General features: G+C 43.4%; 1 protein-coding gene across 1 annotated transcript; it reads left to right on the top strand.

The window, feature by feature from the left end:
- Positions 1 to 106,223: 106,223 nt before the first annotated feature.
- On the top strand, positions 106,224 to 253,431 carry UCK2 (uridine-cytidine kinase 2). Its single transcript, XM_044301108.1, has 7 exons — positions 106,224 to 106,371; positions 174,955 to 175,114; positions 180,435 to 180,531; positions 210,679 to 210,821; positions 221,031 to 221,128; positions 223,183 to 223,231; positions 252,503 to 253,431. Exons 1-7 carry the CDS (start codon positions 106,276 to 106,278, stop codon positions 252,643 to 252,645), a joined length of 786 nt encoding a protein of 261 aa, XP_044157043.1. The 5' UTR covers positions 106,224 to 106,275; the 3' UTR covers positions 252,646 to 253,431.
- The last annotated feature ends 34,927 nt before the right edge of the window (positions 253,432 to 288,358 follow it).

The following is a 288,358-nucleotide window of genomic DNA, read 5'->3' as shown; positions in this document are numbered from 1 at the left end:
TTGTAACATTTTTAATAAAAGGTTATTTCATCTCCGTTTCAACAATACAGAGAGATTAAAGTAATCCAACTAAACAAAGAAAACTGAAGAAAAGTCTTTTCAAGATCTTCTGTAAATGTCATTCTACAAAAATGCCTATTCTAACTGAGGAAAAAGATAGGACACCCTTGCCCCTAATAGCGAGTGTTACCTCCTTTGGCTGAAATAACTGCAGTGAGACGGTTCTTGTAGCCATCTACCAGTCTTCGACATCGGTCTGAGGAAATTTTACCCCACTCCTCAATGCAGAACTTTTTCAGCTGTGAGATGTTTGAGGGGTTTCTTGCACGTACAGCCCTTTTCAAGTCACCCCACAGCATCTCAATGGGATTCAAATCTGGACTTTGACTTGGCCATTCTAGGACTCTCCATTTCTTCTTTTTCAGCCAATCTTTGGTTGATTTACTAGTATGTTTTGGGTCATTGTCATGTTGCATGGTCCAGTTCAGCTTCAGCTTTAATTTTCTAACTGATGGTCTCACATGTTCTTCAAGCACCTTCTGATACACAGTAGAATTCATCGTGGATTCTATGATGGTGAGCTGACCAGGTCCTGCTGCAGCAAAGCAGCCCCAAACCATGACACTTCCACCTCCATGCTTCACAGTTGGTATGAGGTTCTTTTCTTGGAATGCTGTGTTTGGTTTACGCCAAACATGTCCTCTGCTGTTGTGTCCAAATAATTCAATTTTGGACTCATCTGTCCAAAGAACATTATTCCAGAAGTCCTGGTCTTTGTCAACTTTATCTCTGGCAAATGTCAGTCTGGCCTCGATGTTTCTCTTGGAAAGCAAAGGTTTCCTCCTTGCACACCTCCCATGCAAGTTAAACTTGTACAGTCTCTTTCTGATTGTAGAGGCATGTACTTCTACATCAACAGTAGCCAGAGCCTGCTGTAGTTCTCGAGATGACACTTTAGGGTTTTTGGAGACCTCTTTTAGCATCTTGCGGTCTGCTCTTGGGGTGAACTTGCTGGGGCGACCAGTCCTGGGCATGTTGGCAGTTGTTTTGAAAGCCCTCCACTTGTAGACTATCTTCCGGACAGTGGAATGGCTGATTTCAAAATCTTTTGAGATCTTTTTAAATCCCTTCCCAGACTCATAGGCTGCTACAATCTTTTTTCTGAAGTCCTCTGACAGCTCTTTTGCTCTCACCATGGTGCTCACTCTCACTTCAACAGTCAGGAGCACACCAAACTAAATGTCTGAGGTTTAAATAGGGCAAGCCTCATTCAACATGCAGAGTAACGATCTACTAATTATGTGCACCTGGTGTGATATACCTGTGTGAGATCTGAGCCAATTTAAGAGGGAATACATGTGAGGGTGTCCTATCTTTTTCCTCAGTTAGAATAGGCATTTTTGTAGAATGACATTTACAGAAGATCTTGAAAAGACTTTTCTTCAGTTTTCTTTGTTTAGTTGGATTACTTTAATCTCTCTGTATTGTTGAAACGGAGATGAAATAACCTTTTATTAAAAATGTTACAAAAAACCACATGCTTTCAAAGGGTGTCCTAATTTTTTCACATGACTGTATAAGAGAAAATCAGAAGGACACAGCTTCACACAGGGATATTTCAACTATTTAATTTCATGTTTCCATGTGTTGTAATAAGATAACAACAGTATGCCCCTTTAACAATGACCTCCACAGTGCCCGCCTCTTTAACCCCTTTAGGACACAGCCTTATTTCACCTTAAGGACCAGGCTATTTTTTTGCAAATCTGACCAGTGTCACTTTAAGTGGTGATAACTTTAAAATGCTTTGACTTATCCAGGCCATTCTTAGATTGTTTTTTCATAATATATTGTACTTCATGACACTGGTAAAATTAAGTAAAAAAAAATAAAAATATTTTTAAAAAATACCAAATTTACCAATTTTTATTTATTTTTCTACTTCAATAATACATAGTAATACCTCCAAAAATAGTTATTACTTTACATTCCCCATATGTCTACTTCATGTTTAGATCATTTTGGGAATGATATTTTATTTTTGGGGGATGTTACAAGCTTTCACACTAGCGTTCAGGGCTCCGCTTGTGAGTTCCGTTTGAAGGCTCTGACAAGCGGCCCCGAATGGATCCGTACTGCCCTAATGCATTCTGAGTGGATGCGGATCCGCTCAGAATGCATCAGTCTGGCACTGTTTGTCCTCCGCTCAGCAGGCGGACACCCGAACACTGCTTGCAGCGTTCGGATGTCCGCCTGGCCACGCGGAGGCAAACGGATCCGTCAAGACTTACAATGTAAGTCAATGGGTACGGATCCGTTTGAAGTTGACACAATATGGCTAAATTTTCAAACGGATCTGTCCCCCATTGACTTTCAATGTAAAGTCAAAATGGATCCGTTTGCATTATCATTAACAAAAAAAAAAAAAAAAAAAAAATGTTTTTGTTTTTTTTTCGTTCATGGTAATGCCATCGGATCTGTTCTGAACGGATCTAAGCGTTTGCATTATAGGTGCGGATCCGTCTGTGCAGATACCAGACGGATCCGCACCTAAACGCAGGTGTGAAAGTAGTCTTAGAAGTTTAGAAGCAAATCTTGAAATTTTTCAGAAATTTTCAAAAGCCCAATTTTTAGGGACCAGTTCAGGTCTGAAGTCACTTAGGCTTACATAATAGAAACCACCCAAAAATGACCCCATTCTAGAAACTACACCCCTCAAGGTATTCAAAACTGATTTCACAAACTTTGTTCCACAAGAATTAATGGAAAATAGAGATACAATTTCAAAATTTCACTTTTTTGACAAATTTTCCATTTTAATATTTTTTTTCCATTTACAAAGCAAGGGTTAACAGCCAATATTTATGGCTCTGATTCTGTAGTTTACAGAAACACCCCATATGTGGTCGTAAACCACTGTACGGGCACACAGCAGGGCGCAGAAGGTAAGGAATGCCATACATTTTTTTGGAGGCAGGTTTTGCTGGACTGTTTTTTGACACCATGTCGCATTTGAAGCCCCCCTGATGCACCTCTAGGGTAGAAACTCCATAAAAGAGACCCCATCTAAGAAACTACACCCCTCAAGGTATTCAAAACTGATTTTACAAACTTTGTTAACCCTTTTGGTGTTCCACAAGAATTAATGGAAAATAGAGATACAATTTCAAAATTTCACTTTTTTGGCAGATTTTCCGTTTTAATATTTTTTTTACTTTTACAAAGCAAGGGTTAACAGCCAAACAAAACTCAACATTTATGGCCCTGATTCTGTAGTTTACAGAAACACCCCATATGTGGTCGTAACCTACTGTACGGGCACACGGCAGCTAGCAGAATGAAAGGAATGCCATACGGTTTTGCAACCCTAGAGTAGAAACTCCAAAAAGTGATTACATTTTAGAAACTACTGGAAACACTTTTTCTGAGGCAAGGTAACAAGAAATATCTGTTTTGGCACAGTTTTTATTTTTTGTTACTCACAACATTCATCTGAGAGGTTAGATCATGTGGTATTTTTATAGACCAGGTTGTCACGGATGCGGCGATACCTAATATGTATACTTTTTTTTATTTATGTAAGTTTTACACAATGATTTCTTTTTTTAAACAAAAAAAATCATGTTTTAGTGTTTCCATACAGATGCTATTTGATCGCTTGTTATTACAAAATTTGTGATGTAATGTGACAAAAAATAGCTTTTTTACACCGTTTTTTTTTTTTGTAAAGTTATTATGGACGCTGCGATACCTAATATGTATACTTTTTTTATTTATGTAAGTTTTATCGCTTGCTATTACACTTTTTGTGATGTAAGGTGGCAAAAAATTGTTTATTTAGCACAATTAAAATTTTTTCTTTTTTACGGTGTTCATCTGAGGGTTTAGGTCATGTGATCTTTTTATAGAGTCGATCGATACGGACGTGGAGATACTTAATATGTATACCTTTTTTTATTAATGTAAGTTTTACACAATAACAGCTTTTTTAAAACCCCAAATATTGATGTTTTAGTGTCTCCATATTGTGAGCCATAGTTTTTTTTTAATTTTTTGGGTGATTGACTCAGGTAGGGGTTTATTTTTTGTGGGATGAAGTGACGGTTAGATTGGTACTATTTTGGTAGGCAAAGCCTTTTTGATCGCTTGCTGTTGTACTTTTTGTGATGTAAGGTGACAAAAAAATGGTTTATTTAGCACAGTTTTTTTTTTTGCAGTGTTCATCTGAGGGGTTAGGTCATGTGATATGTTTATAGAGCTGGTCGATATGGATGCGGTGATACCTAATATGTATACTCCCCCCCCCCCCCTATTTTTTACCAATTTTTTTAACTTTATTAAGGGAAAATTAAGTTTTTGTTTATTTTTACTTGAAACTTTTTATTTTTGGGGGGAGAAACTTTTGTCCCACTTTTGGACTTGAACTTTTGGGGGTCTAAGCCCTTTACAATGCATTCCAATACTCCTGTATTGGAATGCATTGGCTTTATGAGTAATACAGTGAGTACAGTGAGGCTGCAAATTCAGTGCAGGGCACAGCCCCCACCATCCTCCCTAGCCCGGTCTCTGTAGTGGGACCTGAGCGTAGGAGTGGGGAGAATAGTGACAATAAAACGGTGGTCACTCAGAATGTTTGTGGTGATAACAAAGTTGTTAGGGTTGCTAAGGATGTTGCTGGGGGTGTTGTTCTGGGCCCTGATGAGGGTTCGAGGGCGGGGGGTTGGCTGGACGATGGAGAAGCGGTTAGGGCCCCTGGTGTAGCCCCTTCAGAGGGGTCTGGGACAACCCCTGCTGTAGGTAGAATAGGGGGGGGGAGGGGGCCGGCTCGGCTGCCCCTCCTGCGTCCATAGTGCTGTCACTACCAGAGCTTTGAGACGTTCTCACAGCTCTGTGTCTCCACCCCTGTGATGATGTCACTTAGAGTTTGGAGGTGTTCTCACTGTTCTGTTTCTCCGCCCCTGTGATGAGGTCTTTACTCCCAGCTGTCTCTCCTGCGTTTGATTTCCCTGCCTTTAAATCACCCCTCCTCCTATTGCAGGGCGTGGATTATATTTCTCTTTTCAGTTGTAGCTCTGCCTTGAGTATCTTCACTTCTTAAGCTACTAGTTCTCTGGACCTGTGTTCTGCTGCTGCAAGCACTCCGGATATTACTAGCGGCCCTTGGATCCGTCTTCTCTGCGGCTGCAGCTCCATCAGCTAAGTGTGCAAACTTTGTTGTGTACCTGGTGATTTCCTGACTGGATCTGAGGTGGCCACGGTTCCCTCCATATTCTGAGCAGGGCATCGGTGGCCGTGCCCCTTCCACTATTGTAGGGGTTACAGGGCTCATCAGTCTAAGGTACGCGGGCATGCCTCGTTCCACCATTTGGATCCGGGCATGTGCTTTAGCAGCATAGGGAGAGTGTTGAGGGTCTGACAGGGGTCACCCTTTCTCTTCCCTAGTTTGGGTCCGGTCAGTAGCTCTTCTTACTGTGTATGCTCTGGTTACCCTTAAACAGCCGTGACAAGTGCCTGGCAGAAGTTATGCCAGCATGGCTACAGCCGTAGGGGGGAGGGGCTGTCTTTGTTGGCTTCCTCGCTCTCACAGTCCGGTGATGGTGACTTGCAGTGGCGACTGCTGGAGGCCCTCAAAAATGGGAAGAGCTCCATTACCGTAGAGGGGAAAAAGGTGGATCTGTCATTCTGGATAAGCAGACATGGTGGCATGAGGGCTTTCCGAGAGAAGAGAGGGGGTGACACCGCCTGGTCTTTACGCACATCTGACCCTGGAGTCAGACGGAATGTGGTCTGTCTCAAGTGGTGTAAGCGAGGATGCGTGCCCTACAAGAAAGAGAGGGGCGGAGCTCCTGCTTGGGATGGGTTTCAAGGCAACGGACATCTTTGCCTTGGTCCATCCGTATGTCTCCAAGGAGTTCGGCGTCAGTTTTGTCTGGCCAGAGGGGCTAGAGCTCTTCTGGTCCAGATATGAGCTGGCGAAGAACAAGCCGGACTGGCGAGGCGCCAGAGTGAGGTCAAGAGAGTGACCGCGCTGACCCGTAACGATTCGCTCTCTTGTGCTGACATCATGACCTGGCTGGGCAGGTACGGAGAGGTCCAAGGGGTTCCATCTAAAAACCTGGATTAGTTTGGCATTTGGTCGGGTACCTGGACGTTTAACATAAAACTTAAGCGTCTGGGGAGTACGGTTTCCCACATTCCATCAGCTGCCTTTATTGGCCGTGATAGAATCTTTGTTTTCTACAGGGGGCAGCCTAAGCTCTGTCACAAGTGCGGCAGCCCCACACACTTCAGCGGCAGCTGCCAAGTTCAGAAGTGCGCGTTGTGTGAGGGGACAGGTTATCTAGCCGCATCTTGTGAGGAGATTAGGTGCAACCTGTGTGGTGAGCTAGGGCACCCTTTCAGTCGCTGTCCTTTCTCTAAAGTCAATGCGGCCCGAGGTCATGCAGGAGAGGGCCGGGAGGTCCCTTTGGCTGAGGCGGGTGCTGGCAAAGACAGTAGCGGTTTAAGGGGTCGGTGAAGAACAAAGCGGTCCATCCCAGCAGAAGCGGAGGGAGAGGCGCCAGGCGGAGAGGGGGCGGGAGGAATCCTGTCCTGGGGTGACACCTGCTCCTTCCCAAGCGGCTGTCCCTCCAGAGTCGGAGACCCTAGGGGAGAGGGAGCTGAATGAGGCGATCGAGAGACTGGAGCGTGCCGAGGAGACTCTGTCGCTGCAGAGGATAGTGGGACAGAGTCCAAAAACAGACGGAAAAAAAGAAACCTGACCAAAGTAGCCAGGGAAGGCATAACTGCCTCCCCTCTGGAGCTCTCCAACCAGCACTTCACCTTGGATGAGACCTCTGCCTTCTCTTCTTCTGTGGAGGAGGTTGAAGCTGGGGGACCGGGTGGGGATGTAAGGTCCTCAGGAGGGGTGGCAAAACCTGGCTCTGAAACCGAGGAAGCCAGGAGTGGTGCGCAGAGGGAGGCGGTGGTGGAGAATGAGATGGACACCACTGTCTCCCCCAAGAGAGGTCATGCTGCTCTAGAAGACAGCCCCGGGAGGGGGAAGAGGGTTGAGAAGGGAGGTAAGAAGGCCGTCTAATTTAATTACTTAGTATGGCGGCACCCGCTCTGCTGACACTGGCGACCATTAATATCACCAGTATTAGGTCGGATGCGGCTCGTTTTATGGCCTTAAAGCTGACATTTTGTTTTTGCAAGAGACCAGGCTTTCTTCAATACCATCACGAGGTCCCAAGATAGGGGAGGCAGGAGACAGATTATGAAACCGCCAGTGATTTACCTTGGAAAAAAATACACATTATCCTCACCCGGGATCAAGCTGATAATTTCATACACGGGGGGAAGGCGTAGTTCTTTCTGCCTCACACATGATTAGACATCCCCTGGGCAGGCTCCTCCATGTAGGTGTGGCTACTGCCATTTAGCTCTGATGCTGGGCGGCCGCGCTCACGGCTGTTATAGTGCCGGAGGCTCTGTTCAGCTATGTGTACTCCCTCAGAGGCACACAGCGATGTTATTTTATAGACAGGTTTTATTTAAAGGAGGAGGCTGCTTTCTCGCCTTTAAATGTTGTAGAAGTAGAATTCTCCGACCACTGTCTGATTATGTTTTCTTTAAATATTTCAGAGTCCCCCCCCAAATGGAAAGAGGTTACTGGAAGCTGAATTTGGGTGTCCTGGAAGAAGCAGAAGTGAGACAATCCTTTGAGGACTTCCTTCAAAGTCAGGTAGCTTTATTGGATCTCTGTGATACTAAGTCAGAGTGGTGGGAGATATTCAAAGATCGGGCAGCAAAGTTCTTCTGCCAGTTCTCGAGCCTCAGGTCCCTGGACAGGTACCGCCTATATCAGGGTCTGAGGAGGAAACTCGAGCATTTGGTCTCGACTGGAGGTAGCCGCGAGGATATCTCTAAGGTGAAATCTTTGCTCAAGAGGTGCCAGTATGATAGGCACACATCTTTGTTTTTTTAGAGGGACTTCGGGAAGTACCGCTCGCCCGACCCCTACAGAAACTGCAAGATGTCAGTAAGTTGGTGACAGGACTGGTCGATAGTACAGGATCTTTGAACAGGTCCAGAGAGATCCTGGAAATCGTCGGATCCTTCTACTCGTGCCTCTTGGGAAAGAGGGATCTGGATGGGGACAAGATGTCGGCTTTCCTGGCTGAAATCACCCCAGAGTCAGGAGCTCACCTCTCTTTTGACGTTTTGGTGGAAGAGATCAAGAAGGAGGAAGTAATCCTGGCAATGGAAGTGTTGAAGAAGTCGCCAGGCCCGGATGGCGTAACATCCGAGTTTTATAAGACCTTTAAGGACTCTTTAAGTCCCCTCTAGACTGAGGTTTTTAATGAGTGTCTATCCTCGGGCACTCTGCCGAAGTCAATGAGGAGGTCAGCCCTGATCCTTCTGTCAAAGGGCAAAGATTCGAGCTGTATTGAGAACTGGCGTCCGATAGCACTTCTCAATACGGACAGAAAGATTCTGGACAAGATACTGTTCAACAGGTTGGTGAAATTTGCACCCCAACTCCTTTCGGTGGCCCAGCATTGCTCAGTTCCAGGCCGTAGCACTTTTAGTGCTGTGCTTGGTGTCCGAGAGGCAGTGGAACGGAGTAGAGCAGGTCACTGTAAGGGGTACATACTGTCCTTAGATCAGGCAAAGGCATTTGATTGGGTGAACCACGATTAGTTAAAGATCTTGTATGCAGGGGCGGAGTTTCCCACTTGTGAACAGTTGGTCTGGCTGCTCTTTTGAGGTTGGGTCTGGCGTTCGCCAGGGTTGTCCTTTGAGCCCGCTTTTATACGTGTTCGCGCTTTATCCCTTTCTTAAGAGGATCAATCGTGGGCCGTTGGTGGGAGTCCGGATGGATCCAGCAGCACCGGAAGCCACTCTGGGGGCAGTAGCGTACGCTGATGATGTCACAGTGATGTCTCGAAAGAGGAGACGGAATACGTGATGTCTGAGGTGGACGGCTACTCGGAGGCATCTGGGTCCATGATCAATCGGGATAATTGTGAAAGTCTCTGGCTGGGAGGGGGTGATCCAGTTTTCGATATCCCAGACACCCTAACAGGGCCCCAGTCATCAGCCAAAGTCCTAGGCATCCATTACGGCCATGGGGATTATCCCACCCAAAATTGGGACGACAGGCTTAAGATCGCCGTTCAGAAGGTTGACCAGTGGAAGGGTTGGTCTTTGACCCTCAGGGAAAGGGTGAATCAGATCAAGATTTCCCTTCTCCCTTTGCTGATTTATTTGGGCAGTGTGTGTATCTTGCCAGAGCCTCTCTGGACTTGGGTTTATAGTCTGTTCTTCCAGCTTTTATAGGGGAATAGGCTGAACCTGATCAAGAAAGAGGTGACTTACTGTACGAGGAGACTAGGGGGGTTATCTATGGTCAACCCAGTGGTGTTTCTTGTAAACACCTTTGTTAAGGTGAATTTGGCAAACCTGTGGTTGGAGAGGGCTCCTCCGTGGGTAGTATCCTGCAGGGGGTTGTTTCAGCCTTTCTTCCAAGAATAGGAGACAGGAGGGCAAGTGAAGGACTTGTGCAATGAGCAGGACACTAGTACAATGCAGTGGGTCAGGATAGATATGTGTATAAGTTTATAGTTTGTTCGTGACGCCAATTGCAGCTTGCGCAGGTACTGTAGCAGGGCCCTTTAAGATGTTATAGCTCACGTACCAGGTGAGGAATGCCAGAGGGGGATAATGTCTCTGTATAGCAGATATGGTAGTGTCAACGGTGTCTCCTACCTTGGTACCGCTGGACTCCTGGATCCTGGCTCACTTGCAATAAAATGAGTGCTGTTAATAGGAGTAATTGAGGAACTTTGGTAGCAGTAAATGAGATCCAGACTTGAAATATAATCCAACTTGTCTTTACTGAATGGCAGCTTTAAATCCATGCAAGTTACAGCAATAGTCTTGGGTCCCAGCAGGTATAGGCAATGTATGGCAGGGATTAATATCTCTTCTGTTTCTATACTATGTGCCTGGAGAATCTGGCAGGTATCTATCTTCTGCTCTGTCTATCTTCTGCTTGGTATGGGCCTGACTAGCTGAGGAGGAATTTGGCTTCTCCTGGACTCTGGATAAGTACTCACAGGACTGCTCGCAGGGAATGATTCTTCCTGGAGATCTGTAGTTCTGGAGGTGTTGCTGAGATAGATGGCTCAGGCTGGGAAGAGTGATCCTTGGCCTCAGCCAAGGCTGGATCCTAGGTTGGGATCCCTGGTTCTGGGAGCTCCTACTAACACAGCCTGCCCCAAGCAGGGGTGGCTGGTACACGAAGGCCTCTTTCACACTTGCGTTGTCCGGATCCGGCGTGTACGCCACTTGCCGGAATTACACGCCAGATCCGGAAAAACGCAAGTGTACTGAAAGCATTTGAAGACGGATCCGTCTTCAAAATGCTTTCAGTGTTACTATGGCACCCAGGATGCTATTAAAATCCTGGTTGCCGTAGTAGGAGCAGGGAGCGGGGGAGCGGTATACTTACCATCCGTGCGGCTCCCGGGGCGCTCCAGAATGACGTCAGAGCGCCCCATGCGCATGGATGACGTGCCATGCGATCATGTCATCTATGCGCCTGGGGCGCCCTGACGTCACTCTGGAGGCCCCGGGAGCCGCACGGATGGTAAGTATGCTGCTCCCCCGCTCCCCGCTACACTTTACCATGGCTGCCAGGACTTTAGCGTCCCGGCAGCCATGGTAATCGCTCTAAAAAAGCTAAACGTTGGATCCGGCAATGCGCCGAAACGACGTTTAGCTTAAGGCCGGATCCGGATCAATGCCTTTCAATGGGCATTTATTCCGGATCCGGCCTTGCGGCAAGTCTTCAGGATTTTTGGCCGGAGCAAAAAGCGCTGCATGCTGCAGTATTTTCTCCGGCCAAAAAAACGTTCCATTCCGGAACTGAAGACATCCTGATGCATCCTGAATGGATTTCACTCCATTCAGAATGCATTAGGATAATCCTGATCAGGATTCTTCCGGCATAGAGCCTCGACGACGGAACTCTATGCCGGAAGACAATAACGCAGGTGTGAAAGAGCCCTAACTAGAACTTTCTTTCCTCCCCATGAGGCAGGAAGTGGGAACATTCCACACCTCCTCAAAGAAGGGACGAGCTAGATTGGAATGTACTATTCCAGTCTAGATATGCTAAACTGAACTAAACACATTGCTGCCACCTGCTGGTGAACAGGAAAATCACAGCAAATGTATGAAACAGGCATAGAAAATGCACATAATGGATAATGCAGTGTTAGATTACACAAGATGACAATAAATATACACCTGACATGTTGTAGCAGGGAAACAGAGTTTAGTAACATACTCTGGGATGTTACACTTGCGTACGCCTCACGGATCTCTTCCAGGCTTATGTCACCCCGATTCTGAAGGTGATCTGCCAGTGGGGTTTGGAAGTGAGGGAAATCAGGACTCTGTCAAGGAGGTCCTTTGACGAGAGGGTCTTGTTGTCCCACTTTCAAAAGCCTGTGGGTCTCAAGGATTGCCCAAGCCGGGATCTAGACAAGGGGTTACAGTTGCTAAATTCGGCAAGGATCCCCTTGAAGTTTTGGGACTTGGGTTGGCGCTGCTTTCACGGGAAGCTGTATGTGAGGGATAACTTAAAGTACAGGAACTCAGAGGAAAGGGGTTGTCCCCAGGAGGCATGTGGCTCCGTGCTGAAAAGTATGGTGCACTTCCTGCTTCATTGTCCCTTTAATACAGAGGTTTACAAACAGGTGGGAGCTTCCATTGGCTGGCCTATGCTAGCCAGCCTCTCCTATGTGGAGTGGGCCTATGGAGTGTTCAGAGACCTGGGAAGGAGGGACCTGTGCACGGTTTTTCTAGTCAGCATAGTGGTTAGGTTCTACACGTGGAATGCACAGTGTTTAGTCTCTACGCGGCAGAAAGTCCTCCCAGTGGATAAGTCTTATAGAAACATCCTTGGTAGCCTGGTGAAGGTGCGTTCTCTTGAGTATGAGAGACTGGGTACCAGTAGGGCCTCTCTCCTCTGGAGAGGCTTTGCTTTTAGCGTTCCATAAGTCTAGTCATACTGTTCCTGGTGGTGGGCTTATGCTTTCACTTTAGATTTTTGTTTTGTGATATGTTGGAGTCTTAAAAAAATGTTACGTAGTTAAGTTGTGTGTTATGTTAGAGATAGGGAGAGCTGGGGTTAGTTAGGTGAGGTGGGTGAAGGGGGGGGGGGGTGTTTCTATGTGTATTTATGAGTGAGGAGGCCTGCATCTAGCCCTGGACTATGCGGACATGGGAGGACATGGGGCAAGGGGATAAATGCAGTGGTAGGGGCTAGATGCGAGTGGTGGAGGAAGGGCTGGTCTCGGACTATGCGGACATGATATAGACATGAGGCGGGGGTCAGCCCTGGGTGTTGGGTGATGGTTTAGGTGGTTGGGGGCTAGGGTTAGGTTAGGTGGAGTTGAATAGTTTTATTTTGTTTTTGGTGTGTTTTTGTTTTTGTATAAAATGGTGATGGATTCTTTTTATAATATTATGGCTAAGTTGCTTTGCTTGATTTGATTTATGTTATGACAAATAGTCTATAGTCTATTTTCTGTTATTTTCTGTTATGACGACTAGTCAGTTTCTTCTGTATATATTTTATGTATGTATTTTATAAACAGTCAGGTCCATAAATATTGGGACATCGACACAGTTCTAACATTTTTGGCTCTATACACCACCAAATTGGATTTGAAATGAAATAGACAAGATGTGCTTTAACTGCAGACTGTCAGCTTTAATTTGAGGATATTTTCATCCAAATCAGGTGAACGGTGTAGGAATTACAATAGTTTGCATATGTGCTTCCCACTTGTTAAGGAACCAAAAGTAATGGGACAATTGGCTTCTCAGCTGTTCCATGGCCAGGTGTATGTTATTCCCTCATTATCCCAATTACAATGAGCAGATAAAAGGTCCAGAGTTAATTTCAAGTGTGCTATTTGCATTTGGAATCTGTTGCTGTCAACTCTCAAGATGAGATCCAAAGAGCTGTCACTATCATTGAAGCAAGGCATCATTAGGCTGTAAAAACAAAACAAACCCATCAGAGAGATATCAAAAACATTAGGCATGGCCAAAACAACCATTTGGAACATTCTTAAAAAGAAGGAACTCCAAAAGACCATGGAAAACAACTGTGGTGGATGACCGAAGAATTCTTTCCCTGGTGAAGAAAACACTCTTCATAACAGTTGGCCAGTTCAAAAACACTCTCCAGCAGGTAGGTGTATGTGTGTCAAAGTCAACAATCAATAGAAAACTTCACCAGAGTGTCATGGAACCATGAACCAGACGTACAACAAGAGATAAGTGGAAAATAAGAAGGTTTTATTGAAGAGCAAGCCGTAAGCAAAGTCCGAACGGATGGCTAAACCGAAGCCGGGTCTTGCGGAGACAGAGGTCAGGAACCAGAAGGGTAGTCAGACGAAGCCAGGAACAGGAACCAACGGGGTAGTCAGACGAAGCCGGAATCAGGAACCAACGGGGTAGTCAGACGAGGCCAGGATCAGGAACCAGAAGCAGCAGCAGTCTTGGAAGCATGTGAACACAGGAGGACCAAGCAAGGAACTGAAGCCACAGACCTCCTATATATATGAGCTGGGCATCCAGCTCCTCCCAGTGGGAAGGAGGAGCCGCAGGGTGGGAGGCTACAAGAAAACCCAGAAACCAAGATGGCCGCCAGCACATGTCAAACGAAGGGAACAGCAAGGAGGTAAGACCATGACAGTACCTCCCCCTCAAGGGCCCCTCCTCCGCGGAGTAAGGAACGGTTTCTGAGGGAAGCGTGCGTGGAAGGCTCGGAGCAAAGCAGGAGCATGGACATCTGCGGAGGGAACCCAGGAACGCTCCTCTGGACCATAACCACGCCAATGGACCAAAAACTGCACCCGGCCGCGGACCAGGCGTGAGTCCAGGATATTGCTCACCTCATACTCCTCACGATTGCCCACTTGGACCGGACGAGGCCGAGGAATCGAGGAAGTGAAACGATTACACACCAGTGGCTTCAACAGGGAGACATGAAACACGTTGGAGATCCGCATGCCAGGAGGAAGCGCAAGGGCATAGGCTACCGGGTTTACCCTGCGAAGCACTCGGAAGGGACCAACAAAGCGAGGCGCCAGCTTGGGAGTGGGCACTCGAAGGTTGAGGTTGCGGGTGGACAACCATACGCGGTCTCCGACCTGGTAGGAAGGAGCGGGCGCTCGTCTGCGATCAGCCTGGAGTTTCTGGCGCTGCGCAGAGACCTCAAGGGACCTCTGGATCTGTACCCAAGAAGCACGTAGGACGGAAAGGTGATCCTCCACAGCCGGAATATCCTGGGGAGAGAATACCTCTGGTAACACGGCAGGTTGGAACCCATAATTGGCCATGAAGGGAGACGTCCCAGAGGAAGAGTTCACCGCCGTGTTCCTGGCAAACTCAGCCCAAGGCAGGAGGTCAACCCAATTGTCTTGGTGATCGGAGACATAGCAACGAAGGAATTGCTCCAAGGCCTGATTGGATCGTTCTGCGGCCCCATTGGACTGAGGGTGGTAGGCCGAGGAGAAAGAGAGATGAATCCCCAACTGGGAGCAAAAGGCGCGCCAGAACCTGGACACAAACTGACTCCCCCGATCCGACACAATCTCCTTGGGCAAACCGTGCAACCGGAAGACCTCCCTGGCAAAAATCGAGGCCAACTCTTGTGCAGAGGGTAACTTCTTGAGAGGAACACAGTGGCACATTTTGGAAAACCGATCCACAATCATGAGAATGACCGTATGGCCTCGGGATGCAGGGAGGTCCACAATGAAATCCATCCCCAGGTGTGACCATGGACGCTCCCCGGTGGCTATGGGTTGCAAAAGGCCCAACGGAAGGTGCCGAGGGGACTTACTCTGGGCACAAACGGAGCATGCCGCTACATATGCGGCGATGTCGGAACGTAGAGAAGGCCACCAGAACAGACGTGAAACCGCCCAGGACAGCTGATTCTTTCCAGGGTGCCCCGCGGCCTTGGAGTTATGGTAGGTTCGCAACAACCGAGTGCGCAACTCCTCAGGCACAAAACATCTGCCGTTGGGTCTCCCAGAGGGAGCACCAGATTGAGCCGCCAAAATCTGCTCACCCAGAGGAGAAGTCAGGCTGGTGCGAATAGCGGCCAGGATCTGATTCGGGGGTATGACCGTAGTCGGAATCGACTCCTCCCCGGACAGCTCGGAGTACTGCCGTGATAAGGCATCCGCTCTGATGTTCTTGGAGCCGGGTAGGTAGGAGACCACGTAATTAAAACGTGACAAGAACAGAGCCCATCTGGCCTGACGTGGTGTCAATCTCTTGGCCTCAGAGAGGTAGGTCAGATTCTTGTGGTCCGTCAGGATGAGAACCGGAACCACCGAGCCCTCGAGCAAGTGCCTCCATTCTTTAAGGGCCTGCACGATGGCCAATAACTCCCTGTCACCAATCTGATAGTTGCACTCCGCGGAAGACAGTTTCCGGGAGTAAAACCCACAAGGAAGCAGAGGACCCTCTGGTGTTCTACGCTGAGACAGGAGGGCGCCTACTCCCGTCTCAGACGCGTCCACCTCGAGGACAAAAGGCAACCCAGGGTTGGGATGCGACAGAATCGGAGCCGACACAAAGGCGGACTTTAGAGCCTCAAAAGCTCGGATGGCCTCGAGCGGCCAGACCTGAGGATTACTGCCCTTCCTGGTCAGATCCGTGAGAGGCTTGGCTAGCATGGAAAAGTCCCTGATGAACTTCCGATAATAATTGGCGAAGCCCAAAAAGCGCTGCAGGGCACGAAGCCCACTGGGCTGGGGCCACTGTAAGACAGCCGAAACCTTCTCAGGATCCATGGAGAACCCCTCAGCGGAAATGATGTAACCTAAGAAGGTTACCTGGGATCGGTGAAATTCGCATTTCTCAAGCTTACCGAACAGCTTGTTCTCTCGTAAGCGTTGCAACACTCGTCTGACATCCAGAATGTGGGCCTCCATGGATGCAGAATATACCAAGATGTCATCCAAATAGACCACCACACACTGCTGCAACAGGTCACGGAAAACATCGTTGATGAATTCCTGGAAGACTGCGGGCGCATTGCACAACCCAAAGGGCATAACCAAGGATTCATAATGACCGGTCCTGGTGTTAAACGCGGTCTTCCACTCATCGCCCGCCTTGATCCTTACCAGGTTATATGCCGCCCTCAGGTCGAGTTTGGTAAAGACCGTGGCCCCTTTGAGGCGATCGAACAGCTCGGAAATCAAGGGTATCGGGTAAGCGTTCTTGATCGTGATGCGATTGAGACCCCTGTAATCGATACAAGGCCTCAACTCGCCGCCCTTCTTTTTCACAAAGAAAAATCCAGCCCCTGCCGGGGACGAGGATTTGCGAATGTGTCCGCGTGAAAGCGCCTCCCTCACGTACTCCTCCATGGCCTCATTCTCCGCTACCGACAGTGGATAGACTTTGCCACGAGGAGGAACGGCACCGGATTGTAACTCTATGGCACAATCGTATGGGCGGTGCGGAGGTAGGGCAACCGCGCGCACCTTATCGAATACATCCCGGTACTCTTCGTATTCAGGAGGCAACAGAGAGTCCGAGGAAGTACACAGCAACTTGACAGGCCCATGGATGCAACTAGCCCCACACTGCGGTGACCACGAGAGGATCTCGACCGATCTCCAATCGAAAGTCGGATTATGCTTCTGGAGCCAGGGGTACCCCAAGACCACCGAGTAGTGTGGAGACGAAATAACCTGGAGACAGACCGACTCTCTGTGAACGGCACCAATGGCTATCCCCACTGGAAGGGTCTCATGAGTCACGTGTGGCGGCAGAAGGGGTCTGCCGTCTATCGCCTCAAGAGCCAGTGGGGAACCTCGAGGCTGCAGAGGAATGGAATTGGCAGCAACGAACACTCTATCAATGAACAAACCACCAGCACCAGAGTCCACCAACGCCTGGGTCGTCACCGAGCCCCCGACCCAGGAGAGGACAACCGTGATCAGTGGTTTGTCAACACGGGAAACCGGGGACGAGGAGACTCCACCCAAGATCTGCCCCCGACAGGACCTCAGGTGCGAGCGTTCTCCCGGACGGTTCGGACATGCCAACCGAAAATGCCCACCGAGACCACAGTACATGCATCGGCCCTCGCGTCTCCGGAGTACCCTCTCCCCCTCAGACAGGCGAGCAAACCCCCGCTGCATGGGTTCACCCCCAGACAAGTCATCCCCAGGAGGCGTGGGAGGAGAGGGAGGCACGGGTGGGACAGCAAACGTAGGCGCCAATCTGTTAGGAGACCTCCGCAGGCTCTCCTTAAAGGAAGGTCTCTCCCTGAGTCTGGTGTCAATCAAAATCAGGAAAGAAATAAGAGACTCGAGCTCCACTGGTAGGTCCTTAGCTGCAACCTCATCCTTCAAGGCATCCGAGAGACCATGAGAGAAAGCAGCGACCAGAGCCTCATTATTCCAGCCCACCTCTGCTGCCAGGGTACGAAACTCAATGGCGTATTCAGCTACGGATCGTGAACCCTGTCTGATGGACATAAGGAGCTTCGCAGCAGAGGCAGCACGAGCCGGCACATCGAATACCTTCCGAAGAGAAGCAACAAAACCGGAAAACTCGGCAACCACCGGATTGTTGTTCTCCCATAAAGGGCTGGCCCAGGCCAAGGCCTTGTCCGAGAGCAGCGAGATCAAGAAGCCCACCCTTGATCTCTCAGTAGGAAAGGCATGTGGCAGCAACTCAAAGTAAATGCCCACCTGGTTAAGGAAACCTCGGCACTGAGTTGGCTCTCCCCCAAAGCGCTGTGGAAGGGGGGCAGAACCGGTCATACCCTGAAACACCACAGGCGCAGCAACAGGTGTCAGGGTAGACTCTGGTGCAACAACCGGAGCGGCAGTAGGAGCGGGCCCAGGAGCGACAACCGACCCATCGGCAACGGAAGCTAAATGAGCCGTGCGTTCAAGCAGGGTTTGCAACGCCACAGCGAACCGACCCAACAGGTGATCCTGCTGATCAAGTCTAGCAACCAGCGTAGGTAGCGAGGGTGGCCCTGTACCGTCAGAATTCATGGCTTGGTCCTAATGTCATGGAACCATGAACCAGACGTACAACAAGAGATAAGTGGAAAATAAGAAGGTTTTATTGAAGAGCAAGCCGTAAGCAAAGTCCGAACGGATGGCTAAACCGAAGCCGGGTCTTGCGGAGACAGAGGTCAGGAACCAGAAGGGTAGTCAGACGAAGCCAGGAACAGGAACCAACGGGGTAGTCAGACGAAGCCGGAATCAGGAACCAACGGGGTAGTCAGACGAGGCCAGGATCAGGAACCAGAAGCAGCAGCAGTCTTGGAAGCATGTGAACACAGGAGGACCAAGCAAGGAACTGAAGCCACAGACCTCCTATATATATGAGCTGGGCATCCAGCTCCTCCCAGTGGGAAGGAGGAGCCGCAGGGTGGGAGGCTACAAGAAAACCCAGAAACCAAGATGGCCGCCAGCACATGTCAAACGAAGGGAACAGCAAGGAGGTAAGACCATGACACAGAGTGAATACAGAGGGTTCACCATAATATGTAAACCATTGGTGAGCCTCAAAAACAGGAAGGCCAGATTAGAGTGTGCCAAACGACATCTAAAAAAGCCTTCAGTTCTGGAACAACATCCTATGGACAGATGAGACCAAGATCAACTTGTACCAGAGTAAAGGGAAGAGAAGAGTATGGAGAAGGAAAGGAACTGCTCATGATCCTAAGCATACCACCTCATCAGTGAAGCATGGTGGTGATAGTGTCATTGCGTGGGCATGAATGGCTGCCAATGGAGCTGGTTCTCTTGTATTTATTGATGATGTAACTGGTGACAAAAGCAGCAGGATGAATTCTGAAGTGTTTTGGGCAATGTTATCTGCTCATATTCAGCCAAATGCTTCAGAACTCATTGGACGGCGCTTCACAGTGCAGATGGACAATGACCCAAAACATACTGCAACTTTTTATGGGAAAGAAGTGGAATGTTATGCAATGGCCAAGTCAATCACCTGACCTGAATCCGATTGAGCATGCATTTCACTTGCTGAAGGCAAAACCGAAGTGAAAATGCCCCAAGAACAAGCAGGAACTGAAGACAGTGCAGTAGAGGCCTGGCAGAGCATCACCAGGGATGAAACCCAGCGTCTGGTGAGGTCTATGTGTTCCAGACTTCAGGCTGTAATCGACTGCAAAGGATTTGCAACCAAGTATTAAAAAGTGAAAGTTTGATTTATGATTATTATTCTGTCCCATTACTTTTGGTTCCTTAACAAGTGGGAGGCACACATGCAAACTGTTGTAATTCCTACACCGTTCACCTGATTTGGATGTAAATACCCTCAAATGAAAGCTGACAGTCTGCAGTTAAAGCACATCTTGTTGGATTCATTTCAAATCCATTGTGGTGGTGTATAGAGTCCAAAATGTTAGAATTGTGTTGATGTCCCAATATTTATGGACCTGACTGGTATTTTATATTTTATAATTTTTGTTAGGGGTTTGGCATGAATGTGAGTGTGATTGAGGCTGGGTTAGAGGGGTTATTGTTATTATTATTGTTTTATTGCTGTATTGTCTCATTGCATTTTTGTGTTTTGCATAATAAAAAAAAGAGTTCCTAGAGAGCTGAGACCCAGTCGAAAAACTTGCCGGACACCTGATGTAACTGTGTGTCAAATTTGGTGAAGATCGGTCCAGTCGTTTGGTCGCGCATAAAGTACGTCCAGACAGACTCATTTTTAAAATATAAGTGATAAGAGACTAGTAGAAGGACCCGGCTTTGCACAGATATATTTAATCTATTTCTTTTCATTTTTTCGTCTGTCGTAAAAAGATATCAACAGTATCCCCCATAACAGTGACCTCTACAGTACCCACCCCTTTAACAACGACCTCCACTGTGCCCGTCCCTTTAACATTGACCTCCACAGTGCCTGCCCCTTTAACAGTGATCTCCACAGTGCCTGCCTCTTCAACAGTGACCTCCATAGTGGCCACACCTTTAACATTGATCTCCACAGTGGCCGACCCTTTAACATTGACCTCCACAGTGACGTCCCCTTTAACAGTGAACTCCGCACTGCCTGTCCCTTTAACAGAGACCTACACAGTGCCCGCCCCTTTAACATTGACCACCCCTTTGACAATGACCTTCACAGTGCCCTCTTCTTTAACCGTAACTTCCACAGTGCCCACCCCTTTAACATTGACTACCCCTCAACAGTGACCATCACAGTGCCCGCTCCTTTAACAGTGACTTCCACAGTACCCACCCCTTTAACAGTGACCTCCACAGTGCCCGCCCCTTTAATAGTGACCTCTACAGTTTTCGCCACTTTAACAGTGACCTCCACAATGCCCGCTCCTTTAACACTGAAAGCTTCTTTAACAGTGACCTCTACAGTGCCCGCCTCTTTAACAGTGATATCCACATTGCCCGACCCTGTACTAGTGACCTCCACAGTGTTCACCACTTTAACCACTTCAACCCCGCTAGCCAAAACCCCCTTCACGACCAGGCCACTTTTTACACTTCTGCACTACACTACTTTCACCGTTTATCGCTCGGTCATGCAACTTACCACCCAAATGAATTTTACCTCCTTTTCTTCTCACTAATGGAGCTTTCATTTGGTGGTATTTTATTGCTGCTGACATTTTTACTTTTTTTGTTATTAATCAAAATGTAACGATTTTTTTGCAAAAAAATGACATTTTTCACTTTCAGCTGTAAAATTTTGCAAAAAAAACAACATCCATATATAAATTTTTCGCTAAATTTATAGTTCTACATGTCTTTGATAAAAAAAAATGTTTGGGCAGTAGAAAACCCCCACAAATGACGCCATTTCGGAAAGTAGACACCCTAAGGTATTCGCTGATGGGCATAGTGAGTTCATAGAACTTTTTATTTTTTGTCACAAGTTAGCGGAAAATGATGATTATTTTTTATATTTATTTTTTTCTTACAAAGTCTCATATTCCACTAACTTGCGACAAAAAATAAAAAATTCTAGGAACTCGCCATGCCCCTCACAGAATACCTTGGGGTGTCTTCTTTCCAAAATGGGGTCACTTGTGGCGTAGTTATACTGCCTTGGCAATTTAGGGGCCCATATGTGTGAGAAGTACTTTGCAATCAAAATCTGTAAAAAATGACCAGTGAAATCCAAAAGGTGCACTTTGGAATGTGGGTCCCTTTGCCCACCTAGGCTGCAAAAAAGTGTCACACATCTGGTATTGCCGTACTCAGGAGAAGTTGGGGAATGTGTTTTGGGGTGTCATTTTACATATACCCATGCTGGGTGAGAGAAATATCTTGGCAAAAGACAACTTTTCAATTTATTTTATACAAAGTTGGCATTTGACCAAGATATTTTTCTCACCCAGCATGGGTATATGTAAAATGACACCTCAAAACACATTCCCCAACTTCTCCTGAGTACGGCGATACCAGATGTGTGACACTTTTTTGCTGCCAAGGTGGGCAAAGGGGCACATATTCCAAAGTGCACCTTTCGGATTTCGCAGGCCATTTTTTACACATTTTGATTGCAAAGTACTTCCCGCACATATGGGCCCCTAAATTGCCAGGGCAGTATAACTACCCCACAAGTGACCCCATTTTGGAAAGAAGACACCCCAAGGTATTCCGTGAGGGGCACGGCGAGTTCCTAGAATTTTTTATTTTTTGTCACAAGTTAGCGGAAAATGATGATTTTTTTTTCTCTTTTTTCCTTACAAAGTCTCATATTCCACTAACTTGTGACAAAAAATAAAAAATTCTAGGAACTCACCATGCCCCTCACGGAATACCTTGGGGTGTCTTCTTTCCAAAATGGGGTCACTTGTGGCGTAGTTATACTGCCCTGGCAATTTAGGGGCCCATATGTGTGAGAAGTAGTTTGCAATCAAAATCTGTAAAAAATGACCAGTGAAATCCGAAAGGTGCACTTTGGAATGTGTGCCCCTTTGCCCACATAGGCTGCAAAAAAGTGTCACACATCTGGTATCGCCATACTCAGGAGAAGTTGGGGAATGTGTTTTGGGGTGTCATTTTACATATACCCAAGCTGGGTGAGAGGAATATCTTGGCAAAAGACAACTTTTCCAATTTTTTTATACAAAGTTGGCATTTGACCAAGATATTTATCTCACCCAGCATGGGTATATGTAAAATGACACCCCAAAACACATTCCCTAACTTCTCCTGAGTACGGCGATACCAGATGTGTGACACTTTTTTGCAGCCTAGATGCGCAAAGGTGCCCAAATTCCTTTTAGGAGGGCATTTTTAGACATTTGGATCCCAGACTTCTTCTCACGCATTAGGGCCCCTAAAAAGCCAGGGCAGTATAAATACCCCACATGTGACCCCACTTTGGAAAGAAGACACCCCAAGGTATTCAATGAGGGGCCTGGCAAGTTCATAGAATTTTTTTCTTTTTGGCATAAGTTAGCGGAAATTTTTTTTAGTTAGACCCATGTTGAGGAGGAGGCCCAGAAAAGTTTTAATTTCGGAAGCTTGGACTGGCGTATATGCGTCAGTCTGCGCAGCGCTGCCGCCTCCGGACCGCACATCTGCGTTAGGCGGTCCGGAGGCGGTTAAAGGGGCAGACACTTTGAAGGTCACTGTTAAACGGGTGGTCAATGCTAAAGGAGCGGGCATTGTGGAGGTCACTGATGAATGGGCGATCACTGTGGAGGTCACTATTAAAGGGGTGGGCACTATGGAGGTCACTATTAAAGGGGCAGCAACTATAAAGGTCACTGTTAAAGGGGTGGTCACTGTTAAAACGGCGGACACTGTGGAGGTCACTGTTAAAGGGGCAGCCACTGTGGAGATCACTGTTAAAGGGGTGGGCACTGTGGAGGTCACTGTTAAAGGGGCGTTCACTGTTAAAGGGGCGGGCACTGTGGAGGTCACTGTTAAAGGGGCGGGCATTGTAGTGGTCACTATTAACTTCTTAAGGACTCAGCCCTATTTCACCTTAAGGACTTAAATCTGACCAGTGTCATTTTAAGTGCTCATAACTTTCAAACACTTTGACTTATCCAGGCCATTCTGAGATTTTTTTTTTCCGTCACATATATTGTACTTCATGACACTGGCAAAATGAAGTTAAAAAATAAAAAATTTTGGCATTAAAAAATACCTAATTTACCCAAAATTTGGAAAAATTAGCAAATTTCAAAGTTTCAGTTTCTCTACTTCGGTAATACATAGTAATACCCCCCAAAATTGTGATGACTTTACATTCCCCATATGTCTACTTCATGTTTGAATTATTTTGGGAATTATATTTAGTTTTTTTGGGGATGTTACAAGGCTTAGAAGTTTAGAAGCAAATCTTGAAATTTTTCAGAAATTTGCAAAAACCCAATTTTTAGGGACCACTACAGGTCTGAAGTCACTTTGCAAGGCATACATAATAGAAACCGCCCAAAAATGACCACATTCTATAAACTACACCCCTCAAGGTATTCAAAACTGATTTTACAAACTTCGTTAACTCTTTAGGTGTTGCACAAGAGTTATTGGCAAATAGGGATGAAATTTGAGAATTTCATTTTTTTGCCTAATTTTCAATTTTAACCCATTTTATCAACTAACAAAGCAAGGGTTAACAGCCAAACAAGACTGTATCTTTATTGCCCTGACTCTGCCGTTTACAGAAACACCTCATATGTGGCTGTAAACTACTGTACGGCCACACAGCGAGGCATAGAGTGAAAGGTGCGCCGTTTTGTTTTTGGAAGGCAGATTTTGCTGCACTGGTTTATTTACACCATGTCCCATTTGATGCACCCCTAGAGTAGAGACTCCATAAAAGTGACCCCATCTAAGAAACGACACCCCTCAAGGTATTCAAAACTGATTTTACAAACTTTGTTAACCCTTTAGCTGTTGCACAAGATTTAATGGAAAATAGAGATGCAATTTCAAAATTTCACTTTTTGGGCAGATTTTCCATTTTAATATTTTTTTTCCAGTTACAAAGCAAGAGTTAACAGCCAAACAAAACTCATTATTTATGGCCCTATTTCTGTAGTTTACAGAAACACCCCATATGTGGTCGTAACCTACTGTACGGGCACACGGCAGCTAGCAGAATGAAAGGAATGCCATACGGTTTTGCAACCCTAGAGTAGAGTGTGGTCGTAAACCGCTGTACGGGCACACAGCAGGGCACAGAAGGAAAGGAATGCCATACGGTTTTTGGAAGGCAGATTTTGCTGGACTGGTTTTTTGACACCATGTCCCATTTGATGCACCCCTAGAGTAGAAACTCCAAAAAAGTGACCCCATTTTAGAAACTACGGGATAGGGTGGCAGTTTTGTTGGTACTAGTTTAGGGTTCATATGATTTTTGGTTGCTCTATATTACACTTTTTGTGCGGCAAGGTAACAAGAAATAGCTATTTTGGCATTTTTTATTTTTTTTATTTACAACATTCATCTGACAGGTTAGATAATGTGGTAATTTTATAGAGCAGGTTGTCACGGACGCGGTGATACCTAATATGTATACAATTTTTTTTTATTTATGTAAGTTTTATACAATGACTTCATTTTTAAAACCCCAAAAATGTTTTAGTGTCTCCATAGTTTTTTCAGTTTTTGGGCGATTATCTTTCAGTTTTTGGGCGATTATCTTAAGTAGGGTCTCATTTTTTGCGGGATGAGATGACGGTTTGAGTAGCACTATTTTGGGGTGCATATGACTTTTTGATCGCTTGCTATTACACTTTTTGTGACGTAAGATGACAAAAAAGTATTTTTATACACCGTTTTTATTTTTATTTTTTTTACGGTGGTCACCTGAGGGGTTAGGTCATGTGATATTTTTATAGAGCTGGTCGATACGGACGCGGCGATACCTAATATGTATACTTTATTTTTATTTATGTAAGTTTTACACAATGATTTCATCTTTTAAACAAAAAAAATCATGTTTAAGTGTTTCCATAGTCTAAGAGCTATAGTTTTTTCAGTTTTTGGGCAATTATCTTGGGTAGGGTATGATTTTTTCAGGATGAGATGACGGTTTGATTGGTACTGTTTTGGCGTACATGCGACTTTTTTGATCACTTTTATTACCTTTTTTGGGAAGTAAGGTGGGCAAAATTTCAATTTTCTCATAGTTTTTATTTTTTTATTTTTATGGCGTTCACCGTGTGAGGAAAGTAATATGACCGTTTTATAGATCAGGTCATTACGGACGCGGCGATACCTAATATGTGTAGTGTATTTAATTTTTTAAATTTTTATTCAGTGATAAATGTGGGTTTTTTATCTTAACTTTTTCTCCTTTTTTTTACACTTTTTTGACCCAGAGCCACTTGGTTCTTGAAAATCCAGTGGGTCTGATTTCTGTATAATACAGTACAGTACTCTATATAGTGTATTGTACTGTATTTTACTTACACTTTTTTTGAACAGATCTATGCCTTTAGCACAGATCTGTTCAGCACCATGGACAGCAGGACGCCTGAGAAGGCGTCCTGTTGCCATGGGAACCTTCCCCGTCTGCCACAACTTCACAGATGGGGAAGGGTAAGGGCGGGGCTGACTGGGGGCTCTCTCCCTCTCCATCGAGGGGCTGCAAAGGCACAGCAGCCCCCCGATGGGAGAGGGAGGGAGCTCCCTGACCCTGACAGTTAACCTTTTCCATACAGCGGTCCGTACGGACCGCGGTATGGAAAGGTTTAAACGGCTGACAGCTGCACAGATGTCAGCCGTTTATACCAGAATGTCAGCAATGTGCTGACACTCTGGTATAACCACTGTACACCAACGAATTTTCAAGAGAAGGTGGGTGGGGGATCGCGATCCCGCCTGCCGCACCGCCCACTTCCGGCAACGCCCACACAGCCCACAACCCCCCCTGCACCACCCGCCGGCATAAAATTATGCAGGGGTGCGGGGGGGGGGGTGCAAAATCTTTATTTTAGCCACACAAAAGTTTCTGATCCCCGCGGTCCCTGACTGCAGAAAGTGCAGCAAACCGCAGGTCTGAATTGACCTGCGGTTTGCTGCGATCGCCGACACGGAGGGGGGGTCACATGACCCCCCTGGTGACCCCCCCGGCGTTGTGACAGGATGCCGGTTGAATGATTTCAGCCGGCATCCCATTCCGATTAACCCCCATGGCGCCGGAATCTCGATTTAAAGTTAGGACGTACCAGTACGCCCTGAGTCCTTAAGGACTCGGGAAATAGGGCATATCGGTACGCCCTACATCCTTAAGGGGTTAAATGGGCGGGCACTTTGAAGGTTACTGTTAAAGTGGTGGTCAATGCTAAAGGTGCAGGCACTGTGGATGCCATTGTAAAAAAGGCGGGCACTTCACTGTTAAAGGGATGGTTACTATTAAAGAGATGGGCAATGCGGAGGTCACTGTTAAAGGGGCGGGCACTGTGGAGGTCACTGTTAAAGGGGCAGGCACTGTGGAGGTCACTGTTAAAGGGGCGGGCACTGTGGAGGTCACTGTTAAAGGGGCGGGCACTGTGGAAGTAATTGTTCAAGGGGAAGGTACTGTGGAGGTCACTGTTAAAGGGGCGGCCACTATGAAGGTCACTGTTAAAGGGGTCATCAGAGTTAAAGGGGCGGACACTGTGGAGGTCACTATTAAATGGGCGGGCATTGTGGAGGTTATTGTTAAAAGGGCAGGTATTGTAGAAGTCACTGTTATGGGGAATGTTTTGATAACTTTTTACAACACACGGAAACATAAAATAAAATTTATGAAATTTTCCTGTGCAACGCCGGGTCCTTCTGCTAGTTTCTTATATATATAGAAATGATTTTTTGTCTGTCTGTCTGTCTATTTGGATGTTCTTTATGGGTCGACCAAACCACCGGACCGATCTTCACCAAATTTCGCACACAGGTATATAATGTGTCTGGGAAGGTTTCAGACCAGGTCTCAGCTCTCTAGAACTTACCGTTCCTGAGATATTCACCCACAAATGACCTGCATTAGCCAATAGAAGCCTGTAAGTCTTTCACTCATATCCCAACTGTCATACACACGGTCACATGTCCCTTATCAGCCAAAAGAAGCTTGCAGGTCCTACTCCAGGTTGCCATAACAACTGATCACAGGTTTTAGCAGTTCGCAGGTCCTTAAATATTCAGTCATATGATGCATGTCTGCGCAACTACACTGCTACATGCATGGGTGGGCAGGAGCCACTATTAAACGGACGGGCATTGTGGAGTTCATTGTTAAAGGGGCTGGCATGTGGAGTTCACTGTTAAAGTGGCAGGACTGCGGAGATCACTGTTAAAAGGTCAGGTACGGTGAAAGTCACTGTTAAAGAGGCAGGTACTGTGGAGATCACTATGAAGGTGATTGTTAAAGGGGTGGTCACTGTTAAAGAGGTATTGTAGAGGTTACTGTAAAAGGTGCGGACACTATTAAAGGGATGGGCAATGTGGAAGTAACTGTTAAAGGGGTGGTCACTGTTAAAGGGGCAGGCATTGTGGAGGTCACTGTTAATAGTGACCACCACAGTGTCTGCCCCTTTAACAGTGACCTCCACAATGCCCGCCCCTTTAACAGTAACCATGCCTTTAACAGTGACCTCCACAGTGACCGTCCCTGTAACAGTAACCTCCACAGTGCCCGCCACTTTTACAATGACCTTTACAGTGCCTGCCCCTTTTACAATGACCACCTCTTTAACAGTGACCTAAAAGTGGTTGCCCCTTTAACAGTGACCTTCACAGTGACCGCCCCTTTAAGTGACTTCCACAGTGCCAGCCCATTTAACAGAGACCGCCACAGTGCCCGCACCTTTAACAGTGAACTTTACAGTGCCTGCCCCTTTAACAGTGACTCGACAGTACCCACCTCTTTAATAGTGACCTCCACAGTGATCGCCCATTCATCAGTGACCTCCACAATGCCTGCCCCTTTAAAAGTGACCACCACAGTGCCCGCCCCTTTAGCAATGATCTCCACATTGTCCATCCCTTTTATGGTGCCTTCCCCTTCAACAGTGACCACCCCAGTGCCCGCCCCTTTAACAGTGACCTCCACAGTACCTGCCCCTTTAACAGTGACCTCCACAGTGCCCGCCTCTTTAACATTGACCGCTTCTTTAACAGTGACTTCCACAGTGCCTGTCCCTTTAACAGTGATCTCTATAGCGCCCATCCTTTTAATAGTGGCCCCTACCCCCATGCATGTAGCATGCCGTCGTACGTCATATGACTGAATATTTAAGGACCTGCGAACTGCTAAATCAGTTGTTATTCCAACTTGAAGTAGGACATGTGAGCTTCTATTTGCAAATAAGAGACTTGTGACTGTGTAAATGGCAGTTTGGATTTAAGTGAAAGGCTTGCTGACTTCTATTGGCTAATGCAGATCATATTTTGGGAATATCTCAGGAACGGTACGCCCTAGTGAGCTGAGACCTAGTCTAAAACCTTCCCGGACACCTGATGTACCTGTGTGCCAAATTTTGTGAAGATCGGTCCAGTCGTTTGGTCGTGCATAAAGAACGTCCAGACAGACAGACATCTAGACAGAAACTCATTTTTATATATATGAGAATAGCAGAAAGACCTGGCTACGCACAGGTATATTTCATCTATTTTATTTTATGTTTCCGTGTGTCGTAAAAAGATATCCACAGTTTCACCCATAACAGTGACCTCTACAGTACCCGGCCCTTTAACAATGATCTCCACAGTGGCCGCCCCTTTAACAATGACCTTCAGATTGCCCACCCCTTTAACAGTGCCTGCCCCTTTAACAGTGACCTCTACAGTTCACGCCCCTTTAACAGTGACTTTGACAGTGCCTGCCCATTTAACAGAAACCTCCACAGTGCACATCCCTTTAAAAGTGACTTTCACAGTGACCGCCCCTTTAACTGTGACTTTTATAGCGACCGCCCCTTTAACTGTGACTTTCACAGTGACCTCCCCTTTAACTGTGACCGCCCATTTAACTGTGACTTTCACAGTGACCGTCCCTGTAACGATGACTTTCACAGTGACCGCCCCTTTAATGATGACTTTCACAGTGACCGCCCCTTTAACATTGACTTTCACAGTGACCTTACCTTTAACAGTGACTTTCACATTGACTGCCCCTTTAACAGTGACTTTCAGAGTGACTGCACCTTTAAGAGTGACTTTCACAGTGACTGCCCCTTTAACAGTGACTTTCACAGTGACCGCCCCTTTAACAGTGACTTTCACGTTGACCACCCCTTTAACAGTGACTTTCACATTGATCGCCCCTTAAATAGTGACCACCCCTTTAAAAGTGACTTTCTCAGTTACTGCCCCTTTAACAGTGACCGCCCCTTTAACAGGAACTTTCACAGTGACCGCCCCTTTAACAGTGACTTTCACAGTGACCACCCCTTTGACAGTGACTTTCACATTGACCACCCCTTTAACAGTGACTTTAACTGTGACCGCCCCTTTAACAGTGACTTTCTCAGTGACTGCCCCTTTAACAGTGACCTCCCCTTTAACAGTGACTTTCACAGTGGCCACCCCTTGAACAGTGACTTTCACAGGGACCGCCCCTTTAAAAGTGACTTTCACAGTGACCACCCTTTTAACCCCTTAGGGACCGGGCTCATTTTCACCTTCTGTAGTTTACAGAAACACCCCATATGTGGTCGTAAATAGGGTTGAGCGAACCCAAACTGTAAAGTTTGGGTTCGTACCGAACTTTAGGATTTTTGGAACCCGGACTTGAACCCTGAAAATTTCAATAAAAGTTTGGGTTCGGGGTTCGGTGATTTCTCTGCGCTTTTTGAACGGCTGCAGAGCAGCCAATCAACAAGCGTTTAACTCTGTGCCCTTAGAAACCATCACAGCCATGCCTACTAATGGCACGGCTGTGATTGGCCAGTGTAGCATGTGACCCAGCCTCTATATAAGCTAGAGTCACTTTGCTGTGCTTAGTGTAGGGAGAGGATGCTGCTGGTGATTTCAGGGAGAGAATAGGAGAGAATCTTTGCTCAAAACGTGAATCTAACTCAGCTATCTACATACATTGTGTTGTGTAGGTGCAGGGCACAATCTTATCCTGCCCTGAGCCCAGTGACTGAAAAAAAATAACTTTTATAAATCAGTTTTGGTGGGTGGCGGCGGTGGCCATTTTATGCAAGTTCAGTGCACCAGCACTGCATCTGAGCTTTTGGGAAATTGAAATCCAAGCTTTAAAAACAGCACAAATATTTATTTTTGAATCACTTTTTTTGGGCAATTTACAACATCAGGTGCATTTGCAGGCTTAGTCAGTGTGCAATTTAAGCTACAAATACAGCCATCATTTTCTGGGTTTAAAAAAAAAAAAAATCTGGCCTTGCAGCATCAGCACGTGTGAAATGCCAGGGTTATATACTGCTGTCAAATTCAGTTATTAATTAGTTGGACGCCTTTGCTGCAGATGTCATTGTGATATACCGCCTTTACATACTGTCTTTCTATTCAGTTATTTAAAATAAAGCCATTTTGGCCACAATTCTTTGATAGCGTCCTAGTGTGGATCAGGGAGTGTGAAATACACCCTTTAAATACAGGGCTTCTATTCAGGTATTTAAAATACAGCCATTTTGGGCAAACAAATTTAAAAGGAGGCCTAGTCTGGGTTCAGGGCATGTGAGATACACCCTTTAAATACAGGGGGGTGATTCCTTTATTAATAAAACACATTTTTTGTGCAAAATACACAATTTTTCAGGCCTTGCAGCATCTTGACGTTTGAAATGCCAGGGTTATATACTGCTGCCATATTCAGTTATTAAAGAAACACCACAGGGGGACTGTTTCTGCAGTATAGTATTGGGGGTGGCAGGAAAGGGTGTTCAGAAGATGTGAAGATGATGGAAATGTGGGAAACTAATGTCTGTTTGTCAATCTCTGCGGAGACGGGAGATGGCAGAAAAATCATCATGGTGGTCTGGTCTGAATGGAGAAGATAAAGAAAGAGAACGTCTACAACAAAGGTGACATCACTGGATGTAAGAGGTATGGGGCGCTATGTAGGAGAGGAGATGCTCCGGCTCCTCTACCTGCCATTTGCAGAAGGAGGATTCAGAGCTGGGTGAGGACGACGAAAGGGGGGCAGTAGACCACGGGCGGGTGGCAGATGGTGGGGGGGAACCACAAGCCTTGAGCAGGATCTGGGGAGGGAGGAGAGCGGAGGAGCTTCCTGACTGTAGTCTGCTGTTTATTGTATGACAGGCCTCCCTTCTCCGGATGATGTGTAGAGACAGGCCTCAATTATAGAATTTCAGCTGTACAGTGTTTGTTGGGAGTGGCCTATTGCCACTCCCAACAAACACTGTACAGCTGAAATATGTAGGAGGGGCTTTAATAATGGGCGGGGCTAAAATGGGCCACTTGACTGGATTTGCCCCCCAGGACTAAGGCTGCCAGCCCTCCCCTGCTGGTGGAGCTCCTGTTGCAGGGAGAGGACGTGGTCGATCTGTGCCAGATACACGCACAAGTGAAAACCCTTCCTCAAGTGCGAGTAGGCGACAGAACCTGCAGCGGTATTTGGTCGGGCTTAATGAGGCTCTACAAATGGTGAGGCCTGAACAAGTACAGGCGATAGTAGATTGGGTTGCTGACGGTGGATCCAATTCCTTCACATTGTCTCCCACTCAGTCTTATGCTGAAAGACCACAGTTGGCACCTGTAGCCGATGTCCATCAGTCTTTCACCTCACCCCCTTGCAAATCAGCCAAGCAGTCTGAGCCCCAAGTCAAGTCTTTTTGATGACTCTGTTAGCAGGGTTTCCCAGGGCCATCCACCTATCCCTGCCAACCAAGAAAGGTCTCTGGGCTCCTCTTGCTTCCTCTTCTGCTGCAGTCTCGGCCTCTTCATCCACTTCTGGAGTGACAGTGCCACCTGCACACCCCGCAAACAGAGGATCTTCCAGCAACACCACCACCTGGGTCACCAAGCATCTCCACAATGTCCCACGCAAGCGTTCAGCTCTCCATCTCCCAAACGCTGGAGAGGAAGAGGAAGTAACCCCCTACCCACCCGCGATCACTAGCCCTAAATGCCAGCATTTCAAAAATACTGGCCTTTGAAATGCCGTCATTCCGTCTGGTGGAGACAGATCGTTTTAAAGGCCTTATGGCGGTGGCTGTCCCACAGTACGTCGTGCCCAGCCGCCACTACTTTTCCAGGCGAGCCATCCCTTCCCTGCACAACCAAGTGGGGGACAAAATCAGGTGTGCACAGTGCAATGCCATCTGTGGCAAGGTGCACCTCACTACGGACACATGGACCAGTAAGCACAGTCAGGGACGTTATATCTCCGTAACAGCACACTGGGTAAATGCAGTGGCAGCTGGGCCTGAGGCGGATAGCAGTTTTGAACATGTCCTTCCACCACCGAGGATTGCAGGGCACTTCAGTATGCCTCCTGTTGCTTCCTCTTCCTACTCCGCTTCCTCATCCTCTACCGGCATCTCATCTGGTCAGCGTAACACCTTCACCACCAACTTCAGCACAGCCAGGGGTAAAGGACAGCAGGCAGTTTTAAAACGTATCTGTTTGGGTGACAAACCCCACACCGCGCAGGAGCTGTGGACGGGCCTTGAACAACACACCGATGAGTGGTATGTGCCAGTCAGCCTCAAGCCCGGCCTGGTGGTGTGTGATAATGGGCGAAATCTCATAGCAGCTCTGGGACTAGCTGGTTTGACGCACATCCCTTGACTGGCGCATGTGCTCGAATTGCCCCGATATGTCAGAGCCGCTGCATAAAGTGCGGGCCATCTGTGCACGCTTTTGGCGTTCTCACCCTGCTGCTGCTCGCCTGTCAGAGCTGCAGCGTAACTTCAGCCTTCCCGCTCACCGCCTCATATGCGACGTGCCCACAAGGTGGAACTCCACCTTGCACATGCTGGCCAGACTGTGCGAGCAGCAGTCGATAGTGGAGTTTCAGCTGCAGCACGCACGGGTGAGTCGCTCGGCGGAACAGCACTACTTCACCACCAATGACTGGGCCTCCATGTGAGACCTGTGTTCCTTGTTGCGCTGTTTTGAGTACTCCACCAACATAGCCGATAATGCCGTTCTCAGCGTTACTATCCCACTTCTATGCCTCCTTGAAAAAACGCTCCTGGCGATTATGGAAGAGGATGTGGCACAGGAGGAGGAGGAAGAGGAATAATTTCGTAGAGTTTCTGGCTAGTCATTTACAAGTGGCTCCGAGGGTGGGTTCCTGCACCCACAAACGCCAGGTACACAATTGTCCAGCCAGGGCACAGTTCTGGAGGATGACGAGGTGGAGGATGAGATGGAGGAGGAGGAACCATGTTCACATCAGGGTGGCACCCAGACCAGCTCATGGCCATCACTGGTGCGTGGCTGGGGGGGGATACAGAGGACACAGACGATACACCTCCCACAGAGGACAGATTTTCGTTGCCTCTGGGCAGCCTGGCACACATGAGAGATTACATGCTGCAGTATCTCCGCAACGACCGCCGAGTTGCCCACATTCTAACTTGTGCTGATTACTGGGTGGCCACGCTGCTGGATCCCCGTTACAAGGACAATGTACCGTCCTTAATTCCCTCACTGGAGCGTGATCGTACAATGCGCGAGTACAAGCGCACGCTGGTAGACTCGCTGCTGGTGGCATTCAGACCTGACAGCAGGGGTACAGTGGAAGCACAAAGCGAAGGCAGAGGAAGAGGTCACCAACGCAGCTGGGGCACCACCAGCACCTCAGAAGGCAGGGTTAGCATGGCCGAAATGTAGAAAAGCTTTGTCAGCATGCCACAACAACCAGCACCACCAGCTGATATGGAATGTCTTAGCAGGAGGCAGCATTTCACCAACAGATAAGATAAGATGCCTTTATTATCACTGTACAATACAATGTAATACAATGTGCAATACAATGAAATGTTGTTTGGAGCAATCCTAGATGCCGTGGACAGGAACAAGAACTGACATTTAAACTAAAGCATTACACTAGAAATAAAAAAAAAAAACATTGCACTAGAAGGCATTACTATTCACAGCATATATATAGCAAGAGTAAAGTAGGAAGTGCTTATGAGTATATATACACACTGATTCAGACACCACTGCAGACAAGAGATCATCATGGGTTTATGAATGCAGCAGTCACTTTCAGTCTGTGGTAGTTTTCAATCCTAGGAAGGGGCAATAATCTCCGAGCATTTAGGAGACTGATTGTTTTGGGGTAAAAGCTGTTCTTCAGCCTAGTGGTGCGGGCATGTAGGGCTCTAAGACGCCTCCCAGAGGGTAGGGGAGTGAAAAGGCTGTGGCCGGGGTGAGTTGGATCCCTGCAGATAATTTTTGCCCTGTTGCTGCAGCGAGCAGTGAAGATGTCATCCAGTGATGGTAACTGAGTACCAGTGATTCTGCCAGCCATTCTGATGATGCGCTTGAGGGTCTTCTTGTCCTCAGAAGAGCAGCCGGATTACCACACTGTAATGCAGTATGTGATAACAGATTCTATGGTGCACCTGTAAAAATTGACTAGCAGCTGTTTTGCGAGTTGTGCTTTCTTCGGACTCCTCAGAAAATGAAGCCTCTGAAGGCCATTTTGGTAATTTCTGCTGTATTTTTTATCCATGACAGGTCCTGACTAATATGAACTCCCAAGAATCTGAAATTTTGAACTATCTCCACGTTTCCACCATTAATACTAATGGAATGGTGTCCATTTTGTTTCTTCTTCCTAAAATCCAGAATTAGCTCCTTTGTTTTCTTGGTATTGAGTATGAGGTTGTTGTTCTTACTCCATCTCTCTAGGTTCTCAACCTCTTTCCTATAGGCTGTTTAGTCATTGTTGGAGATTAGGCCTATCACGGTCGTGTCATCTGCAAATTTTTTAATGGTATTGGTATTGTGAATAGGTTTACAGTCATTTGTGAAGAGGGAGTAAAGAAGAGGGCTCAACACACAGCCTTGCGGTATCCCAGTGTTTAGTGTTAAGGATGAAGAAAAGTGCTTGCCCATGCGTACGATCTGTGGTCTTTTTGTAAGAAAATCCAGTATCCAGTTGCACAGGTGTGAGCTGAGACCCAAGTTGCTCAGTTTCGTTGCCAACTTGTTGGGAGGGATGGTGTTAAAGGCTGCACATAGCTGTCTCTCTGCTCCAGGTGTGACAGCGCAGTGTGAAGGGTAAGTGAGACAGCATCCTCAGTTGACCTATGTGCTCTGTAAGCAAGCTGGTATTGGTCCATGGAGGTGCAGATCTTGCTCTTCATGTGCCTGAGGACAAGTTGTTCAAAGCACTTCATAGCAATAGGAGTGAGAGCCACCGGGCGATAATCACTTAAGGTCTTCACCCCGGCCTGTTTTGGAATTGGGACAACTGTTGAGGACTTCAGGCAAGTGGGGACAATGGCCTGCTCTAGTGAGCTGTTGAATATACTGGTAAACACAGTTTTCAGCACAGTTTTTTAGGACTTTTCCAGGAACTTCATCAGGGCCAGCTGCTTTGTGGGGATTAATGTGGTTTAAGGCCCATTCTACCTCATGTGCTCTCAGCATCAGGGAACATGATGGAGGCTCTTGCTGGGCTAGTTTGATGATAGGCAGCTCATTGTCTTTGTCAAATCGTGCAAAAAAAAAAGATTTAGGTCATCAGGAGAGAAAGAATTTCCAGTGTTGATAGAACAGGTGTTGCTCTTATAATTCGTAATGGACTTGATACCCTGCCACATGCGTCGGGAATCAGAGCTTGTAAAATTATGTTGTATTTTTGTTTTGTAGCAGCGCTTCGCCTCCTTAATACCCCTCTTCAGATTGGACATGGCTGTTTTGTACTCCTCTGGGTCTCCCTTCCGGAAAGCAATGTCACTTGCCTTCAAAAGGTTTTGGACATTTCTGTTTATCCATAGTTTCCTATTTGGGAAGGTCTGAAAATGATTTTGGTATCAGTGACATTGTCCACGCAAAATTTTATATAGGATAGGATAGAGGAGGCATATATGTTTAAGTCTGTGTGATTTTCCTTTGTAGCTGCCTGTTTAAACAAATCCCAATCTGTGTCCTCAAAACAATCCTGTAGTCCCATTGTGGCTCCTTCAGGCCAAACTCTGTATGCAAAGTAGGCTTAATCCTGGTAATAAGAGGTTTGTATGCTGGAGCTAAAAACAAAGAAATGTGATCCGACTTGCCACGATGGGGGGCATGGTGGAGCAATATGTGTGCACATGCCTACACGTACTGAATGAAGGGTCTGACCCCTTCACCTTCTGGGTCTCCAAATTGGGCACATGACCTGAGCTTGCCCTTTATGCCTTGGAGGTGTTGGCCTGCCCTGCTGCCAGTGTATTAATTGAACGTGTGTTTAGCACGGCAGGGGGCGTCATCACAGACAAGTGCAGCCGTCTGTCCACAGCTAATGTGGACAAGCTCACGTTCATTAAAATGAACCAGGCATGGATCACTCATGTCCATACCTTGTGCAGAATAGACATGAATAGACATGTATACTGGCACTAACCAGCCATTGTTATACTGCAGCGCAATTGCTCATTCTTGTATTTTGGATATTTCACACTCTTTTACAGTGGACCCTAATTTTAAAAAATAAAATGAAAACCAAAAACCTGTGTTGGCTACCTCGTCCTCCTCCACTGCTGCTACACAGCTATTTCCACCGCCTCCTCAAACTCCTACTCCATATGGAATTCCACCTTATAAATCAATTTTTTTTTATTTGTACGTATTTTATTTTATGTCATTTCACTACTTTGCAATTACATTTTCGTGTGAAAGTTACCCATTTTTGGGTGTATAGTACCACTGCTATACCTAGTAGACAGGTTGACAATTTTTATTTTTTTTAACCTGTCTACTAGGTATAGCAGTTGTACTTCACACCTAAAAGTTGGTGAATTTCACCGGAAAATGTAACTGACAATTTATATTTTTTTTATTTACATTTTCAGTTGAAATTTAACAATTTTTGGGTGTGATGTACCACTGCTATACCTAGTAGACAGGTTAAAAAAAATAGTCAGTTACATTTTCCGGTGAAATCTACCAGTTTTGGGTGTGATGCACCGCTGCTATACCTTAGACCAGTAAAAAAAAAAGTAAGTTACATTTTCCGGTGAAATCCACCAATTTTTGGGTGTGATGCACCACTGCGCTATACCTTACACCAGTAAAAATAAAAAAATATTAATTTGTCAGTTACATTTTCTGGTGAAATTCACAGATTTTTTGGTGTAATATACCCCTCTTCTACCTAGTTAACAGCTTAATAAATTTCAATAATTTTTTTTTAACAATTTCGGGTGACAATAAACAATTCTCTTTCTGTCATAGACCCCTGCTCTACCAATTAGACAGGTTAATACATTTCACTAATTTTTCTGTTACATTCTTGGGTTAACATTATACAGTTTTAGACGTTAATAATTTGCATAGGTAACAGGGAATAAAATTTAATAAATTCTTCAGTAATTAATGCGCAACACATCCTTTCATTCAATGCTTAAACTTTAAAAAGCTGTCACACTTTTATGCTTTAATAATTTCTCCCACATTTCAACTCTATAATTTTAAATTTGACAAAAATGAATCCTCCCTTGGATGTGGTCTCTTTTTCTCGCGCTCCCTCTCCGGCGTGGAAGCCTGATTCCCCGCCACCCGTGATCACCATGGTAGGCGCAGAAAAGAACATTGAAAGTTGATAGAGCAGATATGAAATTGGATCATGAACATCACAGGGACATGCGACATGGTAGGGCAGTAAGTTTGCACACTCCTACACGAACTGACTGACAGGGGTCAGCCCCTGCAACTTCTGGGTCTCCAAATTGGGCACATGGCCTGAGCTTGCCCTTTACCCCTTGCAGCTTGCCCTTTACCCCTTGCCCTTTACCCCTTGCCTGCCCTGCAGCCAGTGTATATTCTGAACATGTGTCTAGCACGACTGCAAGGGGTTATCACAGGTTATATTTCCCAATGTTTTGTGGGTGTACTCTAATTTAAAAAATAAATTTAAAACAATAAAACAGTGTATTCTACCTTCTCCTCTACCGCCGCTTCCACCTACACCGCCACATCCACCCCCTCCTCAACCTCCTACTCCATAAGGACCTCGTCCTCCTAGATCAAGATTATTATTTTTCTTTTTACGTATTTTATGGTATGGTATTTAAAGTATTTCCCTATCCACATTTGTTTGCAGAGCACTTGCCATGCTCTTGACCACTTTTTGATGCCATTTGCAGCCCTCTAGCCCTGGTATTTTTACAGCCATTTTAGTGCTCAAAAGTTCGGGTCCCTATTGACTTCAATGGGGTTCGGGGTCAAGTTCGGGCCCTAAACTCGAACTTTTTTCCAAAGTTCGGCGGAACCCGTCGAACCCGAACATCCAGGTGTCCGCTCAACTCTAGTCGTAAACTGCTGTACGGGCACACGGCAGGCCGCAGAAAGAAAGGAATGCCATATGGTTTTTGGAAGGCAGATTTTGATGGACTGTTTTTTTGACACCATGTCCCATTTGAAGCCCCCCTGATTTCTAGAATAGAAAGTGACCCCATTTTAGAAACTACGGGATAGGGTGGCAGTTTTGTTGGTACTAGGTTAGGGTACATATGATTTTTGGTTGCTCTATATTACACTTTTTGTGAGGCAAGGTAACAACAAATAGCTGTTTTGGCACTTTTTTGTTTGTTATTTACAACATTCATCTGACAGGTTAGATCATGTGATATTTTTATAGAGCAGGTTGGCACGGACGCAGCGATACCTAATATGTATACTATTTTTATTTTTATTTATGTAAGTTTTACACAATGATTTCATGTTTTAGTGTTTCCATAGTCTGAGAGCCATAGTTTTTTCAGGGTAGGGTATGATTTATGCGGGATGAGATGACAGTTTGATTGACACTATTTTGGGGTACGTATGACTTTTGGATCGCTTGCTATTACTCTTTTTGTGATGTAATGTGACAAAAAATGTCTTTTTACACCTTTTTTTTTTTTACGGTGTTCACCTGAGGGGTTAGGTCATGTGATATTTTTATAGAGCAGGTTATTACCGAAGCGGCAATACCTAATATGTATACTTTTTTAAATTTATGTAAGTTTTACACAGTAATATCATTTTTGAAACAAAAAATAATAATCGTGTTTTAGTGTCTCCATAGTCTGAGAGCCATTGTTTTTTTATTTTTTGGTCGATTATCTTAGGTAGGGTCTAATTTTTTTCAGGATGAGATGACGGTTAAATTGGTACTATTTTGGTGGGCATACGCCTTTTTGATCGCTTACTGCTGTACTTTTTGTGATGTAAGGTGACAAAATAATTGTTTATTTAGCACAGTTTTTATTTTTTACGGTGTTCATCTGAGGGGTTAGGTCATGTGATATGTTTATAGAGCCGGTCGATACGGATGCGGAGATACCTAATATGTCTTATTTTTTTTTTTTTACTCAATGATTTGAGCAGGCACCCAGTTCCAATCACTGCCCGCCGGTGATCGGAAATACATAGGATGTACAGGTACGCCCTGTGTCCTTAAGTACCAGGACATCAGGTTAACAGTGACTTTCAGTGACCTCCCCTTTAACAAGGACCTTCATATCGCCTGCCCCTTTAATAACATTGACCTCCACTGTGCCCGCCCCTTTAAAAAAGTGACCTCCACAGTGCCCTCCCCTTTAAGCAGTAAAGAAAAATGGATGGGTTGTACGGTATGTCCTAGAGAGCTGAGACCCTGTCTAAAACCTTCCCGGACACCTGATGCACCTGTGTGCCAAATTTGGTGAATATCGGTGCAGTCGTTTGGTCGTGCATAAAGAACGTCCGAACGTCTAGACAGACAGACACTCATTTTTATATATATATATATAAGAGACTAGCAGAAGGACCTGGCTTCGCACGGGTATATTTCATCTATTTCATTTTATGTTTCTGTGTGTCGTAAAAAAATATCGACAGTTTCCCCCATAACAGTGACCTCTACAGTGCCCGCCCCTTTAACTGTGACTTTCACTGTGACTGCCCGTTTAACTGTGACTTTTACTGTGACCGCCCTTTTAATTGTGACTTTCACTGTGACCGCCCCTTTAACTGTGATTTTCACTGTGACCGCCCCTTTAACTGTGACTTTCACAGTGGTCGTCCCTTTTAACAGTGACTTTCACAGTGACCACCCCTTTAACTGTGACTTTTACTGTGACTGCCCCTTTAACTGTGTCTTTCACTGTGACCGCCCCTTTAACTGTGACTTTCACAGTGGCCCTCCTTTTAACAGTGACTTTCACAGAGACTGCCCCTTTAACAGTGACTGTCCCTTTAACAGTGACTTTCACAGTGATCGCCCGTTTAACAGTGACTTTCACAGTGACCGCCCCTTTAACAGTGACCGCCCCCCTTAACTGTGACTTTCATGGTGACCACCCCTTTAACTGTGACTTTCACAGTGACCGCCCCTTTAACTGTGACTTTCACTGTGACCGCCCCTTTAACTGTGACTTTCACTGTAACAGCCCCTTTAACTGTGACTTTCACTGTGACCACCTCTTTAATTGTGACTTTCACAGTGACCGCCCCTTTAAGCAGTAAAGAAATATGGTTGGGTTGTTATGGAAACCTGGAGTAAAACTGTGTTTATGGCAGTTGGGATTTGAAGAGAAAGAATTGCAGGCTTGTATTTGGGAGGGGGGCCTAATTTTTTGGGAATATCTCAGGAACGGTACGTCCTAGAGAGCTGAGACCCAGTCTAAAACCTTCCCGGAAACCTGATGTACCTGTGTACCAAATTTGGTGAAGATTGGTCCAGTCATTTGGTCGCGCATAAAGAACGTCTAGACAGACAGAAAGACAGAAACTCATTTTTATATATATAAGATATACTGTATCCCTTGGTGTATATGTGGTTAATACATCTGTATTTGAGCGTATATAGTGTACCCTCACACTTATACATGGATACATGAATTTCTACAAACAACTGCAATTTTTTATATTCTTTGGGACTTTCTTTGGGCCCAGTATTATATATATTTCAGTAGAGCATCTAATCAATCATTTTGGACTCTTTCCATTTTGACTTTTTTTTAGGCCCACTAGGTTTAATTGACAGATTTACCCCGCTCCCCTTACTTTTACTTTTATATAAATTTTAATGCTTACCTTTTTCTTTTTTGCCTCCCTTTCTGATAAGGTTCTCTGTAAGAAAAAGACTCCTGTAATGAGATAAATATACAAAAGAGAAATAGTTCTCTACTTTAAAATTATACAGTTATCCTATAATCATGGCTTCAATAACAGTATAGACTGACATCTTGTGGACAGACTCAATATTTGCCTTCTTTATTTTATTTATGCATAACTGTACTAACTGAATGCTAAGAAATACAAAGCAGCAGTCTGGTTAGTTCCTTTTATTAAACATTTATTTGAACACCTAATTTAGAAATTTTAAATAGATTTTAAACAGGTTTTTTTCCTTTTATATATAAATGTTTTGCTTAGTACAAAAGCATGATACACATCTTAAAACACTTTTCTTCTCCCATTTACCCCCGGATTGGCCTTAGACCCTACAGGGAAATTTCCCAATGGGCTGATGCCCAGGAGGCTACCCAAGCCCCTTTGATGGCCGCAGGCCAGGTATATAATGATCTGATGCTCAACGGCCGCAGATGCCATCCTGAACTCAACTGTATTACTGTCCTCATGATGGTGATACAGTTGAATACTGTGATGAGGGTGGCAGTATTTTGTGCTGTCCTGTGGTATTTGGTTCTGCTGGGGAGGAATTCTGTGCTGCACTACAGTATTGCAGGCCCTGTCTACTTTGGTTGTTCCCACCTACTTGTTTTGGTCTGTTTTCTGTCGTTTTAAACCCACCTACAACAAGGTGCCACTTTAAGTTTTTTTTCAAGGACCACTTTAAGTTCCCAAACCTGCCCCTGCTCTGAGCATGATGCTGGCCTGCGTGCCAAAAGCTTGTATGGAATGGTCAAACTACTGTTGTATTATACTGTGTCTGACAAAGAGAGCTATTCGCCCTTGAAACACTTTGCAGGGATTTATTTATTTTTGGGATATAAATCTACCTGTTATTTAAAGGGAACCTCTCATGTGGATATTTAATTATAATCTAACTAATTATATACAATCATTAACTACTAAAAAGTGCCTTAGATGTATTCACTTACTGGTCTGACAGATGGTTACCTCATATTATACAAACAAAGATGCCGCATGCCGCATGCTATTGAGCTGAAAACAGAAGAAAGAAGCTTAGAGTACCAAACTAATAATTAGAAAAATACACGTTTTTATTAAATTCATAATAAAAAGCACACATATAATGGATGCCAAAGACAGGGTAAGGGAACAGGGAAGAGAGAACGAGCGCCACCCTGGACGAACACACTGATCACAAAATATAAATGGAATAATCTATCAATGATATTACTGTAGACATGGGAGAACAAAGTTGTGTATGGTACAATGACCAACTCATTAATACAGTATATAGTAAATTGATTTGTGTAAAGGGTGAGTAAAGATCAATGGAGGAAACCCCCCATGGCTGTAGTGCATAAAATTCAGTACAGGAGACATTGGCCATACAAAAATGCACAGACAGTATACCAATGAATAGGCAGTTGTAAGCCAAGTGAGAAGTCTCAGCATTGGCAGCACATAGCCATGGCGGGGAAGCTATGATCTGAAACTCACCAGAAGAGGACCAGGTGTGAACGGAAAACCAGGATGGCGCTACCCCAACGCGCGTTTCGGCGTGCCTTCGTCAGGGGGTAGCGCCATCACTGTGGACCAGGTATTTAAAGTCTCCTTCAACCAATGGATGTAGCACTTACTCATCCCCTGGTGTGTTGGTGGATTGGCGCGCGCGATCCGCACACTGGCACTTCCGGCAGTCCGACACTGATGTGATTTTTAATTTTATATATATATATATATATATATATATATATATATTCACTTTCTATCCTTGCTGCTATCCTATTTTGAAATTATTCGTTTTATCATTTTATATATGGAATTGTATTAATCTATCTGATTTTATCCTACATAAAAAAATCCAAATACTATTGAGAGTGCCCCGCTACCATTTATTTATTACTTATTTTTTGTCAGACTGGGTGTTGTCTGCCAGTGGGAGTACCTCTAAGCGATTCCTCCTCACCCGAGTGCGACATAATTCTGTATTTGTATTTTAGGTCTGTAGTCTATATCTGCCGCCCCCTGCATATCCCCTGTGGGTGGGGATGCCATGCCACTCACCATGCCATCCAGTATCCTTGTTGCCATCGCCCTCTCCATTATGCTGCCTCCATGCAACGGCTTATGGTCCCTGGGTGTTTAAGACACGTTCTCTAGGCAGAGAGTGCCTGTGCTTTAGGTTCCCTGGTGACCAGCAAAGGTGTTTTATAGTCTAGTGTTATTGAAATTAACCTGCATTTATCCTGTGTTTTTTTTCCCTGCCTGTGTTCCTGCTGTACTCCATCCTGCTTATGTGCTCCTACACTGTCAAGTCAAAGTTCAGTTCAGTTTGTGTTTAAGTTAACCAAACCTATCGTCTCTGTCTGTACTCCAGTCAAGTTCTCATGTACAGTACAGACCAAAAGTTTGGACACACCTTCTCATTCAAAGAGTTTTCTTTATTTTCATGACTATGAAAATTGTAGATTCACACTTAAGGCATCAACACTATGAATTAACACATGTGGAATTATATACAATTATAACAAAAAAGTGTGAAACAACTGAAAATATGTCATATTCTAGGTTCTTCAAAGTAGCCACCTTTTGCTATGATTACTGCTTTGCACACTCTTGACATTCTCTTGATGAACTTCAAGAGGTAGTGGAGAAGTCAGGTGTATACACAGCTGATAGTGCTACTGAATAGACTGTTAGAATTTGTATTATGGCAAGAAAAAAACAGCTAAGTAAAGAAAAACGAGTATCCATTATTACTTTAAGAAATGAAGGTCAGTCAGCCCGAAAAATTGGGAAAACTTTGAAAGTGTCCCCAAGTGCAGTCACAAAAACAATCAAGCACTACAAAGAAACTGGCTCACATGCGGACTGCCCCAGGAAAGGAAGACCAAGAGTCACCTCTGCTGCGGAGGATAAGTTCATCCGAGTCACCAGCCTCAGAAATCGCAGGTTAACAGCAGCTCAGATTAGAGACCAGGTCAATGCCACACAGAGTTGTAGCAGCAGACACATCTCTAGAACAACTGTTACGAGGAGACTGTGTGAATCAGGCCTTCATGGTAGAATATCTGCTAGGAAACCACTGCTAAGGACAGGCAACAAGCAGAAGAGACTTGTTTGGGCTAAAGAACACAAGGAATGGACATTAGACCAGTGGAAATCTGTGCTTTGATCCAAATTTGAGATCTTTGGTTCCAACCACTGTGTCTTTGTGAGACGCAGAAAAGGTGAATGGATGGACTCTACATGCCTGGTTCCCACCGTGAAGCATGGAGGAGGAGGTGTGATGGTGTGGGGGTGCTTTGCTAGTAAAACTGTTGGGGATTTATTCAAAATTGAAGGCATACTGAACCAGCATGGCTACCACAGCATCTTGCAGCGGCATGCTATTCCATCCGGTTTGCATTTAGTTGGACCATCATTTATTTTTCAACAGGACAATGACCCCAAACACATCTCCAGGCTGTGTAAGGGCTATTTGAACATGAAGGAGAGTGATAAGGTGCTGTGACCGGATGACCTGGCCTCCACAGTCACCAGACTTGAGCCCAATCGAGATGGTTTGGGGTGAGCTGGACCGCAGAGTGAAGGCAAAAGGGCCAACAAGTGCTAAGCATCTCTGGGAACTCCTTCAAAACTGTTGGAAGACCATTTCAGGTGACTACCTCTTGAAGCTCATCAAGAGAATGCCAAGAGTGTGCAAAGCAGTAATCAAAGCAAAAGGTGGCTACTTTGAAGAACCTAGAATATGACATATTTTCAGTTGTTTCACACTTTTTTGTTATGTATATAATTCCACATGTGTTAATTCATAGTTTTGATGCCTTCAGTGTGAATCTACAATTTTCATAGTCATGAAAATAAAGAAAACTCTTTGAATAAGAAGGTGTGTCCAAACTTTTGGTCTGTACTGTACAGGTCCTTCTAAAAAAAATTGCATATTGTGATAAAGTTCATTATTTTCTGTAATGTACTGATAAACATTAGACTTTCATATATTTTAGATTCATTACACACCAACTGAAGTAGTTCAAGCCTTTTATTGTTTTAATATTGATGATTTTGGCATACAGCTCATGAAAACCCAAAATTCCTATCTAAAAAAATTTGCATATCATGAAAAGGTTCTCTAAACGAGCTATTAACCTAATCATCTGAATCAACTAATTAACTCTAAACACCTGCAAAAGATTCCTGAGGCTTTTAAAAACTCCCAGCCTGGTTCATTACTCAAAACCGCAATCATGGGTAAGACTGCCGACCTGACTGCTGTCCAGAAGGCCATCATTGACACCCTCAAGCAAGAGGGTAAGACACAGAAAGAAATTTCTGAACGAATAGGCTCTTCCCAGAGTGCTGTATCAAGGCACCTCAGTAGGAAGTCTGTGGGAAGGAAAAAGTATGGCAGAAAACGCTGCACAACGAGAAGAGGTGACCGGACCCTGAGGAAGATTGTGGAGAAGGACCGATTCCAGACCTTGGGGACCTGCGGAAGCAGTGGACTGAGTCTGGAATAGAAACATCCAGAGCCACCGTGTACAGGTGTGTGCAGGAAATGGGCTACAGGTGCCGCATTCCCCAGGTCAAGCCACTTTTGAACCAGAAACAGCGGCAGAAGCGCCTGACCTGGGCTACAGAGAAGCAGCACTGGACTGTTGCTCAGTGGTCCAGAGTCTGGAGTACTTTTTTCGGATGAAAGCAAATTTTGCATGTCATTCGGAAATCAAGGTGCCAGAGTCTGGAGGAAGACTGGGGAGAGGGAAATGCCAAAATGCCTGAAGTCCAGTGTCAAGTACCCACAGTCAGTGATGGTCTGGGGTGCCATGTCAGCTGCTGGTGTTGGTCCACTATGTTTTATCAAGGGCAGGGTCAATGCAGCTAGCTATCAGGAGATTTTGGAGCACTTCATGCTTCCATCTGCTGAAAAGCTTTATGGAGATGAAGATTTCATTTTTCAGCACGACCTGGCACCTGCTCACAGTGCCAAAACCACTGGTAAATGGTTTACTGACCATGGTATTACTGTGCTCAATTGGCCTGCAAACTCTCCTGACCTGAACCCCATAGAGAATCTGTGGGATATTGGGAAGAGAAAGTTGAGAGACACAAGACCCAACACTCTGGATGAGCTTAAGGCCGCTATCGAAGCATCCTGGGCCTCCATAACACCTCAGCAGTGCCACAGGCTGATTGCCTCCATGCCACGCCGCATTGAAGCAGTCATTTCTGCAAAAGGATTCCCGACCAAGTATTGAGTGCATAACTGAACATAATTATTTGAAGGTTGAATTTTTTTGTATTAAAAACACTTTTCTTTTATTGGTCGGATGAAATATGATAATTTTTTTAGATAGGAAATTTGGGTTTTCATGAGCTGTATGCCAAAATCATCAATATTAAAACAATAAAAGGCTTGAACTACTTCAGTTGGTGTGTAATGAATCTAAAATATATGAAAGTCTAATGTTTATCAGTACAGAAAATAATGAACTTTACCACAATATGCAATTTTTTTTAGAAGGACCTGTATGTTAACTGTACGCTGCCTAGATCTCTAAAAATAGCATTTAAACCTTAGTGCCTGTTCAGGCTGCACCTGCAGTTGTCCTGCATTTTTATTGTTACACCAAAGTCCCTAAACCAGTCGATCAATGCTCTTAGGGTTAGTCCTACACCAAACTGGTTAGTTGGCACAGTGAGTTCACACTGTAACAGTGTGCAATACTTGGTATAAATAATTAAAGAGGTGCCATGCTTTGTATCAAGGATAATGAGGCCATCTTGAAATGGTAGAGGGAGGGGTTACCATGGGGCTTGAGAATAAAGGAGTCGCCCTTAGTTATGTATGGCCTGGGGTGACTTGTGTACAAAATTAGTCTAGTTCTGATATACTACCAGTACCACAAAGGCAGTAGAAGATTAGAGAGGTTTCAAGTGGCTCAACAACTGGTGTAGGTAGGAGGGTTTTGGGTTCCTGGGGAATTGGGCCGACTTCTCTGTCGGCTACAGGCTCTGTTGTTCCCAGCATTTACTGGTCTTGATGCTCCTCCTCCTCTTCGTCACTCATTTCGCCAGCAATCAATCATCAAAGCGATTGCAAAAAGACAATACTATATGTGCACTCATTCAATGAAGCTGAACATGCTCCTGGCCAAGTTGCTGGTTCTACAGTCGCTCCCTTTTCATGTGGTTGATTCTACACCTTTAAGAGAACTGATGGCTTGTGCCAAGCCAAGGTGGAGAGTTCCAAGCTGTCATTACTTCTCCAAAAAGGTTGTACCAGCCCTGCACACTTATGTTGTGCAGAAGGTGGGCAAGTCCACTGTCGGTGTCTGGTAAAGTTCATGTCAGTGCCAATGTGTGGAGCTATAACTGTGGTTAAGGACAATATATGTCCTTTATGGCCCACTAGGTAAATGTGGCTCCTGCCCAGCCACACCAGCAACTTGGCTAGGTGACAGCAATGCCACCTCCACATTCTCAAGCTGCGATTCCTGTGTCAATGTCCTCCTCTGCCTCATCATCCTCAACCTTATCCTCAGCCTCCACTGAGTGGTCCTTCAGCATACCACCTATGCAGAGCACAGCCGTGTCACTCTGTTCTGCACCTGGTTTGCCTAGGCTAATGGAGTCTCACCAGAGAGAAACTGCTCCATGTCCTTCAAGAGGAAATCAAATACTGGCTATCTCCTTGCCAACTGAAGATTGGAACCATAGTCGCTGATAATGGGAAGAAAATTGTGTCCGCGCTAGATCAAGGAGGGCTGACCCATTTAATCTGGTTGCAAAGAGGTTCCTGAAGTCTTCCACCCACCTGCAAGACATTGAAAATGGTCAGGAAACTGTGCGCGCACTTCAGCCACTCTTACACTGCAAAGACGCCCTCCTTGAGCTGCGAAGGCAGAATATATTCCCCAATTTTGCCTTATATGCGAACGCCTCCCTCAACATGTCGGATCGACTATTTGACCAGAGGAAGGGCGTGAACAATTTCTTGATGATGCAGGCAGACAGGAGTCATCCCCTGTGTAACTTCAACATTAGCCAGTTGCAGCTCATGCATGACACCTGCCTTTTGCTCAAGCTCTTTGTTTTAGTTGTCAGTCTCCTGGACTATGGGATGAATGATGTCACTCCACTCCTTCACTACCTGGAGCAGATGCTGATACACCTGTCTGGTCAGGGGACAGGAGACGTGGCGCTACATCTCATGGCCACTTGAGCCCTATGGGGGCTGAACTAGTGGAGAAGAAGGAGGACATTCACGCACAAACAATGTATACAGAAATGGGTGGTTTATCTGCGCAAGTGACATGAGAGGAGCAGGAGGAGCTAGAGGGTAATGAGGAAGAACAGGGAGGTAACACCGACACATCGTCGCAGTATGCAGTGGAGATGGAGGCAGGGAGTCCCTTGCGCAAATGGCCAGATGCATGCTGACAGCCATATTATCACCATTTGGTAGAGGGATGACTACTGGCTCTCCAGCATGTTAGACCCTTGCTAAATGGGGGCCTTTTTTTCTCCCTTCTGAGAGGGAGGATAAAGTCAACTATTGAGACATCCTATATAGCCAGTTGGCCATTGCCTATGTGCGCCATCGTCCAACCTTACAAAGGTCTGACTCAAGCTCCACTGCAATGACTGTTGGAGTGGGGTGGGGGGGGGGAGTAGCAGCACCAGCTCCATCAGCAGCAACTTAAGTCTGCAGTCTCTAATAAACACTTTTCTTCACCTGCCTACTGAAGAAACCACCCAGCAGCAGCAGGACATGGAGCAGAACCTGAACCAGCAGGTGGTGACATACTCGGACTGCACCCTGCCACCCCTGATCCAAAATCCCTTAGACTACTGGGCAGCCAAATTTGACTAGTGGCTGCAACTGGCCAAGTTTGCCCTGGACAAGCTTTCCAGACCGGCCAGTAGTGTGACATCAGAGTGGGTGCTTAGTGCGACGGGTGGCATAGTTACCCCATTGAGAACTCGCATTTCAACTAATGTTCAGAGACTAACCTTTATAAAGATGGATCAGCCAGGATTTCCACATGCTATTGCCTGATGCCTCAGACTAGATCATTCTGGCAGCCACACCAAAACATTGTGAAAAATGGCCTGTTACTTCTGGCCACATGCTTCAGCCACTATTCTGATGCTGCCATCCACCTGATGCCACAAACCTGCTGCCTTTGCTGCCATCTTCTATTGCCACTATCTTTTGCTATTACTGCCACTGCTGTTGCCCCCCACCTCCCCTCTATGTGACCAGGCCAATATGTTGACTCCACTCTGTGGCTTGCCCACTATATTGACTCCTCATGCGGTTGCCACCCTCACCACTCTGTGACTAGGCCATTATGTTGACTCCTCATGCTGTTTCCACCTTCCTCACTCTGTGAAGAGGCTACTATGTTGACTCCTCAAGTGGTTGCTACTCTCCCCACTGTGTGAAGGGGTCACTATGTTGACTTCTTTCGCCGTTGCCACCCTTCCCACTCTGTAACTGGGCCACTATGCTGACTCCTCATGCGGTTGCCACCCTCCTCCTGTGACAGCCTCTATGTCTTGCTGTTGCCACTCTCCCCACTCTGATACAGGGCCACTATGTTAACTCCTCATGCTATTGCCACCCTCACACTCTGTGACGGGGTCACTATGTTGATTCCTCTCGCTGTTGCCATCCTCCCCACACTGTGATGGGGCCACTTGTGTCCCTGTTTGGCTTTGCTGACATCCCATTTATTTTACCCTTCTTCTGATCTGTTCTTGTGATGAAACAGAAGAAAGGAAAAATAAACAGTGACATAAACACAAACTTACTGCTGACACCGTCTCCACTTTGTCATAGGCCCACTACTTGTATCAGCGTTTAACAGTTTGAACAGTTTCTGTAGCAATCCATGTGGAATTAGCAGAAGGTTTAAAAGGAGAGCGTTCTTTCACTCTATAGTAGAATCCTGGACCACTGCACGGATAAGTCTATTATACCTGACTTGTTGACCCATAACTGACCAAATAAGGGAAGTGTGAACTGATTCTAAGAGTGATGCCTTTCAACTGCCTATCATACTGATTCAGTACCACAGTGGACTAGCTATGCACTTTTCTGCAACGCACAGTGAATTACACTGAGATGCATGCTACCTACAGCCAGGAAATAGCTGATTTATAACGCATTTCCTCACAAATTAATTCGTATTAAATCAAATTTTTGGGAAAAATTTGGTGAAGCGTTCTCATGGAATTTTTTTAAACTTTGCTCATCTCTAGTTAGCACTGCTGCTTTGTAGTGCTGGGTTTCTAGGTTTGAATCCGACCAACATCTGCATGGAGTTTGTATGTTCTCCCTGTGTTTGCATGGGTTTCCTCCGGGTACTCCAGTTTCCTCCTACAAATAATTAAAAAAAAAACAATAATAAAATACTGATAGGAGTTTATTATAAGCCACCTAAAGTACCACAGTCCACAGAAAATCTACTTCTAAACAAAATAGATGAGGCAGCAAATCATAATGAGGTCATCATTATGGGGGACTTCAACTACCCAGATATAGACTAGGAAACTAAAAACTGTACATCTCATAAAGAAAACAGGTTTTTGGCAATAACCAATTGGGTTTACCTTTCCCAACTGGTTCCGGACCCGACTAGAGGAACGGCCACACTAGACTTAGTATTAACCAATAGACCTGACAGAACAACCAATGTGCAGGTTGGGGGACACCTGGGAAATAGTGACCATAAAGTAATAACCTTCCAATTGTCACTCAAAAGAGTGTTTCTTCAGGGAGGAACTTCCAAACTTCAAAAAAAGCAAAATTTTGCCAACTAAGAGAGGCCATAGGCCTAACTAACTGGGACAAAGTCCTCAAAAATAAAAATACATTTTTAAAACCATCCTAATATCTAATTGTGAGAGGTACATGCCTTATGGGAATAAAAGGTTAAGGAAAAAGAAACAAAAAGAAAAACAATGTGGGTAAATATAATTGTAAAGAAAGCAATAAATGATAAAAAGAAAGCATTTAAAGGGAACCTGTCATCGAGATTTTGTGTATAGAGCTGAGGACATAGGTTGCTAGATGGCCGCTAGCAAATCCGCAATACCTAGTCCTCATAGCTCTGTGTGCTTTTATTGTGTAAAAAAAATAAGATTTGATACATATGCAAATAAACTGTCAGATGAAATGCAGACTGTAAAAGTTAATTCCCCATTAAAAGTGCCCTGTCTGACACTGGAAGAAGTACAGCGGCGTTTTAAAAAGATTAGACAAATCTCCAGGACCAGATGGCATACACCCCCGTATACGCCCTGATTTCCAGATCGTTAAGGACACAGGGGCGTACCGGTACGGTATGGTTATGGATCATGTGAATGACCATGTGATGAGCGTAGTGACGTCATCAAAGGTCCTTTTCCTCACAGATGAAGACAAAAGAGATGCCGGCTGCGCGAACAAGTGGATTAAGGTGCGTTAAATTATTTAAAAAAAACTTTTAACCCCTCCAGCCCTATTTTACTTAGCATTCTGTATTCAGAATGATATTATTTTCCCTTATAACCATGTTATAAGGGAAAATAATATAATCTACACAACCTTGAACCCAAATCTGAACTTCTGTGAAGAAGTTCTGGTCTGGGTACCACATTCAGTTTTTTATCACACGTGTGCAAAACACATTGCACCTGCGCAATAAAAACTGAACAACGGAAAGCAATCACAGTCAAAACTGACTGCAATTGCGTACCTACTCACGCGGGTTTGCTGCAATGCACCGGGATGCATCCGGACCTAATCCGGCCACGCTTGAAAGAGGCCTTCAGGTGTTCCACAAGAGTTATTGGCAAATTTCTATTTCTGGTAACCTCACAAAAATGTAATATAGTGTGGTAAGGTGAACAGAAAAGTGTATGGTAAAGTCCTGGAAGGGGTGTATATCCCACCCAGCTTCCTCAACTGGGTGATGTAAATAAAATCCAGAAGGTTAAAATGGTCTCAGCAATGTGTATGTTGCTGAGACAGTTTTGTTAAGTTTATGGGCTGGATTTTATTGGACTGGGAGAAGGTAGGATGGGTAGAGGGACCTCCCCAGTCCACCCCATTTCGGGACAGGTTTTCCCCTAGTCTGAGGGATCCCAGCTGAAGCCAGCTGGGATCATCAAGGGGGGATAAAGCACAGTCCAGGCTGTCAGTCTGGGGAGAGTAATGCCTGGAGAAAGTCTGGGAAGCTGGCTGCCCTGCTGGCTAGAGAAGCCAAATTCTCTGTGTGAACGGTGTTCAATAGGTGAGTTAGGAACTTTACTGTATTAGCCAGAGCCTAGACGGGCAGGTGTTTATTTTAGTTTGGTTTATGTTTTGTGGTGTTGGACCTTCACCTTACCCAGTGAATTATAAGTGGGGTTGCCTGTATTGCCGGAGTGTGATAAATAAAGCAGCATTTGGACTTTAACCCTGTGGTCTGCAAGAGAATCTGTCATCACCGCCCAACCTGAGAGTGTAACCCCTTACAATTGGTGTCTGATTCAGGCAGGCGTACCTGCTAAAAAAGGCAACAGTCGGTTGCTAAGGGCAACGGTGTGACAGTTAATGATTTAAATGTCCTGGGTAAAAGCTGCTGCAGGTTTGCAAAGTTCACCAAATACCATGGAGGAAATGATGAAGATGTTGTTACAGGCCAATCTGGAGGAAAATAAAAGACATGCTGAGGATAAAAAGAGACACGAAGAAGCCTTACGTGTCCAACAACAGGCTAATGCGCAGCAACAACAGGCCATGGCACAGCAGCAGGAATTTGAGCATATTGCTGCAATAAGAGAGACTGCTGAAACTCCTGCCCCACAAGTGGCGGTAAGCCCCCCAGAGATTTTAAATGTGAGGAGGGTTGTGCAGCGGGCCTTGCAAAAACTGACACTTGATGATTATATCGAGGCCTACCTGACTGTATTTGAGAGGGTGGCGGATAAGAGAAAGGCTGCCAATAGCAGAGTGGGCAGAGGTACTTGCGCCCTGTTTGTCCAGCGAACCACAAAAGGCCTACTATGACCTCAGGGAGCAGGATGTCTGGGACTATGTCAAATTAAAAATGGAGATCCTGGCTTGTTTGGGCGTTACACCACCGGTTCGTGCCCGGAGAGTCCACACGTGGAGCTACATCATGGACAAGCCTGCCCGATCTCAGATCTTTGACCTCCTCCATCTTGTACGGAAGGGGCTGGAATCTGAGTCTTCTACATCGGACCAGATCGTGGAGAAAGTAGTGGTGGATTACTACTTCAGAGTCCTCCCGGCGGAGCTACGACGGTGGGTCGGACATGGAGACCCCAAAACTGTGGATCAGCTCGTGAACATGGTGGAAAGGTTCCTGGCGACTGAGGACTACCTCCGTGATGTCCCTACCACACCAACACCTCCCTGGAGTGCCAAACCTGTGTCATCTGTGGGTAAGAGAGTTCCAGCTGTTGGGAGTGTGTGGAAGGGTGCAAGAGGGAATAAGGCTCTAGAGGTTGGGCGTGGGCATAAGGCTGAGTCTCCCTGGCAGTCCGGACCCGGAGAGTTTTTCTCACCTAGAAGACCTGGGGCGACCCAGTGCTGGAGGTGCCGTGAGTGGGGACACATTGCTGCCTATTGCCCTCTGACCTCAGAGCCCATGGAGTGTGCCGAGAGCCAGAGACAGTCGCTGTATGCGGTGCCAGTGTGTGTGGCCTCCCCAGAACTAGAGACTGAGCCGCAGATGTGTACCCTGGTGATAAATGACTGCCCCGTCAGGGCTCTGTTGGACTCCAGTAGTCTGGTCACCTTAGTGCATGCCAGCTTCGTGGCTGGTAATTATGTGCCGGACAAAAGAGTAAGTGTGCTGTGCATCCATGGGGATTCAAAATCCTACCCAGTGGCTTGCGTGAAGCTGGAGACTCCGGCTGGGACTGTATCCTATGAAGTCAGGGTCGTAAAAATACTTATGCATGATATGATATTGGGCCAGGACTACTCCTTGTTGTGGGAGAAGAGAAACATTCCTGCAGAATCTGTGCCGTCTCCTTTAAATAATCATTGCTATGAGGGGCCTATTGAAAACAATGGTGCCGATAAGGTGCAAAATGAAGATGTCATGGTAACTGAAATGTCTGATGAAAATGTGGGGTTATGTGACGTACCTGATAATGACACTTTTTCCATTGCATGTGTTAGCTGGTGAAGATGAAGCTTCCCCAACTGGGGAAAATGTGTTGGACTTAGGGGTGTCTTGGGATAACTTTGGTACAGAGGAATTGAAAGACCCCACTCTCATGAGTGCTCAAGGAAATGTTACCGTGATAGATGGTGTACCACAGGTACCAGAAGCTGACCAAAAATGTCTGCATTTTGACATGAATGGAAACCTGCTACATCGAGTTAATAAATGCAACAATGAAATTGTGGAGCAGCTTTTGGTGCCAAAACCCTATAGACGTATAGGAACTACATCTCGCGCATAACCACATACTTGGGGGTCATTTGGGTGTTAGCAAAACACAGGAGAGGGTACTACAAAGATTTTTTCTGGCCTGGAATATACAAGGAAGTGGAAACATACTGCGAGTCCTGCCCAACTTGCCAGATAAGTGCCCCGACCTCACATTTCTGGAGTCCCTTGGTGCCTCTTTCCCATCATTGAGGTACCTTTTGAAAGAATTGCCATGGACTTGGTGGGTCCCATTGTTAAGTCAGCTAGGGGGCACCAGTATATCTTGGTTGTGGTGGACTATGCCACACGATACCCGGAAGCAGTACCCTGTGAAACATGGCGTCCAAAAATATTGCCCGGGAAATATTTTTCATGTTTTCCCGCACGGGGATCCCTAAAGAAATTCTCACGGACCAGGGTACCCCTTTATGTCGAAGGTCATGAAAGAGTTGTGCAAGTTGTTCAAAATCACCCAGATATGTACCTCGGTGTACCACCCACAGACAGATGGGTTGGTCGAGAGGTTTAACAAGACGCTGAAACAGATGTTAAAAAAAAGTAGTAGAAAAGAATAGTCGGGACTGGGACTGCCTCCTGCCAAACCTTATGTTCTCTGTTAGGGAGGTGCCTCAGGCTTCTACAGGGTTCTCACCATTTGAGTTACTATATGGCCGTCACCCGAGGGGTTTACTCGATGTAGCTAAAGAAACCTGGGAGGCTGAGGGTACTCCCTATAAGAGCGTCATTGAACATGTGGCTGACATGCAAGACAGGATAGCGACAGTGATGCCCATTGTTAAAGAACATCTGCAAAGAGCCTAGGAGGCTCAAAGAAGAATTTATAACAGGTCTGCCAAGGTAAGGGACTTTAATCCCGGGGACAGGGTCCTGATTCTAGTTCCCACTGTAGAAAGTACGTTTCTGGCAAAGTGGCAGGGTCCCTACGAGGTTGTGGAAAAAGTGGGCAAGGTGAACTATAAGGTGCACCAACCAGGAAGGAGAAAACCCTACCAGATTTACCACGTAAATCTGATCAAGCCATAGAAAGATCGGGAATCATTGGTGGCCGCACAGACCATGAGTAAGGAGGTGTCACCACCAATTCCTCCGGTAAAAATTAGTGAGTCATTGTCAGTACCCCAGATACAAGAAGGAGTTTTTACAGAAAAATAGAGGAAGGTTTTCTGACCTACCCGGCCGTACCCACCTGATAGAACATTCCGCGAGAACTGAACCCCACAGTAAGGTGAATCTAAAGCCCTACAGGATACCAGAAGCACCCAGAAAAGCATACCGCTTTTGTGCCTGACCTCTGAGGTCAGGCACATGCTTGAGTTAGGAGTCATTGAGGAATCTACCAGTAAGTGGTCAAGCCCTATTGTTTTAATCCCGAAGCCTAATGGGACTTGGAGATTTTGTAATGATTTCCGGAAGCTAAATGAGTAGAGTTGAGCAAACACCTGGATGTTCGGGTTCGAGAAGTTCGGCCGAACTTTCCGGAAATGTTCGGGTTCGGGATCCGAACTTCGTCCCAAACCCGAACCCCATTAAAGTCAATGGGGACCCAAACTTTTCAGCACTAAAAAAGCTGTAAAACAGCCCAGGAAAGGGCTAGAGGGCAGCAACATGTAGGTAAATCCCCTGCAAACAAATGTGGATAGGGAAATGAATACAAATAAAAATAAAATGAATAAAAATTAACCTATATCAATTGGAGAGAGCTCCCATAGCAGAGAATCTGGCTTCATGTCACCCAACACTGTAACAGTCCATTGTCATATATTTAGGCCCCGGCACCCAGGCAGAGGAGAGAGGTCCCATAACAGAGAATGTGGCTTCATGTCAGCAGAGAATCATGCTTCACGTCACCCAACACTGGAACAGTCTATTGTCAGATATTTAGGCCCAGGCACCTAGGCAGAGGAGAGAAGTACCGTAACAGAGAATCTGGCTTCATGTCAGCAGAGAATCAGTCTTCATGTCATAGCGGAGAATCATGCTTCACGTCACCCAACACTGGAACAGTCCATTGTCAGATATTTAGGCCCAGGCACCCAGGCAGAGGAGAGAGGTCCCGTAACAGAGAATCACGCTTCATGTCAGCAGAGAATCAGTCTGCATGTCATAACAGAGAATCATGCTTCACGTCACCCAACACTGGAACAGTCCATTGTCAGCTATTTAGGCCCAGGCACCCAGGCAGAGGAGAGAGGTCCCGTAACAGAGAATCAGGCTTCATGTCAGCAGAGAATCAGTCTTCATGTCATAGCAGAGAATCATGCTTCACGTCACCCAATACTGGAACAGTCCATTGTCAGATATTTAGTCCCCGGCATCCAGGCAGAGGAGAGAGGTCCCGTAACTGAGAATCTGGCTTCATGTCAGCAGAGAATCAGTCTTCATGTCATAGCAGAGAATCATGCTTCACGTCACCCAACACTGGAACAGTCCATTGTCAGATATTTAGGCCCAGGCACCCAGGCAGAGGAGAGAGGTCCCGTAACAGAGAATCTGGCTTCATGTCAGCAGAGAATCAGTCTTCATGTCATAGCAGAGAATCATGCTTCACGTCACCCAACACTGGAACAGTCCATTGTTAGATATTTAGGCCCCGGCTCCCAGACAGAGGAGAGGTTCATTCAACTTTTGGTTGCCCCTCAATATAATGGAATTGAATGAGGAAGTGCCCTGGAGTACAATAATATATGGTTAAGGGGAGGTAGTTGATGTCTAATCTGCACAAGGGATGGACAGGTCCTGTGGGATCCATGCCTGGTTCATTTTTATGAACGTCAGCTTGTCCACATTGGCTGTAGACAGGCGGCTGCGTTTGTCTGTAATGACGCCCCCTGCCGTGCTGAATACACGTTCAGACAAAACGTTAGCCGCCGGGCAGGCCAGCATCTCCAAGGCACAACAGGCTTGCTCTGGCCACGTGGACAATTTAGAGACCCAGAAGTTGAATGGGGCCAAACCATCAGTCAGTACATGGAGGGGTGTGCACATCTACTGTTCCACCATGTTAGTGAAATGTTGCCTCCTGCTAACACGTTGCGTATCAGGTGGTGGTGCAGTTAGCTGTGGCGTGTTGACAAAACTTTTCTCACCCTGTCCTCAGAGGAGCTGGCGGTGACACAGCTGCCTTGGCGACCTCTTGCTCCTCCTCTGCCTTGGCCTTGGGCTTCCACTTGTTCCCCTGTGACATTTGGGAATACTCTCTTGTACTCGCGCATCTTCCTATCACGCTCCAGTGCAGGAAGTAAGGTGGGCACATTGTCTTTGTACCGTGGATCCAGCAGGGTGGCAACCCAGTAGTCCGCACATGTTAAAATGTGGGCAACTCTGCTGTCGTTGCGCAGGCACTGCAGCATGTAGTCGCTCATGTGTGCCAGGCTGCCCAGAGGTAAGGACAAGCTGTCCTCTGTGGGAGGCGTATCGTCATCGTCCTGCGTTTCCCCCCAGCCACGCACCAGTGATGGGCCCGAGCTGCGTTGGGTGCCACCCCGCTGTGACCATACTTCATCCTCATCCTCCTCCACCTCCTCCTCATCCTCATCGTCCTCCAGTAGTGGGCCCTGGCTGGCCACATTTGTACCTGGCCTCTGCTGTTGCAAAAAAACTCCCTCTGAGTCACTTTGAAGAGACTGGCCTGAAAGTGCTAAAAATGACCCCTCTTCCTCCTCCTCCTGGGCCACCATCATCGCCCTAAGTGGTATTGTAACGCTGATAACGGCGTCATCGCCACTGGCCATGTTGGTGGAGTACTCGAAACAACGCAACAGGGCACACAGGTCTCGCATGGAGGCCCAGTCATTGGTGGTGAAGTGGTGCTGTTCCGCAGTGCGACTCACCCGTGCGTGCTGCAGCTGAAACTCCACTATGGCCTGCTGCTGCTCGCACAGTCTGTCCAGCATGTGCAAGGTGGAGTTCCACCTGGTGGGCACGTCGCATATGAGGTGGTGAGCGGGATGTCCGAAGTTACGCTGTAGCGCAGACAGGCGAGCAGCGGCAGGATGTGAACGCCGGAAGCGCGAACAGACGGCCCACACTTTATGCAGCAGCTCTGACATGTCGGGGTAGTTGTGAATGAACTTCTGCACCACCAAATTCAGCACATGCGCCAGGCAAGGGATGTGCGTCAAACCGGCTAGTCCCAGAGCTGCAACGAGATTTCGCCCATTATCGCACACCACCAGGCCGGGCTTGAGGCTCACCGGCTATACCCCGCCACAACTCATGTGCGGTGTGGGGCCTGTCCCCCAAATATATGAGTTTCAGAATGGCCTGCTGACGTTTACCCCGGGCTGTGCTGAAGTTGGTGGTGAAGGTGTGTGGCTGACTGGATGAGCAGGTGGAAGAAGAGGAGGCAACAATAGGAAAAGAATGTTGCCCTGCGATCCTTGGCGGCGGAAGGACGTGCGCCAAACAGCTCTCCGCCTGGGGCCCAGCTGCCACTACATTTACCCAGTGTGCAGTTAGGGAGATATAGCGTCCCTGGCCGTGCTTACTGGTCCACGTATCTGTGGTTAGGTGGACCTTGCTACAGATGGCGTTGCACAGTGCACACTTGATTTTATCGGATACGTGGTTGTGCAGGGAAGGCACGGCTCTCTTGGAGAAGTAGTGGCGGCTGGGAACAACATACTGTGGGACAGCAAGCGACATGAGCTGTTTGAAGCTGTCTGTGTCCACCAGCCTAAATGACAGCATTTCATAGGCCAGTAGTTTAGAAATGCTGGCATTCAGGGCCAGGGATCAAGGGTGGCTAGGTGGGAATTTACACTTTCTCTCAAATGTTTGTGAGATGGAGAGCTGAACGCTGCCGTGTGACATGGTTGAGACGCTTGGTGACGGAGGTGGTGGTGGTGTTGGTGGTACATCCCCTGTTTGCTGGGCGGCAGGTGCCAACGTTCCTCCAGAGGCGGAGGAAGAGGCCGAGGCGGCAGCAGCAGAAGAGGCCGAGGCGGCAGCAGCAGAAGAGGTAGCAGGGGGAGCCTGAGCGATTTCCTTGTTTTTAAGGTGTTTACTCCACTGCAGTTCATGCTTTGCATGCAGGTGCCTGGTCATGCAGGTTGTGCTAAGGTTCAGAACGTTAATGCCTCGCTTCAGGCTCTGATGGCACAGCGTGCAAACCACTCGGGTCTTGTCGTCAGCACATTGTTTGAAGAAGTGCCATGCCAGGGAACTCCTTGAAGCTGCCTTTGGGGTGCTCGGTCCCAGATGGCGGCGGTCAGTAGCAGGCGGAGTCTCTTGGTGGCGGGTGTTCTGCTTTTGCCCACTGCTCCCTCTTTTGCTACGCTGTTGGCTCGGTCTCACCACTGCCTCTTCCTCCGAACTGTGAAAGTCAGTGGCACGACCTTCATTCCATGTGGGGTCTAGGACCTCATTGTCCCCTGCATCGTCTTCCACCCAGTCTTGATCCCTGACCTCCTGTTCAGTCTGCACACTGCAGAAAGACGCAGCAGTTGGCACCTGTGTTTCGTCATCATCAGAGACATGCTGAGGTGGTATTCCCATGTCCTCATCATCAGGAAACATAAGTGGTTGTGCGTCAGTGCATTCTATGTCTTTCACCGCTGGGGAAGGGCTAGGTGGATGCCCTTGGGAAACCCTGCCAGCGGAGTCTTCAAACAGCATAAGAGACTGCTGCATAACTTGAGGATGAGACAGTTTCCCTGGTATGCATGGGGGTGATGTGACAGACTGATGGGGTTGGTTTTCAGGCGCCATCTTTGCGCTTTCTGCAGAAGACTGGGTGGGAGATAATGTGAACGTGCTGGATCCACTGTCGGCCACCCAATTGACTAATGCCTGTACCTGCTCAGGCCTTACCATCCTTAGAACGGCATTGGGCCCCACCATATATCGCTGTAAATTCTGGCGGCTACTGGGACCTGAGGTAGTTGGTACACTAGGACGTGTGGATGCGGCAGAACGGCCACGTCCTCTCCCAGCACCAGAGGGTCCACTAACACCACCACGACCATGTCCACGTCCGCGTCCCTTACTAGATTTTTTCCTCATTGTTATCGTTCACCACAACAACAAAAATATTATTTGGCCCAATGTATTGTATTCAAATTCAGCTGAATATAAATTTGAGGCCTAGTATTTAGGCGCAGGGTGACAGGTATGGGTTTACTGACAGAATTAGACTTGGAAATGCACAGTAGTGGGTGTGTGAAGTTATTTTGAATGACCCTATGTGCACCTTGAATATGATATACCCTTTTAGGGATAGATTTCAAATAGCTCTGATACAGCAGAAACCACTAAATTTTGAAATTGCTAAATTGGGAATTGTATTTCAACCCAGAACAAAAAATGTGCTTTGACGGACACTAAATAACTTTACCAGCCACAACAGTACAGCAGTAACGACAGATTTAGCTGGATATAAATTTGAGGCCTAGTATTTAGGCGCTGGGTGACAGGTATAGATTTACTGACAGAATTAGACTTGGAAATGCACAGTAGCGGGTGTGTGAAGTTATTCTGAATGACCCTATGTGCACCTTGAATATGATATACCCTTTTAGGGATAGATTTCACATAGCTCTGATACAGCAGAAACCACTAAATTAGGAAATTGCTAAATTGGGAATTGTATTTCAACCCAGAACAAAAACTGTGCTTTGACGGACACTAAATAACTTGACCAGCCACAACAGTACAGCAGTAATGACAGATTTAGCTGGATATAAATTTGAGGACTAGTATTTAGGCGCTGGGTGACAGGTATAGATTTACTGACAGAATTAGACTTGGAAATGCACAGTAGCGTGTGTGTGAAGTTATTCAGAATGACCCTATCAGCACCTTGATTCTGATATACCCTTTTAGGGATGTATTTAAAGTAGGCCTGATACAGCAGAAACCATTAAATTAGGAAATTGCTAAATTGGGAATTGTATTTCAACCCAGAACAAAAACTGTGCTTTGACGGACACTAAATAACTTGCCCAGCCACAACAGTACAGCAGTAACGACAGATTTAGCAGGATATAAATTTGAGGCCTAGTATTTAGGCGCTGGGTGACAGGTATAGGTTTACTGACAGAATTAGACTTGGAAATGCACAGTAGCGGGTGTGTGAAGTTATTCTGAATGACCCTATCAGCACCTTGAATATGATATACCCTTTTAGGGATAGATTTCAAATAGCTCTGATAAAGCAGAAACCACTAAATTAGGAAATTGCTAAATTGGGAATTGTATTTCAACCCAGAACAAAAAATGTGCTTTGACGGACACTAAATAACTTGACCAGCCACACCAGTAACGACAGATTTAGCTGGATATAAACTTGAGGCCTAGTATTTAGGCGCTGGGTGACAGGTATACGTTTACTGACAGAATTAGACTGGGATATGGCCAAAAAATAACCACACTATTGATGGTTAAATGCACTTGGTGTGACAGCTTGACCAACCACACTACTGAGGGTTAAATGCACTTGGTGACAGGCGCAGCTTGCCCCTGATGTAGTATATGGCCAAAAAATAAACAGACTATTGCTGGTTAAATGCACTTGGTGTGACAGCTTTACCAACCACACTACTAAGGGTTAAATGCACTTGGTGACAGGCGCAGCTTGCCCCTGATGTAGTATATGGCCAAAAAATAAACAGACTATTGCTGGTTAAATGCACTTGGTGTGACAGCTTCACCCTGATATAGGATTTAGCCAAAAAACAACCACACCATTGAGGGTTAAATGCACTTGGTGACAGGCGCAGCTTGCCCCTGATGTAGTATATGGACAAAAAATAAACAGACTATTGCGGGTTAAATGCACTTGGTGTGACAGCTTCACCCTGATGTAGGCTTTAGCCAAAAAACAACCACACCATTGAGGGTTAAATGCACTTGGTGACAGGAGCAGCTTGCCCCTGATGTAGTATATGGCCAAAAAATAAACAGACTATTGCTGGTTAAATGCACTTGGTGTGACAGCTTCACCCTGATGTAGGCTTTAGCCCAAAAACAACCACACCATTGAGGGTTAAATGCACTTGGTGACAGGCGCAGCTTGCCCCTGATGTAGTATATGGTCAAAAAATAAACAGACTATTGCTGGTTAAATGCACTTGGTGTGACAGCTTCACCCTGATGTAGGCTTTAGCCAAAAAACAACCACACCATTGAGGGTTAAATGCACTTGGTCGCAGCTTGTGCTGGCGCACCACAAGACACAAAATGGCCGCCGATCACCCCAGAAAAAAGTGACTGACAAACGGTCTGGGCAGCCTAAAAACAGTGAGCAATTGAGTATCAGCAGCTCAATGATCCACAGCTGCAGATCGATCACTGGATGGAGTCTTTTGGAGGAGTTAATCAGCCTAATCTCGCCCTACTGTCGCAGCTGCAACCTCTCCCTACGCTAATCAGAGCAGAGTGACGGGCGGCGCTATGTGACTCCAGCTTAACCACCTCCCGACCGCCGTACGCGTATATGCGTCCGGGAGGTGGTTGCTTTACTCCTCCTGGACGCATATACGCGTCTTCTCGCGAGACGTGAGATTTCCTGTGAACGCGCGCGCACAGGCGCGCGCGCTCACAGGAACAGAAGGTAAGCGAGTGGATCTCCAGCCTGCCAGCGGCGATCGCCCGCTGGCAGGCTGGAGATCCGAATTTTTTAACCCCTAACAGGTATATTAGACGCTGTTTTCATAACAGCGTCTAATATACCTCCTACCTGGTCCTCTGGTGGTCCCTTTTGTTAGGATCGACCACCAGAGGACTCAGGTAGGTCAGTACAGTCCCACCAAACACCACACTACACTACACTACACCCCCCCCCCCGTCACTTATTAACCCCTTATAAACCCCTGATCACCCATATAAACTCCCTGATCACCCCCCTGTCATTGATCACCGCCCTGTCATTGATCACCCCCCTGTCAGGCTCCGTTCAGACGTCCGCATGATTTTTACGGATCCGATCCATGTATCCATGGATCCGTAAAAATCATGCGGACGTCTGAATGGAGCCTTACAGGGGGGTGATCAATGACAGGCGGGTGATCACCCATATACACTCCCTGATCACCCCCTGTCATTGATCACCGCCCTGTCAGGCTCCATTCAGACGTCCGCATGATTTTTACGGATCCGATCCATGTATCCATGGATCCGTAAAAATCATGCGGACGTCTGAATGGAGCCTTACAGGGGGGTGATCAATGACAGGCGGGTGATCACCCATATACACTCCCTGATCACCCCCTGTCATTGATCACCGCCCTGTCAGGCTCCATTCAGACGTCCGCATGATTTTTACGGATCCGATCCATGTATCCATGGATCCGTAAAAATCATGCGGACGTCTGAATGGAGCCTTACAGGGGGGTGATCAATGACAGGCGGGTGATCACCCATATACACTCCCTGATCACCCCCTGTCATTGATCACCCCCCTGTCATTGATCACCCCCCTGTCAGGCTCCATTCAGACGTCCGCATGATTTTTACGGATCCGATCCATGTATCCATGGATCCGTAAAAATCATGCGGACGTCTGAATGGAGCCTTACAGGGGGGGGTGATCAGTGACAGGGGGGTGATCACCCTGATTACCCTGATCACCCCCTGTCATTGATAACCCCCCTGTAAGGCTCCATTCAGACGTCCGCATGCGTTCTGTGGATCCGATCCATGTATCCATGGATCCGTAAAAAATCATGCGGATGTCTGAATGGAGCCTTACAGGGGGGGTGATCAGTGACAGGGGGGTGATCACCCTGATTACCCTGATCACCCCCTGTCATTGATAACCCCCCTGTAAGGCTCCATTCAGACGTCCGCATGCGTTCTGTGGATCCGATCCATGTATCCATGGATCCGTAAAAAATCATGCGGATGTCTGAATGGAGCCTTACAGGGGGGGTGATCAGTGACAGGGGGGTGATCACCCTGATTACCCTGATCACCCCCTGTCATTGATAACCCCCCTGTAAGGCTCCATTCAGACGTCCGCATGCGTTCTGTGGATCCGATCCATGTATCCATGGATCCGTAAAAAATCATGCGGATGTCTGAATGGAGCCTTACAGGGGGGGTGATCAGTGACAGGGGGGTGATCACCCTGATTACCCTGATCACCCCCTGTCATTGATAACCCCCCTGTAAGGCTCCATTCAGACGTCCGCATGCGTTCTGTGGATCCGATCCATGTATCCATGGATCCGTAAAAATCATGCGGACGTCTGAATGGAGCCTTACAGGGGGGGTGATCAGTGACAGGGGGGTGATCACCCTGATTACCCTGATCACCCCCTGTCATTGATAACCCCCCTGTAAGGCTCCATTCAGACGTCCGCATGCGTTCTGTGGATCCGATCCATGTATCCATGGATCCGTAAAAATCATGCGGACGTCTGAATGGAGCCTTACAGGGGGGGTGATCAATGACAGGGGGGTGATCAGGGAGTCTATATGGGTGATCACCCCCCTGTCATTGATCACCCCCCTGTCATTGATCACTCCCCCCCTGGTAAGGCTCCATTCAGCCATTTTTTTTTGGCACAAGTTAGCGGACATTTTTTGTTTGTTTTTGTTTTTTCTTACAAAGTCTCATATTCCACTAACTTGTGTCAAAAAATAAAATCTCACATGGACGCACCATACCCCTCACGGAATCCAAATGCGTAAACATTTTTAGACATTTATATTCCAGACTTCTCACGCTTTAGGGCCCCTAAAAAGCCAGGGCAGTATAAATACCCCACATGTGACCCCATTTCGGAAAGAAGACACCCCAAGGTATTCCGTGAGGGGCATATTGAGTCCATGAAAGATTGAAATTTTTGTCCTAAGTTAGCGGAAAGTGAGACTTTGTGAGAAAAAAAACAAAAAAAATCAATATCCGCTAACTTATGCAAAAAAAAAAAAATTCTAGGAACTCGCCATGCCCCTCATTGAATACCTCGGGGTGTCTTCTTTCCAAAGTGGGGTCACATGTGGGGTATTTATACTGCCCTGGCTTTTTAGGGGCCCGAAAGTGTGAGAAGAAGTCTGGGATCCAAATGTCTAAAAATGCCCTCCTAAAAGGAATTTGGGCCCCTTTGCGCATCTAGGCTGCAAAAAAGTGTCACACATGTGGTATCGCCGTACTCAGGAGAAGTTGGGGAATGTGTTTTGGGGTGTCATTTTACATATACCCATGCTGGGTGAGAAAAATATCTTGGTCAAATGCCAACTTTGTATAAAAAAATGGGAAAAGTTGTCTTTTGCCAAGATATTTCTCTCACCCAGCATGGGTATATGTAAAATGACCCCCCAAAACACATTGCCCAACTTCTCCTGAGTACGGCGATACCAGATGTGTGACACTTTTTTGCAGCCAAGGTGGGCAAAGGGGCACCTTTCGGATTTCGCAGGCCATTTTTTACACATTTTGATTTCAAGGTACTTCTTACACATTTGGGCCCCTAAATTGCCAGGGCAGTATAACTACGCCACAAGTGACCCCATTTTGGAAAGAAGACACCCCAAGGTATTCCGTGGGGGGCACGGCGAGTTCCTAGAATTTTTTATTTTTTGTCACAATTTAGCGGAAAATGATGATTTTTCTTTTTTCTTCTTTTTTCCTTACAAAGTCTCATATTCCACTAACTTGCGACAAAAAATAAAAAATTCTAGGAACTCGCCATGCCCCTCACGGAATACCTTGGGGTGTCTTCTTTCCAAAATGGGGTCACTTGTGGGGTAGTTATACTGCCCTGGCAATTTAGGGGCCCAAATGTGTGAGAAGAACTTTGCAATCAAAATGTGTAAAAAATGCCCTGCAAAATCCGAAAGGTGCACTTTGGAATATGTGCCCCTTTGCCCACCTTGGCAGCAAAAAAGTGTGACACATCTGGTATCGCCGTACTCAGGAGAAGTTGGGCAATGTGTTTTGGGGTGTCATTTTACATATACCCATGCTGGGTGAGAAAAATATCTTGGTCAAATGCCAACTTTGTATAAAAAAATTGGAAAAGTTGTCTTTTGCCAAGATATTTCTCTCACCCAGCATGGGTATATGTAAAATGACAGCCCAAAACACATTCCCCAACTTCTCCTGAGTACGGCGATACCAGATGTGTGACACTTTTTTGATGCCAAGGTGGGCAAAGGGGCACATATTCCAAAGTGCACCTTTCGGATTTCACCGGTCATTTTTTACAGATTTTGATTGCAAAGTACTTCTCACACATTTGGGCCCCTAAATTGCCAGGGCAGTATAACTACGCCACAAGTGACCCCATTTTGGAAAGAAGACACCCCAAGGTATTCCGTGAGGGGCATGGCGAGTTCCTAGAATTTTTTATTTTTTGTCGCAAGTTAGTGGATTATGAGACTTTGTAAGGAAAAAAGAGAAAAAAAAAAAATCATCATTTTCCGCTAACTTGTGACAAAAAATAAAAAATTCTAGGAACTCGCAGTGCCCCTCACGGAATACCTTAGGGTGTCTTCTTTCCAAAATGGGGTCACTTGTGGGGTAGTTATACTGCCCTGGCAATTTAGGGGCCCAAATGTGTGAGAAGAACTTTGCAATCAAAATGTGTAAAAAATGCCCTGCAAAATCCGAAAGGTGCACTTTGGAATATGTGCCCCTTTGCCCACCTTGGCAGCAAAAAAGTGTGACACATCTGGTATCGCCGTACTCAGAAGAAGTTGGGGAATGTGTTTTGGGGTGTCATTTTACATATACCCATGCTGGGTGAGAAAAATATCTTGGTCAAATGCCAACTTTGTATAAAAAAATTGGAAAAGTTGTCTTTTGCCAAGATATTTCTCTCACCCAGCATGGGTATATGTAAAATGACACCCCAAAACACATTCCCCAACTTCTCCTGAGTACGGCGATACCACATGTGTGACACTTTTTTGCTGCCAAGGTGGGCAAAGGGGCGCATATTCCAAAGTGCACCTTTCGGATTTCACTGGTCATTTCTTACACATTTTGATTGCAAAGTTCTTCTCACACATTTGGGCCCCTAAATTGCCAGGGCAGTATAACTACCCCACAAGTGACCCCATTTTGGAAAGAAGACACCCCAAGGTATTCTGTGAGGGGCATGGTGAGTTCCTAGAATTTTTTATTTTTTGTCGCAAGTTAGTGGAATATGAGACTTTGTAAGAAAAAAAAAAAATAAATCATCATCATTTTCCGCTAACTTGTGACAAAAAATAAAAAGTTCTATGAACTCACTATGCCCATCAGCGAATACCTTAGGGTGTCTACTTTCCGAAATGGGGTCATTTGTGGGGTTTTTCTACTGTTTGGGCATTGTAGAACCTCAGGAAACATGACAGGTGCTCAGAAAATCAGAGCCGTTTCAAAAAGCGGAAATTCACATTTTTGTACCATAGTTTGTAAATGCTATAACTTTTACCCAAACCATTTTTTTTTTTTGCCCAAACATTTTTTTTTTATCAAAGACATGTAGAACTATAAATTTAGCGAAAAATTTATACATGGATGTCGTTTTTTTTGCAAAATTTCACAGCTGAAAGTGAAAAATTTCATTTTTTTGCAAAAAAATCGTTACATTTTGATTAATAACAAAAAAAGTAAAAATGTCAGCAGCAATAAAATACCACCAAATGAAAGCTCCATTAGTGAGAAGAAAAGGAGGTAAAATTCATTTGGGTGGTAAGTTGCATGACCGAGCGATAAACGGTGAAAGGAGTGTAGTGCCGAAGTGTAAAAAGTGGCCTGGTCATGAAGGGGGTTTCACCTAGCGGGGCTGAAGTGGTTAAATAGAGGCTGGGTCACATGGTGCTCTGGCCAATCACAGCCATGCCAATAGTAGGCATGGCTGTGATGGCCTCTTGGGGCAAGTAGTATGACGCTTGTTGATTGGCAGCCTTTCAAAAAGCGCCAAGAAAGCGACGAACACCGAACCCGAACCTGGACTTTTACGAAAATGTCCGGGTTTGGGTCCGTGTCACGGACACCCCAAAATTCGGTACGAACCCGAACTATACAGTTCGGGTTCGCTCATCCCTATTTAATAGCTAATAGTTCCCTATTGCCAATATCATAGTTCTTTTCTGCTGCAGATAGTTTTTTAGAAAAGAAAGCACAAGGACGCCATTTGCCAGGAGACGGACCCTGAGACAGCACAGCCCCCACTACCACCTTTGACGCATCGACTTCAACAATAAAAGGCTGGGAGACATCAGGTTGGACTAGTACAGGTGCTGAGGTAAACCTCTCTTTTAGAGAGGAAAAAGCAATTTTAGCGGCGTCAGACCATTTAGAAAAATCTGTCCCCTTCCTAGTCATGTCAGTAAGGGGTTTCACAATAACTGAATAATTTTTTATGAATTTCCTATAGAAATTTGCAAAGCCCAAGAACTGTTGCAGTGCTTTGAGGTTCTCAGGAAGATCCCAATCAAAAATTGCCTGGACCTTCCTAGGATCCATACGGAAACCTGAAGCAGATAAATAACCTAGGAATTGTATCTCCTGAACGGCGAAGACACACTTTTCAATTTTAGCATATCATTTATTCGTCCGTAGGACCTGCAGTACTTGTCTGACATGCACCTCATGTGTTTTCAGATCAGACAAACAAATCAAAATATCATCTAGGTATATTACCACAAACCTGCCGATAAGATGACTAAAAATGTCATTAACGAAATGTTGGAAGACAGCAGGAGCATTGGTCAGACCGAAAGGCATGACTAGATTTTCATAATGCCTCTCAGAGGTGTTAAAAGCTGTCTTCCACTCATCCCTCTCCTTGATACGAATCAGATTGTAGGCCCCCCTAAGATCAAGTTTGGAGAACTACCTAGCACCCGCAATCTGATTAAACAGGTCAGGAATGAGAGGAAGAGGGTATAGTTCTCGGATGGTTATCCGGTTTAATTCGCGAAAATCTACGCAAGGACGCAGGCCCCCATCTTTCTTTTTAACGAAGAAAAACCCTGCAGCCACGGGTGAAGAGGAGGGTCTGATGTGTCCCTTAGCCAAGCTCTCGGAGATACAATCTTTCATGGCTTGTCTCTCCGGACCCGAAAGATTATATAACCTGGTCTTGGGTAATTTTGTGCCGGGAATAAGGTTAACCGGGCAATCATAAGGACGGTGAGGTGGTAACTTCTGACAACCTTTTTCAGAAAAAAACGTCCTCAAAGTCCGAAACAATTGTAGGTAGGGTAGCTATGGAGGCGACTAAGCAATTGCTATTTAAGCAATTTTCTCTGCAATGCTCACTCCACTCCAATATCTCCCTGGCCTGCCAATCCACCACTGGATTGTGCGCTACCAACCAGGGAAGGCCCAGCACCACCGGAGTGGGAAGCCCCTCCAGAACATAACATGAAAGCATCTCATTATGGTGGTCCCCTACCCGAAGGTGTAATTTATGGACAATGTGCGTGAGGTTTCTCTGAGACAGAGGAGCAGAATCAATAGTGAAAATAGGTCTCTGTAGCGTACAGAGAGACAAACCCATAGTGTGGGCAAAATGGGCATCTATCAAATTTACTCCTGCTCCACTGTCTAGAAAAAAAAGAAATAGTCTCCGTCTTAGCGCCAAAAACAACAACCGCTGGCAACATAAATTGCGATGTTCGTATGGAGGAAACATATACCCCCCGGCTGACATCCTCCACACAGCCTGGGGTTAGTAGTTTTCCGACGGTCTTTTGTTTTTGAGGAAAGAAGGACAGACATTAATGAAATGACGCCTCTCCCCACAGAAAGAACAAACCCCACGCCTACAGCGAAACTCCGGAGGATGGACCTGATGAGTAGTTCCTCCTAGCTGCATAGGCTCGTCTAAGTCCGTACAGACTAACTGCTGCTTGGGAGGGGTTACCAATTGCTCCGGGTCTTTCAATCTGTCCCTAAGACGTCTATCTATTCGGATAGAAAGGGACATAACCGCATCAAGGGAAAAGGGGGTCTCATATAGCGCAAGTGCATCCTTAACCCTTTCGGATAACCCAGAGCAGAACTGACTCCTGAGAGCCGGGTCGTTCCACTGGGTATCCGTAGCCCACCTACGGAACTCAGAGCAATACTCCTCTACTGGCCGCTCTCCCTGTAGGAGTCTCCGTAATTTTGATTCAGCCAGTGCGACTCGGTCAGGGTCGTCATATATGAGACCCAAGGCCCCAAAAAATTCATCCACTGACCGGAGAGCCTGGGAATCAGTGGGTAAAGAGAACGCCCAGGATTGCGGGTCCCCCTGCAGCAGGGAAATAACAACCCCCACCCGCTGTTCTTCATTACCAGAGGAGTAAGGGCACAGCTTAAAATATAATTTACAGGCCTCACGGAATGTCACAAACTTGTCCCTTCCCCCAGAAAATCTGTCAGGGAGAGCAACCTTGAGTTCCGCAACAACCTGGTTACCTGTAGCAACCGCTGGGCTTGCGGTCAGTTATAATTGCTGCTGTTGCTGGAGGACCGACGCCTTCAATCCTGCCACCTCCAAAGACAGGCCATGAAATTGCTTTGACAAAGCAGCAATTGGATCCATACTGGATTCTAAGTAGGTAAAAAAAAGTTTTTTTTTGTTTGTTTTTTACCTACACAAAATAAGGGCCAGATATAATGTAATGACCGGCGTCACGCAAAGGCAGGGAAAAGGGAAGGCCCTGCCCAAGGGAGAGGGAAAGGTGGTGACCCCTGACTCACCTTGCGGCTGGCACCTGACTGCCCTGACGTCCCTAGACGGGTTCCTCACCCGTACACCGATCACGTGCCTAAACCCTGGCTTTCCCTAAGATGAGCCCTAGGTAATGAACGGGCGGTGGGATCACTAGTCCGCACCACTGACACTAAAAGAAAAACACCAAGGAGAGGACAGACAATACAGACAAACATATAATCCCAGGTGGGCGACAACAGCAGACCACAAAGGCCCAACAGGGATCCGGAGGGTAACGTTCTGGAACAACAACCAGGGAACGCAGCAACACAGCTCCAGTGGGTCAGTATAGAAGTCCAGGCAGGAAGCTCTATATCTGGCAACCAGAGAAGTGGGAGAGGGGAATATAAGGAGGTTGGAAGTGCTGGACAAGGAACAGCTGAGGAGAAGGAGCTACGGATCCCTGAGTGAGCCAGAAAGGGTTGCAAAGCAAACCCAGAAAGCTACCATAAAGAAACAGCCCTATTTTTCTACATAGAGCGCGCAGCCAACCGCTGCGACTTCCTGACCCCGGGTATAACAGAGTCAGGCGTGGTTCTTGACACCCTCGTGACAGATCCATAGATCAACAGTGTAAGAAACATTCAGAGAGACGCCTAGAGGTCTGTCTCTAATTGCTACAGGTGTCAGAATGAATCCCTATAGCTTTGAATTAAAGCTATGTATAGAATACATTTTATTCAGACTTACATAAGTTAACCCATTTTTTATCAATTGTCACACCCATCCAACAATGATTGGAAAGTTCCAAACTAGGAAGGTGTGTGTAACTGATAAGTTTGTGATCATAAACCACACACAGAGAGAGGAAAAGGAGGAAAAAAAGAGGAGAAAGAGAAAACAAGTCGAGCTCTTTAGAGGGGTCTGTCAAGATGAAAGCCGTGGTGAAATGCGCTATGATGGACCACCCAGCTTTCCTAGAAGCAGAAGTGAGATTCCTACTAGGACTTGGTAAGAGACACAGAGAATGATATTTCATTTTAATAATACTAATTTGATAGTGTGGGTGAAATTATACCATCTAGATTGGCTAATTAAAAATTAATTAATTAATTAATTAATTAATTAATTGATCATCTCCATATTGAGATGTAGTATTAGGATATTGTGAGGCTTCATTCTACATGCAGAAGAATCAAGACTCATAATCTAGCAAAGCATTAAATGATTGCTTATATATTTATATATTGATAGAGCATTTTTTGCCAAGCTAACTGATGGATTCCCATAGAAAAGACTTGTTTAAAGTCCTTCCCATTTAGGATATGGCCTAGCAAAGATCCTAGGTCCCTGTTATTTGTCTTACTAGTCTTACCAAAGTCATATGTGTGAAGATCCTAGATCCCTGTTATTTGTCTTAATATTCTTACCAAAGTTATATATGTGAAAATAGTCCAGGATGGGGCGGAAGTATACAGTTGTCTCTTCTAAGTTATATCCTTGAATAGATTTGCCCGTCTTTAAGTCATGTGATGTGTATTTGGTTGGGGGCGGGGGGGGGGGGGGGCAGAATGTATTTAGCATTCTATATTGATGTCAAGGATTAGACATGTCCATTTTGATATCATGAGGTTTTCTCTGAACAGAGGTGATGTATATAACTTATGTTCCTACTTTGATATCCTAACCTAATAATAGCTTGGTTATAATGTGACAAGTTATTTCCACTCACATGTATTGTTAAGCTTGAAATGCTTTTATATCAACGCTATATATATATTAATTTGCATGTATCATTGTGTTTATTTACTTATATATGTTTATAACCTTGTAACCAATAAATCTGCATATTTTTATACCTGTGCATTATTGTATAAGGCCTCATGCACACGACCGTATTTTGTTTCCGTGTCCAATCCGTTTTTTTTTGCGGATAGGATGCGGACCCATTCATTTCAATGGGTCCGCAAAAACCGCGGATAGCACACCGTGTGCTGTCCGCATCAGTATGTCCGTTGCGTTGCTCCGTTAAAAAAAATAGCGCATGTCCTATTTTTTTCTAGTTTGCTGACAAGGATAGGCATTATTACAGTGGATCTGCCCAAAAACTGATGGCATACGGAACGTCATCATTTTTTTTTTTTGCAGACCGCAAAACACATACGGTCGTGTGCATGTAGCCTTACGCAGAACTTCATGTTTATCATTAATATCATCTCACGTCAAAATAACTTATTTATCTGAGGAAATAGTCGGACTCAGATGTGAATTGTATCGATTAGTTTGTCTACAATTCACCAGGTCATGATTTTAATAATTTATGACGAATTATATACATTAAAAAATTTTATGGTTAATAGTTTTTATGACCATAATTAATAATTCTTAATTGAATTATTACCCCCCGACAGTGTGGCTAACTATTTTCGGATTTTCTGGTCCGTCTCCTTGTTAGTACGGTACGTGCGAGGGTGGGGATTATTTCCCCGCTACACAGGGTACCCCGTCTTCCCATGACCGTGTGCCTTAAGTTATTTTTGTGTATATTTTATGTATTAATAAAACTGCATATATTTAATATGAGTGATTTGAAAAAAAAATTGGGGTTATTGGTATTTTTGTTGTGGTTAGAATCAAGACATCGCTCCAACCACACTAACCAAGCGTCAAAAAATGAAACCGTTATTAGACGCTTTTAGAGAAAATAATATCCAATATTCGTGGTTGTAACCATTTGGACTAGCGATTCACAAAATTAGCAGACGAATAGTTGTTCGTACACCTTCCGATGGAAGTCCCGTCGTGGCTCCCTGTACAAGACCTGGAGCCGCTACCACCTCTGCCACGAGTATAGCAATAGAGGAAAGCGCCTGGTGCGCGCTGCAAAGCGCTTGGATTAAAGCTTCTGGCCCTGTCCTGCTGCTGTCACAAACAGCATACAGTTCAGAAATGCAGGCAAGGGACCAATCAGAGTGGCCCCTTGCCGGCAATCGATTTGATTGGTTAGTCTGTGCAGACTAACCAATCGGATCACGGCAGTGAAAAAATGCCGGATTCAGGCTCTGATCAGCGCTCTGCAGATCAGAGCCTGAAATCAGGTAGTGTCCTTGTGCCTCCCCTGATCTGTGCGCCTCCAAGCCCCCCTTGTCCCCGCCTGCCCCTAGTGAAGTTCCCCCCGTTCCCATCCACATTCCTGCAGCCTGCCTGATGCGGTCCGCCCCCTCCCCATACATTCCTCCTGCCCCCATTTGCGCTGCCTAAGCCTCCCTCAATGCTGGGCATACCTCCCCAACCCCCCCCGACCCCCTTTTGAAGGCTGCCCCCTGCCTCCGATGCGGTCCCCCTGCTGTGTGTGATGGCGGCGGCTCCATTCCTGAGTCGCCGCCATCAGCAGAGAGTGGCAGCTCTATGCTGACACTCTGCTGTAACCCCATAGATGCCGCGGGAGGGGGCTAAAAATGAAAAATTAAAAAAATAAATTGCCTTTTCCTATAAAAAAATGAAGAAAAAAAATACACATATTAGGTATCACTGCGTCCGTAATGACCGTCTCTATAAATATATCACATGATAGACCCCGTCCGATAAACACCATAAAAAAAAATTGTGTAAAAAAAAAAAAGCCAAATTTTGTCACATTACATCACAAAAAGTGCAACACCAAGCGATCAAAAGGTGTATATCAAACAAAATGGTACCAATAAAACCGTCACCTCATGCCACAAAAAATGAGACCCTATATAAGAAAATCGCTCAAAAAATAAAAAAAGATATAGTTCTTAGAACATTGAGACACTAAAACAGATTTTTTTTTTATTTCAAATATGCTATTATTGTGTTAAAAAGTGAAATAAATAAAAAAAGTGTACATATTAGGTATCGCCGCATCCGTAATAACCTGCTCGATAAAAATATCACATGACTTAACCCCTCAGGTGAACACCGTAAAAAAAAAAAAAAACTGTGCCAAAAAAGCCATTTTTGTCCCCTTACATCACAAAAAGTGCGAGAGAAAGCGATCAAAAAGGCTTATGACCCCCAAAATAGTACTAATCAAACCGTCACTTCATCCTGAACAAATTATACCCTATTTAAGACAATCGCCCAAAAAATAAAAAAGCTATGGAGACACTAAAACATAATTTTTGGGGTTTCAGAAATGCTATTATTGTGTAAAACTAAAATAAATGAGAAAAAGTATACATATTAGGTATTACCACGTCCGTAACGATCTGATCTATAAAACTGTCACATGACCTAACCCCTCAGATAAACACTGTAAAAATAAATAAATAAAACCGGTTTCAAAACAGCCAATTTTTTGGTCACCTTGCCCCATAAAGTGTAATAATGAATGATCAAAAAATCCTATGACCCAAAAATGGTACCAATAAAAACCTCAACTCTTTCTGCAAAAAACAAACCCCTGCACAAGACGATCGGCAGAAAAATAATATATAAATGCCGTTCAGAAAATGGACACACAAAAACATAATTACTTTTTCAAAAATGCTTTATTATGTAAAACTAAAACAAACAAACAAAGAAAGTAGACATATTTGATATCATTGCAACCTGCTCTATAAAAATAGCACATGATCTACCCTGTCAGATGAATCTTGTAAAAAAAAAAAAAAAAAACTGTGCCAAAACAGCTATTTTTCAGTTACCTTGCCTCACAAAAAACTTAATATAGAGCAATTAAAAAATCATATGTACCCCAAAATAGTAGCAATAAAACTGGCACCTTATCCCCTAGTTTCCAAAATAGGGTCACTTTTTGGGAGTTTCTACTGTATGGGTGCATCTTGGCATCTAAAACCAGTCCAGCAAAATCTGCCTTCCAAAAACCATACGGCATTCCTTTCCATCTGCGCCCTGCCGTGCACCCTTACATCAGTTTACGACCACATGTGGGGTGTTTCTGTAAACTGCAGAATCAGGGTAATAAATAGTGAGTTTTGTTTGGCTGTTAACCCTGAAAATCTGCCCAAAAAGTGAAATTTAGAAATGTAATCTCCATTTTCCTTTACTTCTTGTGGAACACCTAAAGGGTTAACAAAGTTTGTAAAATCAGTTTTGAGTAACTTGAGGGGTGTAGTTTCTACAATGGGGTCATTTATGGGGGTCTTCTACTATGTAAGCCCCACAAAGTGACTTCAGACCTGAACTGGTCCTTAAAAAGTGGGTTTTTGGAAATTTTCTTAAGAATTTTAAGAATTGCTTCTAAACTTCTAAGCCTTCTAACGTCCTAAAAAAAAAAAAATTACATTTCCAAAATGATGCCAACATAGAGTAAACAAATGGGAAATGTTAAGTAATAAATATTTTTATTAGGTATGACTTTCTGTTTTAGAAGCAGAGAAATTGAAATTTTGAAAATTGTGGATTTGTCAAAGTTTTTGGTAAATTTGGGATTTTTTCATAAATAAAGGTGAAATATATTGACTCAAATTTATGACTATCATGGAGTACAATATGTCATGAGAAAATTATCTCAGAATGGCTTGGATAAATACAAACCGGATTCCAAAAAAGTTGGGACACTATACAAATCGTGAATAAAAACTGAATGCAATGGTGTGGAGGTGCCAACTTCTAATATTTTATTCAGAATAGAACATAAATCACGGAACAAAAGTTTAAACTGAGAAAATGTACCATTTTAAGAGAAATATATGTTGAATCAAAATTTCATGGTGTCAAGAAATCCCCAAAAAGTTAGGACAAGGCCATTTTCACCACTGTGTGGCATCTCCCCTTCTTCTTACAACACTCAACAGACGTCTGGGGACCGAGGAGACCAGTTTCTCAAGTTTAGAAATACGAATGCTCTCCCATTCTTGTCTAATACAGGCCTCTAACTGTTCAATCGTCTTGGGCCTTCTTTGTTGGACCTTCCTCTTTATGATGCACCAAATGTTCTCTATAGGTGAAAGATCTGGACTGCAGACTGGCCATTTCAGTACCCGGATCCTTCTCCTACGCAGCCATGATGTTGTGATTGATGCAGAATGTGGTCTGGCATTATCTTGTTGAAAAATGCAGGGTCTTCCCTGAAAGAGATGACGTCTGGATGGGAGCATATGTTGTTCTAGAACCTGAATATATTTTTCTGCATTGATGTTGCCTTTCCAGACATGCAAGCTGCCCATGCCACACGCACTCATGCAACCCCATAGCATCAGAGATGCAGGCTTCTGAACTGAGCATTGATAACAACTTGGGTTGTCCTTGTCCTCTTTGGTCAGATGACATGGCGTCCCAGATTTCCAAAAAGAACTTCGAATCGTGACTCGTCTGACCACAGAACACTCTTCCATTTTGTCACACTCCATTTTAAATGATCCCTGGCCCAGTGAAAACGCCTGAGCTTGTGGATCTTGCTTAGAAATGGCTTCTTCTTTGCACTGTAGAGTTTCAGCTGACAACGGCGGATGGCACGGTGGATTGTGTTCACTGACAATGGTTTCTGAAAGTATTCCTGAGCCCATTCTGTGATTTCCTTTACAGTAGCATTCCTGTTTGTGGTGCAGTGTCGTTTAAGGGCCCGGAGATCACGGGCATCCAGTATGGTTTTACGGCCTTGACCCTTACGCACAGAGATTGTTCCAGATTCTCTGAATCTTCGGATGATGTTATGCACAGTTGATGATGAGAGATGCAAAGTCTTTGCAATTTTTTGCTGGGTAACACCTTTCTGATATTGCTCCACTATCTTTCTGCGCAACATTGTGGGAATTGGTGATCCTCTACCCATCTTGGCTTCTGAGAGACACTGCCACTCTGAGAAGCTCTTTTTATACCCAATCATGTTGCCAATTGACCTAATTAGTGTTAATTGGTCTTCCAGCTCTTCGTTATGCTCAAATTTACTTTTTCCAGCCTCTTATTGCTACTTGTCCCAACTTTTTTGGGATTTGTTGACACCGTGAAAATTTGAATCAATGTATTTTTCCTTTAAAATGATACATTTACTCGGATTAAACGTTTGATCTGTCATCTACGTTCTATTACAAATAAAATATTGACATTTGCCATCTCCACATCATTGCATTCAGTTTTTATTCACAATTTGTTTAGTGTCCCAACTATTTTGGAATCCGGTTTGTAAAAGTCTTCCAAAGCAATTACCACACAAAGTGACGCATGTCAGATTTGTAAATTTTGACCTGCACACTGGGGCATCAATGACCCTTGGTCATGAAAGGGTTAAAATCTAGCAATTTCGAGCATTTCTCCTTGCCCTGAGGTATTGTCCCTTTAGGATACCACTGAGTATTGCCTGCAGATGCCAGCTTCCCCATTGTACCATGTTTGTCGCAGTGGGTTTGTGAAACATTCTTGTCATGAGATGACCATCCCTGCTTTTGGCAATATATAAATCGAGGAAGGTAATTTCATATTGATCCACCGTAGAGGTGAAGAACAATCCTAATCATTGATGTTCTGTCGTTTGACAAATAAGTCATTATTTATATGGCTCACAAAACCAAGACTCCCCTGGCATTTGCTGGGAGTTGATGCTGAGAAGGCGTTTGACCGGTTGGATTGGTCCTTAATGAAACAGACTTTACTGAGGTTCCAATTTCCAGCCCAGTTTGTGGATGCGGTTTTTACCCTGTACGCCCAACCTCATGCCAGACTGAAAACAAATGGGACCCGTCAGGGCTGCCCGCAGTCTCCTACTTTATTTATCCTGGCAGCGGAATCCCTTTTGTTTTTTAAGTTATTCGACAGGCGACAGATATCGAGGGGTATAGATGTGGTCAGAGGTCGCAATAACCCCTGTACAGGCGATTTTGCTCCCTGGAAAAAGTCTAAGGTGATGCTGCCTGTGCATGAAATAACAAAGCTCCTTACAGCAAGGAGCTTTGTTATTGGTTGGGTATTGTCGCGCCAGAGAGATATAGGTTGGGTCAGGCGGGTCAAGTCACCTGCAGTCTGGATTTGACCCGGTTTGTGACCTGAGATGGTTTTCTGGCTTTTCCAGACCCCGCGTGTGTTATTCTGCTGCAGCTGCTCCTTCCATCTTCTTCCTGTAGATGGTTTTCCCTTCTCTGATCTTCCTTCTCAGCTCCTTCTGCACAGTTTTAAGCTCCTCTTTGTTTCCAGATTTAAAGTGTCTTTTCTTTTCCTTGAGGAGAGCCTTTATTTCTGGATTAATCCAAGGCTTATATATTAAAAAAACACCGTACCTTCATGACTGGCACAGTGTTCTCCACACAGAAGTTGATGTAGTCTGTGATGCAGTCAGTAATGTTGTCGATGTCCTCCCCATGAGGAGCACAGAGCTCATCCCAAACAGTGCAGCTGAAACAGTCCCTCAGAGCGTCTTTAGTCTCCTTAGACCATCCTCTCACTGTGCGCCTCACAGCTGGTTCTCTGCATACAAGGGGTCTGTACACAGGCTGAAGATAAAGCAGATTGTGGTCTGAACCCCCAGGGGAGGGAGAGGTGAGGAGCTGTATGCCTGTTTAGTATTAGCATACAGTAGGTCCAGCGTTCTATTGTCTCTGGTGTGGCAGTTAACATACTGGAAGACAGTGGAAAGAGTGGAAGACAGGGACATGTGATTAAAGTCTCCAGAGATCAAAAAGAGAGCCTGGGGGTGTTTATTCTGCAGTCTTCTGGTCACAGTGTGAATAATGTCACAGGGAACTGAAGCATTGGCAGAAGGGGGCACGTAGACTGCTAACACAATAACCTGTGTAAACTCACGTGGTAGATAGTGAGGTCTCATGCTAACAGCTAGCAGCTCAATGTCTTCACAGCAAAGCGTGTCTTTGATAGTTAGATGCCCAGAGTTACACCATCTATCATTCACAAACACAGCCAGACCTCATCCTCTCTTCTTACCACTCTTGTTGCTTCTGTCAGCTCGGGGCAGATGAAACCCTTCCATGTATAAATGCATGTCCAGCGTTAATCCTGTCAGCCATGTCTCAGTCAGAATGAGTAAACTACGCTCTCTATAGATGCGTTGATGCTTCGTTAGCGCTGCAAGTTCATCTGCTTTGTTTTGGAGCGATCTCACATTTCCCATGATGATGGAAGGGATGGAGGGTCTGTTCCTTTTCCTCTGGTCCCAACGTACTCCTCCAGCCCGGGCCCCACTTCTCTTTCTCTTTAACTTGCAATAATATTGTCTTGTGTAGTAAACGACCCAGCGGAGCTACGGCGTGCTAACAGCTGATCACTGCTGTAAACAATAGCAGCTTGATCGCTCACTCTCTCGCTCGACGCAAAAACCATAAAAAATAAAATAAAAACCATGTTGACCAAAATGTAGTCCACTCCATCTTGTAACTAAGCAAAATCGAAGTAACAAATACACAACAGGTCTAAAAAAGAATAAAAAAAGGAAAAAATCAAGAATGAATGGAGAGCTGCTGAAATAGGCTGCCTGCAGGAATCATTGACCACAACTCTCTGGACATAGTCCTTCAGACAGTTTTCAATACAATTACAAACTATACTTTCCAAGCCTATAGACCTTACTTTACCTACTAAACATCTATGAGGGACAGTATCAAAAGCCTTTGCAAAATCCAGAAACACTACATCCATAGCAGCCCCTCTGTCCAGGGTACTACTCACTTCATCATAAAAACAAATCAGGTAAGTCTGACAACTTCTGTCCTTGGTAAACCCATGTTGGTCATCACTTATAATATTATTTACAGTCACATACTCCTGTATATAGTCCCTTAAGAGTCCTTCAAACATTTTTCCCACAACAGAAGTTAAACTAACTGGTTTCTAATTACCTGTGAAGGACTTTGATCCTTTTTTGAATATGGGCACCATGTTTGCCTTGCACCAATCACTTGGCACGGTGCCAGTACCTAGAAAATTCTTTAAAATTATAAACAGGGGCACAGCACTGACTGAACTGAGCCCTTTAAGCACTCTTGGTGTAATCCATCTGGACCCAGAGCCTTGTTCACATTTACCCTATTTTTTGCCCCATAAGATGCACTCCCCCCCACCCCACCCCCAAAAAGTGAATGCTTCCATTTTACATCGCAGCCTACGATGTATAAGCGGGGAGGGAGGAGGGGCTGAAGTCAGGGAACTTGTGGCGGGGTCACTGTACTCTTACACCGGGCCTGCCGCTCACAGCAGTATTTATATCTACAGTAATACTTAACCTCTTAATAACTTTAACTAAAGTTGCGCTCTCCCCTGTATCAGCACTTACTAACAAGCATCCGTAGAAGCCAGAGCGGCTGGCAGCGTTACATCACTTACTGACGTCACGTGCCTGCTCCTCCCACTTAATGAATGAAGCAGGCGGAGCAGGCACGCGACATCAGTGAGTGACGTTACGCTGCCAGCCGCTCTGCTTGCTATGGATGCTTGTTAGTAAGTGCTGATACAGGGAAGAGCACAACTTTAGTTAAAGTTATTAAGAGGTTAAGGATTACTGTTTAAAAATACTGCTGTGAGTGGCGGGGCCCTGTGTATTGGGGACACTATTATGGGAGGTGATTGTCTATTGTTGTGACTTAGATGAAGATCAGATCACATTTTATGACCAATTTGTTCACATACTTTTTCTTGCAACTGTATATCCCACTCTCTATCTACACTATCTACCCCCTTATTAGTATGATCCCCAGTTCCTAGTTTAAACGCTCCTCAAGCCATCTAACCATTTTCCCCCCAGGGCAGGTGCACCCTCCCCATTAAGAAGCAGCCCATCCCTACTGTAGAGCCTTTAACTAACAGAGAAGTCGGCTCAGTTCTAGATGAACCCAAACCCTTCATTCACCAGCTTCTGAGCCATTTATTTAACTCCCTAAGCTCTAGTTGTCTCTCTGATGATGCTTGTGGCACTGCTAGTATTTCTGAAAACACTTCCTTGGAGGTCCTGGACTTGAGCGTCTCTCCTAAATCCCTAAAATCATTTTAAGGACCTTCCATCTCCCCTGACTTTGTAATTGGTGCCAATGTGTACCATGACCGCCGGGTCTTTCCCAGCCCCACCCAGCAATCTGTCAATCCGATCCGCAATATGCTGAACCCGAGCAGCCCTAAAACAACACACTGTTCGTTATTCACGGGCTTGGCGACAGATGACCCTGTCTATCCTCCTAATAATAGAGTTCCCTACCACCAGCATCTGTCTAACCTTTGCTGCAGGGGGCATCCTCCTGGTTGCTAGGAGAAATGCCCTGCTGCAGTGTTGCTGGCCCTGGGCCTTTATCCCTAATATCCGCCAAACAGGCATATTTACTAGGGCGTTCCACCTCAGGACTAGCCTCCCTGGCACTTTTCCCTCTACCCCTTCTTCCTACATTAACCCAACTGTGGATCTGATAGTTCTGATCTTCTCCCCCACCTCCATTTCACTGACCCCAGTCAGTGCCTGCACAGTGAGGTCTAAGCCTCTCTCCAGGTCTACAATGCCTCTAAGTGTTTCAAGCTGCTTATTTAGATTCAAGATCTGGGCTTCCAAACATGCAACATGATTGCATCTAGTGCAAATGTATTCACCCTCAAAAGGCTCTTCAAGGCACTCATACATTGCAAAGGATACACACTTAGGAATCATGCACACAAAAGTATTTTCTTTCCGCTTCCGTTCCGTTTTTTTTGCGGACCATATACGGAACCATTCACTTCAATGGGGCTGTAGAAAATACAAAAGTTACTCTGTGTAAATTCCGTTTCAGTTTGTCCGCATGGCCGTTCCGCAAAAAAGTAGTGCATGTCCTATTATTGTCCGCAAATCACGGTCCGAGGCCCCATTCAAGTCAATAGGTCTGCAAAAATACGGAACACATCCATATGTCATCCGTATTTTGCGGATCCATACTGTAGAAATGCTATGCTCAGCACATATTGCTCATGTGTTTGGTGATTAATAAGTTACTGTTTCTGTAAACGATCTGCAAGAAAAGGATCAAATACGGAAACAATCCAGATATATTTTGTGCAATAACGGAACGGAAGAGGACTTAAATCAGAGAAAACAAAACTCAGATACGGAACAACGGATCAGTGAAAAACAGACCGCAAAACAACAACGTGTGCATGAGCTCTTAGTAGCATTGTCCAAGGAGCACATGTTTAAATGGGGATAAACAGTAAAGAGGGAAAACAATAAATATGAGTTAAGATTTAGTTGGAGGACTAACTACAGGGTGGGCCATTTATATGGATACACCTTAATACAATGGGAATGGTTGGTGATATTACCTTCCTGTTTGTGGCACATTAGTATATGTGAGGGGGGAAACTTTTCAAGATGGGTGGTGACCATGGCGGCCATTTTGAAGTCAGCCATTTTGAATCCAACTTTAGTTTTTTTAATAGGAAGAGGGTCATGTGACATCAAAATTATTGGGAATTTCACAAGAAAAACAATGGTGTGCTTGGTTTTAATGTAACTTTATTCGAGCATGAGTTATTTACAAGTTTTTGACCACTTAAAAAATGTGTTTAATGTGCTGCCCATTGTGTTGGATTGTCAATGCAACCCTCTTCTCTCACTCTTCACACACTGATAGCAACACCGCAGGAGAAATTCTAGCACAGGCTTCCAGTATCCGTAGTTTCAGGTGCTGCACATCTCGTATCTTCACAGCATATGCTGACACGGAAATATGCAATTTTTCTAGTTTTAACACTGCAGTTCAATAACAGGTGAGTAGTACTGCATGTCCATGCAACTCTCAATATATTTGGACAGTTCTGCAGCTCAATAAAAGCATTTCAAGTTTGCACTTTATTAAAGCACATTGACAGTCTCTCAGGGAAAAAAGTGGGACTTATTCTCATAAGGCAATGGCACAAAGGATTTTGTATCCTGTTTGTGACGCCAAAATTGACGCAGCGACCGAGACATGGAGGGGGAAACACGTGAGGATCGCGATGGGTCGATGGGAGTAGTAGTTGTTTGTACTCAAGGTTAGCAGATGCTTCCCTGGGCTGGAGTGCAGTTATGAGGAAGACAGCACAAAATCCTCCGGGGCACTCTCTGTTGCAGGGAACACCAGCCATACTCCTTCTCATCTCGGGCTAATACAAGCTCCATAATCTGTGTGGAGTATTGTTGGTGAGCAGCCTTCCATTCCCCTACAGAAACGGGGTCATCATCATATTGCATAATGTCCTTGAATAAACGCAGGCCTCTAGGGACCCGTCCATACTCTTTGTAAGACTTCAAGGATTTGATGCTCCAGAAGAGTCTTAAATCCTTGTCGGCAAGCTGGAAATTTTTTGACTCCAGAGTTTTGGTGCTTATGCTGTATACGTAATCCCTTTCATCGCATACTGCAAAGAATGTATCTGCCCCTTCTCGTCCCTGTGTAATCAGGGCTTCAGTGTTATCAGCGTGCTCTGCCATTTTGAAAGTCACAGAACAATGTAAAATAAGAAATGAATACAGCGGCACTGCTCACACCTAATATCGAACCCCGCCACTGTTCACTTGCCAGTAGCCAGTGCTGCGTTGCTTCAAACTTCATAAGTGGTTCTCAGCACTAAAGAGGAGGAACTGGTTTAAATCGCAACAATGTAGAGAGGATGAATAAAGATGTGCGGCTCTCACCGAGGTTGCTATTTCAGTTACTTCTTTATTATTTCTTCATTGGAAACAGTTACTTGCGGAATCCTGGGGCGGACATTCTATTGCAGGTGGTGGCAGCTACGGCCATTTCGCGCTTGTAATTGCGCTTCCTCTGGCCGCTATAGACGTCATCAAGCCTCCTTGCGCTTTATAGAGGTGGAGCTCTGCAGCCGGGCTGTTCGCCGCAGGTAAATGACAATCAACACCATCGAAATGCGGGAAGGGAAAAACAGCATACAAATTAGCACAAAGGATAAATACTGGAGTTATGATCATACTAAATTATGTTACATGATGATACACTCTATTGTCCTACGTATATGCGGGACCACAGAGCACTAGAGGAGCAAAGGATCTCTCAGTTGGGTTGAGAAATCGGTAAATCATCGATTGCTAAATGACGACTCATATGCATCACACAATGACATGTCGTTTCTGTCATTGAATCCCGCTGCTCCCATGGCCCCAGTAAACAAGATCCACCTTGCTCCTCTAGTGCCCTGTGATTTAAACCGGTTCCTCCTCTTTAGTGCTGAGCACGACGTATGAAGTTTGAAGCACTGCAGCACTGGCTACTGGCAAGTGAGCAGTGGCGGGGTTCGATATTAGGTGTGAGCAGTGCCGCTGTATTCATTTCTTATTTTTCATTGTTCTGAATTAAATATACACTGGACTCAATGACATCACGCTGGACTCGAATCAGCTCATTAGCATGCGGCATCTTTGTGTGTATATTATGAGGTAACCATCTGTAAGTGAATACATCTAAGGTACTTTTAGTAGTTAATGAGTGTATATAATTAGTTAGATTATAATCAAATATCCAGATGACAGGTTCCCTTTAAGGACCCAGGATGAGAATGCTCATCCTACATGGTCGGTACTTTGTGCACCAGGACGAGCATTCCCGTCCTGCGATCCTTCCTATCTCACAATTGCGGTGCCGTGATCAGCTGCAGGAATCCGGCTGTTACTGACAGCCGGATCCCTTCTGCATCCACCAGTATCAGTGATAACGCTGATGCTGGTTAATTAACCCCTCATATGCTGCGGTCAGCGCTGCGCTGGCGGGGACCCGATGGTTGCCATGGCAGCACCGATGCCTGTGTAGCCTGCCAAATACGGAAGCCCAGGAGATCCAGCCTGAGGGTTGGGTCTCTTAAGACAACTGTCAGCGTCTTACTGTGTAAAACGCTGACAGTTCAATTCATGACAATACAAAATGTATTGTACTGAATTGAAACAGGGATCAAACCCTGAAAAGGTGAAGTCCCACAGTGGGACAAATATAAAAAGTGAAAAAGAAGTTTTTTTATTTTAATAAAACATTAAAAATTTTAAGTAAAAAAAAAAAGCATCCTTTGTATAAAATAGAGAAGAAAAAGAAAAGTAGACATTAGGTATCGCCGCGTCCGTATCGACTGGCTCTATAAAAATATCACATGACCTAACCACTCAGGTGAACATCGTAAAAAAATAAAAACTGGGCGTATGCCCCCCAAATTAGTACCAATGTAACTGTCACCTCATCCCGCAAAAAATGTGCACCTACTTAAGACAATCGCCAAAAAAATTAATAAAAATATGGCTCTCAGACTATGGAGACATGTTTTTTTGTTTCAAAAATGCTTTTATTGTGTTAAATGTAAAATAATATATGAAAATGTTGACATATTAGGTATCGCCACCTCCATAACAACCTGCTCTATAAAAATACCACATGACCTAACCCCTCAGGTGAACACTGTAAAAAAAAAATATATATTTTAACAGTGTCAAAAAAGCAATTTTTTTGTCACCTTAAATCACAAAAAGTGTAATAGCAAATGCTCCAAAAGTCATACGCACCCTAAAATATTGCAAGTCAAACCATCATCTCATCCCGCAAAAAATGAACCCCTACCTAAGACAATCGCCCAAAATATAAAAAAACTATGGTTCTCAGACTATGGAAACACTAAAACTTAATTTTATTTGTTTCAAAAGTGATATTATTATGTAAAACTTAAATAAATAAAATAAATCATATATATTAGGTATTGCCACATCCGTAAGAAACTTCTCTATAGAAATATTCCATGATCTAACCCCTCAGGTGAACACCGCAAAAAGATAAAATAAAAACGGTGCCAAAAAAAAATCACAAAAAGTGTAATACCAAGCGAACAAAGAGTCATACGCACCTCAAAATTGCACCAATGAAACCGTCATCTCATCCCACAAAAAAACCCTACCTAAGACAATCGCTCCAAAAAAAAATAATCTATGGCTCTCAGAATATGGAGACACTGAAACATGATTTTTTTAAATAAAAAAATGCTGTTATTGAGTAAAACATAAATAAATTTTAATAAAGTAGGTATTGCCGCGTCCGTAAGAACCTGCTGTATAAAAATATCACATGACCTAAACCCTCAGGTGAACACTGTAAAAAATAAAAAAATAAAAAGTGTGTCAAAAAAGCTATTTTTTGTCACCTTACATTACAAAAAGTGTAATACCAAGCGATCACAAAGTTATACGCACCCCAAAATAGTACCAATTAAACTGTCATCTCATACATAAGACAGTCACCCAAAAAATAAAAAGAACTATGGCTTTCGGAATATGGAGATACTAAAAAATATTTTTTATTTAAAAAATGCTTTATTAGATAAACTGAAAAAAGTCATATTTGGTATTGTCACATCCGTAACAACCTGATCTATAAAAATACCACATGATCTAACCTATCAGATGAACATTGTAAATAACAAAAAATAAAAAGTGCCAAAACAACTATTTTTTGTCACCTTGCCTCAGAAAAAGTGTAATATAGAGGAGCGAAAAATCATATGTACCCTAAAAAAGTACCCAAAAAACTGCCACCTTATCCCGTAGTTTCCAAAATAGGGTCATTTTTGGGGGAGTTTCTACTCTAGGGGTGCATCAGGGGGTCTTCAAATGTGACATCGCAGCTTAAAATTATCCCAGTTAAATCTGCCCTCCAAAAACCATATAGCATCCCTTTCCTTCTGCACCCTGCCATGTGCCCATACAGCAATTTACGACCACATATGTGTTGTTTCTGAAAACTACAAAATCAGGTCAATAAATATTGAGTTTTGTTTGGCTGTTAACCCTGGCTTTGTTAGTGGAAAAAATGGATCAAAATGGAAAATCTGCCAAAAATGTGAAATTCAGAAATGTAATCTCCATTTTCCATTAATTCTTGTGGAACAAAGTTGACAAAGTTTGTAAAATCAGTTTTGAATACCTTGAGGGGTGTAGTTTCTAAAATGGGGTCATTTTTGGGTGGTTTCTATTATGTAAGCCTTTACAAAGTGACTTCAGACCTGAGCTGATCCTTAAAGATTTGCTTCGAAACTTCTAAGCCTTCTAAAGTCACCAAAAAATAAAATGGCTTTCACAAAATGATCTAAACATGAAGCAAACATACAGGGAATGTAAAGTAATAACTCTTTTTGGAGTTATTACTATCTATTATAAAAGTAGAGAAATTAAAATTAGCTGATTTTTCCCAATTTTTTATAAATTTGGTATTTTTTTTATAAATAAAAATTAAGTTTTTTGATTCAATTTTACCACTGTCATGAAGTACAATATGTGACTAGAAAACAGTCTCAGAATGGCCTGGATAAGTAAAAGCGTTTTAAAGTTATTACCACATAAAGTGACACATTTTAGATTTGCAAAAAATGGCCTGGTCCTTAACCCCTTCAACCGCGGGCCTATTTTCACCTTCGTGTCCAGGCCATTTTTTGCAAATCTGAAATGTGTGATAACTTTAAAACGCTTTTACTTATATAGGCCATTCTGAAACTGTTTTCTAGTCACATATTGTACTTCATGACAGTGGTAAAATTGAATCAAAAAACTTGAATATAAATTTTTATTTATAAAGAAATACCAAATTTATAAAAAATTGGGAAAAATCTGCTAATTTCAATTTCTCTACTTTTATAATAGATAGTAATAACTCCAAAAATAGTTATTACTTTACATGTTGTACTTCATGACAATGGTAAAAATAATAATAATAAAAAAAAACATTTTTATTCATAAAAAATACAAAATTTACAAAAAGAATTGAAAAATTCGCAAATTTCTATTTCTCTACTTTTATAATAGATAGTAATACCTTCAAAAATAGTAATTACTTTACATTCTCCATATGTCTACTTCATGTTTGGATCATTTTGAAAATTACATTTTACTTTTTGGGGACGTTAGAAGGCTTAGAAGTATGGAAGCAAATCTTGAAATTTTTCCGAAAATTTCCAAAACCCAATTTTTAAGGACCAGTTCAGGTCTGAAGTCACTTTGTGATGCTTACATAATAGAAACAACCCAAAAATGGGTATACAAAACTGATTTTACAAACTTTGTTAACCCTTTCGGTGTTCCACAAGAATTTCACTTTTTTGGCAGATTTTACATTTTAATCCATTTTTTCCAGTAGCAAAGCAAGGGTTAACAGCCAAATAAAACTCAATAGTTATTATCCCGATTCTGCGGTTTACAGAAACACCCCACATTTTAAACTGCTGTACGGGCACACGGCAGGGCTCAGATGGAAAGGAACGCCATATGGTTTTTGGAAGGCAAATTTAGCTGAACTCGTTTTTAGATGGCATGTCCCATTTGAAGCCCCGCTGATGCACCCCTACAGTAAAAACTCAAAAAAATTACCACATTTTAGAAACTACGGGATAAGGTGCCAGTTTTATTGGTACTATTTTGGGTACATATTATTTTTTTTATTGCTCTATATTACATTTTTTGTGAGTTTTGGCACCGTTTTTATTTTTACATTTACCTGAGGGATTAGGTCATGTGACTTTTATAGAGTAGATCGTTACGCAAGTGGCAATACATAATATGTCTACTTTTTCTTATTTATTTAAATTTTACACAATAATAGCATTTTTGAAACCAAAATAATTATATTTTAGTGTCTCATAGTCTGAGAGCCATAGCTTTTTTTATTTTTTGACCGATTCTCTCAGGTAGGGTCTAATTTCTTGTGGGATGAGGTGACTGTCTGATTGGTACTATTTTGGGGGGCATATGCCTTTTTGATCACTTGCTGTTGCAATTTTTGTGATATAATCTGACAAAAATGGCTTTTTTTTACACAGTTTTTTTTTATTACGGTGTTCACCTGAGTGGTTAGGTCATGTAATATTTTTATAGAGCTGGTAACGGATGTGGCGATTCCTAATATGTATATTTTTTTATGTATTTCACTTTAGCACAATAATAGCAGTTTTGAGATAAAAAAATGATGCTTTAGTGTCTCCATGTTCTGAGAGCTATAGCTTTTTTAGTTTTTGGGCGATTGTCTTAGGTAGGGGCTCATTTTTCGCGGGATGAGGTGTCGGTTTTATTGATACCATTTTGGGGGGCATAAGCCTTTTTGATTGTTTGGTGTTGCACTTTTTGTGATGTAAGGTGACAAAAATTGTGTTTTTTTTACAAATTTTTTTATATTGTTTATCGGACAGGGTGGATCATGTGATATATTTATAGAGCCGGTCATTACGGACGTGGCGATACCTAATATGTGTGGGTTTTTTTTTTCTCAGTTTTTTATTATAAAATACTTTTCTATTTTACTTTATGAATTTTATTAAAAACACTTTTTTTTACTTTACTTTATTTATGACATTCACTTTTGGAGGGTCTGATCCCCTCTGCAATGCATTACAATACATCTCAGTCATACACTAACAGGTTGCCTAGGAGACCCAGCCTGAGGCTGGATCTCCTCGGCTCCCGTAGAAGGCAGTTCCCGATGCTGTGCAAGGCATTGGGCAGCCTCTGCATGGCATCGGGCTGCCTTGTGTCGCATCGGGTCCCTGCCACATCCGACACAAACCTCTATTATGTCGCAGTCAGCTCGGATAGCGGAATAGAAGGGTTTAATCCGCCGGCATCGGCTTTTACAGCGATGCCGGCGGTTACAGCAGGGGCCCGGCTACCACGGACTGCTGGGCTCCTGCAGTGATCGCGCGCGCACCACTTCGGTGCCCGCGCAATCACTATGACATACTATTACGTCAAATTGCGGAAACTCAGTGCTTCCCATGACGTAACAGTACGTCAAAGGTCGGGAAAGGGTTAAGGTGAAAAATGGCTGGGTCCTTAAGGGGTTAAGGGCGATCTCCCTTTTGGCAGGCAAACACTTCTGCTTCATTATTTGCTGGATACTCTTCTAAATAGGTTTTTCCACTATGACCCGGAAGGACAATTCTGCGCATTAATTGTCTATTTGTTGCTCTCAGGCACTTGTGCTAATGAGGTCCATAAGCTAAGTTTAGCTGTTACCCTCGCTAGAAATCTGCATCTTTGTACATAGACTCACTGTCTGGTGCTTGGTTGCTGTGGTAGTCTTTTCCAGGCTTGATTAGGGCCCAAAGGAAAGGAAAACAGCTACATGTTGATTTAGGCCTGTTTCTCTCCTCCATGAACTTGCTTCTCCTCTCTCACTCTAAGGCCTCTTGCACACGACCGATTGGCTTTTTCAGTATTTTGCAGTCCGCAAAAAATAATGATGACGCCCGTGTACATTCCGTTTTTTGCAGAACAGAACATCTGGCCCCTGATAGAACAGTACTATCCTTGTCCGTTATGCGGACAATAATAGGATATGTTCTATCTTTGAACGGAACAGAAAAACGAAAATACGATAATGGAACGCATACGGATTACCTTCCGTTTTTTTTGTGGATCCATTGAAATAAATGGTTCAGTATACGGAACGTGAACGGGAAAAAAAAAAAAACATGTGTCAGAGGCCTGACTAACATAACATTGTGCTCTAAGCTAGACACACCCAAAGATATATATATATATATATATATATATATATCTATAGTGTTGTGCCAGCACCACCTAGGGGCGAATGGATGTAAATGACATTGCCAGCCAGATAATAGGAAATACCATACATTGCAAATAAACATATATACAGGTCCTTCTAAAAAAAAATTGCATATTGTGATAAAGTTCATTATTTTCTGTAATGTACTGATAAACATTAGACTTTCATATATTTTAGATTCATTACACACCAACTGAAGTAGTTCAAGCCTTTTATTGTTTTAATATTGATGATTTTGGCATACAGCTCACGAAAACCCCAAATTCCTATCTCCAAAAATTAGCATATCATGAAAAGGTTCTCTAAACGAGCTATTAACCTAATCATCTGAATCAATTAATTAACTCTAAACACCTGCAAAAGATTCCTGAGGCTTTAAAAACTCCCAGCCTGGTTCATTACTCAAAACCGCAATCATGGGTAAGACTGCCGACCTGACTGCTTTCCAGAAGGCCATCATTGACACCCTCAAGCAAGAGGGTAAGACACAGAAAGAAATTTCTGAACGAATAGGCTCTTCCCAGAGTGCTGTATCAAGGCACCTCAGTGGGAAGTCTGTGGGAAGGAAAAAGTGTGGCAGAAAACGCTGCACAACGAGAAGAGGTGACCGGACCCTGAGGAAGATTGTGGAGAAGGACCGATTCAAGACCATGGGGGACCTGCGGAAGCAGTGGACTGAGTCTGGAGTAGAAACATCCAGAGCCACCGTGTACAGGCGTGTGCAGGAAATGGGCTACAGGTGCCGCATTCCCCAGGTCAAGCCACTTTTGAACCAGAAACAGCGGCAGAAGCGCCTGACCTGGGCTACAGAGAAGCAGCACTGGACTGTTGCTCAGTGGTCCAAAGTACTTTTTTCGGATGAAAGCAAATTTTGCATGTCATTCGGAAATCAAGGTGCCAGAGTCTGGAGGAAGACTGGGGGAGAGGGAAATGCCAAAATGCCTAAAGTCCAGTGTCAAGTACCCACAGTCAGTGATGGTCTGGGGTGCCATGTCAGCTGCTGGTGTTGGTCCACTGTGTTTTATCAAGGGCAGGGTCAATGCAGCTAGCTATCAGGAGATTTTAGAGCACTTCATGCTTCCATCTGCTGAAAAGCTTTATGGAGATGAAGATTTCATTTTTCAGCACGACCTGGCACCTGCTCACAGTGCCAAAATCACTGGTAAATGGTTTACTGACCATGGTATTACTGTGCTCAATTGGCCTGCCAACTCTCCTGACCTGAACCCCATAGAGAATCTGTGGAATATTGGGAAGAGAAAGTTGAGAGACGCAAGACCCAACACTCTGGATGAGCTTAAGGCCGCTATCGAAGCATCCTGGGCCTCCATAACACCTCAGCAGTGCCACAGGCTGATTGCCTCCATGCTACACCGCATTGGAGCAGTCATTTCTGCAAAAGGATTCCCGACCAAGTATTGAGTGCATAACTGAACATAATTATTTAAAGGTTGACTTTTTTTTGTATTAAAAACACTTTTCTTTTATTGGTCGGATGAAATATGCTAATTTTTTGAGATAGGAATTTGGGGTTTTCATGAGCTGTATGCCAAAATCATCAATATTAAAACAATAAAAGGCTTGAACTACTTCAGTTGGTGTGCAATGAATCTAAAATATATGAAAGTCTAATGTTTATCAGTACAGAAAATAATGAACTTTATCACAATATGCTAATTTTTTTAGAAGGACCTGTATATATATTTATATATAACAAAGAAAGTCTGCAGCACTACTTGATATATAGAAAATGTGTTCTTTATTCACACATGTCAAAATTTGACAACGTTTTGGATCTCTCACAGAACCTTTAAGGTTCTGTGAGAGAACCGAAACGTTGTAAAATGTTGACATGTGTGAATAAAGAACAAATTTTCTATATTTCAAGGAGTGCTGCGGACTTTCTTTGTTGTCTTCCGTCCTGAATCGAGGGACCACCGTGGGCATCTTACAGCTGCATGTGAAGGGAGTGCTGCCAGATTTTTTATATGGATATACATATATATATATATATATATATATATATATATGTATATATAGCAAAGAAAAGTTTGCAGCACTCCTTGAAATATAGAAAATTTGTTCTTTATTCACACATGTCAACATTTTACAACGTTTCGGTTCTCTCACAGAACCTTAAAGGTTCTGTGAGAGATCCAAAACGTTGTCAAATTTTGACATGTGTGAATAAAGAACACATTTTCTATATATCAAGTAGTGCTGCAGACTTTCTTTGTTATATATAAATATATATACAGGTCCTTCTAAAAAAATTAGCATATTGTGATAAAGTTCATTATTTTCTGTAATGTACTGATAAACATTAGACTTTCATATATTTTAGATTCATTACACACCAACAGTCAGACTTGAGATAGGTTCTGTGAGAGAACCGAAACGTTGTCATTTGATATGTGTGAATAAAAGAGCACATTTTATCTTTTAAGGAGTGCTGCAAACTTTTCTTTGCTGTTTGCCGTCCTGAGTCGAGGGACTATCGCGGGCACCCTACATTCTACACAAGTTCTCAAGGGAGTGCTGCCACAGTTTCATTATGGATATAAATATATATATATATATATATATCAAACAAAGAAAAACAGCAGCACTATATGGTAAATCCCGGTGCAAAATCCTCGGTCCATGGGCAAGACGGTCATCAATGGTTGTAGTTTTTTGGAGAACTATATATATCTATATATACACTCACCTAAAGAATTATTAGGAACACCTGTTCTATTTCTCATTAATGCGATTATCTAGTCAACCAATCACATTGCAGTTGCTTCAATGCATGTAGGGTTGTGGTCCTGGTCAAGACAATCTCCTGAACCCCAAACTGAATGTCAGAATGGGAAAGAAAGGTGATTTAAGCAATTTTGAGCGTGGCATGGTTGTTGGTGCCAGACGGGCCGGTCTAAATATTTCACAATCTGCTCAGTTACTGGGACTTTCACGCACAACCATTTCTAGGGTTTACAAAGAATGGTGTGAAAAGGGAAAAACATCCAGTATGCGGCAGTCCTGTGGGCGAAAATGCCTTGTTGATGCTAGAGGTCAGAGGAGAATGGGCCGACTGATTCAAGCTGATAGAAGAGCAACGTTGACTGAAGTAACGACTCGTAACAACCGAGGTATGCAACAAAGCATTTGTGAAGCCACAACACGCACAACCTTGAGGTGGATGGGCTACAACAGCAGAAGACCCCACCGGGTACCACTCGTCTCCACTACAAATAGGAAAAAGAGGCTACAATTTGCACGAGTTTACCAAAATTGGACTGTTGAAGACTGGAAAAATGTTGCCTGGTCTGATAAGTCTCGATTTCTGTTGAGACATTCAAATGGTAGAGTCTGAATTTGGCGTAAACAGAATGAAAACATGTATCCATCATGCCTTGTTACCACTGTGCAGGCTGGTGGTGGTGGTGTAATGGTGTGGGGGATGTTTTTGTCACCGCCAGATCTCTGAGAAGCTCTGACAGACTCTTCAGTACCTCTTGCTTGAGGTTCTTTTGGTTTCGTTTCCCTCTCTCAGCTGTCATCTAGTTGCACTGAATGCATCCCTTTATATCCCCTCCCATACTGCATCACTTTGCAGTTTATACAACTTCCTGGATTGTGCTCACTGCTAGATGCTGCAACTGCTGGTTCCTCAGTTAAGTATGTTCCTTTATTTGTGTTTTCCTGTTGGCTTGATCCTAGGTGACCCTGACTCCCTGGGGGAGCCGGTGGTCGTGTCCCCTCACTATTATAGGGTTTTCAGGTGTCACACAGTCTAGGTACGAGGGCATGCAATTATCTATCATAAAGATCTTTGCATGGCTGAGCAGTCAGGGAGAGCTCTAGGGCTTTTATAGGGCTCACCCTTGTGTTCCTTAGTTTAGGATCAAGTCAGTCGGATCTTTAATTGTGTCTTCTAGTTTTCTGGAACACCATCCATGACATTATAAACCGCCAAAACCGTCTTAAGCATGGATCCGGTTTCACTCTTGACTGAACGCATGCAGGGTCTTACACTGGAGGTAGCAGATCTCCGTAAAACTGCATCTCAGTTTCAGGTGACCGGTTCAGCTTGCGTTCATGGAGTTTGTTCTGAGCCTAAGATCTCGCTCCCGGATACGTTCTCCGGGGGTAGTCAGAATTTTGTTTGTTTTAGAGAGGCTTGCAAACTCCATTTTCGCTTACTTCCCCATTCCTTTGGTGATAAGGGGCAGAGGATGGGGATCATCATCTCGCTGCTCAGGGATAACGCTCAGTTTCGGGCCTTTTCGCTGCCGGTGAGGGCACGGCCCCACCGATTGGTGGATGAATTTTTTGCAGCCCTGGGTCAGATATATGATGACCCGGATCGCATTGCTCTGGCTGAATCTAAACTGCGTCTTTTATGCTAGGGTAAACAGTCTGCTGAGATATACTGTTCAGAATTTCGGAGATGGGCAGCTTATACTGTTTGGAATGATGCTGCACAAAGTTAATTTTGCTATGGTCTTTCGGAGGGATTGAAAGATGCATTTGCCTTTCATGAAAAACCTGCCTCCTTGCAGTCTGCCATGTCTCAGGCTGTTCATATTGACAGGCATCTTAGAGAGAAAGGAGAGATCACTCCTTCCTGTCATATTCAGTCCAAGGACAGTGGGGCGGTCTCATTCAGTGCGCAGGGGTTTCAGTCTCTCTCAATCGCCTCTGAGAAGGAGACCATGCAGATGGGTTTGCGTGCCTCTGATAGTAGAAGATTCAGCTCTCAGGGCAGGGTTTGTTTCTGTTGTGGAGGTATAAATCATTTGGCAAATGTTTGCCCCTCTAGAAGATTCAGGGAGAATTTTGAGGGTAATAAAAAAACCAAAAGAAAAAAATCCTTTAAAAACTTTCCATCTGTTACCATTGGCAAGGTTGATGCGGAAATTGAAGCATTTCCGTTTGCTTGTAGTTCGCGTTTTGTCCTACCAGGGTGGCGCTAGAGAGCAAGAACATTTTTTGTGAGATTTTTGTAGATAGTGGAGCAGCTGTCAATCTCATTGATAATCAATTTGCTATAACACATGGTTTTCAGGTATGCACTTTGGGAAAAGATATACCTGTTATTGCGATCGATTCCGCTCCACTTTCTCAAAAATCATTAAAGGGCATAGTTCACAATATCCATTTGACTGTGGGTGATGCTCATGTTGAGGATGTCTCATGTTTCGTCCTAAGCGGATTACCTACGCCTCTAGTGTTGGCTCACTAAACATAACCCCACCATTGATTGGCAAGCAAGGAAAATAAATGATTGGAGTGACTTTTGCAGAGAGAATTGCCTCTCGGCATCTCTTTCAGAGGTTTCTACCAAGACTCTACCATCTTTTCTCTCTGAATTTTCAGATGTGTTTTCAGAGAGTGGTGTCCAGGAGCTGCCCCCTCACTGGGAGTACGATTGCCCTATTAATCTCATCCTAGGCGCCAAGCCGCCTAAATCTCGTTTATACAATCTCTCCCAACCTGAAAGGGTCGCTATGCGTACGTATATCTCTGAGAGCCTGAGAAAGCGACCCTCGAAATCACCTGTTGCTGTTGGGTTTTTGTTAAGAAAAAAGATGGTTCTTTAAGACCATGTCTGGATTTCAGGGAGCTGAACACTATCACAATTCATGACCCTTATCCGCTTCCTCTGATCCCGGACCTGTTTAACCAGATTGTTGGGGCTAAAGTTTTTTCTAAGTTAGATTTGAGAGGGGCATACAACCTGGTCAGGGAAGGGGATAAATGGAAGATGGCCTTTAATACTCCTGAGGGCCATTTTGAGAATTTGGTTATGCCCTTTGGTTTGATGAATGCTCCAGCCATCTTCCAACATTTTGTGAACAGCCTTTTTATATCATGTAATGGGGAGATTTGTACTAGTGTATCTAGATGACATTTAGATTTTTTCTCCTGATTTCAAAACTCATAGGGACCACCTATGTCAGGTCTTGCTCATTCTGCGGGAGAATAAATTGTACGCTAAACTGGAAAAATGTGTGTTTGCGGTTCCAGAAATTCAATTTCTTGGTTTTCTTCTCTCCGCTTCTGGTTTTCGCATGGACCCTGAGAAGGTCCGCGCTGTGCTTGATTGGGAGCTTCCTGAGAATCAGAAGGAGCTGATGCGCATTTTGGGTTTTGCCAATTATTAAAGGAAGTTCATTTTGAATTATTCCTATGTTGTTAAGCCACTCACTGATATGACTAAAACGGGGGTAGATTTTTCCTCCTGGTCGGTAGATGCGCGTAAGGCCTTTTCTAGTATCAAAGAGAGTTTTGCTTCCGCTCCCATCTTGGTACAACCTGATGTCTCTCTACCTTTCATTGTTGAGGTGGACGCTTCTGAGGTGGGTGTGGGTGCGGTCTTGTCTCAGGGTCCCTCTCCTGCCAAATGGCGACCGTGTGCCTTTTTCTCAAAGAAACTCTCCTCCGCAGAGAGAAATTATGATGTGGGAGATAGGGAGTTGTTGGCCATCAAATTAGCTTTTGAGGAATGGCGCCATTGGCTAGAGGGAGCCAGACACCCTATTACCGTGTTTACCGACCATAAGAATCTGGCCTACTTGGAGTCAGCCAAGCGTCTGAACCCGAGACAGGCCAGATGGTCTTTATTCTTTTCCAGGTTTAATTTCGTTGTCACGTTCCTGCCCTGGGGTTAAAAATGTGAAGGCCGATGCGCTGTCACGTTGTTTTCCGGGAGGGGGGAACTTTGAAGACCCGGGTACCATTTTGGCTGAAGGTGTGGTCGTCTCTGCTCTTTACCCTGATTTGGAGGCAGAGGTTCAGGCAGCCCAGGCAGAGGCTCCTGATCTTTGTCCTCCTGGGAGGTTGTTTGTGCCTCTCGCTTTACGACACAAGGTTTTTAAGGAGCATCACGATACTGTCCTTGCTGGGCACCCGGGGAGCAGAGCCACTGTGGATCTCATTACTCCGAGATTCAGGTGGCCGGCTCTTCGTAAGACGGTTAAGGGTTTTGTGGCAGCCTGCGACCTGCTCGTGCCAAGGTCCCTCATTCACGGCCATCGGGTCCTCTCCTCCCGTTACCCATTCCTTCCCGTCCTTGGACACATCTGTCCATGGACTTCATTACGGACCTGCCTCGTTCCTGGGGGAAGACTGTGATTTTGGTAGTAGTAGACCGTTTTAGCAAAATGGCGCATTTTATTCCTTTTCCTGGGTTACCCAATGCTAAAATGCTGGCACAGGCGTTTGTTGATCACATTGTCAAACTGCATGGCATTCCTTCAGACATAGTCTCGGATAGGGGCACGCAGTTTGTTTCCAGATTCTGGAAGGCCTTCTGTTCTCGCTTGGGGGTTTTCTTCTGCTTTTCACCCGCAGTCGAATGGCCAGACAGAGCGCGTCAATCAGAATCTGGAGACATATCTGCGCTGTTTTGTGACTGAGAATCAGGAGGATTGGTGTTCTTTTTTTGTCCCTTGCGGAGTTTGCTTTAAATAACCGTCGCCAGGAGTCCTCGGATAAGTCACCATTTTTTGGTGCATATGGGTTTCATCCGCAGTTTGGGACAGTCTCTGGAAAGGGGTCTTCTGGTTTACCTGATGAGGAGAGATTTTCCTCGTCTTTGTCATTTATTTGGCAAGATTCAGGGTAATCTGAAGAGGATGAGTGAGAGATATAAGTGTGTGGCGGATAAGAGACATGTGCCTGGTCCGGACCTGGTGTGGTTGTCTACTAAGAATATCAAATTGAAGGTTCCCTCCTGGAAGTTGGGTCCTAAGTTTATTGAGCCTTACAAGATTCTGTTCGTCATCAATCCCGTTGCCTTTCTTCTTTATCTTCCTCAGACTTGGAAGATCCATAATGTTTTTCACAAATCCCTGTTAAAACCTTATGTCCAACCCACTGTACCCTCCTCTTTGCCTCCTCCTCCAATTGTGGTTGATGGTAATCTTGAATTTCAGGTCTCTAGGATTGTGGATTCTCGCATTATCCACGGTTCTCTCGAGTACCTCGTTCATTGGGAGGGTTATGGTCCTGAGGAGAGGATGTGGGTCCCAGTGGCGGACATTAAGGCCACTCGTCTCATCAGGGCTTTCTATAGGTCTCATCCTGAGTTGCTCTCTGAGTGTCCGGAGTCCACTCGTAGAAGGAGGGGTACTGTCACCGTCTGAGAAGCTCTTACGGACGTTCTTCAGTACCTGGCTTGAGGTTCTTTTATTTTGGTTTCGTTTTGTCATCTTGTTTCCCTCTCTCAGCTGTCATCTAGTTGCACTGATTGCATCCCTTTATATCCCCTCCCATAATGCATCACTTTGCGGTTTATACAACTTCCTGGATTGTGCTCACTACTAGATGCTGCAACTGCTGGTTCCTCAGTTAAGTCTGTTCCTTTATTTGTTTTTTTTTTGCTGGCTTGATCCTAGGTGACCCTGACTCCCTTCGTATTAAGTGTAGGGAGCCAGTGGTCGTGTCCCCTCACTATTATAGGGTTTTCAGGTGTCACACAGTCTAGGTACGAGGGCATGCAATTATCTATCATAAAGATCTTTGCATGGGCTGAGCAGGCAGGGAGAGCTCTAGGGCTTTTTTTTCAGGGCTCACCCATGTGTTCCTTAGTTTGGGATCAAGTCAGTCAAATGTTTATTTGTGTCTTCTAGTTTTCTGCAACACCATCCATGACAGTTTTCTGCAGGGCTGTGGAGTCGGTAGATAAATGCTCCGACTCCTCAGTTTTTTGTACTTCCGACTCCTCTGTATTTAATATGCGAATGTATTTTATACATTTCTTGAAGGAAAGAAAGAAGTTCTTCTAAGCTCTTCTAGCACAGAGAGGTAGTTGGGCAGAAGCTGCTGCCTTCTCCTTTGTGTGCTGATCTGCTGAAGATAGGGCAGTGGGAGGATCCAGGAAGGGACATTTATTTTAAAACATGATTTCCCTAGAAGAATCCTATAGTCATTTTTAAAGTTTAAGATAACATTCTGAGTTTACACGTTTTATAGCCTTAGCTGAATGACAGCAGTTTTTCCAATGGTTTACAGCTTCAGTCTTGAACTATTGACCCTCCATTCCCTTCACTTATACAAGTGCCTCTAGTCCTGCAAAACACATATTTACTTAATCCCTTATCAGTGAGAGGCTAGGTAAACCATGGGCATTGTGTTCCCTGTAACATCAGAACACAACACAATGGAAAGTATATGTATTGCCACTCCTAATTGTGCATTGCGTGCCATATAGTGAAGCATATGAAAAGCATGCTTCTTCACATCACTGAACGCGTTTGTTTTGCGGTTACGTGAGGCACTGCATGCATTGGCCTTTATTCTTACAGTAGAGAAGTCATTAATTATAACTGTTTATGAATTCGGACATTTAAACTTGCTTTTTTTTTTTTATTCCAATTTAAATTTAGTAGGAGTCGGAGTCAGTTCATTTTTTGCCGACTCCAGGTACCCAAAATTGACTCCGACTCCACAGCCCTGGTTTTCTGGGTACACTTTAGGCCCCTTAGTGCCAATTGGCCATCGTTTAAATGCCACGGACTACCTGAGCATTGTTTCTGACCATGTCCATCCCTTTATGACCACCATGTACTCATCCTCTGATGGCTACTTCCAGCAGGATAATGCACCATGTCACAAAGCTCAAATCATTTCAAATTGGTTTCTTGAACATGACAATGAGTTTACAGTACTAAAATGGCCCCCACAGTCACCAGATCTCAACCCAATAGAGCATCTTTGGGATGTGGTGGAACAGGAGCTTCGTGCCCTGGATGTGCATCCCTCAAATCTCCATCAACTGCAAGATGCTATCCTATCAATATGGGCTAACATTTCTAAAGAATGCTATCAGCACCTTGTTGAATCAATGCCACATAGAATTAAGGCAGTTCTGAAGGCAAAAGGGGGTCCAACACTGTACTAGTATGGTGCTCCTAGTAATTCTTTAGGTGAGTGTGTGTGTCTGTGTATATATATATATATATATATATATATACTGTATATATGTATATGAGGTGGGAATCCAATTTTTTTTCGAATCCGAAAAGGTTCTCAAATCTATCGAACATCGAATCCTGTACATAAGAATTGTGTGAACGGTGTAAGAAACAAAGTGATCCAAACACTTATGGGGGGATCTGTGGATGGCACTGTTATGGGGGATCTCTGGGTGGCACTGTTATGGGGGATCTCTGGATGGCACTGTTATGGGAGATCTCTGGATGGCACTGTTATGGGGGATCTGTGGATGGCACTGTGATGGGGGATCTGTGGATGACACATATATAGCATCTTATGCTATGTGCCATCCACAGATTCCCCCCCCCCCATAACAGTGTCCAAGCAGTGTGAATGACCCCCAATGCAGGGGCTGAGGGCCAGCATCTGGATTAGGAATGACAGCGGGGACCGATGCAGTCCCTGTATTCTAATGCACCGGCCCTGCTCACTGTAGTATAATCTTATGATCTAACCTGCATTGTTAAGATATAATAATCCATCTGTATTACTTACATTACAACATTAAGTTCCGTAGCAGAGAGGAGGGAGGGAGGCAGGCCGGGCGGGCGGCGCGTCACGCGCCCGTGCCGTCTGCTTAATTCATAAAGTGGGCGGCGCAGGCACATGACGCAGTGAATGACGCCGCCCAGCCTCCTCCTCCCTCCTATGGAACTTAACCCCTTCCCGACCACAATCTGTATATATACGTGATAGCTGCACATACCACGTATATATACGTTCTGGCAGCTCTTTAATCCAAGCGCTGCAAAGCTCTTGGATTAAAGCTTCTGCCCCTGCCCTGTATGCTGTCACGGACAGCATACAGTGCAGTAATGCCGGCATAGGACCAATCAGAGTGGTCCCTTGCCGGCAATCGATCCGATTGGTTAGTTTGTGCAGACTAACCAATCGGATCGTGGCAGTGTTAAAATGCCGGTTTCAGGCTCTGCAGATCAGAGCCTGAAAATCAGTGTCCTCGTGCCCCCCCCCCCCCCGATTCATGCAGCCCCCCCATCTGTGTAGCGACCCCCCCGCCCTGTGCAGACCCCCCCGATCTGTGCAGCCCATCTGTGCCCCCTCCATCTGTTCCCCATCTTTCCCAGTGCTGCCCCCTCCTTGAGTCCGCCCCCTGCTGGCATGACATACCTCCCCCCCCTTCCAGCGCTGCCCCTCTGCTGTGTTTTGATGGCAGCGGCTCCATTCCTGAGCCGTCATCAGAGTGTCAGCTCTATGCTGACACTCTGCTGTAAGTTCTGTAACTCCATAGATGCCGCGGCAGCGGCATTCATGGGGTTAATAGAGGGAGGGGGCTCCCTCTCTCCACCATCGGGGCTGCTGCGCTGCGATGGCAGCCCCGATGGTTGCCCTGGCAACCGGACGCTTTGCAAAAGCGTCCGCTGTTGCCACCTACAGGGCATCTGAATGTATTACACTTTGCAATGCAAGAGCATTGCAAAGTATAGTACAGCCATCAGCCCCACTGGATCTTCATCATCCAAGAGGGACTTGATAAAAAAAAAAAAAAAAAATAAATAGCATTTTCCTATAAAAAATGAAAAAATAATAATAATACACATATTAGGTATCACCGCGTCTGTAACGACCGTCTCTATAAAGATATCACAGGCATATTAGGTATCACCGTGTCCGATAAACACCATTAAAAAAAATAACTGTGTAAAAAAAAAAAGCAATTTTTGTCACCTTACATCACAGAAAGTGCAACAGCAAGCGATCAAAAAGGCGTATGGCCCCCAAAATAGTACCAATCAAACCGTCACCTCGTCCCGCAAAAAATGATACCCTATTTAAGACAATCACCCAAAAAATAAAAAAGCTATGGCTCTCAGACTATAGAGACACTAAAACATAATTTTTTTGGTTTCAGAAATGCTATTATTGTGTAAAACTTAAATAAATAAGAAAAAGTATACATATTAGGTATTGCCACGTCCATAACGATCTTCTCTATAAAACTATCACATGACCTAACTCCTCAGATGAACGCTGTAAAAATAAATAAATGAAAACTGTTCCAAAACAGCCAATTTTTGGGTCACCTTGCCCCATAAAGTGTAATAATGAATGATCAAAAAGTCCTAGGTACCTAAAAATGGTACCAATAAAAACCTCAACACTTTCTGCAAAAAACGAGCCCCTGCACAAGACGATCGGCAGAAAAATAAAAAACATATGGCATTCAGAAAACCAATACAGCACAATCTGCCTTCCAAAAACCGTATGGCATTCCTTTCCTTCTGCGCCCTGCTGTGTGCCCGTACAGCAGTTTACGACCACATGTGGGGTGTTTATGTAAACCGCGGAATCAGGGTAATAGATATTGAGTTTTGTTTGGCTGTTAACCCTCAATGTGTTAAAGATTTTTTTCTATAAAATGGAAAATCTGCCAAAAATGTGAAATTTAGAAATTTGATCTCCATTTTCCTTTAATTCTTGTGGAACGCCTAAAGGGTTAACAAAGTTTGTAAAATCAGTTTTGAGTAACTTGAGGGGTGTAGTTTCTACAATGGGGTCATTTATGGGTGTTTCCACTATGTAAGCCCCACAAAGTGACTTCAGACCTGAACTGGTCCTTAAAAAGTGGGTTTTGGAAATTTTCTTAAAAATTGCAAGAATTGCTTCTAAACTTCTAAGCCTTCTAACGTCCTAAAAAAATAAAATGACATTTCCAAAATTATGCCAACATAAAGTAGACATATGGGGAATGTTAAGTAATAAATATTTTATTAGGTATGACTTTCTGTTTGAGAAGCAGAGAAATTGAAATTTGGAAAATTGTGAATTTTTCCAAATGTTATGGTAAATTTGGGATTTTTTCATAAATAAAGGTGAAATATATTGACTCAAATGTGTCACGAGAAAACAATCTCAGCATGGCATGGATAAGTAAAAGTGTTCCAAAGCTATTAACACATAAAGTGTCGCATGTCAGATTTGTAAATTTTGACCTGGACACTGGGGCATCAATGACCCTTGGTCATGAAAGGGTTAAAGTTGTAATGTAAGTAATACAGATGATTATATCTAAACAATGCAGGTTAGATCATAAGATTATACTACAGTGAGCGGGGCTGGTGCATTAGAATACAGGGACTGCATCGGTCCGCGATGTCATGGATTCTAATTTAGTAAGGGCTGTTTCACACTTGCGTTGTCCGGATCCGGTGTGTACTCCATTTGCCGGAAGTGCCCGCCGCATCCGTAACACCGCAAGTGAACTGAAAGCATTTGAAGACTGATCCGTCTTAAAAATGCGTTCAGTGTTACTATGGCAGCCAGGACGCTATTAAAGTCCTGGTTGCCATAGTAGTAGTGGGGAGCGGGGGAGCAGTATACTTACCGTCCGTGCGGCTCCCGGGGCGCTCCAGAATGACGTCAGAGCGCCCCATGCGCATGGATGACGTGATCCATGCGCATGGGGTGGCCTGACGTCACTCTGAAGCGCCCCGGGAGCCGCACGGACGATAAGTATACTGCTCCCCTCTACACTTTACCATGGCAAACAGGACTTTAGCGTCCCGGCAGCCATGGTAACCATTCAGAAAAAGCTAAACGTCGGATCCGGTAATGCGCCGAAACGACGTTTAGCTTAAGGCCGGAGCCGGATTAATGCCTTTCAAATGGGCATTAATTCCGGATCTGGCCTTACGGCAAGTGTTCAGGATTTTTGGCCGGAGCAAAAAGCGCAGCATGCTGTGGTATTTTCTCCGGCCAAAAAACTTTCCGGTACGGAACTGAAGACATCCTGATGCATCCTGAACGGATTTCTCTCCATTCAGAATGCATTAGGATAGAACTGATCAGGATTCTTCCGGCATAGAGCCCCGACGACGGAACTCTATGCCGGAAGAAAAGAACAATGCAAGTGTGAAAGAGCCCTAAATGAGGTCAAGATTCGAGGGATTCATGGATTCAACGCCCCACCTCTAATATATATATATATACTCGTCTAAAGTGTCCCATTTACACACTGATGTGGGACGCTGCAATTGCAAAGCATTGTGGGCATTTACACCGACCAGAGCCCACCTGGGGTCTTCTGATGCTCAATCTTCATCTTCCCCGCACTGTTTTGCTGGCTAGTGTACTTCATTTTCTAATTGAAATGGAGGGCCCCATTTTGCACAATTTGTCAGAGATTTATTTACAATCAGTGTGCTGGCATTTGGTCATCTACCACACGAATGGCGGGAGTAAGACTAGTTTCACACTAGTGTTGTGGCGGTTCTTGTCTGCCTGAGAAGCTGGGGTAACTAATGGAAGGTGGATCCATTCCAGGATCTCGGCCATCTCCAGGAAGAGGATCACCGCTCACACAGTCTACACCTTGCCAGCAGCCTCCTGGCATTGTAATAGGGGGTACAGATACTTATGGCATCTAGTCTAGATCCAGCCCCGGCCAACTCCTCAAATAAGAAATGAGGGCATCATCATGAAGAGGAGGAGCAGGCACACTGACGGAGACGTGAGGTACCCACACACTGGAGGGAGGGATCACAAGTGAAGCATGGCCGGGGACAGCGAGCAGGCTCTGCCGGAGCACACGCCAAACAACGGGCAGCCGTTCCTGATCGGAGTGAGCGGCGGCACCGCCAGCGGCAAAGTGAGTCTCGTGCTGGGGCCGACTAGGCCCGGGGCGGGGGGCAGCGGGCACGTCGCAGGGTATCGTGGAGAGGTGCTGAACGCGTGTACTCCACGCCGCAGACAATGCTGTCTGCGGCAACAAAGGGGCTTTCCAGCCGGGATGATGTGCAGAAGTGGTTCTATAGCGTTGGCTATGTAATGCCGGTTCTGGTATACAATCCTGGCCTGAGGACAATGCCGCTTCCTCCTCAGTCTGTAACGTGTGCTACAAGCTTCATCCGGTGTCGTTACAAGGAACTGGTTAACCCTTTGAAGGCAAGTTGCTATCTAATGAACCCTTCGTAGTCCGGCGGAGCTGAAGGTGGAATGGGATGCAGTATGTGGTCTGAGCCCTCTGCTGCCCCCTCCTTATATCGGGGTCATTTTCTTATTTCACAACGTGTGCCCTGTTAGGCAGTGACTACTAGATGGCTGGAGCAGGGCCCCGGAATGAGCATGAGTCATCCATACCGGGAATGTGCTGTTCTCTCTCTAGGTCTGAGAAAGTTACTTCAGAATGAGAAATTCTGCTTGGGCGAAAGTGGTTTAGGCCTGAGGAGACTTGTGCAGAACCATGCCAGCAGCCATCTAAATGTCCAGTCAGGCATCTGCTGTATGGAAATCTGGTGGCCTAAAACCCTATCGCTCAGATTTAGGCCCCGGGCACACCTCTGTGGGACCACTGTGTCCGTGTTATGGACTGCAGGTGCAGAAATAGGTCAGTAGTAGGGACGAGCAAACGTCTGTTTACAGGGTTTCCGTTACCTCGGGCCATAGGTTATGGTCCGTTGTAGCGGAATCCATAACGGAATTCTTAGATAACCCAAACCTTGTACGCCGAACTTGAAAACAGAAGTTTGCTCAACACTAGTCAGTAGGTCCACATTCCCCAAGATGTGGCTTAAGGACAAGTTTTAGCTCTTGCATGGACCCAAAAGCCCATGGAAGGGGCAAAAGATTGGACATGTCCTAACCTTCCTTGCATTTTGTGGATTGGAGACCCGTTGAAGCCTGTAACACGGGCACGGTGGCCCTATAGAGGTTGGCCGCTGGCTGGCTACGGATGACTATATGGCACTTACTAATATAGCGTTTTTTTTTATTTTTTTAAAAAATATCTTCTCTGCCATTTGCTATTCCTGGGCACGTTTTTCTGTGGTGTCCACATAATTGAGGGTCATGTGACCAGATGCGTCCCTCAGCCTCCTATATTCAAACATACTAGGGGTCGTTTATGAAATGCACTTACGAAATGCTCAGTCTTTTTTTGGTGTTCAACTTGCAAACTCCATTTGCCCTAAATCCTGGCAAACATACTCACAATTATGCTATGGGCAACTATGCCAGTTTTCCTTTACACCATTTTGATAAATTAGGGCCTTTGTTGAAGTACTGCACCTTCTTCTATACATCATTAGGTATGGTCCATTGTCGGCTAAGACTTTTGTGCTGTCCACATGGGGTTTCTGGCCATAAACGGCTGAACAAGCAGTGCTCCACTGTTTCTGGAACTCCCATAGTGGATGGGTGTTACAAAAGCAGTGTGTTGGGGTACTAGCCCTCCTTGTGGAGAGTGCCTTAATCGGCATGAGGATTATAGGCTGTATATGCTCCTCTGGAATTGTGGGAAGAAGGGATACAAAGCTCATTTGCTTCCCTTCTTCCCAGAAACAGTGTGAACATGCACAAACAGATAAGTGTGGATTATTGTGTCCTCCATAACAGCAGACAATGAGCCTTGTACCAGCCCTCCAGGTGTCATGTAGTAGCCGGTCATGTCATCCATATAGTGCAGCACTTGAAAGGGTCCTATTCTGGAACATTTAAAGCAGGTTTTCCAAAATCCACTTTTAATTGGGGCTCCAGATATTTATGACCTATCAATATCAGAACGGTGGGGGTCCGACACCCTGCACCCCGCAGTGATCAGCTCTACTTACAGCCACATCCTTGAACATAGCAGGGAACACAGCTCTGTGTAGTGGTTCTGCCGGGTTAGGGCTCTTTCACACCTGCGTTCTTTTCTTCCGGCATAGAGTTCCGTCGTCGGGGCTCTATTCCGGAAGAATCCTTATCAGGATTATCCCCATGCATTCTGAATAGAGAGAAATCCGTTCAGGATGTCTTCAGTTTCGGACCAGAATGTCTTTTGGCCGGAGAAAATACTGCAGCATGCTGCACTTTTAACTCCGGCCAAAAACCCTGAACACTTGCCGCAAGGCCGGATCCGGAATTAATGCCTATTGAAAGGCATTGATCCGGCCTTAAGCTAAACGTCGTTTCGGCGCATTACCGGATCCGACGTTTAGCTTTTTCTGAATGGTTACCAAGGCTGCCAGGACGCTAAAGTCCTGTTTGCCATGGTAAAGTGTAGTGGGGAGCGGGGGAGCAGTATACTTACCGTCCGTGCGGCTCCCGGGGCGCTTCAGAGTGACGTCAGGGCGCCCCAAGCGCATGGATCACGTGATCGCATGGACACGTCATCCATGCGCATGGGGCGCTCTGACGTCATTCTGGAGCACCCCGGGAGCCGCACGGACAGTAAATATACCGCTCCCCACTATTACTATGGCAACCAGGACTTTAATAGCTTCCTGGCTACCATAGTAACACTGAACGCATTTTGAAGACGGATCCGTCTTCAAATACTTTCAGTTCACTTGCGTTTTTCCGGATCCGGCGTGTAATTCCGGCAAATGCGTTGTCCGGATCCATCGTGTACTCCAAGTGTGAAAGAGCCCTTACAGCACCTCAGCCCTGTTCAGGGTCCCTATTTAGCCCGTGGGAGAGCACCTACTGTACTTGCAGCTCTCAATTCAGCCTTTGTGGAGGAGAGGGTTGGGGGCTGGAGGGGGACAAGCAGACAGCTAGTAATTATTTTATAACTTCTATCAGGAATAATAGAGTGAAGAACAGAAGCTCCGGAGTTGTTGATACATGGGGAATTCAAGAAGCTGATAAAACAGACATCAGGAGAGGTTCCAGGTCCTTCTTTAAAGGGTTTCTACCACCACATTTTGACCTAATTAGCTGTCAGACACTAGCGATCTTCTAGTGTCTCCTGTACCTAACCATGCTATTGTAATCCCTTTCTCTGCAGCGGTTACCCTAAAAAAAAATATATTAACTTTTATTGCTATGCAAATGAGCCTCTAGGTGCTATGGGGGTGTCTTTTCAGCACCTAGAGGCTCCGTCCACTCACAATGTCTGCCGCCCAGTTCGTCCCTCCAGCCCGCCCATCTCTAGATTAACCGCCTCCATTGCGGCCAAATTCTCACGCCTTCACCGCGTGAGTCTGTATTCGGCGCAGGCGCAGTGACTGTCAGACAGCACACAGCTAATTAGGTCAAAATGTGGTGGTAGAAACCCTTTAACACCTTAAGAACCAGGCCATTTTTTTGCAAATCTGATGTGTCACATTATGTGGTGATCACTTTAAAACGCTTTTACTTATACAGGCCATTCTGAGCTTGTTTTCTCATCACATATTGTACTTTCTGACAGTGGTAAATTTAAGTCAGAAGGTTTCATTTTTATTTATAAAAAAATGCCAAATTTACCAAATATTCTGAAAAATTTGCAATTTTCAAAACTTGAATTACTCTTCTTTTAAAACAGATAGTGATACCTCCCTAAAATAGTTATTACTTTACATTCCCCATATGTCTACTTCATGTTTGGATCATTTAGGCCCCTTTCACACGGGCGAGTTTTCCGTGCAGGTGCGATCCGTGCGGCGAACGTATGGCACCCGCACTAAATCCTGACCCATTCATTTCTATGGGGCTGTGCACATGAGCGTTGTTTTTAACGCATCACTTGTGCGTTCAGTTGAAATCGCAGCATGCTCTATATTGTCCGATTTTGACGTGACGCAGGCCCCATAGAAATGAATGGGGTGTGTGAAAATCGGATGGCATCCGCAAGCAAGTACGGATGCCGTGCGATTTGCACGCACGGTTGCTAGGAGACGATCGGGATGGAGACCCGATCATTATTATTTTCCCTTATAACCTGGTTATAAGGGAAAATAATAGCATTCTGAATACAGAATGCATAGTAAACCAGCGCTAGAGGGGTTAAAAATAAATAAATAATTTAACTCACCTTAGTCCACTTGATCGCGAAGCTGGCATCTCCTTGTGTCTCCTCTGCGCTGAGCGGCTGAACAGAACCTGGGGTGAGCTGCTCCATTAAATATCGGTTAAGGACCTTCGATGACGTCACTCCGGTCATCACATGGTCTTTTACCATGGTGAATCACCATGGTAAAAGATCATGTGACGTACCATGTGATGACTGGAGTGACGTCATCGAAGGTCCTTAACCTGTATTTAATGGAGCAGCTCACCCCAGGTCCTGTTCAGCCGCTCAGCGCAGAGGAGACACAAGGAGATGCCAGCTTCGCGATCAAGTGGACTAAGGTGAGTTAAAAAAAAATTTTCTTTTTTTTTTAACCCCTCTAGCGCTGGTTTACTATGCATTCTGTATTCAGAATGCTATTATTTTCCCTTATAACCATGTTATAAGGGAAAATAATACAATCTTCAGAACATCAATCCCAAGCCCGAACATCTGTGAAGAAGTTCGGGTTTGGGTACCAAACATGCGCGATTTTTCTCACGCGAGTGCAACGCATGACAATGTTTTGCACTCGCGCGGGAATTTTCCGCATTTTCCCGCAACGCACCCGGCTCTTATCCGGGCAAAAAAAACTGACGCCCATGTGAAAGAGGCCTTAGTAAACTAGATTTTTTTTTTTTTTTTTTTTTTTGGGGGACATTACAAGTCACTTTGTGATACTTGCGGTACTTTAACACTTGTGTTGTTTGATTCAGGCAAGCTGTATGCCAGGGATCAGCAACCTTCGGCACTCCAACTGTGGTGAAACTACGACTCCCAGCATGCATACTTGCTTAGCTATTTTCAGAACTCCCATAAAAGAGAATTAGCATGCTGGGAGTCGTAGTTTCAGCACATCTGGAGTGCCGAAGGTTGCTGACCGCTGCTGTATGCAAACACATGTCATTTTTTCTGACCAGACATTTTTTAGACTTAGGCTACTTTCACACTAGCGTTCTGCTGTCCGCTCGTGAGCTCCGTTTGAAGGACCTCACGAGCGGAGCAGAACGCTTCCGTCCAGCCCTGATGCAGTCTGAATGGATGCGGATCCACTCAGACTGCATCAGTCTGGCGGCGTTCAGCCTCCGCTCCGCTCGCCTCTGCACGGCCAGGCGGACAGCTGAACGCTGCTACCGGAAAAGAATAATGCAAGTGTGAAAGTGCCCTTACATAACAAACTATCCATAAATAGCCCCATTTTAGAAACTACACCCCTCATGGTATTCAAAACTCAATTTTTACAAACTTTCTTAACCCTTTAGGTGTTCCACAAGAATTAAAGGAAAATGCAGATGACATTTCAGAATTAGACTTTTTTGGCTGATTTTCAACTTTTTTTTTTTTTTTTTTCTTGAACACATCGAGGGTTAACAGCCGAACAAAACTCAATATTTTTAGTTTACATAAACGCCCCATATGTTGTCGTAAACTGCTGTACGGGCACACGGCAGGGCGCAGAAGGAAAGGAACGCCATATGGTTTTTGGAAGGCAGATTACACTGGCATAATTTTAATTTGCCATTTCACATTTGAATACCCCCTGATGCACTCCTAGAGTAGAAAAGTGACCCCATTTTGTAAACTACGGCATAAGGTGGCAGTTTTGTTGGTACTATTTTGGGGTACATATGACTTTTGGTTGCTCTATATTAGGCTACTTTCACACTGGCGTTTCAGGGTCCACCTGTGAGATCCGTTTCAAGGCTCTCACAAGCGGCCCCAAACAAATCAGTTTGGCTCCGTTCAGCCTCCATTCCGCTCTGGAGGCTGAGCCCAAAATGCTGATTGCAGCGTTTTGGTGTCCGCCTGGCGGTGTGGAGCCGAATGGATCCGTCCTGACACTTTTTGTGAGGCAAGGTAACAAAAAATAGCTGTTTTGGCACGGTTTTAATTTTTATTTCATTTTTTGCAGTTTTACAATGTTCATCTGACAAGTTGGATCATGTGATATTTTTATAGAGCAGGTTGTTACGTACACGACAACCCCAAAAAAGTCATATTTGGTATTGTGTGTTTCAGTTTTACATAATAAAGCATTTTTTAGCACCGTTTTTTTATTTTATTTTTTTGACTGTGTTCACCTGAGAGGTTAAGTCAGGCTACTTTCACACTTGTGTTCAGAGCGGATCCGTCTGGTGTCTGCACAGACGGATCCGCTCCTATAATGCAGACGATGGGATCCGTTCAGAACGGATCCGTCTGCATTATAGTTTAGAAAAAATTAAGTGTGAAAGTTGCTCAGACGGATCCGTCCAGACTTTACATTGAAAGTCAATGGGGACGGATCCGTTAAAAAATTTAGCCATATTGTGTCAACTTCAAACGGATCTGTCCCCGTTGACTTACATTGTAAGTCTGGACGGATCGGTTTGCCTCCGCACGGCCAGGCGGACACCTGAACGCTCGGGGCCGCTTGTGAGAGCCTTCAAATGGAACTCGCAAGTGGAGCCCCGAACGCTAGTGTAAAAGTAGCCTTATGTGATAATTTTTATAGAGGTGCTCGATACGGACGTGGCGATACCTAATGTCTACTTTCTTTTTCCCTATCTTCTCCTTTTTTGGGGGGGAAAGGACTTTTTATTTTTTGTACTCGAATCTTTAAAAAAAAATAATAATTGGGAAACTTTTTTTTTTTTTTTACTTTATTTTTTGTCCCACTCTGGGACTTCAAATTTTTATGGTCATTGTAGAGATAATACTAGATCCGTTCATAACGTTGTACTATCCTAACGGAAGCGTTTTTGCTGTTCCATGACAGATCCAGCAAAAACGCAGATGTGAAAGTAGCCTAATGTGGCCAATAAGGGTCCATTCACACGTCTGCAGAATGGGCCCGCATCCGTTACGCAAATGAATGCAGGGCTGCGAGCTGGCCGACCGCCGCATGAATGACGTCACTTAGTAACGCTCCTCCCACTTCAGGAAGCAGGAGCGTTACTAAGTGACGTCAGTCACGCGCCGGCCAGCTCGCTCGCTGCAGTGCATTCATCGTGAAAGTGAGTACAGAGGCTGGCCATTTTATCAGTAGGAATGAGCTTGTTTCACACAGTAGTAAAATACTTTACACACACAGCCAGTTATGTGCGCGGGGCCCCTTCATAAATAATCGCTACATTTTTGGGTCGTCCAAATCGCCATATCGCATTTGCCAATTATCGTGATTTGATTATTTTTTCGATATATCATGCAGCCCTAATATATCTATATATCTGTCTGGACTTTCTTTATGCACGACCAAACGATTGGACCGATCTTCACCAAATTTGGCACAAAGGTACATCAGGTGTCGGGAGGTTTTAAATCGGGTTTCAGCTCTCTAGGACGTACTGTTCCTGAAAGATTCCCCAAAAATGACCCACAATAGCCAATACTAGCCTGCAAGTCTTTCTTTTCAATTTCCAACTGCCATAAACACAGTTTTACTCCAGGTTTCCATAACAACCCAGCCATTTTTCTTTACTACTTAAAGGGGCGGGCACTGTGGGAGTCATTGTTATTAAATGGTCGAGCACTGTGGAGGTTATATATATATATATATATATATAAAATTTTTAAAGGGGTAGTCACTGTTAAGGCCTCATGCACACGGCCGTGTTCCGGGTCTGCTATGACGCCGTGCGCTTCATGCAACCGCTGCTGTACAGCAATACATGAGGATTCTCAACGACAACATCAGGCAGTCTGCAGAGAAACTTGGCCTTGAGCACCAGTGGACATTTCAGCATGACAATGACCCAAAACACACAGCAAAAGTGGTGAAGAAATGGTTAGCAGACAACATTAATGTTTTGGAGTGGCCCAGCCAGAGTCCAAACTTTAATCCAATTGAGAATCTGTGGAGGGAGCTAAAGATCAGGTTGATGGCAAGAAGACCCTCCAACCTGAAAGATTTGGAGCTCATTGCTAAAGATGAATGAGCAAAAATACCTGTGGAGACATGCAAAAAGCTGGTCTGAAATTATAGGAAGCGTTTGATTGCTGTAATAGCCAATTTTCTATTGATTTTCTATTGATTATTGAGGAGGGTATGAATAATTTTGGACTGGACACTTTTTGCTCAAATGTAAATAAAAGCTGAGAAATGTTTTGCGCGCCCCCCCCCCCAATAATGCCTCTTGTACATAGGTGTCTCCCAAAAGATAATAACTGTCATTTCCCGTCAAAAAAATACTTTCTGGTTGAATAAAAGTAACTTTAAGTCTAAATTTGCCTGGGGTATGAATAATTATGGGCAGCACTGTGTGTGTGTATGTGTGTATATATATATATATATATATATATATATATATATATATATATATATATATATTTTAGTGTGTTAAAGGGACGGGCACAATCCATTAAATATACCCATGCGAAGCCCACAGTGCCCGCCCCTTTAATAGTGACCTCCACAGTGCCCGTGCGAAGCTGGGTCCTTCTGCTAGTGTGTGTATGTATAGTACAGACCAAAAGTTTGGACACACCTTCTCATTCAAAGAGTTTTCTTTATTTTCATGACTATGAAAATTGTAGATTCACACTGAAGGCATCAAAACTATGAATTAACACATGTGGAATTATATACATAAAGTGTGAAACAACTGAAAATGTGTCATATTTTTGGTTCTTCAAAGTAGCCACCTTTTGCTTTGATTACTGCTTTGCACACTCTTGGCATTTTTTTGATGAGCTTCAAGAGGTAGTCACCTGAAATGGTCTTCCAACAGTCTTGAAGGAGTTCCCAGAGATGCTTAGCACTTGTTGGTCCTTTTGCCTTCAGTCTGCGGTCCAGCTCACCCCAAACCATCTAGATTGGGTTCAGGTCCGGTGACTGTGTAGGCCAGGTCATCTGGCGCAGCACCCCATCACTCTCATTCATGGTCAGATAGCCCTTACACAGCCTGGAGGTGTGTTTGGGGTTATTGTCCTGTTGAAAAATAAAATGTGTATATGTATGTATGTATATATGTGTATATATATATATATATATATTATGTATGTTGCATGGAAATGATGAAATTGGAGATTTGATCAAATCCCTAGGATGAAAGTGGAGATTTTTGATCAAATCCCTAAGGGAGATAATCAATTCACGGAATATGTTCCCTAAAGAAAGTTAAGTGATTTGATGATCAAATCCCTTAAGGCGTCTTTCACACGGGCATCCATTGGGCAAACATTGTAATGCGATTTGCACACGCTTGAGAAAAATCGGCATGTTTGGTACCCAAACCTAAACGTCTTCAGAGAAGTTCGGGTTTGTGTTAGGTGTTCTGTAGATTGTATTATTTTCCCTTATAACCAGGTTATAAGGGAAAATAATACATTTTTAATACAGAATGCATAGTACAATAGCGCTGGTGGGGTTAAAAAAAAAAATTCCACTTGACCGTACAGCCTGGCTTCTCTTCTGTCTTCTTCTTTGCTGTGCAGAGGAATAGGACCTTTGATGACGTCACTGTGCTAATCGCATGGTTCATCACCATGGTGAGGGACCATGTAATTGGATCATGTGATGTGACGTCACCACAGGTCCTTAGCTGGCAGCTCAACCTTACAGAAGAAGGCAGAGATCTACAACTATGCGATCAAGTGGACTCGGTGAGTTAATTTATTTATTTTTTACATTTTTAACCCCTCCATCACTATTTTACTTTGCATTCTGTATTCAGAATGCTATTATTTTTCCCTTTATAACCATGTTATAAGGGAAAATAATACAGATCAGTTCCCCAGCCTGATCATCACCTAGCAACCATGCGTGATTTTTTTTTTTTTTTATTACTATTATTATTATTATTATTATTATTATTATTATTATATATTTTTTTTTCCCACTATATCTGAACCCATGGCCAGGAGTGTGCCCCCACAGAAATATGCCTGGCTGTGTTCTCCCTACCAGAATTGTAGATACCTAGAATCAGGGGCGTCGCCAGGGCCTTTTATCAGCAAACTGAGAGCTATGGGATAAAGGACCTTTTGACATCATCACCATGTGACCAGTAACATAGCAATATTACTGGTCACATTTCTATGAGGTAATCCAGGGCTTGACAAATCCCAGGTCGCCATGGCGATCAGGAATTTTGTCCTGGCGCCTGGGTATTTGCCCTCACATGGCTGCCCCCCAGTAATCCGGGGAGCTCCTGGCACTCCGCCGCCTCTACGTGGACTTCTTGGACAGTCTGGCAGGGAAGGAGTTACCGGATCCGCCCCACCCGCTCAATGAATGCTGCTCGTGGCTAAAAAACCTCAGCTTCTCTAGTAGGTGTTCTTTTTCCCTGGCTGTAGCGCCGTCCAATTGCTGCACAGTGCAGGGAGAAGGAACGCCCAGGAGAGAAGCTGATTTCTCCTCCACATTGCTCCGATAGTAATTAGCATTTGGAGCAGGAAACAGTAATGGGGCACGGCGGGCGAACGGAGCTGCGCCCAGGAATAATAGTAAGTGCTAGGACATCTCGGGGCGCCTCTCTGTGTAGCCTGCTACTTAAAGTCCGGACCCATATAAGTTCGTCTTGAACACATAATACAGGAGGCAGGTGCCGGCAGCAGAATCGCATAGCCCAGCACCCTGCCTCTGACGGGGAGCTGCGATCAGCGGCAGTTAACCTCTCGGGTGTGGCACCTGAGGGGTTAACTGCCGCTGATCTCCTGCCAGTACCCGCCTCGTGTATTAAGGGTTAATTATCATTGGTGGCAGAGTGCGCCCACCCCTCTCAACCCCCCAGTATTAAAATCATTGGTGGCAGTGGCCACAGGGTCCCCTCCGCTCCTCTTCATTGGTGGCAGTGGCAGCTTCTGATTGGTGCCCCAGCAGTGTAATCCTGGGGCTCTGATCAGTTGCCCTGGCTGCCATAGTCAGCTCTATGCTGCTGTGTGCACAAAGCACAGAGCAGCAGGGACAGTGTGAGGTCCTATTTACCCTGATAGAGATCTTTAACCCCTAACAGGTATATTGGACGCTGTTTTGATAACAGCGTCTAATATACCTGCTACCTGGTCCTCTGGTGGTCCCTTTTGTTTGGATCGACCACCAGAGGACACAGGTAGCTGTGTAAAGTAGCACCAAACACCACCTACACTACACCACCCCCTGTCACTTATTAACCCCTTTTGAACCCCTGATCACTTCATATAGACTCCCTGATCACCCCGCTGTAAGGCTCCATTCAGACGTCCGTATGATTTTTACGGCTCCATGGATCGGATCCGCAAAACGCATACGGACGTCTGAATGGAGACTTACAGGGGGGTGATCAATGACAAGGGGGTGATCACCCATATAGACTTTCTGATCACCCCCCTGTCATTGATCACCCCCCTGTAAGGCTCCATTCAGACGTCCGTATGCGTTTTGCGGATCCGATCCGTGGATCCGTAAAAATCATGCAGACGTCTGAATGGAGCCTTACAGGGGGTGATCAATGACAGGGGGGTGATCACCCCATATAGACTCCCTGATCACCCCCCTGTAAGGCTCCATTCCATTTTTGTTTTTGGGCCCAAGTTAGCGGAAATTGTTTTTTTGTTTTTTCTTACTAAGTCTCATATTTTACTAACTTGTGTCAAAAAATTAAATCTCACATGAACTCACCATACCCCTCATGGAATCCAAATGCGTAAAATTTTTTAGACATTTATATTCCAGACTTCTTCTCATGCTTTCGGGCCCCTAAAATGCCAGGGCAGTATATATACCCCACATGTGACCCCATTTCGGAAAGAAGACACCCCAAGGTATTCCGTGAGGGGCATATTGAGTCCATGAAAGATTGAAATTTTTGTCCCAAGTTAGCGGAAAGGGAGACTTTGAGAAAATACCCCCCAAAAAAATCAATTTCCGCTAACTTGTGCCAAAAAAAAAAAATTCTATGAACTTGCCATGCCCCTCATTGAATACCTTGGGGTGTCTTCTTTCCAAAATGGGGTCACATGTGGGGTATTTATACTGCCCTGGATTTTTAGGGGCCCGAAAGCGTGAGAAGAAGTCTGGGATCCAAATGTAAAAAAATGCCCTCCTTAAAGGAATTTTGGCCGCTTTGCGCATCTAGGCTGCAAAAAAGTGTCACACGTGGTATCGCCGTACTCAGGAGAAGTTGGGGAATGTGTTTTGGGGTGTCATTTTACATATGAGATAAATATCTTGGTCAAATGCCAACTTTGTATAAAAAAAATGGGAAAAGTTGTGTTTTGCCAAGATATTTCTCACCCAGCATGGGTATATGTAAAATGACACCCCAAAGCACATTCCCCAACTTCTCCTGAGTACGGCGATACCAGATGTGTGACACTTTTTTGCAGCCTAGGTGGGCAAAGGGGCACACATTACAAAGAGCACCTTTCGGATTTCACCGGTCATTTTTTACAGATTTTGATTGCAAACTTCTTCTCGCACATCTGGGCCCCTAGAATGCCAGGGCAGTATAACTACGCCACAAGTGACCCCATTTTGGAAAGAAGACACCTCAAGGTATTCCGTGAGGGGCATGGCGAGCTCCTAGAATTTTTTAGTTTTTGTCACAAGTTAGTGGAATATGAGACTTTGTAAGAAAAAAATAAAATAAAAAATAAATCATCATTTTCCGCTAACTTGTGACAAAAAATAAAAAGTTCTGTGAACTCACTATGCCCATCAGTGAATACCTTAGGGTGTCTACTTTCTAAAATGGGGTCATTTTGTGGGGTGTTTGTACTGTCTGGGCATTGTAGAACCTCAGGAAACATGACAGGTGCTCAGAAAGTCAGAGCTGCTTCAAAAAGCGGAAATTCACATTTTTGTACCATAGTTTGTAAACGCTATAACTTTTACCCAAACCACATTTTTTTTTATTTTTTTTTTATCAAAGACATGTAGAACAATAAATTTAGCGAAAAATTTATATATGGATGTCGTATTATTTTTTTTTTTTTTGCAAAATTTTACAGCTGAAAGTGAAAAATTTCATTTTTTTGCAAAAAAATCGTTACATTTTGATTAATAACAAAAAAAGTAAAAATGTCAGCAGCAATGAAATACCACCAAAGCTCTATTAGTGAGAAGAAAAGGAGGTAAAATTCATTTGGGTGGTAAGTTGCATGACCGAGCAATAAACGGTGAAAGTAGTGTAGTGCAGAAGTGTAAAAAGTGGCCTGGTCATTAAGGGGGTTTCAGCTAGCGGGGTTGAAGTGGTTGGAACAACCTTCTTATATTTGAGTATATTGTTCTACCCGGTATAAAACCTGTCTGATCTTTATTACTTCTTTAGGCTACTTTCACACTAGCGTTCGATCGGATCCGTTCTGAACGGATCCGATCATATTAATGCAGACGGAGGCGTACGGATCCGTCTGCATTAATAACTTAGAAAAAAAAGTGTGAAAGTAGCCTGAGCGGATCCGTTCAGACTTTCAATGTAAAGTCAATGGGGGACGGATCCGCTTGAAGATTGAGCCATATGGTGACATCTTCAAGCGGATCCGTTCCCATTGACTTACATTGTAAGTCTGAACGGATCCGCTCGCCTCCGCACGGCCAGGCGGACAGCTGAACGCTGCAAGCAGCGTTCAGCTGTCCGCCTGTCCATGCGGAGGCGAGCGGAGCGGAGGCTAAACGCCGCCAGACTGATGCAGTCTGAGCGGATCCGCATCCATTCAGACTGCATCAGGGCTGGACGGAGGCGTTCGGGTCCGCTCGTGAGCTCCTTCAAACGGAGCTCACGAATGGACCTATGAACGCTAGTGTGAAAGTAGCCTAAATCTTTGACAGCCAAATTTTGACGCCCGTATTCAAAAGGGATATTGGCCTATATGACCCAGGATCTAATTGTTCTTTTCCCTTTTTTGGAATTAATGTATTGATTGCCTCCTTCATGGAGTTCGGTAGATCGCCTAGTTTTTTAGCTTCATCCAATGTTGTTTTTAACTCTGGTACTAAAACCTGGGAGAAGGTTTTATATATTTCAAAAGGGAGCCCATCGCGCCCTGGTGTTTTTTCAGCTTTTACCTTCCCCAGAGCTAAATTTATTTCCGCCACCGATATTTATTTTTCTAAGTATTCTTTTTGGGCCTGGGATATCTTGCTAAAAGGAATCTGGTCTAGGTATTAATTGGGGATCGACCGATATTGATTATTTTTAGGTCCGATACCGATAATTTGTGAACTTTTAGGCCGATAGCCGATAATTTATACCGATATTATGTGAATTTTCATTTTTTTTTTATTCCTGCTGAAAATGAATGTTTATTGTTAATGTGTGTGTGTGTATATATATATATATATATATATATATATATATATATATATATATATATATATATATATATATATATATATATACAGATCCTTCTCAAAAAATTAGCATATTGTGATAAAGTTCATTATTTTCTGTAATGTACTGAAAAACATTAGACTTTCATATATTTTAGATTCATTACACACCAACTGAAGTAGTTCAAGCCTTTTATTGTTTTAATATTGATGATTTTGGCATACAGCTCATGAAAACCCAAAATTCCTATTTCTAAAAATTAGCATATCATGAAAAGGTTCTCTGAACGAGCTATTAACCTAATCAACTGAATCAACTAATTAACTCTAAACACCTGCAAAAGATTCCTGAGGCTTTTAAAAACTCCCAGCCTGGTTCATTACTCAAAACCGCAATCATGGGTAAGACTGCCGACCTGACTGCTGTCCAGAAGGCCATCATTGACACCCTCAAGCAAGAGGGTAAGACACAGAAAGAAATTTCTGAACGAATAGGCTGTTCCCAGAGTGCTGTATCAAGGCACCTCAGTGGGAAGTCTGTGGGAAGGAAAAAGTGTGGCAGAAAACGCTGCACAACGAGAAGAGGTGACCGGACCCTGAGGAAGATTGTGGAGAAGGACCTATTCCAGACCTTGGGGGACCTGCGGAAGCAGTGGACTGAGTCTGGAGTAGAAACATCCAGAGCCACCGTGTACAGGCGTGTGCAGGAAATGGGCTACAGGTGCCGCATTCCCCAGGTCAAGCCACTTTTGAACCAGAAACAGTGGCAGAAGCGCCTGACCTGGGCTACAGAGAAGCAGCACTGGACTGTTGCATGTCATTCGGAAATCAAGGTGCCAGAGTCTGGAGAAAGACTGGGGAGAGGGAAATGCCAAAATGCCTGAAGTCCAGTGTCAAGTACCCACAGTCAGTGATGGTCTGGGGTGCCATGTCAGCTGCTGGTGTTGGTCCACTGTGTTTTATCAAGGGCAGGGGCAATGCAGCTAGCTATCAGGAGATTTTGGAGCACTTCATGCTTCCATCTGCTGAAAAGCTTTATGGAGATGAAGATTTCATTTTTCAGCACGACCTGGCACCTGCTCACAGTGCCAAAACCACTGGTAAATGGTTTACTGACCATGGTATTACTGTGCTCAATTGGCCTGCCAACTCTCCTGACCTGAACCCCATAGAGAATCTGTGGGATATTGGGAAGAGAAAGTAGAGAGACGCAAGACCCAACACTCTGGATGAGCTTAAGGCCGCTATCGAAGCATCCTGGGCCTCCATAACACCTCAGCAGTGCCACAGGCTGATTGCCTCCATGCCACGCCGCATTGAAGCAGTCATTTCTGCAAAAGGATTCCCGACCAAGTATTGAGTGCATAACTGAACATAATTATTTGAAGGTTGACTTTTTTTGTATTAAAAACACTTTTCTTTTATTGGTCGGATGAAATATGCTAATTTTTTGAGATAGGAAATTTGGGTTTTCATGAGCTGTATGCCAAAATCATCAATATTAAAACAATAAAAGGCTTGAACTACTTCAGTTGGTGTGTAATGAATCTAAAATATATGAAAGTCTAATGTTTATCAGTACATTACAGAAAATAATGAACTTTATCACAATATGCTAATTTTTTGAGAAGGACCTGTGTGTGTATATATATATATATATATATATTTATTTATTTTTTATTTTAATTTTTTACTAACTTTTAGCCCCCTTAGGGCCGTTTCACACGAGCGGATGCCGTGCGTGGCATCCGCTCCGTGAAAGAGTGCCAAGACCCGCTGCAGACTGCAGAGGCACGGAGCGGTAACATGACTGTTAATGCTCCGTGCCTCTCTGTGATCTCTTTACTACGAAATCACAGTTGTCACTGTGATTTCGTAGTAAAGGGATCACAGAGAGGCACGGAGCATTAACAGTCATGTTACCGCTCCGTGCCTCTGCAGTCTGCAGCGGGTCTTGGCACTCTTTCACGGAGCGGATGCCACGCACGGCATCCGCTTGTGTGAAGCGGCCCTTAGGGACTAGACCCCTTGTCCTATTCACCCTGATAGATCTCTATCAGGGTGAATAGGACTTCACACTGTCCCTGCTGCTCTGTGCTTTGTGCACACAGCAGCATGGAGCTTACTATGGCAGCCAGGGCTTCAGTAGCGTCCTGGCTGCCATGGTAACCGATCGGAGCCCTAGCATTACACTGCTGGGACTCCGATATTCCGATAACAAATCGGGAACACTGATCGCGCTGCTGACAGCGCTCTCCGTGTTCCCTCTGCAGCACAGGGGAGAAGGAAGCAGTGTCTCCCTCCCCCCCTTAGGGATTTGATCAAATCTCCATTTTCATCATTTTCCTGCGACATATATATATATATATATATATATATATATATATATATATATATATATATATATTTTAGCAGAAGGACCCAGCTTCGCACGGTTATAATTCATCTATTTCATTTTATGTTTCCGTGTGTTTGTAAAAAGATATCGACAGTTTCCCCTATAACAGTGACCTTCACAGTGGCCAACCCCTTTAACAATGACTTCCACAGTGCCCGCCCCTATAAAAGTGACTCACAGTGGCAGTCCCTTTTAAAAGCAGTGACCTTCACTGTGGTCGCCCCTTTTAGCAGTAAAGGAAAATGGCTGGGTTGATATGGAAACCTGAAGTAAAACTGTTTATGGCAGTTGGGATTTGAAGAGAGACTTGCAGGCTTGTATTGGCTAATGTGGGCCATCTTTTGGGAATATCTCAGAAACTGTGTGTCCTAGAGAGCTGAGACCTGGTCTTTACCTTGCCGGACACCTGATGTACCTGTGTGCCAAATTTGGTAAAGATCGGTCCAGTCGTTTGGTCGCGCATAAAGAACGTCCAGACAGAAACTATATATAATATAGGTCTGTGCGGCGCATTGTCAGACCTGTCACTTGCCAGTAGGAGGAGCGCTGGCTGGCCACAGACAGCGCAGGTAAGTATAAGCTAAGTAACCATGGCAGCCAGGACTGCAGTAGCGTCCTGGCTGCCATGGTAACTGATCGGAGCCCCAGCGATTAAACTGTGGCCACTGCCACCAATGCTTTTAATACTGGGGAGGGAGGGGGGGCAGCTGAGGGGTTAATTGTGCGGATCTCAGCCCCCTTTAAGAGATCGGGTGGTGCCAGGCAGCAGGGGGCAGTTATGTACACAGTTCTTAGTATATTCTAACTTGAAGCGTCCCCATCACTATGGGAACGCCTTTGTGTTAGAATATACTGTCGGATCTGAGTTTTCACTATGTAACTCAAATCCGATGGTATATTCTAACATAGAGACGTTCCCATGGTGATGGGGACGCTTCAAGTTAAAATATGCCATTGGATTGGAGAAAACTCCAATCCGATGGTATATTAATAGGGACTCCTGACTTTACATTGAAAGTCAATGGGGGACGGATCCGTTTGCAATTGCACCATATTGTGTCAACGTCAAACAGATCCGTCCCCATTGACTTGCATTGTAAGTCAGGACGGATCCATTTGGCTCCGCACGGCCAGGCGGACACCATAACGCTGCAAGCAGCGTTTGGGTGTCTGTCTCCTGAGCAAAACTGAGCCAAACTGATGCATTCTGAAAGGATCCTTATCCATTCAGAATGCATTGGGGATGAACGGATCCGTTCGGGCTGCTTGTGAGAGCCCTCAAACGGATCTCACAAGCGGAACCCCAAACGCAAGTGTAAAAGTAGCCTAAAGCACATCTTGTTCGTTTAATTTCAAATCCATTTTGGTGGTGTATAGAGCCAAAAATGTTAGAATTGTGTCCATGTCCCAATATTTATGGACCTGACTGTATGACAAAGGGTATAAACAGTGATATTGTTCTTCTAAGGATGCTGAGAAAAGGCCCAAAAAAAAGAGTATTTAATGCATGTCATGTTTTAAAAAAAACCTGCCAGACCATTATATAAAGTTATACATGGAATGCATTTTGGGCATCGTAAGAGAGGAACAACCATTTATGATGGACGAATTAAGGACCATAATCCGTGATTAAGTTAATTCTTCCTTGGCTATCAGCCCAGGTATACAACACCTTAAACAACAAAAATTTGCTGCTCACTCCTCCTGATTCCTATTGGTCTAATGGATGAGGCTGCTTCTTCTAAGGGTAGTTTCACGCTTGCGCTAGAGGATTCCGGCAGGCAGTTCCTTATGGAAACGGATAGCATTTGTTTCCGGATCTGGATGCTGATCCGTCTGACAAATGCATTGAAATATCGGATCCGTCTCGGGTGTCGTCCGGAAAAATGGATCCGGTATTTATTGCATGCGCAGACCGTGAAACCGGATCCGGTTTTCCAGAACACTTAGTACCGGATCCGGCATTAATACATAGTAATACCTACAAAAATAGTTATTACTTTACATTCCCCATATGTCTACTTCATGTTTGGATCATTTTGGGAATGTTACAAGGCTTAGAAGTTTAGAATCAAATCTTGAAATTTTTCAAAAACCCAATTTCTTTTTTTTTTTTAGGGACCAGTTCAGGTCTGAAGTCACTTTGCGAGGCTTGCATAATAGAAACCACCCAAAAATGACCCCATTCTATAAACTACACCCCTTAAGTTATTCAAAACTGATTTTACAAACTTTGTTAACCCTTTAGGTGTTCCACAAGAATTAATGGAAAATGGAGATACAATTTAAAAATGTCACCTTTTTTGCAGATTTTCCATTTTTGAATAATTTTTTTACTTTTACAAAGCAAGGGTTAACAGCCAAACAAAACTCAATATTTATGGCCCTGATTCTGTAGTTTACAGAAACACCCACTATGTGGTCGTAAACAGCTGTACGGGCACACGGCAGGACGCAGAAGGAAAGGAATGCCATATGGTTTTTGGAAGGCAGATTTTGCTGGACTTTTTTTTTTTTTTTTTAATACCATGTCCCTTTTGAAGCCCCCTTGATGCACCCCAAAAAAGTGGCCCCATTTTAGAAACTACGGGATAGGGTGGCAGAGTATTGTTGGTACTAGTTAAGGGTAAATATGATTTTTGGTTGCTCTATATCAGGGGTGCACAACCTGCGGCCCGGGGGCCACATGCGGCCCTCGATTCCATTCTTTGCGGCCCCCAACCATATGGTAACAGATTTGTATGCCTATGTCTAGTGTCTGCTCACATGTATCTTTCATATATTTTCCCATTATATATACTGTATGTTTAATATGCCATAAATACAGTATTTCAGTTGGCAATACCTCCTTTAAGTTATATTTTCGGCCCTTGGAATTGGTTCAGGCTGACCATGTGGCCCCCAACTAGAAAAGGTTGGGCACCCCTGCTCTATATTATACTTTTTGTGAGGCAAGACAACAAGAAATAGCTGTTTTTAGCACCGTTTTTTATTTTTTGTTATTTACAACATTCATCTGACAGGTTAGATCATGTGATATTTTTATAGACTAGGTTGTCACGGATGTGGTGATACCTAATATGTATATTTTATTTATGTAAGTTTTACACAATGATTTCATTTTTGAAGCAAAAAAATCATGTTTTAGTGTTTCCATAGTCTGAGAGCCATAATGTTTCAGTTTTTGGGCGATTACCTTGGGTAGGGTATGATTTTTGCGGGATGAGATGACTGTTTTATTGGCACTATTTTGGGGTGCGTGTGACTTTTTGATCGCTTGCCATTACACTTTTTGTGATGTAAGGTGACAAAAAATGGTTTATTTAGCACAGTTTTTATTTTTTTATGGTGTTCATCTGAGTGGTTAGGTCATGTGATATTTTTATAGAGTCGGTCGATACGAACGCGGCGATAACAAATTTGTATACTTCTTTATTACATTTTTTTAACCAATTTTTTTATTTTATTTTTAACTTTATTTGGGAAAAATTATTTATTTTTGCTTGAAACTTTTAATTTTTTGGGGAAAACTTTATTTTGTAAACTTCTTTTTTTTTTTTTTTTTTAACTTTCTTTTTTGTCCCACTTTGGGAACTTTTGGGGGTCTAATCCTTTACAATGCATTCCAATACTTCTGTGTTAGAATGCATTGGCTGTATGAGTAAGGCCTATTGCACACGACCGTATGGCTTTTTCAGTGTTTTGCGGTCCGTTTTTCATGGATCCGTTGTTCCGTTTTTTGTTTCCATTGTGTTTCCGTTTTTCCGTATGGCATATACAGTAATTACATAGATAAAATTGGGCAGGGCATAACATTTTCAATAGATGGTTCAGGAAAAAACGGAAACTGAAGACATACGGATGCATTTCCGTATGTGTTCCGTTTTTTTTGCGGATCCATTGACTTGAATGGGGCCACGGACTGTGATTTGCGGGCAATAATAGGACATGTTCTATGTTAAAACGGAAATACGGAAACGGAATTCATACGGAGTACATTCCGTTTTTTTTGCGGAACCATTGAAATGAATGGTACCGTATACGGAACGCAAAAAACGGCCAGTAAACGGGGAAAAAAAACGGTCGTGTGCAATAGGCCTAATACTGTGTATTACTCATACAGCTTCCGGACTGTGAGATCGAGGGGGCTGGATTTCGCAGGCTCTTCACCAGAAGGCAGCGCGATGCCTTCCTTAGACATCGCGCTGCCTTCCATGCCATCGGGTCCCCCCCGCAGCCGCATGGGAACCGGATGGCATCGCCGCACACCGCAGGGGTAAAAGCCGCAAACCGCAGGTGTGAATTGACCTGCGGTTTGCAGCGATCGCCAATACTGGGGGGGGGGGGGGGGGGGGTGTTAGTGGTACATGACATTCCCCCCCGGCATTGTGACATCCTGCTCCTATTAACCCCTGCCATGCCGCAATATCTGTTTCAAATTAGGACGTACTGGTACGCCCTGGGTCCTTAAGTACTCGGGAAACGGGCGTACCGGTACACCCTAAGCGGTTAAGCAAGTCTTGGGAAGTGGCTATGTTTAGTTTAAAGACAAATATAGCGACAACATCAGTAGCCAAATCTGTGTATTTGTGGCTCAATGAGCTTGAAATTAATCATCTAAAAAAATAAGACCCCAAGGGAAAAAAAATAATTAGATTTGGTAGCCTTATTAAAATCAGCCACAGCTTTTCGAGCAGACTCCTCAGCAGAAACAGTAAGATTCTCTGCTAAAGATGCAGCCCTCTTAAATACAGCATCCTTAGTTCCTCCCCACAAAGTGTGAAACTCCTAAGTGCCCCTCACAGTAGTAATGCCCTTTCTGTGCCCCATTCACAGTAATAATCCCCATTGTGCCCCGCTTCATACTAATAATCCCCATTGTGCCTCTGTTGCAGTAATAATGCCCCTTAATAGTAGTAATGCCCATTTTTTCTCCTTCACAGTAGAAATGCCCATTGTGCCCCCTCGAGTAGAAATGCCCATTGTGTTAAAAAAAAATAATAATAAAACACAGTACCTACTCGCCGTGTCCCGTTCCTGAAGCTCGAATCCAGCTCTCCCCTGCAGATAGATTGCTCAGCAGCACTACATGGGCGGAGCTTATTTAGATTTCCAGACTGCAGGCTCTGCCCACACATGTCGGCAGCGCGATCTTTGCCTGCAGGCTGAATGGTGGAGCGGGGAGAAGTCTCCCTACTTCACCATTCAGCGTGCTGCTGGCCTGAAGGAGGGGAGGAGTGCTGGGAGCTGAGTGCTGAGTGACAGGACATCAGCATCCTGTGCTGCAGCAATGAGCGCTTCCATCTGTATTGATGGAAGCTCTAATCTCTTCTGGACTCTGGCACCCCCTTAGCACGCCACTGTGCAGGGGTCCAGACAGCTGACAACCGCGGTCTGGATTCAGACCCGGTCCGCCAGTTGAGTACCCCTGCTCTAGACGATACTTCAGCTAAATTCCTCTCCTTCAAAACCGCTTTCCTAGTAGCAATTTCTTCAGCAAGGAGACTAGGTGAAATACAGGCCCTGTCAGAGACCCCTGTTTAACGATCCTAGATAGAATTATTCTTAAATTTGATCCTGGTTTTCTTACATAGAAATCAGGAAATAATCCTTTGCTCCTTTTGTAGTAATCCTAAAATGCAAAAGAAGAATGTCATTCTTTAGATGACAGAAGAGTGGTACCTGGAAGTTTCCAAAAGCTATAGAAGGGTAGACAACCTTCTAGTCCAATTTGGGGGAAAAACAAGGGGAAGGCAGCATCCAAAGCCTCAATTGCTAGGTGGATTAAACAGACTATCAGTAACTGTTACCTGATTCAGGATCTTCAGTGTCCTGTAAAGATTAGGGCCCATTCCACCAGGGCTGTATCTTCTTATGCAAATAAAGCGGGTGCATCTTTGGCGCCGATCTGCAAAGCTGTGACCTGGTCCAATGTAGAGTTGTTGCGATACCAACGTTTTGATTCGGTTTCGATACCATAAAGTATTGCGATATTCAATACCGTGCGAAAAAAAATAAAACAAAAAAGCCAAGTGAATTCCCCATTTTTAAAAATGGCAAATCGCGCAGATTTTTTAAAATATTTTAATAGTTTTGACTTTTCGGACGTGGCGATTATTTATTGATTGTTTATATATTTTATATGTAAAATTGGGAAAGGGGGCAGTGCTCCAGACAAAAAAAAAATACCTAGTAGCCATTGGCTCCTGAACTGAAAAATTTAGGAGCCAAATTAAATATTTGGTCGCCAAATCGAAAACAAATCAAAATTTGGGTATTGTGACAAAAGTTTGATTTTTTTTTTATTTATTTTTTGATTTGCTTTCTTCAGCATAAAAAAGTATTGCTTGGGTGCAATGTGTTTTGGACGCGCATGATAAAAAACTGACTTTGGTACCCAGACCCGAACTTCTTAACTGAAGTTAAGGTTTGGGTTCAAGGTTGTGTAGATGTAATTATTTTCCCTTATAACATGGTTATAAGGGAAAATAATAGCATTCTTAATACAGAATGCTTAGTACAATAGGGCTGGAGGGGTTAAAAAATAAATAAAATAATTTAACTCTCCTTAATCCACTTGTTCGCGCAGCCCGGCTTCTCTTCTGTCTTCATCTGTGAGGAAAAGGACCTGTGGTGACGTCACTGCGCTCATCACATGGTCCATTACATGATCCATCACTATGGTAATGGACCATGTGATGAGCTCAGTAACATCACCACAGGTCCTTTGACAGGTCCTGAAGAAAGAACAAGAGAGCGTCAGCTACGCAATCAATTGGAGGAGGTGAGTTAATTTTTATTTATTTATTATTATTTCTTTTTTAACCCTATTATTTTTTTTTAACGCGCACTGCGCCACCAATGTTTATTTTACTGGGGTGGTGGGGTGGGGGGCGCACTGCGCCACCAATGAAGATAACTAACCTGTTAATACAAATACAGGAGGCGGGTGCCAGAATCAAATAGCCAGCATCTGACCTCTCTGACAGGGAGCTGCGATCCGCTGCAGTTAACCCCTCAGGTGCCGCACATGAGGGGTTAACTGCCGCTGATCACAGCTCCCTGTCAGAGGCAGGATGTTGGCTATGCGATTCTGCTCCCGGCACCCGCCTCCTGTATTAAAAGTTAAAGACCACCTTATATGGGTTCGGACTTTGTTAAGCAGCAGGCTACACAAAGTGACACCCCAGAGATGTCCCAGCACTTACTGTTATTTCTGGGCGCCTCTCCGTTCACCCGCTGTGCGCCTGTGCCCCATTACCGTCTTCTGCTCCATATGCTAATTACTATCGGAGCAATGGGGAATTCGCCATGACTGCACCGAATTCCTACCCCAAAAAAGCAGATTGTGTGTGTGTGTGTGTGTGTGTGTGTGTGTGTGTGTATATATATAATTAAATATGTACTTACTTGGTTATAATAAATAGAGTAAAAAAAAAGTGAGTATATTTCACAGGCACTATAGTAATTTGATGAACACTGAGGTGGGTTGTGGGAGGGTGCAATTTAATCTTTCGGGTTTTCTGCCCCTACAGAGGTCAGAGGTCAATTTCTAGTTATACGCAATCATGGTGGATTCATGGAAAAGGAATTTCCAGTAAGACTAATCCAGATTTCCACAGTGTTAAGGAAAAACTGTTTGTTTTTTTTGTGCCATAACTTTTTTGATACTTTTTGTGTTTGGGTCAGTAGTATTTTTTTCTTTTCCCAAATGAAGCATGCTGTAGGTGTGACTTTTTCATTTGTTTTCTCAGACTCATGCAAAAAAGTCACCAAAAGCTGTTGTAAAAAATAAATAAAATAAAATTCAGTTTATTTTCGTTGACCTTTAGTAGGTACCGAAAGGTAACGTGTGATGTAACCATGTAATTGCTGTGAGTGGTGTTATGTCTTCAGACTGGTTATGATGAATTAGGTGGGGCTGGATTGCGTGTTGTCTCATTAAACTGTGATGATACTTCAGCTTCAGAGAATTGGGTCAAGTCTTAACATTATTCCCATCCACACCCCTCCACCTCTGGTCGACAGACGAGATGCAAGACTTTTAGATACCATAGTGATAGACCGAGTAGAACTTCATCAGAAAAGCCTTGATTTGTTATTTGTGCCTTTCCACCTCTGTGCTTCAGTCACTGTTTTCTGGATTCTGGTGCCACGTCGTTGTGTCATCTTTCTAGATTGTTTCTCTGTATTTTCCTCTAGTTGAAGACTTTTCTTTTACTCTTGAATATTGGGCTCCAGTGAAAGCTTTCTGCGCCTTTTTTATTTATTTTATTTTTTACATGCAGACCCTTTTCATCTTTAACAAACTAAGTTATTGTTGTCCAGGATGGCCACTATCATTACCACACTGCACAAAGACATCGCACCGTGCCATTGCACCGTAAATGGAGCATGGAGTGGTCGATATTAGTTTTACACAGGTGCTCTGCAAAACTTATCAATGATCAGTGCAGTGACATCACTTACAGTTGATGTCTGTCTTTTCCATCTGTGACCACCAGTATGATTTCTTCCAGCCACAAATGATGTCTGCAGAGATTGCAACAGAGACCTCTTTGACTCCTCACTATTCCAGTATCCACTGTACCTTTCCCGAACCTACAGAAACTCTCCAACCTGCTGATACCCTAATTCTGTCCCTGTTGAAGTCTCAGACGTTGGCGTTCCTCCTATAGGCTCCTCTGCTCTCTCTGCAACTGCCGCACCCCCTGCACCTTGATTGACAGGCCAGGTAGGATGCTATTTTCACTGTCAAAGTGCAGAGGGTGCAGCAGTTCAGGAGAGAGCAGGGCTTCTAGTAGTAACGGCAACTCCAGCATTGCTCCTAGAGGCTTATCTGCATATATTAAAACAATTTTCAGCAATGTGGGCACATATGAACATAGAACCAACACAGATGCCTTCAGCTGCCAAGCGCACATACAAAAGGTCATATTTCCCTCCTCGATGTGTCTTATCAGGTGCAAGCAAAAGAGGGCCCCCAAAGTTTGAGCCTTCCTGAAGCTCTTCTCAGAATCCATACACCATAGCCATGGACGTGGTGTACAGATTCTGATTTCTACAATATGTGCTACAGGGGGCAGTGTACTGGCAGGTGCCCGCACTGCTACTCCTGCCTGTGCCCTCCACTAAAACCTGCTTAGGATATCCTGCAGCAGAGCTTTGGCAGATGGTTCAGTGGATGGCATCTTGTAGATGCAGATACAGTTGATTTTTGTGCTTGCCAGGCCACTCCAACCCTGATGGGCCCCACCATCCACCTCCCATATCCCTGCTTGCCGTGCCTCTGACCCTCATGATCAGCAGTTTTCATGTAGCATTAAAGTGAATAGGAGCAGCACTGCAGTTATCAGCTCTGTCTTCTACACCATAGACAGAGCTGTGTAGTTCTGGAGTTACTGCTGATCAGCTTGTCTGTGGGGTGTTTGGATCCCCGCTTGTCAAATATTGATGGGCTGTCCTGAGGATCAAAAATCGTATAGAGCAATCAAAGTCATATGTACCCCAAAATGGTACCAACCCACCAAAAACAAGCCCTCACACGAGACCATTGGCAAAAAAATAAAAATATGGCTCTCGGAAAATGGTATTTTTTTTTGTTTTTGGGAGTGTAAAAATAGCAAAGCTTATATATAGTGAACATGTCACTTTTCCTGCAGAATGTACATCACAATAACAAACCCCAAAAAGCAGTGGCAGTATTTCTGCTTTTTCTTTATCCTGCTCCCTAAAAAGCTACTGAAAAGTTGTATGTACCCCAAAATAGTATCGATTGATAATGGCAACTCATCCTGCAAAAAATAAGCCCTCACACAGCTATGTTGAGAGAAAAATAAAAAGTATGGTTGTTAGCCTTTTAAGGTACTAGTACAGCTATTTTCTGTTTGAAAGCAACATGGCGCCTGTAGCCCAATACATAAAAATCTGCGCTGAAAATACCAAAAGACAGTCCCTCTCCTCTGGACTCTGCAGTGTGCTAAAGCCCGTCCGTCAGTGCTGGTGACTTCACCGGGCTTCCTGGCAGCCTCATAGAGAGCCCGCGTCATTGAACTCCTTAGGCCCCTTTCACACGGGCGAGTTTTCCGTGCGGGTGCGATCCGTGCGGCGAACGTATGGCACCCGCACTAAATCCTGACCCATTCATTTCTATGGGGCTGCGCACATGAGCGATGTTTTTAACACATCACTTGTGCGTTCAGTTGAAATCGCAGCATGCTCTATATTTTCCGATTTTGACGTGACGTTGGCCCCATAGAAGTGAATGGGGTGTGTGAAAATCGGATGGCATCCGCAAGCAAGTACGGATGCCGTGCGATTTGCACGCATGGTTGCTAGGAGACCATCGGGATGGAGACCCGATCATTATTATTTTCCCTTATAACATGGTTATAAGGGAAAATAATAGCATTCTGAATACAGAATGCATAGTAAACCAGCGCTAGAGGGGTTAAAATAAAATAAAAAATAATTTAACTCACCTTAGTCCACTTGCTCGCGAAGCCGGCATCTCCTTGTGTCTCCGCTGCTGATGAACAGGACCTGGGATGAGCTACTCCATTAAATACCGGTTAAGGACCTTCGATGACGTCACTCCGGTCATCACATGATCTTTTACCATGGTGAATCACCATGGTAAAAGATCATGTGACGTACCATGTGATGACCGGAGTGACGTCATCGAAGGTCCTTAACCGGTATTTAATGGAGCAGCTCATCCCAGGTCCTGTTCATCAGCAGCGGAGACACAAGGAGATGCCGGCTTCGCGAGCAAGTGGACTAAGGAGAGTTAAATTATTTTTTATTTTATTTTAACCCCTCTAGCGCTGGTTTACTATGCATTCTGTATTCAGAATGCTATTATTTTCCCTTATAACCATGTTATAAGGGAAAATAATACAATCTTCAGAACATCAATCCCAAGCCCGAACTTCTATGAAGAAGTTCGGGTTTGGGTACCAAACATGCGCGATTTTTCTCACGCGAGTGCAACGCATGACAATGTTTTGCACTTGCGCAGAAAAAATCGCGCATTTTCCCGCAACGCACCCGGCTCTTAGCCGGGCCAAAAAAATGACGCCCGTGTGAAAGAGGCCTAAGAATGCCTTTGCCCTGCACTATTAAGCGCAGGGCAAAGGAGAGCATCGGAGCATGAACTGCTCCGATGCTCAAGTCGGAGAGGCTGCCTGGGTGAAAATTGAGGTATATCCAGGTTCAGCTCTGAACCTGGACAACCCCTTTTTAAATGTAAATTTTTTTTATTTATTCTGTTCTAGCCTTAAATTTTTTTTATATGAAACACTTGTGTGGCCAAGCCAATCATTATACCACTATGTCAATTCCCTGAGGAGTTTTGCTTCCAAAATGGGGTATGTTTTTTAGGTTTTACATTGTACCTCAGGGGCTCTGCATGCTCTCATAGCATCCAAGAACCATTCCAACAGAATCTGCCTTTCAAATACCATGCGGCGCTCCTTTCCTTGTCAGCCCTGCAGAGTGCACATACAGCAGTTTACGACCTCATATGGAGTGTTGCAATATTAAAGAGAAAATGGATCAAATCAAATGTGAGGTGTCTTTTCTCTTGTTAGACCTTATGGATGTGGTGCTAAAGCAACAGTTTATTGGTAAAATGCAACTTTTCTTTCATAGCCAATTGTTTCTAGATTGTATGACACACCTGTGGGGTCAAAGCACTCTCTATACCAGCGTTTCCCACCCAGTGTGCCTCCAGCTGTTGCAAAACTACAACTCCCAGCATGCCCACACAGCCAAAGGTAGTTTTGCAACAGCTGGAGGCACACTGGGTGGGAAACACTGCTCTATACCACTTAATAAATTCCTTGAGTGGTCTAGTTTGCAAAATAGGGTTACTTTTGAGGTGTTTCCACTGTAGGGGTACCTAAGGGTCACTTCAAATGTGACTTTGTGCCCCAAACCATTCCAGAAAAATCTACCCAGTTTAGGACTTCATATTGGGTCTGTAAAGTACAGTATCAGGGTAATAAACATTGAGATTTGTCTTGCTGTTAAGCCTTGCTATTTGAAAGGGAAAAAAAAGAAAATGAAAATCTGCACAAAAGATGATCTTCTTAAATTTCCCCTATGTTTTGCTTTAATTCCTGTGGAACTCTTAAAGGGATAACAAAGTTTCTAAATTCAGTTTTGAATAATTTCATCAGTGTAGTATTTTGTTTAAAAAAAAAAAAAAAAAGGGGTTAGTTTGTGGTCCGCTTCTGTTATGTAAAGCCCCTCAAAGGCACTTCAAAGTCCTTATTAGAGATGAGCGAATTTCCGCTTATGAAATTCATTCACCTTCGTTTGGTGGTAAAAGGTTCAATTGCGTTATGGATTCCGTTACCACTGACCATAATGCAATTCTGTGACGGGAATGCCTTTTAGAGGCATTCCGTCATAATCGAAGTCTGCAAGCTGCATAACTGAAATGGGATGGATTAGGGTTTTGCAGCTCATATACTTCTATTATGAAGGCGTGCCTCCTAAAGGCATTCCTTCATAGAATTGCGTTATGGTCTGTGGTAACGGAATCCATAACGCAATTCACCTTAGTAAACGAAGTGTGAATGAATTTCAAAATATGACATTCTCTCATCTCTAGTCATTATAGACTGTTTTGGACTTTTTTTTTTCTTCAAAAGATTGTTTATAAAATTTTATGACAACACAAAGCGGGCACATGGTGATTGTTAATGAGTAACTATTATTTGAGGTATAACTGTCTTAAAAGCAGAGAAAATAAAATAACAAATTTTCTGTATTTTCCTGGATTTTAAAAAAATAAATGTAAAGCATATCAATATCACATTGGTGCATGATTTAGCCACAACATGGTCCTGTGTGACCTAATTGGTTCCTTTTTTGTTGTTTCACAGTCTATAACAGTTTTTTTCATAAATATTCAATAAAGACAGATTAATCAGTTCGCTATCAGTGCGATACATGTACGGCGCTGGAGCGATGTGAAAACATGGTGCCCGCTTGCACGTTTTCAAACAGCAGAGACCTGCGGCTAATTAAATGCTTTAGATACCATGACCAAGTAAAATCACATCATCTAAATGCGCAAAAACCTTCCTACTGATGCCCCGTGTGGCCAATTGGGGCATCGGTAGTTGCGCTGAACACTTTCAGCCTCGCTGACAAGGCTGAAAGTGTTTATGCTGCAATTCTTATTTTAGGCTAGGATAAGAAATGAGTAATATTGAGTTTAAAGGGAACCTGTCACCTGCAAAAAACGCATATTAGTTACAGTATCCCCCAGTGTGTTGCTAATCATGTTTTCCTTTTTCTCATTGTGTTTCTTCATACTTAAAAATGCTGTTTTAATGTCGGTTGGCGCTGTCTCCAAGTCAGGCTTGAAGTCAAGGGGGCAGCAGCCTCCTTGCTTCAAGTTAAGCTAAGCCCGCCCCTTACCCTTCCTGTCTACAATTAGATGGACATGCTGCGGGGATCTCTCTTTTCTAGCGCATGCGCGGTACACTGCCTGTTACAGCGTGATGCTGGGCACGTGCGATAGAACTGTCCGGCGCATCCGCAGTCAGCAAAATGCAGGCGGGTGAGTGAGGATCGCGCTGTAACGGGCAGCGTACCGCGCATGTGCTAGAAGAGCGCGATCACGGCAGCATGTCCATCTAATTTGTAGAGAGGAGGGATAAGGGGCGAGCTTAGCTTTATTAACAATTCACTGATTGAGATATGTTTAGATTACGTTCACCTCTAAATACTGATCACTGAACTACTGAACGTTTGTATTGTTGTATACTTAAAATGTTAGACTTTATTGGAATACCTTAAAATATAGAACAAGAGTGGTGTCCTAAAGGGACTAGTATTCACAATAGGGGTTATCCCTTGTATAGCAAAAAATGCCAGAAAAGGCACTAGCTCCGGCCAGTCATATATTACACCCCTTTCACTTGTGTGGAATACATGGGGTGAACATATCCGCCGGACAAAAGCTTACAAGGTAGATAAACCCCTATCAATTGGGGAGCATCCACCAGAGTTCTGATGTGATGCTACCAGAAATAAATCGGCAGAAACCGAGCACTAAGAGGGGTTGGGGGAGGGGAATTGTAACCAGGAGAGGCATAGGCCAGGGTGCTGTCTGCAGTAAAATTCAGAGCCTTATTGTATGCTCATCCTGCACAGCTACTCCAAGGTCCCCAGCTACTCCTAATTCAGCCCCAAATAATTCCACCCTCTCACAGATAATTCAGTGCCCGTGACGGCACATCGCCTTGGACCTAGCAGCTAGCGTTTGTGTATGTCTATAGTATGCCCATTTTTCCCTTTCATCCTCCATGACGGCATACCATAAGAGAGATGACCCGCCTCCAACCAGGTAGGGACAGGAAGTATAAATTTGACTCTCCTCCGGCTCCTTCTCAGTGTCTTCCTGTCCCTCCAGGTTTTCCCTTATGGTCACCGACCATGAAGAAAGAAGTGGATACCATGTGAGGAGGCAGCAGAGTCCGGACCCTAGTTGGGGAAAACGGGCTCTGAAAGACCTGTCTCTTACCTGCTGCTAGCGCGGGCAGACAGGTCCACGTGGGGCCGGACACTCAGGGAGTCCCTCCGGTCGGTTGCTAAACTCCACACTGCGATCCGGCATGGCCGGCGCTCAGTGTCGTCACCGGTAGTGGACGCGCTCCATGCGTTCCACGAAGCGTTCCACAGGCTTACTTCCGGTATGGGGCCTGAGAGCACTTCCGGGCGGTGGATCGCATGCTGGCGGCGGCGGGAGATTCAAAAGCGCGCAGGATTATGACGGAGGTCGTCCTCTGATCTGAGGTCTTGAGGTAAAGCTATTTAAGGGGGAACAGTGAGGCTCTTGTTACTCTAAAAATCATGCTGGATCCAGGTGAAATTATGGAGACCACTCAGGGATCCGTACCAGTGAGTAATATCACCAGGACAAGGGTAAAGGCAGTATATTCTGTTAAGTTAACCCTTATGTATTTTTTTTTCTTTCTGTATGTGTGCAGAGTGAGAAAGAGAGTGCTCAGAAAGCAAAATCTAGTCAGAGGGCAAAAAAGTGCAGTCTCTGTTCTGTTAACTTTCTGATTCCTCTACTAGGAAAGTGTGTAAAAAATGCACGGACAACATTTCTAAGGATTTAGTTCCGTCCCTAAAAGAAGAACTTAAAAACACAATTAGGGAAGAAATCAGGGCTGCTATGTCAGATACCTCATTAATCCCTTCCTGCTCCAAACAGCCGCAGGGACCAGCGACAAAAACGTCTGATTCAGAATTAGAGGGGGATTCAGAATCAGGTGAACTCGGGTCTGAAGATTCTGGTTCGGATTCAGAATTTAAAAACTATCTCTTTTCATCTGAGGATACCAGAGAGTTAATTAAGGCAGTTAGAGCCACTGTGGATCTTTCTGACGAAAAAATCTGTAGATCAGTCCATGACGAGATGTTCAGTGGATTTGAGCAGAGATCTAACCGAGGCTTTCGGTACATAAAAACATGCACAATCTAATTAAAAGAGAATGAAGATCCCCGGATAGGAAACTATTCATTCCTAAGACAATAAGGCGACGACTCCCCTAGTGAAGATGAAGCTCTTTTAACTACCTGTCCTAAGATAGACGTTTCCCTATCTAAATTAGTGAAGGGTCCAAACGCCTTACCATTTGAAGACATGGGATCATTAAGGGACCCCATGGATAAAAAGACGGATCAGACCCTCAAAAAGACATGGGAAGCTTGTGCGGCCCTGTTCAAACCAAACCTAGCTGCAACTTCAGTATCCAGATCACTAAAGAAATGGCTCACGCAGTTAGAATCCTTACTGAAAAGCGGAAATACATATGGTGATCTTAAAGATTCCTTTCCACTCTTAATTAAAGCTGTGGATTTCCTATCAGATTCCACTGCGGAATCTGTCAGGATAGCTGCAAAGGCATCTGGGTTAGCGGTCGTGGCAAGAAGGTCCCTCTGGTTAAAGTCTTGGTCAGGTGAGGTCAGTTCAAAATTAAAGTTATGTACCTTACCTTTTCATGGTAATTTGTTGTTTGGAGAAGATTTAGAGTCCATCCTAGAAAAGGCTTCCGATTCAAAGAAGACCTTTCCCAGAGATTCCGGGAAAAGGAAATTTCCCTTTCGGAGGGTTAAAAAAGGGACCCCCTTTCAAGCAAAGAAAACGAACAGGGATTCAGGCTGGTCAAGGGGAAGAAACCAGAAGAGTAGAGGGTACCTGTTTTCTACAAAGAATACGGAACCGTCAAAGCAATGACGCCAGTGCTCAGGTAGGAGGGAGACTAAGTTTTTTTTCTAGACTATTGGGAAAAGATTACAACAAACCCTTGGGTCTTAAATACAATATCTGAAGGCTACAAAATAGTTTTCAGTCTTCCTCCTCCCTCAAATATTTTCAGGGTAACTCCCATTCAAAAAACAGCTGTTCTCCAAACAAATCTGGAAGAAGGGATTCGGAAGCTACTGGCTCAAAAAGCCATAATTCCGGTTCCCTATTCTCAAAAAGGTCAGGGATATTATTCAACTGTTTTTCTAGTAAAAATAAAAAACAGACGGGAAATTTCGGTTAATAATAAACCTAAAAAACTTAAACAAGTTCATACAGTACAACAAATTCAAAATGGAAACCATAAGATCAACCGTGAATCTGCTGAAAAAGGGAGACTTCTTAGCCTCCCTAGACTTAAGAGACGCATACTACCATATTCCGGTATGCAAACAGTCCCAAAAATTCCTGCGGATAGCGGTTTATTTGGGGAAAGATCTGCTCCACTTTCAGTTCCAGGTATTACCCTTTGGGATAACCTCGGCCCCCAGGGTCTTCACAAAGGTGATGCTGGAGCTAGTGGCCCACATGAGAAGGAGGAATATCCTGATCATTCCGTATTTAGACGACCTACTGATAGTAGGCGAGTCAAAACAGTCACTAGAGAACAATCTCTTAGTCACCTGCCAGACGCTGTATCTAGCAGGATGGCTAATAAATTGGGAAAAATCAAAGCCAGTCCCGTCCCAGGAAATAATTTTCTTGGGTCTCTCCCTGGACACCACTCGTCAGAGGACGTCTCTTACAGAGCAAAAAATCTCTGGAGTGGTAGAAAAGGTCTCAAGGTTTCAGAGTCTTCCATCTTGTTCGATACGAGAGGCTATGAGACTACAAGGCACCCTGACCTCTTGCATCCCTGCAGTAAAGTGGGCTCAATTCCACTCTCGAACTCTACAACAGTGGATACTAGCATGCTGGGACAGAAACCAAAATTCATTGGAACAAACAGTTCTGATTCCCGTTACGGTGAACCAGAGTCTTCTGTGGTGGAAACAAGTAAGCCACCTATGCCAGGGAATTCCATGGAATGCGGAGGAACAGTCCTTGGGGGTGGGGAGCGCATTACTCTCATCACTATTTCCAAGGGGCCTGGGCAGACCACCAGAAGACTTTGTCCTCAAACCAAAAGGAATTGATGGCAGTTTGGGAGACCATAAAAGTGGCGAGTCAATACATAGAAGGAAAGGATGTCCAAATAAGATCAGACAACACAACAGTGGTAGCGTATTTAAACCATCAGGGTGGAACAAGAAGCCAATGTCTGAGCCAAATAACAGAAAATATTTTTTCCTGGGCAGAAGGAAATATAAGATCCCTTTCAGCAGTCCATTTAAAAGGAAGCTTAAATGTAAAAGCAGACTTCCTAAGCAGGGTCAAGATATGTCGAACAGAATGGAGTCTGAAGGAAGAAGTTTTTCTCCAAATAACTCAAAAGTGGGGCGTTCCCCAAATAGACCTCTTTGCATCAGCCACAAACGCAAAAGTAGGTTGTTTCCTTTCCCTCAATCCAAGAGATAAAAGCGAAGGCATAGATGTCTTTTCTATAAAATGGAATTTCCATCTAGCTTATGCCTCTCCCCCCCCCCCCCCTCCCCCTGCAACTAATGTCTCGAGTGATAAAGAAGATAAGGCAAGACAGAGCTCATGTTATTTTGATAGCCCCCTTATGGCCCAAAAAATCATGGTTTCCTCTTTTGAAGATCATGTCCATCCAAAGTCCATGGATCCTTCCTTGGGATCAGGATTTGTTGTCGCAGGGTCCACTTCTCCATCCCGAGGTGGAAAAGCTGCATTTGGCAGCTTGGAACCTGAGAGGTTGATCTTGAAAGCTAAAGGCCTGACAGATCCTGTCATCAATACTATGTCGGCTAGTAGAAAGGAGACAACCTCAAAGATCTATAATAAAGTTTGGAGAGCCTTTAATACCTGGTGTATAAAAGAAAAAGTATCCCCTGAAAAATTTTCAGTCCTTTCAGTTCTAGGTTTCTTACAGTCTGGGCTGGAGAAAGGTCTTCGTCCCAATACTCTGAGGGTTCACGTATCGGCCCTTAGTGCAGTTTTTGATGAAAAAATTGCCAATCATTCTTGGGTTGTCAGATTCCTTAAAGGGGCAGATAGACTGAGACCGTCATTGAAAGCTATGACTCCTCCATGGAATCTTAATGTAGTTTTATCGGGCTTAATAGAAAGCCCCTTTGAACCATTATCATCTGTCTCTGTAAAATATACAGGTCCTTCTAAAAAAATTAGCATATTGTGATAAAGTTCATTATTTTCTGTAATGTACTGATAAACATTAGACTTTCATATATTTTGGATTCATTACACACCAACTGAAGTAGTTCAAGCCTTTTATTGTTTTAATATTGATGATTTTGGCATACAGCTCATGAAAACCCAAAATTCCTATCTCAAAAAATTAGCATATCATGAAAAGGTTCTCTAAACGAGCTATAAACCTAATCATCTGAATCAACTAATTAACTCTGAACACCTGCAAAAGATTCCTGAGGCTTTAAAAAACTCCCAGCCTGGTTCATTACTCAAAACCGCAATCATGGGTAAGACTGCCGACCTGACTGCTGTCCAGAAGGCCATCATTGACACCCTCAAGCAAGAGGGTAAGACACAGAAAGAAATTTCTGAACGAAAAGGCTGTTCCCAGAGTGCTGTATCAAGGCACCTCAGTGGGAAGTCTGTGGGAAGGAAAAAGTGTGGCAGAAAACGCTGCACAACGAGAAGAGGTGACCGGACCCTGAGGAAGATTGTGGAGAAGGACCGATTCCAGACCTTGGGGGACCTGCGGAAGCAGTGGACTGAGTCTGGAGTAGAAACATCCAGAGCCACCGTGTACAGGCGTGTGCCGGAAATGGGCTACATGTGCCGCATTCCCCAGGTCAAGCCACTTTTGAACCAGAAACAGCGGCAGAAGCGCCTGACCTGGGCTAAAGAGAAGCAGCACTGCACTGTTGCATGTCATTCGGAAATCAAGGTGCCAGAGTCTGGAGGAAGACTGGGGAGAGGGAAATGCCAAAATGCCTGAAGTCCAGTGTCAAGTACCCACAGTCAGTGATGGTCTGGGGTGCCATGTCAGCTGCTGGTGTTGGTCCACTGTGTTTTATCAAGGGCAGGGTCAATGCAGCTAGCTATCAAGAGATTTTGGAGCACTTCATGCTTCCATCTGCTGAAAAGCTTTATGGAGATGAAGATTTCATTTTTCAGCACGACCTGGCACCTGCTCACAGTGCCAAAACCACTGGTAAATGGTTTACTGACCATGGTATTACTGTGCTCAATTGGCCTGCCAACTCTCCTGACCTGAACCCCATAGAGAATCTGTGGGATATTGGGAAGAGAAAGTTGAGAGACGCAAGACCCAACACTCTGGATGAGCTTAAGGCCGCTATCGAAGCATCCTGGGCCTCCATAACACCTCAGCAGTGCCACAGGCTGATTGCCTCCATGCCACGCCGCATTGAAGCAGTCATTTCTGCAAAAGGATTCCCGACCAAGTATTGAGTGCATAACTGAACATAATTATTTGAAGGTTGACTTTTTTTTATTATTAAAAACACTTTTCTTTTATTGGTCGGGTGAAATATGCTAATTTTTTGAGATAGGAAATTTGGGTTTTCATGAGCTGTATGCCAAAATCATCAATATTAAAACAATAAAAGGCTTGAACTACTTCAGTTGGTGTGTAATGAATCTAAAATATATGAAAGTCTAATGTTTATCAGTACATTACAGAAAATAATGAACTTTATCACAATATGCTAATTTTTTGAGAAGGACCTGTATAACACTTAAAACCCTGTTCTTAGTAGCAATTACATCAGCCCGCAGGGTTAGTGAAATCCAGGCCCTGAAAATTAATGAACCTTTCTGTGTTATTTCTTCAGATAGAATTACGTTTAAATTGGATAACTCCTTCCTTCCCAAAGTTGTGTCTAATTTTCACAGGCAAGGAGAAATATTGGTTCCCTCGTTTTGTGACAACCCGAAAATAGAAGGAGAGGAGGTTTCATAAATTGGATGTGCAGAGAGCAGTGCTTATATATTTAGAGGCCACGAAGGCTTTCAGAAAGACGGACTCCTTGTTTGTTCAGTTTCTTGGCACAAACAAAGGGCAGAGAGCGACAAAAAATACTATTTCCAGATGGATCAAAACAGCGATCTCAGATTCATATAAAGCGCTAGGGAAATCACCTCCTGAAGCCTTTACAGCCCATTCTACGAGATCAGTTTCTGCCTCTTGGGCAGAGAGGGCTAACGCTTCACTAGAGCAAATTTGTAGGGCAGCCACCTGGTCTAGCCCAAATACTTTTATCAAACATTACAGAATCCATGTTAAGGCAGGTAAAGATCTAGCCTTTGGGAGGAAAGTCCTTCAGGCTACAAGTTGTTAATGTTATCTCATGGTATGCCATCATGGAGGATGAAAGGGAAAAACCAAATTACGTACCGGTAATTCCCTTTTCATGAATCCTCCATGACGGCATAGGGGTTTCCCACCCAAAAAAAAAATAAATGATAAAAGAAATATAAAAAATATATATAATGTATATACGTTCATAAGAATATGATAGGCCTACACATAGGTGATGGTGTGTGTGAATGGTGTGCAAAAAAAAAAAAAAGACTGAGGAGGAGCCGGAGGAGAGTAAAATTTATACTTCCTTTCTCTACCTGGTTGGAGGCGGGTCATCTCTCTCATGGTATGCCGTCATGGAGGATTCATGAAAAGGGAATTACCGGTACGTAATTTGGTTATTTGCTTGACGCGTTTTTTATAACTTATATCATCAGGAGCCGGGGCTTAGACACACAACATATAGCAGACAAACACATAGAGCTGCCCCTCTCAGTTGTGGAGGCGGCAGCATCGGCGCTAGGATAGCCGTGACGCGGGCGCCGGGAGCAGCTGTTTAAGTCATCTAGGCCACTCCCATCAAGGGCGGAGCTCATCCCTGAGACGGCCAATCAAGGGGATTGAGGTGTGGTTGCATCGCAAACCACTGCCCCCATACTGACCGCCCCACCTCAGGGGGCGAATCATCCTGGGTGTCAAAACACCAGAAATAATAAAAGGAATATATCAGCGATTTTTAGAAGCAGGACGGAATTAGACTGCTCAAAAATATGCTGGACGCGGAGTTAGATGGAGCAAACTGTGTTATTCCCTTCGCATCTGATCACGTTACATAGCACGGAGTCCTATGCGCCCTCACCAAGAATGGGGAGAGCTGTCAGAAGCTTATATGACTACAAAAAATAAGTGAGAGGGATAAGTATGGATCCTGAAGTCAGTAAGCCCTCCACATATTACTGCTAGATATTACTCCCGGATTTCCGAGATACTGTCTTACAATACCTAAGGGCAACAGAGTAATTCAGGAAGGAGGATAATCTTCTCGTTCAGTTTGCTAGTCCAAACAAAGGGCAGAAGGCATCCAAGGCCTCCATTGGGCGCTGGATCAGGTCCACCATATCCTGCTGCCACCAGATGGCGGGTCTTGATAGTCCTGCAGATATAAGGGCCCATTCCACAAGAGCGGTGGCCTCCTCATGGGCAGAAAAAGGAGGTGTTTCCTTAGATAAGATCTGCAGAGCAGCCACCTGGCCCAGTATTAATACATTTATTAGGCACTACCGTATTAACGCTTCGGCTTCTGCTGACTTGACCTTCGATCAAAAGGTCTTGCAAGCAGTTACCCACTAAATAATATGGTAGTTCTCCAGGTTAAGCCGTCATGGTGGACAAAATGGAAAAACCGTAATTAGACTTACCGGTAATTCTGTTTCCTTGAGTCCACCATGACGGCTTAACCTGGAGATTGACCTCTTGACCTCTGTATGGGCAGGAACACATGGTTTAAAAGGCCTCCACCTACTCTCGCCCTCAGTGCTTTCCAAATTACCAAGTGGGTGCAGCCTTAGGCCTCTTTCACACGGGCGTCATGTTTTTTTGCCCGGATAAGAGGCGGGTGCGTTGCGGTAAAATGCGCGATTTTTCCACGCGAGTGCAAAACATTGTCATGCGTTTTGCACTCGCGTGAGAAAAATCGCGCATGTTTGGTACCCAGACCCGAACTTCTTCACAGAAGTTCGGGCTTGGGATTGATGATCTGAAGATTGTATTATTTTCCCTTATAACATGGTTATAAGGGAAAATAATAGCATTCTGAATACAGAATGCTTAGTATAATAGTGCTGGAGGGGTTAAAAATAATAAAAAAAAGTTAACTCACCTTCTCCTCTTGTTCGCGTAGATTCCGGTCTGTTCTTTAGCTGTGGACTGAATGACCTGAGGTGATGTCAGATCACATGCTCCAATCACATGGTCCATCACCGTGGTGATGGAGCATGTGATCTGACGTCATCAAAGGTCCTTCAGCCCACAGCTAAAGAACAGACCTGCCTCTACGCGAACAAGAGGAGAAGGTGAGTTAACTTTTTTATTATTTTTAACCCTTCCAGCACTATTATACTAAGCATTCTGTATTCAGAATGCTATTATTTTCCCTTATAACCATGTTATAAGGGAAAATAATACAGTGAATAGACTGTCACCTAGAACCCATGCGTGAAAATCGCACCGCATCCGCACTTGCTTGCGGATGCATGCGATTTTCACGCAACCCCATTCATTTCTATAGGGCCTGCGTTACGTGAAAAACGCACAAAGAGGAGCATGCTGCGATTTTCGCACAAGTGATGCGTGAAAATCACCGCTCGTGTGCACAGTCCCATAGAAATGAATGGGTCAAGATTCAGTGCGGGTGCAATGCGTTCACCGCACGCATCGCACCCGCACGGAAAACTCGCCCGTGTGAAAGGGGCCTTAATTTTCTATCCTATTTTTATTTTTATTTTTTTATTCAGAGATATAAAATGAAGGCTGCACCCACTTGGTAATTTGGAAAGCACTGAGGGCGAGAGTTGGTGATGGCTTTTGAAACTCTGTGTTCCTGCCCCTACAGAGGTCAATCTCCAGGTTAAGCGGTCATGGTGGACTCAAGGAAACAGAATTACCGGTAAGTCAAATTGCGTGTTTTTTTTTTTTGTGTGGTAATCCTATATCTTAGTGATAAATGGTCTGCTACGAATGTAGAAATCCTAAGCTCAAGTCCCAGGAGAGGCTTACATAAACTCTTTTTCCGTTATTTTCTTTTTTTTTCTTTCATTTAAGGCTACTTTCACACTAGCGTTCGGCTGTCCGCTTGTGAGCTCCGTTTGAAGGGGCTCACAAGCGGCCCCGAACGCATCCGTCCAGCACTAATGCATTCTGAGTGGACGCGGATCCGCTCAGAATGCATCAGTCTGGCAGCGTTCAGCCTCCGCTCTGCTCAGTAGGCGGACACCTGAACGCTGCTTGCAGCGTGCGGAGGCGTGCGGATCCGTCCATACTTACAATGTAAGTCAATGGGGACGGATCCGTTTGAAGATGACACACTATGGCTCAATCTTCAAACGGATCCGTCCCCCATTGACTTTATATTGAAAGTCTGGACGGATCCGTCTGAGGCTACTTTCACTCTTAGAATTTTTTTTTACAATATAATGCAGACGGATCCGCTCTGAACGCAAGTGTGAAAGTAGCCTAACCCATAACAAAAGGTTATATGAATATATACAGTGCTGCCAATAATTCATACCCCTGGCAAATTTTGACTTGGTTACTTTTATTCAACCAGCAAGTTATATAATTTTATTTTATTTTTTTACGGGAAATGACATGGGTCTCTCCCAAAAGATAATAAGACTATGTACAAGAGGCATTATTGTGGGAAAGAAAAAAAAAAAATAAAAACATTTTATTTACATTTGAGCAAGAAGTGTCCAGTCCAAAATTATTCATACCCTTCTCAATAATCAATAGAAAAGCCTTTTGGGTATTACAGCAATCAAACTCTTCCTAAAATTGCAAACCAGCTTTTTGCACGTCTCGACAGGTATTTTTGCCCATTGATCTTTAGCAATGAGCTCCAAATCTTTCAGGTTGGAGGGTCTTCTTGCCATCACCCTGATCTTTAGCTCCCTCCACAAATTCTCAATTGGATTCAAGTCTGGACTTTGGCTGGGCCACTCCAAACATTAATGTTGTTGTCTGCTAACCATTTCTTCACCACTTTTGCTGTGTGTTTTGGGTCATTGTCATGCTGAAATGTCCACTGGTGCCCAAGGCAAAGTTTCTCTTCAGAATGCCTGATGTTGTCGTTGAGAATCCTTATATATTGCTCTTTTTTCCATACTGCCGTTTACTGTGATTTAGGTTCCCTGGTCCATTGGCTGAAAAACACCCCACAAAGCATTAGGTTCCCACCACCATGTTTGACATTGGGGATGGTGTTCTTTGGGTTGAAGGCTTCTCCTTTGAGTTGAAGGAAACATCATTGTGACCAAACAATTAAATTTTTGTTTCATCTGACCATAACACAGAAGTAGTCTTCTTTGTCCAGATGAGCTTTCGCAAAGGCCAAGCGAGCTTTTGTGTGCCTCATCTGGAGAAGTGGCGTCCTACTCCTTGGTCTGCATTGTGCAGTGTCCGTTGGATTGTCTGCCTTGAGACATTGCCACCAGCAGACCCCAGATTCACCAGGATGGCCTTGGTGGTGATCCTTGGATTATGCCTCTCTAATTTATCTATTTCGCCTCTCTCTAATTATCCTCCTGGCCAGCACAGGTGTCACTTTGGCTTCCAACCACGTCCTTTTGAGATTTTTCCACTGTGCGGAACATCTTGTATTTTTTTGCTCAAATGTAAATAAAAGCTGAGAAATGTTTCTCCCCCCCCAATAATGCCTCTTGTACATCATCTTATTATCTTTTGGGAGACACCGATGTAATTTCCCGTCAAATAAAAGTAACTTTAGGTCAAAGTTTGCCAGGGGAATAATAATGGGCAGCACTGTGTGTGTGTGTGTGTGTGTGTGTATATGTTGGTAAGGCTGATTAGTCAGCCTGCATTTGTGGGAGGGGCGGAGGCTCTTCATATACGAGCCACACCCTCACTCACAGGTGTGTGTTTTCAGGTGCCCCACCCTCCCTCCCTTATCTTCTCATTTCCACAGGGTATGCCCACTTATAGGCCTACCCACGATCATGGCTTAGGGCACACAACAAGCCATGTAGTCAGGTCAGCTAAGACACGCCTAGCTGGGTTAGGTTGTTCCTGTTGTTTTCTCCCTTTTGCTGTAGCTGTTCCTTGCCATGTGTCTCCCCCCCCCCCCTTTTCCCCCCACTACCACCATCTTTAAACTTCATGTATTTCACTTTCGTAAGCCGTGTACCGGGGTGGGCTCCCCAGGATACAGCAAAGTCACAGACATGGAAGTAACACTGACACCAGCTTTATATGCAAGAATATAAACTTTACTTTGGAAACAGTATTAACACAAGTACAAACAGTATAAGTAATACCCCAGGCCCACAGTCACTGTCCCTGTCTGAGGGACAGGCCTAGCCTGCTGGCGTACACAGCACAGCCTACAAGTCGCACTGTGCCGCTATAGAAGACACCTAACCGGTGGCAGACGCAGCAGAGCCTGCAAGTCAATTACTGCGCTGCAGTCCAGTACAGTAAGGCCTAACAAAGCTATAACCCTAACTAGCGCATACAAGGCCTAGGCTAGTCTCTGTTACTTTAGGCGCCAAACAGTAAAGTACAATTGGTAATCAGGTGTACTGACCTGCGTCCGTTCTGGGCCCTAGGATGCCGCTTACCCGGGATGGCCACCAAGCTCTCAGTAACCGTGCGGCCTTGCTTGATGCTAAGGTTTTCTGTCCATACACTGGAACTGGTCTTCCTGGGACAACCTCTCTTTCAAAGCGCTGGATCCTGACAGGGGACAGCAGATACTCTCCTTCCTTTGAGTGTCCATTCACTGCCGGACATCCGCAAGCCAGGATTGAATCTGATTCAGCCCCTCACAGCACAATCCTTCCACCATGTCAGATCAACACTTACTGGTTCACCCAGAAGCATGCTGACTGTGCTGCAAAACAGCGGCCTCTAGTGCCCGGAATGCCAAATGACAGCTCCAGTACAATTTAAACATAAATATACAGGCAGAGCTTCTCCACAATCGCATACTTTCATGCTCCGCTGTTATCCTGAGCGGCATTTACACTTTCGGCTTTTATTTCATGTCTTATGCTGCATCCACACGTCTTCACTGTACTGCACTTTTCTACTCTTGGTTCGTATTCACTCAGATTGGTCTCACATTCAAGCTGCGCTCACCTGTTGGCTGTTACATCTCTTTCCGTCCCCAGCCGACAGCCGGATCCGTTTTACATGCCTGTTATTACATGTTGTATACTCTGCTTACAGCCATAGCTGCTACTGTTTTCATGCTCTGGACGCACCACCCTGGTGTTCCCACCTTGCTCCACTCGCAACCACAGCTGCGTTTTATACCAATTTTCATGCTCTGCTTATACCCAAAGTTGTGTTCACACTTCTACTGCTACACCAGGTTGTATACCCCACTCACCAAAGCCGCTTTCCATGTCTGCGGTCACATCAAGTTAATATTCCGTTCACATCCAAAGCTGCGTCCGCATGTCTGCTTTTCACATCTTGTCCTATACTCCTTTCACTACTAGAGCTGCGTCCACGTGTCTGCTTTTGCATCACGTCAATACTCTGCTCACTTTCAGGTTGCATTTATACGTCTGCTTTATACCATGCTTTTCATGCGCTACCCATACTCAGAGCTGTGCCTATACCATGTTTTTAGGTACCACTCACATCCAAAGCTGCATTCGCCCATTTGTTGTTACATCATGTGTTGTACTCTGCTCCCACTCAAAGCTGCATTCTCCTGTTTATTGCTACATCATGGTTTTGCTCAATTTCACCGGGGCAGTCTGCACCCACCGCTCTGGTACCTCTCTCCTGACAAACATAACTGCGGTCTTTTCAGGCTTACGTTCCTTTCCTCGGTGGTCTGTCACATTCCATAGGCCTACTTTCTGTTTAATCCTGGTTCGTATTCACTCAGACTGGTCTCCTTTTTTTACTTCTGGTTCGTATTCACTCAGATTGGTCTCCTGCCCCAGTTCACCAAACAGCTCCTCAGCGGAGGTCAGTGGGCCGATAGGAGTACGTTTCCTGCTATGTTTTCACAAGCTGTTCATTTGTTTGTCTTGATATGAGACTTCTCTTAGCGAACTTGCAATGCCTCAGGCATTTCATGTTTACGTTTATGGTTCGCGGTGGTTAGTGTTTTATGTACGCACGTGCTTCGGATTACTAATGTCTATTTTTAACGCCTGTCGGCAGTCATGTTCCTTAGGCCACCTTCTAGCCAATCCAATCATTCAAGTCGCTTCATATGCCATCAGGTCCGGCTTACGTTTTAATTACTTAATTTAATTGCTTCAGCCCCATGGCTTCAGGAGTCTGACCAATGGTTGTCTGTCCACCTGTGCAGCTATGCTTTTGAATGACTCATATCTTTACCTGCTTGCCAGCTTATGTTAGAAAATGGAGATAATAACAGACATTAACTAAAATTAATGTCACGTTTCCCTTCGTCTTTTCAGGTCATGCAGTTTAACTATTGGGGTCACCTTCCACGTCGGTCAGGTCTCGTTCCTAACGATATTTCGCCTTGCATGTTATTCAGGCCACGTAGTTTATCTTGGGTATTGCCTGCCACATCGGTCAGGCTCATGGTTTAATTCACGTGCACCTTATTCATGTCACTTTTCATAGTTATAATTCTTTTTTAAAAAAACACAAAAAAAAAAAACTCTGCCCCATGGCTTCGGGGGCCCGACGACTGCTTCGGCCCCATGGCTTCGGGGGCCCGACGACTGCTTCAGCCCCATGGCTTCGGGGGGCCCGACGACCTGCTTCGGCCCCATGGCTTCGGGGGGCCCGACGACCTGCTTCGGCCCCATGGCTTCGGGGGGCCCGACGACCTGCTTCGGCCCCATGGCTTCGGGGGGCCCGACGACCTGCTTCGGCCCCATGGCTTCGGGGGGCCCGACGACCTGCTTCGGCCCCATGGCTTCGGGGGGCCCGACGACCTGCTTCGGCCCCATGGCTTCGGGGGGCCCGACGACCTGCTTCGGCCCCATGGCTTCGGGGGGCCCGACGACCTGCTTCGGCCCCATGGCTTCGGGGGGCCCGACGACCTGCTTCGGCCCCATGGCTTCGGGGGGCCCGACGACCTGCTTCGGCCCCATGGCTTCGGGGGGCCCGACGACCTGCTTCGGCCCCATGGCTTCGGGGGCCCGACGACTGCTTTCAGTCCTGCTGGGCTGATTGCCTGGTTGGTTGTCCATCTGTGCATCTCGGCTGACCCCTATGTATCGCATACATACCTGCTTCCCTAATTTCCTAATAATCCATGTTGATCGCTCCATGTTGATCCATGGCTTCGGGGGCCCCACGACTGCTTCGGCCCCATGGCTTCGGGGGCCCCACGACTGCTTCGGCCCCACGACTGCTTCGGCCCCATGGCTTCGGGGGCCCCACGACTGCTTCGGCCCCATGGCTTCTAGGCTGATTTGGCCCCTATGTATCGCATACATACCTGCTTCCCTAATAATCCATGTTGATCGCTCATTTTATGTTTTGACCGCAAACTAGTCCGGTTCGCCCTGCAGCATTATTGTCATGTCTTACGCAGATATTTCGTCTTTCTTTAATTGTTCATGCTTTCGTTCAGGTCCTGCCAGAGGAAGAACAAGTAGGGCAATTCGCTCTAGCATTTTAGTCTCTGATCGTAGTCGATCATATCTTGTCAACCAGGTCCCCGCGCAAAGTCTTTTGCCTTTTTACCACGACCATGAATTCATTTTCGCCAGTAGCTTCATTGCATTGCATTCCCTCACTCATTGCATTGCATTCCCTCACAAGAATCTTGTATATTATGGCTTCATAGCTTCTTGCCGCACTAACCTCAGATTCCCTACAACCACGTTGAATCGGATTTTGGACAAGGTCCAGCATTTTCTCATGGTAGAAGATTCAGATAGTAGGTCGGTCTTCACGTCTCAAGCGTAAAAACAATTCTCAGGGGCGCACAGTAGAACAAAGCGCGGATAGCTGTTGTCTGGGTAACTATTCAAGGATTCTCTTCCTATCTACATGGTTCTTTTTGACCCTCATTCCTGCATAGTCTAGGCAGTTAGGTTTCGGTCCCACGATCCCCTGATGCTAGGGCATTGCCAGTACTCGCACTAGAACCAAACTTTACAAGTTTCAGTTGGTTTTTATGATCCATTTCACAACGTATTCTCGGTCCTCCATTCCGCTTTGGTGCAGTATCCGCTATATTGAGCATCATGTCTCTGGCCTTGTCATCCACAAGATGGGTTGTAGGTTTCCTACTGGTCTTGCCTCACATACCCCGAATTTTCGCTCTAGATCCCGGATGCCTTGCAGTTGGCTTGGGGATTAGTTTGTACATGCCATTCAAATTCCTTTTCTACCCTACTTGGCTTGGTTTTTGCCCACTTATAGGCCTACCCACGATCATGGCTTAGGGCACACAACAAGCCATTTAGTCAGGTCAGCTAAGACACGCCTAGCTGGGTTAGGTTGTTCCTGTTGTTTTCTCCCTAGGGTTCTTCGGATACCTCTTGGCCATAGCCATGACCACAAATGTATGTATGTGTGTGTGTGTATATATATATATATATATATATATATATATATATATATATATATATATATATATATATATATATATATATATATATATATATAGAAAAAGAAAGTCCAGCGGGAGCACCAGCCTGAAGAGTGGGTGCAAAATCCAAGGGGGATGACGGCAGTCCCCAATAGTATATCCGAAGAAATAGGACTGCACTCCGGATATTGATGAAAAAATCAAGTGGTTTTATTCACCCATATTATGGCAAACAAGGTTTGCCATAATATGGGTGAATAAAACCACTTGATTTTTTCATCAATATCCGGAGTGCAGTCCTATTTCTTCGGATATATATATATATATATATATATATATATATATATATATATATATATATATATATATTCTTCAGATAACCAAATTTAATGTCCAAACTGGTGCTTTGGTGCACTTCAGCACCCATACAACGAGCATCAAACTGAGATAAACAGCTGCCCATCTGGGCTCTAATACGCAATAGTTTTCCCTGACTCGCGTCAGGCTCCAACCCTCTGTAGGGTCACTTCCTCCCCACAGTCATACACAGAGGTTGTCTTATTCCTCCTAGGTTATAGCCCAACTAACCTCACCTGTGATCTCCTCAGCGAAAGGGAATTCCTGTAGTGGACTAGGGGTGTGGATTTTGAGACTCCCACTACCAACCTGTCTCCCAGTCCAAAGAAATCCAGCCCATACAACTTTAAACAAAACAATCTCCAGCAAGCTATGCCTTGCTGAAGCAGCACGATTTCTGGATTTTAGTTCTCACCCAGCTAAACATGACCACCGTGTGAAATACACACCCCCCACCATACATTTACCATGCACTTTATCACAGTATGTATGTTCTGAGATCACTACAAATTGCAACCATCGACTTCAACGAACCTTGGTATACACATCCCTTGCTACCTGGAAAGAAATCTTGTGGGGGTCACAGCTTTCTTAGATATTCCCCCAAAAATGCAAATATGGCACCATCACATGACCTACATTAGCCAATAGAAGCCTGCAGGTCTTTCTCCTTATATCCCAACTGCCATTCACACGGTCACATGTCCCTTATCAGCCAATAGAAGCTCACAGGTCCTTAGTCTCCACATACAGTTTTACACCAGGTTTCCATAACAACCCAGCCATATTTCTTCACTGGGTCAGCTTTAAAGGGGCAGGGCGCTGTGGATGACACTCTTAAGGGAGCAGAGTGCTGTGGAGGTGACTGTTCAGGGGGCAGGTAGGGAAGCCACCCTTTAAAATACGGACGTAAAAACCCCGCCCCTAGGACCCACTAAGCCACGCCCCAATCCAGTCTGGCCACTGCCCCTCCCACTCCGCAGCAAACAGGGATTGAAAAAATGAAGGTAAAAATCAACTTGTCAGCTTCAGGGGTTGGAGGGACGGTGACTTTCTAACTGCAGCTCACGCTCAGACAGCACAGTGCTGCTGTCTGAGAGTGCTGTTCAAAAGGACATACCTGCGTGAGATATTGGCCAATAGAAGCCTGGTCACATGACCTTTATCAGCCAATAGAAGTTTGCAGGCCCTTAGTCTCCACATACAGTTTTACACCAGGTTTCCATAACAACCCAGCCATTTTTCTTCACTGCTGTACATCTGCTTTAAAGGGGCGGAGTACTGTAGATGTCAGTTTCTTTTTTAATGACTTGGGGCTCTTTCACACTTGCGTTGTCCGGATCCGGCGTGTACTCAATTTGCCGGAATTACATGCCGGATCCGGAAAAAACGCAAATGAGCTGAAAGCATTTGAAGACGGATCAGTCTTCAAAATGCGTTCAGTGTTACTATGGAAGCCAGGACTTAGTAGTAGTGGGGAGCAGTATACTTACAGTCCGTGCGGCTCCCGGGGCGCTCCAGAATGACGTCAGAGCATCCCATGCGCATGGATGACGTGCCATGTGATCACGTCATCCATGCGCGTGGGGCGCCCTGACGTCACTCTGAAGCGTCCCGGGAGCCGCACGGACGGTAAGTATACTGCTCCCTCGCTCCCAACTACACTTTACCATGGCTGCCAGGACTTTAGCGTTAAACTCGCTTCGCGCAGCCCAGCTTGTCGTCTTTCTTCTTCTTTGAGGACCTGGGAGGAAAAGGACCTTTGGTGACGCCACTGCGCTCAGCACATGGTCCATCACCATGGTCCATGTGACGGACCTTGTGATGAGCGCAATGACGTCACCAAAGGGCCTTTTTCTCCCAGGTCCTCAAAGACCAGCCTGGCTGCGCGAACAAGTGGATGAGGTGAGTTTAACATTAAAAAATAAAATTTAATTTAACCTCTCCATCCCTAATTTACTTAGCATTCTGTATTAAGAATGCTATTATTTTCCCTTATAACCGTGTTATAAGGGAAAATAAAGATCGGGTCCCCATCCCGATCGTCTCCTAGCAATCATGCGTGAAAATCGTACAATATAGAGCTTGCTATGATTTTCACACAACGCACAAGTGATGTGTGAAAATCGCCGCTCATGTGCACAGCCCCATTGGAGTGAATAGGTCCAGATTCAGTGTGGGTGCAATGCTTTCACCTCACAAATTGCACCTGCGCGGAATTCTCGTCCGTGTGAAAGGGGCCTTAGGGCTCATTCAGACTGCTGTATGCTGGCCGCCCAAAAATCCAGTTTTTTGTTTTTTTTTTGCTGAAAGTTCAGCATGTCTGCAAAAGGATTGCAATCAGTTTTTTTTTGCTGATCTATAGACTTCAATAGGGCCATGTCCTGATTTTTACGGACACGTATAGGACATGTTTAAATTTTTTTGCTGAGACATGCAATGGAAGAAAAGGGCCCCATAGAAGTAAATAGGACAGCATCTAATCCGCAAAAAAAAACAAATTCGCATTTTTGCAGACAGCATACGGTCATCTGAATGATCCCTTAGTCTACGTTCACACTCGCGTTTTGGCTTTGTTTGTGAGAGCCCTGAACGGATCTCACAAGTGGTCCAAAACTGATCAATTTGCATTTTGAATGGCAAAGGATACACTCAGAATGCATCAGTTCAGTCTCCATTCCGCTTTGGAGGCGGACACCAAGACACTGCTTGCAGTGTTTTGGTATCTGTCTGATGAAACTGAGCTAAACTGATACGTCCTGGCACACAATGTAAGTGAATGGGGATGGATCAGTTTTCACTGGCACAATAGAAAACGGATCCGTTCTCCGTTGACTTTCAATGGTGTTCAAGACAGATCCGTCTTGGCTATGTTAAAGATAATACAAACGCATCCGTTCCGAGCGGATGCAGACTGATGTATTATCTGAACGGATCCGTCCATGATGGATCCGCACAAAACGAGAGTGTGAAAGTGGCCTTAGAGCTGTATTACACTGGCAGATTGTTTGCCAGATCATCGCTAACCAGCATTCATAGCAACGGTAAATCGTGCAGGGCAAAGGCATTTTCAGGAGTTCCGGTGACGAACCAGGCTCTCCATGGGGCTTCCAGGAAGCCTGGTGAAGTAACCAGCACTGATGGGTGGGCTTTAGCGCTGCCCTAGCTAGTAAAACTGCTATGGCAGCGCTAAAGCATGCCTATCATAGCCGTTGACGTCACCGAACACACATTCCGTTCAGTTTTGTCCCCATTGACAATGAATGGGGACAAAACTGAAGCGTTTTGTTTCCGGTATTAAGCCCCTGTGAGGGTAGTTTCACACTTTGGGGCAGAGGATTCAGGCAGTTCAGATCACTATCAACCCACCTACCTACTGAACCCTATCTCATTCACTAATCTAATATCATGCTAGAGATGATACTCGTTTCGCATATTGCTTCATCAGGAGGTATGGGCCAGCTCGAACTAGTGGGCGTTATAAACTAACATGTACTAATCGGACGTTCCATTGGGAGATCACATGTGAAAGTAGTTGGTACATGCTAGTTTATAATGCCGTTCAGGCTTGGACTGGCACTGTCACGGCTGAGGATGGGGAAAACACTCAGCCGTGCGATGCTCAGAAATGTCCAGTCGCTACTCTGTCAGGGCAACAGAATTAGGGAGCAGGTCGCCTCCTATTGCGTCCCTAACGCTGACCCTGTCTCCTGTCCATATGAGCTGACCCTGGTGGTAGGAGGGCTCATACTCTGGAACCTAATAGTCCCTGCATGCCCTCAGGATGGCCCTGAACTAAGGAGCAGGGTAAGACAACCCACTCCTCCTAGGCACGGAGGAGCAGGAGTCTCACTGGCCAAGCAGCATGAAAGAAGGGAAACATGAACAGAACTATGAACATGACAGGAGAACCCAAACGGTTCCACACAAACCTGCCACAGCCTTGCTGACTGGAACCCGTGCTCAGAAAACGCTGTCCGCACAAACATAGACAAACAGCGCACACATAAAAACACACCGGAACCAGGATGTCCATAGCTGCAATAAAAACCAAAGGTAACGGACATAAACTAAACATCAGGGGTTAGGATTTTTATGACCAGAAGGGAGGCCCCCACTGGCAGTTGGTAAATAGCCAGGAGGATGTCTCCAGCAAGCATGGCTGAAGCACCCTCTGACTACTGCCTTCAACTGAGGCTTTATAGGGCCAAGAAACCACACCCAACAGTCAGACACACCCCGTGACACACACACACAGAAAGGGAGTTAACCCTTCCAATACCAAAGAAGGGAAAACACAACTTAAAGGGGAAGTGTCCAAACCAAGAACACACTGTGGCTGTTGCCGCAGGCAACGACATGGGTGGCAACCATATCCTGGGAGTCAGCCCGAAGGCCGGGACACTGCCACCACATGTACACATTACAACCAAACGTTGCCACAGGCAACCACAGTGAAGGAAAGATGTCAGTGAACATCACACATAAAACAGAGTTCACACAGACATACAAAAGTGCATACATACACGCACAAAACTCCAAGGCAACCGCACACATACCTGTTGTCCGCGGCAACCGCACTCGAGTCAAACAACATTATGCCTCCAACTGCGGTTGACACTACAACCCAAACCACGGGCAACTGTATGCGGCTCCCAAGTAGTCACGGCCATAAACATGGTCGTGACAGGCACACAGTGATACAGGTAAATCCCCAGGTGGGCCCCTAGTCTCCTTCCCCCTACACAAGTGGCACACAACACAGTAGACTTACTGCTCTAAATACATATATTCAATGTACAGCACCTAAAGCAGTCTATGTTCATATTAAAAAACGTATATTATATGAATACGACGGCACTAGTCAATGATGCTTTAATATGTCTTGGTTTTATTAAAGGCCCTCCATGATGGACAAGATTAAAGGGATCTATCTCTATCTCTATTGCACCATTCCGCATCCATGATGCGGAATGCCCACGGACCTGCACCCGTGTATTGCAGACCTGCAAATGCGGTCCGCAATATGGCAACGGGAAGCACACGTTCGTGTGCAGGGGGCCTTATGGTTATGTCTAGGGAACTATGTGAGGGCTCATTTTCTGCAGGATGATCTGTTGTTTTCACTGATACCATTTGAAGTGTGACTAAGGATGCTTTCAGACTTGCATATTTCTTTTCTGGCATAGAGTTCCGTCCTAGGGGCTCTATACCAGAAAATAACTGATCAGGTATATCCCCATGCATTCTGAATAGAGGGTAATCCGTTCAGGATGTCTTCAGTTCAGTCATTTTGACTGATGAGGCAAAAGAGAAAACTGTAGCATGCTACGGTTTTATCTCCGGCGACAAAAACTGAAGACTTGGGTGCCTTCACCATGTACTGTAATTTTCCATGATTGACAGATCTGCTACAGAATCAAAATGTCTAATATGCGGATTCTGATGTGTGTGTCCAACGATTTGCTGCAGGTTTCTCAATTCACAGCAATTCCATGGCAAATCTGCATCAAAATCCCAACGCTAAATATGTGGCTTCTGCTTTGCATTTGTCTGCAGCCTGAAAGTACTGGTATATATGAAGGCACCCCTAGGAGTTGTGTGCATGAATTAGACAGCTGCTATCTGTACTTTCAGTCATGGAGTCTGAATCAGTAGGAGAATACAGTTTTTTTTTTAGTTTTTTTTTTTAGATTGCTGTGTTACTTTGTGTCGCTCTAGTTTGTTCCACTTGGAGTGACACCTCACTGTCTGATACCACATAGGAAGTGTTGATTGCATGTTCGAATATCTCAGATTTACATGCTGTTATCTGCAGAATTTATGCTGTTATCTGCAGTATTTTTCCAGGGAGAATATAGGGCAATTGTAAACCTACAAAACCTCTGTCTACTGTTGACAGCACAACACTCCACCTGGGGCAACACGTAATGTCCTAACAAGGACAGTGGAACGAATTATCAAAAATATAAACTTTATTGTAATAACATATATAAAAATATGGAAGAAGCTGGAAAAGTATGTACAGAGAAGCAAAGGGCAACACCTCAATGGACAACCATGTACCTCCGCAGGGCTATAATGGCACTTTCCGGATACCAGGCCATACGCTGTGTCTCGTAATAACTGGCAATGCGTCTCTTAGGCCCCTTTCACACGGGCAAGTTTTCCACGCGGGTGCAATGCGTGAGGTGAACACATTGCACCCGCACTGAATCGGGACCCATTCATTTCTATGTGGCTGTGCACACGAGTGGTGATTTTCACGCATCACTTGTGCGTTGCGTGAAAATCGCAACAAGCTCTATTTTGTGCGTTTTTCACAGGCCCCATAGAAGTGAATGGGGCTGCGTGAAAATCGCAAGCCTCCACAAGCAAGTGCGGATGCGTTGCGATTTTCATGCACGGTTGCTAGGTGACGATTGGGATGGGGAACCGATCTTTATTACTTTCCCTTATAACATAGGTATAAGGGAAAATAATAGCATTCTGAATACAGAATGCATAGTACAATAGCACTGGAGGGGTTAAAACATATATTTTTTTTAATTATTATTTTTTTTTTTTTTTTTTTTTTACTCTCCTTAATCCACTTGCTCGTGCAGCCCGGCTTCTCTTCTGTCTTCTTCTTTGTAAAAGAAAAGGACCTGTGGTGACGTCACTCCAGTCATCACATGGTCCGTCACCACAGGTCCCTTTCCTGTACACAGCAAAGAAGCCAGGCTGGGGGGGCGTGGCTAGCAGAGGATGTGAGCAGATGTGCAGAGTAAAGCTCCCGCTTCATCTCGTCTTTTATCCTGACAAGAACCCACAAAAAACGGACTTTAACCTGCCACAGTTGAGGCTCTGGTGCTGCTGTCACCCGTCCGCCCGAAACTGAAGCTTTCTGTGCTGATTTGTGGGCGAAATGGGACCAAAGAAAGATTCCAGAGGCTCGAGCAGGGAGCTGCAAGATGGCGCAGGGCCCGACACGCTGCGGCGTAGTGACCGCGCGAAAGACATCCAGCGGGAAGCGGCTGCTAAGCTGGGGAGGTTTGCGCACTCACCAGATTGTGAGGACTTACCTGAGTCAAGCGGGAAGCGAGACAGGTCTTCGTCTCAGCGCGACCATAATCGTGAGGGTGAGGAGAATAACGCACCTGATACTCCCGCCAGCAGTTCCAACAGATATGAGGTGCTGCGAGGCTGTACAGAGCCAGATGACACTAACGCTATGGAGCCTGATATAGAGGAACCTACCCTTAAGGATGTTTTGAAAGCCATTACCGACTGTGGAAAATCACTAACGGCACTGAAAATGCAGGTGGGCTCCATAAAGGAGGATGTGTCCATAGTGCGCCATGACCTAAAGCGCCTGGCGGACCGCACAACTGCCCTGGAGGGGAGAATGGAGGAAATGGAGGATATTGTACCCTCTATAAAAAGAGCCTCTGCTGATCATACACAGAAAATAGCCCTTCTAATGGCCAACCAGGACGACCTTGAGAATCGTTCACGGAGAAATAACGTGCGTATAGTGGGGGTACCGGAGAAGATTGAGGGCTCTAACCCTTCTGATTATTTTGAAACATGGGCGAGAGAAACCTTTTGGTAGAGAGACTCTGACACCTCTTTTCGCTGTGGAAAGAGCCCACTGGGTGCCTACCAGACCGTTACCACCGGGGGCCCCGCCAAGACCGGTTCTCATGAAAATCTTGCACTATAAAGATAGAGACATTCTCCTGCGTAAGGCCCGTGAACAACCTGATATAACCATTGGTGGCCAAAGGGTGTCGCTGTTTCCAGACTACTCTATGGAGGTACAGAAGAGGAGATCACGATTCCTAGATATAAAGAGGCGGTTGCGCAGCCTGAATGTTCCTTACTCCATGCTGTTTCCAGTGCGGCTGCGGATAGTTGCTCTGGGCAGAACCAATTTCTTCGAAGACCCTAAAGAGGCCCTCCGATGGGTGGACAGTCACGAAAGCCGTTTGAGAAATGCGGAACACAGGCGGATGACGGCTGCAGCGGTTCGGTTTGCGTGACTGAGTACAGGCGAGTGCGTGATAATGTGTTTGTGTGATTAGACAGTTATATACGCAGGGATAGCGGTGGCATTATTATTATTTATTATATACAGTTTATTGTTTTAATATGCCTTATACTGATGAAAAATGTGTGCTGTAATTACTTAACGGGTTCATATGACATTAGGTGGATTTTTGAAGAGAGGAAGTGGAGAGCGGAAATGTAAATGTACTGTGAATTCTTGGGAGCACTGTATAGGTTTAAGAATCGGGGTACGTCACGTTTTTTTTTTTTCCCGCCAAAGGTCTAACATGTAAGAGGAGCTGGTGGTTCTGACACGGTTGACTCTTTAAACCTGCAGTCCCCTTTGGGAGCAAGAGCAGGGACCTGCCAGACACACCGGTGTCCTTGTCTTAGACTACCTCAGGGTAGGAGTGAAGGTTTTTTTTTTCCTTTCTCTCCTGTCTTGTCTTTTTGTTGTTTGTTCTGTCTGTCTTTGTCCTTATGTTTGGGGTTTGGGTCAAGTTAGGAACCAGGTTATGCAGGAATGTACTATTATTCTTAATGAGACCACAGTATAAACACGCTGCTGAGTTAGGTCAGACCAAGACCCGACTCAGATATAGACGGATGTTTCGTATTGATGGCTGGTAAGGTTACCTTTTTCAGCTGGAACTTCAGGGGAATTAAGGAAGCAAACAAAAGGAGGGCAGTGTTGGATGGTGTTGGGAAGTATCAGCCCCTGATTTGCTGTCTTCAGGAGACTCATTTACTGCCAGACCAAACTGGCATTCTTACACAGAGATGGGCTGCACACTGTTTTCATGCCACCAATTCTGCCTATGCAAGGGGGGTTAGCGTTTTGATACACAAATCTATCGCGTTCTCCTGTTTCTCCCAAAAAATTGACAGAGAGGGCAGATTCGTGTACATACATGGCTCCTTATACTCAGTTGAATGTGTAATTATTGGTGTCTACATCCCTCCACCGTATTCGCCACATGTGATGAAGCAGCTAATTGCTTTGATAGCGGAAAGACCCCATGTGCCTACCTTAATGATGGGAGATTTTAATAACATGCCTTGTCTGGCATTGGATAAATTCTGGGCTTCCCCGCAGGTTGTTAGCAGCGCTCTCACTCCCTTCGGCCGATTACTACAGGAGGCATCCATCCTGGATTTCTGGAGGCTAAGGTACCCTGACGTTAGACGGTTCTCCTGTCGCTCCAGCACATTTGGCTCCTTGTCCAGAATCTATTTCATTATGGGCAATGAAGAAATGGGCAATTTATTGCATGACATTAGATACTTACCAAGACAAATTTCTGATCATTCACCGATTGTGGCGACCTTCCAGGTGGTGCCGTCCGTGTCGCGCAGAACTACTCAGTGGAAGTTTAATCCTTTCTGGTTAAATATCCTAGCTGATCTGTCAGACGTAAAGGATGATTTAACTGAGTTTTTTGAACGAAATCTCCCCTCTGCCAGTAAGATAGTAGTATGGGATACGATGAAGGCCTATCTGCGGGGGATACTGGCTGCTAAAATTAATGGGCGGAAAAAAGAGAATAGCGCTTTAACCAAACAGTTGCTCCTAGCGGTAGAGACGGCCGAGAACAAGTATATAGCAGATCCAAGGCCAGAGCTTGACACTCGATGGAAAGAGGCGCAACAGCAGCTAGACGAGCGCCTTCTTAGGAATGCCCGTAATAAGCGGTTCTTCTTGAAACAAACGTATTATGAAGAGGGGGAGAAGGCAGGCAGGCTGTTGGCTCTGGTCACTAGGGCCCAGCAGAAGTCTAATTATGTGGCGGCGCTGCGTGACACGGATGGCATGGTGCAGGTTACTACAGGGAAAATATCCCAAATATTGCTAGAGTTCTATAGGAATTTATATACTTCTAAAACTGTAGCTACAGAAGCAGACATCCGTAATTTCCTCCGTCCCTTAAGTTTACCCACTCTAGATCAGGACCAGAGGGCACTTTTAGATAGCCCCTTCACTTTGAGAGAACTAGAGGTGGCATTGGGAGACATGGCTAACAATAAAGCTCCTGGGAGTGATGGCCTACCTGCCGAGATTTATAAAGAATTTGCCCCAATTTTGCTGCCTAAGTTATTGGAAGTACTCAATGAGGCCCAACTGGTAGGTAAATTGCCGGATACAATGAACGAGGCGATTATAGTTGTTATACCAAAGGCAGGTAAAGATCCAGTAGAGGCAGAGTCATATCGGCCCATTTCATTGCTGCAAGCGGATATCAAATTGGTGGCCAAAATTTTATCTAACCGTCTTAACTCTGTTATTGCCTCACTCATAAACAAGGATCAGGCAGGTTTTATGCCAAACATGTCGACTGCGATAAACATCAGGAGACTCTTTCTGAATATTCAGGTGGGCCAGGTCCACGCCTCGAGTGCGGCGATCGCGTCTTTGGACGCGGCCAAAGCATTCGACAGCGTGGAATGGCAATACCTATTTCTGGTATTGGAACAGATGGGAGTGGGATCAGTATTTATTGATTGGGTTAAGATGCTGTACGCAGGTCCTACGGCTAGAATAAAGGTAAATGGAGGCCTTTCAGACGTATTCAACTTAGGGAGGGGTACCCGTCAGGGATGTCCGCTGTCTCCGCTATTGTTTGCGGTGGCAATTGAGCCCCTGGCGGAGGCTTTACGATTATCAACGGAGGTCAAAGGACTTACATACGGGCCGGTAACTGAAAAAGTGGCATTATACGCGGACGATATGCTCATGTTTCTAGATGAATGGGAAACGTCCTTGCCAGCTGCCATGGAAATTATTAATAGGTTTGGACAAATGTCGGGCCTAAGAATCAACTGGTCAAAGTCGGTACTAATGCCGTTTGCTGATGGCATTGCGGTAGATCCTGTCTCGGCAGGGGGGCTGCAAGTAGTGTCGAACTTTAAATATTTGGGAATACAGGTCTCCAGGAATAACAGGGATTTTATAGAGCTGAACATAATACCATTATTAGATAAATTCAGAAAGAAAGTACAGACATGGTCAAAACTACCTCGATCTATGGTTGGCAGAACAAACCTGCTTAAAATGATTCTTATGCCCCAGCTCCTTTATGTGCTGCACAACGCCCCCGTGTGGATTCCATTAAGGATGTTTTATACTGTCAATGCTATCTTTAGAGATTTGATCTGGAAGAAGGGGATTCCTCGGATTAAATTGAGTACCATGTGTAGATCTAAGACCCAGGGAGGACAGAGTGTCCCTGACCCCTTGGCCTACTTTCTGGCGGCCCAAATGCAGCATTTGAGGGGCTGGGGTGAAGTAGAGAGGTGAATAAGACAGGTACAATAGTAAAACACTTGCTTAACAGGAGATGTCTCCTATCAGCACTAGAGGAGGGTGCTTTTAAAGAAATAGGGAAGAAATATGGGGTATTAGAACTAATACATAGGGTATGGTGGAAAACCAGAAAAATGGCAGGAATTGAAGGATATACGAAGTTTACTCCAATTTGGCCAAATATCATGTATGCTGAACTTAATAAGGTGTCAAGTGTTAGGACATGGAGGAAGTTTGGTTTGGACAGGATATGGCAATTATTTGGAGACACGTCCCTTAAAGATTTCTCTACATTACAACAGGAGTTCAACTTGCCCAAATCTCTCTTCTATGTATACTTACAAGTGAGACATGCCATCCAAGAGCAGGAGCGGCAGGAGAAATTGATACCAGCCCAGAAGCATTATAGACCTCACGGCCACTGGTGGCGGCTCGGGGGGGGGGGGGGGATATCGCTGCATTACCTTAGTTTGATGGAGGCCATGCATAAAAAAAAAAAACGTTACAACTGTTTGAAAAATGGGAAAAAGATGTACCAGGATTGAAGGAAGATCAATGGGAAAAGGTGCTGGCTGGCTTTCCTGATATAGCGGTGAGTGAGGCCCATAGAGTCTCGCAATTGCTACTGCTTCACAGGGTATATAGGACTCCGAAAATGTTGTATAGAATAGGACTTCGTACTGATGATACATGCCCAAGGTGTGGTACCTCGTCGGCGGATTTAATACACTTAATGTGGAACTGTCCGCGTCTACGCAGATATTGGAGGGAGGTGATAGATCTCATTGCCAAGGTTTATAAGATCTCGATTGAATGTTCTCCTATTTCTTGTATTTTGGGATATGTTGGGGAAGTGTCGGGTTCCAGAGAGGCCAGGCTGGCAATTCAGCGCATTCTATACCAGGCTAGAAAGAGGATTGCATCCAGATGGATAGCTCAAGACCCACCGGAGCTTAGTGAATTAATAACAACGACACACACCTTGGTGCAACTCGAGAGCTATGTTTATCAAAAGAGGGGTAATAACAAAAAGTTTAACAAAATATGGTAAACATGGATTGAACATTTTCATCTCACTGTTTAATACAACTGAATGAGAAGGGAAAGAGATAAGGAAGTTATAGGTAGTAATAAAGGAAAATGAGAATAATACAACATAAGGTACCTTAAAAAAAGCAATAAGTAGAAGCTGCTGTGCGAGTGGCGTGAATGTGCATTGGATTGTGATCTGCAATACGCTGTGGACTCTTTTCTTTTTTTCAGGGATAAACTGCACCTGGACTTTGGGGAAGGGGGCAGGGGAGTTCGGGGTGGGTTTATGTGTGTTATTGCTTTTGTTCACATGTAAAATAAAAAAATTGATCTTAAATAAAAATTTGATTAAAAAAAAAAAAAAAAAAAAAAAAAAAGCCAGGCTGCGCGAGCAAGTGGATTAAGGTGAGTTATTTTATTTTTAACCCCTCCAGGCCTATTGCTAATCAATATTCACTTTGCTGGGCGGCTACTAGTGTCCCCAGACATCTTCAGCGCATGCGCCCGGCACCCTCACTGGCCGGGATCGCGCCTGCGCACAGTCTGATTCCCAGAGGCCGATGCGCCAGGCACAGCAGCACTTCAGAGTAGCATCCCAGCGAAGTGAATATTGATTAGCTGGGCAGCGCTTCAAACGGCAGTTGTGGCGAGGCTGGCTGGGCGCAAGTTGAGATGAAACACTGCAGATTGAACACGATGAAAGCAGGTTACATAGTAACATAGTACATAAGGCCGAAAAAAGACATTTGTCCATCCAGTTCGACCTGTCATCCTGCAAGTTGATCCAGAGGAAGGCAAAAAAACCCTGTGAGGTAGAAGCCAATTTTCCTCACTTTAGGGGAATAAAAATTCCTTCCCGACTCCAATCAGGCAATCGGAATAAATCCCTGGATCAACGATATCTCTCTAGTAGCTATAGCCTGTAATATTATTACGCTCCAGAAATACATCCAGGCCCCTCTTGAATTCCTTTATTGTACTCACCATCACCACCTCCTCAGGCAGAGAGTTCCATAGTCTCACTGCTCTTACCGTAAAGAATCCTCTTCTATGTTTGTGTACAAACCTTCTTTCCTCCAGACGCAGAGGATGTCCCCTCGTCAGTCACCGTCCTGGGAATAAATAGATGACGGGATAGATTTCTGTACTGACCCCTGATATATTTATACATATTAATTAGATCTCCTCTCAGTAGTCTTTTTTTCTAAAGTGAATAACCCTAATTTTGATAATCTTTCAGGGTACTGTAGTTGCCCCATTCCAGTTATTACTTTAGTTGCCCTCCTCTGGACCCTCTCCAGCTCTGCTATGCCTGCTTTGTTCACTGGAGCCCAGAACTGTACACAGTACTCCATGTGTGGTCTGACTAATGATTTGTAAAGTGGTAGGACTATGTTCTCATCACGGGCATCTATGCCCCTTTTGATGCTACCCATTATCTTATTTGCCTTGGCAGCAGCTGCCTGACACTGTTTTTTGCAGCTTAGTTTGCTGTTTATTAAAATTCCTAGATCTTTTTCCATGTCAGTGTTACCGAGTGTTTTACCATTTAATAAGTACGGGTGACTTGCATTATTCCTTCCCATGTGCATAACTTTACATTTGTCAGTGTTAAACCTCATCTGCCACTTATCTGCCCAAGCCTCCAATCTATCCAGATCACTCTGTAGTAGTATACTGTCCTCTTCAGTGTTAATTACTTTACACAGTTTAGTGTCATCTGCAAAAATTTATATTTTACTATGCAAGCCTTCTACAAGATCATTAATAAATATATTGAAGAGAATAGGGCCCAATACTGACCCCTGAGGTACTCCACTAGTGACAGTGACCCATTCTGAGTATTTACCATTAATAACCACCCTCTGTTTTCTATCACTGAGCCAGATACTTACCCACTTAGACGTTTTCTCCCAGTCCGAGCATTCTCATTTTATATACTAACCTTTTATGTGGTACAGTGTCAAATGCTTTGGAGAAGTCAAGATACACGACATCCATTGATTTGCCGCTGTAAAGTCTAGAACTTACCTCCTCATAGAAACTGATTAAATTTGTTTGACATGATCGATCCCTCACGAAGCCATGCTGATATGGCGTTATTTGCTTATTTCCGTTAAGATGCTCTAACATGGCATCTCTCAGAAAACCTTCAAACAGTTTACCCACAACAGATGTTAAACTTACCGGCCTATAGTTTCCAGGCTCTGTTTTTGGACCCTTTTTGAATATTGGCACCACATTTGCCATGCGCCAATCCTGTGGGACATTCCCTGTCAATATAGAATCTGCAAATATCAGAAATAAGGGTCTGGCTATGACCTTACTTAATTCCCTTAGAATACGAGGGTGTATGCCATCCGGTCCTGGCGATTTGTCTATTTTAATCTTTTTAAGTCGCTGATGTACTTCTTCCTGGGTCAGACAGGACACTTTTAATAGGGAATTTATTTCAACATTCGGCATGTCATCTGACAGTTTATTTTCCTCAGTGAATACATTGGAGAAAAAAATATTTAACAGCTTTGCTTTCTCCTCGTTGCTCTCTGCGACTCCCCCCTCATTACTCTTTAACGGGCCGACACCTTCAGATTTATACTTTTTAGCATTTATATAATTGAAGAACATTTTAGGGTTAGTTTTACTCTCTTTGGCAATTAATCTCTCAGTCTCTAGTTTGGCCGCTTTTATTTGTTTTTTACGTGTTCTATTTTTTTCCTTATAGTTTTTCAATGCTTCCGTGCTACCTTCCTGTTTTAGTGTTTTATATATGCTTTCTTTTTGTCATTTATTGCTTTCTTTACAGTTCTGTTTATCCATATTGGTTTCTTTTTGTTCCTTAACCTTTTATTTCCATACGGTATGTACCTCTCACAATGAGATTTTAGGATGCTTTTAAAGATATTCCATTTTGTGGCTGTATTTTTATTTGTGAGGACTTTATCCCAGTTAGTTAGGCCTATGGCCTCTCTTAGTTGGCTAAATTTAGCTTTTTTGAAGTTTGGTATTTTTATTCCTCCCTGTACAAACGCTCTCTTGAATGATAATTGGAAGGTTATTACTTTGTGGTCACTATTTCCCAGGTGTCCCCCGACCTGCACGTCTGTTGTTCTGTCAGGCCTATTGGTTAATACTAAGTCCAGTATGGCCATCCCTCTAGTCGGGTCCTGAACCAGTTGGGAGAGGTAATTGTCTTTGGTTATGGCCAAGAACCTGTTTCCTTTATGAGATACACAAGTTTCAGTTTCCCAGTCTATATCTGGGTAGTTGAAGTCCCCCATAATAACCACCTCATTATCATTTGCCGCCTCGTCTATCTCGTTTAGTAGTAGATTTTCTGTGGACTCTGGTATATTAGGTGGTTTATAGTAAACTCCTATTAGTAATTTATTATTGTTTTTATCGCCATGTATCTCTACCCACAGTGACTCCACATGTTCATGTCCCTCACTTATATCTTCACGGAGTGTGGGCTTTAGACAGGACTTTACATAAAGGCAGACCCCTCCCCCTCTCCGGTTTTGACGATCCTTTCTAAACAGGCTGTAACCCTGTACATTAACTGCCCAGTCATAGCTATCATCCAGCCATGTCTCAGTTATTCCCACTATGTCATAGTCCCCCTCACACATCACTAATTCCAGTTCACTAGTTTTATTAGTCAGGCTTCTGGCATTAGTATACATACATTTGAGAGGTTTATGTATCTTTTTTACTCTACACCTTTCCCTCTGAACTGTTCTAGTCCCTCCTTCCATTCCTCCCCCAGTCTCACTACCTTGCCCCCGGTCTCTATCTGCACTATCTTCCCATTCTATAACATAATTACCCTCCCCCCCAGTCCCTAGTTTAAACACTCCTCCAACCTTCTAGCCATCTTCTTCCCCAACACAGCTGCCCCTTCCCCATTGAGGTGCAGCCCGTCCCTACGATAGAGCCTGTAGCCGATAGAGAAGTCGGCCCAGTTCTCCAGGAACCCAAACCCCTCCTTCCTACACCAGTTTTTGAGCCACTTGTTAATTTCCCTAATCTCCCGCTGCCTGTCTTGTGTGGCCCGTGGTACAGGTAGTATTTCGGAAAATACTACCTTTTGAGGTCCTTGCCCTCAGCTTTTGACCTAAATCCCTGAAATCATTTTTAAGGACTCTCCACCTACCCCTAACTTTGTCATTGGTTCCGATATGGACCATGACCGCTGGATCTTCTCCAGCCCCTCCCAGTAATCTGTCAACCCGATCCGCGATGTGTCGAACTCTAGCGCCAGGAAGACAGCACACTGTTCGGCGATCACGGTCTTTGTGACAGATTTCCCTATCTGTTCCCCCTAATAGTCTCCCACTACCAGCACCTGTCTGGCCTGCCCTGCTCTCCTGGGCCCCTGCTTACCGGAGCTGACATTCCCCATACTGGCAGAGGAAGTGTCTGGCTGCAGCAGTGCCATCCCTGGACTGACATCCCCCTCATCTGCCAAACGTGCAAACTTGTTGGGGTGTGTCAGATCAGGGCTAGCCTCCCTGACACTCTTCCCTCTACCCCGCTTTCTTAATGTTACCCAGCTAGCTACCTCACTTTCCTCAGCCTCCTCTCTGCCACCCTCCCCCTCATCTACCCCAAAGAGTGCTTGCTCGGTGAGAAGCAAACTCTTTTGCAAATTGTCAATGCCTCCTCAGTGTTGCAATTTGCCCATTTAGAGACTCGATTAGCGATTCCAAACGGGTAATTTGCTCACATCTTGAACAAAGATATGCACCCTTGAACTCCTGTTCCAGGACTGCATACATCATGCAAGATGTGCACTGGACTGCGTTGTCAATTGTGCAACACATACTAAATGGGGATTACACCAGCAAAGCAAAAAATACAATATAATGTAGTACTAAGCAACTGGCTAATTACAGTCCCCCACTGAAGTCCCTGAATCTAAAGTCACTTAATCTTAAGTCACACACTTATGCAACCACACTTAAATCAACCACGCGTCGCGGTCAAACTCGCGTTATATATCTCCTTATATAACAAAATATAGATGCAGCTCACTACACCAGCCTGGTTTGTTTCCCCTCTGGAATCAAAGAGGTTATAAAACTTCTTTTTACTGTATTTATAAGGTGGACAGGGGGGATACTTAGATGATTCTAATACACTTTATATGACCTGTACTGTCATATATATACCTAAATATGCTTTTTGGGCCTGTCAGTATCCCTTTTAATGACCAGGCCACTTTTTACACTTCTGCACTACACTACTTTCACCGTTTATTGCTCGGTCATGCAACTTACCACCCAAATGAATTTTACCTCCATTTCTTCTGACTAATAGAGCTTTCATTTGGTGGTATTTCATTGCTGCTGACATTTTTTACTTTTTTTGTTATTAATCGAAATTTAACGATTTTTTGCAAAAAAATTACATTTTTCACTTTCAGTTGTAAAATTTTGCAAAAAAAAACTACATCCATATATAAATTTTTCGCTAAATTTATTGTTCTACACGTCTTTAATAAAAATTAAAAAAAAATTGGGTAAAAAAAAATGGTTTGGGTAAAAGTTATAGCGTTTACAATCGATGGTACAATAATTTGAATTTCCGCTTTTTGAAGCAGCTCTGACTTTCTGAGCCCCTGTCATGTTTGCTGAGGTTCTACAATGCCCAGACAGTACAAACACCCCACAAATGACCCCATTTCGGAAAGTAGACACCCTAAGGTATTCACTGATGGGCATAGTGAGTTTATAGAACTTTTTATTTTTTGTCACAAGTTAGCGGAAAATGATGATTTTTATTTTTATTTTTTTCTTACAAAGTCTCATTCCACTAACTTGTGACAAAAAATAAAAACTTTAATGAACTCACTATGCCCATCACAAAATACCCTGGGGTGTCTTCTTTCCAAAATGGGGTCACTTGTGGAGTAGTTATACTGCCCTGGCATTTTAGGGGCCCAGATGCGTGAGAAGTAGTTTGAAATCAAAATCTGTAAAAAATGACCGGTGAAATCCGAGAGGTGCTCTTTGGAATGTGTGCCCCTTTGCCCACCTAGGCTTCAAAAAAGTGTCGCACATCTGGTATCGCCGTACTCAGGAGAAGTTGGGCAATGTGTTTTGCGGTGTCATTTTACATATACCCATGCTGGGTGAGAGAAATATCTTGGCAAAAGACAACTTTTTTTATTTTTTTTTTATTTTTTTTTATACAAAGTTGGCATTTGACCAAGATATTTATCTCACCCAGCATGGGTATATGTAAAATGACACCCCAAAACACATTCCCCAACTTCTCCTGAGTACGGCGATACCAGATGTGTGACACTTTTTTGCAGCCTAGGTGGGCAAAGGGGCTCACATTCCAAAGAGCACCTTTAGGATTTCACCGGCCATTTTTTACACATTATGATTGCAAACTACTTCTCACGCATATGGGCCACTAAATTGCCAGGGCAGTATAACTACCCCACAAGTGACCCCATTTTGGAAAGAAGACACCCCAAGGTATTCCGTGAGGGGCATGGCGAGTTTCTAGAATTTTTTATTTTTTTGTCACAAGTTAGTGGAATATGAGACTTTGTAAGAAAAAAAAAAAACATTTTCCGCTAACTTGTGACAAAAAATAAAAAATTCTAGGAACTTGCCATGCCCCTCACGGAATACCTTGGGGTGTCTTCTTTCCAAAATGGGGTCACTTGTGGGGTAGTTATACTACCCTGGCATTCTAGGGGCCCTAATGTGTGGTAAGTAGTTTGAAATCAAAATGTGTAAAAAAATTACCTGTGAAATCTTAAAGGTGCTCTTTGGAATGTGTGCCCCTTTGCACACCTAGGCGGCAAAAAAGTGTCACACATCTGGTATCGCCGTACTCGGGAGAAGTTGGGGAATGTGTTTTGGGGTGTCATTTTACATATACCAATGCTGGGTGAGAGAAATATCTTGGCAAAAGACAACTTTTCCCCTTTTTTATACAAAGTTGGCATTTGACCAAGATATTTCACCCAGCATGGGTATATGTAAAATGACACCCCAAAACACATTCCCCAACTTCTCCTGAGTACGGCGATACCATATGTGTGACACTTTTTTTTGCAGCCTAGATGCGCAAAGCGGCCCAAATTCCTTTTAGGAGGGCATTTTTAGACATTTGGATCCCAGACTTCTTCCCTTGCTTTCGGGCCCCTAAAATGCCAGGGCAGTATAAATACCCCACATGTGATGCCATTTTGGAAAGACACCCCAAGGTATTCAATGAGGGGCATGGCGAGTTCATAGAATTATTATTATTTTTTTTTGGCACAAGTTAGCAAAAATTGAATTTTTTTTATTTTTTGTATTTTCTCACAAAGTCTCCCTTTCCGCTAACTTGGGACAAAATTTTTAATCTTTCATGGACTCAATATGCCCCTCACGGAATACTTTGGGGTGTCTTCTTTCCGAAATGGGGTCACATATGGGGTATTTATACTGCCCTGGCATTTTAGGGGCTCTTAAGCGTGAGAAGAAGTCTGGAATATAAAATATAAAATTTTTACGCATTTGGATTCCGTGAGGGGTATGGTGAGTTCATGTGAGATTTTATTTTTTGACACAAGTTGGTGGAATATGAGACTTTGTAAGAAAAATAAAATATCTATTTCCGCTAACTTGTGCCCAAAAAAATGTCTAAATGGAGCCTTACAGGGGGTGATCAATGAACGGGGGGGGGGGGTGAGTGATCAGGGAATCTATATGGGTGATCACCCCCTGTCATTGATCACCCCCCCTGTAAGGCTCCATTTAGACGTCCGTATGTGTTTTGTGGATTCGATCCATGCATCCGTAAAAATCATACGGACGTCTGAATGGAGCCTTACAGGGGGTGATCAATGACAGGGGGGTCATCAGGGAGTCTATATGGGGTGATCGGGGGTTAATAAGTGACAGGGGGAAGGGTGTAGTGTAGTGGTGTTTGGTGGTACTTTACTGAGCTACCTGTGTCCTTTGGTTGTCGATCCAAGCAAAAGGGAGCACCAGAGGACCAGGTAGCAGGTATATTAGACGCTGTTATCAAAACAGCGTCTAATATACCTGTTAGGGGTTAAAAAAATCGCATCTCCAGCCTGCCAGCGAACGATTGCGGCAGGCTGGAGATCCTGTCTCTTACCTTCCGATCCTGTGAACACGCGCGTTCACAGGAAGTCTCAGCTCTCGCAAGATGGCGCGTATATGCGCCAATCTGCGCAGAGCTGCGGCCTCCGGACCGCGATCCTGCGTTAGGCGGTCCGGAGGCGGTTAAACTAGTCACAATGGTCCCTCAAGTTACAATATTAAAGGGACTCTGTCAGCAGTTTTGTACCTATGAAACTGACCTGTTGCATGTGCACTTGACTTGGCAGCTGAAGGCATCTGTGTTGGTCCCATGTTCACATGTGCCTGCATTACTGAGAAGAATTATATTTTAATATAAGTAAAGAGTCCCCCTCACCTGACATCCAAATGAGAAGCCCGTCCTGGCACAGGCAGAGGGCAGTAGAGGATGTGCAGTAGTGCAGAGGAATGGCAGTTACAACTAGAGGCTATGCCCTCTTTGTAACAATATAGCCCGCATTGTTTCTAGAGGCTCATTTGTGTAAATTAATGAAGGGACTTGTGAACATGGGACCAATGCAGATGCACATGTGACAGGTCAGTTTCATAGGAACAAATCTGACAGATGCCCTTTAATGCTGGTACATCAGTAATAACGTTGTTTTCTATGTAGCCCACTTGGTCACCACTGGCAGGATGGCCGTATAAAAATCTTGGTAAGATTGCCTTGTTTGTGGTCCGCAAAACACTTATGCCGATCACATGCATTCCACATTTTCTGGAACAGCCGGCCCCTAATAGAACAGTCCTATCTTTGTATGTAATGCAGACAACAATAGGACGTGTTTTATATTTTTGTGGAACGGACATACGGCCATGGAATGCACACTGAAAAGAAATGCACTTGTGTGCATGAACCCTAATGTGCCAGAAAGGACTGAAGGAATGACATGACCTGATATGACATGAAGCCATAATGTATTTGTCTCTTTACAGCTGTGTGTAATATGCCTATATTCTCTAAATCTGTTTTCTTATTCCTGTACAGTCATCTGTATGTTCCAAGATTGTGCAGCTCCTGGGGCAGAATGAGGTGGATCATCATCAGAAGCAGGTGGTTATGATAAGTCAGGACAGCTTTTATTGCATATTGACTCAAGAGCAGAAGACCAAAGCTCTCAAAGGCCAATTCAACTTTGATCACCCAGGTAGGACATATTCAATGCCCCTGTCTTCATTTTCAGACTTGGTGACCCCTAGACTATTAATGTACAACTAATGGCTTATTTATTTGAAGGGTCGCTAATTACCGGTTTGTGTTCCTAAACCTTTATTTTATTAACATCTGAAGTACATGTGATAAAGCATATTTGTAATATACCTTTTATTGCTTTTTACTTTTCCTAGTGAAATGGGCATCTGAAGATCAGGTGCCCATTGTGCTTTGCAATCCGTACACTGCAGTGTACTGGAGTATTGATTTCCCTGCGGCGACACTGAGCGCTGTACAGACTGCAGCATTGCTGCTCTGCCTCTACCAGCGCTGCTCTTCTAAAGCATGGCCTGCTCTGCTAATAGCCAGTACCGATGTGGTATACAGACTATTAGCAGAGCTGATAGGAGCGAGGCAGGGCAAGAGCTCCGTAGCCTGACATAGCCCTCTATGCCATGCTTTAGAAGAGCAGCTACGTTCCAGCCTGTACAGCACAGTGGGGCCGCAGTGGAATCCGTATTCCTATACACGGTGGTGTACGAGAGTATGGATTCTAAAGTGCAATAGGCAACTGAACTTCATGTGTCTATTCTGTTAGAGTACATTCTTTGAGCCGGCATTTGATCACCCTTTATAGAGGAGTGGGACCTTAACCCCTTCTACCCCAACCCAGTTTTCACCCTCCTGCCCAGGCCATTTTTTGCAAATCTGAAACATGTCACTTTTTTACTTATCAAAACCATTCTGAGTTTTCTCGTAACACATTGTACTTCATAACAGTCATAAATTTGAGTCAATATACTGTACTTTACCTTTAATTTGTTAAATTTGGGATTTTTTTTCATAAAGTTCACAATTTTCAAAATTTCTATTTCTCTGCTTTTAAAACAGAAATTGATACTCCATAAAATATTTATTACTTAACATTTCTATATGTCCACTTTATGTTGCATCATTTTGTAAATGTCATTTTTAGGATGTTAGAAGGCTTAGAATTTTAGAAGCAATTCTTAAAAGTTTTAAGAATTTCCAAAACCCACTTTTTAAGGACCAGTTCAGTTCTGAAGTTGCTTTGTGGGGCTTACATAGTAGAAACCCACATAAATGACCCCATTGTAGAAACTACACCCTTAAGTTACTTAAAACTGATTTTACAATCTGTGTTAACCCTTTAGGTATTCCACATGAATTAAAGGAAAATCCAGATGACAGTTCTAAATTTCACTTTTTTGATAGTTTTTATCTTATACCATTTTTTTTCCCTTTAACACATTGAGGATTAACACCCAAACAACTCATTATGTATTACCCTGATTCAGCGGTTTACAGAAACACCCCACATGTGGTCATAAACTGATGTAGGGGCACATGGCAGGGCGCAGAAGAAAAGGAGTGCCAAATGGTTTTTGGAGGGCAGATTTTTCTGGACTGGTTTTTAGACCCCAAGCCCCCCTGATGCCCTCTACAGTAGAAACTCCCAAAAAGTGACCCTATTTTGGAAACTACAAGATGAGGTGACAGTTTCATTGGTACTATTTTGGGGTATATATGATTTTAATTTTTTTATTGCTCTATATTACATTTTTTTGTGAGGCAATGTAACCGAAAAATGTTTTTTTATAACGTTCATCTGACCGGGTAGATCATATGATATTTTTATAGACCAGGTTGTTACTGACACAACTATATCAAATATGTCGTCTTTCTTTGTTTCAGTTTTACATAATAAAGCATTTTTGAAAAAAAAAAAACTTGTATGTGTCTCCATTTTCTGAACTCCATATATATTTTTTTTTTCTGCTGATCGTCTCGTGCAGGAGCTTGTTTTTTGCAGGAAGAGTTGACATCTTTATTGGTACCATTTTATGGTATGATTTTTTTTCAATCATTCATTTTTTCACTTTATGGGGCAAGGTGACCAAAAAATGTGTTGATTTGGCACAGTATTTATTTTTACAGTGTTCACCTGAGGGGTTAGGTCATTTTTATAGAGCAGGTTATTACGGACGTGGTAATACCTAATATGTATACTTATTTATTTATTTATTTTTATTTCATTTTAACACAATAGCATTTTTAAAAACAAAAAAAAGTTTTAGTGTCATTTTAGTTTTTTTTATTGTTTGGGCTATTGTCTTATGTAGGATCTCTCTTTTTTTTTTTTTTTAGATGATGTGACAGTTTTTTATTGGTACCGTTTTTGGGGGGCATACACCATTTTGATAGTTTGGTCTTGCAATTTTTGTAATGTAAGGTGACACAGGTTTTTATTTTTTACGGTTTTTATCAGACAGGGTGGATCATGTGATATATTTATAGAGCTGGTCGTTACGGATGTGGTGATACCTAATATGTGTTGTATTTTTTTTTTTTTTTTTTGTAGAACAGGGGAAAGGGGTGTGTTTTTGTTTATTTCTTGAAACTTTTTATTTTTTATTAACCCTTTCCCTGGCCGGGTCTTTAAAGATGGTGCCCCCTCCTGAGCAGAGCTGGTACCATAGCTGCTGGTGGCCTGCTGTTTCTTATAGCAGACACCCGCGGCTAATGTCTGCAACCAGCAGTAATACCGACCGGAGATCAATCCTGACCACGGCATCGGAGCGTGTGAAACGCCTGAAGCTCCCACTTCCAGTGATGCTCTGGCTCCCCTGTGCGGCGATTGGAGGAGCCGGAGCTTGTGTGCAGCAGCCCCTGTCTTTGTGAATGACAGGAGGCTGCTGCATAGTATTTCATATAGAGCCCTTGCCTGTAATAGGGCTCCATAGGAAACTAGCAACTTTCTCATAGACTCCAATTCTAGTGCATTGGGGTCTGTGAGAATAGCATATAAAATATATGCTCCATATGGCAAAACTGAAAAAAGCGTCAACATGGCCGTTTTTGGTTTGCTTCATTTTCTACAAAAGAATTTAGTAAAAAGTGATCAAAAAGTCCCCCCAAAATGGTATGAATGAAAAGTTCAGATCGCCCGCAAAAAAATGAGCCCCCCATAGAGCTCCGTACACAATTACAAAAAAGTTTATAGGGGTCAAAATATGGCAACAACAAAAAAAAGTGGGAAAAAAATAATCTGTTTATTTTATCACTATCAAAACGCTTATAAAACTATACATATAAGGTATCGCCGGATTCGTACTGACCTGTAGAATAAAATTCCACCCCATTTGGAATTTTTTTTTTTCCCGCTTCCCACAACATCATATGCAATATTAAATGGTGGCATTGGAAAGTACACCTTGTCCTGCAAAAAAAAAAAAATCTGCCCTCGTATGGCTATGTGAACAGAAATATAAAGTTATGGCTCTGGGAAGGCAGGGAGCGCAAAACGAAAACGCAAACCTCCCAGCGTAGAAAGGATAGAGATATAGATAGATAGAGAGATAGATAGATAGAGATATATATATATATATATATATATATATATATATATATATATATATATATATATCTATATATCTATCTATTATATATATATGTATGTCCCACTCTGGGACTTCAACTTTTAGGGGTCTGAGCCCCTCTGCAATGCATTACAATGCATCTGTATTGTAATGCATTGTCTGTTAGTGTATTACTCAGTTTAATACGCTAACAGGTTGCCTAGGAGATGCAGCCTGGGGCTGGATCTCCTTGGCCTCGGTAGAAGGCATATCCCGATGCCTTGCAAGGCATTGACCCGATGCACTCCCTCATCCGCTGCAAATACTTTTTAGCCTTGTCGCCATTTACAACAGGGCTGCCTCACTGTAGCTGAATATTGCCGCTGGGGCATGGGAGCCAATAATTCCTTACCCCAGCGCAGGCGTTCGCTCAGCAGCACAGGGGAGAAGGAAGCGTTCTCTCCCACCCACCTGTGCCGCCACTGCCACCAATGAAAAGACAGAGGGGAAGAGGAGGGGAGGGGCTGTGGCCACTGCGTCACCAATGATGTTAACTCTCCAATTAATTCAAATACAGGAGGCGGGTGCTGGCTGCAGAATCGCATAGCTGGCACCCGACCTCTATGACTGGTAACTGCGATCTGTGGCGGTTAACCCCTGAGGTGCCACACATCAGGGGTTAACTGCCGCGGATCGCAGCTACCTGTCATAGAAGTCAGGTGTCGGCTATATGATTCTGCCGCCGGTACCTGCCGGCGGCAGTATAAATCGCCCCCTTTTCCAATTTTACTTATAAAATATATAAACAATAAATAAACATTACTTATCGCCACGTCCAAAAGTCAAACTTTTTAAAATGTTTCCTATGCGGTGAACGTCCTAAAAGGAAAAAAAAATGAGTGTCACCGTTACCCCCAAAAATAGGATAGGCCTGTTCTATTATGGGCCGGACGTTCCATACAATGCGGAATGGTGTGTTTTGTTTTTTTTTTGCATGGTATCGAAACCGAATCTAAATTTTGGCATCGTGACACCCCTATTTTGTAGTGCTGGCTCATTACTGTGACCTGTGTGTTTTTTTTTTTTTCTTTTTTTTTTTTTTTTTTTTTTTTTCTTTTTTTTATAATTGTATATGTTTTCTATTTGGTAACTAAAAATTTATTTGACTTAAATTTTTCAGTTTAGGAGCCAATGGCTCCTGTTTTTATTTTTTTATTTTTTGTCTTGAGCACTGGTCCTCATCCGATCACCATGACTCAATAATACGTCAAAATGAGGCAATTCACCTGCCGCCATGAAGTACTATTACGTCAAATGTCGGGAAGGCGTTAATAGTGGTTATGTCCATTTGGTCCTAGTTCTATCAAGATTTCAGACCATTTCTGGATTGAAAACCTGCCTGTCGAGTTGTCTGTAAACCTCAAATGGGTTACAATTTTTTTTAAAAAAATTTCTATTTCTTCCTGTCCTTGAGGCCCAAACAGGGTTTCCTGCCAAATGCGCAAAATATATATATATTTTTTTTGTTTGTTTGTATATTAAATGGTTCAATGCTTTTTGTTTTTGTTTTTTTTGTTACTCGGAATTCATATATTATAAAGTACCAACTGATTCATTCGCCATACAATTCTAGAATTGTAATAACACAATTATGATTTAATTACTTGTACACTTGTACAACAAAGCGTATGGATAAATTATCAACCAACCTATTAAAACACTGCAACAGGGGATAGTAGAATATATATTTTTTCCAGTTCATTAAAGAGTTCTGGATTATTTATCATGGAGTACTCCATGCCAAAGTCCATGCAGCATTTTGGTTGCAATTTGGGGTCTATAGCTGTTCAGATAGCAGGTTTTGGTCTTAAATAATCTTAAATGAATTTGCTTTGCAGTTGTTACCACCCTGAGAACTATTTGTTTCTTCCATAGATGCCTTTGACAATGAACTAATCTTGAAGACTCTCCGAGAGCTCATGGAAGGGAAAACTGTGCAGATCCCAGTTTATGACTTTGTCACCCACTCCAGGTAATTGGAAGACAGGCTTGCCTTGTGTTTGACAGACAAGAGTTCAGTAACTCAATGTGTGTATAAATAATGTATAAAGTCCTGTGCAAATGTTTTAAGCAGATGTTGAAATAATGCTGCAATGTAAAAATGGTTTAAAACAGAGATGCCCAACCTGCGGCCCTCCAACTGTTGCAAAACTACAACTCCCAGCATGCCATACCACCTGTAGGCTTCCCAGGCATGCTGGGAGTTGTAATTAGGTTGGGCATCCCTGGTTTCAAAAATAGAAGTTTTAATAAAAAAAATAATATATATTTTATTTTTATTTATTTATTTAAGAAACTGCAATTTGAACAAAATAGAGATCTAAATCAAATCTATATTTGGTGTAACTAGCCTTTGCCTTCAAAATGGCATACATTTTTTTACGAACACTGGTACACCATTTTTGAAGAATCTCTGCAGGGAGGTTGTTTCAAACATCTTAAAGACATAACCACAGATCTTCTGTGGATGTAGGCTTGCTCAAATCCTTCTGTATCTTCATATAATTCTAGACAGACCCAATGATGCTGAAATCATTGCTCTGTGGGGGCCATATCGTTACTTTCAGGGCTCCTGGTTCTTTACACTGAAGATATTTCTTAATTACATTGGCTGTATATTTGGGGTCATTGTCCTGCTTAAGAATACATTTGGAGCCCGTTGGACACATCTCTGATGGTAGTGCGTGATGGATAAGTATCTGCCTGTATTTCTCTGCATTGAGGGCTGTATATAAAGATTGGCAGAGGTCCAACTCTTGGGACCCCCGCTGATCAGCCGTATGAAGAGGTCACAGCACCCTATGAGTGCTTAGGCCTCATCCTAGGCCATATGATGTCATGTTCATTGGTTACATGGTTTAGACAAGTGAATACACTATATATGGCAATGTGCTTGGTGAACTACCAGAAGGCTGCTGCGCTCAAGTGCCTGAAAGGCAGGACACCTGCTGATCTCATATTGATATCTGATCCCAGAGAACCCCTTTTTATCCTGACAAAATCCCCAACTCCATTTGCTGAAATGCAGCCCCAAACTTTCAAGAACCTCCACCACGTTTCACTATTGTCTACAGACACTCATTATTGGACTGCTTTTCAGACTATTTGCAAACAAATTGCCATTTGTCAAAGCCATATATTTCGATTTTGACTCAGAGCACCTGGGACACCTCCTTGCGGGTTGTTTAGAGTTGCTTGCGGCTAACGGTAGGAAATGAGGAATGGTGGATCATCCTCGCTAGAGGACTCTGTATTGGAAGTGACAATGGCATAGGCCTCTTCCATGTATTTTATTTTACTCACTTATAAAACTACACAAAACAAAAACATGTGATGTGATTATTTTTTAAACATAAAATTTGGGGATGCAGGGTCACAAGATCCCAGATGGATCACACACACACCTATCTAGCCCACGGACTTAATGGAAACTCTGAATTATAGGCGCTGCATAGAAAGCTGAGGGGGGGGGGGGGGGTGATTAAAATGAGGCTGGGAATATAAATGAGGGAAATACAGGCTATACTGAATCTTTCCACATAAAACTATATTTCTCACCCATAGTCATTGGGGGGTATAGCTATGTCCTCTTGGAGGCGTTGACACTAGTAAAAGCTGTTAGCTCTTCCCCTGGCAGCTATATCCCCCTCCAGCCTGGAGAGGGAGCTTCAGTTTTTGCTAGTGTCAGGGTTTTATAGAAGATCCACTCGGAGACTACCTTCTTTCACAGGGTCTGGTCTTGCATCAGCATTTAGCTGACGGCATGGCTATTGAAACAGCCATTCTGACGTGGAGAGGGTTTTCAGCGGACGTTATCCGCACTATGATTCAGGCAAGGAATCCTGTATCGCCCAGGATCTATTATAGGACCTGGAGGTCCTTCCTGGGCTTCTGTGAAAGCCGGGACATCCCCTCACTTTTTTTCCTATCCTTCTACAATCAGGGTTGGACCTTGGTTTAGCCCTTAGTTCCTTGATGGACAGGTGTTGGCGCTTCTGTCCTGGGGCAGCTTTCCAGCGTCCTCTGGTGCCCGTGGCAACGTTCCTTCAGGGAGTGGCACATACGGTTCCTCCGTACCGTCCTTTACCGCCTTGGGATCTGAATTTAGTTCTCTCAGTATTCCAGTCTTTTCCCTTTGAGCCCTTGCGGGAGATCTCTCCGGCTCCTGTCCTAGAAGGTAGTTTTTTTTTTTTTTTTTTTTCTTGTGGCGATCTCATCCATCAGTTGGGTGTCCGAGTTGGGAGCGCTCTCTTGCAGAAAACCCTTTCTGGTTCTTCACAAGTATAAGTCTGTTCTCCGGCCTATTCCTTCTTCTCCCGAAGGTGGTCTCTGACTTCCATATCAATGAAGAAATTGTCCTTCCTTCACACTCTACTGAAGGGAGTTACATTTTTGGACGTTGTCAGAGCTCTGATCAATATTGGCAGCCTCCAGTCCCTTCCGGTGTACGTTTTTTTTTTTTTTTTTTTTTTTTACCTTCAGAGGGTCCTCGCTAGGGATTGGTGGCCTCCAAGGTGGCAATTGCACGTTTGATTCAGTCTGCAAGTGCTAAGGCATACCGTGTCCGGAGCAGGGTTCCGCCCTTAGGTGTCACGGCTCACTCTGCCAGAGCGGTGGGAGCTTTTTTAGGCTGGGAGGAATCGCTATTCGGCTGCACAGTTGTGTAAGGCAGCTACTGGTCCTTACACACGTTTACAAAAATTTACCAGGTGCATACTTATGCATTGACTGTCGCTGCCTTGGGCCACGTGGTCTTGCAGGTGACAGTTCTTAGATGCCTGCAGGGACACTTGCTTCCATGGGTCTGTGGTTTTTCCCTCCCTGTGGACTGCTTTTGGACGTCCCACGATTCCTGTGTCCCCCAATGAATATGGGCGAGAAAAGGAGGTTTTTTTTTTGTATAACTTGCCAGTAAAATCTCTTTCTCGCTTTTCATTGGGGGACACAGCACCCACCCAGTATTGTTGTTCGACCACAGTTGTGGCTGTTGCTGGTTAGAACCCTGTTGGGTCCTTTGACCTGGTTGGTGTTCCACATGTTTTTCTTTGGTTGGCTTGCTTGTGCACAAACTGAAGCTCTCTCTCCAGGCTGAAGGCGGTATAGCTGCCAGGGGAGGAGCTAGCAGCTTTTACTAGTGTCAACGCCTCCTAGAGGACATAGCTATACCCACGGTTCCTGTGTCCCCCCAATGAAGAGTGAGAAAGAGATTTTACTGGTAAGTTATACAAAAATCTCCTTATCAATCTGCTCGGCTCCATCACAGGCTGCCTTTGAAATATTTAGCATTTTCTTGGTGACTGAGTCCCTTTTAAATGTCCCTCTAAAACTCCTCATTCTTGAGACTACTATAGGGTTCAGTTGACAAGTAGAGGTGGGAGGGATTTATAGCTGAGAGACCAGGACACTTCCCTGGTTTATGAACACTGAGTGGACATTACCATTAGCAACATGGGAGTGTTTAAACTTGGGGACATTAGCAATTTCTAGAGGGGGGGGGGGGTCAACGCTGTTTAAATGAACAGGAACATCTCCTTTTACAAATCTAGAATGATTTGCTTAATAAACAGCATACATGATACTGTATTTTCAGTTTGCATCTGATCCGCATTTTTTGCTGATCGCACACGGACCCAATCAATTTCAATGGGGCCGCAAAAGATGCGGACAGCACACCGTGTGCTTTCAGTCTCCGTATGTCTGTTCCTTGGCCCCTCTGAAAAAAAAAAAAAAATAGAACATAAGTCCTATTAAGCATTTGTAACATAGTGCAGGACTAGTGGAAGAGGAAAATACAGGATGCAGGCAGCCGATGTCTGTGTTTTGCAGATCCATAATAGGGACACAATCGTGTGAATGTACCCTATGGGCTCTTTCACAAGAGCGGCTGCCGAGCGGGTAATCTTCTGCATACAAGAGAGCCAAGCCCAGTTTCGGACCGCAGAGGCACTGAGCATTTACATGTTTGCTAATGCTCCATGACTTTCTGTGATCTTTTTACTACAAAATCACAGTGAGATAAAGTTGTCACTGATTTTTATATATACATTTTTTTAATTTTATTTTTTGTAAAAAAGGTCAGAGAGGCAAAGAGCATTATCAATGATGTTAATGCTCCGTGTCTCTGCTGTCCGGAATGGGGCTTGGCACTCTTTCAAGCAGTGAATTCCACGCACGGCATCCGCTCTTGTGAAAGAGACCTTAAGCTTACACAACACATTCAATAGCTGTCAGCCTGTCCTTCATATACTTAGGCCTCATGCACACGGCCGTTGTTTTGGTCCGCATCAGAGCCGCAGTTTTGGTGGCAGCAGGTAGCTTGACTATGCTATCTGTATTCCATGCCAGAGTTTCCTTCCTGCTGGAGACTTGCACTGGTGTTTGAGCTTGTGTATTCCAACTGCCATACACACGGTCACATGTCCCTGATCAGCCAATAGAAGCTCGCAGGTCCTTAGTCTCCACATACACACAGCTTTACTCCAGGTTTCCATAACAACCCAGCCATTTTTCTTCACTGCTGCAGGTCAGCTTTAAAGGGGTAGTGCGCTGTGGAGGGATCAGAGTTCTGTGGAGGTCACAGTTCAGGGGGCAGGTAGGATGGCCACCCTCATAAGACAGACTCAAAAATCCCCTCCCTAGGTCCTGCAAAGCCTCCCGGACGGAGGACAGGGAGTCTGAAAGCCAGACTGTCCAGCCTAAAACCGGACCTCTGGCCACCCTACGGGCAGGCTGCTGTGGAGGTCACAGTTAAGGGGATGTTCTGCTATGGGGGTCACAGTTAAGGGGCAGATTGCTGTAGAGGCCACTGTTAAGGGGACGGGTTGTTGTGGAAATCACTGTTAGGTCTCTTTCACATGGGAGTCGCTTGTGAGGGCCGGACAAGGTGCGTTGCGTGAAAATGCGTGATTTTTCAACACGAGTGCAAAGCGTTTTAATGCGGTTTCCACGCGAGTGAGAAAAATCTGCATGTTTGGTACCCAGACCTGAACCCGAACTTTTTCACAGAAGTTCGGGTTTCGGTTAGGTGTTGTGTAGATTTTATTATTTTCCCTTATAACATGGTTATAAGGGAGAATAATATCACTTAATACAGAATGCTAAGTAAATTAGGGATGGAGCCCGGTTTGTCTTCTTTCTTCTACTTTGAGGACCTGGGAGGAAAAGGACCTTTGACGCCACTGCGCTCATCACATGGTCCATCACAAGAACCATGTTATAAGGGAAAATAATAAAGATCGGGTCCCCATCCCCATCGTCTCCTAGCAACCATGCGTGAAAACCGCACAGCATCCACACTTGCTTGTGGATGCTTGCAATTTTCACACACCCTTATTCACTTCTATGGGGCCTGCGTTGTGTGAAGAACGCACAAAATAGAGCTTGCTGCGATTTTCACGCAACGCACAAGTTATGCGTGAAAATTACTGCTCGTGTGCACGGCCCCATTGGAGTGAATATGTCTGGATTCAGTGCGGGCGCAATGCGTGGAATTCTCGCCCGTGTGAAAGGGGCCTTAAGGAGAAGGGGTACTGTGGAGGTCACTAATAAGAGGGCAGGATGCTGTGGAGGTCTCTGTTAAAGGGACAGGGAACTGTGGCGATCACAGTTAAGGGGACAGTCTGCTATGGAGGTCAGTGTTAAAGGGCGGGGTGCTGTAGAAGTCGCTGTTAAGGGGGCAGGGTGTTGTGGAAGTCATATTTTAAGGGAACAGAGCTTTGTAGAGGTCACTGTTAAGGGGGCGGGTTATTGTGGAAATCGCTGTTAACGAGACGGGGTACTGTGAAGATCACTAATAAAGGGGCGGCTGCTGTGGAGATCTGTTATAGTGGATACTGTATCTTTTAGAACAAAATAATTTTTTCTTAGAATTTTCAAAGAAATTTCAATATAACATACAGGAAATTGAATGTTTCACATGTAATATTACTTCATATCACATGAGGTGAGAACACAATCTACATTTCAAATATGATTGGTGATGCATGTATCAGAATAAATTGCAGTAAAATAAAATAAACATATACACGAAAGTGCCTTCTTAAATCTTTGTTAACTTTTAACCTTAAATGAATAAAGAAAAGTGAATCTTTATTACATATACATTGAGAACATATCTTTAATTACATGTATCACTAATCTTTTCTATCTTTTAACGACACGCACAAACAATAAATGAAATAGATCAAATATACCCATGCAAAGCTGGGGGCATGTATATATAATCACACCCCTGTTAAAATGTCAGGTTTCTGTAATGTAAAAAATAAATAGACAAAGACCTCATGCACACGGCCGTGTTCAGCGGCCGAGAGCGGACCGTGGAAACGCGGCTGGGATTCCTGCTGACAGCATGAGCGCACGGCGTCATTGGTTGCTATGACGCCGTGCGCTTCATGCAGCCACTGCTGTACAGTAATTCACTAGTATAGTGTATTACTGTACAGCAGCGGCTGCATGAAGCGCACGGCGTCATAGCAACCAATGACGCCGTGCGCTCATGCTGTCAACAGGAATCCCGGCCGGGTTTCCACGGTCTACTCTCGGCTACGGAACAAGGCCGTGTGCATGAGGCCAAAGATAAATTTCAGAACTTTTTCCACCTTTTTAATGTGACTTATAAACTGTACCATTCAATAAAAAACTGAAATCTTTTAGTTAGAGGGAAGAAAAAATATGAAAATAAAATATGGTTGGAATAAGTGTGCACACCCTTAAACTAATACTTTTGTTAAAGACCTTTTGATTTTATTACAGCATTATCAGGATGGCACATATTGACTTGGCAAGATTTGCCCACTTTTTGCAAAAACACTGCAAATCTGTCAGATTGCAGGGGCATCTCCTGTGCACAGCCCTCTAAAGATCACCCGACAGATTTTCAATCCGATTCAGGTCTGGGCTCTGACTGGGCCATTCTTCTTCTGGTGTAGCCGTTCCTTTGTTGATTTGGATGTATGCTTTGGGTTGTTGTCATGCCGAAAGATGAAGTTCCTATTCATGTTCAGCTTTCTAGCAGAAGCCTGAAGGTTTTGCGCCAATATTGACTGGTATTTGGAACTGTTCATAATGCCCCGTAGCTTAACTAAGGTTCCAGCTGAAGAAAAACAGCCCTTGGCATGATGCTGCCACCACCATGCTTCACTGTGGGTATGGTGTTCTTTTGGTGATGTGCTGTGTTTTTGCGCCAAACATATCTTTTTGGAATTATGGCCAAAAAGTTCAACCTTGGTTTCATCAGACCATAACACCTTTTCCCACATGTTTTTGGGAGACTTCAGATGTGTTTTTGCAAAATGTAGCTTAGCTTGGATGTTTTTCTTCGTAAGAAAAGGCTTTCGTCTTGCCACTCTACCCCATAGCCCAGACATATGAAGAATATGGGAGATTGTTGTCACATGTACCACACACCCAGTACTTGCCAGATATTCCTGCAGCTCTTTTAATGTTGCTGTAGGCCTCTTGGCAGCCTCCCACACCAGTTTTCTTCTTGTCTTTTCATCAATTTTGGAGGTTCTTGGTAATGTAACTGTTGTGCCAAATTTTCTCCACTTGATGACTGTCTTTAATGTGTTCCATGGTATAGCTAATGTCTTGGAAATTCTTTTGTACCCTTCTCCTGACTGATACCTTTCAACAAAGAGATCCCTCTGATGCTTTAGAAGCTCTCTGTGGACCATGGCTTTTGCTGGAAAGACCAACTACAGCAGCTGAACTTTTTGGGGTTCATCAGAGGCACCTTAAATGATGGCAGGTGTATGCTGATTCCTATTTAACATGATTATGAATGTCATTGCTTAATTCTGAACACAGCTACATCCCCAGTTATAAGAGGGTGTGCACCACATTATTTTAGTTTTTTTTTTTTTTTTTTGTTCCCTCCACCTAAAAGATTTCAGTTTGTTTTTCAATTGAGTTGTACAGTTTATAGTTCACATTAAAGGTGGATAAAGTTCTGAAATGATTTTTGTCTTTTTTTTTTTTTTACATCACAGAAATCCAACATTTTAACAGGGGTGTGTAGACTTTTTATAGCCTGTGTGTGTGTGTGTGTGTGTGTGTGTGTGTATGTGTATGTGTGTATGTGTATATATATATGTATATGTATATGTATATATGCCGATGTCTGTGTTTTGCAGATCCATAATAGGGACACAATCGTGTGAATGTACCCTATGGGCTCTTTCACACATACACACACACACACACACACACACACACAGGCTATAAAAAGTCTACACACCCCTGTTAAAATGTTGGATTTCTGTGATGTAAAAAAAAAAAAAAGACAAAAATCATTTCAGAACTTTATCCACCTTTAATGTGAACTATAAACTGTACAACTCAATTGAAAAACAAACTGAAATCTTTTAGGTGGAGGGAACAAAAAAAAAAAAAAAAACTAAAATAATGTGGTGCACACCCTCTTATAACTTGTAACCAGGCATGTAGAGTCCATCCGTTCACCTTTTCTGTGTCGCACAAAGACACGGTGGTTGGAACCAAAGATCTCAAATTTGGACTTGTCAGACCAGAGCACAGATTTCCACTGGTCTAATGTACATTCCTTGTGTTCTTTAGCCCAAACAAGTCTCTTCTGCTTGTTGCCTGTTCTGTGGCATTGACCTGGTCTCTAATCTGAGCTGCTGTTAACCTGCGATTTCTGAGGCTGGTGACTCGGATAAACTTATCCTCCGCAGCAGAGGTGACTCTTGGTCTTCCTTTCCTGGGGCGGTCCGCATGTGAGCCAGTTTCTTTGTAGCGCTTGATGGTTTTTGTGACTGCACTTGGGGACACTTTCAAAGTTTTCCCCAATTTTTCAGACTGACTGATCTTCATTTCTTAACCCCTTAAGGACTTAGGGCGTACCGGGACGTCCTAAGTTTAAATAGCGATTGCGGCGCCCCGGGGGTTAATCCGAACAGGATGCCGGCTGAATGATCTCATCCTGTCACAACGCGATTGTCGCAAACCGCAGGTCAATTCAGACCTGCTGCGCAGGGATCAGACACTTTAGTGTGCCTAAAATAAAGATTTTTCACCCCCCCCTTGCATCCCTGCGGTATAGAAAAGGTTAACGGTCAAGTAGCTCCATCCCTCTCCCATCGGGGGGCTGCTGTGCCTTTGCTGCCCTCAGACAGGATGGGGTCACAGAGGTAGGGAGCCCCCCTCCTTACCCTTCCCCATCTGTGAAGTTGTGGCCACAACTGAGCAGACGGGGAAGGTTCCCATGGCAACAGGACGCCTTCTCAGGCATCCTGCTGTCCATGGTGATGAACAGATCTATGCTAAAGGCATAGATCTGTTCAGACAAAGTATAAGTAAAATACAGTACAGTACAGTACACTATATAGTGTACTGTATTATACAGACATCAGATCCACTGGATCTTCAAGAACCAAGTGGGTCTGGGTCAAACAAATGTAAAGAAAAGTGAAAAAAGTTAAAATGAAAAGAAAACTTATCACGGAATTAAAAAAAATACACTACACATATTAGGTATCGCCCCGTCCGTAACGACCTGATCTATAAAACGGTCATGTTACTTTCCCCGCACGGTGAACACCCAAAAAGAAATAAAAAAATAATAAAAAATAATATAAATTTTGCCCACCTTACTTCCCAAAAAGGTAATAAGTGATCAAAAAAGTTGTTTACAGTAGTTTATGGCCACATATGGGGTGTTTCTGTAAACGGCAAGGCAGGGCAATAAAGATAGTCTTGTTTGGCTCTCAAGCCTTGCTTTGTTGTTGAAACAATGGGTTAAAATGGAAAATTAGGCAAAAAAATGAAATCCTCAAATTTCAACCCCATTTGCCAATAACTCTTGTGCAACACCTAAAGGGTTAACCAAGTTTGTAAAATCAGTTTTGAATACCTTGAGGGGTGTAGTTTATAGAATGGGTTCATTTTTGGGCGGTTTCTATTATGTAAGCCTTGCAAAGTGACTTCAGACCTGTAGTGGTCCCTAAAAATTGGGTTTTTGTACATTTCTGAACAATTTCAAGATTTGCTTCTAAACTTCTAAGCCTTCTAACATCCCCAAAAAATAAAATATCATTCCCAAAATAATTCAAACATGAAGTAGACATATGGGGAACGTTAAGTCATCACAATTTTGGGGGGTATTACAGAAGTATAGAAACTGAAACTGTGAAATTTGCAAATTTTTGGTAAATTAGGTATTTTAATATGAAAAAAATAATTTTTGTTTATTTCATTTTACCAGTGTCATAAAATACAATATGTGAAGAAAAAACTATCTCAGAATTGCCTGGATAAGTCAGTGTTTTATCAAGTTATCAGCACTTAAAGTGACACTGGTCAGATTTGCAAAAAATGGCCAAGTCCTTAAGGTGAAATAGGGCTGAGTCCTTAAGGGGTTAAAGTAATGATGGCCACTCGTTTTTCTTTTCTTAGCTGCTTTTTTCTTGCCATAATACAAATTCTAACAGTCTATTCAGTAGGACTATCAGCTGTGTATCCACCTGACTTCTCCACAATGCAACTGATGGTCCCAACCCCATTTATAAGGCAAGAAATCCCACTTATTAAACCTGACAGGGCACACCTGTGAAGTGAAAACCATTTCAGGTGACTACCTCTTGAAGCTCATCAAGAGAATGCCAAGAGTGTGCAAAGCAGTAATCAAAGCAAAAGGTGGCTACTTTGAAGAGCCTAGAATATGACATATTTTCAGTTGTTTCACACTTTTTTGTTACGTATATAATTCCACATGTGTTAATTCATAGTTTTGATGTCTTCAGTGTGAATCTACAATTTTCATAGTCATGAATATATAAATTCACACTAGGGATTGACCGATTATCGGTTTTACCGATATTATCGGCCGATATTCACGACTTTGACCGCTATCGGTATCTGCATCTATTTTGTCGATATTCCGATAGCGTATGGGGAACACAGATTGCACTGCTGTCAGCGCTCTCCGTGTTCCCCTTAGCAGCACAGGGGAGAAGGAAGCAGTGTCTCCTCCCCCTGTGCTGCTGCTGCTGCAGCCAATGAAAGGACGGGGGACAAGAGAAGGGGAGGGGCTGTGGCCACTGCGCCACCAATGAAGAGAAATCTCTTTCATTCTAATTACAAATTGAACAGGAGGTGGGAGCTGCAGGATCACATGGCCGTCTCCCAACCTCTATGAGCAATAGCTGCGATCTGCGGTAGTTAACCCCTCAGGTGCCGCGGATCGCCGCTTCTTCTCATAGAGGTCAGGAGCCGGCTATGTGATTCTGCAGCCAGCTCCTGCCTCCTTTATATGAATAAATGAGAGATTAATCTTCATTGGTGGCGCAGTGCTCCCCCCAAAGCCCAGTATTAGACATTGGTGGTGCAGTTCCCCCCTAACCCCAGTATTAGACATTGGTGGTGCAGTGCCCCCCCCCCCCCCCCCAGTATTAAGCATTGGTGGCGCAGTGCGCCCCCCACCCCAGTATTAAAAACATTGGTGATTCCCTCTCCCCTGCTCCTCCAATCGGAGCCCCAGCAGTGTAATGCTGGGGCTTCGATCGGTTACCATGGCATCCAGGACGCTATTGAAGCCCTGGCTGCCATGGTAAGCTCCATGCTGCTGTGTGCACAGAGCAGCAGGGACAGTGTGAGCTCCTATTCACCCTGATAGATCTCCATCAGGGTGAATAGGACAAGGGTTCTAGTCTCTAAGGGGGCTAAAAGTTAGTAAAAAAAAAAAAGTAACAAAAATAAAACACCAAAATATTAAGTATAAATGAAAAAGAAAGATTTACAAAAAAAAACCTACACATTAACAATAAACATTAATTTTCAGCAGATTTGTGTAGGAATTTTTTATTTTTTTTCAAAAATAAAAATTCCCAAAATATCTGTATAAATTATAGGCTGTCGGCCTGAAAGTTCACCAATTATCGGTATCAGCCCTAAAAAATCAATGTCGGTCGATCCCTAATTCACATGGGTATATTTCATCTGTCATTTAATGTTGGTGTCTGCTGTTAAGATATTGCTGTTATGAGGGATACTGTCAATATCTACAGTACCCCGCCCCTTAACAGTGACCTCCATAAGCCCCTCACAGTGCCCCGCCTCCTTAAAATGGAACCTCCACAGCAGCCCACCGCCTTAACTTTGACCTTCACAGCAGCCTTCCCATTTAACAGTGAGTTACACAGCACCCCATACACTTGACATTGACCTCCACAGGGGCCTGCCCCTATACACTGACCATAGGTTAGTCCCCTTAACTGTGACCTCCACCATTCCCGGCCCCCTGAACAGAGACCTCCACAGCAACTGCCCCTTTAACAGAGACTGTCACCATACCCCACTCCTTTAAGTGAGCTCCACTGTACCCCGCTGCCTTAAGTGACCTCGCACTACCCCGCTGCCCCTTTAATAGTGGCCTCCACAGTCCTCTCCTCCCTTAACCCCTTAAGGACCGGGCTCATTTTCACCTTAAGGACCAGGCCATTTTTTGCAAATCTGACCAGTGTCACTTTAAGTGCTGATAACTTTAAAACGCTTCGACTTATCCAGGCCATTCTGAGATTGTTTTTTCGTCACATATTGTACTTCATGACACTGGTAAAATAAAGTCAAAAAAATTAATTTTTTTGCATAATAAAATACCTAATTTACCAAAAATTTTGAAAAATTAGCAAATTTCAAAGTTTCAGTTTCTCTACTTCTGTAATACATAGTAATACCCCCAAAAATTGTGATGACTTAACATTCCCCATATGTCTACTTCATGTTTGAATTATTTTGGGAATGATATTTTATTTTTTGGGGATGTTACAAGGCTTAGAAGTTTAGAAGCAAATCTTGAAATTTTTCAGAAATTTACAAAAACCCAATTTTTAGGGACCACTACAGCTCTGAAGTCACTTTGCGAGGCTTACATAATAGAAACCGCCCAAAAATGACCCCATTCTATAAACTACACCCCTCAAGGTATTCAAAACTGATTTTACAAACTCCGTTAACCCTTTAGGTGTTGCACAAGAGTTATTGGCAAATTGGGATGAAATTTGAGAATTTCATTTTTTTGCCTAATTTTCCATTTTAACCCATTTTTTCCACTAACAAAGCAAGGGTTAACAGCCAAACAAGACTGTATCTTTATTGCCCTGACTCTGCTGTTTACAGAAACACCCAATATGTGTCCGTAAACTACTGTACGGCCACACAGCGGGGCGTAGAGTGAAAGGTGCGCCGTATGGTTTTTGGAAGCCAGATTTTGCTGGACAGTTTTTTTGACACCATGTCCCATTTGAAGCCCCCTGATGCACCCCTAGAGTAGAAACTCCATAAAGTGACCCCATCTAAGAAACTATACCCCTCAAGGTATTCAAAACTGATTTTACAAACTTCGTTAACCCTTTAGGTGTTGCACAAGAGTTATTGGCAAATTGGGATGAAATTTGAGAATTTCATTTTTTTGCCTAATTTTCCATTTTAACCCATTTTTTCCACTAACAAAGCAAGGGTTAACAGCCAAACAAGACTGTATCTTTATTGCCCTGACTCTGCTGTTTACAGAAACACCCCAAATGTGGCCGTAAACTACTGTACGGCCACACAGCGGGGCGTAGAGTGAAAGGTGCGCCGTATGGTTTTTGGAAGCCAGATTTTGCTGGACAGTTTTTTTTGACACCATGTCCCATTTGAAGCCCCCCTGATGCACCCCTAGAGTAGAAACTCCAAAAAAGTGACCCCATCTAAGAAACTACACCCCTCAAGGTATTCAAAACTGATTTTACAAACTTTGTCAACCCTTTAGGTGTTGCACAAGATTTAATGGAAAATAGAGATACAATTTCAAAATTTCACTTTTTTGGCAGATTTTCCATTTTAATATTTTTTTTCCAGTTACAAAGCAAGGGTTAACAGCCAAACAAAACTCATTATTTATGGCCCTGATTCTGTAGTTTACAGAAACACCCCATATGTGGTCGTAAACTGCTGTACGGGCACACGGCAGGGCACAGAAGGAAAGGAATGCCATACGGTTTTTGGAAGGCAGATTTTGCTGGACAGTTTTTTTGAAGCCCCATTTGTCCCATTTGAAGCCCCCCTGATGCACCCCTAGAGTAGAAACTCCAAAAAAGTGACCCCATTTTAGAAAGTACGGAATAGGGTGGCAGTATTGTTGGTACTAGTTTAGGGTACATATGATTTTTGGTTGCTCTATATTACACTTTTTGTGCGGCAAGGTAACAAGAAATAGCTTTTTTGGCACGTTTTTTTTTTTTGTTATTTACAACATTCATCTGACAGGTTAGATCATGTGGTAATTTTATAGAGCAGGTTGTCACGGACGCGGCGATACCTAATATGTATACAATTTTTTTTATTTATGTAAGTTTTATACAATAACTTCATTTTTAAAACCAAAAAATTGTTTAGTGTCTCCATAGTCTAAGAGCCATAGTTTTTACAGTTTTTAGGCGATTATCTTGAGTAGGGTCTAATTTTTTGCGGGATGAGATGACGGTTTGATTGGCACTATTTTGGGGTGCATATGACTTTTTGATCGCTTGCTATTACACTTTTTGTGACGTAAGATGGCAAAAAATTGCTTTTTTTACACTTTTTTTTTCTTTTTTTTTTACGGTGCTCACCTGAGGGGTTAGGTCATGTGATAATTTTATAGAGCCGGTCGATACGGACGCGGCGATACCAAATATGTATACTTTATTTTTATTTATAAAAGTTTTACACAATTATTTTATTTTTGAAACAAAAAAAATCATGTTTTAGTGTTTCCATAGTCTAAGAGCCATAGTTTTTTCAGTTTTTGGGCGATTATCTTGAGTAGGGTCTCATTTTTTGCGGGATGAGATGACGGTTTTATTGGTACTATTTTGGCGTACATGCGACTTTTTTGATCACTTTTATTACCTTTTTTGGGAAGTAAGGTGGGCAAAATTTCAATTTTCTCATAGTTTTTATTTTTTTATTTTTATGGCGTTCACCGTGCGGGGAAAGTAACATGACCGTTTTATAGATCAGGTCGTTACGGACGCGGCGATACCTAATATGTGTAGTGTATTTTTTTATTTTTATTCAGTGATAAATGTTTTTTTATTTTATCTTAACTTTTTTCACTTTTTTTAAAAAAAATTGGACCCAGACCCACTTGGTTCTTGAAGATCCAGTGGGTCTGATGTCTGTAAAATACAGTACAGAAACTATATAGGTTTCTGCACTGTATTTTACTTACACTGAACAGATCTATGCTTTCAGCACAGATCTGTTCAGCACCATGGACAGCAGGACGCCTGAGCAGGCGTCCTGTTGCCATGGGAACCTTCCCCGTCTGTCACAACTTCGCAGACGGGGAAGGGTGAGGACGGGGCTTCGGGGGGCTCTCTGGGGGCTCTCTCCCTCTCCCATCGGGGGGCTGCAAAGGCACAGCAGCCCCCCGATCGGAGAGGGAGGGAGCTCCTTGCGCTGTTAACCTTTTCCATACAGAGGTCCGTACGGACCGCTGCATGGAAAGGGTTAAACGGCTGACATCGCATCACCGATGTCAGCCGTTTATACCAGGGTGCCAGCAATGTGCTGGCACCCTGGTATAACCCACTAGACGCCAACGATTATGCAATGGGAGGCGGGCGGGGGATCGCGATACCGCCTGCCGCACCGCCCGCCTCCCGCAACGCCCCCACTGCCTGCGACACCCCCCCTGCACCACCCGCCGCCATCAAATCATGCAGGGGTGCAGGGGGGGGTGCGCAATATTGATTTTAGGCACTCTGAAGTTTCTGATCCCCGCGGTCAGGGACCGCGGGGATCAGAAACTGCAAAAAGCGCAGCAAACCGCAGGTCTGAATTGACCTGCGGTTTGCTGCGATCGCCGACACGGGGGGGTCAAATGACCCCCCCCCTGCATTGTTACGGGATGCCGGCTGAATGATTTCAGCCGGCGTCCCGTTCCGATTAACCCCCGCGGCGCCGGAATGCAGATTTTAAGTCAGGACGTACCGGTACGTCCTCGGTCCTTAAGGACTCGGGAAATAGGGCGTACCGGTACGTCCTCGGTCCTTAAGGGGTTAAGTCACCTCCAGAGTGCCCACCCCTTTAACAATGACCTTCACAGTGGCCTGCCCCCTTAACAGTAATATCCAGAGTGTCCTCCACAGTGCCTGCCCCTTTTAGTAGTGACTTCCACAGTGGCCGGCCCTTTTTGTGACCTCCACAGTACCCCATCTCCTTATCAGTGATTTACACAACACCCCGCTCCCTTAACAGTGGCCTCTACAGAAATCTGCCCCTTAACACTGATCTCCATAGCGTACCGTCCCCTTAACTGTGACCTCCACAGCACTTGGAGTCGGGAAGGAATTTTTTGTTCCCCTATAGTGGGGAAAATTGGCTTCTACCTCAGTTTTTTTTTTTTTTTTGCCTTCCTCTGGATCAACTTGCAGGATAACAGGCTGAACTGGATGGACAAATTGTCTTTTTTCGGCCTTATGTACTATGTTACTTCTCTCCTTTAACAGTGTCAGCCACAGTGCTCTGCCCCTTTTAAAGCTGATCTACTGCAGTGAAGAAAAATGGCTGGGTTGTTATAGAAACCTGTGTGTATGTGGAGACTAAGGGCCTGCAAGCTTCTATTGGCTGATAAGGGTCATGTGACTGTATGACAGTTGTGATATAAGTGAAAGACTTGCAGGCTTCTATTGGCTAATGTAAATCATGTGATTGCAATATTTTCATTTTTGGGGAATATCGCAGTACGTGCGGTATGTGCTAAACAGCTGAGACCTGCTCTAAAAGATTCTAAAAACCAGACACCTGATGTACCTGTGTATTATTATTTTTTTACTGTGTTTGTTTGAGGGGTTAGGTCATGTGTTATTTTTATAGAGCAGATTCTTACGGACGCGGCAATACCGAATGTCTACTTTCTAAAATGTATTTACGTTTTACAGTATAATATCCTTTTTTAAACCCCCCCCCCCAAAAAAAAAAAAAAAAAAAAAAAAAAAATTGAATCCATAGTCTGAGAGTCAGTTTATTTTTTATTTTTAGCAGATTGTCTTAACCACTACAGGACCGCCGCACGCAGTATTGCGTCCTGGCGGCGGCCCTGTTATTCCTCCTGGACGCGAGATTTCGGGCAGAGCCGGCCCGCGCATGCGCATTGCGGGCCGGCAGAAGTTAAAGGAGTATTTCGTCACCAGCCTGCCAGCCAATGATCATCGCTGGCAGGCTGGTGGTTTTAAAAAAAACAAATCCGAAGCCATTTAACACCTTATATTTATAAATATAAGGTGTTAAAAGGCTTCTGTGCTCTTCTGCTGGTCCTTTTCGTCAGTTGGTCCCAGCAGAGGAGCACACATCAGTGAGTACACCAAACAGTACACTTAGCCCCCAGATCACCCCCCATCACCCCAATTAACCCCTTGATCGCCCCTGTCAATCACCTAGTGAAAGGGGAAAAAAGTGATCAGTATAAACTGTCACTTTTTTTCACTAGTATTGACGGTTAGGTTTTAGGATAGTTTAGGCCCCTTTGTTAGGTAGTTGGCGTCGGTTAGCCCCCACAGCCCACCACACCGCAGTCACTGATTAGCGTATCGCTAATCAGCATTTGTACTTTTATAGTATCTGTAAGTGATCAGAACTGATCAGTCATATCTATAATAGTATTAGTGTCACCTTAGCTCGCCGTCCACCCAAAACGCAGTGTTTGCCTGATCGGTCGCCCACACGTGCGTTCACCCACGCCCACCCCGCCGCAGTGACAAAAAAAAAATATTATTTTTTTGATCACTGCACAATCACGTTACAAGCGCTGCGGCGATAAAAAAATCAGTTTCGATATTTTTTATCAATCGCAGCGGCCTCTGGTACTTCGCTAGCCTCCCATTTTTGTAAGACAGGCTTGCTTTTTTTTTCTTGGGCAGTCTCAGGGAAGACCCCCTAAATTTAGTTGTCCAAATGGCAAATAAGGGGTATTCTTCTGAAGACTCCTACAGGCTTCTGACCCAGTCGGATGAGGAATAGGAACCCTCATCTGACGAATCCAGCGGGTCAGAATACGAACCTGTAGAAAGATGTGGCAGTCTGACCCAAAGTTCAGACGAGGAGGTTGAAGTCCCTGATACCACCAGGCGTACCTGGCCCCGTGTTGCTAGACCACAGGTTGTGCAGGATCCGCTTCAAGGGCAGCAGAGTGGGGCTGGCGCTGTCTGATTACGTGGTGAGGCATACAACAGCAGCGCAAACCATCCTGGACCTAGTACCAGCACTGCCGTACAACATGGTGAAGTGGCGAGCACCAGAAGGGCAGTTGAAGCTGGTACGGTGGCACGTGCATTAGTTCCCCCGTCGCAGCCACCGCAAAGACAGGCCCGTAGAGTCCCTGAGGTGCTGGCAAACACTGATTGGCAGCCCCCAACTTCAGCCGCACCAGTAGTTCCCCCTTTCACCGCCCAGTCTGGAGTTCGGGTTGAGACAGCTCAGATCGGATCGGCGCTGTTTTTTTTTTTTTTAAGCTGTTCTTGACTGCGGAGCTCTTGGACTTAGTCGTGGCAGAAAAAAATCGATATGCCACTCAATTTATAGCCGCCAACCCGGGAAGCTTTTATGCCCAGTCTTTCCGGTGGAAACCCGTCCAAGTTTCCGAAATTAACTTTTCTGGGCCTTCTCCTCAACATGGGCCTAACAAAAAAGCATGAATTGCGGTCATATTGGTCCACGAACCCAATTCATCACATGCCCATGTTCTCTGCTGCCATGTCCAGGACACGATTTGAGACCATCCTGCGTTTCCTGCACTTTAGTGACAACAGCAGCTCTCGTCCCAGAGGCCACCCAGCTTTTGACCGGCTCCACAAAATTCGGCCCCTCATAGACCACTTTAACATCAAATTTGCTGATTTGTATACCCCTGAGCAAAACATCTGCGTAGACGAGTCACTTATACATTTTACCGGGCGCCTTGGCTTCAAACAATACATCCCAAGCAAGCGCGCCCGGTATGGGGTCAAATTGTATAAGTTCTGTGAAAGGGCCACAGGCTATACGCACAAATTTCGTGTCTGAGGGTAAAGATCAGACCCTGGAGCCGGTCGGTTGCCCTGACTACCTGGGGAGCAGTGGGAAGACAATCTGGGACTTGGTGCCACCCTTATTTGGCAAGGGGTACCATCTTTATGTGGACAATCTTTACACAAGTGTGCTCCTCTTCAGGCATTTGTTTTTAGAACAGATTGGCTGCTGTGGCACTGCGCGACCTAGTCGCCGGGGCTTCCCCCAACGGCTCGTTACCACCTGTCTTGCAAGGAGGGAGAGTGCTGCCTTGTGTAACGAAGAACTGCTTGCGGTGAAATGGAGAGACAAGCGTGACGTTTACATGCTCTCCTCCATTCACGCAGACACGACAAACCAAATTGAACGAGCAACCAGTGTAATTGAAAAGCCCCTCTGTGTCCACGACTATAATTCGCTCATGGGAGGGGTGGACTTCAATGACCAGATGTTGGCTCCCTATTTACTTTACAACAGAACCAGACGCTGGTATAAGAAGGTGTCTGTATATTTGATTCAATTGGCTGTATATAATAGTTTTGTTCTCTACAGTAAGACTGGGAGAACAATATCCTTCCTCAAATTTCAGGAATAGACCAGTTTAGTGAGCTGTCTACACAACTAACATTTCCCCAGTGTCGTTGCTGGTACCTCAACCCAACCGTCACCCCGAAAAAGATGTCATGTCTGTAGCAGGAGTGGAATAAGGCGTGACGCCTGCTATTTCTGTCCTGACTGCCCTGACCACCCTGCCCTATGCTTAGGGGAGTGTTTCCAGAAGTACCACACACAGGTACACTTAGCATAGGGATTGCGTTTCACAGAACAGGCACACAGGGCTATTAGGGCCCATTCACACACAGCTGCTGCAAACCTCTCCTTTCACCTGCGACAAAGTGCATAATGTACTTCGCCACATCTCTGGAAGATTTGCGCTTTGCAGGAGAAGGCGAAGTAGAGGTTTGTCCTATAAAGGTAAAAAAAAGCAAAACAAAAAAAAAAATCGCCGGTGAGCAAAAAAGTTAATGTTCTGTTCCAAAAGTTCATAAAAGTTAATGTTCTGTTCAAATGTTATTATAAAGTTCATGTTAATAAATTTATTGCATTGCGGCCTGGTTTTTTCTTTTCTTTCTTTTTTTTTTTTTTTTTTTTTAACCTTCTAGGTGGACCAACAGATTAACCAGCTGCAGCACTAATGTGCATTCTGACAGACGCATTGCGCTGCTGTCAGATTACACAAAAGTTGGTGTATGCGGTGCTGCAAGACGAGATTTCTCCTCTGCAGTAAAAAAGTTGTTTGCCGAGGTTTATGAGCTAAGGGGCGGTGGTGTTCATATGCTTTGGCAAACACTTTGTATATAAAACATAAAACAAAAAAACGCAATGTTTTATTCATCCACATCGATGATGTGAATGGAGAAATCGAGTTTGCCAGGGCATACGAGCTAAGTGGGTATGGATGTTGGGCGGAGCTCCTATGTCCTGGCAGACGCCTTTCCCCCTTTTTTTTTTTTTGGGCAGAGATTTTTTTCATCCACATTGATTAATGCGAATGATGAAATCTGTGCCGTTCATTTTTTCTTTCAGCCCAGAGGCTGAACCGAAAAAAAAATAAAAAATCTTATTACTTGTTTGCTCAATATAAGGAGAATAGCAGAAACTCCTAATGCTGGCCATACATGTAATGATTGCGGAGACCCTCAAATGCCAGGGCAGTACAAACGCCCCACAAATGACCCCATTTTGGAAAAAGACACCCCAAGGCAGGCATGTCCAAACTGCAGCCCTCCAGCTGTTGCAAAACTACAACTCCCAGCATGCCCTAATAGCTGTAAGTTATCCAGGCATGCTGGGAGTTGTAGTTTTGCAACAGCTGGAGGGCCGCAGTTTGGACATGCCTGCCCTAAGGTATTCCCTGATTGGCATAATGAGTTCCTAGAAGTTTTTATTTTTTGTCACAAGTTAGCGGAAAATGATGTGGTGTGTGGTTTTTTTTTTTTTTTGTTTTTTTTTTTTTTGTTTTTTTTTTTTTTGTGAACTCACTATGCCCATCATGAAATACCTTGGGGTATCTTCATTCCAAAATGGGGTCACATGTGGGGTATTTATACTGCCCTGGCATTTTAGGGCCCTAAAGCGCGAGAAGAAGTCTGGAATCCAAATGTCTAAAAATGCCTTCCTAAAAGGAATTTGGGCCCCTTATCGCACCTAAGCTGCAAAAAAGTGTCACACATGTGGTATCGCCGTACTCAGAAGAAGTTGGGCAATGTGTTTTGGGGTGTCTTTTTACATATACCCATGCTGGGTGAGCGAAATATCTCTCTAAAATGACAACTTTGTATAAACATTTTTTATTAGTTGACTTTTAGAGAGATATACATTTCTCTCACCCAGCATGGGTGTATATATATGTAAAAATACACCCCAAAACACGTTGCCCTATTTCTTCTGAGTACGGCGATACCACATGTGACACTTTTTTTGCAGCCTAGGAGGGCAAAGGGGCACAAATTTTAAAGAGCACCTTTAGGAATTCACAGGGCATTTTTTACACATTTTGGATTTCAAACTACTTCTCACGCATTAGGGCCCCTAAAATGCCAAGGCAGTATAAATACCCCACATGTGACCCAATTTTGGAAAGAAGACACCCCAAGGTATTTCGTGATGGGCATAGGGAGTTCATGGAAGTTTTTATTTTTTGTCACAAGTTAGTGGAATATGAGACTTTATAAGAAAATAAATAAATAATTTTCCGCTAACTTGTGACAAAAAAATAAAAACTTCTATGAACTCACTATGCCCATCAGCGAATACCTTAGGGTGTCTACTTTCCGAAATGGGATCATTTGAGGGGTGTTTCTGCTGTCTGGGCATTGTAGAACCTTAGGAAACATGACAGGTGCTCAGAAAGTCAGAGCTGCTTCAAAATGCGGAAATTCACATTTTTTTGTACCATAGTTTGTAAATGCTGTAACTTTTGCGCAAACCAATAAATATACTCTTATTGCATTTTTTTTAATCAAAGACATGTAGCACAATAAATTTAGATAAAAATGTATATAGAAATGAACTGAAAGTGAAAAATGTCTTTTTTTTTTTTTGCAAAAAAATTCTGTAAATTTCAATTAATAACAAAAAATGTAAAAATGTCAGCAGCAATGAAATACCACCAAATGAAAGCTCTTAGTGAGAAGAAAAGGAGGTAAAATTAATTTGGGTGGTAAGTTATATGACCGAGCAATAAACCATGAAAGTAGTGTAATGCAGAATTTTAAAAAGTGGTCTGGTCATTAAGGGTGTTTAACCCCTTAAGGACTCAGGGCGTACCGGTCCGTCCTAACTTTAAATCAGGATTCCGGCGCCGTGGGGGTTAATCGGAACGGGATGCCGGCTGAAATCATTCAGTCGGCATCCCGTAACAACGCGTATCGGCGATCGCAGAAAACCACAGGTCAATTCAGACCTGCGGTTTTCTGCGCTTCCAGTCCATTCGGCTCTCCTGTGACCCGATGAACCGGAAAAAGACTTGCCTCCGACTCTGAGAGCCCCAGTGAGGATGAGGATTCCTTTTGTCATCCGCATTCTCCTCATCATCATCGGATGACTATGAGCCACCAAGGCGGCGGAGACAGGGGCCCCACATGCTAGGGATCCTGTGGCCCACCCTAGTACGAGCCGCCCTGGTGTTCGTACTGGTTTCCCGACCCACCAAAAAAGCCTAAGCCCACCGGAGCCCCCTGCCGATGAACTTAGTTGGTGTCCCCCAGTGGACTTTGAGCCTGAGATTCCGGATTTTGCTGGCAATCCTGGAATCCAGATTCCCACAGTGGGGTTTACTGAAATTGACTTTTTTAGTTTTTTTTCTTTTTCAGTAACCCACTGGTGAATCTGATGGTGGAGCAGACGAATCTGTACGCCCAACAGTTCCTCGCTCAAAACCCAGGCTCATTTTTGGCTAGACCTGGTGGCTGGACGCCGGTCAGTACAGCCGAGATGAGGACATTTTGGGGCATCATGCTGCATATGGGTCTAGTCCAAAAACTCTGTGTCGTCAGGCAATACTGGAGTGGGGACGTCCTATACCAGACCCCACTGTACAGTATGGTCATGACACGTCCCCGGTTTGAGGCCATCCGGAAATGTCTGCATTATTCCGATAATGCAGCATGTCACCCCCCCCCCCCCCCCCCCCCCCCCCGAGGTGATCCTGCCTATGACAGTCTGTATAAGATACGGCCGGTCATCGATCACTTTGGGGCCAAATTCATGGAGGCCTACGTACCTGGAAGGGAAGTCGAGGTTGATGAGTCTCTCGTTACATTCAAGGGGAGACTCAGTTTCTGCCAATATATTCCCACAAAGCGGGCGAGGTATGGCGTGAAGCTATGCAAAATTTGTGAGAGTACCTCAGGCGAGATTCCCATATTAAACCCCCAGAATGTCCCACCACTCTGGGTGTTAGCGGGAAACTCGTGTGGGACCTTATGTACCCACTGCTGGAAAACGGTTACCACTTGTATGTGGATAACTTTTATACCAGTATCCCCTTGTTCAGGTCCCTTGCCGCCAGATCCACGTTTGCTTGTGGGACCGTGCAGAAAAATCAACGCGGCCTCCCTGCCTACCCCCTCCAGATACCTATCCCCAGTGGTGAGACCTGTGCCCTTACCAGTGGAAACCTGTTGTTAGTCAGGTATAAGGACAAGAGGGATGTCCTTATGCTGTCCACAATCCACGGTAACAGCACCACCCCCGTCTCTGTGCGAGGTACCGCGGCAACGGTCCTCAAGCCCGATTGTATCGTCGACTAAACTCGGTATATGGGAGGAGTTGATCTCTCTGATCAAGTCCTCAAGCCATATAACACTGTGCGCAAAACCCGGGCATGGTACAAAAAAGTTGCGGTCTACTTGGTACAGGTTGCAATGTACAACTCTTTTGTACTATCCCGAAGCGCTGGCAGCACAGGGACATTCCTCCAATTGTATGAGGCAGTCCTCAAAGACCTGATCCTTTCGGACCGGGAAAGAGCAGGCCGGAGTACCTGGGAACTGGAGGCGCCTGGATCGTCCCTGGCCAACACTTTCCAGGTGTGGTCCCCCATACTGGAAAGAAGGGACGAACCCAAAAAAAGTGCAGTGTGTGTTGCAGGAGGGGGATACGGAAGGACACCACCACTCAGTGCGACACGTGCCCTGATCATCCGGGCCTCTGCATTATCGATTGCTACAGGGAGTATCACACTTCCATGGAGTACAATTTTTTTTTTAATCCCCAACAGTCCACTAGAGAACATAAAAAACTATGGCTCTCAGACTTTGGAGACACGGAAACAATTTTTTTTTCCCCAAAAAAATTAGTTTTAGTGCAGGCATCCTCAAACTGTGGCCCTCCAGATGTTGTAAAACTTTAACTCCCAGCATGCCCAGACAACCTACAGCCATCAGCAGGGCATGGTGAGAATTGTAGTTTTACAACATCTGGAGGGCCGCAGTTTTAGGATGCCTGCTTAGTGTCTCCAAAGTCTGAGAGCCATACATATTGGGCATCGTCGCGTGTGTAAAAGTCGTCGCTATAAAAATAACTTTTGACCAAACGCCTCGGATGAACGGTGTTAAAAATATAAAATAAAAACTGTGCCTAAACACCCATTTTTGGGCAAAATTTCCATTTGAATCCTTTTTTCCGGTAATAAAGCAAGGTTTAACAGCCAAACAAAACTAAATATTTATTGCCCCGATTCTGTAGTTTGCAGAAACACCCCATATGTGGTCGTAAATGGCTATATAGCCGCACGGCAGGGAACTCCATACGGTTTCTGGAAGGCAGATTTTGATGGACTTTTTATTTATTTTTTACACCATGTCCCATTAGAAGCCCCCGCTGATGTAGCCTAGACTAGAAACTCCAAAAAAGTGACCCCATCTAAGAAGCTACACCCCTCAAGGTATTCAAAAGTTACTTTACAAACTTTGTTAACCCTTTAGGTGTTCCACAAAACTAAATAGCGAATGTAGAAACAATTTTAGAATTTACATTTTTTGTTACATTGCCTCCAAAAAGAGTAATATAGAGCAACCAAAAATCATATTTACCCCCTAAAATAGTCCCAAAACAACAACCACGTTATCCCGTAGGTGGGGTCACTTTTATGGAGTTTCTACTCTAGGGGTGCATCAGGGGGCTTGAAAGGGTATGGTGTAAATAAACCAGTCCAGCAAAATCTGCCTTCTAAAACCATATGACTTTCCCCTTCTTCTAAGTCCTGCCGTTTAGCCAAATAGTAGTTTACGACCACATATGGGGTGTTTCTGCAAACTACAACAACCCGTTTTAAAGGGTTAAAATGGAAAATTTTCCAAAAATTGTTTTCCAACAATTTCTAAATTGTTTCTCCATCTGCCATTAACTATTGTGGAACACCTAAAGGGTTAACAAAGTTTGTAAACCTAGTTTTGAATATCTTAAGGGGTGTACCTTCTTAGATGGAGTAACTTTTTTGAAATTTTTATTCTAGGGGTGCAACAGGGGGCTTCAAATGGGACATGGTATAAGCAAAACCAGTCCTGCAAAATCTGCCTTCCAAAACCCATATGGTGTTCCCCTCCTATGTCCTCCCGTTCGGCCAAACCGTAGTTTACGACCACATATGGGGTGTTTCTGTAAACTACAGAATCAGGACAACCCATTTTGAGTTTTGTTTGGCAGTTAACCCTTGTTTTATTCCTGGAAAAAATTGATTATATTGGAAAATTTTCCCCAAAAATAGAAATGTCAAAATTGTTTCTCAATCTGCCATTAACTCTTGTGGAAGACCTAAAGGGTTAATAAAGTTTGAAAAAACTGTTTTGAATACCTTGAGGGGTGTAGTTTCTAGAATGGGGTCATTTTTGGGAGGTTTCTATCATCTAAGCCTCACAATATGACTTAAAAATGGGATTTTGAAGATTTCTGAAAAATTTCTAAATTTGCTTCTAAACTTCTAAGCCTCGTAACATCCCCCAAAAATAAAAAATCATTCCCAAAATGCTACAAACATGAAGTAGACATATGGGGAATTTTTCAAAACTTTTGGTAAATATGGTATTTTTTAATGCAAAAAAATTTACTTTTTGGACCCAATTTTAACAGTGTCATGAAGTACAATATGTGACGAAAAAACAATCTCAGAACGGCCTGGGTAGGTAAAAGCGTTTTAAAGTTATAAGCACTTAAAGTGACATTGGTCAAATTTGCAAAAATGGCAAAGTCCTTAAGGTGAAATAGGGCTGAGTCCTTAAGGGGTTAAGCTAGGGGAGCTGAGGTGGTTAAGTAGGCGCTAATTAGGCTGAGGTGGTTAAGTAGGCGCACATCAGTCTCCCCTGGTCCACAGCCCAGTGCTCAGCACATGGACCATTCGCCGACTGAGACCTCTGCGCCCAGCAGCTGTGACAGGACATACACAGGACGATAACCACTCCAATGGTTTACCCTGACACTGAGAGACATGATTACAATACACAATATATTAGAAACACATCCTAATAAAATTTCCACAACAAAGGTGACAAAAAAATGCCATTTTTTTTGTCACTTTGCATCACAAAAAGTGTAATGGCAAGCAATCAAAAAGTCATATGCACCCCCAAATAGTGCCAATAAAACCGTCCTCTCAGCCCGCAAAAAATTGAGCCTCTACTTAAAGGGGTTCTGCACTTTCATTTAACTGATGATCTATCCTCTGGATAGATGATCAGCTGTTTGAGAAGGCAGTGGCGCTCCAGCAGCGCCACGGCCTTCTCTCAGTTTACCGCCGGCCCACTGACGTCATGACTAGTCTCAACTAGCGTGGGCGAGGCTAAGCTCTGTTCACTTGAATGGAGCTTAGCTCCGCCCACGCTAGTTGATGCTAGTCGTGACGTCAGTGGGCCAGAGGCCCGGCGGTAAACAGTGAGAAGGCCGCTGCGCTGCTGGAGTGCCGCTGCCTTCTGAAACAGCTGATCGGCGGGGGTGTCGGGTGTCGGACCCCGCCGATCAGAAGCTTATCATCTAGTTAAATGAAAGTGCAGAACCCCTTTAAGACAATCTGCTAAAAAAAAAAAAAATAAATTTAAATGTAGACAAAAAAATAATAATGTGCCAAAACATCTATTTTTGGCAAAATTTGTAATTTTAATCCATTTTTTCCGTTGACAAAGCAAGCAAGTCAAACAAAACTATATTTATTGCCCCGATTCTGTAGTTTTCAGAAACACCCCATTATGTGGTCGTAAAATGCTGTATGGCCAAAAGGAAAGGGCGCAGAAGGAAAGGAACGCCATATGGTTTTTGGAACGCAGATTTTGCTGGACTTTTTTTTTTTTTTTTTTTTACACCATGTCATATTTATAGCCCCCCTGATGCACCCCTAGAGTAGAAACTCCATAAAAGTGACCCTATCTAAGAAACGACACCCCTCAAGGTATTCAACATTTTACAAACTTTTTTTAACCCTTTAGGTGTTCCACAATTAATGTCATTCCCAAAATGATCCAAACATGAAGTAAACATATGAGGAATTTAAATTAATAACTATTTTTGGCGGTATTACTATATATTATAAAAGTAGAGAAATTGAAACTTGGAAATTTGTCAATTTTACCAAGTTTTTGGTAAATTTGGTATTTTTTTTTTTTATAACTAAAGATTAATTTTTTTAAATCAATTTTTCCAGTGTCGTGAAGTACAACATGTGACGAAAAAACAATCTCCGAATAGCCTGGTTAAGTAAAAGCGTTTTAAAGTTATTCACACATAAAGTGACACTGGTCAGATTTGCAAAAAATGGCCTGGTCCTTAAGGTCAAAATGAGTCCAGTCCTTAAGGGGTTAAAGCCTTTTATTATCTGCTCTATGTGCACAGCCAATATAGATTGAGTTCTATCATAAGTGTTATCTGTTGTTTTTCCTGTGTTTTGGGCCAATTTATCCAATATAGCACCCTATGGGCATTGTGGTTTTAGGTTGATTTGCACATATTTTTCCTTTATCCTTAAAGGTTGATGTGGTCCCCCGGTGAACTGATTCCATTACACGGATAATAGAAACGCGTTGCGACAAAGTAAAATACCTGTGACATATGATGTGCTCCAGTTATCTGATAGTAATCATAAAATCTTGATGCCATTGGATACATAGGTGCCGATATAATGTGTGGGATAACTATATATATATATATATATATATATATATATATATATATATATATATTTTTTAGATGTACCTCGACCACTGACTATTAATAATGGACAAATGGATACAGTAGGTCTCTCATTGGGTGGTGGTATATATCCCTTGTCAGGAACATATAGGGCTATTAAGGGGCGATCCCGTATCAGGAACCTCCTATCAGGGTGGCCATTCCGTTTTTGTAGGCAGAGACATCAGCATGTAGGGCAATTTTGAGGGAAAGATATTTTTCTTTTCCTCAGCTCACCCAGCCTACCAGTCAAAAGTATTTTATTGTCACATTTTGGGTTATTGTTAATATTAGGGTTACATTTTACACTGAAGGTGCTCTGTGAATATATATAATTTGTTTACACTAGTGACTGACTTGGATTACTGATATCCTTTTTGATCAGAACTGTAATTTAATTTATGCCAGAAAGCAGCCAGATATAATTGCAGTTAATAAGGATCCGACGGTGATCTGTTGAATCTGGCAACAGACTCCAGCAGGCCGTTCTGGAGATGTGAACATGGCCTTAGGCTTCGTTCACATCACGGTTCAGCCTTTCCAGAGACAAAAGTCCTGTATGCACAACTTTTGTCTCTGCTCCAAAATCATCTTCTGAGCGGAAACATAACGGACCCCATTATAGTCTATGGGGTCCTAAGGGCTCAGTTATGTGCCTTCTCCGTCCTTTCCGATCTCCTGCTTCTAAACGGAACAGGAGAACTAAAAGGCTGAATGGTGATGTGAACAAAGCCTTACATGGACAGATGCTCACATTCCACTCTAGAAATCTGCCGACCTGAGAGCGCAGATACGGGTTCTTTGTCTCATGATGATTTTTTATTTTATTATCTGCTCAGAGTATCCCAACCGCAGCATCTTTTTCCCCATTTAGCTGTTTTCATGACATCACTGCATCCTTACAGGATGTTGACATGCTGAACTTCCTGTTTCCATCACCTTCCTCCTGGGTTTTGTAACCAAACCCAGCATGCTTTGCTCTATGATGTTTCACAGGGCTTGCTCTGCCTACTACACTGTTCTCTCTGTAATCTATGAACTGCCCCAATATTTGCTGCTGCAACAGTTTATTACTTCCCATATTTTGGGCATCATAGTGGTTAGCTTTGGTGCCTTGCAGCTGTAGGGACCTGGGTTTGAATCTAATTGAGGACATCATATGCATGGCGTTCTTATGTTCTCCCTGTGTTTGCATGGATTTCCTCCACATACTCCTACACTACAGAAACTACCATACGGATAGGGAATTTCCCAGACTTCCCTAGATAGCAGCGCACACAGATGCAGCATCTTGGGGCTCTCAGGGGTAGGCTACCAAAACTAAGTTATGTTGTATAACTACAGTGACTGATAGTTTCTAACTCTTTTTTTGATAGGTTTATTTTACACGTCTCACTGTCCCTTTGTCTTTTTGTGTATAAACATGACTCTTCAGATGCTGTCATATACCATGCCTGATGACGAGACCTAAGTAGTCTCTAAAGCTTGCTGGTTATAATCTAATCCAGGTATCAATTAAGCACTCTCAAGTGTTATCTTCTGAGATCATTTGTACATAGGAATCGTCTTTTATCATTGTTTGATTGCAAATGTGTATACAGATATAGCTGTCAGTCACCTGGTAAGATGGCCTGCATGTACAACTGGTCTTGGAGCAGAGATTTAAGTGCATAAATTACAAGTTTTACTGAATCTTTTCCAATAAAACATATAATCTGCTCAGCTTCTTCTGCTCTATAACTTGTTGCCTGCAGATTTCACTGCTTTTCATGGCGACTGATTCTCTTTGATTTGGATATAGTGTATAATGCAGTATCATAATCTTTTTAACCTCTTTCTTTCCCATTTTTTTACATCTCTCCCTAAGGAAAGAGGAGTCTGTAACTGTTTATCCAGCAGACGTAATACTGTTTGAGGGTATTCTGGCATTTTATGTTCAAGACATCAGGGACATGTTCCAGATGAAATTATTTGTGGATACGGATGCAGACACAAGACTGTCAAGAAGAGGTGCGTCTGATCATATAGATGTGCAACTCAGGGTGTTAAATCCACAGACACTTTAAAATATTACTTCCACTATTACTACTTCTGAACGCATCTGTTCGATAAATACTATGTTGTTGATAGTGGAAGGTGTGTAAGTGCCACCAATCTCCACAATCACCAGGTTTTTCAGCACAGCAAATGATTGCTGGTGATGCTCTTGTTGGATGCAATATTTTCTAATACTGGTATGATTTCTACACTTCGAAATGACAAGTTCGGTTTGGTTTTAGGTATTAGTTTACATCTTATCAACCACATGAACTTATCTGTTCTATAAAAACTTTGACAAGCAATTTTAAAATAAAAGTGTGAGGCCTTTATGAAGTCTAGACTGATAGCCAGAAGTAATTGGAAGGAATTTCCATAACCCTGAACTCACAAATTCTGGCTTCAGAAAGTTGCTAAATAGGGCAGCACAACATTACAACATTTTGGACATGCAGTTTTACACCACTCACTTCAGTTTTAGAAAGTGTGTATAGTGGGGATTAAAGAAGAGTAACACTACAAGTGCATTTCCCTACAACTTCCAATATCATATATACAAATCATGTTTTGGGTTAGATTTGATTGTATATCTTTAAGAGTTCATATTTCCCCTCACCCATGACTGCACCTATGCAACCAGGACCTCCCATCCAGTACAGGAAACCTGACTAGATAAAAAAAGGTTCACACCCCCACTATACCTCAGTTCAGGTACCTGAGGAGTTCCCTCTAAATCATGGTTCTCCCTTTGATTGGCTGGGGAAGGTCCGGGTCTACTACACCGTAAAGGGACCTATCCCTGGCGGCATAAGTCTCCCGTTGGAGCCGTCACCTAAGTCTGCCCTTCATCTTTATCCTGCCTCCTCTCAAGCCTCTTCGGGGAGCTGTTGTTGCCGTGTTCAGGCGGGCCCCGGTCCATGGCAGTGGCTGCGCCGGCATCCCATTTCCAAGATTGCGGAATTTGGCTCCTGGATGCTCGGCGCATGTGCAAATTCGGAGTGGCTTACGGCACATAGATGTATGTAATTTCCTGTGGCGGGACCGGAAGTTCTGCTGCCGTGGATTAGGCACCTTTTCTCCTTGGGCCATGGGAAGGAGCCTAGGCACGTTATAAATCCGGCAACAGGAGAAGGCAGACAGCCGTGGACGCACAGTGCTATGCAGGATCTGGAGCAGCCGCGTATCATGTTGGAGCCAGGTGACACCGGTCGCGCCGACCCTGTGGAACCCTCAATGCCCACAAGCCTGGTATTGGACCTGAGGAGGGGGAAAGATTGACGCTACATCTGGGTGAGACTGACCATTTACTAACCCCCCATTTATTTCTGGGTGTTTGCTTTTTTTTGTAGGTTGCTAAAGTACCTAAGAAAACTTCAGGCAAATACAAACATAGAGAATGTGGAGGATGTAAAGTGCCTCTGTCTTCTACATATGTTAAACCACTATGTAAGGCCATAGTTCGTTCGGAAGTTAAATCTTCCATAAAATCCTTCAAGTGAGGCTGGCAGAGACAGGCCTATAACTGTGACTCTGACTCTGAGCCTTCCGAAATAGATGAAGACCTACAATCGGGCGAGGATTTGTCCTCTGATTATATGTCTCCTAATGAAGATACAGCAGGGAAGTCTCAGTTTCCTCCAGAAGATGTAGAGCCCTTATTAAAAACCGTAAAAACTACCATGCAATTGGAGGACATTAAAGAGACTAAAACTATTGCTGACCAGGCTTTTGAGGGTCTGGGCCCAAAATGCCATATTTTTATTTATTTATTTATTTATTTATTTTTTTCATTCGCAAGAACATTGAAGCATTAATTAAAAAGGAATGGAAAAATCCAGACATGCATTATTATTTTTTTTTTCATTTCAAAATTCTGTCAAGAGTAAATATCCGTTTGAGGAATCTGTATCTAACGTATGGGACAGAGCTCCTTCCATAGATGCCCCGGTAGCCAAGATCGCCAAAAGATCAGACCTTCCCTTCGAAGACCTAGGCTGTTTAGGAGACCCCTTAGACAAAAAGGCGGATGTTTATCTCAGACGATCATGGGAATGTGCCTCGACAAGTCTCAGACCAGCCATTGCCGCCTCGTGGGTATCTATAATCTTTAAGGTTATGGCGGGGGCAGTTAGAATATCAAATCGGAGACTAAACACAAAGAAGATTTATTTTGGTAGCAGCTAGGCGTGCTGTATGGCTTAGGTCTTGGAAAGGGGATCAGGGCTCAAAGTTTAGACTTTGCCCTCTCCCATGTGAAGGTTCTAGACTGTTCGGTTCCTCTCTTGATGACGTATTAGAGAGAGCTTCAGACAACAAGGTTTCCGGTCCCCCAAAAGAATCCCTTTTAAAAAAAAAAATGTCAGGCTACGTTTCAAGGTCCGAGGAAAGTGAAAGAGAAAGATTCTCTAGGAAGTCTAGGGGTTTTCTGTTCAAAACCCAGGACAACAAACCCAAAGACAAATCTCAATGACTCCAGAAGTCAGGTAGGAGGAAGAATGTTGGGCTTCCTTCCAGCCTGGAAATCTGTGTCCCAAAACAAATGGATTTTAAGCGTAATAGAAAGCGGATACCGGCTGGAATTCCTTTCTTATCCAGGGGTTGCTGTATGGCAAGTCTGGACCTAGAGGACGCATACTATCATGTTCCAATTCATCCTTCCTCCCCCAAAATTTTTAAGAACAGCGGTATGGGTTCCGGGGGAGTTATTACATCTCCAGTACGAAGCTCTTCCCTTTGGTGTGTCACAGGCACCGAGGGTCTTCACCAAGGTGATGGCAGAGGTGGCAGCTTTTCTAAGACTGTCAGGCATTTCTCTAATCCCCTATCTGGACTATTTTCTGAGTGTTTCTCAGTCAAGAGAAGGGCTAGATATCAAGTTCCTCTGCTCCACTTTGGAAGACCTGGGGTGGTTAATCAATTGGAAAAAGTCAAACTTGATTCCTTCTCAGAGCTTTTGGGGATTCAGTTAGATTCTGGTCTACAAAGGAGTTTTCTTCTACCACAAAGAAAAGAGACAATTAAAGAATTGATATGGTCAATCTTCCTGTTTTACCGGTGTACTTTCAGAGAAGTGATGGCGGTACTGGGACAAATGACATCTGCAATACCGGCAGTTCCATATGCCCAGATCCACTCCAGTAATCTTCAAGCCGATATCCTGAGGTTTTGGGACTGTTCCCCGTATTCCTTTAGATCAGAAGTTCCATCTATCCTCAAAAGCTGGGCGGTAGCTAATGTGGTGGATGATGCCAGAGCACCTTTCAGCAGGTGTCCCATGGACATTTCTAGATCAGAGCATTGTGATCACCGATGCCAGTCCTTGGGGATGGGGTGCCCACTACCAGAGCAGGTATTGGCAGGGGAGGTGGGACCTGAATACAAAAAGGGAAAGGAATCATCCAATTTCAAGGAGTTAAAAACAGTACAAATGACTCTGATGATAGATGAAGTAAGAAACAAGAGGATGATTTTTTTTTTATTCGGGCAATGCAACAGTGGTGTCCTATATAAACCATTAAGGGGTGACAAGAGTCTCCTCCCTCCTTCACCTATGCCAGGAGATTTTTTATTTAGCAGAGACAAGGATGCTCTCCCTTCAAGTGAATTGCTGAAAGAGGAAGGAAAATACTGTAGCAGACTTCCTCAGTCTGGTTTCCATAAAACAGGGAGACTGGTGCCTGAACAAAGAAATATTTGCTCAGATAGTCCAGAAATATGGTCTGCCTAGGGTAGACCTGTTTGCCTCCCGCGCCAACAGGAAGGTAGAAAGATTTTTCTCCCTAAATCACTTAGACAGCCCATCAGCAGTGGATGGGTTAGCACAGGACTGGAGTCTAGAGTTGGGCTACGCCTTTCCTCGCTTTTGCCTAATCCCTCAAGTTTTGAACAGGATAGAGGAGGAGCCTCAGTCATCTTTATATCCCCAAAGTGGACCAAGAAGTCCTGGTACTCGAGTCTTCTGAAATTGACAATTCAACCTCCCTGTCATCGAGGGAAGATCTTTTCCAGGGCCCGTTGCTTCACCCCAATCCAGAAGTCCTTCACTTGTCAGCTTGGAGGTTGAAAGGGAAATCTGGTTAGGAAGGGGTTTGTCAGTTAGTGGTCTCCACAATGCTAAAAAGTAGAAAGGAGGTGACCTCTAAGAAATATATAAAAATGTGGAATGTGTTTTCTACCTTCTTAGGTTATAGTTAGGTTATAGTCCAGATCCTCTCAAGTCTCCAGAAATTCCAAAAGTACTAGAATTTTTACAAGCGGGGCTTGAGACGTGTTAAGGCCTCAACTTTGAAGGTTCAGATAGCTGCCCTAAGTTACCTTTTTGAATTACAGGTTAGCGGAGCATCCTTGGATCAGGATATTTTTATCTCCTGCTTCCAGGTCTCCTCCTTCCCTCAGATCCTTGTCCCCTCCCTGGGATTTTAATACAGTTCTCACGGCTCTAGCCCAGAAGGTTATCAGGCCTATCCCTTCTTTTCAGCCAAAGGTGGTATCAGATTTTTCTTTCGTCCTTTTGCCCTAACCCAGCCAATGCGTTAGAGGAGAGATTTCATTGCTTGGCTGTCAGAAGGTATCTGTTTTACTTAGGGTACTTTCACACTTGCGTTGTTTGATTCCAGCAGGCAGTTCCGTTGCCTGAACTGCCTGCCTGATCAGGCAAACTGTATGCAAACGCATGCTATTTTTTCTGACTGATCAGGCATTTTTCAGACTGATCAGGATCCTGATCAGTCAGAAAAATGCATTGCAATACCGGATCCGTTTTTTCCGGTGTCATCAGGCAAAACGGATCCGGTATTTATTTATTTTCCCATTTTTAAAGGTCTGCGCATGCGCAGACCAGAAGGACTGGTCCGGTCTGGTCCAGCACTAATACATTCCTATGGGGAAAAAATGCCGGATCCGGCATTCAGGAGATAAAACCGTAGCATGCTAGGGTTTTCTCTTTTGCCTGATCAGTCAAAATGACTGAACTCAAGCATCCTGAATGGATTACTCTCTATTCAGAATGCATGAGGATATGCCTGATCAGTTCTTTTCCGGTATAGAGCCCCTGTGACGGAACTCTATGCCAGAAAAGAAAAAGTGCTAATGTGAAAGTAGCCTTAGATTCCACTTCTCCTTGGAGGATAGAGGAAAACCTCTTTATTCAGTTCCAGGGAAAGTGTAAGGGCCATAAAGTCTCCTCTAGTGTGATACCTAGATAGCATTCTTAACCTATTTCGATGGCCTATTCTTCTCTTGATCATCCCCCTCCAACAGGGTTTCGGGCTCATTCTACCATGGCAGTAGCTACCTCCTGGGCAGAAAGGGCTGAGGCTTAGTTGGCCTAGATCTGTAGAGCGGCTACTTGGAGTTCTCCCCACACTTTTTTTCAAACATTATAGGTTATATTTCAACTCAGATGCGGCCTTTGGGAGAAAAGTACTTTGGGCCGTAGTCCCACAAGTTTTTGACTTATTTATTTTCGCATAGGTGCCGTCATGGGTGAGTGGAAAACAATAATTGCTCTTACCGGTAATAGTTTTTCTTGAAACCCATGATGGCACCCCTATTTCCCCTCTTTTTCTATATATAGTGCACTTACGGAAGTTGCGGAGTTACTAAATTTGTTTCGGTTTTCGTGCTTCTTTTCTTGGTGTCTGCATGCCTCCGGAGTTCGGTTTATTATAATCACTGAGGTGTGGTGGGGGTGTGAACCTTTTTTGATCTTGTCAAGTTTCCTGTCCTGGATGGGAGGTCCTGGTCGCATAGGTGCCGCCATGGGTTTCAAGAAAAACAAATACCAATAAGAGCAATTATTACTTGCTAAATTTTGAAGATTTTCCTGAATATTAAAATGAATCATCTGTTTACTCAGGGCTCCAGATGGTGACCAAAATGGTCACCAATGCGACTTAGAATTAGTCTTGTCGCCATTTGCGACTAGACCCGCTGCCACAACTCTGCCGTTAAACAGAGGCGGGCACAGGAGATGATGGTTCTCTGCCCCGCCGCCAATGTTCTTCTCAGAAGCGCAGTGGAGGAGTCTCTCCCTCCCCCTGTGCTGCTGCCACCGCCTCCGCCAAAAAGAGACGGGAGGAGGGAGGGAGGCGCTGTGGCCACCAATGAAGAAAACTGACCTGTCATTACAAAAACAGGCGGTGGGTTCTGGACTCAAATAGCCGGCACCCGTCCTTTGTGACAGGGAGCTGCGATCAGCTGCAGTTGAGTTAACCCTTTAGGTGCGGTAAGTGCCAATGAGGGTTTAAAAAAAAATTAACTCGCCTCCTCCACTTGATCGCGTAGCTGCCGGTCTCCTGTTCTTTCTTCAGGACCTGTGGTGACGGGTCACTGAGCTCATCACATGGTCCATTACCATGGTGATGGCTCATGTGATGTATCATGTGATGAGCACTGTGATGTCACCACAGGTCCTTTGACAGGTCCTGAAGAAAGAACAGGAGACGATCAATTGGAGGAGGTGAGTTCATTATTTTTTTTATTTTTTTACCCTCATTGGCACTGCCCACTGCGCCACCAATGTTCATTATATTAAGGAGGGGGGCGCACTGCGCCACCAATGTTTATTATATTGGGGGGGGGTGCACTGCGCCTCCAATGTTTATTATACTGGGGTGTTGGGGGGCACTGTGCCACCAATGTTTATTATATTGGGGGGGCGCACTGCGCCACCAATGTTTATTATATTGACCTTCTACTAAGCATTCTGTATTAAAGAATGCTATTATTTTCCCTTATGACCAGGTTATTAGGGAAAATAATACAGTGAATAGACTTTCATCCTAGCAACCATGCGTGAAAATCGCACCACATCCGCACTTGCTTGCAATATTCACGCAGCCCCATTAACTTCTATGGGGCCTGCGTTGCGTGAAAAACGCACAACATAGAGCATGCTGCGATTTTTCACGCAATGCAGAAGTGATGTGTGAAAATCACTGCTCATGTGCACAGCCCCATAGAAGTGAATGGGTCCGGATTTAGTGCGGGTGCATTCTGGTATTTTGAATGCCAGATCTGGCACTAATACAGTCCTATGGGGAAAAATGCTGGATCCGGCATTCAGGCAAATCTTCAGGTTTTTTTCGCCGGAGATAAAACTGTAGCATGCTGCGGTTTTCTCTTTTGCCTGATCAGTCATTTTGAACTGAAGACATCCTGATGCATCCTGAACGGATTACTCTCCATTCAGAATGCATGGGGATATACCTGATCAGTTATTTTCTGGTATTGAGCCCCTAGGACGGACCCTATTCCGGAAAAGAAAAACGCTAGTGTGAAAGTACCCTAAAATATTAAGTTTAAATCCCCCCTTTCCCAATTTTACATATAAAATATATAAACAATAAATAAATAAATAAACATATTACATAGCGCTGTCCAAACTATTAAATTATTAAAAAATATCTCCTATGCGGTGAGCATTCGCCACTTTTTAGTCACCTTATCACCCCAAAAAATAGGATAGGACTGTTCTATTATGGGGCGAATGTTTCATGAAATGCACGCAGCTTTTTTTTTCTTTCCCGAGGTATTGAGTATCGCAATACTTTTTTTATGGTGACGAAAGCGAATCTAAATTTTGGTATCAAAACAACCCTACGCCGATCTGATCGGCGTAGCGTTGTCACAGTACCAAAATTTTAATTCAGTTTCGATTTGGCGACTAAAAATTTAATTGGTTACTAGGTATTTTTTTGGGGTCTGGAGCACTGTTACTGATTTTTTTTAAAAAGTTTCCCTGTATGTACATTTTAGAAGTTTTGCTCTTAAGTCAGCTCCTTTTTAAGATCCTAGTAACTATTCCTGGCATCTCTTGATCATTGATAATTGGGTAGTATGCAGAGTTGTCATATGGAAAACAAGTCACTACTCTGAGTCCCTTTTAAAGGGGTTATCCGGGTTCACAGCTGAACCCGCACATACCTCCATTTTCACCTAGGCAGCCCCCCTGACAGGAGCATTGGAGCAGTTCATGCTCTGATGCTCTCCTTTGCTCTGCGCTCTGCATGGGGCTGCCAGGAACCCTGGTGACGTCACCGGCACTGATGGGAGGCATTTAGCACTACCCTAGCCAGTAAAACTGCTAGGACAGCGCTAAAGCCTGCCCATCAGAGCCGGAGAACTCACCGAACACACTGCCGGGCGGAAGTTTCCGCCCGGCCGTGTGTTATTGAAAACAAAAGAGCCCGTGCCCTGCACGATTTAGCGCAGGGCAAGGGAGCGCATCGGAGCATGAGATGCTCAGGGGGGCTGCCTGGGTGAAAATAAGGGTATGTCCGGGTTCAGCTCTGAACCCCGGACAACCCCTTTTAAAGGGGTTGTCTGTTTCAGGAGGAAACCAGACAACACATGGGATCTGCCTGCAATTAAGAAGCGATCATTACTTGGCAGATCCTGCACTGCCACTTCATTTCTCCCGGACGGGATCTGTTTGCACGGCCGCAATAGTGATTTCATGCCAACATCGCGTAACTGCTGCAGCCAATCATTGGCCTCAGTGGTGCATGAGTTATTGACATGATAAACAGATTACTGGGAGAACCAGAACGGTAGAGCGGAATCTGCCAGGTAAGGAATGATCACTTATTTATTGCAGGCAAAGAAGAAACCAGACAGCCTCTTTTTAAAGGGAACCTGTCATGTGGATATTTGATTATAATCTAACTAATTATATACAATCATTAACTACTAAAAATGTCCTTAGATGTATTCACTTACTAGTGTGACAGATGGTTACCTCATAATATACACACAAAGATGCCGCATGCTAATGAGCTGATTGGAGTCCGGCGTGATGTCATTGAGTCCAACGTTTATTTAATTCAGAGCTATAGCCACTCCCCTGCCCACCTGCTGCTAATTCATATGGAAAAGTAATGTCATTCAGCAGCAGGTAGGCGGGGAGAGTCAGGAGCTCATGAATATTCAGAACTCATCATTATCAACTGGAGCTTTTCAATACAAGATGTTGGCAGATTGACCCGGTCAATTAAAGAAAGTGACCCAGCATTTTGCTAAGAGAATCAGTCACTTATTTATGTTGCCCTTAGTTAGGACACCATAAAACTGGTGACAGGTTTGTACACCTTCAGGGGCAATTCTTTTTATGATTGCATTTTACTATTAAAGTTATTAAAAATATCGAACCGTTATGTAACAAAGGGTTTGTAGCTATGTGAATCATACTTTTTACTTTCACTTTGTACCCATCATCTAATAAATTCTATCTCTGAATTGCTAAAGGATCATAAACACTTATGTAACCCCTTCCTGATGCCTTGACTTTCCGTTTTTTTGTTTTTTGTTTTTTGCTCTTTTGTTCCCTGCCTTCCCAGAGCCATAACTTTTTTTTTTTTTTCTGTTTACATAGCTGTATGAAGGTTGTACTTTCTAATGCCAATAATATGGCATACAATGTAGTGGGAAGCAGGAAAAAAAATTCTAAATGGGGTGGAATTTGAAAAAGAAATGCAATTCTGCTACAGTTTTATGGGTTTTGTTTTTGTGGCGTTCACTATGCAATAAAACTGATATGTGCTCTTAATCCTCCACGTCAGTACGATTAAGGCTACTTTCACACTAGTGGCAGGACGGATCAGACAGGCTGTTCATCCTGTCGGATCCGTCCTGCCGTGCCGCCGGACTGCCGCTCCGTCCCCATTGAATATAATGGGGACAGGGGTGGAGCTCCGGCGCAGCACGACGAGAGGCCGCCAGACTAAAAAGTCAGACATGCAGTACTTTTAGTCCGGCAGCCTCTCGCCGTGCACTGCCGTGCTGCGTCGGAGCTCTGCCCCGTCCCCATTATAGTCAATGGGCGGCAGTCCGGCGGCACGGGGAAATGGCAGCAGGATGGATCAGACAGGGTGAACAGCCTGTCGGATCCGTCCTGCCTCTAGTGTGAAAGTAGCCTTGGGCGATACAACAGAGGGAAAATTCTGAGCCTGCTACAGTGGGTCGAATAAAAAAAATATATATAATTATTTTTATTTTTTAAAGCTCAAAATGAGTACAGTGCAATAATAAAATAAATTGGCCCCAAAGGTGTAGATAGGATTTAAGACGATGGCATTTCTATCAAAATGAATGTTGAGCACCACTCGTATTTCTGTCTGGATGTGATTCATACTATGTGATAAAATTCTGCTGTACTGAGCTAACTTACTTTTCGCCTTGCAGTGCTGAGGGACATCAATGAACGAGGGCGGGATTTAGAGCAGGTTCTTTCCCAATACATAAAATTTGTAAAGCCAGCCTTTGAAGAATTCTGCCTACCTGTAAGTAAACACAGCTAAAGGGAATGTATTATCAAGAAATGATTAATTCTTTCATGTTTTTATGTAAAGCATGTCAATTTTCATTGTTTTTATGATCTTCCATATTACTTGCTACTTACACAGTCTCCTATGGCCCATTTTGCTGTATGAAGTGGATTATGCACGTTTTTTTGCCCAGATTTACGCGCAGAAATAACCCTGCGTAATGCAATGCTTGCAAACTTGTGAGAAGCCTATTTATAGATAAATTTCACATATACATTGCTTCTTTCTTCCGTGCAGAAATTGACCTGATGTGCAGATAAAAAAATCTGCAGCATGTCAATTGTTTGTGTGTGGTTTGTTTTTGTTTTTTGTGCGGATTTCACCCTATTCAATGGAAGGGTAAGATCTGCAGCAAAACCACATCAAAACTGTGCCAAAAACTGCAAGTAACAGAAATCCACACCAAAAACCATGTGTATTTTTAGTTTTGAAATCTGCACTTGCATGCAGGTACCCTTAGCCATGAAGCACATAGCTGTTGTCTATTTGCGATCAGTAACATATGGATACCAACTATGTGTATCCCACACTTTCCTCTGTCCCTACTATAGAAAGCCTATTCTTGTCCGCAAAATGGATACAATTCATGAAACGACTGCATGGATGAGGACAGCACAGGATGACATTGCGGCCCCGTAGATATTAAAGGGTCCGCATGTGATCTGTAAATGTTTTTGAATGATGTTTATAAAGCAGAGCAGCAGCTCAGCCAAAATGGCTTCCCACATAATAGTGTACAGAAAATGATAGCTACAATTAGAAAATAAAAATATTTACATCAGTGGTTTTAATTGGTTAAGAAAAACTAGGTGGTACATTCAGAATCCTAAAATAGATATATATACACTTATGTGTAAATGGATCAGTTCTGGTATCATTGTTAAAACTTTGCATTATGGCAAGTAACGCCTCCAAATAACACACTGGAGAGACATATACCAAAAACCATGTACATCTTTATTAGAAAAATCCATAAAATAACATTATGGAAGCCTGGGAATAAAATGTGCGTTGGGTTGCCAGTGCTCTTCTTTGGTTGGTATGTGTAATGCCATTTTTTTAATGGATTGTTTGTATACCCATTTTTGGCCCCAATTATAGACTAAATTTTTATTTTTTTTTATAGTCTCATGCACACGATCATATCTGTACTGCCGTACACAAAGCCTGGATCCGCAACATACAGACAAATTCGGTGTGCAATACATATTTTTCTCATTCTCATCACTAAAACTGACTATCCTTGGCCACAATTTGGGCAAGAATAGGACAGCACACAGGTTTCCATTTTATTTTGTGGATTTTTCTCATAAAGATATACATGTTTTTTTGGTGTATGTCTCTCCTGTGTTATTTTGGAGGGGTTACTTGTCAAGATGCTTAGGCCATCACTATCTGTTAAATTTGGAGTACCGCATACTGTTATTGCTGGTGCCAGCAAGCACTTGTTAGTCGTAATCAAGTAGTAGAAAATTGCGGCACACAGTATTTTTCTTTGCTGATAGATTTTAATCTTGTATCATCATGATCCAGTGCAGTTACAGGGTATATAAAGCAGGCATGTATAAATCAGTATGGCGACTGGACGTTTCGGCCTATCGGGGCCTTCTTCAGCGGTCTTAATCTGTAGCTGGCGCTGGATGCCTACTAGGCCATCAGTATGTGATCTGCAGGGATCCTTGATCATCTGATCCCGAGTAGCATTGGTGCTGTATGCGATACCCTGCACTGCAGTTATTAAGTAGACAGCGTGCAGTTGGATGGACTAAGGAAACTTTGAAGGGTCTGCAGCGCTCACACGAGCGCCTCAGCGGCTTCAAACAGCTTATTGACAGGGGTACCAAGAACCTACTTAAATAAAGTATCCTGATCCTAGAACACTCCTGTAATCACTTTTATCTGTATAATCAGGCATTTTAAACTGTCTTATGTAGTAAATGTCCTTTTTTAAGTTCTCTGAGAGCTCTTTACTGCTTTATTACTGTGGTTAACCCTTCATTGTCTTGTAGACGAAGAAGTATGCTGATGTGATCATTCCCAGAGGTGCTGACAACCTTGGTAAGTAGCACCAGTTGATTATAGGCCAAGCGATCAGTTTAGGATGGAGTATTAAGCCACAGCTTTTGCTGATTTATGTACTGGTGATCATTTTCAGTCAGTGGTCCATAAAGAGTCAAGTGCTTGGTACAATGAGACCAGGACTCTTAGGCTACTTTCACACTTGCGTTCAGAGCGGATCCGTCTGAGACGGATCCGCTGATATAATGCAGACGGTGGATCCGTTCAGAACGGATCCGTCTGCATTATATTGTAAAAAAAATTCTAAGTGTCAAAGTAGCCTCAGACGGATCCGTCCAGACTTTACATTGAAAGTCAATGGGGGACGGATCCGTTTGAAAATTGAGCCATAGTGTGTCATATTCAAACGGATCCGTCCCCATTGACTTACATTGTAAGTCTGGACGGATCAGTTTGCCTCCGCACGGCCAGGCGGACACCCGAACGCTGCTGTTCAGGTGTCCGCCTGCTGAGCGGAGGCCAAACGCTGCCAGACTGATGCATTCTGAGCGGATCCGCGTCCACTCAGAATGCATTAGGGCTGGACGGAAGCCTTACACAAACTAGTTAAGGGGCAGCACGGTGGCTCATTGTTTATCAGTGGTGCCTTGCAGCGCTGGGGTCCTAGGTTCGAATCCAACCAAGGACAATATTTGCATGGAGTTTGCGTGGATTTCCTCCGGGTACTCCTCCCACACTCCAAAGACATACTGATAAGGAACTTAGATTGTGACAACTTGATGCTAATGTCTGGAAAGTGCTGCGGAATATAGTAGCGCTATATAACCACATAAAATTAAAAAAGAGATATGCAGGGCTGACAGTTCACAATTGTGGAATTAATGGGTAATTCAACATCAACCTGGGGAATTATATCCTGCATATATAAGCATTTACTATCAAAACTTTTGGATACATTTCCATCAGAGACAACTGAAGCGGGAAGGGGATGTTGGCCCTATAGAACCTGATCAATGGGAAGAAATTTTGCAGTGGATCCCCAGACTGTCTCTTAGTAACCCATATCACTTATCTAACTTATACTTATTGCACAGGGTTTTATACACAGTCGAGTCACATAATTATAACCACCAGCTAATATACAGAGTAACCACTGTGTGCAGCATGGACAGAAGCTAGGCAGGCTAAGAGTCACAGAGCCATGTTGATTGTAGTGCATCCTACAGCAGCTGGAGAGTGCGGGGAGGAGGATCTGTAGAGTGAATACAATCAAGGTGGTCCCCCAGATGCTGAATTGGCTTCAAGTCTAGAGTTAGTGGTCAAGGTAGTATTTAGAATTCCTGGTCATGCTCTTCCAACCAATTTTGTGTCGTCTAGCCAATTTTGTGTCGTCTAGCCATATTGTCTTGCTGGAACATCCCATCCGCCTCCGGCAAGACAACCAGCATATAGGAGTGTATGTGATCTGCAGGGATGGATCATACCCAAATCTGTTAATTGCCTCCCACATGGATGAGTGGGCCTAGAGAATACCACAAAAACATTACCCAGACCATAGCATTGCCACCACCAGCTTGTGTTCTTTCAGCAATGGTTGCAGTTTTTGTTTTGTTTTTCTATGATGTTTCTCGTCTGACTCAAATGTTCATCCATTAGTTGAAGCAGAAAACTTGAATCATCATAAAAGACAACCCTTTGCCAATCAGCAGAAGTCCAATTCCGATACTGCTCCGAAAATTGAATTCTTTTCTGCCGATGCAAGTGTTAGCAGAGGTGCAATGACCATCCGTCTGTTTCAGAGCCCCATGTGCAGCAGGGTTCGCTGAACTGTTTTAGACAGATGTCTGGTAGCCCCCTGGTTCATTTTTGAAGTAAACTACACTGTAGCTTGTTGATCCGCCCCATGCACCTTCATAGCCAATGTTCATCTCTCACATCAATGACACGTGGTGCTCTGTGATTTCCATGTTGATTTGCATTGGTGCGATACACTTTCACCTCAGCAGCACATGAATAGTTCACAAACTGCACAGTTTCAGAAATACTGCCACCCTTGGGATGTAAGCAGACAGCCTATGGCACACCTTATATACCCACCAAGCCAGCTCACAAAGCTGAAAATAGGAAGTAGTCGTAACATTGTGACTCAACTGTGTAGACCCAACTTTTCCTCCATGAGGAGTCTCCTTGTGTGAAAGATGTAAGCTGCATCCTGCAGGTATCTTGCATGTGATTTGGAATTTTCCCAAATTAGAAAGCTACTGGAAGGATGTGGTCAGACATGTTAATCCTATGGATACAGTCTGTTTTAAGTTAACACCCCTTATATTCATTCTTGGGCATGTAAAAGATCTTAGGCTCTGTGAAGGTAAAAAGATAGCCATAAGATAGGCTGCTTATATGACTCAAAAAGTAATTGCCTAATGATGGTTAGCTGAGAAACCTCCATCCATAGAAGAATTTATAAGCAAAGTGAACTTATTTTTGTCAATGGAGAAAGGGATATTCTTGAAAATAAATTCTACCAGTAAATTTGAAACATTGTGGTGTAAATGGCTGGACTCCCAAGGTTTAGCCCCTTTGGATCTAATTTATTATAGACCACTGTTAGTATATTATTTAGTACTAGCAGACTTTACACAGGTATATTTCATCTATTTAATGTAATGTTTTTGTGTGTCGTTAAAAGATATCGACATTATCGACATTTATCCCCCATAAATGACCTCTACACCACCCCGCCCCTTTCACAGCGAACTCCACAGTCCCTCAGCGCTTAACACTGGACACCCCCCCCCCCCCTAGTGCCCCGCCACTTTAAAATGGGACCTCCACCTTGCTGCCTTAAGTGACCCCCACAGCAGTTTCCCCTTTATTAGTGGCCCCTGCCCCCTTAACAATAACATCCACAGCGCCCTGCCTCTTTAATGCTAGGGCTACACAACGCCATTTTGTCTCAACAATTTTTATAATGATAGGCTCTGGTGTCGCACTGCGACATGTGTGATACTGTCTGCTGAGCTGTGAATCTAATCCTATTGTGTGATACTGTCTGCTGAGCTGTGAATCTAATCCTATTGTGTGATACTGTCTGCTGAGCTGTGAATCTAATCCTATTGTGTGATACTGTCTGCTGAGCTGTGAATCTAATCCTATTGTGTGATACTGTCTGCTGAGCTGTGAATCTAATCCTATTGTGTGATACTGTCTGCTGAGCTGTGAATCTAATCCTATTGTGTGATACTGTCTGCTGAGCTGTGAATCTAATCCTATTGTGTGATACTGTCTGCTGAGCTGTGAATCTAATCCTATTGTGTGATACTGTCTGCTGAGATGTGAATCTAATCCTATTGTGTGATACTGTCTGCTGAGCTGTGAATCTAATCCTATTGTGTGATACTGTCTGCTGAGATGTGTAGCAGTGCTACACCATAGACTATCATTATAAAAAATTGTTGTGCGACACATGTCGTCGTGTAGCCCTAGCCTAAAGCTGACCTACAGCAGTGAAGAAAAATGGCTGGGTTGGTATTAAAACCTGGAGTAAAACTGTGTGTATGTGGAGACTAAGGGCCTGCAAGCTTCTGTTGACTGATAAGGGTCATGTGACTGTGTGTATGGCAGTTGGGATATGAAGAGAAAGACTTTCAGGCTTCTATTGGCTAATGCTCGTTTCCAGGGGGTTATGGCCACTGTTGCAACACAGATATGATGATTTGCTGTGCATGCGTCCCTACACATGCTTATATATATATTTATTAATTTATTTTAATCTTTCCCCATAGTAAAATAAACTTAAAATTATTATAAAGATCATATGAATCGCTGTATCTCAAAATGCCCAAACTTTAAAACTAGGCCTGCACGATATATCGCCAAAGCAATCGTATCGCGATAATTGACAATGGCAATTTGGCCAACACCAAAATGCTGCAATTATCTACTATGGTACACGGTCGGGGGTAATGTGTAATCCAGCTGTATTACTTACAACAATTTCCATAGCAGAGAGGAGGCAAAAAGGAAGCAGGCAGTGTGTGACTTAGTGAGTACACGAAAGTGGGCCCTAGTGAGACCCTCGGGATTTAACCCTGAAATACACCACTGGTCAAAAGACCAAAGAAAGTCCCTGTAGGGGTCTACTGATTTGGAAAATAAAAGCCAAATACTTTATTTTGTTCATTTAAAAGGGGAGTTGCTACCCCACAAAAACCACACATTTTAAAACTAACAGGTGGCAATGCAAATTTATGTGAGGATTTGCTTCTCTCTCATTTAATTTGAGAACATATGTGTGCAGGTGGGTGGTTGGTAACCGTATACCACAATTGGATATACCCTATTGCTTTGTGTCCTGGAACCTGAACCAAGTTCCGAACACCGCTACGCTGGTTGTCTCTACACTGGCACCAAATAACCACCACACTGGTTCATCACACACAAAACTGTAGCCCTATTAAGGTTTACACATTTGCTGCCAACTGAACTAAAACAAGCGCCTAACACTAGTCCCCACCCGACATGTTTCGCCGCGATGCGGCTTCGTCAGGGGTTAGGGGTATTAGCGTCGGCGCGCTGAACAAACAAGGGTTTTATGCCTTAGGTAACGCCCCAGTTTGTCTGTTGCAAAGAACCCGTTGGTCATATCCACAGAGGGGGGCGTGTCTCCGAAGTCACATGTCACGTGTGCCGGCGCCTAGCGATGAGGTCACCACAGGCTGCATGCGTCCGGTCATAGCACTGTTTCCACAGCTAGTGTGCTATTGGTTGCGGCCGTCGCTCGTGTCTGACGTGCACTGGCGCCCAGCGATGACCTCATCACCAGGCGTCCACTCATCCCGAGCCAAACATTGACGCCGTCTGATGACAGCGTAACCATCGTCATCACCTCCTCACCTCCCCATGAGGGAAGTGGGAGTGGTTATCTCAAAGGATACAATGTAAAATCATGCACTAGATACATGTTAGGTGGATGACTGGATACAGGCCAATAGACTAGATGGGGGGGGGGGAGAGAGAAAAAGAAGCAAGGCGAAAAGATACACATTATATTAGCCATTTCATTAGGTTAACACCAGCGATTTATACATAATTCGCTGGTCAGAATTATGTAACTGCATCTGTCATATAGTATCTTTCACCCTGCACTATGTTACCACAGCATATATACCCTTGTCGGCTCTAAGAAGAGGTTTTATAGGAATAATCTTATCCCTTTGTAGAATTTTATAGATATTATTTTTATTTTTATACTTTTATCCTCTCAATAGATGGCAAAAAAATTTTCTTTTTTTGCAAAATGTTACAATATTTATTTTTTACATTTTTTACAAAAAGGCAGAAAAGGAGAAGCCTTCATTTAGGCCGGATGGAGTTTGACTTGACAGTCTATATATCCATTTGGCCTCTTCTCTTAGCAATCTAATGTCCAAATTTCCAGATCTGGGGCCCAGTTTAACTTGGGAGAGCCCCCAGAATTTCAGTACATCTATACGGCCATTGTGAATATATGACACATGTCTATAAAGGGAAGTATCTTTTTTTGTATTAATTGCACTAATGTGTCCCGATATTCGTCTCCTCAGTTCCTGAACCGTCTTGCCAACATACAACTTTGGACATGTACAGGAAGCTATATACACTAAACCACTGCTCTTACAATTAAACCAGTCACGAATTTCATACTCCCTACCATCAACTGGGTTCACGAATCTTTTGATCTTTGGTAAGAAGCTACAGAAGGAGCAACCACCACATGGATACGAACCAGTCACCTTCGATCTTAGCCAATTTCTGTTTTCCTGTCCTATTTTGGGAAGGAAACTGTGTACCAGTTGGTCCCTTAAACTTGGACCACGTCTAAAGGTGACACTAGGATGAGGTGGGAGCACCTGACGTAGATCTGGATCATTAAGGAGAATTTTCCAATATTTCCTTAGAATGTTTGTCATCAGTCGATGATGCCCATCAAAAGTACCTATACACCGGATGGTCTTGCTGTCCTGGGAGGTCACAGAGGGGGCAGTCCTGCATGAAATGAGGGAATCTCTTGTGAGGGCTTTTGCTCGATTAAAAGCCCTTTTAAGAACCTTTCGAGGGTATCCCCTGTCGCGGAATCTATTATATAGATCATCCGCTTGGATCTTAAACAACTCATCTGTTGAACAATTTCTTCTGGCACGTAGATATTGTCCAAATGGTATTCCATTTTTTTGTGCAGTTGGATGCCAGCTTGAGAAATGCAAGAAACTATTTGTTGAGGTAGGTTTACGATAGATATCGGTCTGAATCTGTCCAGACTCATCTTTTTGTATCGTCAGATCTAGGAAATTTATTTGAGTCGGATTAATTTCAAACGTAAAATGCATACCAATATCATTTGCATTAAGTAACTCAACAAAGTCAAGGAACTGTCCCCTCTCCCCCTCCCAGAACAGCAAGACATCATCAATGAAACGGCCCCAATAGCTAATATACTTAGTGTAGGGTTCCATACTTTCAGAAAAAACAATATTGTGCTCCCACCACCCCAAAAAAAGGTTCGCGAACGTAGGGGCACAAGGCGTGCCCATCGCGGTCCCGTGAATTTGGTGAAAAAAGGTTCCATTACATAAGAACTAATTGTGTGTGAGGACAAACATTAATAGTCGTATTACAAAATCATTATGTCTGTGAAATGACGTACTTTTCGTGTACAGAAAAGATTTGACCGCCTCAATACCTAGTTTGTGCTCAATATTAGTGTATAGGGCCTCGACATCGAGGCTTGCTAAAAACGTGGATTTTGATAATGTGATATTAGCTATTTTGGATAATACATCATTTGTGTCCTTAATATAGGACGGTAATTCAGTCACAAAGGGCCTCAAAATGGTGTCAACATACTCACTAGCAGGTTGGGTTAATGCATCATTCCCCGAGACAATGGGTCTCCCTGGAATTGGGACCCTATTTTTGTGCACTTTGGGAAGCGCATAAAAAGTGGCGATGGTTGGATGTTTATTATATAGGAAAATAAATTCCTCCTTAGAAATTAATTGGTTGTCTCGTGTCTCCTTAAGGATAACATGCAGTTCAGTGAGGTAGGTGCTTGTTGGATTGGTGTCTAAAGTTTCATAGATTTTTTTATCACTTAGTAATTTTTCAACCATCAGGTCATATTCATTCCTATCTTGCACCACTATATTTCCCCCCTTGTCACTTGACTTGATTACAATTTTGTCATCTTTTTTTAAAGATTCCAAAGCAAAAACCTCCTCACTGTTCAAATTACTTTCCCCACCAAATTTGTGCAGTTTAATAGTCCTGATTTCATCAGTGATTAAATCCACAAATGTTTCGATATTTTTATATTGGGAAAAAGGTGGTGTCCACCTGGAGCGAGGCTTCAAATTTGTCAAGGGGGGTTCTACAGTGGTGCATATACCCTCACTTTCTGCATGCAGGCTCTCTAACGTCAGTAGAGCCTTCTGTTCCTGTTGGATTAATTTATGTGAATCCTGTGTCAGGCTTAGATGTTGTTTATGAAGTGCAAGTTTGCGTGCAAAAAGGTTAATGTCCTTTACCCAGGTGAATTTATCACATTGAGGTACTGGTGTGAAGGTCAAACCCCTACTCAGGACCTCAATTTGTAATTGAGATAGGGTCTTACAGGATAAATTAATGACCTGTTTGGTTTTAGGTCTGGCACCAGATATCATATTTATGGATGTATCTGGGGGACATGAAGGGTTGACACTATGTTGTATGTCAGTCATAGTTTGATCACTGAGTGTGACCCTCCTTTCTGTTATTTCATTGAGAAACCCCATTTCTCCCTGTCTTTTGCTTGTGTCCCTGCCTGACCTAAAAAAAGGGGGGCAATGGGAGTGGTGATAGATGAACTCGTGGGGAATTGGTTTCCAGCTAATAATGTGGGAGGTCCACTCATTCTGGATTCCACACTCAGTGATTGCTCCATACCCGTTATCATGGTTGTTGTCCCACTTGTCGCTGGATTTACAATAAGGGGTCTTCTTCACCCCAGTTAAAGACATATGACCATCCACTAAAACTGATGAAAATAAGGATGGCCCAGAATCGCCAGGGGGGCGACCACTTGGCATTGGTGTTTGACATTCACTCTGAGATGTTGCTTTTTTTGAATTCCGGTTTCTATTATATCTGATTTTTCTTTTTGTTCCCGTATTGGGACCCGTCTGGCTTGCTGTCTCTGTTCCTGATGTTTCTGACTCTGTTAAACCAGATATACTGATTATTCAGAGTCAGAAACATCAGGAACAGAGACAGCAAGCCAGACGGGTCCCAATACGGGAACAAAAAGAAAAATCAGATATAATAGAAACCGGAATTCAAAAAAAGCAACATCTCAGAGTGAATGTCAAACACCAATGCCAAGTGGTCGCCCCCCTGGCGATTCTGGGCCATCCTTATTTTCATCAGTTTTAGTGGATGGTCATATGTCTTTAACTGGGGTGAAGAAGACCCCTATTGTAAATCCAGCGACAAGTGGGACAACAACCATGATAACGGGTATGGAGCAATCACTGAGTGTGGAATCCAGAATGAGTGGACCTCCCACATTATTAGCTGGAAACCAATTCCCCACGAGTTCATCTATCACCACTCCCATTGCCCCCCTTTTTTTAGGTCAGGCAGGGACACAAGCAAAAGACAGGGAGAAATGGGGTTTCTCGATGAAATAACAGAAAGGAGGGTCACACTCAGTGATCAAACTATGACTGACATACAACATAGTGTCAACCCTTCATGTCCCCCAGATACATCCATAAATATGATATCTGGTGCCAGACCTAAAACCACACAGGTCATTAATTTATCCTGTAAGACCCTATCTCAATTACAAATTGAGGTCCTGAGTAGGGGTTTGACCTTCACACCAGTACCTCAATGTGATAAATTCACCTGGGTAAAGGACATTAACCTTTTTGCACGCAAACTTGCACTTCATAAACAACATCTAAGCCTGACACAGGATTCACATAAATTAATCCAACAGGAACAGAAGGCTCTACTGACGTTAGAGAGCCTGCATGCAGAAAGTGAGGGTATATGCACCACTGTAGAACCCCCCTTGACAAATTTGAAGCCTTGCTCCAGGTGGACACCACCTTTTTCCCAATATAAAAATATCGAAACATTTGTGGATTTAGTCACTGATGAAATCAGGACTATTAAACTGCACAAATTTGGTGGGGAAAGTAATTTGAACAGTGAGGAGGTTTTTGCTTTGGAATCTTTAAAAAAAGATGACAAAATTGTAATCAAGTCAAGTGACAAGGGGGGAAATATAGTGGTGCAAGATAGGAATGAATATGACCTGATGGTTGAAAAATTACTAAGTGATAAAAAAATCTATGAAACTTTAGACACCAATCCAACAAGCACCTACCTCACTGAACTGCATGTTATCCTTAAGGAGGCACGAGACAACCAATTAATTTCTAAGGAGGAATTTATTTTCCTATATAATAAACATCCAACCATCGCCACTTTTTATGCGCTTCCCAAAGTGCACAAAAATAGGGTCCCAATTCCAGGGAGACCCATTGTCTCGGGGAATGATGCATTAACCCAACCTGCTAGTGAGTATGTTGACACCATTTTGAGGCCCTTTGTGACTGAATTACCGTCCTATATTAAGGACACAAATGATGTATTATCCAAAATAGCTAATATCACATTATCAAAATCCACGTTTTTAGCAAGCCTCGATGTCGAGGCCCTATACACTAATATTGAGCACAAACTAGGTATTGAGGCGGTCAAATCTTTTCTGTACACGAAAAGTACGTCATTTCACAGACATAATGATTTTGTAATACGACTATTAATGTTTGTCCTCACACACAATTATTTCTTATGTAATGGAACCTTTTTTCACCAAATTCACGGGACCGCGATGGGCACGCCTTGTGCCCCTACGTTCGCGAACCTTTTCTTGGGGTGGTGGGAGCACAATATTGTTTTTTCTGAAAGTATGGAACCCTACACTAAGTATATTAGCTATTGGGGCCGTTTCATTGATGATGTCTTGCTGTTCTGGGAGGGGGAGAGGGGACAGTTCCTTGACTTTGTTGAGTTACTTAATGCAAATGATATCGGTATGCATTTTACGTTTGAAATTAATCAGACTCAAATAAATTTCCTAGATCTGACGATACAAAAAGATGAGTCTGGACAGATTCAGACCGATATCTATCGTAAACCTACCTCAACAAATAGTTTCTTGCATTTCTCAAGCTGGCATCCAACTGCACTAAGAAATGGAATACCATTTGGACAATATCTACGTGCCAGAAGAAATTGTTCAACAGATGAGTTGTTTAAGATCCAAGCGGATGATCTATATAATAGATTCCGCGACAGGGGATACCCTCGAAAGGTTCTTAAAAGGGCTTTTAATCGAGCAAAAGCCCTCACAAGAGATTCCCTCATTTCATGCAGGACTGCCCCCTCTGTGACCTCCCAGGACAGCAAGACCATCCGGTGTATAGGTACTTTTGATGGGCATCATCGACTGATGACAAACATTCTAAGGAAATATTGGAAAATTCTCCTTAATGATCCAGATCTACGTCAGGTGCTCCCACCTCATCCTAGTGTCACCTTTAGACGTGGTCCAAGTTTAAGGGACCAACTGGTACACAGTTTCCTTCCCAAAATAGGACAGGAAAACAGAAATTGGCTAAGATCGAAGGTGACTGGTTCGTATCCATGTGGTGGTTGCTCCTTCTGTAGCTTCTTACCAAAGATCAAAAGATTCGTGAACCCAGTTGATGGTAGGGAGTATGAAATTCGTGACTGGTTTAATTGTAAGAGCAGTGGTTTAGTGTATATAGCTTCCTGTACATGTCCAAAGTTGTATGTTGGCAAGACGGTTCAGGAACTGAGGAGACGAATATCGGGACACATTAGTGCAATTAATACAAAAAAAAAGATACTTCCCTTTTATAGACATGTGTCATATATTCACAATGGCCGTATAGATGTACTGAAATTCTGGGGGCTCTCCCAAGTTAAACTGGGCCCCAGATCTGGAAATTTGGACATTAGATTGCTAAGAGAAGAGGCCAAATGGATATATAGACTGTCAAGTCAAACTCCATCCGGCCTAAATGAAGGCTTCTCCTTTTCTGCCTTTTTGTAAAAAATGTAAAAAATAAATATTGTAACATTTTGCAAAAAAAGAAAATTTTTTTGCCATCTATTGAGAGGATAAAAGTATAAAAATAAAAATAATATCTATAAAATTCTACAAAGGGATAAGATTATTCCTATAAAACCTCTTCTTAGAGCCGACAAGGGTATATATGCTGTGGTAACATAGTGCAGGGTGAAAGATACTATATGACAGATGCAGTTACATAATTCTGACCAGCGAATTATGTATAAATCGCTGGTGTTAACCTAATGAAATGGCTAATATAATGTGTATCTTTTCGCCTTGCTTCTTTTTCTCTCTCCCCCCCCCCCTATCTAGTCTATTGGCCTGTATCCAGTCATCCACCTAACATGTATCTAGTGCATGATTTTACATTGTATCCTTTGAGATAACCACTCCCACTTCCCTCATGGGGAGGTGAGGAGGTGATGACGATGGTTACGCTGTCATCAGACGGCGTCAATGTTTGGCTCGGGATGAGTGGACGCCTGGTGATGAGGTCATCGCTGGGCGCCAGTGCACGTCAGACACGAGCGACGGCCGCAACCAATAGCACACTAGCTGTGGAAACAGTGCTATGACCGGACGCATGCAGCCTGTGGTGACCTCATCGCTAGGCGCCGGCACACGTGACATGTGACTTCGGAGACACGCCCCCCTCTGTGGATATGACCAACGGGTTCTTTGCAACAGACAAACTGGGGCGTTACCTAAGGCATAAAACCCTTGTTTTGTTCAGCGCGCCGACGCTAATACCCCTAACCCCTGACGAAGCCGCATCGCGGCGAAACATGTCGGGTGGGGACTAGTGTTAGGCGCTTGTTTTAGTTCAGTTGGCAGCAAATGTGTAAACCTTAATAGGGCTACAGTTTTGTGTGTGATGAACCAGTGTGGTGGTTATTTGGTGCCAGTGTAGAGACAACCAGCGTAGCGGTGTTCGGAACTTGGGCCCAGGTTCCAGGACACAAAGCAATAGGGTATATCAAATTGTGGTATACGGTTACCAACCACCCACCTGCACACACATGTTCTCAAATTAAATGAGAGAGAAGCAAATCCTCACATAAATTTGCATTGCCACCTGTTAGTTTTAAAATGTGTGGTTTTTGTGGGGTAGCAACTCCCCTTTTAAATGAACAAAATAAAGTATTTGGCTTTTATTTTCCAAATCAGTAGACCCCTACAGGGACTTTCTTTGGTCTTTTGACCAGTGGTGTATTTCTGACTTAGTGAGTGACTCGTCGCCCGACCTCCCGGCCTGCCTCCTCCCTCCTCTCTGCTACTGAACTTAGTTGTAAGTAATACAGCTGAATTACACATGATTATTATATTTTAACAATGCCTACAGGTTAGATAAGATTATACAACAGTCAGCAGGGCCGGTGCATTAGAATACAGGGACTGCACCAGTCCTCGCTGTCCATGCTAATCCAGATGCCGGCCCCCACCCCCTGCATTGCCATCCACAGATTCCCCTCCCCCCCCATAAATGCCATCCACAGATTCTCCCCCCCCCCCCATAAATGCCATGCACAGATTCCCCCCCCCCATAAATGCCATCCACAGATTTCCCCCCCCCATAAATGCCATCCACAGATTCCCCCCCCCATAAATGCCATCCACAGATTCCCCCCCCCCCATAAATGCCATCCACAGATTCCCCCCCAATAACTGTGCCATCCACAGATTCCCCCCCAATAACTGTGTCATCCACAGATTCCCCCCCCAATAACTGTGCCATCCACAGATTCCCCCCCAATAACTGTGCCATCCACAGATTCCCCCCCCCCTAATAACTGTGCCATCCACAGATTCCCCCCCCCAATAACTGCCAGCCACAGATCCCCCCCCCATAAATGCCATGCACAGATCCCCCCCCATAAATGCCATCCAAGTGCCATCCACAGATTCCCCCCCCATAAGTGCCATCCACAGATTCCCCCCCCATAAGTGCCATCCACAGATTCCCCCCCCATAAGTGCCATCCACAGATTCCCCCCCCATAAGTGCCATCCACAGATTCCCCCCCCATAAGTGCCATCCACAGATTCCCCCCCCATAAGTGCCATCCACAGATTCCCCCCCCCATAAGTGCCATCCACAGATTCCCCCCCCCCATAAGTGCCATCCACAGATTCCCCCCCCCCCATAAGTGCCATCCACAGATTCCCCCCCCCCATAAGTGCCATCCACAGATTCCCCCCCCATAAGTGCCATCCACAGATTCCCCCCCCCATAAGTGCCATCCACAGATCCCCCCCCCATAAGTGCCATCCACAGATTACCCCCCTATAAGTGCCATCCACAGATTCCCCCCCTATAAGTGCCATCCACAGATCCCCCCCCCATAACTGTGCCATCCACAGATCCCCCCCCCCCAATAACTGTGCCATCCACAGATTCCCCCCCCCCCCCAATAACTGTGCCATCCACAGATTCCCCCCCCCCAATAACTGTGCCATCCACAGATTCCCCCCCAATAACTGTGCCATCCACAGATTCCCCCCAATAACTGTGCCATCCACAGATTCCCCCCCAATAACTGTGCCATCCACAGATTCCCCCCCAATAACTGTGCCATCCACAGATTCCCCCCCAATAACTGTGCCATCCACAGATTCCCCCCCAATAACTGTGCCATCCACAGATTCCCCCCCAATAACTGTGCCATCCACAGATTCCCCCCCAATAACTGTGCCATCCACAGATTCCCCCCCAATAACTGTGCCATCCACAGATTCCCCCCAATAACTGTGCCATCCACAGATTCCCCCCCAATAACTGTGCCAGCCACAGATTCCCCCCCCCCAATAACTGTGCCATCCACAGATTCCCCCCCCCCCATAAGTGCCATCCACAGATTCCCCCCCCCATAAGTGCCATCCACAGATTCCCCCCCATAAGTGCCATCCACAGATTCCCCCCCCCCATAAGTGCCATCCACAGATTCCCCCCCCCCATAAGTGCCATCCACAGATTCCCCCCCCCCATAAGTGCCATCCACAGATTCCCCCCCCCCATAAGTGCCATCCACAGATCCCCCCCCCCATAAGTGCCATCCACAGATCCCCCCCCCCCATAAGTGCCATCCACAGATCCCCCCCCCCCCTATAAGTGCCATCCACAGATCCCCCCCCCCCTATAAGTGCCATCCACAGATTCCCCCCCCATAACTGTGCCATCCACAGATTCCCCCCCCATAACTGTGCCAGCCACAGATTCCCCCCCCATAACTGTGCCAGCCACAGATTCCCCCCCCATAACTGTGCCAGCCACAGATTCCCCCCCCATAACTGTGCCAGCCACAGATTCCCCCCCATAACTGTGCCAGCCACAGATTCGCCCCCCATAACTGTGCCAGCCACAGATTCGCCCCCCCCCCATAACTGTGCCATCCACAGATCCCCCATAACAGTGCCAGCCACAGAAAATAGACCTCTAGCACAATTCCCTTAAAATATTGCATATCATCTCAATTTTTAGGGCCCTAATCGCAATCGCACAAAATTCCCATATCGTGCAGCCCTTATGAAAACCTATTTATCACATATTGTGACCACTATAACAAAGATTTTTTATTTTTTTATTTGATATGTTGACAGCTGCACTCTGTTCAGAAAGGATGGTGCCAGTGGTAGGTTAACTTTCACATTATCGTATAGATAGTACCACGGCACTCATCAGTTGCTGCGTATCAAAAAAATTTCTGAAATTGTTAAATACTCATTACAATTTGATGTTTCAGTTATAAGACCTTCATGAGCACAATGAGTCTTAATCACCTAACCGTTTTTTGGGAGTCCGGCTCTGGTAAAATCACTTAACTGTTTTGGACAGCTCAGGCAGAAGGGATGGGAGGAGGGGGGGAGGGCTCTTCTTTAGCTGCTCATATTTCCTGATTTGGTAGTAGGGCATGGGCATTCCAGGTTTTCATACAAGACCAAAATGACAGCATTAGCTCAACAGAAGCAGGATATATCACTGTTGGGCCTCATGCACACAACATATTTTTTCACGGTCCGCAAAACAGGGTTCCGTTGTTCCGTGATCCGTATCAGTTTTTTCTTCTGTGTGTCTTCCTTGATTTTTGGAGGCTCACCAGACCAGAAAAGTGACTTGGATTTTGCCTTGAAAATGAAAGGGAAAAAAACAGACACTGACATGGATGACAATTTTGTGTGCCATTGACTTGAATGGGTCCGCGAACCGTTGTCCGTAAAAAAAAAATAGGACCAGTATTTTTTGACTGACAGGAAACACTGATCACGGACGCGAATGACAAACGGTGCATTTTGCAAGTTTTCAACGGACCCATTGAAAGTCAATGGGCCCACAGAAAATCACGGAACAACGGAATCGGATGCACACAACGGTCATGTGCATGAGGCCTTAAAAGCAGGCTTTACCCTGTTAATTCCCAACTTAAGGGTCCATTCACACGTCCGTTGTTTGTTTCCTGATCTGTTCCGTTTTTTGCTGAACAGATCTGGACCAGATCTGGACCCATTCATTTTCAATGGGTCCTGGAAAAAAATCTGACATTGTGCTGTCCGGTTTTTTTTTTCAGGACCCATTGAAAATGAATGGGTCCAGATCTGTTCAGCAAAAAACGGAACAGATCAGGAAACAAACAACGGACGTGTGAATGGACCCTAAGTTCTACTTTCACTTTTTAGCTGCATTCACTGCATCCTGATTTCTAACAGCTATATCTTCCAATGCTGTGATTGTGGTATTGTTTGAAAGCTTAGCATGTCCCCTTTCAAGTAATACAAAGCCCATATCTCCAGCTGCTACCTATCCAAGATATAAGCAGCTAAAGCAGTCGCTTTAGAAGCCTTCTAAAAGGCTTTGCTGTTTTTTTATATTTTCCCCTAAAAATTGTTGTTTAATACACTATATATTATAAAAAAAAAAAAGAGAAAAACAGTCTGCACTGCACCATGCGGTTCTTGGTAATGTATGACTGGATTCACACTTGCCACGGCTACTCACGTCACGGTGGTGCTCTGCTTACGAGGTGTTGATAACAATCACAATATTGAAGAGATGAAGGAAAAGCTGCACTCACCCGTTAGTTGTGTTGATAGTAGCTTTATTAAAGTAAAAACATGCTAGATGCGGGTCACTGCACAGCAATTCAGGGCAACAGCCGTTTAGCACTAACCAGTGCTTTGTCAAGCCTCATGTGACGTGGTTGAGGGGCGTAGTAAATACCACACTCACTCCTCCATGTGACTAGAGAAGATAAGTTTGTTCAGGAGCAGCAACACAGACGGCTTGTAAAGAGCAACAAAATGGTGAACACGCAACAGCTGGGCAGGGGATCGCAGATCCAAAGCGGTCCAATGGCATGTAGAAAAAATGGAGGGCCACAGCAGCGTCTCGCCAATAATCTTCTTTATTCAGGATCACACCTCACAGCAAGGCATACAAAATATTTTGCGGCAACGTTTCGGCTAGAGATAGCCTTTGTCAAGTTGACAAAGGCTATCTCTAGCCGAAACGTTGCCGCAAAATATTTTGTATGCCTTGCTGTGAGGTGTGATCCTGAATAAAGAAGTTTATTGGCGAGACGCTGCTGTGGCCCTCCATTTTTTCTATCCTCCATGTGACTAGTCAACAGGTGAGACAATTACATGTCAATGTATCCAATACACAGTGAATTCATGTATTAAAAACAACATAATTAAAGACAGCCAGGTAATTTTTATCATTCAGACCTAAAGATCCCATGGCATTCGTTCTCATTATCTATTCATCTTTTTTTTTTTGTAATAATAATTTACGCTTTCTGTCTCCTCCTCTCAAAGGTAGTTTAACAACTTCTATGCCGGCACACTTTAAAACCTTTTGATCTCCCTGATGCATAGTGTGTATATGTTCAATGAGGCGTGTTGCTCCAATACCAGTTTCAGTTGATTTCTTATGTTCCATAAAGCGAATGTATAGGGGCCTGTAGGTTTTGCCTATATAAAATTGGCCACATGGACAGAGTGACATATACCACATATGTAGTTTTACAATTAATAAACTCTCTGACTGTGTGCTGTATACCTCCTATATGGATCGATGTGCCTCTGTACATAAAATCGCACATAGAGCAGTGTCCACATCAAAAATTTCCCCTTGGCCCCCACTTGTCCAACCAATTGGTTTGTGAACTCTCAAAATTTCTATCAAATTTCTATCAGTGATGACATCTATAGTTTTAGTACGTCTAAAACTAACAATGGGCATATTCTGTGTTCTCTCTCTCTCAAGAGATGATCTCTTTGCAGCATATGCCAATTGTTCAGGATCGTTTTTTTTTTTTTTATTATTTGGGCCATAGGGGAATATTAAAATGTGAACACTGCTCTAGCATTTCTTGAAGTTTGTCCTCCAGTTACGTTTTTCTTTGGTGATATTGGGCCAATTAGCCTTTTGAGTGTGCGCTTTTTGATAAGCTCTTTCAATGATTTTCCCTGGATATCTCCTTTGCAGTAGTCATATCTTCAGCTCACTGCACTGCTCTTCAAATACTTCTGTGTTTGTGATAATTCTTGCCAACCGTAAAAATTGGCCATAGGGGAGAAAAAAAGAAATTCTTGCGTGATAAAGATGATTATGATGGAAAAATCCTTGACTGGATGATCTAAAAAAGAGTACAGAGAAGGAGGCGCCCAAATAAACTGCGAATCGGGGAATACTGGACGACAGATTCAGATTCAAGCGCTTCAGAAGATAAAAACAAGTGCCCCCAGGATTGGGCCAACATGAAAGTTCCTGACAGTGATTCAGATACATCAGCGGTCCCTTTAGGAGCAACACAAGAAGAGGGAGACTGAACAGAAAAACCGCAAATAAGTGGGTACAAAAGGAAACAAGTAGCCTGGAGACGCTAGCCCTTTGTGCAGAACATATCCAAGACTCCCAGTGGGACATATCGTGGTGAACCTGACTGAAATTCATCTAAACACAAGACTGTCTGTCTCTCCTATACAAGGGACTTAATTTTGGTTTGGTGAATGAGTTTAATGATACACATTTTGAAATAGATGTATTTAAAGCAGTGAGGAAACTGAATCTACATTAAAAAACCCAAGTGTAGAAGAATCAAGAGGTAGAAATCCCTATTTCTATAGGTCCCCTATGATAAAAGTTTTGTGAATATCAAGATAACACCGACAGACAGATGATAGAAACCCTTTTAGAATTGCAAGGGTGTGCAAGAGAGACAGAATCAGAACATAGTGAGACACAACAGGTGTTTTCGAGAGGAATTAAAACCACTTTTAGTCCACCCTTGCTGGCCAACTTCAGCCTCGACCTTTTTCAGAGACAGGTTATTAAGGAAATTAAAGCCCTGAACTATCTTAAGGAAGGTTCCAATCTGAAGGAGAGGGAGCGTGGTGCTCTAGACTGGATTTCTAAAAATATAGACATAATTAAACCGACCAACAAGGGTGGAAAAATAGTGGTGATGTATAAGAAGCAATATATGAAAGAGCCAACATGTCAGCTGAGTGACAGTAAGACATACTTACCCCTGAAAACTAACCCGATGGGTAGATATCAAATACAACTAAACTGTGTCGTTTTTGAAGAAACCACAGGATGTTGGCTTGAAATCTGATTGGCTGTTGGTGGCTTCACCCACTTTTTTGAATTTTAATCCCAGTCCACAAACTGTGCCAAGTTCGAAGACTGTGCCAATAAAAGTCTAAGAGCAGCGGCAGTTTGAATTTTTCCCATTTAAACAAATGGCTGAAATTTGATTTGCCGTTGTAGACTCCGCCCACTTTTTAACATTTTTTGACCCCCACTCACCCAATGACCTACGGTGCCAAGTTTGGGTATTCTGGCTTAAATACTGTGAGAATGACAAATTTTCTCATTAAAGTCAATAGGGAAAATCTGTTTGTTGGCTCTGCCCACTTTTTCTATTTTTGAAGTGGAAGTAACCTATGATCTGATTTCTGATATTTGAAGCCCCTGACATCAATAATAGCAGCATTTTTCAATGTTCCCATGTTAATCCTTGACATCAATAATGTAAGAATAGCAGCATTTTTCCGATTGATATCAATTAAAGAAATCTTGTTGTTTTTGGCCCCGCCCACTTTTCAGAATTTTAATCCTAAACCTAAATTGTCCAACTGTACCAAGTTTGGGGACCCTGCCATTAACGGTGTAAGATCAGCGGCAGTTAATAAATTTCCCCATTAGAACAACTGACTAAAATTTGGCCATTGTAGACTCCGCCCACCCTTTATAAATTTTAACCTTTGTCACACACTGACCCACCCTGCAGAGTTTGGGTGCTGTGGCTTAAATACTGTGAGAATGACAGCTTTTTAAAGGTTTCTCATTTTAGTCAAAAGGGAAAATCTGGTTGTGGCTCCGCCCACTTTTTAGCATCCCTAAAATGTGACAGACATTTTCAGTCCTCCAGTGACCAACTGAGCCAAGTTTCAGGACCCTGCCATTAACAGTCTAAGAGCAGCGGCAGTTTTAAATTTTCCCATTTAAACTAATGGCTGAAATTAGATTGGTTGTTGGTGGCCCCGCCCACTTTTTAGAGTCCCCAAAATGTAACACATTTTCAGGTTGACCCCATGACTAAGTGACCCAAGTTTGGCAAATTTAACTTAAAAGCTGTACGAGTGGCAAAAGTTTAAAATTTTCTAATGAAAGTCTATGGGGAAAAAATGGGAACTTCAGGGTGGCGCCCCAGGGGCCTGCAAGGTGGGATCGCTTAACAAAGCACAAGCAACCTATTCGGGTATGTGCCGAACAAGTGTGCAAAGTTTGGTAATTGTACTCCTAAAACTGTGGGAGGAGTAGCGTATAGAAAATAGCTAAATTTTCATTGGCTGTTGCTATCCCGCTCAGTTTGGGGTGTTCCCCCAAAATTCAGTTTCGTTCGGGGTGACACCAACAATATGTGATTCGAGTTTGGGGAATGTAGCTTCAAAACTGTGCGGGTGAGAGCGACTTGAAAATTTTCCCTGTCAAACTCTATGGGGAAAAAAGTAGCATTTGGGGGCCCGCCACAGGGGCCCGGAGGGTGGGAACGGTTATTAAAGCACAAGCAACGAACTTTGCTATAGGACAAAAGTATGGAAAGTTTGGGGTATGTACGCCCAAAACTGTAGGAGGAGTAGCGTTTAGAAAGAGAGGGGGCACCACGAATAATAACTAGAAAGTCTTGTTTCTGAAGAAACAACAGGATGTTGGCTTGAAATCTGATTGGCTGTTGGTGGCTCCACCCACTTGTTTTTAATTTTAATACCAGTCCTCCAGTGACCAACTGTGCCAAGTTTGAAGACTGTGCCAATAAAAGTCTAAGAGCAGCAGCAGTTTTAAATTTCCCCATTAAAACAACTGACTAAAATTTGATTGGCCGTTGTAGACTCTGCCCACTTTTTATAAATTTTGACCTTTGTCACACACTGACCCACCCTGCCGAGTTTGGGTGCTGTGGCTTAAATACTGTGAGAATTACAGCTTTTTAAAGGTTTCTCATTGAAGTCAATAGGGAAAATCTGATTGGTTGTTTGTGGCTCCACCCAAAATTAGATATTCATGGTCACAGTCCTCCAGTGACCAATTGTGCCAAGTTTCTGAACCCTGCCTTTAACACTAAGAGCAGCAGCAGTTTGAATTTCTCCCATTTAAACAAATGGCTGAAATTTGATTGGCTGTTGTAGACTCCGCCCAATTTTAATTTTTTTATTTTTTTTACCCCAGTCACCCAATGATCTATGGTGCCAAGTTTGGGTATTCTGGCTTAAATACTGTGAGAATTACAGCAATTTAAAGGTTTCTCATTGAAGTCAATAGGGAAAATCTGATTTGTTGTTGTTGACTCCGCCCACTTTTTCCATTTTTGAAGCCGAAGTAATCTATGACCTGATATTTGAAGCCACTGACGTCAATGTCAGCATTTTTCAATTTTCTGCATTTTTCAGTTTTCCCATTGAAATCAAAGAAATCTGGTTGTTTTTGGCCCCGCCCACTTTTTTGAATTTTAATCCTAATCCTAAATTGTCCAACTGTACCAAGTTTGGGGACCCTGCCATTAACAGCATAAGATCAGCGGCAGTTTTACATTTCCCCATTAAAACAACTGACTAAAGTTTGATTGGCCGTTGTAGACTCCACCCACTTTTAATAAATTTTAAATTTTATCACACACTGACCCACCCTGCCGAGTTTGGGTGCTGTGGCTTAAATACTGTGAGAATGACAGCTTTTTAAAGGTTTCTCATTGACGTCAATAGGGAAAATCTGGTTGTTTGTGGCTCCGCCCACTTTTGAGTTCTCCAAAATGTGACGTACGGGGGCCCGCCACAGGGGCCCGGAGGGTGGGAACTGTTAATAAAGCACAAGCAACGAAGTTCGCTATAGGACGAAGTGTGGAAAGTTTGGGGTACGTACCCCCAAAACTGTAGGAGGGGTAGCGATTAGAAAGAGAGGGGGCGCCAAGAATAATAATAAGCTGAACCACCAACAAATAACAGTATGTTGGCTTTTTCAAGCCAACATAATAAGCTGAACCACCAACGAATAACAGTATGTTGGCTTTTCCAAGCCAACATAATGAAGAGCCCTATCATGGAAATATGTAGATAAAGTAGGACCCATGACATACCGGTACGTTGTCATGTTGTCCTGGTACTTAAGGACACATGACGTACCGGTACGTCATGTATGGTTCCGATCACTGCCACCCGGCGGGCGGTGATCGGATCCCGGTGCCTGCTCAAATCATTGAGCAGGCACCTAGGCTAAACACGTTTGTCACTGATTAAAAATGAAAAAAAATAAAATTCCCTACACATGTTTGACATCACCGCGTCCATAACGACCTGATCTATAAAACGGTCATGTTACTTTACCCAAACGGTGAAAGCCATAAAAAATAAAAAAAACTATGATGAAATAGAAATTTTGCCCACCCTACTTCCCCAAAAAAAGGAAATAAAAATGATCAAAAAGTTGTATGTACGCCAAAATAGTACCAATCAAACCGTCACCTCATCCCGCAAAAAATGAGACCCTACCTAAGACAATCGCCCAAAAACTGAAAAAACTATGGCTCTTAGAATATTGAGACACTAAAACTTGATTTGTTTTTGTTTCAAAAATTAAATAATTGTGTAAAACTTACATAAATAAAAAAAGTATACATATTCGGTATCGCCGCGTCCGTAATTACCTGCTCTATAAAAATATCACATGCCCTAACCCATCAGGTGAATAGAGTAAAAAATAAAAAAAGTGTAAAACGCTATTTTTTTGTCACCTTACATCACGAAAATTGTAATAGCAAGCGATCAAAAAGTCATACGCACCCCAAAATGGTGCCAATCAAACCGTCATCTCATCCCGCAAAAATCATACCTTACCCAAGATATTTGCCCAAAAACTGAAAAAAATATGGCTCTCAGACTATGGAGACACTAAAACATAATTGTTATTATTATAAAAAAAAATGGTATACATATTAGGTATCGCTGCATCCGTGACAACATGCTCTATAAAAATATTACATGATCTAACCTGTCAGATGAATGTTGAAAATAAAAATAAAATAAAAACTGTTCCAAAACAGCCATTTCTTGTTACCTTGCCTCACAAAAAGTGTAATATAGAGCAACCAAAAATCATATGTACCCTAAACTAGTACCAACAATACTGCCACCCTATCCCGTAGTTTCTAAAATGGGGTCACTTTTTTGGAGTTTCTACTCTAAGGGTGCATCAGGGGTGCTTCAAATGGGACATTGTGTCCAAAAAAACGGTACAGCAAAATCTGCCTTCTAAAACCGTATGGCATTCCTTTCCTTCTGCACCATGCCGTGTGCCCGTACAGCGGTTTACGACCACACATGGAGTGTTTCTGTAAACTACAGAATCGGAGCCATAAATATTGAGTTTTGTTTGGCTGATAACCCTTGCTTTGTAACTGGAAAAAAATTATTAAAATGGAAATCTGACAAAAGTGAAATTTAGAAATTGTATCTCCATTTGCCAATAACTCTTGTGCAACACCTAAAGGGTTAACAAAGTTTGTAAAATCAGTTTGGAATACCTTGAGGGGTTTAGTTTCTTAGATGGGTCACTATTATGGAGTTTCTACTCTAGGGGTGCATCAGAGGGGCTTCAAATGGACTGGTTTTTTTGACACCATGTCCCAGCTAAATCTGCCTTCCAAAAACCATACGGCGCACCGTTCCCTCTACGCCCTACTGTGTGCTCATACAGTAGTTTATGACCACATATGGGGTGTTTCTGCAAACTACAGAATCGGGGCAATAAATATAGCATTTTGTTTGGCTGTGGCTGTTAACCCTTGCTTTGTTACTGGAAAAAATGGATTAAAATTTGCCCAAAAATCTAAATTCTGAAATTTTATTACCATTTGCCATTAACTCTTGTGGAACACCTAAAGGGTTAACTACATTTGTAAAATCAGTTTTGAATACCTTCAGGGGTGTAGTTTCTAGAATACCTTGGGTGGTTTCTATTATGTCTCACAAAGTGACTTCAGACCTGAACTGGTCCCTAAAAAGTGTTTTGTTTTTTTAAATTCAGAAAAATTTCAAGATTGTAAGCCTTGTAACATCCCCTAAAAATAAAATATCATTCCCAAATTGATCCAAACATGAAGTAGACATATGGGGAATGTAAAGTAATAACTATTTTTGTAGGTATTACTATGTATTATAGAAGTAGAGAAATTGAAACTTGGAAATCAGCAATTTTTTACAATATTTTTTTTGTAAATTTTGTATTTTTTTATAAATAAAATTGAGTTTTTTTTTACTTAATTTTACCAGTGTCATGAAGTACAATATGTGATGAAAAAACTGTCTCAGAATGCCTGGTTAAGTCAAAGCATTTTAAAGTTATCAGCACTTAAAGTGACACTGGTCAGATTTGCAAAAAATTGCCTGGTCCTTAAGGTGAAATATGGCTGTGTCCATAAGAGGTTAAGCCAGTATGGTATCACATGCCGAAAATCCACAAGTCACTGGTAGACGTCCCATCGTGTCGGGCATTGGGTCACTGACCGAGCCCCTTTTCCAGTATTTAGACTGGATTTTACGACCGCTTTTACAAGGGATTCCGTCGTACCTGGAGGACACCAGTGACTTTCTTGGAGCTCTCTAAGAAATTGAGAGGATTACCTGCTGGCTTCAATAGATGTGGAAAGCTTGTACACCAGAATACCAGGAGCGAGGTGTACATAATATCTGTAGTCTATTAACTAGGCTCGGAAGGAATGCACACTATACTGAGTTCATAGGGGAGGCACTGTCCTTTTGTATTGTCTCACAACTCCTTTTTGTTTGATCAGCAATGGTACAGTAAAATAGCAGGCACTGTTATGGGGACACCAGTCTCCTGTACCTTTTTGCTAATCTATTTTTGGCAACTTTTGAAGAGAAATATATATTTTTACAGTCAACAATCCATATATTAAACATATCAGGATATTTCTAAGATGCATCAATGATGTCTTTATTATATGGGCTAGTGATCAGAATCTGTTCCACTCCTTTGTACAGTATCTTAATGACATCAACGGTATGAACATGCAATTTACTAGTAGAATAGAACAGCAAGATCTCGAGTTTTTAGATGTATTAGTCAGTGTTAAATATGGATATTTAGACACCACTATATATGGAAAACCCACCTCGACAAATGCTCTATTACACTTCAGGAGTTTCCATCCCCCACATGTGCTGACAGCGGTCCCCTATGGCCAATTTTTATGGTTGGCAAGAACTATCACAAACACAGAAGTATTTGAAAAGCAGTGCCGTGAGCTGAAGATACGACTACTACAAAGGGGATATGCAGGTAAAATCATTGAAAGAGCTTATCAAAGCTAATGGTCTAATATCTCCAAAGAAAAAGAAAAATGCAACTGGAGGACAAACTCCAAAAAACGCTAGAGCAGTGTTCACATTTGAATATTCCCCTATGGCCCAAATAATAAAAATAAAAAAAACGATCCTGAACAATTGGCATATGCTGCAAAGAGATCATCTCTTGAGAGAGAGAGAACACAGAATATGCCCATTGTTAGTTTTAGATGTACTAAAACTATATGAGATGTCATCACTGAGAAATTTGATAGAAATTTTGTGAGTTCACAAACCAATTGGTTGGACAAGTGGGGGCCAAGGGGAAATTTTTGATGTGGACACGGCTCTATGTGCGATTTTATGTACAGAGGCACATCGATCCATATAGGAGGTACACAGCACACAGAGTTTATTAATTGTAAAACTACATGTGGTATATGTCACTCTCTGTCCGTGTGGCCGATTTTTATATAGGCAAAACCTACAGGCCCCTATACATTCTCTTTAGGGAACATAAGGAATCTATTGAAACTGGTATCGGAGCGAAAAGCCTTATTGAACATATACACACTATGCATCAGGGAGATCAGTCTAGAAGACTTAAAGGTAGGCAGACAATGTCATGGAGCAGCAGGAAATGCTAGCAGAATGCTTGTATGTAGAGGCATTAACAGTAGAAAGATGGAGGTGCTCATGCCGCTCTACAGAGCACTAGTGAGACCTCATTTGGAGTATTGTGCTCAGTACTGGAGACCATATCTCCAGAAGGATATTGATACTTTGGAGAGAGGTCAGAGAAGAGCTACTAAACTAGTACATGGATTGCAGGATAAAACTTACCAGGAAAGATTAAATGACCTTAACATGTATAGCTTAGAAGAAAGACTAGAGAGAGGGGATATAATACATAAAGGGAATCAACAAGGTAAAAGAGGAGAGAATATTTATTAGAAGAAAAACTGCTACAAGAGGACATAGTTTTAAATTAGAGGGGCAAAGGTTTAAAAGTAATATCAGGAAGTATTACTTTACTGAGAGAGTAGTGGATGCATGGAATAGCCTTCCTGCAGAAGTGGTAGCTGCAAATACAGTGGAGGAGTTTAAGCATGCATGGGATAGGCATAAGGCCATCCTTCATATAAGACAGTGCCAAGGGCTATTCATAGTATTCAGTATATTGGGCAGACTAGATGGGCGAAATGGTTCTCATCTGCCGACACATTCTGTGTTTCTATCAAAAGGTTTTAAAGTGTGCTGGCATAGAAGTAGTTAAACTACCCTTGAGAGGACGAGATAGAAAAATTACTAAAAAAAAGCTGAATGGATAATGAGAACGAATGCCAGGGGATATTTATGTCTGAATGATAAAAATGACCTGGTTGTCTTTATTTAATTATGTTACTTTTAATACATGAATCCTAATACACTATATATACCCCAAATTTTTTTTCGAAAAAACCTACAACTAATCCCGCAAAATAAAACTAAAAAATTAAATTAAAGTTATGACTGCTGGAACACTAAGGAGGAAATTGATACTGGTCCATAAGGCTAAAATTTATTATGTCACTAAGGGGTTAAAAAAAATGCAATTGTGTCCCCTGATTTACTTCAGAAACATTAAAAATGTACAAAAAAAGTGACATTTTAATGACTTGACATCCACAGTTCCAGTTGCCTTTCTGCTTAAAACGCATTGTGCTGATGGTCTTATGACCAAAATATTCAATTTCCGGGGGGGGGGGGGGGAGTCAAAATGGACAATTTGCAGTTTTTTAGGTCTCTTCACCTGCCCCCAAAAATTAATAAGAGATCACAAAGTCACACAAAATGAACATGGAAAATCGCCATGTCATTAAAATATTTATGTAGTACTATGCTACATGTATTGAGGGAGAAAGGGGTATGGTTTACTATTGTTAAAACTCCAATAAAAATGTATTTAAAAAAGGGTTGTCTGATGCCAGTAATAATTGCTTTTCAAATGTAACTGATTAAGTTGTAGAATCAGATTTTCCCGCTTCCTGCCAATCCAGTCCCCCTCTCTGGCTTAGGTGTGTTGTGTTCCCTGGAGTGTTTACATCCGATGCAGCATGGGCATATGCTCCTCTGCAGCCAATGACTGGCTTCAGCAGTGTTATGCCGCTTGTGGCCATGTCACTGGCTGCAGCGGAGCATATGCCCATCCTGCACCGGATATAAACACTACAGAGAACAGAATATGGACACATCTGAGCCAGGGTGGAGGACAGGAGAGGCAGGGAGCAGGTAAGTATGAATCTTCAGCTTGGTGAGAGGCTGCAGCATGTGCTCAAATGTCCTTACTCCCAGAGAACCCCTTTACATACAAATCAACACTGTGTGCAGGTACACTTAGTCTATCAGAAAAACTACTCTACCTAAGCATAATTGCACAATTGGCATGCTGCTGATTTAAAAATCTGCATGGAAGATAAAAATAAAACCAAAATGTCTTTGTTGAAGCATTAGGTGTCTCCAGTAATTTTATTGTGTGGCATGAATTCTAGTAATAAAATGCCTTCTGTATCCCAAAAAACTTGTCATGATCTTTCCAGCTGACTGCTGCACACGACATTTCTTTGGAGTTGGTTACCTCTTGTGCTTCTATTGCATGGACTTTTGTTTGGTCTCAGGATTATGATGGTGAACCCCTGTTTCATCACCTATAATAATTTGAGAATATAAGTCTCCAGGATTTTTTTCTAAGCATGTCTACATTTTCTTGGTGACAAGTTTTTTTTGCTCAGGAGTCAACATTTGTGACTCCCACCGGGAACTGACCTTCAATATACCCAATTCATGAGCTAGAACACTGACTTTGACCCGACAATCTTCCAAAATCCTGGACTCCGCTTCACTGCACATTTCCTTTGAAGATGCTTAGAGAGGTCGACCATCTTCAATTGATTCCCTACCCCCATTTAATGCTTGGCTAAAAACTTTATTTGGTAGTAGGAAGGTGCATCATCCCCATATACAGCAATTAAAGATGAGAGAAGTGACTTCGGATGCTACATCCAAAGTCTCTTTGCTAAAAAAAAAGTTATAATTCTGTACGGAGATTCGTCTACCTTCAGTATTAGAATGTATGGGCTCCGATGAGCCGAAGTAAGTTATTCACGAAGTTGTGCGAGACTTCATTGAATAGCTTCGGTAATTTATTATTATAATAAAAAAAGAGTTTGGTTCCAAGTTTTGAAGTGGTTTTTCACTGTAATAATCAAATACCGAAGTTATTCAACTTACTTTGGCTCATCAGAGCCGATACATTCCAATACTATTTGGAGACTAATCTCCGTACAGGATTAACACATTTTTTTGCAAAGCCGCTTCGGATGTAGCATCCGAAGCTGTCTTCACTCATCTTGAACAGCAATCATCTATTCATGGATTTATAGGAATTTCATTGTGGAAAGAAGCTCCAAATCCCTCACTTTCTTTGTAGACCTGCACCTATCGTTTCCCGTGCTTTTCATCAGACTGAGCTGCTACTGTGTGTTGTATGTCTCAATCGGCACAGACATGCTCTGCTCTTTGACACAGACAGAACATGCTGCAGTAGATAACTTATTGAACACCCCTCGTATTACAGTTCATGGTACAAGCGATCGGATGATCACATGTTCAAGACCCCTAAGAGAACTAACATGACAAAATAAATAAAATAACACCATATTAAATTCAAATCTGCCCCCCTTTTCCAATTTTGTACATTAAAAATAAACAATTTGACAATTAACATAATGGGTATTACCGCATCCAAAAATGTCCAAACTTGTAAAATATTAACATTATTCATGCATGGTGAATGCAAGCCCTCACATAGCACTGTTTTTTCAAAAGTTGTAAAACCTAACAACCACACAAATCACGTATTGCTCTAATCGTGCTGACCTGCAGAAAAAGGCAATCATGACATTTTTATATAAAAACAAAATAAATGTCAGACCAAATTTGTGTGCAAAGAAAGCCATAAGATTCCAATTTGTTCATAGATTTCATTCTTGTATGAAGGAGCTGACTTTGGCATTTAATACTTGCAAGCTTCCCTATTTGGTGTGTGGTTTTTCCTTTTATTTATTTTTTGTCTTTTCTATGGTTATGGCTCACTAGAACACTTACCATGTTATTTACTACATAAAGCAACAGAAAACTGTGTGTTTGTATATAATATACAGATTTATTGAAGTATGCAGACTTTACTCTTTTCTTATCTTGCTGTTAATTCTTTCACAGTTGCAATCAACCTGATTGTTCAGCACATCCAGGATATTTTAACTGGTGGTTTAACAAAGCGGCAAACCAATGGTTATACGAACGGTTACAGCAGCCATCGGAGTAGGCATTCCTCAGAGTCCAGCAGCAGCCGACCTCACTAACGTGCCCAGTGAAAATGTAACCTGTGTACAAGATTCTTGCAGCTGTACCATGGAGAGACAAGAATCCAGGCTTTATTTGGAGCGAAATAATTTCTTACAGCATATTTACATGCTGACAAGTGCTCAACAAAAGAAGTGTTACTTGACTACTGCAACTAGAACCAAACCTGCTGGAATTTGCTCATGTCTGTGCGGCAGATGGAAATTGGTGGTTTGGTATGCTCATGGTTTGTTGTAGGTGTTTTTTTTTTGTTGTTTTTTTTTTGTAACTGAACTAAGGGAATGTTATGGTGGCTATGGTTATCAAAACTTGAACACTCACGTTAACTACTGTAAATTCATACATCTCCATGGAATCCAGTTGTTTTGTATTTTGTCTCAATGTGGTTTCTGTACTATCCAGTTATTTGCCACAAATGTATTCTTTAAAGGTTTGGCATTCTAAGTGTTTAATGAGAAGACATGGTGAGCATGCATGGGTTATACCTTGTATTTTATTTGGTTTGTTTCAGCCTACTATGTAATATAATGGGTGTGTCTAAACTTGGCAGACCAAAACTCTTGCACTTCTGAAATGCAAGTGGTGTGGTAAATTACATTTTCATTGTTTTTGAAGCTGGCAACTATTTGTTGGATTTACTTTCTTTCCTGTGATATTGCTTATATTTTTGTTTGATCTTTACAGACATCCCACCCTTTTGTGGATCAACTTATTATATGATCTGCTATTCGGGTGCCACAAATATAAAAATTACAAATCTAAAAAAATAAAAATTGAACTTTGAATGAGCTGTTCGGTTACTGTATTTCAACTTGTAATATATTAACATGAATGTGCCCAGATAGGTTAAAATCATTTACATGTACCATTATGTATGTAAAAGAAAATGTCTGTAATATAGTAACATAGTTTATAAGGCTGAAAAAAGACATCTGTCCATCCAGTTCAGCCTGTTTATCCTGCAAGTTGACCCAGAGGAAGACAAAAAAACTGAGGTAGAAGCCCATTTTCCCCACTTAAGGTGAAAAAAAAATTCCTTCCCGACTCCAATCAGGCAATCAGAATAACTCCCTGGATCAACGACCCATCTATAGTAGCTGTATTATGAGGTAACCATCTGTCACACCAGTAAGTGAATACATCTAAGGTACTTTTTAGTAGTTAATGATTGTATATAATTAGTTAGATTATAATCAAATATCCACATGACAGGTTCCCTTTAAGGCTACTTTCCTATTGGTTTGATATCTAGAATTAGCGAATATGACGTATGTATTCGTCTTATTCCTCAAAACGAAGATAACAAAGTATTCTCCATCTTCGTTTTAGCTACCTATCCGTCAACTTCACTAATTCTAGCAATCAAATAGGAAAGTTGACTATAGAGACAGCTGTTTAATTTGCTATGCGATTATATTACTTAAAAAATAAATAGAATAATTCTAATAATTATCAAGTATTATGATTATTCGATTTATAAAAAAAAGCAAAGTAATATAATCGCATAGCAAATTATAAACACAGCTGTCTCTATAGTCAACTTTCCTATTTGGTTGCTAGAATTAGCGAAGTTGACGGATAGGTAGCTAAAACGAAGATGGAGAATACTTTCTTTGTTTTGAGGAATACATTCGTCATATTCGCTAATTCTACCAAGCCAACCATTCTACCAAGCCAACCAATAACAGAGAATTCGATTTAATATAACTTGAAGTCATCGCATTGCGATTTCAACAGCACTGCTATATTCCATGTTCGTTAACTTTGTTAATTCTAGCAAGCTGACCCATTTTTTTTCTTTTCTATGTATAATGCTTCACAAAAGTTAGCTTTAACACCATATTACAGTTACAATCTCATTACGCGATAATGACAACTACATAATTGAGTAAGGCGATTTTGTTGTCCCATATCGAGTATAGCGTGTTGAATCTTTTAATCCTAAAAATCGCTTCACATAAAATTGATCAAACTGTAATATTACACTCCAGAAACACATCCAGGCCTCTCTTGAACTCTTTTAGTGAATTCACCTTCACCACCTCCTCAGGCAGAAAGTTCCATAGTCTCCCTGCTCTTACCGCAAAGAATCCTCTGTAGTTACTGTACTTTTTAACTCACTGATTAGTTGCTGTGGGCAGCATCCACTGTTAAGTTCACAATTCCTGCATTGGTGCAGTGTAGTGTTGTTCTTGCAGTCAAACATACCAAATCCTTGATGGACCCTATTAAAGCCAGTTTGAGGCTGTTGAAAAAACTAAACCAGTCACTGGTGGTATTACAAGAATAATTAATAAAAAAATAAAAAAAAGTTTTTATCACTTTGTACATTGAGTGGCTAATGTGCCACTTACAAGCTGCATGATAGGAATTCATTCTCGTATTATAAATAACTTTAAACTTGTGCATACATAGCAAAATATTTATTTGAAGCAAGAAGACCCTAAGCTCTAAGGAGATCTACCAGAAGAGGATGTGATGCTCTTTAACCCTGTTGGTGCCAGGGGTTTTAGTGCACCCAGCATATGGCATTCCTGAGAGCCTTCATGCAATTTTACATGTATTCCTTATACAAAAACAAAGTACACTCAAATCATACATACTCGTTGGAAAAATTACGCACCTAGCAAATGTTGGATTGCTGCAGAGCTCGGCATGCAGTTATATCTCAGGCAGATATGTCAATGATCACAGCTCTGATTAGACTCTAGGTTTTGCCACAAGGAGTCGCAGCACAGTACACCAGACGCCACCTTTCACTTACTCATCGACTATGCCTGTGATTGTTTCCCTGTGGCTTGATACGGAGGGCTATACTCAGACTAACCCAGGCTATACAAAGCCAGATGCAGTACTCTATTCTAAGGGACTGCAGCCTTATCTTCCAGGACTCCTACCCATGCTAAGAATATTCCCACCCACTGCGCAACAACTGCAGAGGGTGCCACTCAAGTATCTTGCAGTTGAGCCAATATATAGCTTTAAACACTCTACGCTACTTGTGCAGTATTTGAGTGCCGTGTCATGTTAAAAGCTAGGACAGAGTGTATTCAAATATGTAACTAAGAAAGGAACAATATACCAATGTGTGAATAGAAGAGAGGAGAAATTCACAGTCCGGTCCAAGTTTTTTTTGTTACATGGGCTTCATATAAGGAGCAATATGTCCCTCCATTTTATATCACTCTTACCACTGAGGAAGGAACTACTATAGTTCCGATATGCGGTTCGTATAGAAAAAGTATATTGTGTTATTGGAAATATACATCTACCTTTTGCATGCCTATTCCGTGAAGTAGTGGAGATTTGTGTCCCGGGATCTTCATGCATGCGCTAACAAATGTGCCAGCGCGAGCAGAGACTGCAAGCCCCAGCAGGAGGCTGGGGCAGAGGGGAGTCGAGCAGGAGGAAGCGTAAAGCAAGCTAGACATGCATCTGCCTACCCAGTAGTGGCCACATGATGAAGCGGACTAACCGGGGTATTGGTAAGCAGCATGCAATACACTTTATGTGGCCAGATAAGAAGCCTTTCTCCCACCATTACAATGAACTACATTACAATGACTCCATGAGACTAAGCATGAAGTTGGAGTGGCATTACTTATACGAACTGAACATAAGCGGAATAAACTATACATACCACACTTTATGAATTGGATTTAATTCCAATTTGTGTGCGCTGCACAATTGGAAATTTAAGAGGAACTGTGCGAAAAGTTTGATATAATTAATTGAATTGTGTGTGATTTCAAGCATTTTTAGTAAATATGAATTGTTTATAAAGTGTTATTGAATTCTATACGGAGTACTTGAGAGCCAGCCAATGTGTCATTGTTAAATCTAACCAGGTTCCAGCAACAGGACAACACAGCAGCGTTTAAATTTAACAGTTTAATGGGATTAAACAGAACAATACAAGGAAGGGTAAAAAGGAAAGCAATAACATAAAAACTAAGATTGCATCTCTAAAAGATGTGATTCAGGTATTCCTGACAGTGGAGCTTGGCATTCAGTTCTTGTCCTTTATCCAGGGAGTTGATATTCAACTTCTGAAGTTATGGCATGGCCCCACACACACAAACTCCCCCACACATATCCAGGTGAGTTGTTTTAAAACTTTCCCAAGGCAAAACCACCTATATTTCCTTTACCCAATCATATGGTTAACAGATAATATATGTTAGGTCCTGTCCTCCAGCCAATCCATTTGGTGACCTGAGTTAGCTGGAACCAGGAACTTGTTTTCTGTCTCATCAAATAAAGACAGGAGCATAAAATTCTCATAATTCTACACTTGCTTTGCCCAGTGTCAGAGAAAGTTTATTGCCTCACATATCAGTAGGTCAATTTATCAGCCCATTACAATTTGGCCATTAACCCTTTACAACCTTCAGCCTGAATATAGGAAACAGAGTCAATTACAAATGCCTTATGTTTGTCACACCTTCTCCCTTCAAGATGAGAACCCGGGGTGCCAGTCCTTGCAGACTAACTACCAGATCCATAGGCCTAAAGGGTACTAGACTCTCATTAAAAAGGTAATTGGCATTGCCATGTTGACTGCCTTTTTTGTACTAAATGTTGAAGTTGTACATTTGCAAGGATAGGCTCCACCTCACCAATTATTATTATTATTATTATTATTTTTTGGCCAGCGAATCTTTGTAGCCAAACCGGGGGTTATGGTCAGTTATTACTGTAATGTCTCTTCCATAAAGATTAGGATGCATCTTCTGCAGGGTTCAAACCACAGCCAAACATTCCTTTTCTATAGTTGAGTATGCTATCAATCTGTACAATAAAGTGTTTTTTTGTAATCTGTAATTTGTAAATTGGGCCTTTCTTTAAAGGGGTTGTCTGACCTTTGTTATTTCCAGTCTCCCTCACAGCTCTCAGGGCCTTTCTTTCCTGCAGGGCAGGGAGGATGCAACCCTGTCCATTTCTTCTGTTTTCTAGCTCCTGAGGCTCTCACTGTAGTAGAATCAGTAGCAGCCTCTGGGATAGCAGAGCAGATCATGACATCCAATTGTCATGATCTGTTGTGTGTGATGTGAAAGAAGTTCCCCCTCCATTTCATCAATATCCAGTTTCCCCTTTCCAGTGATTCTTGACATCTCTTGTTCCAATCCCTGCTCTGCCAGCTGCGCTCCGGAGGATGCTACTTTAGTAGAATCATTAGCAGCCTCTGCGATAGTGAAGCAAAGCAGATCGTGCTGTTAGACATTAAGTACCTCCGTATAGCACAGCTACAGGGCTGTAGTGCATGCCCTGTAGCTGTGCTATTGATCCTGGCAGTTTGGATAGGAACTCAGAAGAGGGGGCAGGAAGTGGATGCATATGTGCAAGAGTTAGTGCGTGCTCGCTCCCGTGAAACCTGGCCACCGCAGCAGTCGGAGAATAGTCCAGTTGTGCACCTGGCAGCCACCACTTAGATACAGACCACTCGGTAATAAAGAGGAATTCAAGGAGACACAGGCACATTTGCTTATGGATGTACAGTACAGACCAAAGGTTTGGACACACCATCTCATTCAAAGAGTTCTCTTTATTTTCATGACTATGAAAATTGTAGATTCACACTGAAGGCATCAAAACTATGAATTAACACATGTGGAATTATATACATAACAAAAAAGTGTGAAACAACTGAAAATATGTCATATTTTAGGTTCTTCAAAGTAGCCACCTTTTGCTTTGATTACTGCTTTGCACACTCTTGGCATTCTCTTGATGAGCTTCAAGAGGTAGTCACCTGAAATGGTCTTCCAACAGTCTTGAAGGAGTTCCCAGAGATGCTTAGCACTTGTTGGCCCTTTTGCCTTCACTCTGCGGTCCAGCTCACCCCAAACCATCTTGATTGGGTTCAGGTCCGGTGACTGGAGGCCAGGTCATCTGTTTCAGGGACCCATCATGCTCACCGAAGCTCTGTTGGGCACAGCTGGTTTCCGGCAGCTCTCCAAGAATAGTGCCATACATAGTACAGCGGCTGGGCTTGGTATTGCAGCTCAGCCCCATTCATTTCAGTGGGGCTGAGCTGCAAGTAGGCCATGTGACTAATGTACAGTCATGTCACATGGTCTAGGAAGAGGCCGTGGAATTCTCCTGGGGATAGGTCATCAATATTTATTACTGGATAACAACTTTTGCCTTTTGGGCCCTGACTATCCAAAGACACCACATAATTGTGGTCATTTAAGTGTCTGATAACCTTGTATTGCCCAGTTCACATAGCCTGGAGCTTGTTCAGTTGGTTTTGTGAAAAAAGGAAAGGAGTACCTTGCAAAAGCATGGGAACCCAAGGAGCTTTGAGCACTTAGATAATTTTGATCGAGGCTTCAAACCTTAAAGGGAAAATGTCACCTCCCAAAACAATCCCCAGCCGCCATCAGTGTGTTTCTGATGATGCAGCAAAAGTACTTAAAGCGTTTCATCCCCTGACCGGTGCGCTTCTCCACACATGCTTTAAGTCAAGAAGGCAGCTGCTTCCTTTCTTCAAGTCACGGTAACCACGCACCCTTCGCTGTGACTGACAGCCGGCAGTTCGGCTGGCTTTGACAAAATCTCTACATAAGCGCTGTTGGTCACAACGAAGGGGAAGGGGGCGTGGTTACCGTGACTTGAAGCAAGGAGGCTGCTGCCTCATTGACTTCAAGAATGTGTGGAGAAGCACACCGGGCGCCGGATGAAACGTTTTCAGTACTTTTGCTGCATCTGCCTTCAGCTGGCGTCTTGAGAGGTGGCAGGTTCCCTTTGAATAGCCTGTTAGGGTTCAGGCTTGTTCTAACCATCATTAGAAAAGGCCAGGTGATTCAAATTTCAAAACTTTATAAATATCCAGACTCATGAGAAAACAGCAGCCATGGGTTCTTCTAAGCAGCTACCTAACACTCTGAAAAGGAAAATGATTGAGGCCCACAAAGCAGGAAAAGGCTATAAGAAAATAGAAAAGCGTTTTCAGGTTGCCATTTCCTCAATTCTAAATGTAATTAAGAAATGGCAGTTAATGGGAACGATGGAGGTCAAGAGAAGGTCTGGAAGACCAAGGAAAATGTCAGATGGCTGCTTGCGGGATTGCTAGAAAGGCAAATCAGAACCCTTGCTTGACAAAAAAAAAAAACTTCAGGAAGGTTTAGTTTGGTACATTGTTGTCCTTATTATAAAATTTTGTTTCAGAAGTTTGCAAAAGAACATCTAAACAAGCCTGAAGCATTTTGAAAACAAGTCTTGTGGACTGATGAGGTTAAATCCAACTCTTTGACCACAATGAGCAAAGGTATGTTTGGAGAAAAAAAGGCACAGAATTTCATGAAAAGAACACCTCTCAGGGCGTGGCTAGGCTGCTGAGAGAAATGGCCACATGAGAGAGGTGCTCCGGCACAGAAGCGACTGCTACACGAGCAAACCCACTCAGCATTAGTCTGCCCCCTTCAATGGCCAACACTCTCCCTGACATTATGGGGAAGTTGAAGAGGCAGCTGCACTCAAAGACAGCAGTCTGGAGGATTACTTCAACAAATGATGGCGCCGAACCCTGCAGAGCAATGTCTCCGCCGTCACCTCTCTGCAGCTTGTTTCCCTCACAAGCATCGGGACCGCTGTCTCCTCAAGGGGCCTCTGGTACACATATCCCTCCGACACCGGAGGATGTCAGATCCCCCACAGACGTCGCACGAAAGATCCAAAATTGCACCCGGACCGACTCACCTCTGGAACCCCCTTCACTCAGCCAGCAACGCCTGAGAATGGGGAGAGAGACAGGGGACCAAACTCAGGTCAGTCTAAGCAGTAATACTGTTATGCCTGCCACCCTGGCCACAGTCTCCTTCCAGGATTACCCCATCTCAGATAAACCCCTGTCAGAGGACACGTTAAAGAACATTCTCCTGGCACTGAAATCCTCCCTGCACGCAGACATAGCAGACTTGATTAGCCCTCTCATTGCCAGAGTGCAAGGAGCAGAAGATAGAATCCTTCATGTTGAAAATAAACTGGAAGAGTTTGCTACTTCCCAGAACTCTGTTATTGAGGCTCATAATGATATGGCAAACGAATTATAAGCCATGAAATTGATAGCAGACATAGAAGACCTGAAAGGCCTTATAAAGACTCTCCTACCACATATTCCTGCACCTGATATGATAATCGATAGTGATGAGCGGGAGGTGCCATATTCGATTTTGACTAAATTCGCGAATATTCGCTAGAATATTAGTTTCATATTCGTCTAAATTGAATATTCGTCATTATTCTAGTTATCGCGATTAATATGCGATTTAAATAATCGCGTATTAAGATTGTGACTTAAAGGGAACCTGTCACCAGTTTTATGGTGTCCTAACTAAGGGCAACATATATAAGTGACTGATTCTCTTCAAAATGCTGGGTCACTTTCTTTAATTGACCAAGTCAATCTGCCAATATCTTGTATTGAAAAGCTCCAGCTGATAATGATGAGTCATGAATATTCATGAGCTCCTGACTCTCCCCGCCCACTTGCTGCTGAATGACAGTTTGTTTCCATATGAATCAGCAGCAGGTGGGCAGGGGAGTGGCTATAGCTCTGAATTAAATATACGCTGGACTCAATGACATCATGCTGGACTCAAATCAGCTCATTAGCATGCAGCATGCGGCATCTTTGTGTGTATATTATGAGGTAACCATCTGTCACACCATTAAGTGAATACATCTAAGGTACTTTTTAGTAGTTAATAATTGCATATAATTAGTTAGATTACAATCAAATATCCACATGACAGGTTCCCTTTAAGGCTACTTTCCTATTGGTTTGATATCTAAAATTAGCGAAGATGACGAATGTATTCGTCTTATTCCTCAAAACGAAGATAACGAAGTACTCTCCATCTTCGTTTTAGCTACCTATTCGTCAACTTCGCTAATTCTAGCAATCAAATAGGAAAGTTGACTATAGAGACAGCTGTGTTTAATTCGCTATGCGATTATATTACTTTTTTTAAAAAATAAATAGAATAATTCTAATAATTATCAAATATTATAATTATTCTATTTATTTAAAAAAAAGCTAAGTAATATAATCGCATAGCGAATTATAAACACAGCTGTCTCTATAGTCAACTTTCCCATTTGATTGCTAGAATTAGCGAAGTTGACGGATAGGTAGCTAAAACGAAGATGGAGAATACTTTGTTATCTTCGTTTTGAGGAATATGAGGAATACATTCGTCATATTCGCTAATTCTACCAAGCCAACCATTCTACCAAGCCAACCAATAACAGAGAATTTGATTAATATAACTTGAAGTCATCGCATTGCGATTTCAACAGCACTGCTATATTCCATATTCGTTAACTTCGTTAATTCTAGCAAGCTGACCCATTAGAAACCCAGCTGTAAGTTGAAATCGTAATGTGATTACTTCAAGTTATATTAATCGCATTGCGATTTCAACTTAGAAGATAACAAAATATTCTACATCTTCCTCAATTATAAGTTATAATCGCATTACGCGATAATGACAACTACGTTATTATCGAGTAAGGCGATTTTTTTCTTTCTATGTATAATGCTTCACAAAAGTTAGCTTAACACAATATTACAGTTACAATCGCATTACGCTATAATGACAACTACGTCATTATCGAGTAAGGTGATTTTGTTGTCCCATATCGAGTATAGCGTGTTGAATCTTTTAATCCTAAAAATCGCTTCACATAAAATTTATCAAACAGTGTTGGATACTTGGTATACTAGACATCCGTTAAAATAAGCGAAAATGTCTATAGAAATATAAATGGCGGGACATTTAGCACAGAAGTGGCCATGAAAAAAGAAATGCGATTTTAATTAAACGCGATAAAAAGTGATAAAATCGTAATATATATTTTTTTTTAACGAACTGACAGAGGAGAATCGTGAACCCTCCCTTTTCCTAGCTTGAATAGCCAATGGGAATGGCCTGTCATACCTTAGCAAAATCCATAGCAACCAATCGGTTAGTAGCCTGCCCCCTCACTGTATAAATAAAGACGCCACCTGGTTGCCATTTTGTGGGTTTAGTTGTTGGAGTGAGAGGAGCAAGAGCGTTTGTCAGTCTGTGAATTGTGCATTAATCGAAATTACAGTTTATTAGATAGATAGGGATTAGGGAAGTGAATAATTAGATAGTTTGTAGGGTGCAGGGTAGGTCAGAAACTTATTTTAGGCAGTGTTAGGGCTCATTTTATTATATAAAGTTCAGTGTAGAGTAGGGACTAGTTAGTTTGAATTGATCAAATACAGATAGGGAATTAGATAGTACTCTCAGGATCAATTAGCTTAGTTTTTAGGGTTTAGTGTAGGATCAACTTTATTATTTACAGTTATAGTTAGGGTTTAGGTTAACTTTGGATATATTCGCTTAGTGTAGGGTCTTGGTTTAGTGTCCTTCTGTGTAAATTTGTAGTCTTTCATTGTCTGTTCCGAGTTTATTCATTTTGTCCTAGTCTGTCTGTCCGTCTTTGTCTGTAGGTAGGAGAGAATTTTTTTTTTTTTTTACTGTTACTTGTGTTCTACAAAGGATGCTGTGCAGGTGGCTCACTATGATTTGACACGACAGGTGCACAGGTTCAAAGAAGAACCCCCTGATTCTGATAGATATAGTATAAACTGGGTAGAACCGGCACTCAAAACAGTCGGATTGCACGTGGGAATTGAATAAAAATATTTATTAAACAATAAACGCTATATCCTGAGTGCACCAGGGTAAAATTCATATAAAAAACATATAAAACAAATAAAAAGCATATAACCTCAGTGTTAACCAAACGGATATAATTTTCTAGGGCACAAGAATCTGAATGCTAGGCACAGAGGGCTGCATCCGTGTCCCCCCACTTGGGTAGGCTATTAGATCACAGTCGTCTGCGACGGAGCAATACAGAGCTAATTGAATACTGTGCTTCAAGTATATTCGCAGGTAGTATTCACATGTAGATTTCACATAATCTTAAATGCGTATAAATAAAATCTTATGCCACCGTATAGGGTATGGGAAAAGATATTTGAAGATGAACTGTGTTTTACACCATGATTAAGTTGTCCATCACCTATAGTGGTCTCGAATTCAATAAACTGTATGTGAGAAAGTCACTAGTCCAGCACGTCTCTTATCACCGTGCTTATGCCGCCTTGCGTACAGCGGTTCGGTATAATTCCACTTGAATTTGTATTACTCACTGTGTCCCGTGTGAATTCACTCGGTTAGGTCTGCGGAAGGATTTCTGCCGTGGCGTCCCACGCTTCAGTCTTTCTCCGCTGTGTTTGTATCGGGTCCGGTTATCTGTTTGGATCCCGTCTCTACTCTCGTTAGAGACCTATATCAGCTGTTTCACTTACGTGAATTTTACAGCGCTTCTTTGACTTACGTGAGTAAGTGGATAAGTTTTAGTACATGGCCATGCACCGCTGAGATGGTTCTTTCACAGGTAATATGCCCAGACGCGTTTCGAGATATCTTATCTCTCTTCCTCAGTGGGTATGACCTGTGAGCACTAGTCTCGCATTTTATATGCTCTCATCTCGATTGGCTAATTGGTTTCACCTGTTCCAAAGCTTGTGTGGGAGAATGGAGCCTTGCTTTTCATTGACCTTTGCTTTATCCTTTATCCTTTGCTTTATTACATGTCTTAATATAAGGGTCAGATCTCTGATTTTGAGATGTGACTGTCCACAATAATCTCAAAGAGGATTTTAATCCTGAATGGTAGGTATCGATCAATATCCTCTTGAGGGCTGATTAACTCGATATTAGAATATTATTGTAGTTTTAATATTACTTTTTTATTTTATTATTTTCAAGGAATGGTAAATCTGTTTCTCTTTCTTGTATGTATCCTTTTCTATAATCTTTATTCCTCAGTTTTAATATAATTTCTTTTTGCTATTGCGTTTTTTTAGTGCGATTTATATTTATGATTTTTTCATGCGGTTATTTTAAGGATGCGTTTTTTTTCATCATTTTTTTTATTATTTGTTTTTATACAGAATAGTCCTATCTCCCTTCTAGAGAAGTTTTTCAGCTCAATCGGAGATATTATATTTTCATTTTTCTATATATGAAAAATCGTTGCTCCCTTTTTCAATTTCATAGTCAATCTCTATTTTCCATCCATACTACTGTAGATGAATTTATACTTATGCTCAATTTTATTTTCCTCCAGCATCTTATTTGAGTCTTATAGTTTAGATAAAACCAAAAATTTCCAAATCTGAATTTAACCCCACAGGGAGAAGGCTGACAAAATCATAGATCCTTCTGGACTCAGCCCGTGACATTCTCATGATGTGATTACCTCCTCTCCAGTGTATGTCCACCTTTTCCAGGGCCACAAAAGAAAAGCCCTTGGGGTCACTGTTGTGCACCATTTTAAAGTGCTTGGATAAGGAGTGATTTTCATATCCTTTTCTGATATTGTTTAGATGTTCCGTGATCCTCACTCTCAAGGGTCTCTTAGTCCTGCCGATGTATTGTTTTTGGCAGGGGCACTGGAAAAGGTAGACAACACTGGAGGAGTCACATGTCAAACAGCCCTTAATGTCCAACGTGAATTGATTCTGAGTGGATTGTACCCTACTTATCTTTTTTGGAAATGTTGAGTTTTTACACCACGAACACCTCCCACATCTGTAGAACCCATTCATCTTCAGCCATTTTTGAAGTGTAGGTGCCTCTTTTTTCTTGTGATTAATTATTGAAGGTGCTATTTTTAAACCTAAATTTGGTCCTTTGGTGAAGGTGATTAATGGGAAAGTGTGTAACATAGGTCCAATGACCTTGTCTCTTAATAGGAAGTGCCAGTGTTGGTTTATAATGTGTCGTATTTGTTTAGATTGTGAACTATAAGGTAGGATTAATCTCAATTCGCCTTCCTTATTTGTATTTTTGTGATTATTTGGCTGAAAGAAGGTCTCTCTCTCTGTTTCTCTTATTTTTTCCAGAGCATCTGTCAGGACTTTTTCGGGGTAGCCCTTACATTCGAATTGTTGTTTCATTTTTAGGGCCTCCATTTCGAAATCCACTTCCTCGGTACAGTTTCGCTTTATACGGCGGAACTGACCTGAGGGGATATTTAGCAGCCACTGGGGTAGGTGGCAGCTCGTGAATGGTATAAAACTATTTTTCGCTGTTGGCTTATAGTGAGTGTTGCACCTATATTTGTTATCACGTTGTGTAATCTGGATGTCCAAAAACTCTATAGATGTTTCTTTAATTTTGGACAAAAAGATCAAGTTTTTATCATTGTGGTTTAGGGTCTCTAAGAATTCTTGCAATAGATGTTCATCTTTTCTCCATACAAACAGGACGTCATCAATGTAGCCACGCCATAGGGCCAGGTCCGTCCCCAGTTTAGGGGTGATGTTTTCATGTTCCCACTGTGCCAAGAACAAATTTGCATAACTGGGGCGAACCTGGTCCCCATGGCCGTCCCACATAGCTGCAAGAAATGGTCGCCCTCAAAATAAAAATAGTTGTGATGGAGTATAAACTGAATCCCCTCCATCAGAAATTCGATCTGTTTGGTGCATAGGGTACCATCCATTTCTAGTTTTAATTTTACTGCTGTCATACCTTGGTCATGTCTTATGCTGGTATAAAGGGACTGAACATCTAATGTCCCAATGATCCAGCCTGATTCTACATCAAGACCCTCTAACGTCCCAATAATATCTGTGGTATCTCGAATATATGATTTAGTCCTCCTCACCACAGGCTGTAATAATACGTCAATGTACTGGGAAAGATTCGAGGTAATTGACCCTATCCCAGATATTATGGGACGTCCAGGTGGTTGTTCCAAGCATTTATGAATTTTGGGCAGGCAGTAGAAGACTGGAAGTCTTCCCTGTGTGCCCAAAATAAAATTCCGTTCTTGATCGGACAATATATTGTCCCTTACACCTCTATCACAATAATTTGCGAGACTTTTTTTAAATTCCTGTCCTGGGTCTGCCTTTAATTTTTTGTATGTAGTGGTGTCTCCCAGTTGTCTGAGACACTCATCAATATATTGTGTGGTATTCATGACCCCTTATCTGCGGGGCGTATTGTAATGTTTTCTTGTTTCAGCAGTTCTTTAATGGCCCGGATTTCCCCTCCTGTTAGATTGTTCCTTTGGCTCTGTCTATCCTTGATCTTTCTCAGATCACTCTCAACTGATCTTTGAAATGTTGCCATGTCATGGCCGATCTAATTTTTTGGAAATTTTCTTGATTTATTCTTCAGATTGGTATGTTGCTCTCCTCCCTTATTCTCATTGTCATCACATATTTGGGGTTCTACTGTTATGGGGTTCTTTTGAAAGTACTTCTTTAGACATAATTTCCTCATAAATTTTTGCAGTCCTATGTATGTGTCGAATTTGTTAAGTTTGGATGTGGGTGCGAATTTCAGTCCTTTATCTAGGAGTTTTATCTGTGTATTCGTAAGTACTGTGGAACTTATATTAACTATTGAATCTAGTGCGGTTATTAATTTCTCCTTCTGTCTCTCCCCCTTCTTTCTCTGTCCTCTTCTTGTTTTTCTATCTCTGATTTTGTGTATTGATGTTGGTGGCTGAAGATGAATGGGTTCTACAGATGTGGGAGGTGTTCGGGGTGTAAAAACTCAACATTTCCAAAAAAGATAAGTAGGGTACAATCCACTCAGAATCAATTCACGTTGGACATTAAGGGCTGTTTGACATGTGACTCCTCCAGTGTTGTCTACCTTTTCCAGTGCCCCTGCCAAAAACAATACATCGGCAGGACTAAGAGACCCTTGAGAGTGAGGATCACGGAACATCTAAACAATATCAGAAAAGGATATGAAAATCACTCCTTATCCAAGCACTTTAAAATGGTGCACAACAGTGACCCCAAGGGCTTTTCTTTTGTGGCCCTGGAAAAGGTGGACATACACTGGAGAGGAGGTAATCACATCATGAGAATGTCACGGGCTGAGTCCAGAAGGATCTATGATTTTGTCAGCCTTCTCCCTGCGGGGTTAAATTCAGATTTGGAAATTTTTGGTTTTATCTAAACTATAAGACTCAAATAAGATGCTGGAGGAAAATAAAATTGAGCATAAGTATAAATTCATCTACAGTAGTATGGATGGAAAATAGAGATTGACTATGAAATTGAAAAAGGGAGCAACGATTTTTCATATATAGAAAAATGAAAATATAATATCTCCGATTGAGCTGAAAAACTTCTCTAGTAGAAGGGAGATAGGACTATTCTGTATAAAAACAAATAATAAAAAAAATGATGAAAAAAAACGCATCCTTAAAATAACCGCATGAAAAAATCATAAATATAAATCGCACTAAAAAAACGCAATAGCAAAAAGAAATTATATTAAAACTGAGGAATAAAGATTATAGAAAAGGATACATACAAGAAAGAGAAACAGATTTACCATACCAGGGGGCCCAGTGTCAGGGGCTCCACTGGTAAGAGCGGCAGGCAGCAGCCAGCTCCTACTGTGCGCACCGAGCCTGAACAGGTGCAGGTATCCTCCGCCCCATCTGACCAGAAGTTTGGGCGGAAGTCGCCTGTTTGGGCCTATTTCACCCTGGCAGCAGATGATGTCACAATTGGCATCTGTCAGCTATGTCATGCCAGGGTGAGGAGAGGGAGGTGTTTGGCTCGGCTGGGTACCACTGTCCTGACCCAGCACCTTAGAGTCAATTACTGGCGGGAGTGGGAAGCTAGCCTCCCTCAAGCGACTGTCTCCACAGCTGCTGAGCCCCCCAGCAAGCGTCCCCGTAGCTACTCATGTGTGGTGCACGTCCACTGCCAGGCCGTGATTCAGCTTGTTAGCTTAGGGGAACGGAGACACACTGGACCTAATGTTCTATCAGCCCTACAGGATCAGGTCCAGAAGTGGCTAACACCCCGAAGGCTCCAGGCAGGTATGGTTGTCTGTGACAACGGCATAAACCTCATCACCGCCCTCCATGCTGGCAGTCTGACACACGTCCCCTGCATGGCACATGTCCTCAACCTGGTTGTACAGAAATACCTTCGCACATTTCCAGGGTTGAGCGACATTGTGCAACGTGTCCGTCGGATTGCCAGCCACTTCCGATGCTCCCCAACTGCCTCTGTGTCCCTGTCCAGACTGCAGCGGGACAACAGCCTGCCCCCTCACAGGCTGCTTGTCGACAGAGTGGCGCGGTGGAACTCCACCCTCCACATGCTGGAGAGGTTGTGGGAGCAGAGAAGGGCGGTGAGGGAATACCTGCTTGACCTAGGCACTCCAGGGCCAACCAACCCACTCCCATACATCACTGATGCGGAGTGGGGGCAGATACAGCAGGTCTGCCACGTCTTGGCCCCATTTGAGCATGCGACCAAGATTGTCAGCGGGGAGCATGTCGGCCTCAATTACGTGCTCCCCTTAGTGTTCCTGCTGGACAGGACACTAGATCGTCTGCTCGAGGCTGGGGAGAGTGCCTTGGTGGAGCAAGATGAGGCGGCCTTGCTCCACCAGGACCAGGCCCAGGATGATGTGGAGGAGGAGGAGGAAGACATTCACAACGTCCAGGAGTCTGCGCCTGGTCAGGAGGGAGAGACGTGTTGGGGGCACCGTTAGTCCGGGGGTGGGGCAGCAGCAACAGGGACCATCATGAACAGCAGCTTGAGGACCAGGATGTCATGGTCCCTGGCAGCCATGAGGAGGCACAGCGGGCTGTCCTCTTCCCTATGGCTGCCCACATGCTGCGCTGCCTCAGGAGGGACCCCCGGATCAGGAAAATGAAGGAGAGTGACAATTTCTGGTTGGCCAACCTTTTAGACCCTATATGCAAGGGGAAGCTGGAGCAGTTCATCCCAGCCAGCCGGAGACAGGACCGGATGTCTCATCAAACGACTGGAGGAGGCTAACCCGCGGCCTCAGGCTCCAGTTCTTCCAGCCGATGGCTGGTCCCAGCAGCATCAGCCGAGTTGGTGACCTTATGGGTGAGATGAGGCAGTTCTACCAGTCTGTGCGACCCAGTAGCAGCAGCAGTAGTGGCTGACTACATGGGATCAGTCGGTGCTTCCGACAGCATGAGCACCGATGACCCCATGGAGTACTGGGTCACCAGGCTGGACACCTGCCGTGAGCTCGCTCAGTTTGCGCTGGAGCTACTGTCTTGCCCCCCACTCCAGCATACTGTCTGAGCGGACTTTCGTGGACAGACTAACATTAATCAAGATGAACGAGTCCTGGATCAGCAGTGACTTCTTGGCCCCCGCTGTCGGTTCAGGCCGTTGAGAGGTCCCTTGTCCATCTCTCTCCTTTTTTCTCCCTCCCAAAATCCGTTGTTTTTTAATATTTTTAACTTATTTATTGATATTTTTAATTATTTATTAAATTATTTATATTTATATATGAATTTAACTATTTATTAATTAAAATGAATTTAATTTTGATAAATTTAGTTATAAATTTATTGAAGAATTATTTATTTTTCTATTTATTAGATATATATACATTTATTTATGATTTTGCATTATATTTTATCTATTTATTAATTTATTAATCATGAATTTTAAAATGTATATATATGTATTGTTTTTTTAAGTTTTTTATTTTTAAATTTAATATAATCATGTATGTTTTAATTCAGTAATAGTGTGTATGAATTATTATTTTTATTATTTACATATTGATTAACGATTTTATTTCTTGTAATGTATTGATCATGTTTTAATAAATATTAGTATTGATTGTGATAATTAATATATTTATAGTTATATTCACATATATATATTGTATTTCTAAATGTATTAATGTATAATATGTAGACTATTCAAATTATGAAATGTACAGTTGTTTTTTAATTATATTTATGTATTGATTAATGTCAGTATTGATCCATTTTTAAATAATCAGACATTATTTATTTTCTTAATTTATTTTTTTAAGTAATTAGTGTGCATGGCCACACAGCACACAATCTGACCTCACTAGTCTGCTCCAGGTTTCCCGATCAGGCATATGGAAGATGCAGCAGAACACTGTTTTCGCTTACAACGACATCATGTGTTTTCTCGAAGCCAGAGGGCTGTGGAAGTGTCGGTGTTTAGCAGCGGCCCTTTCGTTCCTCCTCATGTCTGTGAGGAGGAATGTGTCCCGACGCTCCACCCACCCATACACGATCAGTATCGCACACACGATAGTCTACATCCAGCTGCTACACCCATCCCTCATGTGCCTTTGTGAGCACCAAAGTCAGTGATGAGCCAAGTTTCATCGGCCGGAGTCTGGAAGTGTTCCGTCATGATCCGAGTGGGGCAGCGCAAACTCCCTTTGGCGATGAAGCAGCGTTGTTCCAAAGCTGATGGAAGGGTCCACATTGGGGCTTCCACCAGTGAGCAACCTGCATGATCTCTTGCCGGTCCTAGGGCATAATGATCCATTTTAAGTGGCTATTTTGAACAACCGGGGTATTGATGTCAGACGCAAAGGGTGCATACTTCAGCATGGCACAGCGGATCGCCAACACTGTCATCCAGCACAGTGCATGTTTCAGTCTGTTAAGAGGGGAGCAAATGTTCTTCAGTTACATAGAACTGACAGTAAACTGTGCATAACGATTAGCAGTTTGTCTCCTTTTACACGGGCGTCGCAGATATGGTCCGAATGTGTCGCGTGTGCTTTCATGCAAAATCATGTGATTTTGCAAGCAAAGTTAAAGAGGACCTTTCACCTGTAAAAACAATGTGAACTAATTATGCTGGCATGGAGAGCGGTGCCCGGGGATCTCACTGCACTTACTATTATCCCCGGGCACCGCTCCGTTCTCCCATTATGCCCTCCGGTATCTTCGCTCTGTAAGTTATAGTAGGTGGTGTCTGCCCTTGTCCTGTGGGCGTCTCCTTCTCCTAGGCTGTAGCGCTGGCCAATCGCAGCGCACAGCTCACAGCCTGGGAGGTTTTTTTCTCCCAGGCTGTGAGCTATGCGCAGCGATTGGCCAGGAGAAGGAGACGCCCACAGGACAAGGGCAGACACCGCCTACTATAACTTACAGAACGAAGATACTGGAGGGCATAACGGGAGAACGGAGCGGCGCCCGGGGATAATAGTAAGTGCAGTGAGATCCCCGGGCGCCGCTCTCCATGTCAGCATACTTAGTTTACATTGTTTTTACAGGTGAAAGGTCCTCTTTAAGTTATTCATTTTTTTTCCACGGTGGTTCAATGCGTTTTGATGCGCTTTTCACGTCTCAGTTAAAAAAATTAAGATTTATTTACAACATATCTTACCAACCATCATTGAAAAACGCAATGTGTCCACACCTGCTTGAGGATGCGATGCATTTTTCACGCAGCCCCATTAACTTCTATGGGCCCTGTGTTGCTTTAAAAACGCAGGATAAAAAACAAACTGCATTTTTGAAGCAATGCTCAACTGATGCGTGAAAAATAAAAGCTCATGTACACAGATCCATAAAAAAATAATGGCTCAGGATTCAGGGCGTGTGTTATGCGTTCACATCACGCATTCCTCCTGCGCATTTAACTTGCCCGTGAGAAAGAAGATGGATTTTTTATAAATTTATAATATAGTATTCTTTGAGGATTTATATAAATCTAGATTAATATGGTCCTCTAAAATGCGGCTGTATGGAGGAGGAGAAAAACTCAGCACTTAAATAGATCAGATGTGGTAGGTAAATATATAAATGTTGTCTATAATGCAATATTAATATATCTATCTCACCCATTTCAGCCTGGAAGCAATAAAATTTGCTAAGAATGCTGATATCAGCATTCTATTGGACCGTATTATTGCACATAGATATAGAATGTAAATTAAAAATGATTTTTAATTATATAAAATACATAATAAAACCATAACCGTGATTAATAAAGCCCAAACAGTTTACTGTCAGTTCTATGTAACTGAAGAACACATGTTCCCCTCTTAACAGACTGAAAAATGCACTGTGCTGGATGACAGTGTTGGCGATCCGCTGTGCCATGCTGAAGTATGCACCCTTTGCGCCTGACATCAATACCCCGGTTGTTCAAAATAGCCACTTAAATTGATAAGATGATACTGATCGTGTATGGGTGGGTGGAGCGTCAGGACACATTTCTCCTCACTAACATGAGGAGGAACGAAAGAGCCGCTGCTAAACACCGACACTTCCACAGCCCTCTGGCTTTGAGAAAAAACACATGATGTCGTTGTAAGGGATAACAAAGTGTTCCGCTGCACTTTCAATGTGCATGATCTGTAAAATGAGAGATCTTGTTCTATATGTACATGTTAATTCCTTTATATATTTACATACATTTTATAGCTATCTATAATGCATAAAATTAATCTCAATATGTCTCAGTTAAAGTATGGTGTTGCCCGGGTCTGGTGGTGGCCCATTCCCGGGAACACACTGCTGCTGCCCACATGTCACCCGATGTTTCTGCTGCTTAAAACACCATTGGCTGCTGCTGCCTGTCCTGCGGAGTTAGGCCAAGATATTTATAGGCCTTATACTCCAATGTAACTTCCACCTGCTGATGCTACTGTTTGTCATCGAGATCACGTTGACTTGTCTGTAGGACTTTTAAAACACCATTGGCTACTGCTGCCTGTCCTGTGGAGCTAGGCCGAGATATTTATAGGCCTTATACTCCAATGTAACTTCTACCTGCTGATGCTGATGTGTGTCTTGGTGCTGTTGACTTAGTTGTAGGACTTTGACCAACAAAGTTAATCTTATGGTGCCATTGCTTGAATTTAATCAGAATATTTAGTCCTATGTATGTGTCGAACTTACACTATAGCGTTCACATTTAAAAGATTGAGTGTTTATTGATCCTGCCTGCGTAGTTGTGTAAATAATGTTGTAGTCCTTTTAGTGAAGAGTTATCATTCATAAGCTGTTGCCTGTCATGACAGTGCTGGGTTACGCAGATCGATGGGTAGCCCTTGTTCTGTAGCTTTAGTATTTAAATTCTACTGTCTGCCATTATTCTGCTAAATTATGATTGATCATTGTATTACATTACAACAAAATACGTGTTGAAGCAGTCTGTCAAGATTGCTTGGAGACAACCGGCATGGACCACTTATTTTACATAGTAGTTTCTCTAGTATAGTATATACTTATATAGTATATACTTATTTTACATAGTAGTTTCTCTAGTATTGGAATTCTCAGAAATTGGTGTGCATGTTTGCTATTCTGACATGTGCTATGCTCATTATGTATAATCAATGATTAAAATAATATTAGAAAAAAAATATTATTTATTTTAAGTGTTAATAATCAACATTCACCCAAAAAATGTATTTTATTTTTTATTTTAGTTTGCTATTTAAAAAAAAATTGTGTTTGGGTGAGCCTTGTTGTGGTTGTCACTGTTAAAGGTGGGGACTGCACCTGGCCTTTCATTGTCAGCAGTTGTTGTGCAGTTAAAACTGTACAGGACTGATTAATAAACACAAAAAAAGTTTATTATTTTATTATTATTTTTTTAATATAAGGATCGAGGTTCGAACATGGTGTCCGTCAGTAATCCTGGGAGGGATGGCTGACTTCCATGTTGACCTCTCTCTACGTGGTTTTGTGTGACTGGCATCATACGCAGCCGTGTGGTAATCCGGTTTTGTGAATGTAGAATTATTGGCACATTTTGATGTAGCTATATACATTATTAATTTGTTAAAGAATATATGTAATGAAAATTATCACATGATTATTATAGAAGTCATGTCACCATTTTTTGAGAGATTCCACTAAATTCATCCCAGTTTTCTTTTGTTAATGAGGATGCTAAAATTATTTCTAATCCATGCTGGTTTTTTCTTCTAACAATCATTTTTTTTAATTGCATTTTTTAGTATATAAATGTCATTTTAAAATGACATGAAAAAAATAAATGCACATACAGTTTTAGTAGTTATTAATCTCTACACTGTATGTATTCAATTTTTAAATACTAATTTTATTGTACTTTTTTATATATTGAGAAATAAATAATCTAGCAGAATTTTGTTCACACACGTAGTAATATATATATTTTTTTGCAAATAATCATAATTTTAAAATTTTATTTTTACTTAGCACTTTTATGTTTTTACACTACTTGACTGCTGTGCCATAGTTTGGGAAAAAAATGCTTACAGTTCAATAAAGAACCAAATTCAAAGTAAATTTTTCTTTTTTGGTTTATACAAAATATCTTTGGCCTAAAAAAGTATAGTTAAAAAAAAGAGAATATCCCAGCTGTGCTTATGAAATGTGGTAATGAAATAGGAAAGCTGAAGAGGCTGACAGTTGAAACTTGCTATCTGGAGGACCGATAAGAGTGGATAGATACTACTGTATAGTTACCCAGCTTGGAGTGAATTCAAATACTCCTAAATAAAATTAACAGTATAACAGAGAAATCAAAGTTAGGAATGCAACTGGTTTATTAGTCTTGGCTTGAGGAAAATCTGCCTGTGGTGAAGACTAAACTGACACCTGTGTGTGGACAGTGAATAAGTTAAAAAATCCACTGCAAATATTTGGACTCCAGGATGGTGGTGGTAAAAACATCGTCGTCATCCTACTCCTTGACTTCCTCCAGTGACTATGAGGGTAATGAAGGTGGTTGGTGAGAGGGTACAGCTTCACCTCTTACCCACATCTGGTGGGCTAGAGTCTGAAATATGGCCCAATGGTACCACCTGCTCTTGCTCCTCCACAGAGAAATTTTCCTCCAACACCTTCTTTAATGGTGTCCTGAGGAGGAACTTATAAAGAAGAAATTACTACATAATAACAGATTAAAAAATATAAAAATGTTAAAGCATTACAAAGTTTTAGGTAAAAAAAATTAGTATATGATGGGTTCTGGATAGGACAATTATTATATCAATGTTTTATTGCGCTTGTTTAGGATTAAAAACGAATTACAAAACAAGGGTTAAAGATGGTTTAAAGGGATTCTGTCATCAGATTTTATCCCTATAACCTAAAGATATCCTCATGTCTGGACTAATAAGAAGAATCCTAAGCTGGCCTTATTAAACCTCACTGAGGATCTATTTGTCCAAAAAACAGGTTTTTATAACCTGCCAATCACTTACTTAAGGTGCCCAAGGGTAGGTCCGTTAATACAGGGTGCCCGTCCGCACCCCTCGCCATCTGGTGCCCAGCGCCGCCTTCCATCTTCATCGCCGCCTTCCCTGTCTTCATCGCTGCCTTCTACAGCTCAGCGCCGCCTCTGCAATCCTCCCGTCCCTTTGCCAGATCCCGTGCCTGCGCACTAGGCTCGGCCTGATGCGCCCGTGCGGACTCCTGGCAGCGGCTTCATTGAGCGAAGTGCGCATGCGCCAGTGTGATGTGCACTTCGCTCAACCCTAATATGACCTGCAGATTGGCTGAGCTTAGTGCGCAGGCGCGGGATCTGGCAGAGGGACGGGGAGGATTGCGGAGGCAGTGCTGAGCTGTAGAAGGCAGCGATAAAAGCAGCGATGAAGACGGAAGGCGGCGCTGGGCACCGGGCGACGAGGGGTGCGGACGGGCACCCTGTATTAACGGACCTCCCCTTGGGCACCTTAAGTAAGTGATTGGCAGGTTATAAAAACCTGTTTTTTGGACAAATAGAGCCTCAGTGAGATTTAATAAGGCCAGCTTAGGATTCTTCTTCTTAGTCCGGACATGAGGATATCTTTAGGTTATAGGGATAAAATCTGATTACAGAATCCCTTTAAAATTGACTAACTTAATATCTCAAGTAAGGTAATAGGGGATGTTTTTTGGAAGGTACTATTGCTGGTACTAGATGATTGAAATTTAGAAATAAAAAAAATAAAAAAGAATATTTGATAAGAGGTTAAATCATATTTCTTTAACTTGATGTGAGTGTATATATAGAAATATATATATATATATATATATTTACTCTGGCAGAAGGACCATGATTCGCGCAGGTATATTTCATATATTTTTTTTTTCATGTTTAAATAGGTCGTGAAATGAAATCAACAGTATCCTATTAATAGTGACTGGCGATCAGGCTAATTTTCTATAATTTGACAAAGATGGGCCATATCTTTGACTGTGCAATAGTTATGGAAAATCCTGCGCTTGTGCTGGGTCCCCCATGAATTTATGAACAATTACACGCCACCCCTCTGCCTTACAGTAGACCGTCACCCCATATCTCGTGTGAGTGAGGCCCCAGCTTTGTCATGTCTAGGTTCTATCTTCTACCCTCTATACAGGCTTCATTTTGGGGTGGCTCTCATACCAGTACCTGAGTTCTTGAAAAATGTATTTTCCTGGGTGGCTAAGAGACTGGCCCTACATGTCTCATTATGCTAATCCTCCCTCCCAGCTCTACGCATGTCTGAGGTGTAAATTAACCAGGCATAAAGGTAGGGGCAACTAGCATGTCTTTAGCTTGGGTGCCTAACAATAGCACCAGGAGACCTACGGTCTGAGGTTTCCTTATGAAGCTGCATGAGGTGTGATGTGATCTCAGCAGATGGTTATTAGGGTCTGTTGCCTTCAGAGGCTACAGGTGCAGCCATATGGACGTCCTGCTTCCTGGCTTAAAAGTCTTAATATTCTTATTTTACATTCACAGTTATCCGGATTATAATTCTACATTTTTTTATGAATAAGTTCCGGTCAAAACTTGTGATCAGTGCTTCTTGCAACCGGGGATAAGACCAGTGAGCTTCTATTAACTGATAAGACAACATGTGTATGGCTGTTAGGCTTGTATTGGCTATAATATTGTTATTTATTTGGGTATGTATTGGGATAGTACGTCCAAGAGAGCATAGAACACTGCAACAATTCTTGCCTGTTAAAAAAGGATCTGTGTTGAAAGTTTCATTGAAATCAATGGTTGCTTTTTGGAGATTTTGAGGGACATACATACATACGGTACATTTGATATATATATATATATATATATATATATATATATATATGTAAAAGTAATTATTTGCTACGTTTCTAACCATGTACAAAGTAAAAATTTCGAGACGAATATAAATAATGACTTTCATAAGAGAACATGTACATTACTGAGTGTAGGTCAGCATTGTACCAGGACATTTTTTTGTCTCTGATCTACGTGATCAATTGACATGGTCCAGCATATGGTCGGACCAATTCTTCACTATGACTATTTTCTTGTGCCGGTGGTCATGTGTGTGCCACAATTCAAACCGAATACTGCGGACTGTGGCGCTAATGGCAACACGCGTGAGTGTGACGGGACCAGGTCCAATCATAGACATTGTACAGCATGTATACATGTAATGCAAAAAATTTGAAATACAAGTATTAGTAATTAATGTGATCATGTCACCAAAATAAACCAAAAATTTGTTCTATTAATGTAAAATGTTTGATTTTAGGTTACCGTTAGAATATTTCATTGAATTTAAATTGGTATGGAGTGTGTACAGCCTCCACGTGGTGCACCCTGGGTAACGCTAAATAAACCAGCAAATACTGAAATACTGGAGGTCGATCATTACTTCTCCTAAACTGTGTATGTGTGTGTGTGAGTGAGGAGGTGGGGGGGATGAGTTGAAGGATAGGGGTTTAAGGTGATGGAGGGTTTAAGGGGGAGGGGGGTTGGTGTGGGACTATGGAAGCACTAAAACATGATTTTTTTGTTTCTGAAAATAAAACATTGTGTAAAACTTACATAAATAATTAAAAAGTATACATATTAGGTATCGCCGTATCCGTGACAACCTAGTCTATACAAATATCACATGATCTAACCTATCAGATGAATGTTGCAAATAACAAAAATATAAATGGTGCCAAAACAGCAATTTTTTGTTAACTTGCCTCACAAAAAGTGTAATATAGAGCAACCAAAAATCATATTTACCCTAAACTATTGCCAACAATACTGCCAAGCTATCGTATAGTTTGTAAAATTGGGTCACTTTTTGGAGTTTCTACTCTAGGGGTGCATCAGGGGGGCTTCAAATGGGACATGGTGTCAAAAAAAAACAGTCCAGCAAAATGTGCCTTCCAAAAACCATATGGAATTCCTTTCCTTCTGCGCCCTGCCGTGTGCCCGTACAGCAGTTTACGATCACATATGGGGTGTTTCTGTAAAACATAAATATTGAGTTTGGATTGACTGTTAACCCTTGCTTTGTAACTGGAAATAAATTAATAAAATGGTAAATCTGCCCAAAAAGTGAAATTGAAATATTGTATCTCTATTTTATATTAATTCTTGTGGAACACCTAAAGGGTTAATAAAGTTTTTAAAATCAGTTTTGTGTGTAGTTTCAGGGGTGTAGTTTCTAGAATGGGCTCATTTTGGGATGGTTTCTATTATGTAAGCCTCACAAAGTGACTTCAGACCTGAATTGGTCCCTAAAAATTTGTTTTGTGATAATTTAGGAAAAATGTCAAGATTTGCTTCTAAACTTCTAAGCCTTGTAACATCGCTAAAAAAATATATATCATTCCCAAAATAATCCAAAAATGAAGTAGACATATGGGGTATGTAAAGTAATAACTATTTTATTGAGGTATTAATATGTATTATACAAGTAGAGAAATTGAAACTTGTAAAATTTGTAATTTTTAAAAAAAATAATAATTTGGTATTATTTTATAAATAATACATTTTTTATAGTTCATTTTAACAGTGTCATGAAGTACAATATGTGACGAAAAAACAATCTCAGAATGGCCTGGATAAATCAAAGCGTTTTGAAGTTATCACGACTTAAAGTGACACTGGCCAGATTTAACAAAAATGGCCTGGTCCTTATGGTGAAAATCAGCCCGTTCCATAAGGGGTTAACAAATATAACGGATATATGACTATATGTATGAATAGTGCATTATAGAAGTTGGATTAGCAATGCGAATAATGCTAGTAACTATTATCGCATTGCGATTAAAACTTTGAGTCAGCTCACCCTATAGGTTGGATTGATATCTGCTTTAATCCTGGAAATTCTAAGTTGTTTTCGCAATTTGATTATTTGAACTTAAATTAATCGCATTGTTCTTTTAACTTACAGCTGCCCAGATTGAACCTAACCATCCAATAAAGTGAATCCTGCTCTATTTTCTTATTTGTTAAATCTAATAGTCAACTTAGAGCTATTAGTCTGATTTACTATTGTTTTGCTCAATAGAATTAGGTTTCATTCGTACGCGAATACAACTTAAGGTACCAATATGAGATTTGCCTGCCTATACAGTCTACTATGTTTGGTTCATTATCTCGATAATACGTAATTTAAATAATCGTGAGCGTGCATCTGTACGTGCGTGTGTCTGTACGTGCGTGTGTCTGTACGTGCGTGCCTGTCTTTGGATCGCAAGGAGAGTGGAGAGAGACATATTAGACAGACGAAAATGGCAAAAAGCAATTTCGATCCAGAAGAGCTGGAATATTTGATCACTGTAAGTAATTCTACCTAACAAGTATGTCACTGTTAAAGGGGAGGCTACTGTTCAACTCACTCTAAAAGGGGCAGCCACTGTTCAAGTCACTGTTAAAGGGGAGGCCACTGTTCAAGTCACTGTTAAAGGGGAGGCCACTGTTCAACTCACTCTTAGGGTCCATTCACACGTCAGTATTTTTACCTTTCCAGATAAACGTTCCTGTTTTTTGCGGATCCGTTTTTCAGTACAACCTTCCGTTTTTTTACTAAAGTGCTTCCGAATCCGTTCCGTGTTTCCGTGATTCAGTTTTTTTTTTTTCCATAACAAAAAAGAGGAGGAAAAGATGTTGCTAGGGTACCAAAAAAAAAAAAAAAGGATGAAAACTGTGGACATCTTCTAGAACAGGGGCCATTTTATTGTGCTCTTGGTGTAGTAGGAGCTGTGTAAGAAATCTCTGCCTTGCTAGCTTAGTTTTCTACAGTTATCTCACCGTTCGTCATGTCTGAAGACTTGAATAATGTACTCCTTCACTGGCTTATTTCTCAGCGATTCGGACGGCAATCAGCTATGTTGGACGAAGAGCCGGGGACAAAGAGGAGATGACACTGGGTACATCCGATTATTGCTCAGAGACTTCAGAAAGGTCAATTCCACACATTATTTAATGACCTGCGACAGGACCCCTATAAGTTCAAATCTTACTGCCATATGTCCATGGAGGCTTTTGACCATCTTCTGGTCTCTCTCCACCCTGACCTCAGTTTCCAGGACACAAGTATGCGGCGCTGTATATCTCCAGAGCAAAGGTTGATAGTCACCTTGAGGTAAGTGTATTTTTCATATTAAAAATACTATTTCTAATATCTAAGCTAATAATAATTTTTACAAATGATTGTTAGCTAACAAATTTTTATTTATTTTTTCTTTCAGATTCCTTGCTACTGGGAACTCATTTGCTTCTTTGCACTTTGAGTTTCTACTCGGAATCTCTACAATCTCTGGGATTGTCTGTCATACCTGTAAAGTTATATGGCAGCGTCTCAGAGAAGCGGTGATGCCCACCCCCAAGGCGGAAGATTGGCTACGGATCGCAGAGGGATTTTACCAATCAGCGCAGTTTCCTAACTGCATTGGGGCACTGGACGGTAAGCATATCCGTGTGAAGAAGCCGCCTCACTCAGGGTCCTGGTACTTCAATTACAAGCAATATTTTTATGTAGTGCTGATGGCCCTTGCAGACAGTAACTACAGGTTTGTAATTGTGGATATCGGGGCCTATGGGAGCACTTCAGACAGCCGCATCTTTAGTGCTTCCAGAATGGGTGAACGGCTTCAGACAAACCAGCTTGCCCTGCCAGAGCCCAGTAGACTACCCGGATCTGCAGGTCCGCCGGCTCCATTTGTGATCGTGGCAGACGAAGGATTCGCATTGTCACCCCACATGATGCGGCCCTTCCCTAGACGCGATCTAGATGACAGGAAGCGCATCTTCAACTATCAATTGACTCGCGCCCGTCGGTATGTGGAGTGCGCTTTTGGAATACTCCACAGATGCAGAATTGGGCCTAAATATGACTTCTCCTGTCAGTTTAGACCTGAGCCGGCCTGGACGACCTGGAACAGCTGGACTAGCTGTTCGGGAACTCTATGTCGACTACTTCTGCAGCCCTGAGGGGGCATTATCGTGGCAGGTGGATGCCATCCGTGGAAGACGTTGATTTCAGCTGGAATCTGGTTTAAATTTATCATAAATTTTAAAAATATTAGTTTAGTTAGATCCCCTGTTGTTAGTTTAGATTAGGGACTCACAAGAAATTGAGGACCCTTGACGTGGGCTTGCGGGCTGAGGTATTTTGTAAAAACCCAATTTTTGGTTAAAATACCTTCTAATACCTCATTTTAAATAATGTCTCATTTAATAAAATTCAAGTTGTTCAGGTTCAGAGCTGAACTCTAAAATGTCCCATATGTAATAATTTATAAATGCAATATGTCTGGGTTCATATCTGAATTTGAACAACACATGATGTAATCAGACCCACAATCCACAAAGAATGAACTTCGAAGCATACTAGGTAAGTATAGAACATCAGCATTTAAAGGGGACAGCACATGTTTTTTTTGGGTTTGTAGTAAGCTACATTCTGTACATGCATACATTCTGTACATGCATGTACTGTTTAAACAAGAAATTTCACCAAGATTTTTTTAATTTTTTTAAATTAATTTATGTTATTGACCTACACTAATAGTAGTTCATTAATATACATTTTTATTTATTTTTTTTAAACTGCATGTTCCGTGCAGAATCTATACAACTCTTCTGCTACTTTTCTGCTCCAGCCCCATTCATTGTATAATGTAATTGTGCACAAGTGAATGGGGCCAGTACAGAAATATAACTCCATATTGATCTACATAATTGGATTGTAAAGACTGATCCCATGCAGGAACACGGGTCCCGCACACTCAATTGTGTTTTTTTTTCTGTAGCTTCAAAAAAGATGTTCAATTTCATTGAAAATTTTTTTTTTTTAATTAACAGTTAACATTTTAACTATATATTATTTGAAGGTAATAAAATAAACATGAAATATATATATTTTTTTTATAATCAATTAATTAAAATGTCAAACAATTCCCTGGTAAAGGGGCCCGGGGTGTGTATTACTGGAGGTTTGCGGCCTATTTAGCCTGTAAACAGGCGTTTCAACATTTAGTTGCTGATCTCGCAGCAGCTCCATGCGATGGACAATCTCAAAAGGCTCACTGTGCCGATATAAATCAATTAATAGGCACAGTGACGAGAGACACAGTGTTTGCCGTTCCTCAGGCACACGAGAAAGACTTGAGGCCAGACTTCTTATGGTCTGTTCTTCTATACTGGCTGACCGATTCTGATTCAGAAATTGGAGAACCCGAGAATCAATCAAGTTCCTAACTTCTAAATCAGAATGGGCCGCGTGTCTGCGCCTTGGTCTGCTTGAGGAAGGGCGAACAGGTGGCTCTTGCACAGGAGCAGTATCCACAGTTGCCTCAATTTCAGGCGAAGAAGTAATAATTGGTTCTGAAGGAATTTCTGAATGTTCTTCTCTTGTTTCTTCACGTGGTGCCTGGGAGGCCTCTTGTGAAATATTCCCTGATTCTTCTGGATTTTGCGTTGAATCCGTAGACAGATTATCCACAGTTCTATAAAGTAAAAAAAAAATAATAATACGTAGGAACAAGTCCTGTCTGAAGCGCTATGTCCGTCTAGGTCGTCGGTCATGCATGACCAGTGCAAAACTGGGTACACACACATGGACACAGCGCTATTACACAGACATTTTATTACATGGGATATATAATGAAACTAAAAAAATCTTACCTCCTTAATTCCATAACCGGTTTTAGAAATTCCAGCTGGCCAGTATACAAATATGGTTTCTTTTTCAATGAACCATCGCCACTACGTGCTTTCAAGTTTTGTTCGCAGCGGTATTGGTCCCGGCATGAATTCCAGCGTTTCTTTAAATCCTTTACTGTTTTTAAAAAAACAAACAAAATAAATTATTAATAATTTAAAACGAAACTAGCATAATCCTTGTAGCTAACACAATCAATTAAAAGCCAATTTTGGACACATGCATCCATGAGCCATCAGAATAAATTACAAAATCCATATGTCCCTATCTGCGCCTACACTACATATGTCCATCCTGTGGCTATCCTGATGGTAAGAACCTACTACTCCCATCATTGCCGCATACCCCACAGCTATCAGCCTACCAAAGGCCATGCTGGGAGTAGAAGATTTCCATCTGCTGAATAGCTGCATGTTGGTCTGCATTAACCAATCCTATAACACACATCATTCTATATAAATCCTGAAAAGTGACTATATTAGCCTTTATTTTTGTGGGGAAAAAAAAAGATGCATGCTATATGAAGGGGTTAATGGCTTTGCAAATAGTTTAAACCACGGTTGCTATGCAACCTCAGGTTGCATTGCACAAAAGAAAAAAAATAAAGTTTGCAAAGCTAAAAAGACTAGGCCTTGTACAATAAATTCTAAACCATGGATGCACAACCTGTGTTACTCCAGCTTTTGCAAAACTACTACTCACATCATTGCTGCATACCCCACAGCTATCAGCCTACCGAAGGCCATGCTGGGAGTAGTAGTATTAACAACAACTAGAGGTCCGCAGGTTGAACATCTCTGAACTACAAATCGCAGTGATTGTCCATGTCCAGAAGCAGCATAGAAAATGTCCGAATGAGCACTCAAATATCACTGACACTCAAAAGTACACTTTCTATGCTCTTCCAGGACAGATAGGACTCAAAAAATGGACCGAATATCGATTCTGTACACAAAAAAATTACACAATACAAATATACTCACATATTTTGTCACGCTTGGCAATATTAGCCGACTCCCAGGCTGCAGACATCAATTCAGAGCCTATCTCCTCCCAGCAGCGGTCCTTTAATGCCCGGTCCTGATACTGGTCCGTGCGGGAATCCCACAAGGATGGCCGCTCCTGGATCATTATTATCAGACGCTCGACCTCATATGCCATTTTTGCAATTACTAATAAGAGCAGACACTCTGCACAGCAGACAGGATACAGGATACAGCTTTCCCTGGTGCTGAAAGCACATGGCACAGGGGGCTGGCCTATTTTTTTTTAAGTTCCTGTCAACGGATCCGAAAATCTGGATTTTTTGACGGATCCATTGACTAGAATGGGGTGACGGACCGCAAAAACGGACAAATAGTAGGACAGGGTATATTTTTTTCCTGGATCCGAATAACGGAACCCACGGAACGGAACGGAATCACGGAATCAGAGAGCACTATGAGTGCTCTCCGATTATTTTCGGATTCCATTGAAAATGAATGGATCCGCATAACGTTCTGTTTTTAATCGGAACGGATGCGGAACACCAAAACGGACGTGTGAATGGACCCTTAAAGGGGCGGCCACTGTTCAAGTCACTATTAAAGGAGCAGCCGTTGTAAAAGTCACTCTTAAAGGGACGGCCACTGTTCAAGTCACTCTTAAAGGGACGGCCACTGTTACTAGTTACTCTTAAAGGGGCAGCTACTGTTCAAGTCACTGTTAAAGGGGCAGACTCTGTCAAGGTCACTGTTAAATGGGAGGCCATTGTTGAAAGTCACTGTTAAAGTGGCATCCACTGTGGAGTTTAATTCGTATATTTGCTTTGAATAAAAGTTTTTATTTTTACTTTCATATAGTTCCATAGAGAGCTATCTAAATATCTACTCTTTTACCATTTTCATATTAAATTTTATTTTTTATGGTTGAGATTACTATAATTACTAATAATTGTATTTTACAATTTTGGGATTACATCCTTTAATTGTTATCTTGCAGACAATGTTGGAAAAACATTATGATGACCTAGGTTCTCGTACAGAGAAACAGGGCATAGTACAGAGAATAGGCTATGCTCTGTGGCAGAAGAATGGAAAGAGGCATTCCAAGGATGCATATCTAAAGAAATGGTCTGACCTAAAACGGCATCGGATGGATCACCCACCTATTGTTATTTATGTGTTCAGTTATGCAAATACGTATTTCTATCCCTTTACAACTGATTACTTAGTTCAGTGAGATAGAAAAGAATTGTGATGGCACACTCGCATTTGGATAAAATAGAGGGATGTTTAATGTTATCTAAGGTAAAATATTTGATGATATTTATTTAAATTACATAAAAATAATTATATAAAAATATAAGATGATCCTATATATATAATATATGTTATGATCAAGTAACTACTCTTGGTATTATTTAGTATAGAGTCTATATTTCAATGGGTATTATTGGACAGGGAATAGGATTCCCTAGAATCGAAAATGATGTCCACAAATGTTCAAAGAGTTCTTCAAGGAGGTCCTGGAATCAGTAAGTATACCATCCAAAAAAGGCTAAATAGTATATGTTAGCTGCCCTTAGTTAAGTAGTGATGTTCTTGAGAAGTGTGCAATATATTCGCATATAGGATCCAATAAATATAATAGGAAAAAAGTGCCGTGCAAAAAATTGAAAAAAAATTGAAAAAGATGTGCTCAATTGAGTAAAATACGTTGTGCACAACAAAGTTAATTTATAGCATACAGGTGTTCCTTAAAAATGTGTTCTTAAAAACGTGATTCGTACACCATATAGGTAATCTTCATATATTATAATGCTGTAAAGTAGCTGCTTTTATGGATACAACAATATTAGGTTCTGTGTTCACCGGATTTTCAAGTGTTGGTGTCCGCCTTTTAAAGAGAGAGCGACTCTCCTGGCAATTTTCCAATTCACTTGAAATTAGATGTAGATTGTCCCGATATATTTATTGTATATAGCCGTTGTTGTGGGCAAAGTACATATGTTGTATTATGGAGGAATAGTAGAAGATGTAATTTACTTTACCCCTCTTCAGTCCGTTACGGCGTCTTCCGTTCTGCAAGGACCTTCGTGGCGTCCCACGTGATCACTTGCCTTACCATGTGATGCTGCACGTGATGATGATGCAGCCTGACGTCACACAGTAGTTGGTTCCTGATTGGCCAGACTTCTTGGCTGCGGGAAATTTAAAAGAATATCGCTGTGGCGAATATTTTCTTCCGATGATTTTCAGCTCAATATAGTTAATTTCCTTATGGTCCTCACTGCTTCCTCTGACCAGACGCGTTTCGGGACACTTTCTGGTCCCTTCCTCAGTGGTCACGTAGTGATGAGTCCGGAGCAAGTGAGGGTTTTATGTGCGGTCTTCTTTAAGGGGTGTTGCCCTAATTTCATTGGGTTAATTATAAATCCTGAACTGGATTTTATCAGCAGCTAGGTAAATTTATGTCGGCATAGTTTATTTTTAGGATATTTTGAAATTATGTTCCATTAGGAATGTTTTAGCTGTGATGTGTATAGAATATGTTTCTATAAAAGAGGTCTCATCCATGAATTAAAAAATCATTCAAATCCACTAAAACGCATTATATGCTGCTTGCGTTTTTTTGTGCGGTTTCAGTGTGGTTTTTTTTAATTATTATTATTTTGGGATAAGATCCTTTATATTGTAGGTATAGATATGTTCCTGTCATGTTAGTCCATATCAATGAACTCTAACAAGCGTTTATAATGTGGAAAATATGTTTCGTATAGTATTTTCAGTGCTGTGGTTTGGTTTCTTAAATTACTTTTTTTATTTTTTTATTTTATTAATATTTTATGAATATTAATTTTTAATGGGATTGATAGTACAAATTATGTATTTCATGTTTTGTTATTTTTCTATGAATTTCTTATTTGGACATTGTTTGAATTTGTTTGATAATATGTATAACTTGTATTTTAGATGGTCTTTCACTATATGTTTTCCCACTTCAAGTTTAGCCTGATAAATGGTTCCGATATTCTTTTTTTCAGTTGTCTTTTTGTTCTTCCGATGTATTGTACAAACAATACATCGGAAGAACAAAAAGACAACTGAAAAAAAGAATATCGGAACACATAGCAAACATCAAAAAAGGATACGAACAACATACACTATCCAAACACTACAAAATCCACCACGATAGTGACCCATCATCTCTTAAATTCATAGCTTTTGAAAAAAATCAACAAATCCTGGAGAGGAGGAAACCACATTAACAACATGTCACAAAACGAATCCAAGAGAATTTATGAATTTGACACCTTAATGCCCACAGGTTTAAACGCCGAATTAGAAATTTTGGGATTTTTATAAATGGGGATGTGCCTCTTTGGGAAAGAGAGATAGAGGTCCGGCTGTTTTACCAGCACCTCTATCTCCTCTCCTATTTAGGCCCCTCCCCCATCTACACCTCCCATCTACACTAAGAAACCCAGAAGCACATCTATACACAATCAGAACAACTAGATCAACTTAATGAACAAAAAAGAAAGACAATAACCATTTATCAGGCTAAACTTGAAGTGGGAAAACATATAGTGAAAGACCATCTAAAATACAAGTTATACATATTATCAAACAAATTCAAACAATGTCCAAATAAGAAATTCATAGAAAAATAACAATACATGAAATACATAATTTGTACTATCAATCCCATTAAAAATTAATATTCATAAAATATTAATAAAAAAAAAAAAAACTAATTTATGAAACCAAACCACAGCACTGAAAATACTATACAAAACATATTTTCCACATTATAAACGCTTGTTAGAGTTCATTGATATGGACTAACATGACAGGAACATATCTATACCTACAGTATAAAGGATCTTATCCCAAAATAATAATATAAAAAAAAAAACGCACTGAAACTGCACAAAAAAACCGCA

This window comes from Bufo gargarizans, chromosome 7, assembly GCF_014858855.1.
Source record: "Bufo gargarizans isolate SCDJY-AF-19 chromosome 7, ASM1485885v1, whole genome shotgun sequence".
In the NCBI taxonomy this organism is placed as follows: Eukaryota; Metazoa; Chordata; class Amphibia; order Anura; family Bufonidae; genus Bufo; species Bufo gargarizans.
This window is presented reverse-complemented; position numbering and strand designations above follow the sequence as displayed.

Bases quoted from the DNA above. Each gene is read 5' to 3' on its own strand.
- UCK2 (XM_044301108.1), top strand. From the start codon at position 106,276: ATGGCCGGGGACAGCGAGCAGGCTCTGCCGGAGCACACGCCAAACAAC. The intron at 180,532-210,678 runs GTAATTGGAAGA...TCTCTCCCTAAG, and splicing joins GACTTTGTCACCCACTCCAG to GAAAGAGGAGTCTGTAACTG. The intron at 223,232-252,502 runs GTAAGTAGCACC...ATTCTTTCACAG, and splicing joins CAGAGGTGCTGACAACCTTG to TTGCAATCAACCTGATTGTT.